General features: G+C 42.6%; 4 protein-coding genes across 29 annotated transcripts; 2 read left to right on the top strand and 2 right to left on the bottom strand.

Annotated features, from left to right (window-relative positions):
- Positions 1-8,347: 8,347 nt before the first annotated feature.
- On the top strand, positions 8,348-19,180 carry RNF139 (ring finger protein 139). Its single transcript, XM_038392576.2, has 2 exons — positions 8,348-8,736; positions 17,140-19,180. Exons 1-2 carry the CDS (start codon positions 8,556-8,558, stop codon positions 18,945-18,947), a joined length of 1,989 nt encoding a protein of 662 aa, XP_038248504.1. The 5' UTR covers positions 8,348-8,555; the 3' UTR covers positions 18,948-19,180.
- Positions 11,013-45,738, bottom strand: TATDN1 (TatD DNase domain containing 1). 8 transcript variants are annotated; one of them, XM_038392584.2, is made up of 12 exons: positions 45,611-45,738; positions 44,565-44,630; positions 43,529-43,578; positions 39,285-39,348; positions 36,977-37,120; positions 36,820-36,862; positions 30,562-30,647; positions 30,415-30,455; positions 29,165-29,241; positions 28,158-28,228; positions 25,268-25,394; positions 11,013-11,443 (listed from the first exon to the last, which is right to left on the bottom strand). In XM_038392584.2, exons 1-12 carry the CDS (start codon positions 45,630-45,632, stop codon positions 11,368-11,370), a joined length of 867 nt encoding a protein of 288 aa, XP_038248512.1. In that variant the 5' UTR covers positions 45,633-45,738; the 3' UTR covers positions 11,013-11,367. The 8 variants fall into 8 exon arrangements, 7 of the variants coding, with proteins under 7 accessions (XP_038248512.1, XP_043363303.1, XP_043363304.1 ...); XM_043507368.1 differs by having other exon boundaries at positions 11,021-11,443; positions 45,320-45,647; XM_043507369.1 differs by lacking the exon at positions 11,013-11,443 and adding an exon at positions 14,353-14,658 and having other exon boundaries at positions 45,320-45,647.
- On the top strand, positions 45,718-53,439 carry NDUFB9 (NADH:ubiquinone oxidoreductase subunit B9). 3 transcript variants are annotated; one of them, XM_043507373.1, is made up of 5 exons: positions 45,720-45,848; positions 47,661-47,803; positions 47,887-48,079; positions 51,944-52,057; positions 53,189-53,439. In XM_043507373.1, exons 3-5 carry the CDS (start codon positions 47,954-47,956, stop codon positions 53,318-53,320), a joined length of 372 nt encoding a protein of 123 aa, XP_043363308.1. In that variant the 5' UTR covers positions 45,720-45,848; positions 47,661-47,803; positions 47,887-47,953; the 3' UTR covers positions 53,321-53,439. The 3 variants fall into 3 exon arrangements, with proteins under 3 accessions (XP_038248516.1, XP_043363308.1, XP_038248517.1); XM_038392588.2 differs by lacking the exon at positions 47,661-47,803 and having other exon boundaries at positions 45,718-45,848; XM_038392589.2 differs by lacking the exons at positions 45,720-45,848; positions 47,661-47,803 and adding an exon at positions 46,217-46,312.
- A 9,951-nt stretch (positions 53,440-63,390) lies between these two features.
- MTSS1 (MTSS I-BAR domain containing 1) lies at positions 63,391-241,563 on the bottom strand. 17 transcript variants are annotated; one of them, XM_038389933.2, is made up of 16 exons: positions 240,583-241,552; positions 216,806-216,867; positions 212,043-212,116; positions 118,006-118,090; positions 116,419-116,510; positions 113,401-113,475; positions 107,503-107,514; positions 88,704-88,861; positions 84,249-84,356; positions 82,828-82,925; positions 80,405-80,615; positions 72,502-72,621; positions 71,347-71,541; positions 69,371-69,535; positions 68,769-68,931; positions 63,391-66,311 (listed from the first exon to the last, which is right to left on the bottom strand). In XM_038389933.2, exons 1-16 carry the CDS (start codon positions 240,652-240,654, stop codon positions 65,614-65,616), a joined length of 2,388 nt encoding a protein of 795 aa, XP_038245861.1. In that variant the 5' UTR covers positions 240,655-241,552; the 3' UTR covers positions 63,391-65,613. The 17 variants fall into 17 exon arrangements, with proteins under 17 accessions (XP_038245861.1, XP_038245862.1, XP_043363295.1 ...); XM_038389934.2 differs by having other exon boundaries at positions 68,769-68,928; positions 240,583-241,517; XM_043507360.1 differs by having other exon boundaries at positions 80,405-80,531; positions 240,583-241,517.
- Positions 241,564-288,358: the final 46,795 nt, after the last annotated feature.

Below are 288,358 nucleotides of genomic sequence, written 5' to 3'. Positions count from 1 at the left end.
GGTGGATGTACTAACCACTGAGCAATGGGATATTCTGATGTGGGGGTTCCCTTAACCTCTCTTGTTGAAGCTATTTCACAGTGAATAAATAATGATAGCGTGATTGGAACAGAGAGAGGGGACCCAGGGTCTCCCACCTGTCAGGTGGGTGCCTTAATCACTGAACTACAATCATTCTTATGCTCACTCTCTTTTTCACCCAATAACTATTAAGTATTTATCCACAAGGGAACAGTCACTTCATGTATATAACCTCATTGACTTCAGTGAGGTTCCAAACCAGAGTAACTGAGCAGAATTTGGTTCATTATTCCAAATGATCACCATCACATTTAGGAAGCACAAAGTGTAAATATGCAATAGATGTTATCTTTACTCATACTATATGCTTGCTAATAATCGAGCTTAGAAGGTTTTTAAAAACAACAGCAGCAATGTTAAACACTCGGCCAGATTTTCAGAAGTGTATGTACAAAAATTACTGTGCTCATTTGCTCTGACCCACTTTAGACCTTACAGCTGATGGGCACACACAAGTTGGAGTTGTTTTACACATAAGACCCAACACATATACATGCACGTGATGGTACTTATGTGCCTAAATTAGCTTGTATAAATGTGTGTAAACATGCATATGTATTTCAACAAAAAATATTTTGAGTAAGTTCTCTGGCCTCTGTTTCTCAGCAGGTCAGACTAGATGATCGCAGTGGTCCCTTCTGGCCTTGAATCTATGAATCACTGTGAATCTAGTCCACTGTGTTTAACGCTTAACTCAGTGGTCCACAAATTTTTTATGTCACGCTCGCCCCCCCAATCCATAATGTAATCTGTCCGCCCCCAGCCCCCCAGGGACTGAGGCTGGAGCTGTGGCTGTGGCTGGGAGCTGCAGCTGGGAGCAGGAGCTTCAGTCAGGAGTGGAGCCAAAGCTAGGACCTGAGCTGGAGTGGAGCTGGGGACAGAGCGGGGCTGGGTGGTGCTCCCTTCCCACCCACCCCCTTGGGGGCTGGCCCAGGCCCCGCCACACCCCCCACGAGCATTTGTCTGCATGCACCCTCCTAAGGGGGTACACTCCACAGTTTAGGGACCGTTGGCTTAACTCCTTTAAAGCAACATGAAAATAGCAATGTAAATTCCTATCAAGCAAGCTGTTCTGCAAAGGTGTACCTTCCATCAATGAGGAACCCAACTGTAATTAATGGTGCCCCATGCAGACCAAAGGGTCCTTCTGCATGGAAGACTTTTCAGCTGTTAGTTAGTTTAAATTATACCCATACAGATAAACATTTTCAATATATCTTATTCAGAATGATCAGGTATATACATGTTGTTCCCCTTTCTCTTCCTTTCCTCCTCAAAAATGATTAGTGTTGATTTATTTCAAATACTTCATCTCAAGCCTGTATTGCTCTCTACTTTTATTTCAGATTGAACAATATTATCAATATTATTATAGGCATCAGCCATCTTTAAAAATGAGAAAATTAAAAAATACACATTTCTCATTATAAAACAAAAAAACAAAACCTACAACTTTTATTTGGCATGGAAATAGTTTCAGGGTTGCAGATATGCTCATCAGTATCTAGTGGAAATTAGTTGTGAATTGTCAAAGATAAGTTTTGTCTGTTTTATTAAATGTTTGTTTATTGGATTTGTAATGCAATCCTTTAGCAAACTGCCAGTGTTCTGTTGGTTCTGTTAATGTGGACATAGCTTAGGAAAGTTTGTATGCAATGCTGTAGGGCCTGATCTGTCTCTTAGGCCTGGACTACACTGGGGAGAGGGCGTGGGGGGGAGATAAGTCGGTCTAAGTTACGCAACTTCAGCGACAAAAATAGCATAGCTGAAGTCGACGTACTTAGAACTACTTAGAATGTTTTCACTGTGGTAGGTTGACTGCTGACCCCATTGACTCCGCCTACGCTTCTCACTCGGGTGTTGATGCATGCTAAGATCTCGTGGGAATCCTCCAGAGAGCTCTAGGAAACTTCCTTGGAGGTCTTGGCATTCCTCTGCTGAAGGTTCCTTGGCAGAGCTGCTTTGTTCCTTCCCCCACTATAGAAAACTTCCCGTGCCATTCAGCAATCACTTGTGCAGGAACCAAACCGGCACACAGGCGAGCAGCATATGGACCAGGGCGGAATCCACAAGTGTGTAGTAGATGTGCCCTCGTTTCTCTGCTTCCCCTCAGGAGTGAGAGATCTGCTACAATGACCCCTGCCTATGGAAAATGTGGGAGAATTTAGATTTTTTCCCTAGTCAGCTGCACCGCAATCTTTCTACAGTGCTCTTTTCCCCATGTAGAGAGTCCTTTCCTCCAGGCAACACTCACCATGCTTTGGGTATTTGCCGAGGTGTGCGCTTGCCAAGGGTCAGTGAAAGAGTGATTGTGATGTTACCAGAAGTGTATTTTACTGAAATGTTTCAATGCCGTGCATGAACTTAACAATCATGCTTCTGTGCATTGTTTCTTGTGCTTCTGCAGATGTGGCCTTAGAGACACCCCCCACACACCAGCAGAGTGTCTCTGCCAGATAAGAAAGCACCCAAAACGGAGCAAAGAAGACATGTTCCGGGAGCAGGGCCGGATTAACTCTTCTGTGGGCCCGGAGCTATTAGATTTTGTGGGGCCCCTGTGTACCAGTCTTTTTCCTGGGAGGGAGTTTGGTGCAGGAGGGGGCTGGGGCAGGGGATTGGGGTGCAGGAGGAGGTGTGGGGTCTGGGAGGGAGTTTGGGTGCAGGAGGGGATTCTGATCTGTGATGGAGGTTCAGGTGGAGGAGGGGGTGTGAGGTGCAGGCTCTGGCTGGGAGGCGCTTACCACAAGCAGCTCCTGGCCAGCGGTGCAGCAGGGCTCAGGCTGCCTCCCTGTCTGCCATAACCCCATACCGCTCCCGGAAGTGGCTGGCTGCTAGCACATCTCTACACGCCCCTTTGGGGGAAGGGGAAAGCAGGTCTCCATACACTGCCCGCACCCTGCAAACGCCGCCCCTGGCCAATGGAAGCTGTAGGGACAGTGCTGGGGGTGGGGCAGCGTGTGGAGCTGCCTTCCCCTACCCCTCACCAGTGGCTGCAGAGATGTGCCAGCAGCAAGCCGCTTCCAGGAGCGGCGTGGGGCTATGGCAGGCAGGCAGCCTGCCTGAGAGCCCCTTTTAGCATCCCAGAGATCGCTGCTTGTAATTTATTTTTGTGGGGCCCTGAGCTGCAGCCCCTAAAGCTCCTGCCTGAATCCGGCCCTCTCCAGGAGGTAGAGGGAAGCCGAAAGGCAGGACAGAAAAGAAAATCAGGAGTTCGTTAAGGACGCTACTGTGTGGATGATTAAAATCATGGAGGAACAAACAAGCAGATGCTGAAGTCCTTAATAATGCTGCAGACTGAGCAGATGTGTGCATGCCCTCCCCTGCAGCTCATTCAAAACTCTTTTCCGTGTCCTCCCCTCCCCCACCCAACTCTACCTGCACATTCCTTTCCACTTTCTGGAAGTTCTTGGTTTCCCATTCACTCCACTCCCTCAGACAACTTTCAAAATGATAGCTGGACCTACACACAGCTCTGAAAGTCTGCTCTTCCCTGGTACCACCTTTCCCACCAACTGTGTGTGTGTGTTGTTTTTTCAGAAATAATAGCAAAGTTTTGAACAATAACTAATCTTTATTTGCAAAAAGAAAAGGAGTACTTGTGGCACCTTAGAGACTAACAAATTTATTTGAGCATAAGCTTTTGTGAGCTACAGCTCACTTCATCGGATGCATTTGTAGCTCACGAAATCTTATGCTCAAATAAATGTGTTAGTCTCTAAGGTATCACAAGTACTCCTTTTCTTTTTGCGAATACAGACTAACACGGCTGCTACTCTGAAACCTAATCTTTATTTGTGTCTTACAAATTTAGATAGCAGGCACTACCCAGACATACACAGGCATTTTAATCATTTGCTTACTTGAATTTAAGGCCAAAAATTTCACAATTTCTTCCTTGAATTACCCCCCCTCTGATAGCCCTGGTATCTGGCTCCTCAAAATCAGCAGCCAGGCAGTCTGCACTCCACCTCTGAGCAAAGCTTTCACCCTTAGTTTCATAAACAATATGCAACATCCAACACGCGACTCTGACCATGGGTATATTACCCTCATTGAGGTCTAACCTGCCATAAAGGCATCACCAGTACATCTTTAATCTGCCAAAGGCACATTCCACGGTCATCCGGCACCTATTCAGCCTGTTGTTGAACTGCTTCTTACTGCTATCCAATTTTCCCATGTAAGTTTTCATGAGCCATGGTTGTAAGAGGTACGCTGTGTCTCCCAAGATCACTATGGGCATTTCAACATTCCCTTCATGCACCTTCCCAGACCATCCAACGCTGATATCAGTGAATTGCCCATGGTGATCCAGAAGCGCCTGCAACACTATGGAGAAGTACCCCATCCTATTGATGTACTTTGGTGCAAGGTGGTCTGGTGCCAAAATTGGAATATGTGTGCCATCTATCTCCCCTCCACAGTTAGGGAAACCCCTTTCTGAAAAGCCATCCACTATTTCACGCACATTTCCCAGAGTCATGGTACTTCATGGCAGGATGCGATTATGTGATTTGAACACTTGCATTAACGCAGCCACAGCGGTTGACTTCCGAACTCCAAACTGATTTGTGACTGACAGGTAGCAGTGTGGAGTCGCAAACTTCCACACTGCAATTGCCACACGCTTCTCTATCAATAGGGCAGCTCTCATTCTGGTGTCCTTGTGCCTCAGTGCTGGGGCAAGCTCCACACACAGTTCCAAGAAGGTGGTTTTCCACATCTGAAAGTTCTGTAGCCAGTGCTTGTCATCCCAGGTCTGCACGACAGTACAATCCCACCATTTGGTGCTTGTTTCCTAAGCCCAAAAGCAATGGTCCACTGTCTGCAGCTGTTCTGAGAATGCCAAAAGAAATCTAAAGTTGCTCCTATCCATATCACGCACCATGTCAGGCAACTGCAAGTCTTGTTCATTAGGAACTTCATGATTAACTGCACTGCCATTCGTGATGTGTTAATGATAGTTATCAGAGCACAGGAGAGCAGTGCACGATCAATCCACAAAGATGCCGGAGTGCACAGCAAACAAGGGCCATTGAAAAATGCCATGAAAGAAAGCCAGAAGCCCGTGGAATGCTGGGATGGAAAACGATGTATCATGGGAAATTGAACCCGATCCCAAGATGTGCCCCGATCCGCTCTGCCTTGCCACTAGACCTAGCGACAGGTGTTAAGCGGCACTATGGGATAGGTACTCACAGTGCATTGCTCACACTGTCAATGATAGTGCCCCAACTGTGGACGCACTCTGCTGACAGAGGGAAGAAGTGTGAACATGCAATACCAATTTTTATTATAGCGCTTTTTGAGTGTCAACATAACTTTGGTGAACAAAACTCCGTAGTGTAGACAGGGCCTAGATGTACAAGTGTGGCTGCAGTGGGGTTTCAATATGAGTGTTTGTGTATAGGTGGGGTTTGGGGGCATATGAGGGGGTTGCAAAGGGATTTAAAGTGTGTGTGTGAGGGAGACTGCAACTGGGTTTGTGGGGCTGGGATGCACTGGGATTTTGAGATGTGTGAGAGGGAGGTTGCAATAAGGTTTATGGGGATTATGGAAGAGGCTGCAGGGGGGATTTGAGGCTTGTGATGGGTGCAGTAGGTAGATGTGACAGGGGGTTGCAGTGAGGTTTGCAGGGGGGATTGGAGCAGCAGTGGCATCTGAGATGTCTGAAGGTTATTAGGAGATGTGAGGGGGCAGCAGTGGGGTTTGTAGGGTTTATGAGGGTTGCAGCAGGGTTTGGGCAATTAGGCAGCAGTGTGGTTTGAGGTGTGTGAGGAGGAGCAGTAGGTAGAGTAGCAGTAGGACATGTAGGTGGCTATAGTGCGGCTTATAGGGGGCCATGGGAGTGGGGTTTGCAGGGGGCTATGGGCGGCAGTAGGGTGTGGGGATTACAGTGACAGACTCTGGGCAGCAGTAGGGTATGAGGGGGGGTTACAGTGATGGGCTATGGGTGGCAGTAGGGTGTGAGGGGAGTGACAGTGACAGGCTATGGGTTGCCAATGTGCTGTGGGGGGGCTGAAGGGGCAGCAGTATGGTGTGAGAGGGGCCTATGGGTTGGCAATGTAGTGTGAGGGGGGTTGCAGTGACGGGCTATGGGTCGGCAATGTGTTGTGGGGGGGGCAACAGTAGGGTGTGATGAGGGTTTATGGGGTGGCAGTGCAATGGCGGGGTTGGAGGCAGCAGTACGGTGGGGGGGGGCTATGGGGTGGCAGTGCAGGGTGAGGGATGGATTCATGGGGCAGCACGAAGAGGGGGCGGCCATGCAGTGTGTGTGGGGGCTATAGGTTGGCAATGCGCTGTGAGGGTGTGATGGGGGTTTATGGTGCAGCAGTGCAGTGTGAGGGGATGAGGTGGCAGTATGGTGTGAGGGAGTCTATGGGTCGGCCGGACGGCGTGAGGGAGGGGAACTCTAGGGGGGGGCCAGGCAGTGTGCGGGGGCCTGAGGCGGCAGTGCAGCGTGAGGGATGGATTCATGGGGCGGCAGGAAGAAGGGGCGGCCGTGCAGTGCGTGTGGGGGCTATGGGTCGGCAAAGCACTATGAAGGGTATGGGGGGCAGCAGTATGGTGTGGAGGGGGCTCTGGGGTGGCAGTGTGGTGTGAGGGGGTGCTATGGGGCAGCAGTGTGGTGTGAAGGGTATGGGGGCAGCAGTACGGTGTGGGGGGGGCTCTGGGGCGGCAATGTGGTGTGAGGGGATGCTATGGGGTGCCGGACGGTGTGCGGGGGGGGGGTGTGAGGCGACAGTAGGGAGTGACGAGGTCTATGGGGCGGCTGAGCGGTGTGATGGGGTCTATGGGGCAGCAGTGTGGTGTAAAGGGTAAGGGGGGCAGCAGTACGGTGGGGGGGACTCTGGGGTGGCAGTGTGGTGTGAGGGGGTGCTGTGGGGCAGCAGTGTGGTGTGAAGGGTATGGGGGGCAGCAGTACGGTGTGGGGGGGCTCTGGGGTGGCAGTGTGGTGTGAGGGGGTGCTGTGGGGCAGCAGTGTGGTGTGAAGGGTATGGGGGGCAGCAGTACGGTGTGGGGGGGCTCTGGGGCAGCAGTGTGGTGTGAGGGGGTGCTATGGGGCGCCGGACGGTGTGCGGGGGGGGGTGAGGCGACAGTAGGGAGTGACGAGGTCTATGGGGCGGCCGAGCGGTGTGATGGGGTCTATGGGGCAGCAGTGGGGTGTGAGGGGTATGGGGGGCAGCAGTACGGTGTGGGGGGACTCTGGGGTGGCAGTGTGGTGTGAGGGGGTGCTGTGGGGAGCCGGGCAGTGTGCGGAGGGGTGTGAGTATAGGGGGGCCGGTGTGTGTGGGGGGGTGAGGCGACAGTAGGGTGTGACGAGGTCTATGGGGCGGCCGAGCAGTGTGATGGGGTCTATGGGGCGGCAGTGGGGTGTGAGGGGTATGGGGGGCAGCAGTACGGTGGGGGGGCTCTGGGGCGGCAGTGTGGTGTGAGGGGGTGCTATGGGGCGCCGGGCGGTGTGGGGCTGAGGCGGCAGTGGGGTGTGAGGGGTATGGGGGGCAGCAGTACGGTGGGGGGGCTCTGGGGCGGCAGTAGGGTGTGAGGGGGTGCTATTGGGGCGCCGGGCGGTGTGGGGCTGAGGCGGCAGTGGGGTGTGAGGGGGTGCTATGGGGCGCCGGGCGGTGTGGGGCTGAGGCGGCAGTGGGGTGTGAGGGGTATGGGGGGCAGCAGTACGGTGGGGGGGCTCTGGGGCGGCAGTAGGGTGTGAGGGGGTGCTATGGGGCGCCGGGCGGTGTGGGGCTGAGGCGGCAGTGGGGTGTGAGGGGGTGCTATGGGGCGCCGGGCGGTGTGGGGCTGAGGCGGCAGTGGGGTGTGAGGGGTATGGGGGGCAGCAGTACGGTGGGGGGGCTCTGGGGCGGCAGTGTGGTGTGAGGGGGTGCTATGGGGCGCCGGGCGGTGTGGGGCTGAGGCGGCAGTGGGGTGTGAGGGGTATGGGGGGCAGCAGTACGGTGGGGGGGCTCTGGGGCGGCAGTGGGGTGTGAGGGGGTGCTATGGGGCGCCGGGCGGTGTGGGGCTGAGGCGGCAGTGGGGTGTGAGGGGTATGGGGGGCAGCAGTACGGTGGGGGGGCTCTGGGGCGGCAGTGGGGTGTGAGGGGGTGCTATGGGGCGCCGGGCGGTGTGGGGCTGAGGCGGCAGTGGGGTGTGAGGGGGTGCTGTGGGGCGGCCGGGCTCCGAGCGGAAACACTCCCCGACCCGCAGGCAGCAGCCGCCCGCCCCGGGTGTAAGGCAGGGGCAGGGGCGGGGCGGGGCGGGGGCAGGGGCAGGGGCGGGGCCGCGCATTGTGACGCCGCCGCGTCCCCGCCTCCCCCCTCCCTGTAGGGCGGCGCGGGCGGCCGCAGGCCGAGGCCTGAGCGCGAAAGGAACATGGAAGCGGCCGCACTGCGGGGGGCCTGGTCCGTCCAGGAGCCGGGAGCCGGACTCTAGCGAGGTCCCTGGGCCAGAGACTGGTACGAGGCGGCGGGTCCCGGGGGATGGCGGCCCCTGGTGCCCTGCAGCTGCCGGGGCTGCGGCTGGGCCCGCGGCTCCGAACCGGGCTGGAAGTTGCGCTGCGGGTGCCCAGCCTCTTCCTCATCGACGCCATCTTCAACTCTTACCCCCTGCCGGGGGGCTCCCTGTGCGCCGGGCTCCTGGGGGTGCTGCTGCGGCTGCTGGGTGAGAGACACCCCCTCCCCCTGCCCGCCGGGCTCCTGGGGGAGAGACCCCCCCCCCGTTTCCTCCCCTCCCCCTGCCCGCCGGGCTCCTGGGGGAGAGACCCCCCCCCGTTTCCTCCCCTCCCCCTGCCCGCCGGGCTCCTGGGGGAGAGACCCCCCCCGTTTCCTCCCCTCCCCCTGCCCGCCGGGCTCCTGGGGGAGAGACCCCCCCGTTTCCTCCCCTCCCCCTGCCCGCCGGGCTCTTGGGGGAGAGACCCCCCCCGTTTCCTCCCCTCCCCCTGCCCGCCGGGCTCCTGGGGGTGCTGCTGGGGGAGACCTCTTCCACTCTAATCCCCTTTCCTGTCCCACCCCGGCTCCTGGAGGCACTGCCGCGGGGGCTGGGTATCCCCTGGGCCCCGGGATACTTGCACTTCTCATTCACTTTCCCAGCTGTCCGCCACCCTCCTTGCTGGAGCCTGCCTCCCTCCCCACTTCCAGCTCAGCCGAGTCACCCGCCAGCCTCTGTCTTGTGGCTGCTGCTTTCCCCATAACTCTTCTCGGTGTCTCACGCCGCCTGTTTCCCCGCAACCCCTCTGTACCTAGGGCCCCTTCCCTTGAGCGCCTCCACGTTTCTTCTCCTTCCTGTTTCACTGCCAGCTGATCCATGTTCTCCTGCCTCTAGTTTCTGGTTTATTGCCCTACTTCTTTTTTCTTACCTGTACTGAGCAGATATGTCTGCACTTTCCTCCGCTCCTGCTGCTGGTCTGACTTCATTGAGCTCATAGCGCTTCACTCTTGTTTATTCTCCATTCACCATTTTCTTCCTTCTGCTTCAGCATCTCTCCCTCCTAACAGCAGCAAGTTGAGAGCTCATCCCTTCTGCCACATATCTCCTAACTGAAATAAACTGAAGGGATTTCTTCTGCTGCTCCTCTTTCCTCATTCTCTTGCTTTCTGCGTGTGGCTCCTAACTTGCCCTCAAATTAGATATTTTTGCCCCTCAGTAACAATATGAGAACCCTAGAAAATTTTAAAATTCCATAGAAGTGTTAGGAATTATGATTGTAACTTTATCTGGCTAACAAGGCCTGCAAGTGATGCTGAAGCTAATACCTTCAGTGTCTCTAAAATTACACAGTGGTAATGGGTCTTCTGCCATGTGACCATTTTGCATTAATATCCATTTCTCTGTAGAGTTTTTCTTTTTCTCCATATTTGAGATTGTAATGTTCTGTGTAGTCTGGAGATTTTCCACAGTCCTTTGCTTGGTGACCTTACACATATCACATTCTGATAAGAGAGACTTTAAAAAAACAACCACCAGAAGTGTAATATGCTTTGTTGAAACAGACTTCAAAATCTTTGAATGTAATAGAATCACAGAAGTGTGGGACTGGAAGGGACTTCAAGAGGTCATCTAGTATTTAGTGCAGTCCCCTGCACTCAAGGCAGGGCTACATAATAACTAGACCATTCCTGACAGGTGTTCCTAACCTGTTCTTAAACACCTTCAATGACAGAGATTCCACAGCCTCCCTAGTCAATTTGTTCCTGGGCATAACCACCCTGACAGGAAGTTTTTCCTCATGTCAAACCTAAACCTCCCTTGCTGCAATCTAAGCCCATTGCTTCTTGTCCTATTTTCAAAGGTTAACAAGAACAGTTTTTCACCCTCATCTTTGAAACAACTTTTTATGTACTTTAAAACTGGAGGGGGGGAGGGATAGCTCAGTGGTTTGAGCATTGGCCTGCTAAACCCAGAGTTGTGAGTTCTATCTTTGAGGGGGCCATTTAGGGATCGGGGGTGAAAATTGGGGATTGGTCCTGCTTTGAGAAGGGGGTTGGACTAAATGACCTCCTGAGGTTCCTTCCAACCCTGATATTCTAGGATTCTATGATCATGTCTCCCCTCAGTCTTCTCTGCCTCAGACTAAAGAAACCCAGTTTTTTCAACCATATAGCTTATAAAGTGCATGAAAAAGAATTCCCAGATAGGGTAACCCTCATAAAAGTGAAACTTGGCAGGAGTCATGGTTGATATTGGGGAATTTTTCATTGTTTTCCTGGGTGTGATGGTTAGGCGCTATAATATTTATATTACAGTAGTGTTCTTGTGTCCCATAAACAGGACTGGGATACTATTGTCCTACAAATGCAGTTCCCACCTATACAGAGTTTGCAATCCCAAAAGACAGGAGAGAGGCAGAAAGTGGGGAAAAGGAACACAAAATACAATGTTTCAGAGTAGTAGCCGTGTTAGGCTGTATCCGCAAAAAGAAAAGGAGTACTTGTGGCACCTTAGAGACTAACACATTTATTTGAGCATAAGCTTTCGTGAGCTACAGCTCACTTCATTGGATGCATACAGTGGAAAATATAGTGGGGAGATTTTATATATACAGAGAACATGAAACAATGGGTGTTACCATACAGACTTTAACAAGAGTAACCAGGAAAGGTGAGCTATTACCAGCGGGGGAGGAGGTGTGCAGAACAGTAGGAGGGGAAATAAACAAGGAGAAATAGTTTTACTGGCGTGGATGTGTCATTACACAAAGGCTTCTTGTGCTGCTCCTCATGTGCAGAATTGGTAGGCTAAATGGCTCAGTGCCTAGGTGGGTTCATGGATTGTAGTATGCAGGATAGAAAGCCTTCACGTGCCCACTGTGCCTTCAGTTGCAGCTGGTGGTGGTGCTTTTGGAGAAGGAGCCCTTCTTGTTCCTGCTTTTCTGTATGTTGGGAGAAAGGGAGGGGGATAAATGGTTCCTGTTCATTAGGAAGGTCTCTTTGTCTTGCGGGACTGGAAGGCCCTGACTTACTCCCTCTGTTCCCTGAACTGATGTGGGCACTACCTCAAACTGATAAATTACTTTTTTTTTAAGTGATACTTCCAAATGTCTCATTTAAAACACCTTTCAAAGTCCTGTTTTGTATGAGACAGATGCTTTAGAAAGTGCCTTGAAATTAATCTCACGTAAATGAGAGTTGGTGTGTTTGTTATTGGATGATCTCTGTTAAGTGTGTAATAATATGATTATGGCACTCCTCAGAATGGTGTCTATATGATAGGTTTTTGGAGAAGGAAAGGGTAATCATTTTGTTCATTTTTTTTTTTTTTTCCCTCCATGGAAAGTTTTGGAAGTCTCATTGCTTGAGACACTTAATAACTAAACTGGCTGCAGCATTTGATATACTGTAGGAACAATCCTGCACTGATATAAACACTTCCTACCCAAAAGAGATGTTGACCACTTTTAATTGGAGAACCTCCTTAAGATATTGATATTTTTCATATTGATCAGTTATGAAGTGGCTTGATGTGACTTTCTCCCTATATTTAATTTTTTCTATTCCCTACTCCTCATATAAGAAGAGCTGTTACAGTCCACAGTCACAATCAGAAACAACTTTATTAAGACATACTTAAGACAGTATTTTGTTAACTAGCTATATTCTGACTACTAGAAGTCTGTTCATTTTGCAGCTGACAGATGTGTTACTGAGATCAACATAAACCGAAATATTATTTGACTCTGAAATACCATAATCATGCCATATTGAAATAATGTAAGAGTTTTGTTGGTAAAACTCCAACATGTAGGCAGTGATTGTCGGGACTGATTCTACTTTTAACAAGTTGACTTTTTAAAAAATAGGATAAATACCCTAATTTAGCTATGGATGGGAGGAAAGGTTGTGTCCCAATGAAATTTCATTGATACTGTTGGAGAGTGCTGTTTGAATAGTTTTGAAACACTATTCCAGATAGTATATCTTGTTTTGAGAAGAATGAATGGAATACTGTACAATTACGGTACATTATGGAATCCTGTTGCTTTCGTTTAAATTTTGTATTCAGTTCTGTCCTGATTTGCTTCCTATGTAAGTAACCACATTGGCTTCAACTGGGATTAGGTGAATAGGAAGTCAGGGCAGAATGGAGTCCTAAAACTATTTGCAAGCTTTCTCTAACCTTTCTGCTTAATCTCTCACTTTATCTCCCTAGTTACACATTCTCCTTTCACCATCTCCTTTGGCTCCCAATTTTCTTTAAGCATTAAAATCACTTCTGGGGTCATGTGTGTCTAATGCATTAAATTGTCACTTCAGAAGGCAATATTTCCTCTTTGGGGTGTGCTGATTTGACAGGTTCACTGGAGATGTTGCTTTCTAAGTGCAGATTGAGCTTGAGGTGGACAGAGTTGGGGGTGGAAAGACAGTTCAGTGGCTGATTAAAGAGTTAAAAAATAGTTCCTTCTAATATAGCTCTTATATTACTGACTTTTGAATACTCTGTTGAATTCTGGGTACCACATTACCAGAAAGATATTGACAAATTGCAGGGAGTGCAGTTGAGAATAGAAACCAGGGAATTAGAGGTATTGATTACAGTATAAGGGAAGATACAAATTACACTATTAGTAATGTCATCCTAATATTGAGAATTGTTTTTTACTCTTTGTAAATCTTTGTTCTCAGAGGATTTACAGCATTGTGCAACAATCAATTTAAAATATTATTTTAAGAGAGCAACCGGGTTCTGTCCTTATATAAAACACATGAACCAGGAATGATATATTTGGATTTTCCAAATGAAGTTGCTAGCAATTCACGATATGTGTATAGCTAGAACTACACTGGTACTGGGTACAATCCTATCCCGAGCAGGTGCCTGCAGCTCTTCGTTACCCAGAATGGTGTCTCATTGCAGAAGCAGAAAAAAAAAAAAATCCTCACAATATTAGTCAAAATTTATCCAAACTGGTTAGGATGTGAACACTGTTGCATGGACAGAAGGGCCATGGACTAGTGAGGTATCACAGAGGCTAGTGTGAGTCCCATTGTATTTAACATTTTCATTTATGACTTGGAGGTGGTTGTTGAGGTGATAAATGGCACACTAATGAAATTCATAGATGATACTAAAGAAGGAGGCATTGGAAGGACAGAGATAATACAAATATATTTTGTAGAGATTAGAAACGTGGCCCAAGAAAAACACAACAAGATTAAACATGGAAAAATGCAAGCTTTTAAATCTGGGGCAAAAGACATCACAAATTCTATATGAGGGAAAAATGAGGCAGATATGCTGAGACCTGAAATTGACAGACAACAAATTCGGTACGAGTTTGCACTGTGATATGGCAGGCAAAGACCAATGCAATTTTGTGATGTGTGTACAAAAGCATCATGTCACAAAACAAGGAGGTAATAGTTCCTCTCTGTATGAGTTTGTTCACTTCTGAACACCTTATTAGAAGACCTTATAAGAGAGAGAGAGAGAAGTTGGAGCACGGGCAGGCAAACCTTTTGGCTGAGGGCCACATCGGCTTTCTGAAATTGCATGGAGGTCCGGCACCTGCCCCCTATCTGACCCCCCCCCCCCGCTTCTCGCCCCCAGGCTGCCACCCGCTGCCCCATCCAACCGCTCCTCTCATTCCTGACTGCCCCCTGCTGCCCCATCCAATACCCCCTCTCCTTCCTGAGTGCCCCTCCGGAACCCCATGCCCCCATTCAACCCCCGTTCCCCATCCTCTGACCACCCCGACCCCATCCACACCCCCGTCCCCTGACCACCACCCCCGAACTCCCCTGCCCTCTATCCAGCCCCCCCCCCGTCCCCTTACTGCGCTGCCTGGAGCGCTGGTGGCACTACAGCCACGCTGCCCAGAGCAACAGGACAGGCAGCTGTGCTGCCCGGCTGAAGCCAGCCACACCATCATGCAGCACAGAGCACCGGGTCAGGCTGCGACTCTGCAGCTCCGCTGCCCAGAGGATTGTGCCGGTGGTGCAGTGAGCTGAGGCTGCAGGGAAGGATTCTGAGGGTTAGCCTTCCAGGCCAGGAGTTCAGGGGCCGGGCAAGAGTGTCCCATGGGTCGTAGTTTGCCAACCTTTGAATTAGAGGGAGTTCAAAGAAGATCAATACAAGTAAATCTGTACACTTATTAAAAAAAAAAAAGATTAAATTACATAGGATGAGGCATAACAATTCAAAAATATCTGAATAGTATAAATATCAAATTATGTCAAATTTATGGTAGTACAAGGATATATCTAGGAGTTAAAAGATGAAATTAATAAACATTTTATCTGAAAACTTCCTAACAATCTATTAAGCTGTGGAACTGAATCCTAAAATTCCCTCCATAATGCAGGAAAACCAAATCTAGCTAGACTGCGAAAACAAACTTTAAAATGTGTTACAGGGAATGGCCTACAGTGATTAGTATCTATTCTATTTCCCAATTAGGTCTAATTCCTGCGATTGTCTCCCGGCTTGTAAGGGCAGTATATTTTTGGTTTCTCTAGACCTGTGTTGCTCAGCAGTGGGTTGTAACCCCCAGCAGGGTCATGAAAGGAATTGGGTTGGGGAGGTGGGAGTTATCACAGTCTAAAACAAAGAAAATCTTCCTCCCCTATTTCCTGCAGACCCTTACCCTTCAAATCAAGTATTCCCTACCAATCTCTCAACACACACAAAAATATATAGGTTTATCATTGTCAAGGTTCCTTCCCCACTTTGAACTGTAGGGTACAGATGTGGGGACCTGCATGAAAACCTCCTAAGCTTATTTTTACCAGCTTAGGTTAAAACTTCCCCAAGGTACAAACTATTTTACCTTTTGCCCTTGGACTTTCGCTGCCACCACCAAACGTCTAACTGGTATTATTATTATTATTATTATTAGGAAAGAGTCCATTTGGAAACGTCTTTCCCCCCAAAATCCTCCCAATCTTACATCCCCTTTCCTGAGGAAGGTTTGATAAAAATCCTCACCAGTTTGCATAGGTGACCACAGAACCAAACCCTTGGATCTTAAGAACAATGAAAAAGCATTCAGTTTTTTAAAAGAAGAATTTTAATAGAAGAAAAAGTAAAAAGAATCACCTCTGTAAAATCAGGATGGTAAATACCTTACAGGGTAATTAGATGCAAAACATAGAGAATCCCTCTAGGCAAAACCTTAAGTTACAAAAAGACACAAAAACAGGAATATCCGTTCCATTCAGCACAGCTTATTTCTTCAGCCATTTAAACAAACAGAATCTAATGCATATCTAGTGAGATTACTAAGTTTTAAGACTCCATCCCTGTTCTGTCCCCGGAAAAAGCATCACACAGACAGAGAGAGGCTTTGTTTCTCCCTCCCCCCAGCTTTTGAAAGTATCTTGACTCCTCATTGGTCATTTTGGTCAGGTGCCAGCGAGGTTATCCTAGCTTCTTAACCCTTTACAGGTGAAAGGGTTTTTCCTCTGGCCAGGAGGGATTTTAAAGGTGTTTATCCTTCCCTTTATATTTGACAATCATTGTTAATACATTTACTATAAAAGTAAGAGTGAAAATGTTAGATTGCAAAATTAGACTTTGAATAAGTGGTCACCAATCTCAAAAGTTTGAAAAATGCTGCCTCAAGCAAATTGTAGCAGATTGTTTTGTCATTTGAGTCAAACATAGCCGTTAGAAATATGTGAAAAAAATTGTAGGTTTTCAGCAACTTTCTACAGATCTGGATAGGAATATGGTATTCTGTATGAAAATGAATATGCACAGTTGTATTCTTGGCTTTCTCTCTTAATATCACACTTGTATTACAAAATAATTGGTTTCCTATTATCAAACTAAAAAGTTAAATTAATTGGACACTAGATTATTTAAGGTGTTGTAATAGCTTTTGTAAAAGCTGACTTTTTAGAATGATGATTGAAGTGAACACCTCAAAATAGCAGCAATTTAAGAATGTCTGAAGGTTTCAAAATATATTCTGATAGCAACACTTTACTTATACTGTTCTCTAAATTTTAAAAAATTTAATATTAAAAAAAAAAGTGTTAGTGAAAGGCTCTGGACTAATTGTCCTACAGACTGAAGTCCTCTATAGATTCACAGTACTTGAAGAGTTCAGGCATTGGTAATTCAGTTCTTTTGTCAAAAGTTATTTGGCTCAATACGGGTGTAGCTGAGTAGAAATTTAGCGGTGTGTGATATACAGAAAGTCAAACTAGATGAACAAATGTCCCTTCAGGTCTTAAAATCTATGAATCTCCCTGCATTATGTCTCAACACTGATCTGGAAGGATCCCACTCTACCGAGATGGGGGAAGTAGTTAAGTCTGTGTATTGAAATTGCAAAAAAGATGGACAGTTGTGGTGGTGACTTACTGTTTTTGCATAATTGGTGTGGGGCTCACTTTTTGTGTGTATTAAAGGCAAGAGAAGTAGTCCTGTACCCTGGTGCCTCTTGCACAGAAAAAGCTAAAGTTTAAATAGTAGCTCTATTCACAAATGTTTTTTATAGAAATGTTTAAAGGTAAATAAAAGCATTGAAGATAAAAACTCTGAATTGTGTATATGAGCGTTAATAGGTAAAATGTGTATGTCTAATTTCTGCTGAAAACTAAATGATTTCATTCTGTTTTTTAGGGGTCTTTGTATCCAGTGTTGTTCTGGTCTTGCAACAGCGAGCACTTTTCAAGTTTTATATGATCAGCTCAGCATTTCTGCTAGCTGCAACCTCAGTGTTGGTGAATTATTATGCTTCTTTGCACATAAACTTCTACAGTGCCTACTACGCAGCAGCTTTTGGAATTCAGTTCCTCCCTCATAAAGGACCCTCACTATGGATGGCACTTTCTATCCTTCAGCTTACCTTTGGGATTGGATATGTTACATTGTTAAACGTACAGTCCATATACTCCCAACTAATCATACTGGATATACTGATTCCTATAATAGGCTTGATCATTGAATTACCTTTAAATGTCAGACAGATTTTAGTTTTTATTTCAGGCCTAATTCTGACATTATATACCACAATCAATTTAGTTATGAAAATTAAATGGTTCTATTATTCCACACGATACGTTTATCTCCTTTTAAGGCATATGTATCGCATTTATGGATTACAGCTATTGATGGAAGATACGTGGAAAAGGATTCGTTTTCCAGCTGTACTGCGTGTGTTCTGGCTAACGAGACTTACAGCACAGGCGGTTGTGTTAACTTATGTTGTCAAGATGGCAGAAACTAATACAGAAGAGAAGTTCTACTTGATTTCTTGGGAAAATTGTTGGGAACTAGTTTGCAGTCTTATAATAAGTGGGTGTGATTCTACTTTAACTGTCTTAGGGATGAGCGCTGTAATTTCTTCAATAGCCCATTATTTGGGACTGGGTATTTTGGCCTTTATTGGATCAACTGATGAAGATGACAAGAGGCTTGGTTTTGTAGCACCTGTTTTATTTTTTATTTTGGCTCTGCAGACTGGCTTAAGTGGTCTAAAGCCAGAAGAGAGACTAGTTCGCCTAAGTCGAAACATGTGCCTTTTGTTAACTGCAGTCCTGCATTTTATCCATGGAATGACAGACCCTGTACTAATGTCTCTCAGTGCCTCCCATGTGTCATCATTTCGCAGACACTTCCCTGTACTTCTTGTTTCAGCTTGCCTTTTTATTCTTCCAGTTCTGCTCAGTTATATCCTTTGGCACCACTATGCACTAAATACATGGCTTTTTGCAGTTACAGCATTCTGTGTGGAACTTTGCCTAAAAGTAATTGTTTCTATCACTGTTTATGTACTATTCATGATTGATGGCTACTATAATGTTCTATGGGAAAAGCTTGATGATTACGTCTACTATGTTCGTTCAACAGGCAATATTATTGAGTTTATATTTGGTGTAATCATGTTTGGAAATGGAGCTTATACCATGGTATTTGAATCAGGCAGTAAGATTCGAGCTTGCATGATGTGTCTACATGCTTATTTCAACATCTACTTGCAAGCAAAGAATGGCTGGAAAACTTTTATAAATCGCAGGACAGCTGTTAAGAAAATAAACTCACTTCCTGAAGTAAAAGGAAGTCGGTTACATGAAATAGATGATGTATGTGCAATCTGCTACCATGAGTTTACTACATCTGCTCGTATTACTCCATGCAATCATTACTTTCATGCACTTTGCCTTCGGAAATGGCTCTATATTCAAGACACTTGTCCAATGTGCCATCAAAAAGTATATATTGAAGAAAAGGAAAATGCAAATATCTCTAACAATGGGTTTGTTGCACCTAATGAAAATCCTGTAGAAGTTGCAGAAGAAGCTGCTGAAGCTGCACATGAAATAAATGAAGATAACGACAGTACTGACAGTGGTGGTGATGATGATGACTGTGTGGCAGAACACCAGAATGAGACTCTTAATGTTGATTCTGACTCCCTGGGTAACTAAAATCATTGAGGTATTTGTTTAAAATGGAGTTCAGCAACAGAATAAAAGTTTCACTTCATCATTGTATACTTAAGCACAACAATGGTATCTCAGTGTTGTCTGTGAATGGTTGTCATTTACTCTGGTGTGCTACTGTAAATATACCACTAATTATTTCCAGTCTCTTTCATGACTAAAACTTGTGTACATTATTGTACATGGAATAAAATGTTTTCACATGTTTTTAAGACAAAGTTGGACAAACACTTAATTGATATACTGACACATGTAATCCATCTGCTGTGCCAAAGACTGCATGCTAAATTCTAGAACAATGATTTTTGGCTGTGAGTTAAACTATTGGAGAAATAAGACCTTCAGTATGCCTAGAAGACAGATGAAATGTTTTGAACCCCTAAATTTAAAAACATTAGAACATTATAGCTATAAAACTTTTGAGCTATCTCAAAATAAGTTTTCTACAACCCTGAACTTTAAGTACTTGTGGATGTAGAATATAAGAATGAACTTGCTGTGTTTTCTGGAAAACTCTCTCAGAACCATAATGTATGGATAGGTAAACTTCATTAATATTATGAGAAGGTACTATGCAAAATAAGAACTTTGCTTTTTCCAGACTTATTTTAATCTGATACAAAGAGTACTGGAAAAGATGAATCAAGAGCCCTGCTGCTACAGACTACCCTTAAAATTGATCCTAAAATGTTGTGAGGGAAATAGCTGCAAAACTGACTGTACAAAAAAGCAGACCAAGTTTGTTGAGGCATTAGGTGTGCAGCCACAGTCTCCTTGGCACTGATGGAGGTGGGGGGCAAAGCAGTAGACCCTCCCCCAGGGGCACCAGCAGGATCCCCTTTGGATCCACAAATACCAGAGGAGTAGGCTTTAGGCCTGGGGTGGCAGGCAGCAGCTTCAGCCTTGCAACAGTGGACATGGGGCTTTGGGCTCCAGCCCCAGGCTCACCCCCACATTACTCCTGGCCTCTTACCCCTGTTGCATAGCTTCAGGGCTCCTCTCCTTAGGCTAAACTCCCCCCCCCCCCCCATGACCCCTGCTGCTTTCCTACCCACCTCCCTATCCAGGGCTTAGGTCTGGCAAACTGGAGGACAAATTAAGTCAGTTGTGAAAAAAGTGATATTTGAATGTTTATCACTTTAAACTGTCTCCCAGCTAGCTAACAAGCCTGCTGCAGTGAAAAGTGATAAACATTCAAATATCACTTTTCACAGAAACAGACTTACTAGCTAGCAAATCTTTAAAAAATCCCCCCCTCCCCCAAAAAAAAACAAACCATGCAAAGTACTTTATCTGTTTCTATTCTGTTTAGGTCCAGTAAATAAGACATAACTACATTTGAGTCTGCAAAAAAAAAAAAAACCAACCACACAAATAAATTAGTGATTTGGACACGTATGTGCATATTTATTATTTTTCCTAAAGTTAAGTATTTTAGGAAAAATGGTCAGAGTGACCACCAGAAAGAGTTGGTTGCCGCATTATGAGGCCACCAAAAATTTTGTTGCAAGAACCCCGGTTTTAGATGTTCAGTATATGAGGTTTACAAAAGAGGTTTAATCTTGTCATACCTGAAAATATTTATTTATTTATTTATTTTTGCAGGAGTGGGGTTTTTTTTTAAAGTTTTATAGTAAGATTAACAGACTTTACATACTTTTATACAAAAAAAGGATAACAGCATTACATATCGGAAAAAAAGACTTTAATGGTATTGTTGTAAAGAGTGTTGGCCAGTTCAAGTGGGTCTTCTTCTCTTACTGTCGTCATTATCTCTAGTACTTGACTAAAAAGAAAAAAGTTAATTTTACTCAGTTATGTGCAATGGTAAATATATTGTCAGTTTAGTTTGTGTGTACACAACTAGCTATGCAGGGACCAAGATGGTCGGGACTTACTGGTTCAAGTATACTTTAGTTTCATTTGTACACAGTAACTAGCTTCTACCACTTAAAACATCAACCACTCACTGGCACTCTCCTAATCTTTGATCCTTTGACAACTTTTGCTTGGCCTACATAGGTAGTTAAACCACCTTATATTCCAATGAAAGTGATTTTGCTGTACGGGTGACATTTCTGCTATTTTGGATAAAGTGCAGTATAAATCTCTCACGTAGGTCATCAGAAGTTCAAAGGGTGAATTTAAGAGTGTAGTCAATTAAATAGCCTATACCCTTGCTTCCTATCCAAATTTATTTCTAATGAACAAGTTCTTGGGTGTTTAGCAATAGCTTGTTAAATTAACACTTCAAGAATATGGTATTCTAACAAATCTGGTTGTTAAAAAGGGATGGGGAAGAAGCCAAAAGATAAGACTAAATTAATAGTTGCACTTTTCAAAAAGTGTTACACGGAGAGTCTTGACAGGTGGAGCAATGCACTACCACTTTGTATTTAGAAAATACAGATTTCTAATTAGTAGTTGAAAGACAAGGATGGAATAGTAGTTCCTTCTACTACTTGGTGATCCCTAGTAGCCCTTTGGACTACCTTCTGACTATTAATGCAATATTGTGCTGCTTTAGACGCAGCTGAATTAGTGGATATACTTCGGCTTCACATCTCAGGAAAAACCTCAGTTAAATTCTACAGTGCTGCCCTTTCAAGTTCTTTATTGCCACTAAAGCTTCAGTTCACAAGAAAAATTTCTGCACAGGTTGTTTGTTGTAGGCACAAGACATTAACAGTAAGTGAAAGTGATCATTGAGGGACAGATTCTCAGCTGGTTGTAGATACATTAGCTTCAGTAGAGCTACACCAATTTACCCCAGCTGAGGATCTGGCCTCAGGAAGTCTCACTAGGAAATCTTAAGCTAAAGTCCATATTTAGGCCAATAAATAAGTGGCCTTTTCTAAAAGTTCTGTGTACCCAGCAGCTCCCCTTAATTTCAGTAGAAGCTGCTCAGCACTTCTGAAAAACCAGGCCACCTATTTAGATTCCTGAATAGAAAATCTCAACTTGAAGTCCATAAAGTCAGACATTTAGCCAGTGTAAATTGGTGTAGCTCTACAGAAGCTTATGTAGCTACCCCAAGTAACACTAGCTGAGAATCTGTGTAGCTCTGACAATGACAACAGGGAATTTTCCCCTTACGGAGAACAGACCATCACCCGCTGGCCTAAGACAAAGGCCTGATGTAGTTTATTTTGACAGTACTTTCCACCTTACCTCCTTTAATAGCCACATCTTTTGGTTGTTAAAGAGGAAGGGCCTGATCCACAAAGGGGATGTAGGGTAAGTCTTGTAATACCTACATTTAGGTGCTCTGCCACCCAGAGGACACCTTAGCCCCAAGTCAGGCTCCCATGCTCTCTGGCACTGTGAATGCGGGCTAGGTGCCTAAAAAGGGAATTCACAAAAGCCACCACAGGCTGAGCTGGCAGCTGCCTAAACTAACTAGAAGATAATGCCAAAGAGAGAGGTTTTGCCTAAGCCTCACCCCCTCAAAGGGAGTTAGGTGCCTGTTTCCACTTGGGATTCACCACTGAATAGCCTCCTAATTAGATCCCTAAATCAGCTCAGCCCTTTTTCAAATAAAACTGAGGAAGAGGGTACTGCCCTTAAACTCAGTAGCCAAGTAGTTCACGTACTCTGCCAGAGTGGGAGAGAGAGGTTCAGATGTGCACTTTGCCTGATTGAGAACAGGGACTTGAACACAGGTCTTCTACCTCTCAGGTGAGTACCCTAACCATTAGGCTAACAGGGTATTTTGGGACGAATGTCTCAATCTTTCTTGCTGAAGCTGTTTTACTTTGTGTCACATACTTAATCATCAGCCTTGAGAGAAAATAGCCTAGGGGTTAGCATACTCTCCTAGGATACTCAGGTCTCTGCTTCAGTGACAAAGTATTCCACCTCCTTTTTCAGGCTATGTTTTTCTGGGGTCCATTCCAGTAGACATGCTCTTAGGAGACCCCTGAGAATACCTACCAAATTGGGACCTGCAGGCAAGATAGATGAGAGAAAGTCTAGTTTGTGAATCCCACTGGGGCTGAGGTATGAAGTAGGTGTTGAGCGTCAGAACTTGGTCAGCTTTGCATGTGCCCACCAGCAGGAATTCAGGCAGCAGCAGAGCAAGGGTCAAATGTAGGCATATAAAGTGGCAGTTAAGTACCAAAATCTCTGTGGATCTAGCCTAAGATGGCCTCCAATGTCACTTATCACACTTCATTTTATCTGAGATTAAAGTAACCAACTAAAGATTTTGTTTTGTCCAATTTACATCTGAGAATTGATATTCAGGGTTGAAGTTGTTTTGAAGTTGGCTGCATGCTATTTGTGATCATTTTAAAGGGTGACTGACTTTAGTCACATTTTGATCTAAACATTTTATACCTAATGTTACAGGTTGCTGACTGTCACTGAAATCAGGAAATCCTTCCCCCGCTCCCAGTAAAATAATAAAATAAAATTTTATCCATCGTTAGTTGCACTTCATATCTCATGTACTGCTCTTGAGGGATGGGGTGGGGAGGGGAAGCTCTGCTGCATATTCTCCCCCACTCTCTGTAACAAGGTATTGACTGCTAACAGCTAAATTGAAACAGGAGCAGCTGAGAGGGGAAGGAATAGACTTTTAACCTTTCTAAAACAGCAGCAGGGAGAAGATAAACTTTACAAGTTGGGGACATATACAAGTTTGTCAAAATATTGTTAGAAATTGTTAAATCAAACTGTGTCCCTATAAGGTCTGATAATGTATTGGAAAGTACATGTTATTCAAAGGCTTCTACAAATTGCTATGCTTCTGAACACTCTTATAATAGATGATGCCATATCAAAGTAAGATCAATCCACTATCTTGTGGATTACTTGCCAAATTTATTTGGACTCTTTAGTAGCTGCATCCAAAGACTTTTTTTAAGACACTAGCTTTTAAAAATTAACTTATAAAATTTTTTCAAAATGACTGAACATTTCTACAAGTAAACTAGTTTCAGATTTTGGTTACTACAAACATATTTACATTCTTGCTGACAGACACTCTTGCAAACTGTTACTGGGCCAAAAGTGAATTAAAGTCACTTACAACTAGGCTTGGGAGAATTAGATTTTTAGGTAAATGTCAATTTCACGATATACAAACTGATGAAAAAATATTTCCATTGATAATTGAAATGTACAGATAGAGAAAAATGCTGCTTGAGAACTTATTAGAGTTTGATTTAAGGATATTTAGATGTAAAAAACAGAAATGGTCAATATCACAATTATACAGCTTTAACTTTTTGACTCTCCACATCCACTGTCAATAATTGCCTCACCTCCCCCATAAATTTCCCACAACTGTTAAATGTAAATTGATAAAAACAGAAAAAATCATCTTCAGTTGACATAAAATAATAAAAATCAAACTCTTCTAAGCCTACTTATAATCAGAGCATTTCATGTAATGTTTTGTGGTGGTGGGTAAAAACAGGAGAAAGCAGATCTAACCCGAAAACCAGACTGAAACAATAGGGGATCAGCATTTGATGAGATTTGAGTATTTCAGCCACCAATCTCATTTAGTGATTATAGTTAATACAATTTAAAAATCAAAAGTAGCACTTTTACCCCCTTCTGTTTGTTTTTTCTAGACATTTAGATTCTAGAGCAAAGCAGGCCATAGGCACCTGAAGCATTTCCCTCTCCAAACGCCCTTTTGGGGCATTCTTGTTCATCTCCAAATCTCAAACTGGTGTTTTTACTGGCTGTAGAGCAGAACAAAACTGATGTGATCTTAATCAATCAATTTCATTTTGCTGCTGATCTTCAGGTTACAGCTACACTAACACTAGCCTCCTCATCTTCTGGAAGTACTCTTAAACCAGTAGTGATTTGGAGAAAAACAATTTGTATCCACTCTGTGTCCCACTACCCCCTCCCACTTTAAAAGATCACACAGTTGGCTCTTCTGGTGTTGCATGTACTCTAACAGCTACACCTGGAAGAGCAAAACTGTGACATTAATTAGAATTTGGGTACTTGGACTCTATTTTGGTAGTGGTAAGGGGAGAATTAACCTCTTGTTACACAAGGAAACTACAAAGTAGACGGAACGAATACATGGGATATCAAATGAAAAGACATCACTAAGGAACTGATTTTAAGATTTGCTGAGCTTCCAAAATTCCTGCTGAAATCAATGGAGATGCAAGAACCTCTGAAAAGTTAGCCACAATGTATTTTGTAAAACATATCTTAGAGTACAACACCTTGCTCCCGATTCAATAACTCTGTCATTGGTTTAAGCCTACTAAATTTTGTATGTGCTTGTGTATGTTTCCAAACCTTTTGTTTCAAATATAAAAATTACTTACATTATATGGCAAGGTTCATTTCTGTCCTTCAAGCAATGCTGTAGTTCCCATTTCTTTTTTGTGGGAAATGTTGTTTTTATACACTTTGACCCAGCATGAGTATTTTTCACGCCACACCAGGGAGCATCTTGCATGATTCAAACAAGAGTTAAATGTATACAATCGTTAGTAATTTCATATAACTGTTTGCTCTGTCAGTTTATGTCCTCCCCACCTTCCACAGACCAAAGCCCATTTTAGAAATCATTCCTTTCCCAAAGTTTCTCTCCCAAATGATAAAGGAATGATTATGAGATTAGTTCATTTAACATCCACGATAATGAATAAATTACTTCAAAATTACTATTCCATTATATTAAATTCTGTAAGATTTTTACATATTATAAAATTAGCCACTTTATTCAGCAATAATGCAGTACAATAAAAGAAGCAAAGAGAAATGCTACCATGACAAGGGCTGCTAGCCAGTGAACCACTTGTGTAACCCACAGAAAGTTTATATACACAAGCGATACTCAGATTGAGGCTCGTGAGTCACAAGTGGCTTTTTAATGAGTCTCCTGCGGCTCTTTGGAACACGATATTAAAACATTGATTTAATTATTAACCAGTCTAAGTTATTAATCAATCAGGATGCTTTTACTATATTAACCAATTGTAGTTGATAAAACAATACTTGGTCAGTTATTTTGCTGTGAGAATAATATATATATATGAACTAATATTTCCCCATCATACTGTTTAAATATGAATATATAGTACTATAGTTAATAAAATTATGAATTCACACTATTATGGCTCTTTTGAGTAATGTTGCTTGCCAGTTTGGCTCCTGAACCACTGAAGTCTGAGTATCACTGATATACACCCTGATGTGCCTTTGTTTAAGACACAAATGAAATGCAGGGATTTACAGGGTTTTTAAAAACAGCCTTTTTCAGATATGCCAAAATACATAACTGTTGGACTAAATCTCCCAATCTATTTTTAACTGTCCTACTACTGATGTCTGAAATAAATGACTAGAACCAATATCCACTAATGGATCAGTTCAATCATAACTAATTATTCCAGGAGGTATTTTCAGGCCCTCTTTCATATTGTTTTGCTTAATGAATTGGAAGTTCCTGGTATGCACCCAAGTGCCATTACTGCTGATAACGCGATGGCCTTTATCACATTCTTTACCATAGTGTTTGGCATATCTACACTCTGCTTTTGGTATGGCTACACTACCCACCGGATTGGCGGGCAGTGATCGATCCAGCAGGGGTCGATTTATCATGTCTAGTCTAGACGTGATAAATGGCCCCCCGAGCACTCTCCCATCGACTTCTGTACTCCACCGCCGAGAGAGGCGCAGGTGGACTTGACGGGGGGAACAGTAGCAGTCGACTTACCACGGTGAAGACACCACGGTAAGTCGATCTAAGTATGTCGACTTCAGCTACATTATTCACACAGCTGAAGTTGCATAACTTAGATCGATCCCCCCTGCAGTGTAGACCAGGCCTTAGTGTCTCCCCTTTTATTCATTCATGCCCTCAGTCTCTGTCAAGGTGATCCATGTTCTTTTCTAGCAGAAGAGGGCTGAATATAATTACTGCTGGAGCCCATGAACTCTGCTCATTGAGTCTGCCAGAGGGTTTTTTAGAGTATATCTACACCGCAATGTAAGCCCAGGTGTTAACAGAACTCCACTTAGCAGACACTGGGTTTGTTATAACCTAGGGCAGGGGTCGGCAACCTTTGAGAAGTGGTGTGCCAAGTCTTCATTTATTTACGGTAACTTAAGGTTTCGCATGCCAGGGGCTGGAACCCGAGACCGGCAGTGGGCTGAGCAGGGCCGGTGGCCGGGACCTGGGCTGGCAGGGGCCGGCAGACCGAACCCCAGACCTGCAGTGGGGATGGCAGATGGAACCCTGACCGGCAGCGGGCTGAGCAGGGCCGGTGGCCGGGACCCAGCCTGGCAGGGGCCGGCAGACCGAACCCCAGACCAGCAGTGGGGACGGCAGATGGAACCCCGACCGGCAGCGGACTGAGCCACTCAGCCCGCTGCTGGTCTGGGGTTCCATCCGCCAGCCCCTGCCAGCCGGGGTCCCAGCCGCTGGCCCCGCTCAGCCCGCTGCTGGCCCTGGGTTCCGACCAGCTAGGCCAGCAGCAGGCTGAGCAGAGCCAGCAGCCAGGACCCCAGCTGGCAGCAGAGTGCCACTAAAAATCAGCATGCGTGCCGCAGGTTGCCAACCCCTGACCTAGGGCTTGAGCATCTACACTCATTTGTAACCCCATGTTAGGAATTGTTGAACCCTGCATCCCAACCTGGGGCTTCAGCATCTACGCTGCATTATGGGGGGCTGAATCCAACCACCCATATCCCAGACTTCTTAACACCCTCCCAAAAAATGGCCACTCTCACCCTTTGATTGTGGTGCAGTGTGGAAAAACTTGACTGTGCCTGTCTAGAGGACAAAAAGTTGGCCTGTGGGACTGTGGAATACTTTTCACAATCTTCCGGACCACAAGTCCAATGGGGCTATTTCTATGCTGCAGAGCAATAGGGCTTGAACTGTTGGTCCTGGCTTGACTCAGGCTCAGACCCTCCACCTCCTTGGGGTCCTGGGTCTGAGTCGTGGGTTAGCGAGATTTGTGTCTAGAAGGAAGAGAGGCTAGATTTGAGCCTGAATTCCAACCCTGGGCTTACACTGCAGTGTAGACATACCCATAGAGAACAAGGTAATCCTTTCCCCATTCCTAACCAGTTACTGTAATGGTGAATTTGTGTCTGAAGACTGCCCTTTATATTCACTGCCATACAAGCATAACTCCACGTCTAATAAAGTTTTCAAAACATTAAAAAAATGCAATATGGTCCATCAAAACAGCAACTTACCAGTTTCTATCATTAATCTTTCACTAGGAATTGACTTCAATGTTTCTAAGTTGACTTCTGTTTTCAGTGAGCTAGAAATCATAAGAATAGGGAGTGAATTTTAAATTGATGTTTTGTTAGAGGATTGTGGTTTTTTGTTCAAACCATACTTAAGCGATGTGTGACTGGAATCATCTTCTCAGAGCCTTATGAAGCTCACAACTTTTAGAAACTAAGTACAATGTTCTCTGGCTAGTATTTAATTACCTTGCTTACAAAAATGGTTTCTTAGCAAAAGTGGTTTCTTAAAGAGTTAATTTCTAAATAATGTGTAAGTATTATTTGCTTCAACTTATATTAAAAAAAAGCTCCCAGCTGTGTGTCCAAGCCACAGCTAAAAAATGACAACCCTAGGAGGTGGCCCACAGTCTCAGTCCTAATTCCAGTTCCACAAATCAGCTTCTACAGCCACACTGGCCTGGTAAAGCATATGGAAGCTTCTGCAGGGTTTCTGTGTTCACCTGGCTCGTTACCTGGATAATTTAAAGGCTCCTGCCAAAGGGTGTAGCAGTCTGAGCTCACGTAAATCAAACAGTTAGGTCTCAGGATAATTAATAGTGTGATTTCAGCCCAGTCCACTGGTAGATCAGGCTGGTCACATTAATTCTTGGTTACTTTTGGACTAGACAATGTAGGTTGTTTTTTTTTTTTTTTTTTTATTATTCTGTCCTAAAATAAAGCTGCCTCTACACTCCACCACCTCATTTATTTACAAACTAGAATTGGCATGGAGCATCTCAGAAAGGGCCCAAGACTAGATTATCTCAGTGAGTAAAGAGGAATGCATTTGACCTGTGAATTAAGAACTTTTTGCAGTTAACAGATTAATAAGTGCAAATCTAAATCTGTCTACAAATGATCACTTAGTCTAATGGGCTTTGAAGACAACCTCATTTTAAAAAGTAAATTACATTTCAAGTTATGAAACTATTTTAAAATAATCATTTGTTGAAAAGAAAAGAACTTACCAACCATTTATTCCTATATAGAGATCCAAATCTATTATAGCAGCTGCTTCTTCCTTTGTGCCATCAAATGAATGTACCTAGAAAAGATGTTTATATACTTTATCATGTAAGAAAACCTGTAACCCAAAATTAATATTTGTGTAAATATTTATAGTTAATTGTAAAGTAAAAACCAGAGGTAATATGCAAGGTATATTTATATAGAATTCAGTGAATTATAGAGTAAGTAAGGCTCATCTGATAGCACTTTTGCTTTTGGGCAAGAGGGTCACAGACTGAATTCTGCACCCCAATATTGACAAAAGAGTGCAGCCCCTTGACAAGTAGAGTTGGTTCTGAATGCATTTCGAAAGGATGGCCTGCTCTTCTCTCTCAGCCAGGGATGATAATTATATTTTAAAGTAACCTGTAAGAATTCTTTTAAAAATTGTCTTTTGTTTGCAGTTACTATTTTTAACATTAAAATATAAAACCTTAATTTCTGCAGATATATATTGATTGAAAGTTACATATGGACATGGTTTTGACAAAGTGTTTTGATATAAAAAGTGAACGTTTGTGGTTACAGTTCTTACTGGAGCATGCAACAGACAAGAAATTAAAAATGCAGTGGTACAAAGTTAGTTGCACCAGAAAAAGTGCAGTTTGTCAATCACAGAAAAGGCATCCTAGACATTAGTGGTAGTAGGACCAACGATGGAGAGGACTTCATCACTAAAACAGACTGGTTTGTAGTGAGGTAAGCATGACCCTTATGTAAAAAGTATGACCTATTTATTTATTTTAAAACTCTTGGTGATCTAGTATCCCACCAATCAATATCTAAACTGAACCCTGTCCATATCCATGTACAAAACCCACCATTTTATATTGGGTTTCAATTTCTTGACAGGATTAGTACTTCTTACAACTAACTGCAGCTGTAGATACTTCAGAATTGGGAAGGAGCCAGTTTAAGCAAAAAGTGCTTAAAGCTACACTTCTGCCAAGCCAATAAAAACTGTTGATGTCAGCTTGCAAAGTCTCTCTCCTTGACCAATCCTCATACCTTGCAAGAAACTGTTGGAAAAGCAACAGTGAGAAGGATAAAAGTAGTGAAAGGGATTGTAAAGCTACTATGGATTTGTAGTGGTTTAAATGGTTTAACCGGAAATCTACTGAGATTATATTACAAACAAAAGGATAGTACTCAAAACAATGAAATGAGTGTTAGACTGAATATAATTTATTATAAGATTGGTCATACTTACCACTCCTCCCACACATCTATCTCTATTCCTTCTCATTATCTCTGCCAATTAAAAGAAAGAACAATGTAAGCAAAACTAACTATTTGCTAAAGGGCAAAAGCAAACTATTAAAAACTTTTGTCACATTCAGTCTTGAGCAAAACCTACCTAAAAATTCAGTGTGTGCATTTCTACAGTGGAGAAACATTGGCAATTTTGTTTTCTCTGATAGGTCAAATTGCTTTTCAAAGTATCTGTAAGAAAAAATAAGTTTAAGGTAGAAACTGGGTGCAAGATTGAATAAAAATGGTGTAAAGGATGCCATGAGACAGAATGGTCTTCAAAAACAAACAAACAAACAAAAAAAAACACACAACAAAAACCCATGTGCATTTTTGTCCACAAGAATTAAGACACTAAAGCAGTGATATTCAGACTGAGGCTCTTTAACGGGTCTCCTGTGGCTCTTTGCAGCATGTGATATTAAAACACTAATTTAATTATTAGCCAATCTAAGTTATTAACCATTCAAAATGCTTTTACAATGTTATTAGCCAATTGTAGAATACTTGGTCAGTCATTTTGGTGTGATTATATATATGTATATAATTATATATAAAAAATACATAAATAGCATATATCAGAGGTTCTCAAACTGTGGTCTCTGGACAACCAGTGGTCCATGAGCTCCATTCAGATGGTCCGTGGATAGTTCCCTCTCGGGTACATGCTTGGGCAGTCGCACATGAGAGAATGAAGGGCCACCCACCTAATTAGCCATTCAGGCTTAGTTCCACTAATTACAAGCTTGGACCCTGGAGAAGACGCACATGTAAGTTGAGGTGGTAGCCTTGGGGGAAAATAGGAGGTAGGTGGGAGGGGACAGTGGGGTGAGAAGAGGGGGTGGGCGGAATTTAGGACGTGCAAGGCTGCGGCGGTCAGAGAAAGAGGCAACTTTCCCTAGCTCCAGGGCTGCAGTTGCCGAGGAGAGATGGCAGCTCTGTGGCTACTGTGATGGAGGAGAGACTCCCCTTCTTCCCAGCCCCAGCTTGGGGGCTGCCGCAGCGGGGAAGAAAGGGTACATTCATCGCATTGGAAAGGTAAGACTACTAATATTAAAATATGAATTGTGCGCTTTTATTTGTAGAACAAAAAAATGATTAAGGTTTTTATTAATAGAACGTTTTTATCCAAAGCGCTTTTCAATAGTTAGCTAATGATACAAACAACATTTGGAAAGATCATTAAGTGGTCCTCTGAGACCCCCAGCTAGTGGTCTGCTAAAAAAAAAAAAAAAAAAATTTGAGAACCACTGGTATATATAGTAAAGAAGCAATGAATTTGCACTACTGTGGCTCTTTTAGATCATGTGGATGGCTAATTTGGCTTCTGAACCACTGAAATCTGAGTATCACCGCACTAATGGTTCAACTGAATGGGAGTTTTTGCCTGTGAAATGACTAAAGGATAGATCTTTAAAGGGAAGTGTTCCCTGAACACATTACTATATTAAGTGATACGTTTTGGAAGTCAGTTAATAAGAGGCCAGGAATGGCAACACTGGGGGAATGCAAATGGGTTTATGCTGGGAAGACACTGAACCAGAAGTGTGACCCCCCCCCTTTTTTTTTTTATAAAAAAAAAAAAAAAAAAAAAAAGATAATTCAGTTATCTCCAGGAAGCTTTAAAAATTGAGGAACTTCAGGTTTAAATTTAGCACAATTGCAGCACATTTCCCCAAAAAAAATTAGGAAACAGCTGGGGGTTAAAAGAAAAGGAGTACTTGTGGCACCTTAGAGACTAACCTTAGTCTCTAAGATGCCACAAGTACTCCTTTTCTTTTTGCGAATACAGACCAACACAGCTGCTACTCTGAAAGCTGGGGGTTAATGTCATCTGGATATCAACAGCACAAAGATCAATCAAATTGAGTATCTGTGGGTTGGAGAAAATAGGGGAGCATTCTCCTGGCCTTTATATCCTCAACTGTTATAATTAGGTAGCAGGCTGCCAGTTATTTTACTTGTATGGTAGGCTACCAAGAAAGACTTTAAATTTTGGTGTGTCATTTCTCAATGGAAGATTAAGGTACCAACATTAGGATCACTACTATTATTTCTGCCCCATTTCTCCTTCTATCTACTTAACCCTCTTCAGGTCTTCTGTTATTTATCTCCTCCTTCCTTTTTTCTGCATTTAGTTTGCCTATTCTCTTATCTTTCTCCCTCTCCCCGCTTTTTCTACCCCCTGCTATTCTGTTCTTTGCTGGATGAAGAGCCAGTAGTAGTCATGCCGGAGCTCTATAAAGACATATGGAAGGGTGGGCGGAGAGAAACCAACCAGGGTGCCAGTTTTCCCAACACACTTTCCAAAGCAAACCAATTAGTATTTCAACACCATGTCAATTTCCATTTGTAGCTAGTTCAGTCTCTAGATTGCTACATTGGTCATTTCTGGTTGGTTTTGGCTGCCAAGCTGTCACCAGACTGGCAAATTAGAACCGATAAGGAAACATGATAGGGACAGGAATAAATAGCAGACTTACTGTGAGTAAGCCCTTTGGAGGATAACATTAATTGGACAAGGCAAGAGGACATTGCTGCCTGACCAACAAAATGATTCTTACTGCATTTGCCAAGTTTCTTTATATTTTGTTGCTTAAACTAATGAGTATTCCTATCCTCACACATAAAAAATCCTTTAAAGGGAAGATCCAGTCCACATGCAGGTGTGTATGATGCACAACACCAGAGTGGACTGGACATATAGTAATAAATACTTAATATGATAACCATACATACAGAACAGGGGGAAAGAAAAGCATGACAAATGCAAAAAAAGAGTGAGTGGTAGCACCAGAGAACTAGCATCAATCAAGGGACAGTCACACAAAGCCTACTCTTCCTAAGGGAGGGGGGAGAAAAAACCCAACAGCTATTTATTTAAAAAAAAAAAAAAAAAGCCAGCTGTCAAACCATTTCAATTATTTAACCACAAAAGCTATAAATAGCTAGCAACCAAATATTTAACCAAAGAATCCAAATTAATATAAACACACACACTAAAGGAATTCCATCAACTTTAAAGTTATTCATGTTACATTTAATACACGTCCCTGAATCTCCTGGCCAATTTTTATGATTTCTACACCGGAACAGGTGAGAAAGAGGAAGAAGGAAAACTTGATAGAAACTGCTCCTGGGGCAGCTTTACCAAAGGACTTTCATCATGAATGGCTGTGCAAGACAGGAGACAGATATTCTCTAGTCTTCATAGAAAATTGTCCTCAAGGAAACAAAGTTACACTGCAACAGAAAATAATGTTTAAGCATGAAATGGAACTTAGAAGTTATACGCAGGCATAATCTACTGGGAAATGGTGTTATTTTTCTTCTCTTACAGGGTAACATCTGGCTGACTGCTAGCAATCTTAAGTAGTATAACAGTTTGACACCATCTAAGCTGACAACTGGCATATTGGCTACACTCACTCCATCTTTTTTTTTTTTCCTTTCAGTGTCCTTATGTTTTTTTTTTTTTAATTATTAATTTTAAAACTTTCCCTTATCTTGGTTTGAAACTCTAAACGCCTAACACTATGGCATGCAATTTTAAAACTCTTAACAGTAATTTTCCCAGACATATGTAGGACAGCTACCAGCAAAATGCAAAAATATTGAGGAAAATAATAACATTAAATTTACAAACCTAAAAGTGGCATGTGTCTTTCCCCATTTTACATTTCTTTGTTGCCTGCTCTCATTCCCCTCCCTCCCATCCCCATCTATCTTTTCTGTATGGTGATTTCCAGCAAGGATGCCAAGTGGAGCCAACAGGAACTGAACTGACAAAACCAATTTATTTCAGATCACTGAACAATCAGATGGTAGAGACTTTCTGCCTCTGCAACTCACAGATGATCTCCCTGTTCAACACTCCATGAAGGAACTTATTTTCCCTCTTCTACCCTCCCACGCCAATTTAAGTATGGCTGATTAGAGGTTTTCCTCTAGCCCACTAAAACTACAAGTTAAGCACCTGCATCACTGATCATGCTGATTCAGATAGCTGTCTGTTAGCTTATGTAGTGGGAAGGAACAATTAGATTTATTTCAGTAGGCTCAGGCTCTGTTTAGGAAACAGAAGAATCTTCAAAGTGACATCTACTCCTGCTCACTATTCCAGTGTTTCATTTCACAGCAATGGTTGAACAAGTCTTCACAAAGCTGTGCTTTATTGAATTCAGCACAATAATAAGAACAAGAAAAAATATGCTGGCCACTTGGCTGATCCTCTTACTACAAGAGGCTAGTACAGTAGCATGGCAATGCTGTAGCTTTTAACCTATTTACAAGCCACTATACCTTCTGTAACGAAAGCTAAAGCTTCATACTGCAGGTGCAAAGTGTAAAAAGTCCCAGGTAACCGCTCCACTTTTGTGAATGACATTAGTTCTCTCCCTACTCGGAAAGCAATGTGCAAGCATCATCCATAAGTCCAAAGGTTATTTTATTGAAATTTTATCACCTGCTGTCAAAGATGCATTTCTCAACTGCTTCCCTAGACAGCCCTACTCATTTCTGCAGGGTTTCCTCCCCAACAACACAACCCAATTTTGGGTGCAGTGCCAGCATGCCTCCATCAGAACAACTCAGTCCCTTCCCTGCTCCTTAATGCGTGCTTTGCCCTCTGACAAACTAGCCCGCTCCTCACCAGCTTTCCTAGATTGCCCTGCTCCAAAGGCCTCCCTTGCCAATATCTTGCCCCCTTATCCACTGCAGGCTTTATCCTCTGTGACAGTTCCACTCCCTTCTACAAGCCTCCCTTCTATGCCACTCTCTATTGTAGGCTTCCCTCTGGACTGGAGCTCCAGACAGTTCTTGAATAGCAAAGTCAGTGAATGCCTTTCCTATCCAGGAACTCTCAAATTCTTATTGATTCTACATCAAAGGAAGTATTGATTCAATGTCAGGTATAAGAGTAGTTTTGCAATATTAAAAGTGGAATAGAATCATAGGACTGGAAGGGACCTCAAGAGGTCATCTAGTCCAGTCCCTTTTACTCATGGCAGGATTAAGTATTATCTAGACCATCCCTGACAGGTCCCACAAACTCCCTAGGCAATTTATTCCAGTGCTTAACTATCCTGACAGGAAGTTTTTTCCTAATGTCCAACCTAAACCGCCCTCGCTGCAATTTAAGCCCATTGCTTCTTGTCCTATCCTCAGAGGTTAATGAGAACAATTTACTTCCCTCCTCCTTCTAACAACTTTTTATGTATTTGAAAACTGTTATGTCCCCTCTCAGTCTTCTCTTCTCCAGACTAAACAAAACCAGTTTTTTTCCAATCTTCCCTCATACGTCATGATTTCTAGACCTTTAATCATTTTTGTTGCTCTTCTCTGGACTTTCTCCAACTTATCCACATCTTTCCTGAAATGTGGTGCCCTGAACTGGACACAACACTCCATGAAGGAATTTAGCATTGCAACGCTGAGCGTCACAGCGCCTTTTAGATGCCTAGAAAAATCAAAGGAACAACACTGCAATGCACAAAAGCCAGCACATTAAGTGGGTGCCAATTGCTCCAATCACTCTTTCATTATTTATCCACAGCAGAACAGCTTCAACAGGAGAGACTGAGGGAGCTCCACATCAGAATATCCCATAGTTCCATGGTTAGAGCACCCTCCTGAGAGATGGGAGGCCACTGTTCAAATCCCTTCTATAACTCTGGCAGAGAGGGAGAAATTTAATCTGGATCTCCCGCATCCCAGGTGAGTGCTCCAAATACAGGGATAAAAGTTTTAAGGTTGGCACCACAACCTCCTCTGGACAGATTCTGAATGGAACCCAATCTGTTCGGTGTGCTCAGAGGTTGCCTACCACATCAGGCCTTATGAGCAACTTAGGCAGCCAAATGCCTCTCTTCCCCCAGTTCATAGATTGCTCTGGGGCTTTGGTGAGAGACAGGTGTCCGGAAGCCTAGAGGGAGGCATCAGTGCACATGTCCCAGGGTCTACAACTTAGGCATCTATGGAACTTTTACAGCAGAAAGTTAGGTGCTGAGTGAGTTTAGGCATCCAGAGTATTAGGCGACAGCCAAGAAGGAGTTTAATGGATTGCAGTGAGGTTGTACACTGGGATTTACGTGTTTAACTCTCTGGAATTTAACCACTTAAATTGCTTTGTGAATTACACCCTAAGTACCTGATTTTTTTTTTTTTTTAATATAGGTCTCTTTCCTATAAAATCATTATTGCTGGTAAAAAAAAATAATAGCTTATCAGACTTCAAGTGTATTTTACAGACAGGGTAAGGTATGCAACCAACAAAATGCCAGTTGCTATAATACAAAATGAAAAATGTTGTAAATCACTGTAAAGATTTATACATCAATCTTTATAGTTATCAAGTCTTTCTTACTTGAGTTGGGTGTCTTTAGGGCAAAATTCTAATCTATCAAAATCTACAAAAGAAAAAAAAACGAACAATTAATTCTTTTTTTTTTTTTTTTTTTTTTTTTTTTTTTTAAGATTTTAACAAAAAGAGGATAATATTGAGCTATCCCAACAATACTTACCCAGGCCACATTCCCCAATTGCTCTGATCTTCCCCTTATTTTTTTCAACGAGATTTTGCAATTCAGCTAAATATTGATCAGGGTCACTCTGCTCAAATTCTCCACAGCGGGTGGGATGACAGCCAACCGTACTGTAAAACATGTCTAGTGCATAACAGTATTAGAATTTTCTTTCCAGGAATACAATAAGTTTATATCCAATTAACAGCAACTCGCACTAAATTTATTTTTTCCTTGGAGCAAACCCTGGGCAGAAACAGGGCTGGTTCAAGCAAACCAGGTGACCTTCAGCTCTGAGGCTCATGATTTAACATGTTACTTTCTTCCTCCCACCTGTTCCAATCGCCTATGCAATCCTTGTTGGGGTGGGAAAGATTCAGTCCAGCTAGGTAAGGGGGTAACTTGTCCACAAGTTCTGATACCGGAAGCCTAGAGGAAGGCATCAGTGCACATGTCCCAGAGTCTACAACTTAGGCACCTATGGAACTTTTATAGCAGAAAATTATGTGCCGAGTCAGTTTAGGTATCCAGAATTTGTGGGTCTGTTTGTGAAGGAAGTTAATACCACAACTGACCAAAACACTTAAGCACATGAATAATCCCAGCCTTATTCAACAGAGCACTTAAGCATATATTGAATTTTAAGCACAGGCTTAACTGCTTTGCTGAATAGGGATGGGATCATTCACATGCTTAAATGATCTGCTAAATAGGGATCTAGGTGAACAGTGGATGGAGGCTGCTTTCAAACAGAAAGAAGGGGGAACCTGTAAACACTGCAATAAAGAGAAAAATATCCCCATTCCACATGGTAATCATGTTACAGCACAAAACAGCACAAACTCCACACTTTGTGGCACTGCAAGCCTGAGCAGTAAATACTATACGAGCATTTCAGCTGGCTCCAGAAGGGCAGGGGCCAGAGAAGTATTATTATTACATCCTTCTCACACCAGTGTTGCGAGTCTCTTCCATCCCCTTCTGTCACTGGCTGTTGCTTCCATCTGCTCTATGGTGTTCAGACCAATTGTTCTGCCCTCCCTACTAAGGGTGGTTCTTAAGATTTTTCTTGGGCACCCTTGTTTCCTCACACCAGTTGGTTTCCACTAGACAGGTTCGTGTGAAAGTCTTAGCATCCAGAGTACATGCCCCAAATACATCAAGCACTTCCTTCTGATTCTGGTAGAGACAAGCTGCTGGTTCGTGATTTCTTGGATCTCTTCATTGGTGATGAAACTTTTCCATCCAAGGCCCAGGATCTTTTAAAAGCACTTATTTTCAAAGGCATCTGGTTTTCTGTTTAATCGTTTGGTAGATCTCCAGCTCTCAGAGCTGTATATTAGCACTGAGATTACGTTTGAGTTGACAATTCTGAGTTTTGTTTTGGCACTCTATATCTCCGATTTCCATAGGTTGTTGAGTTTAGTGAATGCCTTTCCTATCCTTGATGTCATTTCTTTCCTGAAGTCTCCATTGGCTAGTCTGGTGCTACCCAGATAAATGAACTATTCTACTTTCTTGATGTTTTTACCTTCCAATAGGATGCCACAGCTTAACATCCGGGTTTCAAGGATGTTTGTGTTGGTGTAACTGATTTTGAGCCCTACTTGGCTTCCTGTTTTTGCCAAGGTGTCGGTCTTCATTTGTAGCTTTTGGGGATGTCATTCAATAGCACTATATCACCAGCAAAGTCTAGGTCTTCTAGGCATTTGGCAACTACCCATGCTATGCCAGTGTTTGTGTTGGTAACATGCTGCTTCATTATCAGATACACAATGCAGCCCTGTTTCATACCACTGTGCACACTGAACCATGCTGTTGTCTGATAGTTCACTCTTACAGTACACTTTTCATTGCTGTATATAGCATTGATGATATTGATAACTTTAGCTGGAATTCCATAAGACTGAAGAATATTCTGCAATGTATGCCTTTGCAGCCTGTCAAATGCCTTTTGAAAATCCCTGAAATAGATAAGGGGAGCTGGCAATTCTGTACATTCTTCTATGATAGAGAAGTATTCCTCCTCCAAAAACACCCTTGATTTGTTTTATCTAAAAATACAGAAACAGAAGATAGGAAGGACTGATATCCACCAATACCCCATGCCCTGTGTAATAACAAGAAATAAATGTAGAATATATCCATCTGACCCAGATATATTTTTTCTTTTCTTGAATCTGAATAATGTGGATTCTGCCAATAGCTCCAGGAATAAGTAATTTTAAATGTTAATTGCCATGGGGAAGGGTGGAAATCTACAGCTACATGGATTAAATATACATCATGTCTTTTAAAGTAAGGATACCGTTTGTCTGTGCCAGCTGCAATGCATCTTTACTATCTTGTAGATTTCCACCTGTAATCATAAACTGAAACCAAGAAAAATAGTTAGTAAATGTGTGTTCAACTTTGAATTATCAGCAAACAACCAGGAAATGCTTTAAAAGGCACTCATATACCAGAGTGATAGAAATCAGAGAAGAACCTAGACAGAGGAAAGCCTAGTAGCTATTTATATTATGAATATAGTAGTATTCTGTTAAACCACGCAAGCGTCTCAAGATTCATTAAGACTTTCAGGAGACATTAGTGAATGTACTATAGGCCAAATCATGGCTTTTGATCAGTAGTACATAAATTAGTCTCCCACCATAATGTCAGTCACAGTCCATTCAATTACTGCAATACCACTATTAACAACAGTAAAAAGAAAAGGAGTACTTGTGGCACCTTAGAGACTAACAAATTTATTAGAGCATAAGCTTTCGTGAGCTACAGCTCACTTCATCGGATGCATTCCGATGAAGTGAGCTGTAGCTCACAAAAGCTTATGCTCTAATAAATTTGTTAGTCTCTAAGGTGCCACAAGTACTCCTTTTCTATTTCCCCATGGTATTTTTCCCTCCCACCGCACCCCCCACTGTTCCTCTGATATTCTTGTTAACTGCTGGAATTAGCCTACCTTGCTTGTCACCATGAAAGGTTTTCCTCCTTTCCCCCCCCTGCTGCTGGTGATGGCTTATCTTAAGTGATCACTCTCCTTACAGTGTGTATGATAAACCCATTGTTTCATGTTCTCTGTGTGTGTGTGTGTATATAAATCTCTCCTCTGTTTTTTCCACCAAATGCATCCGATGAAGTGAGCTGTAGCTCAGGAAAGCTTATGCTCTAATAAATTTGTTAGTCTCTAAGGTGCCACAAGTACTCCTTTTCTTTTTGCGAATACAGACTAACACGGCTGCTACTCTGAAACCTGTCATTAACAACAGTATTGACCTTTTTGATTTTCATCTTCAAGGCACTTTTCTGGGTACTGTGAGGATTAATTCATTTGAAAAGTATAATCCCCATTTTACAGTTGGGAAAATCAAAGTAGAAGGATTATGTGATTTTTAAAAAGCCATCCAGGAAATCAGTATTGGAGCCCCAGGATTATAAATTCAGGAATTTCTGGCCCTCAGTGTCGTGCTCCAACCATAGCATCAGAGCTTGTTACGTTAACATTGTAGTTTTAAGTGTCCTCTTAACCTTTCATATGTTGGATGCACATCCAGCGTTTTATTGCCTCTGCAATAAAACCATGTCTCATTCTCCCAAGGGAGAACAAAGACAATTTAAATGTATGATTGTTCTGCTCTATTAGTTTTTCTTCAAACCAGGTAATGCTTTTGCTATAGAACATTTTCTATTGTTTTTGGAAACACAGGACTGGATTTTAAGTTACTTGTGCAAACTAAACAGTTGATAGCTGTGACAGCATGTGAAAATAGGTTAATATATGTGCAAATGCCAAGATTTGACTACATAATTATTTCATCGGGGTATGCAATCACATCAATTGCGCATATAAGTTAAGGTGTGCAATTCTGAGGGAATTGTGCACCAAAAAATTTAAAAATCTGCACACAATATTTTAAAATTCTGCATATTTTATTTGTCAAAATAACACAATATAATCACACAATTTTCAATTATTTTGGTAATTTATTTCGAAATACAGGTCAGCAAGTATGTCTGTAACAATACAGACTACAAAAAAAGATTCAGGAAATGCTTTTTGACAAATAGATTGCATAGTAGGCATATTAGCCATCTATATGGCTCCACAGCGAGCAAGGACGACAGTCTCGCACACCCGCACGCCCAGCCCTGTCCTCCTGACCCAGGTGTGGGGCAAGCAGGCTCAGCCTGGCAGGATCCAAGTATGGAGGAGCTTAGTGTGGGGGGAATCCAGGTCACAGTGTTCTGTGTGGGGCAATCTGGGTGCAGGTGGCTTGGTGGCGGGTTTGGGTACAAGGGGGATCTAGATGCACAGGGGCTTGTTGGGGGATTCTGGGTGCAGGGATGGAGGTTTAGATACAGAGGGGTTGGCCAGACCAGGGGGCAGCATCTCATACAGTGAACACTTCCCCTGCAGCCAGGGAGTGACGAGGGCAGGAAGTGGGCAAGTGGGGGCGGGGGGGAGTGAGGGGAGAGGGGAGGTGGAGCTTCCTGCAGCAAGGGTAGGTTCTGGAGGTGGGTCTGATCCGACACTGGCCTCAGGAGTGGCCACTGGATGGGAAGAGGAAGTCCCATTCCCCAGGTCAGCCAGGATTAGCAGCTGGAGTCTGGTGCCCGGTGGGATGCCCCAGCTGGTTGCTCCTAAGCCCTGTCCCTCCCCAGCTACTTCAACAGCAAGTGAGAGGGACAGAGATCCCAGCCCTGTCCCACAAGGTGGCGATTTACATCCCCCCGTGCTGCTCCTGACACCCAAACCAGATGCGTCCCTCCAACCCTGACCGCTGCCCAGAAGGGATGCATGAATTAGTTTTTCTGTGAGGAAAGAGTAAAATCTGTGGGGGACATTAATTCTGCACTTGCATAGAATTCCCCCAGCAGTATATAATAACACGTGTATTATACGTGCCTAACTTTTTTCAGAATCAGGGCTAACAATGCTCATGATAGCTAAACAATTTCTCATGTACTCTGGATGTAACTGGGGTTTATTGTCTACTTGATATATGTCAATAATTCCCTTGAACGTTACTGGTCACTGTGCTCTGTTGATGAGAAAGAGTCCCTTACTGTGAAAGATGCAAGCTTCTCTAGGACTAATCAGGAGAGCCACAAAACAGCAACATAATGATTGTGACATGATGTGCTCTTGGGCAAATTACTTAATCTATGCTTATCAGTTTGTGTGCAAAATAGGAATATTACTAATTAATTACATCACAGGAGTGTTGTGAGGATTGAATAATGTTTGTACAGCACTTACATAAGTGCTAAGTATTACTGATTCTACATTAGTTAATTTGAACTTTTCCCTTGCTCTCCAAATTTTAACTCTTCAGATTATGTTTTATTTATTTATTAATTAAACCTCCTGTGAAAGAGGTGGGGGTTCTTTCTTTTTAAAAGAAACTAAGATCTATGCTTTATTAACAGAGTAAAATACCGTTATAATATCACAAAACTAGATTTGAGCAAATTCATATTTTTTGTTTGTAATTACAATATCTTTAATTTTACAGAGGTCCAATAAAAAGGAGTTGGACTGAATATTTGTTTCTTGAATATTCACTGGCCACTGTAGTTGGGAAGGAGCTTTTGGCCAAGAATTTATTTTTGTCAAAGAGTTCCAAGTTTGCACATGATGATGTAAATCTAAATAAAGGTAAGTACTCTACTAACTGTATGTCTACCGTTAGTAGCTCTACTAACAGAAGTACATCTACTAACAGCTAAGGGCCTAATCCTGCAAACGTCTATGGACATGCTTAACTTTACACAGGTGAAAAAGCACATGAAGATGATGGAATTAAAGCCGCCTTCTAATTCTCCCGGGTGGTGCTCAACCTTCACTCAGCCCCAGACCCTGCCCCCATCACTTCCCGCCCCACCCCTGCCCCTCCTCTTCCCACCCTTTCCTCCAAGCGTGTCCCGTCTCCGCTCCTCCCCCTCCCTCCCAGTGCCTCCTGCACGCCGCTGAACAGCTGTTCCGAGGCATGCAGGAGGCACTGGGAGGCAGGGGGAAGGAGTTGATCAGTGGGGCCTGCAGCCCTAGACGTGACTCGCGGACCCCAGTTTAAGAACCACTGAACTCAAGTGTTTACAGAACAAAGGCCCACATGAATATTTGGTGTAGGCTGACAGAGGTAATCACAAAAAGAGAGAGAGAGAGTTACATAGATAATGGACATCAATACTGGCCTCCTGCAACACAAAACACCCAGAAAACTTCCCCCGCCCTTATGTTAGAACTTGCCATGGCCAGTTTTACATACAGAAGTTTTTTGCAAAAAGGATGCCCTTGCATGTATTTTTGTGACCAGCTAATCACTGTGCATAGGAAGACATAATATCGCGTACAAAGAATTTCAATTTTGCAGAGAACTCTGCAATACTAAAGAAAGTTTCTGGCATTTTTATAGTTGCTAATTTCAGTAGAAAATTGTTTTCGTTACAGCTTCAGCATTCCTAAAAATCCTGGCTGCTAAAATCCATTTTTAAAAATGTACAACATCATAACAAAACCATACATGCATGATCTATAAGAGAAGTTACCTTTTTAACACCGGTTTTGACTGCTCTCTCTATTACATCCAAAAAGTCATCTGCAAAAGTAAAAATTTGGTAAATTAAGGTCCAGTTCTTAAAACATAATTTAACTTGCACATTCCTTTGCTATAAAGTCATTTATGTACAGTTAGTAATGTGCTTAACATGATATGAATAATATTTGGACACCTACAATTAGTTAATCTTTAGGAAGACAAATAGGACGATGATGCAAATGACTAAGAACCGGATCTAAAACGCATTTAAGTTAATGGGATGTTTTCCATAGACTTCAATGGGATTTGGATCAGGCCCTAGTTACATAAATGCCTCTCTTTTCTTGAGCTTTATGTCTGAAAACTGTGTTTGCTGAAAGTAGTAAGTATAGTGGGTCACTGCCCCAGCACACCAACAGCCTGATAGCTCACTCTGCCTGCATGGATCCCCATCTGCTGAGTTGTCTCTATGGGTAGAGACTGTGTTGCTTAACGAGTCTGTAAGTAGCTGTAGGCCAACTAACCCCACTGATGTTCTGTTCCTGCCTCAAGAGCTGAGCTAGCTGCATGGTCAGTCAATACTTGTTCTACAATATTGAAATTAAATCCAAATGAAAGACTGCAGTTAAATGAAATGCTGTTTATCTAAGGAACAGAAAAGAATGAAAATGAATTACAAGTTCTTTGGGAAGTGAGGAAATTGTCTAATTTCCTTTTAGCTTCTCTAAATAACTCTTCTTTTGAGTTGGTTGGAAAAAGGGTCAGTATATTTCATGAAAAGAAAAGGAGTACTTGTGGCACCTTAGAGACTAACAAATTTATTAGAGCATAAGCTTGTGCATCCGATGAAGTGAGCTGTAGCTCACGAAAGCTTATGCTCTAATAAATTTGTTAGTCTCTAAGGTGCCATGGGTACTCCTTTTCATAATATAGATAATAATGCTTAGATACTGTATGCAACTGATGAGAAAAAAAGATGAATATTTTATATTTACTGTTCAGGTAAGAAATAGGATTTCCATGAATCTGTCAAAAGTTACGTTTACCTTGATGTTTCCGTGTACCTCTGTAAATGCCTCTGAACATAGGATCTGTCAAGTTAATCCCGATATCTGCAGTGAGAAAAACAATGCAGGCTGCATTAGCTGTTATAGTCTTTCTGTTTCCCACGTAGCTCAACAGAGTCAGTACTCGCAAAAGGAAAAGGAGTACTTGTGGCACCTTAGAGACTAACAAATTTATTTTATTTTATTTTTATTTTTTCCTTTTGCGAATACAGAGAGTCAGTACTGAAAGTTTAAGACATGGAGAAACAGATACATCTTAGCGTACATGATGGTTCTGAGGGGCCCCGGATACCACAGAGACAGAAAGAAAAGGAGGACTTGTGGCACCTTAGAGACGAACAAAGTTATTAGAGCATAAGCTTTCGTGAGCTACAGCTCACTTCATCGGATGCTGTAGCTCACTTCAAGCTTATGCGCTAATAAATTTGTTCGTCTCTAAGGTGCCCCAAGTCCTCCTTTCCTTTTTGCGACTACAGACTAACACGGCTGCTGCTCTGAAACCTGTCACAGAGACAGAGGGATAGTTTAAAGCTTAAGCCGGGGTTCCCCCCCCCCAACAATCCTGAAGTTTAATTGATCCTCCTTAGACTTGAGAGAAGGACAAGTTGTGGCCTGCTTGGGAATAAGCATCAGGCTCATTCTGCCCTTATAAAGCCCGGCTCCACCCACAGCGAAGCAAACACCTCCCTAATACGCCTACGCTGGACCGGCGCGTATCCGCACATCTCCCGCGCCTGCTGGGTAAGGGGCCGGCCGGGCAGCTTCTCCAAGCCTGCCAGCCTCCCCTCCGAGTCCTGGGCCCCGGGACAACCCGCAGGGCAGAAAGACGAGGTGGCGGAGGAAACATCGTTTACTGGACCAGCTTCTGCCCGTGAACGGGACGAGCCCTTGAGCGTACGCAGAAGGCCGGGACCGGACCCGGACCGGACACACACACGGACCGGACCCGGACCGGACACACTCTTCCCCCCCAGCCCAGGAGCGCGCACCGCCGGACCTCGCGCCCCCACGCCCGCCCCCCTCACCGATGAATTTAAAGCGGCTCATGGCGATGGCGGCTCCGGCTCCTCCCTCTCCCGCGCCGGCGGAAGGGAGGTAAGCGCCCCGCCTCAGCGTCGCGGGCTCCGCCCCCTTCCCGTCGGCCCGCGCGCGCCCGCCGGCGAAGGCGAAGCGCAAGATGGCGGCCTACCTAACGCACGCGCAGAAGGTGCTGCGGCTCTACAAGCGGGCGATGCGCCAACTCGAGTCCTGGTGCATCCAGCGGTGAGAGCGGGGCGCGGGTGGATCTTGGGCCCCTGCGGGGGGAGGGAAGCCGCCCTCAGCGCCGCGCCCGGTCCCCTCGCTGGGGGCTAGGCAGGGCTTGAACCGGTGCCTCAGGCTGCTGCCTTTCCCATCCCCCATCGCCCGCCCCCGCGGCTCTCATCCCTCCGCAGCGCCGGCCCCTTGGCCTGAGCGCTGAAGGCTCGGGCCCCTTTCCCCTCCCCGGGGGCCGGGCTGGGGCGGGCGGGCGGGCCGGAGGTGAGCTCCGGGGGATGGGGCTCCTGAGCGGGGCGGTCGCTGTCTGCGCCCACGGGTGACGTTCCTGGTGCCAGTAATTAACGGGTGGAAGGCGGGGCGGGGCGGGGTGGGATCGGGCTGGACGGGAAAGAAAAGGGCATTGAAACGAGACGGGTCAGTACAAGCTTCAGCCCACCTCCGCTCGCTGGAAGATCTCTGGCATCGGTGAGGTGCGAAAGCCTCTTTTATTCAGTCTTATTTGAATTTGAACTTGGCTTTAAAGTTTTCAGTTGAAGGGTGGCCTGTTGTATTAATACCCAGCTCTAAACTAGCCCTTTCCATCCAGAGCCTTGGAAGAGGTTTGTGAAGGCCGTCCGTGTCGTTATTCCCACTTAACAGATGGGGAAACCTGAGTCACAGACTTGACAGGATTTACCCAACCTCACCCAGCAGATTAGAGACTAACACATTTATTAGAGCATAAGCTTTCGTGAGCTACAGCCCACTTCATCGGATTCCACCAAATGCATCCGATGAAGTGAGCTGTAGCTCACGAAAGCTTATGCTCTAATAAATTTGTTAGTCTCTAAGGTGCCACAAGTCCTCCTTTTCTTTTTGCGAATACAGACTAACACGGCTGCTGCTCTGAAACCAGCAGATTAGTGACAGAGCCAGGAATAGGACCCAGGTCTCCTCAATTCCACTCCAGTGCTCCGTCCACTACATGGTGGAATATTAGGCGTGGTGGATTCTCCATCACTTCTGGCCTTCAAGTCAGGACTCACTATTCTTTTCAGAGACATGCTATCGCACAAACAAATTACAGGCTTGATGCAGAAATTACTGGGTGAGGCTATATGACAGCGGTGAGCAACCTGTGGCCCATCAGGGTAATCCACTGGTGGGCCACAAGGCTGTGTTTACATTGATTGTCCTCAGGCAGGGTAGGTTGATTACTAACAAACTTTTGCATTCTAATAAGCCAAAAGGCTCCTATCAAAATCATGGCCCCATTGTGCTGTCTGCATTACAAACATGGATAAAGAGACAGCCCCTGCCCAGGAAGGCACGAGTCTAAAAAAATGCAGGAGCAGACAAAGGATTAGGGATGGGGATATAATATAAAAATAACTGAAATGGCTTTTTTTTGTTACTTGCATAAGGGGCAGCATGGGAGAGGGCAGAAAATTTAAGGGAGAAGCTTATCCGTGGGCAGTGTCTCAAGTGCTAGATCAGGGCAAATTGTGAAGGTCTTAAAGATAAAGACAAGAAGTATTGTTTGATACAAGAATGAAGAGGAGCCAGGATTAGGTTAGTGCAATGATGTGATAAGTGGTGAGCCAGGAAAACTATCATAGCATCAACTTTCAAATAAACTTGAGTTCAATTTGCAATGAAGCCCAGGGAGGTTGCAGTACTCAAGGTGCAAGATTATGGGAGTTCTGGTGATGTGGACAGAGAGGATATAAGGATTGTGGAGATGTTATGAAGGAATTGGCTCGACAGCGCCAGGATGGGTCAAACTGCAGAAAGGACTTAACGTGTTTATAACTAGATAAAGGGTTTGATTCATTTCAGACTAGACAATAAACAAGGAGAACCTACTGTAGACATCCAATGACTAGATGACCCAAGGAGGCTCTTCCATCCCTGATTTCCGTGAAGAATGGTGATAATGATGTGAATTCTCAAAAGGTCAAGGGCAAATCTTTTAGTTTGTGGTGAGGGAACTTCTAATATTCCCATACCAGAAAACAACCCTGATATTTATACCACTAGAAATACTGCACATTTGTATCTATAGGGACAATTATCGATTCTTTGCCTGTGTGCTGAGAGAACGGTTCGAACAACATAAAAATGAGAAGGATATGATGAAAGCAACAAAACTGCTGAAAGCTGCTGAGGAAGAACTTTGGGCAAACCAGCATACTCAACCTTACATCTTCCCTGATTCTCCAGGAGGCACATCTTATGAGAGATATGAATGTTACAAGGTAGGTAGGCTCTAAAGTAGTATCAGTGGAATGTTTGGTCCGTGTTGTTCTCTCTTGTCTTAATGAGTTGTCTCTTGTTCTGTTGGGAGTGGAAGATGGGAATTTCAAGCACTGTTTATAATGTCTTGCTCTTTTGCTGGCTTGTCAGGACTCTAGTTTCAGTTTGGTCTATTGAAGGACGTCTGTTGCCTTACCCCACTAGTATTATAAACTAGGTTTGTAGATGTTCCAAAGATGCTCTGTAGATCTTAATTATATGTTTGCTACTTGAATATTATAGTATCATGGCACTAAGAAAAACCAAGAGACTTACATTAGTGTTCTTAGAATGGCAAAGTTAATAAAATTAAAAATAAAGTTCTTATGTGAACTCTAAGTCTGATCTCTTTTTTTGTTTCTTATATGCATTACAATAAGACTATAGTTCTGTATGGTACAACTAAGATCCATCCTTTCCTACATCAGTAAATAGGATTTGGCAGAGAGGATAGTGGCCTTCCAGATAAATCCAGCAGGATGTTACATGCATAAAGGGTAGCAAGAAAGAAACAAATGGAAATCAAGGCTGATGATGGCAGTGGGAATTGAATGGCAACCTGATAAACAAGCAAATACATAAGAAAGGGAAGAGCTGTAAAACATCTTGAAAGCAAGAACAAGAAAGAAGTTTGAATTTGCTGTGATGGAGTGATTCAAAGGGGGGTGGGCTTACATGATCAGTGCAAAAGACCAGCTGTGCTTTGAACAGACTTGGGAGGGACATGGGTTGTGGGAGGCTAGAGAGGAGGTTACAGTAATCAAGGTTGAGGGATGAATGAGTCTTAACAGTATGCACAGAAGACAGTCAATTTGGGAAATGATATGGTGGGAGAAGCAACAGGATTGGTACATGGCCTGGATGTGAGGGAGAAGGAATCAATGATGCCCAGGTCATAGGCCTGAGTGATAGGGAGGATGATAGTGGTGTCAGCAGTGACAGAATCAAAACAATGGGAATTATTTATGATGAAAGAAAAATGGACAAGGTACATCTCCACTTAATTGTTTTTAAACTGTCTCTTTCTCTTTGGCTAAATCCCAAGTAGAACCATAATTGCTAGGGATGAGGCTAGATGGACAGCACTGGCTGTCCGAAAAGGAATCTGCTACTTCAAAAAGCAGTTGCCCTAAGAGTCCAGGAAAGGGGAGACTTGCCTATGTCTTCCTCACCTCTCAAGAGATGACAGTTTCCAGGGTGGGACTCCTGGTCTGGGAATGTACTGTTTTTTCTCTCATAAAAAATGCCACAGCTGGGTGGGAGTGGGAGTTGGCTGTAGAGTTTATACCCCCCTCTGATTAAGTGCAGGGTGTGTTTTTTTTGTTTTGTTTTTTTTTTTTTTTTTTAAAGGGTCAGTAACAGGCTCATTAAAGCTCTCTCCATCTTTTTCACTGTTTTTTCCCTTTGTATATTATCACTTTGCTGCAGGGGTCTGTCCCCAGATTGTGGGTTGAGGGATTTGGCAAGAGCTGAAAATCCCATGTAAATTTATGCTCCAGTGTTGTAAGGAAGACAGACCCCAAAGTAGGAATATTAACATGAGAACTTTTTAACAGTGTTTGCATGTGTCAAGGTTCCTTCCCCACTCTGAACTCTGGGGTACAGATGTGGGGACCTGCATGAAAACCCCCCTGAGCTTATTTTTACCAGCTTAGGTTAAAACTTCCCCAAGGTACAAACTATTTTACCTTTTGTCCCTGGACTTTATTGCTGCCACCACCAAGCATCTAACAGGGAAGAGCCCACTTGGAAATGTCTTTCCCCCCAAGCCCTACACCCCCTTTCCTGGGGAAGGCTTGATAAACATCCTCACCAATTTGCACAGGTGAACACAGACCCAAACCCTTGGATCTTAAGAAAAATGAAAAAGCAATCAGGTTCTTAAAAGAAGAATTTTAATTAAAGAAAAAGTAAAAGAATCGCCTCTGTAAAATCAGGTAAATATCTTACAGGGTAATCAGATTCAAAACATAGAGAATCCCTCTAGGCAAAACCTTAAGTTACAAAAAGACACACAAACAGGAATATACATTCCATTCAGCACAACTTATTTTACCATCCATTAAAACAAAACAGAATCTAACGCATATCTAACTAGATTGCTTACTGACTTTTACAGGAGTTCTGACCTGCATTCCTGCTCTGTCCTGGCAAAAGCATCACACAGACAGAGAGATCCCTTTGTTCCCACCCGCTCCCTTCCAGCTTTGAAAGTATCTTGTCTCCTCATTGGTCATTTTGGTCAGGTGCCAGTGAGGTTGTCTTGGCTTCTTAACCCTTTACAGGTGAAAGGGTTTGTCCTCTGGCCAGGAGGGATTTAAAGGTGTTTAGCCTTCCCTTTATATTTATGATAGCATGTGTTGCCTGTTGCCGTGCACTGAGAATTTATAAAGAATTCAAGACACAAAGTAAAGCTAGGTCTATATTCTAGTTTTAATTAAAGATAAATGTGTACCAAGTGTCTGAATTCTTGTGCCTAGAGACTTAAACAAAAATGTGCACTTCCATGTTCTGAGTTGTAAGAACCACAACTTAAATAGCTTATCCACTTCTCCCAAAATTCTGATTTAAGATGAAGCATGTAAAGCTTCAAGCTGAACACTTTTGTTAGCATGTGCAAAAAAAAACTATTTCAGTTAGAATGGATTCATTAATGACTCCATCATGGTTGAACACTGTAAATGTAGCTAACTGTCTGGTCTGATGCATTTTTACAGTTTTTCAAATCCCATTTTCTTAAAAGTGCATTTCCTGGGAGAAGATTAAATTGTCCATTGTTGAGATTCAAGCACTTTGTATAGTAACTGATTGAAACAAATAGCAGCAAAAATGCTGTTTAAGGGGACACTATCAATTTAGAAGTAGCACTTTTGTCTGAGCGCTTATTTGAAGATAAGTAACACCTAAGACGACAAACTGAAAGGGGTTAGAGAAACAGGTTTCTCTTATCTTTTTTTGTTTTTACTTTGTGCACTTGATAGCACTAGTCCATTTCATTGTTTCCTCTATATAGTCCCTTTTCTCCTCTTGATGATGTGCATCTTTCACCCTACAACAGAGAAGGAAAATATTTACAACAGGAACTTGTACCATATAACATTTCTCATGAGGTCTTGGACAGGTGTAGTCCTTGGAACTATGATTTTCATCTTTCTCTCCTGAGGGGATTCTGTGCATCCTACTTGGAGCCCAGAAGATACATCCACCTTTTAATCCAGATATACCACCTTGTCTCAACTAGACATCACGTCAGAGTTCAGATTGTACCATAATCTTCTGGATATGCGATTGCTGAGCACACAAGCAGAAATAAACTGAACGTTGGACCACTGTGTTATAATTATATTTTGCCTTCATCACTTCATCTGGTTTTCACCATAGATGCTGGTAACTAAACCCAAAATTTAGGAGGACATGAGGTTTTTTTAAATTGCACCTCTTCTGTAACTGTTAACTCATAGTATAAGCAATTGGCATTCTTTCAAGGGGAAGATGAAAGTAATTGGCCTAGTGGACAGAACACTGGACTGGGACTCAGGAAGCCTGGGTTTTATTTCCAGCTCTGCCACCTAAGGGTGACCTTAAGCAAGCCACTTCACCTTGCTGTGTCTCCATTTCCCTTTCTGTGAAATGGAGTTTAAAAATACTGACATCCTTTGTAAAGCACTTTGAGATCTATATCTGAAAAGTACTATATAAGAGTTAGGTAGTATTATGTAATGCTTTGCTTTATGGGCCACTTGCCTATGTCGTATTAATGTGATTGCCTAAGCTGTGTTGCTGTATATTCTGTAGTTTCTCATATCTAGTGCCTGGATTTTTGACAGGCTCCTGAGTGGTGCTTGGATTTCTGGCATCCTTCTGAGAAGGCAATGTATCCTGATTACTTCTCCAAAAGAGAGCAGTGGAAGAGGCTGCAGTTAGAAAGCTGGGAAAAAGAGGTCAGTACTACTTTAATGTGGAGCGAAGCTCAGTTAGTGTATGACTCTGTGCTTTCAAAGAAGCAAACTTAATGTATTCCAGACTCCAACTGGGTGACAAGAAACACTTTAAACGTGATTACTTGATTTAGGCGTGATACTTAAATTTCCCTACAGAAGTCTTAATTAGACTATTCCAGTAAAGTTGTTAGCTCTGTAATACTGACACCTTTCCATATGCAGATATCTTGATGACACACAACTACATAAGGACTCTAAAGGATCATTTCAGAGTTAAAGCTGCAATTATACTCTTGTCTCAACCTCTAGCGTACCAGGTGCAACACTTAGCCACAAAAGTTAGTGTCACACTGGGACAAATAGGACAGTAACTGTCTATTATATTCTTCTTCTTATTTATTATTATTATAATACACCTTTTGTGGGTAAAGCTCTGAAGAAATAGGTACATGCTTTTGAAAAGCTCATTTTGTCAGCATGCTTTTAAGAATTCAGAAACATCTTGGGCCATTTTTCATTTAGTTTTCAGCAGAAAAAAAGTTGCTAATTATGTTGAAATCTTGAACTTTTTCCAAACATTAATGTTTAGGCAAATAGAATGGATTTGTGACTATGCAATTACATAGTGGTGGTGAAGCTTTTTTCCACCAAATGCATCCGATGAAGTGAGCTGAAAGCTTATGCTCTAATAAATTTGTTCTGTCTCTAAGGTGCCACAAGTACTCCTTTTCCTTTTGCGAATACAGACTAACACGGCTGCTACTCTGAAACCTAATATTTAATAGAGTATCTGATAGGCTTCCAAAGCAGAGGGAGGATACTTAACTGTAACAAATAACAGAATAAGCTTCTGTTTAAAATATTGCTTTGTCATTAATAAGTTTTAACTTAAATTATTGTAGGGACAGAAGATCTGTGACTGAAATTGCAAATGAGCACTGGATAGTGCAGTCAACCTAAATGAGGAAATTTTATTTGTATTGTTCATGAAGTCAGTTCATTTCATTATAGTTGTGATGTAAGGAAGCGTTCTGGGCCTATATTTGAGAGCAAAGTAAAATACCAAACGAAACAAACCAGGATTCAAGACTTAAGTATACTGAGTGAAGTTTGTTTTCTTGTATGTTTTAGGTTAAGCAGCTAGAGGAAGAAACTCCACCTGGTGGTCCTTTGAATGAAGCCTTGCCCCCGGCTCGCAAAGAAGGGCATCTGCCACCTCTGTGGTGGCAGTATGTAACCAGACCCCGAGAACAGCCAATGTAAAAGAATCCGTGCATGAACAAGAGAATTACACTCAAGTGGTTTGTTCTCTACAACCAGTAGGAATTCCAGTTAACATGCACTACTGTACTTAATGCACAATAAAACTAAACAAATATGAATATACTTTGGATGGGATTGGTGATATTCTACCTTAATTCTAGCATCAAAACTACCTATGTACAGTAAACCTCAGAGTTACAAACACCTCAGGAATGGAGGTGTTTGTAATTATGAACAAAATGTTTTCAAAAGTTTACAGCTGAACATTGATTAAATACAACTTTGAAACTTACTATGCAGAGAAAAATGCTACTTTCCCTTTATTTTTTTAGTTAACAGTATTGTATTTGCTTTTTCCCTCTGTTGTTGCCTGATTGCATACTGTGGGTTCCAAATGAAGTGTTTGGTTGACTGGTTAGTTTGTAACTCTGGTGTTTGTATCTGTGAGGTTCTACTGTAGTGTGTAGGCATCTGTATCTTCACACATCATTTGGGGCCTGTAGGTCAGATGCCTTTTTTTTCAGCCAAGTACACTACATTTTAGCTAGATGCTGTGCATCCCTCTGCACTGACATCTTCCTGTAAAATGTTAATTCTGCTTCTGAAATATTAATTTCTGGCCTTCCCTAGGTTGATTGAAAGATGGTGGAGGTATAAGGATGGCTGAAGGAGGCTTTTATTTAAGTTAAATAGGTGCCAAGTTCTCAATAGTGATGAGCAATCTAAGCCTCTTAATAGCTGAACTTTCGCTCATGCCTTGTGTTATCATTCACACTAGCTCTTCCATTAGTCTTCCCTCCTAGACAGGATATGAATTTCAAAGGTGAAAGACAAGCCAAAAAATGTGTAGGCTATACAATGAAGCAGAAGAAAAGGTCGCAAGCCCTGCTTTCTTCCCTTTGATGTTTTGCTTTAAAACACTGCACTTAGCAACTACCTGGCAAGATAGAATAAACTAAAATGTTAGCACTTTTCCAAAAATGCATTTGGATATCAGCAATTTTATGTAGTACTGCAAACTATGGGTGCATCTCTAGTAAGCTAGTTGTATATTTCTTTCACATTAGAGTGCTTGTGAGCCTTCTACTGATTTGGCTAAATGAGCTACAAGTGATCTGATTTTTTTTTTTAAAACCAAACAGCAAAGAACCATTTTATTGGTATTTGGCTTAATGCAGCAGTCTCCTCTGCTGGAAGAATCCTAGTTTCAAGCACTGGGAATATATGACTTGTTTATCTTATTAAATGTGTTAATTGGCAGGGCAATCCGGATGCTCTTGCATTCATTAAGGTACCTCATTTTCATTAAGGAAAATGTAATGCAAATGCTAGATGCAAGTTTATGCACCTGTACCAACATTATCTATGTAAGATATCATTTTTCCTTCTCTGAAGCTGGCCTATGGTGCTCTTTGATATGGTACAACTGAACTATTCTTCATCAGCCAAGCACAAATCCTTTTTTCCCTTAATCCCCTCTAGCAGTGCCAGCAGGTGGACATGTTTAGAGAACTGATTGCCTCACTAACTCTAAATGCAGAGAAAACAAACTATCAATTCTGTTTACTCATTTGAAAGAGTAGCCCCCTCCATGCAGTATACTATCTTAGCTACTCTTTCATTATTACATAACAAATGGAAAAGACTTACAGCAAGGAAGATGTCCTGTGAGAATTCTAAGAATCTCCATCTCACTGCAGAAATGGTCTGTAAGTGGAAAAAGGAAAGAGTTCCCCTCTAATAGGAATATGATGTCCTGGGTGGGGTTCTCTGAGCACCAGTTGCCCACTTCAGCGAAGGAAAAATGTTGGCTAGGTAATTGTGCTTGTGTTAGTGTAGAATCACAGCCATTCAAATTGTCCATTGGAGTCAGGCATGCTGCCAGTGTGAGCAATTAGACAGCTGGGAGTGTTTCTTGCATGAAACCCACTGCTAGGCTGAATAAAATGGTATGCAAGTCTGTTTGGCACTCATGCGGGAAAAGCTTTATCACACTTGTGTATTCCAGAAATGTGGGTGATCCTTGGGCCATGTAGGTTGACATAATGAGCTAGGTTGCTCTGCTGCACCGGTAAGAAAAGAAAGAGACAGGGAGGAGTTAGACCACACTGACCCAATGGAGGCCTAAACAGGCTTCCTGGCACTGGGGGAAATATGAGTTAGAATGCTGTGCTGTATATGGCACACCTTGGGGAATCTGCAGCTAAAAATTGTCGTCAATTTTAAAATCTCATTTGTAAAACAGTTTTAATTATTTTGTTAACTTATTTCAAAATATGTCAGTGAATATATTTAACAATACAGATGGCAAAAAAGATTCCTTACTAGACATAGTAATACAGAACTTTAATAGTTCATTTAAACTACAGTACAGAAACATATTTCCCACACCCCCTCAGAACCAATGCATAGGCTTGGAGGAGTCGGGGTAACAGAGGAGGGGAGGGAGAGGGAACTGATAGTGAACCTGGAGGGTTGTTAGGTGTGGGTGAGAGAAGTATGGAACAGGGTTTTTTGTGGAGGGATTGTTAGTGAGTTGTGGCAGCCTCCTCCATGCAGATGCTAGCTCAACCTAGTCTCCCATTCAGTCATGCACCTCTGCCTGTCCCATGTGTCCCTGTACCCTCTCAGGCCACTCCTATCCCCAGGCATCCCTGCAGCCCTCTCTCCCTGTCCCAATGTGACCCTGCACCCTCCACTTCTATTCAGCCCCTGACTCAATGCTGTCACTCCATTATCTCCCATGCCCCCACTCTAGTCTGTCCTGCCCCCTAGGCCTTCTGAACCCATGTCTGTGTGACACACACCCTGCCCCCCAGTGCCCCAAACTGTCCATCCTCCCCATAGTCCATGCCTCATCACCTGGACCAGTGTGTGGCTGCTTTGGCCCTGAGCTGTCCTCTCCTCTGGGGCCACAGCTGCCCCTGGTGGGGAAAAATACGTAATTGCAGCATCTCCCCAGCAGAATACATTATTCTGCAGTGGGGAAAAGAAAATTCAGTAGAGGATATGAATTCTGCATGTGTGAAGTGGCACAGCATTCCCCCAGGACTAATAATATGGGGGGGGGATAGCAATGGTAAAGTGACACTGGCCCAGGCCACGTATGAGGGGAATACAGGGCTCACCACCACCACCAGCAGGTTGGCAATATGGCCCAATCAGTTCTACTGCCTCACGGGGGGGGGGGGGGAGGGGGAAATCTGCATGGGAAAGTGGCAGGCTGCAGTAACCCACAGGTGAAGGAACACAGAACAGGCTTACTGGACAGAACTCTCAGGCTATCCTAATGTATAGGATAGTAACAACTGGTACCAAATATGAGGCATCTGAGCTATGTGTGGGGTGAGGGAGTTAACGTGGCATTGATGTTGGAGCTTGTAGGCATCAGGACTGCCCAGCTGAAGGGGGAGAGTGAGAGGTTCAAGATACTGATCATAACAAGACCTCACTAAAGCTCTTCCTGGAGCAATTACTGGCTCACAGCAGCCAGAAAGGGATGGGGAATCTTGCTCAGTTGATTTTTCCAGTGTTTTGAAGCTGCTCCTCTATATTATATTTCACACTCTCGAGCTTGTTGATTCCAAAATGCCAGGTCCTACTGGATTTCCGTTCCGAGCTGCTTAAGGCTCACCTGCTATATTGCTGCTGTTGGTGTCAGCCTTTGCTATTGTGTTTCACCTCATCAGGAGCACCAACTGTGCAAAGCCTACTGGGTCTGGAGATTCTGGAAAGGTGGTTCTGCAGCTTTCTCCCCAAAAGTTTTAGCCTGGCTTGGTGCCATAATATGCAGCTGGGCTGTGAGCAGAAGCCCTTTTGGTCTTAAGTGGACTTGCTACAGGTTGTGCTTTCTCTTAAATACCAGTCTCATGCAGACCCTGTCATCAAATAGCCGCTCTCTACAGCAGGGCACAGAAGACAGGGAGCGAACTCAAGGGCCTGCCTGGAGACAGAGCCCTAGGCCTGCTCCTTAGAGCAGAATAAGACTACATTTCTGATAGCTCCACCTGCTGGCACTATTTATGAAACTAGAGAGGAGTTTAAAAAACCTGTTAGGACTCTGAGGAAACCCAGTTGCAAGAGATCTATGGCGCACCAGGTGCCCAGAAGGGAGAAGTCTCTCTCTCTCTCTCTCTAAAACTAGCTCCTGGCAACTTAATGGGAGAAATTAAAATTTTCATGTGCATTTCATGTGTTGTCTTGGCATCTAGATATGAGTGCAAACAAATCCAAAAATTCTTGACTGGTGTTTTGCAACATGTGATCATGGAAATGGGTTGTAGCTGAACCAATTGGAGAATTTGGACATGTTTGAAGTAGACATTTTTGCAGAAAGCGGATACTGTTTTAGCTCTAAAGCTTGTGCCTTCCAGGGCACAGTCTGTACAACCACCAGAAACACCAGGCATCACCCTAGCAGCATCCTTTACCACTGTTTGCTGCAATCATGGTAAAGAACAGAAGGTTGGTGGACCATATCAGGCATTCTAGGTATGAAGGTATTCTAACCAACTGCTCTAGGAAGATGGAGGCAAGTCAGTATCTACAGTAGCTTCTAGTATAGCCCCTCTTGTTCTCACCTAGGCTGGTGTTGCAGGGGGAGAAGTGAAGGGTGAGAATTCTAACCAGGTGCACAATTAGAAAGGAGATAAAGCTGATTGTAGAACTATGATGGGTGACTAGCCTGCAATGTAAAGAGAATAAAGTAGCAAAGCACACAAAAATGGAGCTTGCATAAGAGCAACAAACTCATGTGGGGAAATAATCCAAGTAATTTAACTGAAATGCCATCTCCACAGTCTTTGCATGCAATATAATTGTATGCATCAAGATATTACCCCACTTTGTCTCTCATCTCCAGAGTCAGACATTTATAGATTTTAAGGCCAGACAGGACCATCTTCTCCAACCTCCTCTATATCACAGGCCACAGAATTTCCTCCAGTTATCCACTATTGAGTCCTGTAATTGTTTGACTAAAGCATATTTCCAGAAAGGCCTCCAGTCTTGAAGATTTCAAGAGATGGAGGATGCACCACTTGCTTTAGTTTGTTCCAATGGTTAATCACCCTCATTCATAAAAAGTGGCATTTATAATATGAAAATATGTGGCTTTAACATCCAGCTGTTGACTGGGTTATGGCTTTCTCCAGAAGCTGAGTCTCTGATTACGGCATCAGGCTTTATCCACTGTTCCACAATGCCTCCTTAGACTTGAATACGCTGGCACTGCTTAACTAAGATTGACTTATCTGCCTTTGAAACATATACATTTTAGCTTTTCTGTGGCACACCCTCCTGAAGAGTACTCACCTTCCACAGAACAAGGCCCTTCTCCCTCCAGCAGGTGGTCTGTGCCAGCACTCCTTTCCAACATGAGCACAACTCACTCTCTCTTACATATGACCTCTGATCTTTAGCACAGAACTGTTCCACACATATGCAGGATGTTCCTCTTCCCCCTTTAGCCTCTGGTATAGTTCCCTGCTATAGAATCATAGAATCATAGATATCAGGGTTGGAAGGGACCCAGAAGGTCATCTAGTCCAACCCCTGCTCAAAGCAGGACCAAGTCCCAGTTAAACATCCCAGCCAGGGCTTTGTCGAGCCTGACCTTAAAAACCTCTAAGGAAGGAGATTCTACCACCTCCCTAGGTAACGCATTCCAGTGTTTCACCCACCTCTTAGTGAAAAGTTTTTCCTAATATCCAATCTAAACCTCCCCCCATTGCAACTTGAGACCATTACTCCTCGTTCTGTCATCTGCTACCATTGAGAACAGTCTAGAGCCATCCTCTTTGAAACCCCCTTTCAGGTAGTTGAAAGCAGCTATCAAATCCCCCCATTCTTCTTCTGCAGACTAAACAATCCCAGCTCCCTCAGCCTCTCCTCATAAGTCATGTGCTCTAGACCCCTAATCATTTTTGTTGCCCTTCGTTGTACTCTTTCCAATTTATCCCATCCTTCCTGTAGTGTGGGGCCCAAAACTGGACACAGTACTCCAGATGAGGCCTCACCAGTGTCGAATAGAGGGGAACGATCACGTCCCTCGATCTGCTCGCTATGCCCCTACTTATACATCCCAAAATGCCATTGGCCTTCTTGGCACAAGGGCACACTGCTGACTCATATCCAGCTTCTCGTCCACTGTCACCCCTAGGTCCTTTTCCGCAGAACTGCTGCCGAGCCATTCGGTCCCTAGTCTGTAGCGGTGCATTGGATTCTTCCATCCTAAGTGCAGGACCCTGCACTTATCCTTATTGAACCTCATTAGATTTCTTTTGGCCCAATCCTCCAATTTGTCTAGGTCCTTCTGTATCCTATCCCTCCCCTCCAGCGTATCTACCACTCCTCCCAGTTTAGTATCATCCGCAAATTTGCTGAGAGTGCAATCCACACCATCTCCAGATCATTTATGAAGATATTGAACAAAACGGGCCCCAGGACCGACCCCTGGGGCACTCCACTTGACACCGGCTGCCAACTAGACATGGAGCCATTGATCACTACCCGTTGAGCCGACAATCTAGCCAGCTTTCTACCCACCTTATAGTGCATTCATCCAGCCCATAGTTCCTTAACTTGCTGACAAGAATGCTGTGGGAGACCGTGTCAAAAGCTTGCTAAAGTCAAGAACAATACATCCACTCACTGCTTTCCCTTCATCCACAGAACCAGTAATCTCATCATAAAAGGCGATTAGATTGTCAGGCATGACCTTCCCTTGGTGAATCCATGCTGACTGTTCCTGATCACTTTCCTCTCCTCTAAGTGCTTCAGGATTGATTCTTTGAGGACCTGCTCCATGATTTTTCCAGGGACTGAGGTGAGGCTGACCGGCCTGTAGTTCCCAGGATCCTCCTTCTTCCTTTTTAAAGATGGGCACTACATTAGCCTTTTTCCAGTCTCCGGGACTTCCCCCGTTCGCCACGAGTTTTCAAAGATAATGGCCAAGGGCTCTGCAATCACAGCCGCCAATTCCTTCAGCACTCTCGGATGCAATTCGTCCGGCCCCATGGACTTGTGCACGTCCAGCTTTTCTAAAGTCCCTAACCACCTCTATCTCTACAGAGGGCTGGCCATCTCTTCCCCATTTTGTGTTGCCCAACACAGCAGTCTGGGAGCTGACCTTGTTAGTGAAAACAGAGGCAAAAAAGCATTGAGTACATAGCTTTTTCCACATCCTCTGTCACTAGCTTGCCTCCCTCATTCAGTAAGGGGCCCACACTTTCCTTGGCTTTCTTCTTGTTGCCAACATACCTGAAGAAACCCTTCTTGTTACTCTTGACATCTCTTGCTAGCTGCAGCTCCAGGTGCGATTTGGCCCTCCTGATATCTTTCCTACATGCCCGAGCATATTTTTATACTCTTCCCTGGTCATATGTCCAACCTTCCACTTCTTGTAAGCTTCTTTTTTATGTTTAAGATCCGCTAGGATTTCACCATTAAGCCAAGCTGGTCGCCTGCCATATTTACTATTCTTTCGACTCATCGGGATGGTTTGTCCCTGTAACCTCAACAGGGATTCCTTGAAATACAGCCAGCTATGTATGCTATGTCTTGGGCTGAGGGAGGAGGTGGCTCTCACTGACAGGGCTGTTGTAGAGATGACTTGTTCATAACAGGAGTCCCAACTAAGCCTTTACTCATGCATTTGTAAGCACTCCTTGCCATAGCTAGGTTCTTTGTAGCAGCAGCTCTAATAATTGCAGCAAAATTTTGGAAATTAGCCAGTCCAAATCACACATTCCAGGATCAGAAGGGGACCATTGTGATTATCTAATCTGACTCCTGCGAAACACAGGCCATAGGACTCGCATGAATTTATTCCTGTTTGAATTAGAACAGATCTTTTAGAAAAACATCAAATTCTTATTTAAAATGGCCAGTGATGGAAAATCCACCATGACCCTTGGTAAGTTGTTCCATGATTATTACCCTAATTATTAAAAATGTCCTTTGTTACTATCTGAATTATTTAGTTTCATTTCTAGCCATTGGATCATGTTACATACATTTCAAACCACACAGAACAACAAATTACACCTTTTTCTGATAAATTGAAGAGCCTTCTATCATCAAATTTCAGTTCCCCATGTAAGTATTTACATAATGATCAAGTCACCCCTTAATCTGGTAAACTACACAGATTGCACTCCTGGAAGCTATCACTACATGGTATGTTTTTCCAATCCTTTGACCATTCTCATGGCTTTCTCTGAAGTTCAGTTTATCAACATCCCTTTTGAATTGTGGACACCAAAACCTGGTACAGTACTGCAATAGCTGTTCCACTAGTGTTAACTACAGAGGTAATATAACCTCCCTACTCCTACTTGAGATGCCTGTTTATGTATCCAAGGATTGCATTAGCCCTTTTGGCCACCAGGTTTGCACTGGGAACTAACGTTCACCTGATTAGTCACCAGAAGCACAAAGTCCTTTCAAGAGACCTCCATCCTCAAGAATGGCCTATATTCTTTGATCCTAGATATATACATTTACATTAGGTGGTATTCAAACACCTTTGTTTGTGCCCAGTTTATCAAACATTCCAGATTACTTCATCATCTTAATTATTTACCACAACCCCAATCTGTGTGTCATCTGTATACTTCATCAGTGATGATTTTGTTTTCTTCCAGATCATTGATAAAAATGTTGAATAGCAAAGGTCCAGGAACCAATCCTTGCATGACCCATTAGAAACATCTCTCTCGACGATTTCCCATTTATAATTGCATTTTAAGACCTGTTTTTAAGCCATTTAATATGTACCATGTTGATTTTGCATTATTCAACTTCTTAATCAGTGTCGTGTGGTACCAAGTCTTACAGAAGTCTTAAATATATTGCATCAGCACTATTGCCTTTATCAACTAAACTTGTCATAAAAAAAAGCCACCCAAAAATCAGGATAGTTTGAGATGTTTTCCATAAACAAGTTCCAACAGCCAATTTGTTTTAGCAACTAATTATATAGAATTGTCCGATTCTTTCTTTAAAATGGACACAAGCCACTTTTTTTTTAATCTCCCATGATTCTTGTGCTGTTTGTCAACTAACCTCCTACCTCCAGTGTAAACACTAAACAGATCCAAGTTGTTGCCTTGTTATGGCCTTTTGGGGACAAATAAATCAAAATACCCTTTTTGTTCCACTTGTCTGAAGTCTCCATGTGTACAGCTAGCATTAAAGAGCCAATCCATTGCTCACTGAAACCAGTGAGAATCTTTCCATTGACTTCAGTGACCATCAGATCTGATGGCCCTATGTCTGATCTCTAGGGAATATTTTTTTCCAACATTTGCCCACAAGGTCAAAGCGGACACACACTGGAGAACCATTAGGAAAATGCCTCAAGGTTGTATAGACTTGCCTAGCAGCACCATGCACTTATGAAATATATTATGACAGTAGAAAGAAAGTGGGTATGCAAGTATACTGCTTTTAAAGGCACAACATATATTTAGCTCAACCACCTTGAGTTTTCCGTTCATGTCTGAATGATAAATGAAAACTTTAGGACATTAATTGTCTGTTTCAGCAGCAGGTAAATTAGGACACTTTTTGGTAGTTTTAAAACAATTCCTTCCCATCCTACCTTTGTCTTTAGGACAGGCACCAGAACTGAGAGCAAACATCAGTCAGAGATGTATGGAAGATAGCACTTACTGTTATGCTTGATACTGACTAATACGTTTATTAGAACACAAGCAGCACCAACAGCAGTAATCTTCGTCCTAAGGCAAAGGCAGGAAAACAGACATACTGAAAGCACAGTATTGGCCAGCCCTTTAGAGTGCTGTAAACATATCTTTCTCCTCTAACCTCAGGCCACCTCTCCAAACACCCTAGGAAAAAAACTGAACAAAAATATAATCTCCAAGAGTCCTTATCTAAGCTTCTGTTTACCTACATGCATGATTCAGATGCTTGGAGTTCAGGCATGATTTGCATGTTCTGTGTTTTATATATATATTTTTTTTAAGAGGAATTAGACAAAGAAAAACATCTACATCCAAAGCCCTGAAAGGACGGAGTCTTTTTTAAGAATGGAAAAACACGCATTTTCCATCAGTTCTTTATTTATAATGTAGGCTGAAGCAATCATTACAATGTAGAAGGGAGACCCACAGTTACAGCAATTATTTATACCAGTTTAGAACAAAAAACTGCACAAGGAGAGGTCAACTCTCAGTACAAACTAGCAACTAAACCACAATAATTTACCATTAGAAACTTTTTATTTTTTAGCTGTGACACTGCTTTTACAATATGCAAAAACACAAACAATAGAACTATCCAAAGTGTTTTGTCACATTCTTTCTACATTGAATTTGGCAACATTTTATATTACATTTACCGAGATTATACTTACGTTTAAGAACTAAACAAGTGAAAAGCTGTACTTCGGTACAGTTACATCCATTTATTTCAAAGGTTTAAATAACACTTTTAACTATTGAGATTATTTCTTAACAGTTTTTGTTTAAGCAAAAACCGCCTCAAGCATCTTTTGCACAATGCATCAGCTACTTTATCAAGATCGGTGGGCTCCACCCCAGGCACTACTCTGTTATATTCGGTAATAAGGAGCTTGTTTTTCAAAGAAAGGAAGGGTTCCTATGTTCTAAGAATCATGCCTTTTTGCTTTAAAGCTATAATATAAAAATGTTAAGCAACCACAGCAGTGTAAATATTATCGAGAACAGAGTGACTATTCGGTTACAAGAAGGCTCACATCCAATGCAGTTATGTATTAAAGCATAAGAGGTTATGTAGGCAAGACAAAAGCCAACAGAAATCTGCAGTGTTTGGTGGAAACTAGCCCCTTACATTTTATTTGGTGTATTTTAACAGTCACAAACATACAAGCCTGGAACCTCTCTCACTTTTGGGGTTGATGAAGACAGGCAGGTTGTGCCCTTTTGGACTGTTTGAACAGAACACTTGCGGCACTCTCAAGTTCTGCACATTTCTGTTGGCTTCAGGAGATGGGTACTGCAGTAAACTTAATTTTACTTTAAGAAAAAAATCCATCTCATCTATAATTCTATCAATAACATTCCAAAAATACATTACCTAGAATACAAAAAAGAGAACAGAGTGGTCAGTCTTGGAGAGTGACATTAAATACAAATCTTTCTCCCACCCTCCTATTTTTCGGTATTTAGTAAAAGCCAATCAACTGCCATTTAAAAGACGGTAAGAAAAACAAGCCCCTGAATTGGAAAAGAAATATATTTGCAATTTACTAGATCTTAAACTGGTGACTGCAGTCAAATCATTAAGTGTATTCTCAAAATATTCGGGCTTTTCAGAGGGCCCAGCCTGCTGGGCTCAGTCACTAAAAGGCATTTTGATACATCTAAGAACTCCCTGCTATCATTTTTAAAATGTTTTCACATTTGTAACTGCCTTAAGCCTCTTGAACTTGTTTGTATTCGATGAAAGAATGAATGGAATGGAAAGTAATGGAGGGCACCTAAGCCTACACAGTTCAGGTGGCATGCATGTGACGAAGTTGTTGCTGTGCAGTCTAGAAGAAATGGGGAAAAAAACTAAAGTCTTTAAACACGCTACAGAAACAAACACCGCAATCCAATATGGCTTATTCGGATGCACTTACCGTGAAGCTACTAGCACTTAATCCTACTAGGCTACTCTTGTGCAACAGCATCTGCTATTTTGATGGCATTTCCCTCCCCCCATTATCCCCTAATACTCTACCAATTGCAGGTTTCTTTCTTGCATTATATTGCTTTTATCATCAATTGTTATTCCTACTTTTTAAACAAAACAAACAATCATTATACTTAAATGAGTATCTATTCCTTACTTGTTTGTTTATACACAGAAGGAATCATTCTTTTAAATCTCACTATTACAAGGTGCTCTACAAAAGCCTGCAAAAAAGCCAAATGCAGTAAATCTCTTTGCCAAAGTTAACTACTTAACTTTTTCTTCCTCCAGGGCATTTAAAACTTTACAAAGAGTTATACAAAAGTTAAATGGGATTTGGCACCTTCAGAAAAAAATTAAAAGGGGGTCTTAGATCAAAAATGTGCAGAAACAAAATTACTGATATTTACAAATTAAAACACTAGTGAAAATGTCTATTACTATGCGTTTTCATCTCCTTTTCCCCTTTAGAGTACCTTCAAAACTGTCTATTACTGAGTTTCCTACAAAATTTTTTGATTATAGATTGGAATGGATAGAGACAGAGACAAATAAGGTTTCATCACAGTTCATTCTCAGTGACAAGAACTCTGCCAGCACTCTCCTGTCTACAAAATACGAGGTGCTGAGCGATCATTTGTGGTAGTTTTCTTCAGTTTGACACCACGGCGAATGGCGTTCAGCATGTCTTCACCTTGCAGGGCATCTCCAGGGCTCAGGTCTCCTGGGTCACACTTTGGCTGGCATGGAGGTGCAAGGGTGCTTGAGCTATCCCTTTCGCTTTCTTCTCCCTCACTTTCAGGGACTGCTTGTCTCTGCTCATCTGGGGTATTCAGCTTCTGGCTTGGTGGTGGAGGGTTGACAGATGCTTGTCCACTCCACAAGGAAGAGGGCATACTGGTGACTCCTTGCCCACCGTCGCCTGCTGATTCAGACTCAGGACTCTGCTCAGCACATTCTTCTGCCCCACCCAGGATGCCTGGCAATCCCCCTAGTACATCTGGTACAGTTGGCGTTTTGACAGGAATTACTGGAGTTTTTATTGGAATAGGGCCCCCCCCTATGGTACCTCGTCTGACTGAAGGTTTGGTGGAAGGGGTCCGTCTGATGGTTGCTACACCGGGTGTAACTATTACAGGTCCAAGCGTTGTTGGCAGACCTGCAGTGGAAGCAGGACGCTTGGCCTGAAACATTCTGCGGTAGGACTGGCTGATATCACTGTTTCTTGGAATGGTTGAGGATTTGTCAAATTCTTGTTGTTCCGTCTCCTGATCGGCATTCACGGAGAAATAATCATAATCTGAAACTGACGCCAAAGGATACTGTTAGAAACAAGCTGGAGCAAACAGCTGTATCAGGTTAGTGAGTCTAAAATAAGCGTATAACAGTACGAAGTTTGAAGTCAATACAGTAACTCCTTGCTTAACGTTGTAGTTATGTTCCTAAAAAATGCGACTAAGCGAAACAACGTTAAGTGAATCCAATTTCCACATAAGAATTAATTTAAATGGGGGGGAGGGGTGAGAGGGTTAGGGTCTAGGGAAATTTTTTTCACCAGACAAACATGGTGTTTTATAAATGGTGTACACACACACACACACACACACACAGAGTATAAGTTTTAAACAAACAGTTTAATACTATTACACAGCAATGATGATTGTGAAGCTTGGTTGAGGTGGTGAAGTCTGAGGGTGGGATATTTCCCAGGGAATGGTCTTACTGCTAAATGATGAACTAGCAACTGGCTGAGCCCTCAAGAGTTAACTCGTTAATGTAGCCTGACACTCTACAAGGCAGCACGAATGGAGGGAGGGGAGACAGCATGGCAGACAGAGACCCACACCGTGTGTGTGTGTGTGTGTGTGTGTGTGTGTGTGTGTGTGTGTGTGTGTGTGAGAGAGAGATGCACATTGCCCCTTTCAGTATGCTGACCCCACTCTTAACTACATTGCCTTGTTAAGTAGATCAGCAAGCTGAGATGGCAGCTGCTGCCAGGAAGCTCCCTCCCTCCTGAGCCCTGTTTTGTGTCCCCCCTGCTCTATGGAAGATGGGGTCAGTGGGGTGCAGGAGCAGGGGGGAGGGGGACACCCTGACATTAGCCCCCCTCCCTCCCTGCACAGCAAGCAAGAGGCTCTGGAGAGCAGCTCCAAGGCAGAGAGCAGGGGCAGCACATGGCAGTAGGGGGAGGGACAGCTGAACTGCCAGCAATTGATAGCCTGCTAGGCAGCTGCCGCACAGGGAACTTAGGGGAGCAGGGAGCTAATAGGGGGGCTGCCGGTCCACGCTGGTTCCAAGCCCCCACCAGCTAGCGCCAACGGGCTGCTCTTCCAGCAAGCAGTGGACAAAGCAGGCGGGTGCCAAACCATGTTATAAGGGAGCATTGCACAACTTTAAACGAGCATGTTCCCTAATTAATCAGCAACTTAACAACAAAACAATGTTAACCTGGACAACTAAGTGAGGAGTTACTGTATCTATTAATATTTGCAGAAGACATTTTACCAGCATGTGCACGTACCCAAAAGGTGAACAAGCCTAAGATACCATGGTCACAACTTTCAAACCTAGGTGTCTAAAGTTAAGCTCTTAAGTGCCCCGATTTTAGAGGAGATAAGCACCTACAACTCTCACTGAAGTTAATGAGCATTATGGTGCTCAGCACCTCTGAAAAAATCAGATAACTTATTCAGGTGTCTAAAAAATTTGGGTGCCAACCGTAGAGAACCCAAGTTTTAAAACCACTCGCTACTCTGTCCTGTTAGCCATGTTCCAATATTTTGAATTAATCAGTGATGATGGAAGTGCAGTCCTGATCTAAAAGGCTATTCTAAAAATTGTATTGTGGAGGTGCACATCTGCTGTGTCTCAATGATTTCTGCATCAGATATGTTCGACTTATGAGTAAAAATATTTTCTAATGGCCAGCCCTTCAAACTCAGCCTCAGCTCTGAGTGTTAAGCCTCCTCACAGACTAGAAGTCAGAGGTTATGCCAAATTAGGCCTTCAGTTATAACTATCCAACCCTTATAATCTTTAATGGGCTTGCACAGGTGTAATGGATTCAAAATTAGTAAACAATTTTAGTGGTGCACAAAGAATAGAATCTGGCTCACTCCCTCTTAGCTGGGTTGCCTCTTCTGAAGCTGAATTAAAAATAAATCCTGAATGCAATTTGTCACATATCCCCAAATAAACTTTCAGAAAATCTATTTTTCAGTTAAAATTACTACAATTTCCACTTATGTTCAAAAAAGCTCACAGAATGAACTAGTCAGCTACTGAGCCAAGTTCATGGATTTGCCACTGGACAATACAGGACCACCCAAAAGGCTACACAGTCAGTGAGACAAATCATGCAGAATATTAGTAAATAAAACCCATAAACGACCAATCAGATTTACAATAAAAATGGTACAATACTTAAGGTGAAATTCACCCCTACACAGTTCCTCAGACCTCTGGTAAGTCTTTAGTTATTGCATAAGGTGTGCAGGCACCACTCCACTGGAGTGGATTTTGCCCTTATTTGCTGTTTAAGGGAGAACAGGCTCAGAAGCTTACAAGATGAAATCTGTTAATATACAGCTTACACTTAAGCCTGCACAAGCCCTCAGCATGGTAATGTTAGCTTTGCTCTTCTCCCATCACTAACCAGAAGAGAGCAGTATTTCCTGACTTCAAATTCATTAGCGGTGAGAAGTTAGGGGCTGTGATGGCCTTTTTTTTGAATGGTCAAGTACAGCAGCTTAGATCTGTATACCTTGTGACGGGATAGTGTCTTCCGAACAGCATGGTGTGGTAGTCTGAGTGCTGTAGCCACTGGAGCATTGCAAGGAATCTCTGCTGCTTCTCTGGGTGTCCAGCTGCAGACCTCTCGTCAGAGCTAGAGCTAGCTCCTCGCATGCTTCCATCTCCTCTCCCTGCTAGTTACACACACAGTTACACACAGGAAAGCAGGTCATTAGATTTATGTACAATTCCGCTGGGGCATTACTTCCGAGACCGCACCAAGTTTGGTCCTGTCACTGTTGAATCCTTTCCCACCTCAACCTGAATCACCGCCACAACCCAACAGGATTATTTCTAAATATTCACTAGGAAAGGAAAGGAAAGGAAAGGAAAGGAAAGGAAAAAGAAAATAGGTGTTTCTTCTTGCATCATAGTTCCAAAGTGCCAACATACTGAACGGTGTGTCCTCCATTGATGCACATTTATGAATGCCAAAGACCATGCCCATGCCTTACCATTTTGTCCTTATAAAAAATAGTTATGACCACAGAAATCATTAAACTAAAATGTTTGCAAGAGCTAACAAATACATCCCCTGTGCACAGAGCTCCATAGTAAAAATTAGAGCATCACCCTTGTGGTAGCTGACACAGTCATACTCCGAGGTCTCTGGGCCTCCTCAGTGGGCACAGATGGTCCACTTGGGGCTCCTCCATTAGGGTCTGGTTCACGTTTATCTTTGCGGCGCTGCAAGGTGTTCACCATAGGCTGATCATATGGACCTGGTTTAGCCCAATCCTACGGAAACGTTTCCATTAGTAAACATATGGTCTATGTGGAAATAGAACCATTCCTATTATAGAACAATACCAACACAGCAGCAGACTAGGTATCAAATGTAGGTGCAATATTGAAAAAAGTGAAATAAAATACTTAATTTTCAGGATATTTATAAAGAAGTTCATGATATAAATCCATCTCTTCTAATCTTCCTTTAAACAAGGTACTTAAAATACCTTAATTCTCTCCAGGTAAAATTTAGTTGCATTTAAAGCCTAAATTTTCAGAAACACAGAGGCAAAATTTATGTCATTACCACAAATGAGCAATTGCAATGCATGTGCAAATGGCCAGTTAGCCATCTAAAAATTCAAATGCATGTGCAATAGCAGAAAGTGCACACACATCACATTATGGTCGCAGTTTTCTGAAAATTTGGTCTTAAACAGATCTAAATACCACATTAAAAGTGTATATTTATTCTGAGTGTTTTCTTTTAAAGCTACTTATTAGCCGAAATCTAGGTTTTAGTTAAGAGCTATATTGAGGAGGGCTAACTTCACTTTGCATACTGATGATGGTGAATCCACAAAGGAGGCAACTTTGCAAGCTATTGGGAATATATGCACGTATGGCTCTATTAAGTAGTGAAAATTTTGAGGGTAAACAGAAACTATAGAGCATGCACTAAGACAGGTGTTAAGCAGAGAAATTTGGTGGGACTACAAATTCACTGTTGATCAGAATCAGAGGTGCTGCTTACCAAATGATAATGCTCAATTAATTGTAAAGAGGTCTTCTCTAATCTGTACATGAAGTCCTTTCTCTATCCTTTTTCATAACTGAACTGCCAGAACCTGAAGACTACATGGCCCGTTTCTGGTAGCAGCCTGGCTGCTAATCAGCCTCTTCTCTACCCTCTTCAAGTCAACGGAGGACTCATGGAAGATACCCAAGCCCAGAGATGGTCATTACCATCCTCCATATAGGGCTTTCAGAGAGAGTTAGCTCTACGGACTCCAAGTTTCAGAGGGTGGGGTAGAACTGGAAGCCTATATGTAGCATTCTACAACTGCAATAAATATCCCAAGTCTGGATTTAATTTATAAAAAGTCCCATTTAAAAAAGCTGCTGCTATCTTGTAACAAAAATCCATAGCCACCCAAGAACTTCACAGCTGCCTGCATGATGCACACCATGGCTACTTGGAGCTTCAAGGGGACAGAACCCAGATTCTCCTGGTCCAAAAACACAGGCCTTCTCCTCCCGTTTGAGCTAAATGAGAACCTCTGAAAGCTCTGGACACTATTGGGCCTATGACACAATGAAACAGTTCTGATTCCATTCACTAAAAGACAGGGGTATTCTCTAGTAGTTCATTACGATAGCTACACGCAACACATGCACATTGTTAATCAATTTAAAAAACATCCACTCAGTGAACTAGATGCCAACCCTACATTTGCCTCTTCAGGCACAAGTTCAGTGGGGTGCTAAGCAACTTGTGGAAGTCTTACCACCCGCTGAACAGAGCCTATAGTGCCCACAAAGGAACAACCCCCCCTCTTTCCAAGGCCAACCCTGTCTATTTTTAAAGGCAAGTATTTTACAAACCTTAGACTGTTCATGGTCATGCAGAAATATTGGTTTAGTTCTTTGTACATTTATAATCGGATTGTGGTAAATATTCAGCATTTAAACTCCACTTTAGAATGGTACTAAACAGAGCAGATCAACCAGTAATTAAGTGGGATTTGAAAGGCAAGGACTGCAGTGAGTATCGAAATGCATGGAGAGGAGAGCATTGCTGCAACAAAAGAAACACAAACCTTCCAGCTAGGTATCTTAGATGATGATAACATGCTTGGCCCAATGGTGTAATAATGACCGCGTTCTGGAAGGAGGGTTGAGGAAGCCCGAGTCCATGCGCGGGAGACAGGTGGGAAATGAGGGAAAGGACCTGCACCAACTGAAGCTAGGTATGGGTCACTTGATAAACTACAGTGATAAAACCCATTAGACAACTGGAAACAAAAAAAAACAAACAAAAATAAATTAATATAAACAAGATGAGTATGGAAATATACGGTGACTGATGTGCTCTGGGCAGAAAGTCTCTTAATTTTAAAGCAAAAAAAATTGAGAACTGCTACAAATTAACAGCTAATTAAAAAACAGATCTAATGGTTGCTCCTGAAGTGTGCCTACTTGAAAATTGTTATTTGAATTAACAAATTTCAGAGGACAATCCAGAAATCATTTTCTTTGGGCTAAGCAGCTTTGCCTGGTCTCCCCTGGAGATGGTATTTTGAAAAAAAAAGAGAACAATTTATTGATGATGCAGCTCTGGACATGGAAACTAAACATTTCCAAAGCTGAAAACGTTCATGTCAGCTTTATCATATGCAATAAAACAGAGAGGAAAGTGTGCAGCCTCTGAAAATGACATGTACCAGCAGCAAAATGACAAGGGAGGGAAGGAAAAAATGGCTGGATGAGAATGGATACTGACATCACTGGCTCCCCTAGATTTAGGGTTTATCCAAAATTTATTCTAGCATGGTGGGTGTTTTGTTTGGTTTTTTTTTTTTTTTGCATACCTGGGTTTCTCAGAGATTAATGCATAATACATAATTTGGAGAAAAAACATGGATAGTGAAACCTGAACAAGAGGCCACTCATATTAGGCAACTATTCTCTGTTGACAACTTCCCACAGCGCCCCCAAGCAGAGAGTGCAGTTTGGCTGCACCTTTGTTAGAAAACCACCTCTTAAGCCACCAATTTGTAGGTCCCCCGACTGGCAGTTTAGACAAGTTTCACTGTAGTTTACTAATGTATTCATTCGTTGAGGAAGTGTATAACAGTTCCTTTTCTCATCTTCACAGGGAAGGGTCTTAGCTCGATGTCCCATGCATGCTGTTATTCAATGGCTGGGCTTGGCTAATGAACCAGAAGATTTGTATGTCAGATGAAATTTTTCACCTTATCTGTGGAGGCCCAAGCCCCCATGGTGGAGCCTGAGCTGACTGAGGTGGGGGAACTGCACTCGCTCACTGACTGGCAGGTTTCAGAAGCTTCTGAAGAGGCAGAGCTGGACGAATTCTGCAGCGTGAACAGCACCACAACGCAAGGAAAGGAAAAAACAAGCCACCAACAAAGGAAAACAAAAAGCACGCACAAACAGACGGACAAACACAGGAGAAGGGGAAGGATGAGAAAAGCAGAGGGTTAGGGGTTAAATCAATCATTAAATACTGCTCAAAACCACCACTAGTGATCAGTAACTGTACAGAAGAAACAAAAGAAACTAATTCCTTAATGCAAGGACAGATGGACCTCTTGGTTCTCTCACCCCCACCGCTTTCTGTGCCACTGCACCTCCAGGGCCAGATGCCCTCAGGTGCTGAGGGCCCTCCTATATAGTCAGTGGAAATTGAGGGAACTCACCTTATCAAACATCTGGGCCCTATATGCATTTAACTATTTAATATCAAAGGCAGATTATATCATGAGCTCAGTTTCCTACTGGAAGCTGTCTAGACTCAACATGTGCCTGAAAAATGGCAAACACCCCTTGTGCAAACAAATTCTGGTTTTTGCAGATGCAAATGTGTGTATGCAAAGCTTGATTACGTTTGGACATTAGAGAACAGCATACAGTCTGACTTTCCCTCTTTGGAATCCTTCCCTGTGAGACCAGGTTGACTATGAAATCCTTTCACAATTATGAACATACCTATTGGGTGACCTTAAAGTTCAATTCACCCCTTTAACTATTTCATCACGGTCAATATTTTGTTAAAGCCTGGAATGACTATGGTTACCTTTCAGCGAGTGCACTCGCTACAGATCTAAAAATCACCTCTTGTATGAAAGAGATTAAAGCTAACACAACACTAACATAGCAATCTAAATAGTGCTTTGCACAGCAACAAATGCCATTTTTCAGGGTTATATTTTGTTCTGTGTAGCCTGCTACCTTGTCCGTTAGATGACGACTCTTGGTGTCAGGGATTGTTCTTCAATAACCTTTCTTGGTTAGTATGGCTTATGGGCATTCCGTCGAATATATACAGTATTTTGGGCCATCGTACCATGTTTTTAGATTAGATGGCGCTTTCCAGCTTTTGACCTATACAAGAGCCATATCCATTTCAATCTGCCTGCATCCTTATTTTGCTATATTTTCAATTCATGTACTGTGTTGCTTCTTAAGAACAAAAAAAAACTTTTCCTAGGTCACCATACCAAGGAAGACAAAATTTTACTGACGGGCCTGATCCAGAGCCTACTGAAACCAATAGGAGTCTTTCCACTGACTTCAGTAACTCAGTTGGGTCAGACTGACAGTGACTTGAGATCACTCCCTTGGATTTTTCCACTGGCAGCAGAAAGTCTCTGCAGTGACTTCTAATGGTCTGTGGTCAATAACACAACCCAACTGGATTTTTTTAAAGCTGAAGAAACTCAGGACAAGCTAATACTTGATGGTGGTTCACAGATTTATAGTTCCTGGGGGACCCCTACTAAATCTTACACGTGGTCTGTGGGGTGATTGTGTCAATTCTGAAATGAAGTGACAACAAACTGATATTTTATAAATCATTAACAAAGGAAGACCTCCTGACATGACCAAAATGATGCTTGGTCCAGTCAGTTAATGTCTTCCAAGCCAGTTTCTTATCCAAAAGAAAGCTAGTTTATCCACATCCCAGAACTTTCTGCTAGCCAGTTAATGTAGTACTTTATTGAATGCTTTCTGAATATCTAGGTATCAAAGGATATCCTGCATTTTAGCCTGTATGATCTTTTAGACAGAGGCTGCATCTTCATCTATAATTGGGAAGCACTTAACGCACTTGGGGTGCTATAGCCATAATAATTTCTGCAGTCTGCCATATAAATAACTGATGAACTCCAACAATTAGTTAAGCATAACAGACCTCCAGGCCCTTGTACCCTGGTGTTCCTACTAGTTTATCTAACAGATGTAGTAAAGTTTCCTAATCCATACATTTTAACTTGGTATTAAAAACACACACACTGACTGTCAGTGAAACTGTTACTAATTTCAGTCAGGTTTAAAAAAAAAAAGATTTGTAGAAGTTATCTGCACTTCATAATTTATGTAGAAAAAAGGATTTTTTTTTCAAAAATATTTCTACTGTGAACTATACTAACTTCTTCCTTACTATCTGATCCAACAGGATGTCCTCATCAGCAGATTCCCAGCAGATTCCTGATTTGTACATGCAAAAGCAAGTTAAAACAAATCTGCCACATATTTCTGACCTAGTTTCCCTTTTTAGAGATTATCCATTTTCCTTTGTCATCTCTGGAAAGATATTTTAAGAATCCTTTATTGTTAGTCAAACTGTCTTCTGCAATTTGAGATCAGAATTTATTTTGCTCTAATTGTCCTTTCAACTTGCTTTGTCTGCTTATTTATTTACTTTTCTAATACCATTACCTAGTTTTTATCCTCATTGGGTTGTTTTAAAAGCCTTTTTGATTGTGTCTTGTGCCTTTACAATGGCTTTTGTTGTCCTTTTGTCATGATTAGATTTAAACCAGAATTAATTCCATGTGCAGTCTCTCCAACTGTGTAATTACTGTCCACTTTCCTGCAGAACATTTCTTACATTATTATAAACAAGGCATTTTCATGTTCACTCAAAGTCAAAAGACATCATTTTATTATTACCCTGATAAGTCAAATATAATTATTAGGGCTGTCAATCAATTAAACCACTTAATCACGATTAATTGTGTGATTAAACAACAATAAAATACCATTTATTTTAAATCTTTTTGGATGTTTTCTACATTTTCAAATATATTGATTTCAATTATAACACAGAATACAAAGTGTACAGTGCTCACTTTATATTTATTTTTATTACAAATATTTGCACTGTAAAAAACAAAAAACATATTTTTCAATTCACTTCATACAAGTACTGTAGTACAATCTCTTTACCATGAAAGTTGAACTTACAAATGTAGAATTATGTACAAAAAAAAATCTGAATTCAAAAATAAAACAATGTAAAACGTTAGAGCCTACAAGTTCACTCAATCCTACTTCTTGGTCAGCCAATTACTCAGACAAACATGGTTGGTTACAATTTGTAAGAGATAATGCTGCCTGCTTTTTGTTTACCCTGTCACCTGAACGTGAGAACAGGCATTCACATGGCACTGTTGTATCTGGCATTGGAAGATATCTACGTGCCAGATCACTGAAGATTCCTATGTCCCTTCATGCTGCAAACACCATTCCAGAGGACATGCGTCCAGGCTGATGACGGGTTCTGCTTGATAATGATCCAAAACAGAGCGGCCCAACGCATGTTCATTTTCATCATCTGAGTCAGATGCCATCAGCAGAAGGTTGATTTTCTTTTTTGGTGGTTTGGGTTCTGTAGTTTCCGAATCAGAGCGTTGCTCTTTTAAGACTTCTAAAAGCATGCTCCACACTTCGTCCCTCAGATTTTGGACAGTACTTCAGATTCTTAATCCTTGGGTCGAGTGCTGTAGCTATCTTTAGAAATCTCACATCGGTATCTTTGCGTTTTGTCAAATCTGCTGTGAAAGTGTACTTAAAACGAACCTGTGCTGGGTCATCATCTGAGACTGCTATGCCATGAAATATATGCAGAATGTGGGTAAAACAGAGCAGGAGACACACAATTCTCCCCCCAAGGAGTAGAGTCACAAATTTAATTGATGCATTATTTTTTTAACGAGCATCATCAGCATGGAAGCATGTCCTCTGGAATGGTGGCCGAAGCATGAAGGGGCATACGAATGTTTAGCATATCTGGCCTGTAAATAACGCCAGCTTTCAGGGGACATTGTAAATAAGAAGCAGTCAGCAGTATCACCTGTCAATGTAAACAAACTTGTTTATCTCAGCGATTGGCTAAACAAGAAGCAGGACTGAGTGGACTTGTAGGCTCTAAAGTTTTACACTTTTGTTTTTGAGTGCAGTTATGTAACCAAAAAAAATCTGCATTTGTAAATTACACTTTCACGATAAAGAGATTGCACTTCAGTACTTGTATAAAGTGAACTGAAAAATACTATTTCTTTTGTTTATAACTTTTACAGTGAAAACATTTTTAATAAAAATATAAAGTTTTTTATTTAGCACTGTACACTTTGTATTCTATGTTATAGCTGAAATCAATATTGAAAATGTAGATCATCATCCAAAAATATTTAATAAATTTCAATTGGTATTCTATTGTTATAAGTGTGATTAATCGTGATTACTTTTTTTAATCGTGATTAATTTTTTTTAATTGCATGAGTTAACTATGATTAATTGACAACCCTAATAATTACCACATCAGTTGACCCCAGATGCTCCCAAACCTGGGCCTCTCTATTGTACTAGGCTATGGTTAGCTTCAATAGGACCTCTGCCACGTAAAGTGTGCACCAAAGAGATGTTATGTGCTGTCTCTACCAGCATATTCCCCTCCTTAGTTTTATGGAGTTCCCTCAAAACAAGACTTAGGCAATTCCAACCCCCACTTGATACAAGTCTGGCCTTTTAAATAACTATCAACTGCAAAAGACTGACCTGATCTGTGTTCTTTAATTGCTCAGTAATATCCAGCTATCACTTCAATATACTGAAAAGCAGTCTTCATTTTGCTGGATGTTCACTGATAGATTAGGTAGCTCTGTCTATCTGTTTGGTAAAGTCTGTATTCTTCTTGTTTAAAACACTAGGTATCCCTCATTTTCAGCTAACTTAGTTAAAAAAAACACCCTGATTTATTGTTAAACCACTAGTTATATACTTTTCTAAAACTTTGGTTTACACTTTCTACCCATCTCCTACAGCCCTCGTGGAAGATGCATGCCCATGGAATTTATGCACGGTCTCTTTAAACCACGTGGTGTTAATACATGGAACTAACAGAAATCACCAGAGCAGGTGGTCAATCAATGCTGGATGTACAGCTTTTGATTTCCTTTTGTCATTCTAAAACTCCCTTTTCTGCTTCCCAAAATTTTACTGTTGTAAATGACATCTGGGTTTCAAAAGCAACATTTAGCAAACAGTACCTGTGCTTTCTTCCCATATGAACATGGAAGCACAATACAAGAAGGAAAGTCTGGCCGTTCGTTGGAGACACACAACATGAAATATCCAGTACGTTAAACAGACTTTTCATAAATTTTCTGTCACAAATCCGTCAGCACAACATGCACATTTTAATTAGTGCTGCACACACAAAGCAAGCCACTTAAGCAAAAATGAAGCTGCAGGCAATGATCTGTTACCTTTCCCTCAAGGTAAAGGTAGACAGAACTTGGGACATGCTAAGTACATACTTATGCATCATATCAAGATACTACAGTTGGCAAGTCAATGTAAAATAGCTGAATTCTCAATTACTAATTTACTACCGCTATTCAGGAGCTACAGTGGTATTTGGGTTACTTTGTGATTTCATACATAGCTTCAGAAATGAACTAAAATAATACTTGGGCCAGATCCTCAACTGGTTTAAATCAGCACAGGACCATTGGCTTCAATGAAGCTATGTCGACTTATACAGTGAGGATCTGTCCCCTTATTTAAGAAGATGCAAAGAGAATTTATATGAGATGGTGCTGATGCTTCCCATACTCAAATGACCTTAACAGAAAAAACTTTGCCTGCAAAAATACCCACCAAGTACCATACTGCAACTCACCACACTTTTACTCAAATGTGCTGGATGTTTTATGGAAAGGTAAGGGGATACCGACAGGTTAAATCCATACATTTTAAAGTTAACTTTCTTACCTTTTTACTAATCCAATTATCATTTTTGATCATTCATGTTGCATTTATTTTTTGCATTTCACTTGGCTTAGCCTTAGATCATCAAAACAGAACAGTCAATTAACTTGTCTATATGCAGTTCCTAATCAATTTCACTTTCAGGATCTCATCCATATGAAAAATGCTGCAATGTCTGAGCTGCAACACTGCAGAGGATATACTTATTTGAAAACAAAATGTTTTCATTAAAATAAAAAAATGGAAGAATTTGTGTTGATGTTCCATTTATGAGACTATATTCTGGACCTAAATTAACCTGAAAGCGTTCTACTACATGTCCTACAGTTTTATTTCTAGTTATACTTATCAAATACTCAGCAAGAAACAAGGGACCTGATGCACCAGATGTATTGATGATGGATGTGTTTCCATTGATTGGATTCAAACTCTCCATTTCCTGCTTTAGCTGGAAAGTCATAGTTTTTAGTGCATACAAACTCACCTAGCTTTTACCAGATGAAAAAGATTAGATTTGTATTTATTAAACTAAAAACCTTCATTAAAGAGGCGCTAAGGGCATCTCTTCTTTCAGTGACCTGTGGGCTACTAAGCAACACACACAAATCTTAACAAAAGATGACAAAGACCTACTCAATGGGTATGTCTACACTTTGAGTTGGGGATATAATTCCCAGCTCGAGGAGACATTCACGCAAGAGCTACACCCCCAGCTTGAAGTACAGACGTACCCCCAGTGTTGTGATGTTGAGCTGTGGGGTGGAATTTAGTATGTAAAATGGCAAAAAGCCTTAATTAGAGCACAGAAAAAACACTGTACTTAAAGAGTGATTTGTAGAAACTATGCAAAATTCAGCTGCTGAAACTGAGATACCAGTCAGGCACAAAAAGAAAAGGAGTACTTGTGGCACCTTAGAGACTAACATTTATTAGAGCATAAGCTTTCGTGAGCTACTGTAGCTCACGAAAGCTTATGCTCTAATAAATTTGTTAGTCTCTAAGGTGCCACAAGTAGTCCTTTTCTTTTTGCGAATACAGACTAACACGGCTGCTACTCTAAAACCAGTCAGCCACAGAAACTCCATTTGCATATTTCACCAAGGTTTTGTAGGATGTTTGATTTGACCATAAACAGAACACAACACAGTTTGACAGAGACATGTATAAAATGTACTGTCTGATTCAAAGAGACCAGGAAAAAAGAGGTGAACTTCTAACCTCACTGATGTCAACAGCAAAACTCCCATTGGCTTAAGTGGGCTGGGATTTCACCCAACATCTTTAGGTTAATATGCATATCTCATAAGTAGTATTTTTTTAAAAAGTTTACATTGTTTTAGTACTTCTGTATGGTGCTGGATCGGCAGCCCTAGATAATGTGGTTATCCATGGAGAAGAATACCACAAGTGGCAGAGCAACTCAGGGCATGGCTACACTCAAAACTTCAAAGCACTGCCACAGGAGCGCACCCGTGGCAGCACTTTGAAGTGCGAGTGTGGTTGCGCACAAGCGCTGGGAGAGAGCTCTCCCAGCACTCCTGGTACTCCACCTCCACAAGGGGATTAGTTTAGAGCACTGGGAGCCACGCTGAGCGAGAAAGTTGCAGCACTGTAAAGTGCCAGTGTAGCCATAGCCTAAGTTTCCCATGCTGCCTGCCAATGCTACTTAGCACTGCACTGGAAGTGGGCCATTTCTCAGAGGTCAAACGGGAATGAAGTCTTATGTGTATTTAGTCCTTGGCCTCTTTGCCAACACTACCAGCAAGGGCACCAGAGTTAATACAAATTATGAGGCTAGTGTGGCATGGATATCTAACCACTGGGGAATTGAACTGAAATGACTTAACGCAACAGCCATTAGATGTTAACAACTTGCAGTCACTGCTGACCTAGATAGGGTCTGAACTAGTGAGCTGGGTGTGTGAAGTTCAAGTGGAAATTAATTCCCTCATTTAAAAGTGTTCAACTTGATTCCATGATACCCAAAAACCATGCACTCCTTCCTCTAACTCCATGAATTGTGTGTGCGCATTACCGTACACTACGCACTCAGATTTGTATTTTTTCGCATGCACGTACCTGGTTAGGTGCTTCGGGTGGCATAGGGGATGGCGATTTGGACTGGAAAGCATCCTGGGATATGAATCCAGAATCGTGGGATGACACGCTGGACAGTCTCATGGGCGCTTGCTGAGGCAGATTGGAGCTGCGATAGCGATAGTGTGAACTAGGTGAGTGAGAATGAGAGCCACTCGACCGGGAATCACTACTGTTAACGCTGTTCAGACTGCTGTGAGAGACAAAAGGAAAAGAGAAAGGAAAGGGGAGAGGGAAAGACAAGAGGAAGGAATGGGAAGAGACCAATACAGTACAATTAACACTCTACAGGTCTAGCAACAGGCAGCATAAACCAGAAAAGAAATGTTGATAAATAATTGGTAAAAATCATAAGAAGCTGCAAATATCCTGAGCGATCAGAGAGGGAAAATGGCATTCTGCATTACTGTGTGTTCTGCGCTCATTAGGGGCTGGGCTCTGACACTTACTCATACTGAGTAGTAAGGATAGCACAATCTGGCCTAAGGAATTCATTTCCCTAGCTTGGGGAGACAGTAGAACACACTCTCTCACACTCTCTTTCACTACCTAGGCTTTTACAGAGCTCCAGTCACTACAGTCACTAAGCATGAACAGTCTGTTACTGTCTCTAACTGATGGTCAGCAGAGAGAGTCTAGTTTAATATTACCAGCTCAGACATGTTAAATTCAGTGTAATGGGCCACACTGTTAAGGTAGTGGCCAGTAACATGTCTGCAAAGTTTAAAGGCACATCCAATAGCCTGCATCTGACTGGACAAAGCGTAAGTAGGCAGACAAACAGATGCAGTTTTTGGAAATGGCTTTGAAAATGAGAACTTATCTTGAGTTCTCTAGATCTTCTACAGCAGGTTTCACTGTATAAAAGATTTCTGCTGATAAACTGCAAACTGAAAGCACATAAGGTAAAGCTATACTGAGGGTATTTATCAAATGTTAGTGAGTACAGAGAGGGAAGAGAATTAAAGATCCCAGCTAATAACTGTGAAAAAGGCATAAATAACTGACTTCTGAATAATCCAAAAGAGAGACTGTTTTCAAAGTTCCAATAAATCTATGTTGCATTAATTATTTACCAGCCACATAGGGGTGCTTTTCAAGAGTTTCCTCTTGCCTCTTAAGATAACTTACTAATGGCATTAGTAGCACTCCCCAATGTAAGTATAGGGAATAACTGCTCAGACGGGTAAGCTCTCCCCTAATGATATAAAGGAAACAGAAAAGGTACCCACCCAGCTGTATGCTGATTCAACATGTATAACAATTTTTCTATTTAAAAATTGCATGTTAAAGTGTGCGCTTGGGACAAAGGTGGGGAGGGCTGTGTTGCTTGATCCAGACGCACAAAAGCTGCTGCTACATGATCTTATCACTTGAGAAAATAAAAAGCTGTCTAGGAATATACAATGTATTTTCAGCCATTTTCTTTTACAGTTTCAGGATATTGCATCTTTAAGCCCGTGTTCACTGCTGTACATATAAAATTATCCAATACACACACAAACACACGTACGTGTGTGTGTGTGTGTGTGTGTGTGTGTGTGTGTGTGTGTGTGTGTGTGTATATATATGGTGGATAATTTTATATTATATATATATGCATGCAGAGACAGCTAGATACATACATGAAGAAGTGCAATTTTGCTAGGTCTGCCATGCTACAGACTAAATTCAGCTCACGCAAAGGAGCTTACGATCCATTTGATTTGTAAGGTAAACCAAAAAGATAAGAGTATTAAAGGCTACAAAGATATTAGAGCAGAATACACAATAGGTATTCATCCTTTTTTTTTTTTCTTTTTTTAAGGGTGGGATAGTTAATTATTTAGACACCAAGGCACAGGGGCAACATGCTGATAAACTGTTTTACTGAAAGAAAACAGTTTTCCAGAAAAAGTAAAGACAGGATCCAACTATTCCAAAATACACTTTAGGATAGAATTAGACAGCATTAAGCAGTCTTGTATTTCACAGTAAAGCATTTCCATTTAACAGACTGAAAAAGTAATTGACAAGTACATTCTTCCCTTTCATACAATTTAAGCTAGTAGTGAATTACAGCTACTCCATGATCATTTCTTTATCTAAATCATCACAATATGATGTATTCATGATCAAAAAGGGTAACTATGAGTGAACAATTCAGTGCTTAGATTGGCTAATACAGTTTGCTCTTTCATCTACAATGCACTAAGCTGAACTGAATCTAACGTATCTTCAGCTGTCAGCCTCCTTGCATTCACTTATTTAATAGTGTCCCTCACTTTTCACGTCCTGTCACATAGTTAAATGGATAATGAGTAGTAGGGATTGATCTCATTATTAAAACAAAATACAGGCACAAATTTGCAACAGAGCCTGGGCTCTATTTTCCCCAAAATATATGAAAATGATATTCCCCTTACCTGCAAACGCTGGATTTTCTGGACATGGTGGTACTGGGAGAGGATGGAGGAGTTTGATATGACCAGCTGTAATCAGAACCTTTCAAATCTAAAATCACCTGGTGAAACAGAATTGATCATATAAAATGCTTTTAAAAAAAGCCATTTTCCCTCTCAAGAAAATACTGCAAACTTGCAAAAAGTTATTCATTAGAGGAATTTTCACTACAAATCTAGCGATATTCTTCTATTGATTTATACTTTGTGATCACCAAATTCATGCTTTCTATTTTTTTCGTATTTAGCTCTGGATGGATGATGAGCACAGACTAGTCAGCTTCATTTTTGGGTTCTGGCACGCTAAAACAATGCCCTTACTATTTGGGTTACTAACATGAAAGGGAAAGTTTAGATTTATACAAAAATAATAATAATTTTTTCACTTATTTACATGTAGTAACAAAAAAAATACCCTCGGGCCATGATCCTACAAACAGGATATAGAAGAGCAGACTCATTAAATTAAATGGATCCAATTCTCATTTACACTGCTGGATCAGTGTAAAGGAGTCAGAGTGAATAAGAACTGGACTCAATAAGACTACTCAAGTGTTTGTAGGGATAAGAGCCTAAATTCTAAAACTAGTTACTTATAGTATACCTATATGTGGGGGTTGGGTGTAAAAGTCAAATAACAGAATGCTGGGAATTATCTAGCCAGAGCAGTGCTGCTGTTGTCCAAGATGTTCAAAGGTACCTTATGGGAGTCAAGCACCCAAATTGAGTTTCCATGGGAGCTGGGCACGTAACTCCCTTAGTCTCTTGAAATGTCCAGCCTAAAATGTTACCATAACTACCTTAAGATTTGTTCCTGCATTTGTTTTTACAGTTCTATACATGCATTTAACACAGATACTTTTAAAGGTTCAAAAGAACATTTATACCAGTTTTTAGTTTGCAATTGCCAAACAAAGGTGGTGGAGGATGGAAAATTCTCCCCGAACAGCTTAATTCTAACTGTAGCCAGCAGCAAACTTACAGTGGGGCCCCACGATAGAAAAAAAGCCATTTCCCTTTGAAAGAGACCCCCAGCTCTGTGGCTGCATTATGTTATTTTCCAGCACCAACTGGTGAAACTGATTAATAAACAGCATTTTCCACTCAGTCCTTTTTGGAGCACAGTTGGTTGTTTCTTAGCTACGTTCAAAGTGACATTTTGGGTTGGTCTGCCACGAGTTCAGGAGACAATCGATGATTTACTTGATTTATCAAGTGGGAAACACTGTTTATATTAAAAGTGAAAAAGTTATCTTGCTGCACCTAGGCACCTACAAATATATACTCAAGTATTTTTTACCACTTAGAGTTAGTAAAAAATTTCTAATAAGCAGCCACCCTTCCCCCCACCCCCAAACACTGCCTTTTCTAGAATAAGAACTAACCTGTTCACTTGATGATGGCAATTTGTGAGGATCCATAGTGAGGTTTTTCAGGTCATCTGATATGGTTTGGAGATGCGTTATTTCTCCTAGCATTGATATTTCTTCTTCCTGAAGAGATTAAAAACGTAACAGTAAGGCTTACAATCCTCTTGGATTTTAAAAATTGACATATATAGACCATGATGTGCAACCTTTATCACTCCTCCTCCTGGGTACAACTATGTCAAACAATCAGTTACACCCTCATGTGTTTGTCCAAGAGATTATTATTTCCCATGGAAAAAGGCTGGAAAGTTCAATCTATAATTCTTAAGAACTAGAACCACACTGCAGAACCACACTCCACACTTTCTCGTCCATCCTCCCCGTGGAAGGAAAAGGCCTGGGTAGGGACCGTCGAATCGTGGAGGTCAACGAATGGCTACGCAGGTGGTGTCGGAGAGAAGGCTTTGGATTCTTTGACCATGGGATGGTGTTCCATGAAGGAGGAGTGCTGGGCAGAGACGGGCTCCATCTTACGAAGAGAGGGAAGAACATCTTTGCCAGCAGGCTGGCTAACCTAGTGAGGAGGGCTTTAAACTAGGTTCACCGGGGGAAGGAGACCAAAGCCCTGAGGTAAGTGGGAAAGCGGGATACCGGGAGGAAGCACAGGCAGGAATGTCTGTGAGGGGAGGGCTCCTGCCTCATACTGGGAATGAGGGGCGATCAACAGGTTATCTCAAGTGCTTATATACAAATGCACAAAGCCTTGGAAACAAGCAGGGAGAACTGGAGGTCCTGGTGATGTCAAGGAATTATGACATGATTGGAATAACAGAGACTTGGTGGGATAACTCACATGACTGGAGTACAGTCATGGATGGTTATAAACTGTTCAGGAAGGACAGGCAGGGCAGAAAAGGTGGGGGAGTAGCACTATATGTAAGGGAGCAGTATGACTGCTCAGAGCTCCGGTACGAAACTGTGGAAAAACCTGAGTGTCTCTGGATTAAGTTTAGAAGTGTGTGCAACAAGAGTGATGTCATGGTGGGAGTCTGCTATAGACCACCGGACCAGGGGGATGAGGTGGATGAGGCTTTCTTCCGGCAACTCACAGAAGCTACTAGATCGCATGCCCTGATTCTCATGGGTGACTTTAATTTTCCTGATATCTGCTGGGAGAGCAATACAGCGGTGCATAGACAATCCAGGAAGTTTTTGGAAAGCGTAGGGGACAATTTCCTGATGCAAGTGCTAGGGGAGCCAACTAGGGGGAGCGCTTTTCTTGACCTGCTGCTCACAAACCGGGTAGAATTAGTGGGGGAAGCAAAAGTGGATGGGAATCTGGGAGGCAGTGACCATGAGTTGGTTGAGTTCAGGATCCTGACGCAGGGAAGAAATGTAAGCAGCAGGATACGGACCCTGGACTTCAGGAAAGCAGACTTTGACTCCCTCAGGGAACAGATGGCCAGGATCCCCTGGGGGACTAACATGAAAGGGAAGGGAGTCCAGGAGAGCTGGCTGTATTTCAAGGAATCCCTGTTGAGGTTACAGGGACAAACCATCCCGATGAGTCGAAAGAATAGTAAATATGGCAGGCGACCAGCTTGGCTTAATGGTGAAATCTTAGCGGATCTTAAACATAAAAAAGAAGCTTACAAGAAGTGGAAGGTTGGACATATGACCAGGGAAGAGTATAAAAATATTGCTCGGGCATGTAGGAAAGATATCAGGAGGGCCAAATCGCACCTGGAGCTGCAGCTAGCAAGAGATGTCAAGAGTAACAAGAAGGGTTTCTTCAGGTATGTTGGCAACAAGAAGAAAGCCAAGGAAAGTGTGGGCCCCTTACTGAATGAGGGAGGCAAGCTAGTGACAGAGGATGTGGAAAAAGCTAATGTACTCAATGCTTTTTTTGCCTCTGTTTTCACTAACAAGGTCAGCTCCCAGACTGCTGTGCTGGGCATCACAAAATGGGGAAGAGATGGCCAGCCCTCTGTAGAGATAGAGGTGGTTAGGGACTATTTAGAAAAGCTGGACGTGCACAAGTCCATGGGGCCGGACGAATTGCATCCGAGAGTGCTGAGGGAATTGGCGGCTGTGATTGCAGAGCCCTTGGCCATTATCTTTGAAAACTCGTGGCGAACGGGGGAAGTCCCGGATGACTGGAAAAAGGCTAATGTAGTGCCCATCTTTAAAAAAGGGAAGAAGGAGGATCCTGGGAACTACAGGCCGGTCAGCCTCACCTCAGTCCCTGGAAAAATCATGGAGCAGGTCCTCAAAGAATCAATCCTGAAGCACTTAGAGGAGAGGAAAGTGATCAGGACAGTCAGCATGGATTCACCAAGGGAAGGTCATGCCTGACTAATCTAATCGCCTTTTATGATGAGATTACTGGTTCTGTGGATGAAGGGAAAGCAGTGGATGTATTGTTTCTTGACTTTAGCAAAGCTTTTGACACGGTCTCCCACAGCATTCTTGTCAGCAAGTTAAGGAAGTATGGGCTGGATGAATGCACTATAAGGTGGGTAGAAAGCTGGCTAGATTGTCGGGCTCAACGGGTAGTGATCAATGGCTCCATGTCTAGTTGGCAGCCGGTGTCAAGTGGAGTGCCCCAGGGGTCGGTCCTGGGGCCCGTTTTGTTCAATATCTTCATAAATGATCTGGAGGATGGTGTGGATTGCACTCTCAGCAAATTTGCGGATGATACTAAACTGGGAGGAGTGGTAGATACGCTGGAGGGGAGGGATAGGATACAGAAGGACCTAGACAAATTGGAGGATTGGGCCAAAAGAAATCTAATGAGGTTCAATAAGGATAAGTGCAGGGTCCTGCACTTAGGATGGAAGAATCCAATGCACCGCTACAGACTAGGGACCGAATGGCTCGGCAGCAGTTCTGCGGAAAAGGACCTAGGGGTGACAGTGGACGAGAAGCTGGATATGAGTCAGCAGTGTGCCCTTGTTGCCAAGAAGGCCAATGGCATTTTGGGATGTATAAGTAGGGGCATAGCGAGCAGATCGAGGGACGTGATCGTTCCCCTCTATTCGACACTGGTGAGGCCTCATCTGGAGTACTGTGTCCAGTTTTGGGCCCCACACTACAAGAAGGATGTGGATAAATTGGAAAGAGTACAGCGAAGGGCAACAAAAATGATTAGGGGTCTAGAGCACATGACTTATGAGGAGAGGATGAGGGAGCTGGGATTGTTTAGTCTGCAGAAGAGAAGAATGAGGGGGGATTTGATAGCTGCTTTCAACTACCTGAAAGGGGGTTTCAAAGAGGATGGCTCTAGACTGTTCTCAATGGTAGCAGATGACAGAACGAGGAGTAATGGTCTCAAGTTGCAATGGGGGAGGTTTAGATTGGATATTAGGAAAAACTTTTTCACTAAGAGGGTGGTGAAACACTGGAATGCGTTACCTAGGGAGGTGGTAGAATCTCCTTCCTTAGAGGTTTTTAAGGTCAGGCTTGACAAAGCCCTGGCTAGGATGATTTAACTGGGACTTGGTCCTGCTTTGAGCAGGGGGTTGGACTAGATGACCTTCTGGGGTCCCTTCCAACCCTGATATTCTATGATTCTATGATTCTATGCAGCAAATCTGTGCCTCAAAACTCATGCTCAATAAGCCATCTGTCTCACCCAGGAGATGCAGAAATCAAACTTTTAGAAAGACCTGTGCAAACAGAAGTTCAGTCCCTCTCTGCATTTGGAATGGGAATCAGAACTCCTAAGTGTATTCAGTGTTTGGCCTTAGGGATCTTATCCTTGAAACTAAGACACAGTGGTTGAACTTATAGTTTTTGCTGGTTTTGTGTGTACTTCCTTTAGATAAAGACATTACATAAATCTGAGATTCAGACTGGCACACAATTATGCCAAGGGCTGGTTTTGAGCTGACACAGTTTCAGGAATATGGCAAATTACCACAGCAATTGCTTCAGCTACCATGGCAATTTTATCCAGAACTTCAGCGTCTGCTATTCACTTCTTATTGCTTAGGCACCCTCCTACCTAACATTTAACTGTGGTTCTACTTAGGGACTGATGCCTTTCATAAGCAAGCATCAAGAACGTATTGCATATGCAACTATCCACAAATACACAAGTCTTATATAACAACATTCCATCCCTGGGCTTCAGGCAAACTCAACTTAAGAAAATATACTTAAACCTCTCAAATGAACTGCAAAGGGCCTTGTGTAGGTGGCCGATGCCATCAGAAAACTGTGTCAGAGCAAACTGGATAATCATTTCTGTATATGGGGGAGTTCGGGGGTCATGGAATGTACACGAGTCCTAGCAGAGTGAGGGAGGAAGGATACTTTTTAATATCCCATTTTAAAGAGAGGGAAACAGAATATGAATTAGTAACATCTAAAAGTTCATTCAAAACTTTTATTGCTAATTACTCTACATCAAAGTTACGTTCACCTGTCAGGGTTATTAATTTTAAGAACTTGAAACAAAAGACTTACTATCACAGGCCGTAGCATCGAGATAAAAGTACAGAAGCGACTGCGTTCTTCAATGAGGGCCTTTCTAACAGCCTGCTTCTCAGTTTCTTCAAGCAGCAGGTACTTATCATTGACATCTTGTAATGCACTGTCCAGCTGGGGCTGGATGTCTCCTCTTCCTGTACATGGGAAAGAATCATAAGTAGGTTTTGTTTGAACTACATGCTTACACAGAAGGAACTCTCTATTTTCAGTCAATATCACTGCCTCATTGCCTGACAAGGCTATTCATAATGTGAGGCTAATCAGCATTTTCTATAATTAAAATATATTTTCTTAAATCAAGTAGTTTACCATAATTTCTTTTTCACCTGGAAGAAGAAATACAACCCATCTCAATTCAAAGGAGGTTCCTTCAAGTTAGAAAGAGCAGATTCTGGTTTGTATTTCACATGGAGAGTGTAAGATGGCTGTATAAAGCCAATCTTATTAAAAAAAACCCTCAGCCATCCTCGTTAATGACTGTTGCTTGCAGGAGTTGTGAAGGTGCCAATCACTGACAGATTTCTCTCTCCCCCTACCCTCTCTGAGCCTAGTTCCTAGTTACTTTTGGTAGGACCACAAAAGATTCATGCACTAGTGATGTTCCTTAGGATCAAATGACAATAGGTGCTAATTACTGATGGTTAGAACACTGAATTCTCTTGTATTTCTAGAAGTAACTGGCAATAGCAAAGCTCAGTACTTACCATTCTACTAAGGTCAAAACCTTTTTATAAGTTATGCATAAATCCAGTAGCTTTTACATTTTTTTTTAACCTAAAACCAATCTACTAAAAGTAAAAGGAACAGACTTTTGTCAGAGATCTATCTATATAGTTGCAACAAACTCATTATGCTGAAGCTTGCTGCCACAGTAAGTATACATCAAGTTTCATCCTAAAACAAGTTACACCCTTGCGTACTGTCCACCACTCCAAAAAAATGGGTTTGTAATGAAAAGTAGCCTTAGCTATAGCATTACTGATTCACTGTTATAGTGCCAAGACTTTTTAGTACAACTTATTAGGTTCTGTAATATTTTAGACTCAGACATGTACATTTACCCTAAGCATTAAATAATGTGATGTCTTTTCTGAAAATTTTATGTACTTTGTATATTTCCATTTCCATCAGTGTGGAATGCCAAGGACTACTTGTATATTATATTTATGTTTGTTCATATTAGTGAAGCTCCTCCTCCCAGATTCATTGCAGCGATACTACCCATCACTAATTTTTGCATCTGTCTGAAATGTCGTGGGAAGACCATTTCCAGACAAGGTAACAGTTGGTTAGCATGTTTGGGTACATAGTTGCTATGTAGGGGCCTCCCCCCAACCCAAGCTAAGTTACTGAACTCCAAGAGAGGAGCAGAGCTTAGGACATACCCCTCTTCTCAGCATCTCCCATTAGCTGCTTAGGCATTTCCCTGCCTAGCATGCTGGCTTTTGTGTATCCTACTCTTAAGCACCTCTCTCCCCACATTCACCATATAGGAAGTGTAGGCACCTAATTCAGGTTTTCCGGATTCCCAATTTTTTCCAGTAGTTTCTAGGCACCTGTTAGGCATTGCAACACCTACACCCTTTGTGAAGCTGGCCCAGCATTTACATTTCACCCTCTATAGAAACCTTTTTTGTCTCCATCTACACCAAAGACTGCTGTATAACATTTTGTAATGTTTGGCTCAAGGATGGGGTTTATGAAATGGTGGCAGATGAAGAAACTAACTTGCCTTTTCTGGTGCAGCAAAATTTCAGTGGTACAAAAGTTGGCAGAGCTGCAATTCCTGGAAGCTGAAATCCTATTAGGGAACAGACCTGACAGAACATAGGATTTTTCCTTACTGTTTTGCAGGCCAACTTCAGAAGCTATACCTACATGGTCCTCTATAAAACAAAGACTACTCGATGTACCAGGTGCAAACGTACAATGAGGCCTATACAGACCAGAGACCACATGCTCATTTCACCTTGGACTCTCATACATTGGATGAGAACAGTTACTGCCAACCTTAATTAGAATAGAATTTGATATCTTGGTACAACATTGTTTTAGAGAGAAAGCAGAAGGCAAGGTACGATTGGGTTAGCCTGATGGCAACACATTACCATGCACATGATGAAAGTACACCATCTACGATGTATTGTCTCCTTTGGAGGCAGTGTTTTCCTTTCCTAGGAGGGAAGTTTATACAAAGGAGCATTTTGCATTACCTTGTAGTGATTCCTGGGGCCATTTTGGGAGTATGACTAACTAGATCGTACAGGCACCATGACCAGCTTCACTCCTCAACAAGGTCATTCGCTGAGACCTGAGGGCTTTTATGGTGAAGGTCAGCAAAGAAAATTCAAGTGAATGTCTTTTCACTAGTTGGTGCTGAGCAGGGCTTAAATTCAGCCAGAGCTGTCCAGAGCCACGTTCCAGTAAATGTTTTCAACCCCCCTATAGATTTTATAGCATGTTAGGGGGAATGGGGCCCCTCTGGTAAATACTCTATAAGAATTTAACCCATGGTGCTGAGACTTAGGATTTATTAAAGCACAATGTGTGCGATGAGCTCAGGGCTCCTGTTGCCTAGGGGTTGAAACCTAGAGTTTAAAATGGGTTGAAAAAAATATGTATAATTCAATTTCACTTGTTTTAGACTCAAGTCAGGAAGAGAAAACATTTAATAGATCTCTAGCTAACTGCACCTTCTATGTTTCAAACAACTAGCACTAAAGTGGTTGACCTAAAAGCATAGCCAGTATAAACTGGTGTAGAGATCTCTTAAGATGCATGTTTGTCAGTAAAGATTTACATAGAGATAAGTACAATAGGAGTTAGTTACTTCTGTGGGCTAGCCGAAGCTGGCACTGAATTACATGCCAGTCTCCAAGTTCTGTGGCTTTAATGATGTAGGACAGCAGTGAAGCTATGACACCAGCACATTTAGGGACAGCAGAGTACATATAACATCTTGAATGATCAAGTATTTTGAGGAGTGTGTAAAATTAAACTGAGAGTTTGCAGAATGAATCATTAATATACAATATATATGCTCTGTCAAAGTGGTTTGTAACAATGATAAGCTACCAAAAATATAATTATCTGATGCAAATCCAATCAAAGCTATAGGCACAGAGCTGGATTAATATTTATTGGGGCCCTGGGCACAAAGAATATTTGAGTTTCCCCATCCACCCCTCCCACCCCCACCCCCACCGGGCCCTGCCTCCTGCTCTTCTCCTTCTCACCAAGACCCAGCTCAGGCCAGAAGCAGAGCTGGGCGATGGTACGAGCTTCCCAGGGAATCTGGGCTGTTGTGGAGAGCCCTGGCACCTGCCCTAGACAGTGTGCTCCAAGGGGCAAAGACAAGGCTGCTCTTGGGCCCCCCACCCAAGGCAGGTGGAGGAGCCGAGGCTCCCCACAGTGGCTTGGGCTCTCTGGGAGGCTCTTACCACAGCCTAGGATGACCATACGTCCTGTTTTGGCCAGGACAGTCCCCTTTTTAAGCCCTACCCTGGACTTCCCAACTTTTTAAGCAAAACTGGGCCTTTATCCTGTTGCACTTGCCAGCTGATCATCAGGCTCAAGCCAGCTCCATGAAATCATGACAATGTATGTTAAGGCTTAAACTTATTATACGCTATTAAAAAAAATTACATTTTAAAAAAAATTATCAGTACATGTCTGCTGCTAAATTTTTAAAGAAAGTCAAGCCACTGAACTGGTAGAAGTCAGTGGATAAACAGCTGGAACTAGAATTTTCTGTAGTGCTAAACCAGGTTTGACAGCAGTGGCTGCTACTTCAGGAGCAGAGAGAATATTTTCTTCATTTCAGTTTATTCAGCTAGTGCAGTTCAGTCACTAGTTGCTTCAAAGTTAAGACACCAATGGGAGTTGAAAAAGCAGGGAAACTTGTTTTTCTCTTCCAATCTCTGAATAAAAACTAGATGTTAGAGTAGTGGTTCTCAACCAGGGGTACAAGTACTCCTGGTGGTATGCAGAGGTCTTCCAGTGGGTACTTCAATTAATCTAGATCAGTGTTTCCTCAACTTGGGGGTTGCAGCCCCCAGGGGAGCCACAGGGATGGGTTTGGGGAATCACAAGTGCAGGGCCGGCATTACGGGGTGGCAAGCAGGGCAACTGCCACAGGCCCCATGAAGCTCAGTTACATACTTCAGCCCCATCACCTGGGGCTTGGGTTTTAGACAAGTGAAAAACAGGCTCAAGCACCGCACTGAAATACAAGTTCAATATTTATACTCCAAACAATTTATTTTATAATTATATGGCAAAAACAAGAAAGTAAGCTTGTGTACTGACACACTTGTATTTTTATGTCTGATTTTGTAAGCAAGTAGTTTTTAAGTGAGGTGAAACTTGGGGTACGCAAGACAAATCAGACTCCTGAAAGGGGTACAATCGTCTGGAAAGGTTGAGAACAACTGTTTTAGAGGATGAGATCTATTAGTTCTAAAGCCCTGAAAGACATGGTGATAAGAAACAATCAGTTCAATTCACTAACTACAGATAGTATTTCCTCTGTTTAATAAATTAAGTTTAAATGCAAAACCTGTTTTTGATAAAACTGACCTTTTTTTTTTATGTATCCAGAACATTTAAGGTAATTTTATTTAAGTCATAAAAACAATTTTAAAATGCTGTTCTTGTGCATGGTAAATGAGCACAGTTGTTCTGCGGCACTCAGTTTCCCTTTGCCCAGGAACTCCACAATAAGTCCACTGAGGCCTGTGTCACATGCCAACACCCTTCTTGGGGAGTAGTTTATGAACATACAATATGCTCAAACAGTCCCTTTTGTCCCAGTATCCTATTGGGTACAGCCCCTCCTTTCTGAAGGTCTTTCTATTTCGCAGCTTCAAATAAAGTCTCTTTCTGAGGTCCTCCACTGGGTACGCTCCTCCTGCCTAAGGCCTGTCTATTTCCCTTTCAGTCGTCTTTTTCGGAGGTCTGGCTTCAAATTCCCCAGCTAACACAGTGCTTTCTAGCTCCTACTTCCTCTCATTCCCTTTGGAGTCCTCTGCGTTATCCAGGCCCCTTTCCTGACACCTCTGCTCTCTGGATTCTCAGGCTGTACCTCAAGATGACTTTCCCAATTGCTTCCCAAAGGAATCCTATCAGCTCAGCCCCAGCTGCTTCTCTCTACCTCCAGCTGCACTCCCCTGCTGCTCCTGACTCTCTCCCAGGAAACTCTCCAGGGTCCCTCTTTTCACAATCACTACTCCCTGCCTTATAAAACCCAGATACTTTCCTTTTTGATCAGCAGCGGCCAGTTGGCCACATGTGCTTATCTGCTGCCCAATTAACTGAAAGGAAAAATCAGTCAAAGGTGCCATCCCTTTCACCCCATGACATGCATTTTTAATAGAGTTTGAATCTCCATCCAAACACAGGTTGGCACAAATCACAAGTAAAATATTCATCATCATGTAGAAAATACAATGTGTTATTCATAACATAACAAAAACATAAAAATTGAGACTGATCTACGCACATGCAGAGAGTGTAATCCAGAGAGAAAATTGTGCTTTATTTATTGTACAGTGTGAAGAACTCTCTGATGTTTTCCTAGTGGGCAATGCATCTGCCTCGACTGAAACACCACAGTGCTAGCATGGACCCAGGGCAAGACTTCACACTGACTTACACTGGTGCAGCATTACCAGTGTGGACACACTCAATTGGTGTTTGACCAGCTGTGTCAGATCAACTGACTGATATTACCATCAGTGGATTTTTCTCAGACCAGGCTTAAGACTTTCACAACTTTTTTTACAGTAGGGTCTATAACTTTTAAAAAAAAAGTTAATTTAATAGTGGCCTGTGAAATTATAGAATTACCAAATTCCCCTCCCCGAAAAAGTAAAACATTAAAAATTATTGTTGTTTTTTTTGGCAAACTCTGATTTGAAACAGGGTAGATTGATTTAAATCAAGGCAATTTAAAGCACCAAGTGGAAAGCCTCAATTTAAATAATCAATTGTAATTCAGTTATTTTCTAAAGAAAGGTGCATTCTCATTGGTTGATATAACCATTAAACCATGTTGATTTACAACTAATGCTGCCTTTACATCAGATTTGGTACATATTTTTTTGCTACTTAGGAGGGTACACTAATACATTTATCTAAGCAACTATAGAGCTTAGTATTTTCAGATTCCTATTACCTGCACATTTTTAGTACGTTAGAAAATGGTGAAGGATATATTGCTTATTTACTATTATTGTGCCATATTTATAAAGCTTGACCTCAAAAGTTAGATGTTTTTCCCGATTCTCTCTTTATATAGAAAATCAGTTTTAACTCCAAGTTTTTGAAAGAGACTCACGGATTCAGCATATTTTTTTCTATTTAAATATTTTAAGAGATTATAAGTCATTTAGTGTTACAGTCAGATTTCATTTTAAATAGATTTTTAAAAAGAAAAAATATAATTTAAACGAACAAAATCAAAGAAATCAATTTAAATAAAAATATGATTTTTTTTAAAAAAAGATTTTTATCCACCCCAATTTCATATCATTCCTGAATAGACTCACATTTTCGGAGTCCTCATCTGCCTCTTGAGACAGGCAAGATGGTAACTTTCTGTGTCATTTTTTAATACCTTTCAAATCATTTTTATTTCAAGCAATTCGTTCCTCTTTGTAATTAGATGCAGTGATTAGAATACCATTTACATTACACTGGATTTTTCATTTCTATCAGACTGAGGATTATATTATTGACACCACAAAAGAAAATACCAAGTGACTATATTCTGAGAAGAATTCTGAAAATGATTGTAAGTGCCTTAAATCTAGACAGTAGCTCACAAATGTAAGTCTACCAAATGTAAAATATTAGTCATTAACTGAACTGCTGAAACTAATGAATGACTCTGTTTCAGAGAGCTGCTATAAAATGTTCAGCTGTTCCTCAAATATAATTGTGCATGGTGAAAGCCCTTGATGAACACAGAAATGTTAGGTTAAATTCATAGGTCTATTGGTATAAATGATGAAAGATGCACTATCTATTTCAATAGGAATCTACTGATGAAGTAAAATCAACTGATGGTGAAATTCAATCATCATTGTTTAAAAGTTATGTAGAAAAAAACCCTGCACTAATTACTTGGTGCATAAGTGACTTAGCTTATACTAATGTAACTCCACTGACTTCAATGGAGTAACACTCATGTAAGTAAGGAGTAACCAAAATCAGGCCCAGTGTATTTTAGCCCAATTCCCTTCAACACAAAGTTTCTTTAACCTCACACAGCTCTGGCATCATCTGTGCCTTTATAAAGCTCTTGTATTGCTCCTTTATGTAACCTGCCAAACCTATGTGGACAGGATGCATCCTAATGACTGTTCCTTGGACAGGAAAACTGTAGTGAATACCCACAACACAGAGCCTAGCCAGACAGCAGATTGGGCTTGTGATCTATGTGTGGCCTATCCTCTCTGCTCCCTGAATAAAAGGTTACTCACTTTGTGCAGTAACTGTGGTTCTTCGAGATATATGTCCCTATGGTGCACGTGCCTTTTGAGCCCTTAATCAGAGATTTTTCCATTAGCAGTTTCTGTTTGGCTCATGCATGCACTCTATACTTCATGCTGTGCTCCAAACGTACAGAGGGCTGCACAGGTGAACCACCTTCACTCAGTTCCTTTCCTATCCGAACGTCTAATAAGAACAGTTGAAGGCAGAGGGAAAGAATGGCAGGTAGTGAAGCATCCATAGGGACACTCATCTTGAAGACCCACAGTTATTGCACAAGGTGAGTAACTTTTCTTCTTGGAGTAGTTTTCCTATGGGTGCTCCATTTCAGGTGACTCCCGAGCAGTATCCTCACAGGGAGGAGGGAGCTTAATAATCAAGCCCAAGACTAAAGACAGTGCAGCAGAACCACATGCTGCATCAGATCTGATGGTGTGGACCAAGGCTTAGTGCTTAGAAAACGTATGTACTGAAGCCCATATAGCAGCTCTGCATCTCAGACACTGGTATGTTTTTGAGCAATGCTGTGGAAGTTGCTTGTGATCAGGTAGAGTGTGCTATGATCCTTTGCAGAGGCAAAACACCAGCTGCATCATAGCAAACAGTAATACACCCAGGGATCCCTCCCAACAATCTCTGTGATGAAATTATGGACCCTTTTAATCTTTCTGCAATGGAGACAAAGAGAGTAGCTTATTTCTGAAATGGTTTGGTTCTGTCCAGACTAAAGACCAATGCTCTTCGTATATATAACGTGTGAAGGGAAATCTCCTGCTCAGATTTATGTGGTTTAGGAAAAAATACTGGTAGAAGAATAGACAGCACCTCAGGTAAGAAATCTTACAGTCATAGGGAGACCTTATCCTCGAAAAATATCGTAAATGGGGGGGGAGGGCGGATCTGCCATCAAGGCTCCAATTTCCCCAACCCTGTGGGCTGACATGATAGCTACTAGAAAGACCATCTTCATAGGTAAGTGAAACAAGAAGCAGGTCGTCACAGGTTCAACTGGAGGGCCCATAAGTTATTTAAGTACTTGGTTGAGATTCCAAGTCAGAGTGGGATCCTTAACCTGGGGATAAAAAATAAGATTCCCCATACCCTTAATAAAATGACAGTGTGCAAAAACAGAAAATCCTTCTAGGGGGGAATGAAGAGCTGATATTGTTGCAAGATGAACCTTAACAGAGCTAACCGATAATCCCCGCCCCCAAATCCATCAGATAATCCAAGATGTCTGAGGGTGAAAAAGATTCAGACACAAGGCAGCAATGGTGACCCCGTCAGAAATGGAAGAGATTCAGTCATTGGCAAGTAATTTGGCAAGTAATTTGAGTTGACTTGACTCAATTTTCTAGTGTTTAGTAATACCCATTTGTACTCCTGTCAAGCAGGTGGATTCTAATCCCATGAACCATGCAGGAGTCATGCTTGGAAACAGAGAACCCCTAGATTGGGGTGAAGCACAACTCACGCTGGGAGAGATGAGGGACGGTCAGAAGCTTGAGTGCCAGTTGGACATACAGGTGAAGCAGGTCAGGATATAAAGCTTGCCTTGGCCAGATCATTACTACAAGGATAACCCTGGCCTCGTCCTGCCCAGTTTTGTTAATCACTCTTACAATTAGTGGTGTTGGAGGAAATGCATAAAACAGACCTATTGTCCAAGGTGTCTCCCAAAGAGAGGTAACCTAAGGCCTCCTCTTGAACAGAATAAGGGGCACTTTCTGTTCCTGGGTGTGGTTAATAGGTCCACTTGTGGAAGTCACTAACTCTGAAATATCCCATGAAGGATTTGAGAGTCCAACTCCCATTTATAATCCTGGGAGAAGCACCTGCTGAGCATATTGGCTGTGACATTCTGGACTCCAGGAGGATAAAGAGCTGAAATCTGAATCTGATACATCAGTTTCATAACTTTATAGCTTTGGCACACAGAGAGAGGGATGATATAGAACATACAAGCCACACTATCAGGATTGTGATTGATTTGCCCTTGAAGAGGAGTAGGAACTGAAGACAGGCATTCCTGACTGCCCTGAGTTCCAACAAGTTGATATGGAGACTGGTTTCCTGAAGTGATCATCTGCCCTGAGTTGTGAGCATCTTCAGGGTTTGGTGGAGGAGACTGAATGACTCTAGTTTCCTGGTGCAGTGAAGCTGGAGGTCTGGCAAATTGCTGCTGATACATTGCCCAAGGATCCCCAAATAGGAGATGGGGTGGTACCTAGGACTGATCCCACACTGACATGGGCGTGACTCTGTCAAAGTATGGGTTCCTATAATGATGAGGAAGGAACCCTGCATTGATAAGGGGGAGACTGATTAAATGTCTCCCTAATCCTCCTCAATGTCCTCTAATGGTGGAGGAGTAGTAGAAAAGGGTAGAGAGTCCTATGGCACTGGGAAGCATGGGTAAGCCAGAGACCGGGGTCTTGGTACCAAGTCATTCGTTACCCACGAGCAGTGGGGATTCTGGTTCATCTAACACTGACAAGTTCCTGGAGTAATGAAATTTCTGTCGTACCAAGTGGGTTGTACTTACACAGCAGTTGACTTTGGTGGTACCATTGGCCTGGAGCATGTAGGTGCCAGCACCGAAGGTGTGTGCTTTGATTTTGTTGGTACCAAGACCGCGGAGTGGGAAGGCCCCACTAATAAGTGAAATAGATAGTGCCGATCTGGAGGGGCATAGTACTGGGGCCCTGCCAGTGTCATGTTTCTCCGAAGTGCTCTAGGATCTCCCTGCTCTGCTGGTACTGGAGGTACCATGGAGACTAAAGTCTCTTCTGAGTCAAAAGGTCGAGGCCCACAACATCACAGACCTACCAGGAGAGTTGCACTTGTTGGGAGTTAGCTCTTTGTGGTAGGAGGCTGAGCTCCTCTTCTTCAAGGCCTGCCCTGAGTCCTCCAAAATCTTCCTCTTCTTAGGCGAGACCTTAGCTAAAGTTGAAGGGGCACAGGATCTGTCTGGAGACAGATATATTTGGGGAGATGGGGGTCCTCCTGATCTGATTCGGAAGCGAGTCTCAGAGAATGCTTCCATCAGCAGTTTCAGTTTGGTCTCCCGATTCTTCCAAGCTCTAGATTTTAGAGTCAGGCAGAGCTACTCTTCTGGGAGCTATGGAACTCTCCCATGCAACAGATACACAGAGTGGCTGTCACTGATCAGGATAGCCTCCCCACAAGAGAGGCAGTGTCTGAAACCTGGTGAGTGAGGCATACCCAGCCAGGCCAAATAAGCCCCCCAGAAAAATAGGGGAGGGGAAAAATAAGGGGGGGAGAGGAAAAACTGAACCCCTCACAATAATCTAATTCATTCTATACCAACAACACTAATTAAACACTGAACTAACTAAACAACTACTACAGAAAACACTGAGGCACACCTGAGGGAGACATGCTAGAACCCCGTCTCAGGCAAGGCGGTAGAGAAGGAACCGAGGTCAGTTCACCCACGTAGCCCTATGTATGCTCAGAGAGTGGAATGAAGTTGTTTCGAGCACACATGAGGAGCAAATGGACACTTAACAGAAAATCTCTGCTCAAGGGTTCGAGAGCACATGTGCACCTGAAGTGGAGCACCCATAAGCCCACTATTAGAAAAAGCAGTGGCAGTTGCCAACTGCAGCACTCCCAGGCTTTACCAGCGCGGGAATTGTGTCTGAGCCCTAAAGAGGTCTCCATGCTCCAGGCGAAATGGCACACAGGGCTACCTCTAGGTTGCACTCCTGATACACTGCGATACACATTTTGAAAAACTCTGAGGTTGTAATATTAGACTGCAGATCACCAGGCACTTCCCATCTGTTGCCTTCATCAACCTGACTCCACTGCATTACTCATGTGAAGGAGCTGTCAGCTCCGGCTGCTGTCAGAGATGAGAGGTGGCCAATCGTGCACATGCATCTGCACTGGCATTGAATTAACAACTTCAGTCAACTGAGGCTTTCCCCCCTATGTTACCAAGGAAACCTCAATGGATTATTGCCTCCATTACCACAAAGTATTTTTCCTCATGGACACATGGTACACCGCAATCAACAGGGAACATTAACAATCATTCATCTCTTTATCAGAGACAAGGTCTTAGGCTAACTACCTAGAAATGTTTTCATAAAATAAAATTCTTAAATTATAAAAAAAAATTTCCAGAGACGCTTCATCATTTAATACCGGATTATACACGGCAGTAAAAAATGTACTATGGGGGACACTCCTGCCCCAGCTAGGTATTGGATTGCATGACCTGACAGAATAGAAATTAGCGACAGACAGAAAGGTCCGATTTGGAGTTCTCCCAATCAACAATGAGAGTGAAGAACATCAGTGTGGTAGTTCTACAGAACACTAAGGTGCATGCTCAGAAAGGGACCAATCACTTGCTCAAATACCCTGAGGAGAGATTTCTTAAGGCAAAAGGCTTCTTATTGTCCATTCACTCTTCTCTCAAATCTTAATTTTTGCTGACAGGGAGCAGAGCTACTGGGCGAGTGGTTGTGGCCCGACTCCACTCTGCTGGTAGAAAAAGCAGCAGCTTCAGGCAGTTGGGGGACTAACAGGTCGACACAGGCAGGTACACATCTAATAAACTGTACAGAGAGCTCACTACAGCTGCTGGGTTGCTTCTCATTGATATTAACAAGAATCCATGGTTACCCACAGGACAGTCTTAATATGCTACCTTCATAGCAGCCACTTCAGTCATGCATGATCAGTAGCATGGCATGCAAGAGCTTTCAAGGGCCAACATGCATTAAAACCACTGGTTTCACAGTAGTCTGTGAGAGCTGCAGCTGAATGTGCTTGTGAACCTGAATCCTAAATAATCATCTATTAAAACAAAAGTTTAATGAAAGGAGCGTACTAAAAACTAATAATTCTAAATTTCCAACTTGCTTTCATGACTGATGTTTGTGCTACAACTTAAATAAAAGCTAGCTTCAACTGCAGAATTGAGGATGGATTATTTTAAAAAAAAGTTACTCCTGAGGGAATTCTGCACCAAAAAAATTAAAAATCCTGTGCACGATATTTTAAAATTCTGCAACGTTCTGCAAATTTTATCTGTCAATAAATAAATGTGGAGGCTCCAGCATAGCAGTGGGGAGTACAGGTTACTGGGTGCATGGACACAGGAGATCACTCTGCAGCTCTGAACCCCCTCGGGACACAGATTCAGCAGTGAGGCTGCACCCAACCCTGACACAGCACAAGGGTGGGGCCTTCCCCAGGAAAACCCAGGGCCCTGCCCCTTTACACCAGGTGAGGCAGCTATGGGCACGCTCAGTCCAGCATAAGAACATAAGAATGGCCATACTGGGTCAGACCAAGGTCCATCCAGCCCAGTATCCTGTCTACCAACAGTGGCCAATGCCAGGTGCCCCAGAGGAAGCGAACCTAACAGGTAATAATCAAGTGATCTCTCTCCTGCCATCCATCTCCACCCTCTGACAAACAGAGGCTAGGGACACCATTCCTTACCCATCCTGGCTAACAGGCATTAATGGACTTAACCTCCATGAATATATCCAGTTCTCTTTTAAACCCTGTTATAGTCCTAGCCTTCACAATCTCCTCAGGCAAGAAGTTCCACAGGTTGACTGTGTGCTGAGTGAAGAAGAACTTCCTTTTATTTGTTTTAAGACTGCTTCCCATTAATTTCATTTGGTGGCCCCTAATTCTTATATTATGGGAATATTCCTTATTCACTTTCTCCACACCACTTACGATTTTATATACCTCTATCCCCCCCTTAGTCTCTTCTTTTCCAAGCTGAAAAGTCCTAGACTCTAATCTCTTCTCATATGGTACCCGTTCCAAACCTCTAATCAATTTAGTTGCCCTTTTCGGAACCTTTTCTAATGCCAGTATATCTTTTTTTGAGACGAGGGGACCACATCTGTACGCAGTATTCAAGATGTGGGCATACCATGGATTTATATAAGGAAATGAGATATTCTCCGTCTTATTCTCTATCCTTTTTTTTTTTTTAAATGATTCCTAACATCCCGGTTTGCTTTTTTGACTGCCACTGCACAGTGCATAGACGTCTTCAGAGAAATATCCACGATGACTCCAAGATCTTTCTCTTAATTAGTTGTAGCTAAATTTGCCCCCATCACATTGTATATATAGTTGGTTATTTTTTCCAATGTGCATTACTTTTCATTTATCCATATTAAATTTCATTTGCCATTTTGTTGCCAAGTCACTTAGTTTTGTGAGATTTTTTGAAGTTCTTCAGTCTGCTTTGGTCTTAACTATCTTGAGCAGTTTACAGAGTAGCAGCCATGTTAGTCTGTATCCGCAAAAAGAAAACGAGTACTTGTGGCACCTTAGAAACTAACAAATTTACCTGAGCATAAGCTTTCATGAGCTACAGCATCCGATGAAGTGAGCTGTAGCTCACAAAAGCTTATGCTCAGATAAATTTGTTAGTCTCTAAGGTGCCACAGGTACTACTTTTCTTTTTGAGCAGTTTAGTATCATCTGCAAACTTTGCCACTTCACTGTTTACCCCTTTCTCCAGATCAGCAGGATACAAGCATAGAGGGGCTAAGTGTGGGGGATCAGGTGTGGGGTTAGAGGGTTCTGTCTGGGGCAACCTGGGTGCAGATGGTTCAGTGGGGGCATCTGGATGCACAGGGGCTCGTTGCGGGGTTCTGGGCATGGGGACAAAGGGACTCTGCAGTGGGGGCCAGGTGAAGGTGGTTGGGGCTCAGGAGGGATGGTCTGGTTGAGGGGGACTCGGTGGGGGGGGTCTGGGTGCTGTGGGAGTGGGGTTTCATGGGATGGCGGTCTGGGTGCAGCTGGTTGGGACTCAGTGGGATGGGGGTCTGGGTGCAGGGGGCTTGTTGGGGTGTCCAGGTGCAAGGGGTGGGGCTCTTCAGGATGGGGGTTTGATGGGCCTGCTTAATAGAAGAGCCCCAGCTACTACTGCTGAGGGGATGCTGCATACCAGGCACCTGCTTTCTCCCACCCGCACCCAATTCCTCTATCCTCTTCTCTTCCCCATCCCATCTCTCTTCCTCTCCCCACTGTCCCCTGCCCCATCCCTCTCACCTAAACTCCCATATCCCCTTGCCCTATCCCACCCCTGTTCCTTCCCCACTGCCTCTTCCCACCACCCCATCCCCCTTCCCTCATTTCCCTCACCCTGCCCCACCGTGGGCACTCACTGTTGTACACAAACCAGGCACTGGGACCCAGGAGGCAGTGTCCAGCTTCAGAGTCAGAGAGCGGAGCACCAGCCTCCTTCAGCCAGGCAGCTTTGTGCTTGCAGAAACGAGTGGAGCAATGGCACATGACCCTGCATGCCCCCTCACCTTGCCTCAGCTTGGGGGGAGGCAATGCCCCCCCCAAACCACACCTATGGGCATACTCAGTCCCTTCCCTCACGCGACATCCCTTTGCTTCCCTGTCATTTTCTGTGGGGAAGCAAAGAAATCTACAAGGGGGTCATGCATTCTGGGCACACACAGTGGCGCAGAACTCCCCCAGGAGTATAAAATGCACCCATTATTTAGGTTTGGACACTAAAAGGTATTGCTAGTGTAGACAAGGTAGATACTACCATATACATTGGTTCAATTAAGACTACTTTTCATTGCTCACTTTTTGGCTCACAGATTGCTTCCCCACTCCTTCCAGGTATCTGCATGGAATTTTTAATTTGGACTCTAGGCAAAATTATAATTTACACTACACATTAATAAGCTGAGCACATAAACAATAACACCAAAAAACAGCGGCTGAAGTCACGCACCCCCTATTTTTCTCCTATGGCAACCGTGTGTATCTTGACCTTCCAATATAATTAACTACTGTAAGTACTGCACAGTGAATCAACAAACAACTATGGTGTAGTCCAAGAACAAAAGAACCATTCAACTGTTTTCAGATTGGTGGGAAGAAAGTATACAACAGTATCTGCAATTTGTCAGAATAGCCTGTTAAAAAATGGTTTCTGTTGGATTAATCTATCTTCAAAAGTAAGAGGAAAAACCCAAATGTGTTATATTAGCTTGCAAATAACCTTCTCCAAAATCTTTAAGGAATGCCTGAGGTACTTATAGAACAAAATCCTTAGAAGCCCAGTAATTGATCCAGTTCCCAACCCCATTCCTGCAAACATCAAGAAAAAACGGTTACCTATTTATAACCGTTTTTTTGAGAAGTGATGCAGATGTGTATTCTACTTATGTATGTGCGTGCCCAGGGTACCGGAGCTGGAGAACTTTGCCTAGTAGTATCCATAGGAGTAGTGCTCATGTCCTGCAGCACTACCCCCTCCTCTGGCCATATAAGGGTGGCTAGAGGACTGCAGGATTGCCTTCTCAAAATTTATATTTGATTTGGATGCAGCAGTATGGCATAGTGGTGTATAAAAGTATGCACAGAGGACCAAATGGCAGCCCTGCAAATGTCCAATAAAGTCATTTAGAAATGCATTCAGTGTTGCCTGGGCGCTTGTGGAATGAACTCGCACCCTTTGAGGTGGCGTAATCTGGGCTACTTCATAGGCTGTCATGATGCAGGAAGTTATCCACCTGGAGATCATCTGTGATGGGACCGCTTGACCCTTCATTCAGTCAGCATATGAAACTGACAAATGAGATGACCAATGCAAAGGTTTGGTTCTATCTAGATAAAAAGCTAAAAATTTCTTGACATCCCACGTGTGAAGATATTATTCCTCTGGGGTTGAATGCGGCTTAGGAAAGAATACGTATGGGTCAATAGATCGCTCGATTCAAGTGAAACTAGGGAGCCACTTCGGATAAAGCCTTAGGGCGCGGCTTCAGGGTTATTTTGTCTTCAGAAACCTGGGCATACGGGGTTTCCACCATCAAAGCCTACAACTAACCCAACCTCCTTGCAGAGTTACTGCCATAAAGGCCGCAGTTTTTGACACAGAAGGGAGAAAAGAAGAAGGAGTGGCCAGAGGCTCGAACGGAGGCCTCACAAGAGCTGCTGAGACAGTATTAAGTCTCAAAAAGGAATCTGCTCTTTAAGCGGCAGGTGGAGACGAGCAGCTCCTTTCAAGAACCTCGCTGACATGGCATTTGAAAACCCCAATCTTCCATCGATGGGCAGATGACACACCAAAATCACTGCCAGGTGCCCTCTCAATGAGCTAAGCACAAGACCAGAAGACTGAAGGTGTAACAGCTACCCCAAGATATCCTAGATACAAGCCAACTTCGGATGAACTCCCTGGGCTAGCGACCATAATCGGGAACCACTTCCACTTGACCAAATAAGTTGCTAAGTGGTGGGCTTCCTACTATTCAGCAAGACTTGCTGGATCACCACCGAACATTGTTCCTCCTCCTCCTCATCTAATCATGCAACATCCAGTCTGAGAGATGCAGGAAGCTGAGCATGGGATGTAGTACTGATCATGGTGCTGAATAAGGAGGTCAGAATGAAGAACAAGAGATATGGAAGGCCGACCTGATAATGCAAGGTGGCTGGAGAAACAACACCACCTTCGCTGCACTGGAGCAATGGGAATGAGCTTAACACAATCCAATTTCAGCTTGAGAATGATCAGATGACGGAATTGGAGGAAAGGCATACAGGAGTGCTGATCTGCAGCTCAGGTGAAAAGCATTGGTCAAGGAGCCCAGACTGAGACCCCCTTACAAGCAAAACAGCCAGTGAACAGGCAGATTGTTGGGATGCTCCGAACTGCAAACGTAGACTGCAGGGCACTGGGGTTCAGAGACCACTCATGATTAAAGGAGAAATTCCTGCTGGAGTGATTCTGGATCCCAGTAAGTGATTAGCCACGGGGGTAATGTTTTTCCCATGCAAAACTGTCAGAGCCTGATCACCTCCTGACACACCACGCTGGAGTTTGCTTCCTCCTATCTGTTCATGTAATACACTGAGGTGGCCTTGTTGGTAAGAATGTGCACTTCCAAGTCTCTCATGTGATCTCGAAGGCCCTGACAGTCATTGTCGATGGCACGAAGCTCCAGGACATAGATTTGCAGAGAAGCTTCCTGTCCCGACTACAGGCCTTGAACTTTCAGCAGCCCCTTGTGCTCCCCAACCTGTTAAGAAAGCATGCAGGCATATGGCCTAGCAACCTCAGAAGTACTCAGGCTGTGGTTGAGGGTTGAGACTGCAGCGCTAGACCTAGGTGGTGAATAACCGATAATAGCTTGGTTGGCAGAAAAGTTCTCTAACTCGTCCTCTATTGGGGCCACAATGAGCTCAATTCTTTGAGGCGGAACCAATGTTGACTTCCACTGTTCAGGATGAGACCTAGGAGGCATAGTATGATGTGTGTGTAATATGTGGACAGGACAGAGGATTTCCTCTCTGGACTTGACCCTCAGTAAACAATTGTCCAAATACAGGAAGACATGAATACCCCTCTTACACTGTCTTCCACTTGCCTTCCCCTTGTTATACACAGCTTATTGCTGCTGCAAACTTCAGAAACTAATTCCAAATCCAACTCCCACTGAAATCAATGGGAGTCTTTTTAGTGACTAGAAGACGACGCTAGATCAGTCCCTAATGCTGCAAAAATTGTTAGTTGTCCTTATAAGGCCAGCTCTAAGTAATGCAAACTTATGGATTTAGATAAGCCAGGGAAAATGCAAAGTACAATTCAAAAAGGAGAAAAAATACTAAAAGATTAAGCAAAGCAACCGTTTTCAATTTCCAATAGCATGGTTGAAGATAGCCCTCTGATTCAATAGATTTAAGACTTAGTCAAGCAGCAGAAAAGAAGAATCCAATTTCCATTCCTTTGAAAGATCAATATAATTTGTTACTAATCAATCAATGATAAAGGTGCATGCAATGCGTTTAAAAGGGATTCAGATAACAGGTTTACAAAAAAAAAACACCACGAAGGATTTTAAGCTCTAGACTTTAAAAATCACACTGGCAATAAGAAAAAAAAATTATTTGGGCATCACCCTGACGACAGATTGCATGTTTAATGTAACTTCTCTCACAAGCATGGCATGATTTAACCAGTGCATATTAATCCCTTTCTAAAATAAACCTACAATTTAGCTACTACAAACAATTTTTTTTTTCCTTTTACAGTGTTCCAACTAGATGCAAAGAAAAGGAAAATTAAAAGAATGATTGTTGAGTTTCAAGATCACTGAGAATAGGTGGTATTTTAATTTTATTATTTTAATTAGAAATTAAAGTCTAGGCAGCTAGTGGAGACTAGACAACCATGAAGAGGCCACAGAAAGGACTACAACCAACCAGCCACCAGGGATACAGCACAGCACAGACTTACCCAGAGCCTCAGCTGGCGGGAAGGTGCGCATGATGAGAAATTGCAGGATATAAAATTGATACAAAAAGGAAAATAAAAAAAGTCAAACTGGTATTCCAGCATTCCTAGTGTTTATACATCAATATCAGCTCCAGGACAAGAGAGAGAGTCACTTCAGATTACACTACTTTGACTTCTTCGTGTGCTGGTATCAAGGAAAAACGGCTAGCATTGATTTACAACAGTTCATTAATAAACAAACCTCCCATTACATGCAAGCAATTTTTTTTTGAAGTCAGTAACTTTACATCCATTTAGTAATTTTTAAAATCAACTTGTTTAACTTACAGCAACAACACGGTAGCTGATCCTTAAAGAAAGCACATACTATATATAGTTAATACTCAGACTCATTAAGTTAATGTACAAGAATGAAGTAAATGTCCTTTTGTCTAACTTTCCCTGTACCTCTATTTAAAGCTGCAGCGATACATAGAACAGTAGTTCAAGTCCTTGCAGTGCTGACATATTGCACTGATTGCTGCAGCACGCTCCAGCATACTTTCTGCTGCAGTTTTATAAGCTAAAGGTTGATGCAGTAAAAAACAATGCCAGAAGGCGGCTACTACGAAGGGGAAACAATCCCTCTGCAAGTTGTGATTTTAAATACAATAAAAGGAAGGAGTATCAAAACAAGATTTCTGGTCAATGATTTCCCTAACACCTTTATTTTCATCTTGTCGCCAGCAGAGCTTACATGATAGAGGTGTGAGAAATAAGATGTTCCTAGCTGTCTTGTCTACATTTTAATTTTCTCCGAAAGTTTCTAAAAGTTGTTACCTCCAGTTTAGCTCCAATCACTGTTCCAAGCCTGGTTGTACTGCAGTCAGCTCTATCTACATTCCCACTGCTGGAGCTGCATGCACTGTGATAGCACATGTGCTTACTTTAAAGGGGAAAATCCTAGTGTAGACACATTCTAAAATTGGACCTGATCAGAGGACCTTTACCTGCATCCAACTCCAGTGAGAGTTCATGAGAGCTTTCCGTACTAAGGACTGCAAAATTGAGTTAAGAGATTTTAATCAAAATGCTAATCTAAGTATTTATATGGCTGCCATCACTATAATATTGGCATGCAATTATTTATTTTCTCCCTCAGAAAAGGTGCAGGGTATACAATCATCCTTAATATTCTACAGCTGTGATAAAAATTCAGAAATCAAAATGTCAATCAGCTGACAAAAGGAATAAAAAGTGGGAGCATTTTATCTTGTCTAACAAAAAAAAGAATTTAAAGAGCTTCTAAAGCTACTTAATAAAAAACAAATCTCAAATATATACACTAAAATTCTGAAGAGTAAGTTCTCAAGAACTGCTGAGTAAACTCAAAAGTACCGAGAATCAGTATCTAAAATAAATACCCATTAGCCCTACATGTCATGAAGCTAGGCACTGGCTACTGATGGGATGAGAGATGTCCCCATTCAGGTATATTAAGCGTAAGTGGTGCTCTAAAGGGACTTTATTGGGTAGTTTAGATCCAAAATGCAGATTTTGTATATGTTTTATAAAATTTATGGGGGGGAGGAAAGAAAGGGATTTTTGACTATTAATTGCTTCCCCTCCCTCAAAAGATTTATCTATCTGAAAACTTTTCAGATTTAATCATTTTCCCTTGCAGTGTTTTCAGCCCTTGGACTAACACAATGCTCCACAAAGACTCTGAAAGCGAAACCTACCAAACACAAATTAAGCAATAGTGAAATCTGAGTAGTCTAGCTAGATATAATTAGATTTTATATTTTTTTTCAATTATAACCTCTGAGGTTATTTAGTTAATTTTTTTAAAAATATGATTTTTAGTTAAAATGTGCCTAACAATGTTAACTCATCCCTGGGCCCCCCCCCAAAGTTTACACCTACAAAAATAGCTACTACAATTTATGCCAGCTGGGGACCTGGTCCCAATTCATCGCAACACTTGAAGTACACACCTCATCTTAAGCACATGCTTACGTGCTTTACTGAATGAGTTCCTATGCACACGGAGTACACAGAAGTGGGAAGGGATTATTATTTGGTGCCAAAGAGATCAATATGAAAAAGGAGAGCAATTTAAAGATGGAACACGTAATTATATCCATTGGAAACAAATAAAAATAAATGAAAAATGTAGATCAATTAAAGCATATGATTTTCCTATATTCTTAAGCAGCTTGTTATAAAGCAGCCACAAGAAATGACTGCAATATACAAAATCAATAAGATTCCCCAAGAAAGTTGTAAAATCTCCATTTCCTTTTCCATAAAAGTCTTACCATTTTGCCAAATATCTTTTTGCAAACTTGGAAAAAGCAATCCTAAAATCATTAATTTAGGTTAGTGTTCCAGTGCTTCCCATTCATCTTAAAAGGAAACACATGTATCCCAATTAACACCACTGATTCCATAGGTATAATTTCTAATTACTGATCTCAAGAAAGTCTGAAGTTGAGTTTCCATATAGTCACATGGGACAATATGTCACATGGGACTATATAAAGTCTACACAAGACAAAAAAAGATGGACCAAATACATTCAACCTTCTTTGAATTCTAAGGGATGGGGATGAAGGATGCATTGTGTTGAGGCAGAAGATTATACTCAAATCTCTGGATCCAATGCTACCCATATAGTTTGTATCCAAAGCCAAGAGGGGTCTACTTTCCAATTCAGTTGTGGCAGAAATTTTGCTATGAAAAGCTAGCAAAATTCTGGCACCAAATTTTTACCTTAAATTAAAATCTAGATCCAGATCTCAGCACTGCCCCATTGACCCATCTTGGATCATAAGGTTTGTTAAAATATATTTGAGACGTGGAAGGTGAAAGATTCTTATTTGTTATTTTATAGTTTTTAAAAGTGTGCTAGGAACATTACAGAAAATAAAAGGGATAAGTTCCTGCTTGGAAAGAGCTCAATTTTAATGAAGGATATAACAGACAAATGAGTTTATGATTAACAGGAAGTGGGAAGGGGGAAGAAACATGTGATAGACACAGGTACGAGTACATGGATACTCATTTGAAACTTACATGTGTCATGATGTTAAGGTTTTGGGGGTTTAAAGTTAATACACTTACTGGTTAGTTCCACAGCCCTCTAGAGATTGTGGTTCAAATCCTGTTTCTATCTAGAATGGAATTGGTTTAGTGTTGTCAATCTAGTGCCTGGTAGAAGTTTAACACTTAATCACCAAGCCCCACTTCAGTTTGGCAGTACTAGAAGTTTCCGCTTAGAAGACACTGCAGATTGATAGCAAGAATAATGCAGTCAGGACTGAGGCATATTAAGCAGATATTTAGGAGGAAGCATAAAAACATTTTTGCCTTCATGATGCCTGCTTTTAGTTAGACACAGATTTTATTTTAAGGACCATGTCTTGATGCTTCAAGTCTGGGGGGGCAGGGGATATGGAGAAGAGAAAGCACCTGACACTTATTTTCTTCTACACGTCATTGCTTTTTCAAATGTTAGAGAAAGTAGCTGTGCTCCTATCCATTGTGTGTGAGATCCACTGGGATCACAGGAATTCATTTTTTTTCACTTCTATATAAGCTTTAGTTTTTAGCTAGACAGCTGTGTATCCATACTCCAGGTAGACAGAGAAGGGATAAAGGTTTCCTAAGAAACATGGTGAACCCTGATTTCACTGTATATTGGGTTGGCTATCTGGCTGGCTTCATTTGCTCTCCTCATTTCCAACCTCCCTTGCTGCTCCCTTTACCATTAATTTTGTCCTCAATTTCTACCTTAAAGAAACTTTGGATCCAAGTGAATGTTCAAGACAGACAACTCTGGGATCTGAAGTGTTCCAAGAATGCATTGCACACCAGATGGATGATTCAGTAAGGAGTCCGACAACATATCCCAAGGTGCCAACATTTAGAAAAGGTGACTGGATTTTTAAACCAGTACCTATTCACAGTATTACCACCATGGAATCTATGTCACGATGGAGACACTAACGCAAATGGCCTTTTACTTCTCCCCTTTTAATCCTTTCAAAAAATAAAATAAAACACCACAGTGAGCTGATCTTCTCTTGGCCAGCTCTGGTTCCTTTAAAAAAAAAATCAAGGCAACACCCACTTCTGCACACACTCCTATACATGGGGACAGGATAAGAGAACACACACGTTAGTCACCTTGCTTAATGCATTTCTGAAAGATGCTCAGATACTACAGTGATGAGCCTGCTATAAGAAACTAGATAGGACAGCAGTGAACATCTCCATGCTCCAGTGGAGGGGACATTAAGTGTTCCTTCTCTCCAGGGAGTCTCTGCAGCACTGAGTGTGCCGGCAGGCCTGGGAGAGAGCAAGGATAACTTTTAAGACAAAACTCATGTAAAGATGGTTCCATAGTCCCACTCTGGACATGTTCTCTGTAACTCTCCATCTGAAGGATGCCATGCACTGCAGGGTTGCTCGTGGTATCCAGTTAAGAAACAAGGGGGACTGCAGGTGGTTGGGAGGGGAATACCATACACTAATTCAATAAATCAGCCAGCCAATTTCTCAAACAAGGAGTAAACAAAGCTAAGAACCTAAACCGAGGTTATGATTTGATATTGGATTCTTCCCCAGGACTACTCCTGATATAGGCAAAGACTGCTGGCCCCATTGTGCTGAACCCCTATTTTGTAGTCTTTTGCCTTTTTTCCCCCCTTCCCCTCCATTCTTCCTTTAAAACAGCCAGAGAAACTTCAAGAGCAATTTATTTACTATGAAATAATTTAGTCATATGATCATCCATTAGAATATTTGTTCTAGAATAACAAATATTTGTTTTAGAATAAACTCTACTAACTCAGTGGTCAGAAAGAGAAGATAGGGATGCCTTGGATAAAACATGAATTCATCTGAATCGCTGAGGTGTAGAAAGTTAAGGAAACACCACATCCCACCATTCAGTTGGTTTGGCTCTGCACATCCAGGTTTCAGCCAGGATGGGAAGCATAAGTTCCAACAGGGAACCTGTCCAAAGCGCATTTCCGACCCACCTGATATCAGAGAGCCCAGAACCAGGAAGTGCAAGGTTTCCAGTCCAGTTTTGCAAACGTACAGAGGAGGTAGGAAGAATCTGAAACTTACAGGCTGGTGAAGTTTATGCATCACTCAGCAGAGCTCGGGACCTCACTTAGCAGTGTTACCACCACAGTTCTCTGACTTCAAGGTGCAAATTTAAAATAAAGCAATGGCAAGTCACCAATGGGGAACAAACCACTGTGAAAAACCACAGATGCTGCTACTAAAAATTGTATCAAGGGATTATGAGAGAAAGAGCTTGGGAATTATGTTGGGGGAGGAGGAGGAGGAAACTATTGTACTGCCCTTCTTTACCTCATCTTTTGGCTTTTCACTATTGCTAAGTGCAGTCTCTGACAGCTTTCTACTGCTGTCATTTTATGAATCTTGTAACAAACAATGGGAAATTTAGGAGATTATAGGTTGTAAAAGAAGGGGGTGGAAAGAGGGGAACGGCATAATTTCCTGCTATAACCACTACAGATCATTTGCATAATGGCTTTTCTGTACTATTCCAAAGCTTCCAGGAGATTTTGCATGTATAACACAGCACAAGTTATACAACATTATCAGTTTCTTAACATGAAAAAACCCACAGAAATATTCCATTTTAAAAACTCTCTCTGCTGATCAATTTTGTACACAGAGATTTTTCACATACTTTTAAGGCATTTTAAAACAGAGAGCAGTTTTTATGTTTTCTACGAGAACACCATTACAGGTACACATTAGATGCGACACTATATGGAATGATGGGGTTTCCACAGAACTTCCTATAGCTAGGCAATTTTTGCCAAAGAATCCTTCACAAAAGTACCTCAATGATAAAAGTATGGAGAAAGTTACCTTTCTTTGCTTTCTTCTGCAGTTTCAGTGTGTCTGATGATTTCTTTTTTATCTCTTGGCGGGCTTTTTTGTATTCTAAAAAACACAGTCTGTATGTCAACACATTTGATACTTGGTTCAGTCTTTGTTTTATAAAAAGACGGTTTTAAGACACTATAAATGCTCCCTAGACTAGAAATTTTAGCACAGTACACAGGGATATTCACTTTTAGTCAGAGCAGCTTAAAAACCAGATTGACATTTTGTAGTGTCTGTAGCTTTGGTTTTGGGTGAAATAGTGCTCACAGGGTATATCTACATGCAATAAAAAACCCGTAGCACTGAATCTCAGAGCCTGGGTCAGCTGATTCAAGCTCATGGAGCTTGTGCGGTGGAGGCTTTCGGGCTCGGGCTGGCTCCCGGTCTTTCAGACACTTCCCCCTTGCAGAGTCTCAGAGCCCAGGCTCTAGCCTGAGCCCAAATGTCTACACTGCAATTTTATAGCCTGACAGTCTGCATCAGCTGACGCTAGCCAACTGCTCCCGTGCCATGTAGTGTATCACAGTGTAGATGTACCCCCAATGGACTTTTTTCCAAATAAACTAGGTCTTTACAGAAATCTCAGTGAACACAACACAAAATGAGAGAACTAGCTTGATTCATGACTTATCCACTAATAGCAATGGAACACAGAAGGATTTTGACAGGCCTCTCAGAACATTTGTGTTCAAAAATTAGTATCCACTAACTATAAAATAGAGACCACTATATTTACTATCCCCTTTGAAAGTGAGGGAAGGGATGTCATATCTAGAGCTAGGCAAAACTTTTTGGCTGAAACCTTTTTTTTTTTTTTCTTCAAAAAATAAATAAATAAATAAATAAAATAAAATAAAAAAATGCAGATTCTGGTTAACCAACACATTTCGTGTATGTGTGTTGATTTTGGCAAATTGTTTTGGTCCCAAGTATACAATCTCTCATCTGTTTTAACTGCAATACCACCTTGCTCTTATATACTATTTTCCATCAGTAAATCTCAAAGGGGTTTATAGTGGAGGTCGGTATCATAATCCCAATTTTACAGATGGGAAAACCGAGGCATAGAAAAGGAAGCGACTTGCCCAACATCACCCAGCAGGACAGTGGCAGGGCCAGCAACTGAACTCAGGCCTCCTGCATCCCATTCCAGTGCTCTATCCACTTGGCTGCACTGTGCCCCAACCTCCACTCTTCAAAGAGCCCCACGTTTAGGAGCCCTGCAGATCCCTCCTGCCCACTGCTTCTCTCTGCTTAAATCTCCCGCAGGCACCTCTGTAGTTGCAAGGGTGAAGGTCAGGGTGTAAATTCCTTCAAAAAGAAAAGGAATACTTGTGGCACCTTACAGACTAACAAATTTATTTGAGCATAAGCTTTCGTGAGCTACAGCTCACTTCATCAGATGCACTTGATGGAAAATATCTTACAAGCTGTCAGCATAGTCTGTGTGGTATGTAGATTGTAATGGATTTTTTACCTTCAGTCCCTTTGGTATGATGTCCATCTGTTTGCATTTAGAGAGGAAGATGATGTCTGTCTGTATCTGTACGAGTTTTTTCATGAAGTTGACAGATTTCCACTCTATACGGCCAAATTCAGTGCCTTGCATACTGACAGGTTTCAGAGTAGCAGCCGTGTTAGTCTGTATTCGCAAAAAGAAAAAAGGAGTACTTGTGGCACCTTAGAGACTAACAAATTTATTTGAGCATAAGCTTTCGTGAGCTACAGCTCACTTCATCGGATGCATTTGGTGGAAAATCTGTCAACTTCATGAAAAAACTAAATGGTAAATGGTAAAAAATCCATTACAATCTACATACCACACAGACTATGCTGACAGCTTGTAAGGTATTTTCCACCAAATGCATCCGATGAAGTGAGCTGTAGCTCACGAAAGCTTATGCTCAAATAAATGTTAGTCTCTAAGGTGCCACAAGTACTCCTTTTCTTTTTGCGAATACAGACTAACACGGCTGCTACTCTAAATTCCTTCTAAATTGCTTCTATTAGGCCATAACATGAACTAAGTGCTAAGAGGCCCTTTCTCCCACAGGGAACACTGTGCAGCCTCCACAGCAGTGTCAACTGCTCTCAGTCCAGCAAGCCTGAGTCACTGCAGCGCCATGCAGGAGACCCTGATCTGAATGCTCAGAGCATTATTAGATCAGCAAGCATAATTTTGCTTTGTTCACGCAGACCCAAGGGCTTGAATTTTAAAAGCTAACAGAAAAACAAACAAGTTCAAATGGCTGTGTCAGAGGTCAACCCCTCCGCCCCCGACCAATGCAATGCCTTATATGTCTGCAATTGTTTACTGGCAACAGCCATGGCTCCAGCTGCGTTCAACTGTCCCTCTCTCCCCACACTGGGCATTCTATGGCAGAGATCACCCCCACCATGGAACAGCACTGCCACTCTCGCTCTGCCAAGTGGGAAGTTGGCTTCTCCTGCCCACTAACAGATGGTTTTCCAAGTTCTCTTTGAATATTCATCTGTTATATCCTATTGGATATAAACCAAAAAAGACTCAATGCTTCACAACACTATACAATATCTGGAGGGCAGTCTGAGACTTGCCTTAACCTTACAGGTAGTATGCATATCCCAGGGTTGTCGAGTGCTGGGTGCCATATCCCCAGCAGAGTGCATGACAAGGCATCACGCAGCAAGAGATTGCTGAGAGAAACACTATGCCAGACTTAAATTTACACGAGAAGATTCACCTAAGTTTAGTAATATGCTGAAAACAGCCCATTAAAGAGTTCACTTGGACCCTTCAGCACCTAGCTTCAAAATTAAGCCTGTAAAGCCTGAAGAATTAGCTAACTATATTTACTATGTAGTTTTTTCAAAAAGTAATGAGGAAAATTAGTATAGATACTTAAGCAAGTTTAATATGGTTTCCCCAATACCCAATAAAAAGGGAAGTGCTGTGTTAGGAAGAAATCTTGTATGACTACCTTGTCCTATTATACTACAGTGTTCTTCCTCTGTAACTACCTTTTGCATGGTCTTTATCCAGTTGATTGGCCACTTTCTTCCACTCTTCCATCTGTTCTTGAAGTGGGTTTATCAGACAGTCAATTAAAGCACTAATTTTGTTGAAAAAACACAAAGAGCAATCAAATCCTGCAGATGCCCTTATTTCTATATCCAGAGCCAAGGTCAATATTGGAGTATTTCACTCTGCTGCAACAGTTAATAGTGCCATGGAATGCAAATATCTAAACCCGAAAGTGTTTAGCCTGCTATACAATCAGGTAGTTAAATAGTTATGATGTGAACCAAATTTCTCTGGTTGGATGAAAGCCAAAGATGGGACAATCAAAAAACCCACATAATAGGGCAACAAGAATCAGTGTGTAGAAGTTCAGGGACAGTGTGGAATAGAATATAAACCAGAAGAGTGACCTGAAACAGGGCCAATGTAAACGATTAGATTTTTCATTTGTCACATGCTTGCAGAAGTCAGTGTTTGCAGAATGCTCTAGATTGATGTCCTGAAGACTAATGGCTTCTATTTATCCAAAAAGATTGTACAAATACATAATGCACATGCAGAGCACAATCAGCAGCACTGCAAGCTTCTATATTCTGCCCCATCCATGTGCCCCAATCCTCATCAGTGGGGACCATGATGATGGGGTAATTCAGCCCACTCTATGCCCATTGAACTCCTGGCATCTCTGCTGAGAATGCTAAATAGGAATTTCAACTGTCATTGTGGATTCTGTGATATGGCACTGGGAACTGTGCTCTAGGGAACTGGATTGAGACCAAACTCATTTCAAATAGGCTACTGACCAGCCAATGTTTGGCCACAGCTGACATGAACTGAATTAAAAGCAGTAATGGAGAGATGACAGGACTACCCCCCCTTTTACCAATCTTCATTCAGTCCCTCAAATTTACCCCATTAAAAAAAATGTATCTAGGTCAAAGAAATGGCAGGTCATGGTTTCCTCTTACCACTGGCACAGTATTCATTTTATTTCTATGATAAAAGGTGTGGAGTAAGCATATTGGCAGCTTTCTTCCTAACACACAACAAGATTGTGTCAATCTTCCCCACCTCACTATTTCTGCATTCTGTAGAAATCTACTGAAATGGGGTGCAGTGGAGGAGTTCAGTTCATGTCAGTTTGCTCCCAAACTTTCTTGGCTGCACGTTATTCGGATTTGAGAAGATGGGGTGAAATACTTGCTTTTACTTTAACTCAGTGACAACACAAATTCTAAGCCTGGTCCCCAATACCAGGAATTGACTGCTCACTGCTGAGCTACAGTAAAGTTGACGATAGGAATTTCCAGCATTTAAAGCAGCTTGAGCTGGCAAGTCCAATTCTCAGAATGAGCAGCTAAATCCCCGTTCTTCTCTATTTCTATGAAGTCCAATTTGTTGGGGGAGAGAAAAGAAAGCCTGTTCTCACTGACTTTAAGTCAGAGGTCAGCTGGAAGCCAACACTGGTACACAGCTTAACGTGCTCCTGAATGAAAGGGGCTGTGTAACAATTACATTTTGACTGTAGTCCAGTAGCCAGTGAAGAGTGATTCCCAAGCTTTGGGCCAGGTTGTGTAATTGCTCACCTTGAAAACTGCCTGAGTTTGGACTCTATACTTCTGTGTCTCATGCACATTCTCGTCAGGGCAGACCCAATTTCTCTGGTACCACCTGCAAACGAAATACAAAAAAGAGTTAAGGAACAAGGATCTCTCCGATGTGAGACTCTCACTGTGATGTAGATGGAAGCTGAATTAAATATCACATTGTAAAATTAAGTCCCTAGTGTACTATTAACACAGCAGAACTACTAAACAATATTTGACATTTAGGAAAAGAGATTTCTTGCTGGTCACCAGAAGCCCAGAACTGGATTAACAAGAGGACAAAATAGTTTTCTCTCTACACATTCTTGGCACAGTAAGTCCTCTAGAGGATCAACATACTCGCAACATTTTACTTGGAAGGGATCCAAAAGGAGAGCAAGAGCTGGGAGATCAGAACTGGGTGTGTAGGAGGAAGAAGCAGGGTAAAAAGAGAAGAGACACAGAGTTGGGAGCAGTAGCACAAACACTGATCAAGGCAGTGTCTAGAGAGAGACAAAAAGAAAAGGAGTACTTGTGGCACCTTAGAGACTAAAATTTATTTGAGCATAAGCTTTCGTGAGCTACAGCTCACTTCATACAGTAATCCAAAGTCTTGAAACAACATATCTAGGACTTTTGACTAATTTCCTTTGGCCAGATTCTTCATAGCCAATACTGCAAAGGTTTTGACATTTAAAACACCCCATTTCAGCACAGATTACGCTCTCTCTTCCCAAACCCAATCTGTATATAGAACACATATCGGTAGTCGTCATAGACCATGCATCTATCACTTCACAATATTGCCAGAAGATGGCACTGTTTATGTGCTCTGCACTCCCAGTCCTTCATTTCAGTGCCTCCAAATTATAACTTCTCTTGACAGCAAATGATTAATTTTTAGGATTTTTTCTCCCCAAAGTATATTTTCTTTTAAAGCAAGCATTTGCCCGCTCTATTTAATTAAACAATCTTGGCCTTTTCTGTGTTCAGTTAGCTTTTGTTTTGATAGCCATATGGTTCTACCTGTATGTAAGCCAAGCTGTAGTTAGCATCTCAGCAAACTGCTACACAAAGTCCTAACTAATTGGTTAAAAATATTCACCAAGGCTGTGTGAAACACCCATAACAGTTTTAAAACCTCAAAACGTAAAGTTTTTCGTTTTGATTGTAATATTGATCTGATTTTGCAATATACTTTGCAATTTTGTGAGTTTTGCTAAAGAATTTATTTTCAAGTGAAAAGCTCAATATGGTCAATATTTCCATTTTTACATTTTAAAAAATTGCTAAATATCACATGTTTTTATGTTAAAATTATTTTCACAAATAGCAAAATTTTGGGCCCATCAAATGACCCAGAATGAAATTGCAAATATTTTGCACAAAAATGCTGTGGGGTTTTATTTTTTGGCTCTTATTATGGTAGAAGCCTTTTTACCCTTTTGAACATGTTCAGAATTAAATTCCTTTAAAGAATTAATTTAATAATGAACATACAGAAGTTTGAAGTTTTACTAACATTTATAAGTATTAAGGTGCTGTAGTCTAACAATTGTGCAAAAACAATGACTGAAGAAAACTTGAAGATCTGAATAGGTCTTTACAGTGGAGGCAGATCACTCTTCTCTCATTAATACTTCTCTCATAATTCAGTTCATACAAAAGTTGTTACTACACATATAGCTGCGTACCAAAAAGCGGAAAAGTCAGACCCCGTCTCCCACAGTGAAAAACTATGTCTGCTACTGACGGCATCTTTCTTCTCCCACATGCTCAGTATGGTCTTATTCTTCATTCCCCCTAACGGAGAACTACCAGGCCATTACAAAACAAGCAAAGAACAGGACTTCTTGTCCTAATGGAGGCAAAACTCCTACTGGAGATTTCAAGGAAGGTCTCCTGAGAAATAGCTGCTAAAACTATCTCCTCTGTGATTAGTGGAGTAACTTATCATTCAAGATACAGTGAAATGCTGCATTATGCAAGAACTGGGGAAACTTGAATAGGAACACAAGTATTCTTAGGTTTTTATAGGTTAAATATTTATGCTTCCCTAACCCCACACCATGAGAAAAGGAAGAGCCATTTAAGAACAGAAAATGAGAAATGGGGAACAACGTGTTTTGTAAAATGGGGAATAAGGGCACAGATAAAAACTGCCAGGTAGCATTATTCTAACCCATGTAGCAGTAACTAACCAACATAAATATGCACATTCAACACCAAGGATATATACTATATAACACAACATTGTATGAAACAAGGGAAGGTATTTACTATTAATTGTAAAAAGCTCTCTGAGGTGTGAAAAAACTTTTCTTCCCCAGAAAACAACACTAGTTTTGGGATGCAGGGACAGTCTTTAAAAAAACCAAACAAACAAACACAAACCACCAATTGCCCCCCCCCTTTGAATTTCCATGTTCTTTGGAAGTATTTCTAGAATCATAGTATATATCTGAAAGGTGTGTGTGTTTGTTTTTTAATACCAGAAACGTTAGGTGTAAATGTCAATCTGTGAATGAAAATTATCCTAAAAAAAGGGAAGTGATGAGCACATCCAAGTTTTTGCATGCCTGTTAGGAAACAAAGTCTAGAACTGTTACGAAACCAAGAAGGGAAGAAGAATGGGCAGAGTCAATGATAACAAGGAGAAGCCGGACCAGCACATGAAATTAAATGTCAGTGAATATTAAAGAGAAGATACTGGGAGAAGTTGTCAATGGTTAGGCGTGAGGCTTAGTTAGGTAAAATCTTGCTGTGAGTGGATAGGGCATCTGATAATATGATTGCGATGGGGCGGACCTGGCTCTGAGGGTCCCTACTGAAGGCCTCGCAGCCCCGCCACACCCGCCCCAGGGAAGGGCAGTGAAGAGGGTCCTCCAAGCTGCCTAGAGTGGTTGTATGGGACACAGCAAATCAGAAAGGGGCTACAGGGAGCAGCCAATCAGGACCCAGCAGGTTAGTATAAGACATGTTGCAGGGCCAAAGAGAGATCAGTTCCTTGCTAGAGCTGGAGGAGAGTGGATGGTGTGTTTGGCTAGGCTGAGGGAGCTACAGGACCTAGGACAGAGCAGTGCTGGAGGGAACATGAAGGAGCTTCGGGCTGACTGATGGGACTCAACCAGGACAAGGCCCTGAGGTAAGGGGAAGAATGTTCTGGGGCCATGGGCAAGTGGCCCAGGGAACTGTAGCACTGACACAGTTTATGTAAAAGCAGTGGATGGCTACTTTCTATAGGGTCCCTCGGCTGCGACCCAGAGTAGAGGTCGGGGCTTGGTCAGCCCCACCAGCCACTGGGAAAGTGGCCTGGACTTTGATACGCCCCAGAAGAGGAACTGAACTCTTTTAGCGTCCCAGATGAAGAGCTTGGGACAGAAAGGCCCAGAGAGGGCAAATATATTGTCTCAAGGGAGGGAGTCGTGGGGCACCACTCCATACCAGTGGGGGGACAAATTGAGAGAGGCCAGAAGGGGCTGAAAGGCAGTTTGAACCAGCTTACTACAATAGGCCCTGTTGGACTGATTGAGGAGTGACCCCAGAGATAGGGCTGCAGATAAAGGGACCTGAGATGGGCCCCCTGTTGGGCTTATGTCCCAGATGGGGTTTGATTTATCCTCACACACAGACTGTGAGTGACTTGGCCGGAGGGCTGGATCGCTGAAGCCTCATCACAAAGCAGAGAGAAAGTGCAAGCACACACACTCTGCCAGGGGGCTCTCGCAAAAGGTGAGTGGCACCCCGTTACAATGATGCTGTATAATGTCAGTTAGCTTAATCTTATTTTTCTCTGTTCACAGTGTTGAATTCACCAAGCAATTTCTCATTCTAAGTGGTAAATGTGAAACTTACTGATCAGTACCGCAAAATGAGTGGTTAAATGTTTAAGTCATTTCCAAACAGCACATGAACATATCTGACTCAGCTCGTCTAAAACCAAAGGAAGTGTTAGGAAACAAGTGAATGCCAAAAGTTGCTAAGTAACAAAAGAGAAAGGATTCATGCTCATATAATAAAGCACAAAGAATTGGTTTCTTCAGAACCTTCAAGATCAAATGTGCATAAATGGAAGAGCAGAGGGACACAGAGTTTGATGATCCCAGAAACAAGACATTTGCAGTGCCCCAGTCAGTATCAAAATATAGCTGCAAAGTCCCAGATCCAGACCTTCCAGAAACTCATCATCATCTTCATCCCTGGGTAACAATAATATGCGACCATTTAAAAAAAATAAAAAAAAATTGCATATAGCAACTTGCCATAAACAATTACAGTGCTGTTTGATGCAGACCATGGTGATCTTTGTTCTCTTCCTCAAAGCCTTCTCATTTGCAGGCTGCTGCCATCTCAACACAGCAGGCAGCTAATGGCTACACAGTCAATCAGTCCATAGAAGGGTGCAGGTGGCAAGCATGCACTGAAAAAGCTGTTCTGTATGAGCAGGCTTCTGTCACAGCAAAAAAACAAAAACAAATCTGGGGTTCATTCAAAGCATACTGCGACAACAAAGTCACTCTGCATTTCAAATTCCCATTTAAAAGCTAATGTTGTTGAAGTATAATTAAGTGTATGAGACCGAACTGCTGGAAGAGACAATTGGATTTTTAATTTTAACACGCTTTTGATCAGAAAAACCAGAAAACCACAAAATGTGTCTGTAAATACCTATCTAGGTGAGAAGGCATGCTGGGTTTATAGGATATCTCAGAGAGAGAGAGATGCTGAAGAAGAAACAACTGCACTGATACCTGTGAGTATCTCATCTCTGAAGATGACCTACACAATGACACTGGAGATATCCCTGGAGCCCCTTGATGAAATTCTACCATCAAACTGGGTTGATATCCCTGCCTCTGAATCAACCACCCTCTTTCTCCACCTATCACTAAAGTATCCCTGCCACAGATTACTTATAACCCAGGACTCTGAAAAATACCCTGAAGAACAAATATTTTTCCACTGGAATGGACCAGATTGTACCACACCCCAGGTATTTTCAAAAATATTTTCCAGGGGCAGAAAAAAAAAAAACACAGGCCCCTACCAGGTCTTCAGCCCCACATCAGATTACACCATTTGAACACTGCCATGCTATCAATATATTCAGTATATTTTCCAGAGAGAAAGTTATCTTCTTTCTTGCTACTTCCCTATCTGGGGTTGATGACTTTTACAGCCAAGCTGTTGGGCAAATTGCTCTCTCTCTTGGTATGTCTACACAGCAAAGAAAAACCCACAGCTGGCCCATGCCAGCCAGCTCGGGCTGCCGGGCTGTTTCATTGCTAGGTAGACTTACAGGCTCAGGTTGGAGCCCAAGATCTGGGACCCTCTCACCCCACAGGGTCCTAGAGCCCAGGTTCCAGTCCAAGCCCATAAGTCTACACAGCAATGAAACAGCCCTTCAGCCTGAGCCCACTGGCACAAGCCAAGCATGGGTTTTCCTGTGCAGACATGTCCTCTGAGGTCCACTGATACCTGATCCATGTACTGCATCTTTGATCTCTCCCTCAGTTGTCCTTCCATCCAAAGTCACTGCAAGAGCCACCCTACCAATATAATTCTTCAGTCTCTGCTAAATTTGCCCATACCAACATAGCCTAGACCCCCCCTCAACTGGAGCAACCTGTACTAGGCCCTTTACAGCCTCGCTTTGTTTCCTATTGTGGCATGTCCCATCATTTGACCCTCTCATTATCTTCACTTCTGTGATGGAGAGCATACTGGTTTCCCTTCCTGTGGCTGGTCCATACATTAATAGGGACTGAATGTGTGTGGGGGGGGTATGACTGGGCTGAGCCATGCCACAGGATGGCACTGCAGTACCCACTGTTGGGAGGACTGCTATTGGTCAATCCCAGCATTTCTTAAAGATACTGGGATTGGCTGGTGGGACACTGCCTACACAGACTAGACCAGGCAGAAGAAAATCTCTTCAAGTCATAGGATCTTAGTAGAGCTGATCCAAAATTTTTGAATCTTCAGAATTGCTGAAGCTTGCTGTTGGTTTTGTTGTTGGTTTTTAAACTAGCATTAATTTTTAGCTTTCTCCCGAGGGTCATCACAGATGGGACGGCAGTCCCATACTTTAGTTCAGCATTACAGTAACTTAGTGTCTTTCAGTGGTCCCCAGAAGAATGTGGCGGGCGCCAGACACCCTGATGCCTAAAAGCGGCAGTGGGAAGAGGCGTTGCCGCCGAAATGCCACCGAGAAATGACAACGCTTCTCGGTGGTATTTTGGCGGTGGGGTGTCCTGCGGGCGCACAAAAATGCCCCGGTGGGCTCCATGGCACCATGTTGGGGACCCCTGGTCTTGCCCATAGAATGAGATGTTAAACCACTAGCTATTTGGTTTGTTACAGAATTATGAAAGTTCACATGGCAATAAGTAATTCAGCCACTAACTAATCAACCAGGCAAACCCTCAGCATTATACTTGGGAGTTTAGCCTCACAACAACACGAATGGAATGTGGGAGGAAGTTCGTATAGTAAATATGCAGTACAATTGGTGCAATCTAGTGCTTAAGAGCACAAAACAGGATTTTAAAATCCATATGGGAAAGTAGTTTCATATTTAAAATAAAAGTTTTAATGCAAGTAAGCTTGGACCCTGAAAAATTAAGTCTACCTAGAGTCAAGCATAGGCAGCTGCAGTGAAAGCTTTCCAGCACTAACTCATACACTTTCCCCAACCATGACCCAGAGGGAGCCACCTCTCAAAAGGTGAGATGAGAGTCTAATCTCTGTGCCTGTTCACTTCTTACCCACCAAGACTCTCTACAAGTGGCCAGTTGCAAAGGGAAAACCTATTCACTGAAGAACAGAATGCTGTCAGTTTGTTTCCCAGAAGCAAACAGAGCACCAGCTTTCAGCTGCTACCAAACCCAACTGGATAGAGCCAGACAAAAGGCTTTGCATTGCAATACCATCCACTCCCATGCATTCCTGTAGCTTAGAAATTGCTGAACCAATTTAAACTCCATTTTGTTTAAAAGCTGACACTTTGCATAAAGTCCCAGCACACTTCTATGACACTTACAATCCCCTGAAGACAAGAGATTATAATGGCATATTTGGCAGTCTCTTAGTAAAAGAGATGATAAAGTGTTGGAAGACCCGAGTTCCACTCCCTGCTCTATGACTCCTTGGACAAGTTACCCAACTACTATGTCTTAGTTTCTCCATCTATAAAATGTGGGTAAAATGTATGTACCTTACAGGGCGCATTACAATGATTCATTAAACGTCTCTCAAATTCTCTAACACCGTCTAAAGAAATATTCTAGAAGTGGAGATTCGCATTACTGCTATACAGTGGAACCTCTCATCAGTATTAAAATAACCTGTCAAATTGTATCAAATTAAAAATCCGGGGTGTAAAAAAAAAAAAAAAAAAAAAAAAAAATCAAGGATTCTGTGTTCTCAGAAATAAAATGCATTATTCACAACACACACGTCCCCCAACCAAGCCTAAGACAACCAAAAATCTCTTCATTATAAACTAATTAAATGAAATGCTGTGTAATACTGCTACAAGGAGGCCACTGTAAAGGTTTAAATGGTTCTATTTCCATGCCCATTTGTTATTCAACACCACAGAGGAATAAAAGGAGTAGGGATTGGGGGGGGGAGATGGGGAGGAAGAGACAGGCTAAATTGCTTTATTAGAATCATTCTATTCTACTTAATGATCATGTATCAATGAAATGATTATTTGATGAAACGTGCAGCTGTATAAACTACAAGGCCTTCTGTATACTCAAAGCAGTTGGCTACAATCAGCCTCTTATCTCTTCTAGCCTTTAACTTCATTGTTGAGCAGGGTACAGAAGGTTAGCATGACAACTGTCTTTCAGGAAGTGACTTTAAGATTCCACTTAAGTGATTCCTTTTTATCTTCAAGGGCGAAGTCCAATTAGGTCAGACACCCTTCTCCTTCCAAAAGGGAAGGGAGACCATGAAAAGGGGACATAATATTTTGCAATTTCAAAGTTATCAAGAGATGCTTCCGTCTCATAGCATAGATTAAAGAAGCAGCTGATTATAGGCTCGATTATTAAATACATTAAATACCAAGGCTGCGACAAGCTGACAAGCAGTAGGAGATTCTCGGCTTATCACTCAACCCTTATTTAAACTCAAGCTGTTGAAATAGTAGGCAGTTTCCTTTATGGGTTACAAGCCATAGGCCCTGATCTGAAAGCTGTTCATGTGGGGGGGATACTTGTGCTCACATGCAGTCCCACAAAAGTAAAGGATGAATTGATGGATCAGTGCCACAGAGACTTGCCCTGTTGGGATTTCTTGGGCTATATGGAGCCTAGCATGGCTGCAACTGTTTGCATGCACTAAACCAAACAAACACTGTTACAATATTATAAACTTGTTTAAAACCATGCTATAAACTACCTTTTGGGGGAGGAAGGAGCTTTTGTTTATAACATTTAGAGGTCTCCACCCGCCCCCCCCGAAAAGAATTGTTGGCAAAACAATTGAGAGTTGGGCAACTCCTAACTGAACTGCACTTGGCAAACATTTCTAAACATTGTTTGCTCAAGATGATAAAAACTAAGCAATTTTCTTAGGTACTTAAAACCATTTTTAAAGTTTTCATTCACTTTTTTAAAAATTAGACATCTTTGAAACAAGTGTGAATTTGCAATTGTTACAAGGTCTAAACTCCCTCTTAACTATTTTCATTTAAATCAGAAAAAAAACCCAGAATGACAAGCCAAAGTCATGCACTGCATAGCCATACAATTGTCAACACAGACTAGATGAAGTGTAATATTCAGTACGACAGTCTATTTGAAAAAGTACTGGGTAATAAGTATTTAAATGGGCTTAGATATAAACATGACTGAAAATTTGCCCAGGCTATGGGATTCTGTTCCCAGCTTGGCTGAGAAAAAAGTATGCTAAATAGCTATTTTCTCTGTAACTAAGGATGCCAAAGTCTTTGCAGATACAAATCAGAGGAAAACTGCCTCAGAGATGCAGATTCTTGTTGAAGGAGCTATTTGTGTCAATGGTACTAAGGCTTTGTTTACAATAGAAAGGATCTAGCTATACCAGAGGTGGGCAAACTATGGCCCGCAGGCCACATCCAGCCTGCAGGACCCTCCTGCCCAGCCCTTGAGCTCCCCGCTGGGGAGGCTAGCCCCGGTCCCTCCCCCACTGTCTCTCCTCCTCCCACAGCCACACTGCCGTATGGACAGCGCTCTGGGCGGTGGGGCTGCACACTCCTGAAGGGCAGCGCAGCAGGGTCCGGCCGGGCAGCACGGCTGCAAGACATGCTGCTCTGAGCGGCATGGTAAGGGGGCCGGGGCCAGTCCAACGGTTGGATGGGGCGGTGGTTCTGTGTGGGGGTCAGTCAGGGGACAGGGGAGGTTGGATAGGCATGGGGTCCTGGGGGGTCTGTCGGGGCAGTGGTGTGGATAGGGGTCAGGAGACTGGAAGCAGAGGGGTTGGATAGGGGGTGGGGTCCCCGGGGATGGTTAAGGGTGGGGGGTCCCAGGAGGGGGCAGTTGGATGGGTCAGGAGTTCTGAGGGGGTGGGAAGAGAGGGTGCGGATGGGGGTGGGGGCCAGGCTGTTTGGGGAGGCACAGCCTTTCCTACCCAGCCCTCCATACAGTTTTGCAACCCCAATGTGGCTCTTGGGCCAAAAAGTTTGCCCACCCGAGCTATACATATATAGTTATACCAGCAGCCCCTCCTAGTGGCGATGCAGCTTATACTAGCTAAAGGGGTTCTTTTGACAGTATAGCTTATATCAGTTCCCTCGAATAAAATAAACTATACTGACATAAGTGCTTGCACCATACGGCTTTTGCCAATATAGTTATGTCAATCAGGGGTGTAATATTTCATACTCCTTACCAACGTATCTGTGCTGGCAAAACTTTTAAGATATGGACCAGACCTGGTAATTAATTAACGTGAATCTCAGTAAAATGTAGAGGCACAGACTATTCCTGAAGAGCAACAAAACTCTGCCCTCTGAGAATCTCCAAACAAGGTTTGGGAATTTAAAAACAAAACCCACAAAAACAAAATAAACCCCCTCAATCTGAGAAAACACATGAACGGTTTCAGTCTAAATTCATTTGTTAATATCTGTATTCAAAATGTTCAATTTGGAATAGAACGTTTGATTATGTCTTTGATGTCCATACACAGTGGGTGCACTTAGTGCAATACTTGGTTGAGTTTAGGAAATGGGAAGAGCATGCAAATACACAAGTGTTTACTGGACTATGCCAGATAACTGGGTACCAGAACGCTCTGTGACATCCTATATGCATTAAGGGTTAGATGAAACTGATTGCATATGCAGGACATCACTGCTATTGGAATTCTGTTTGATATTCATAGGGAAGGGTGAGCTGGATCCAAACACAGCTAAGTCTAACAGGTACAAAAAGCAGAACAAAGAATGCGTCACCAAAGGCAGCAGCTACAACTGAAAGAACGCACAGTGAGCAGTTCTGCAGAGTATGGCAGTGTTGTTTTTAAACTGTCACTTTTCTGAGCAGAACAACTCTAGAGCAGTTTCCTTGGCAGGGTACAAGGGAGGATGGTGGGGTAACAAAAGGAGGAAATTCACTAAATGCTATATTAAAGTTAATAACATATTTTCCATAAAATTTCAGAGGTCTTCATTCAACATACAGGAATACAATATGAATGTTTAAATTAAAATGGCAACACCAACCAATAACAACAATTAAATGCTCAATTAAGCAGAACAGCACCACATGGTCTTCTGCACAACACAGCCCAATAAAGCACGTAGAGGAATGCTATACTCCATTTCCAGGTATTCCATGATGCGTTTCATTTCCCATTTGTGAATGTCTTTCGCTTTGCATTAGCGTTAACATTCTTTCACTGTGTTTAGTGCGGTATGACTGTCAGAACAAGTTTTTATTGCACACCTAAATGCACACTCTCCAAAGGCAGCTGCTGAGCATTCTTCGAAGCCAATTTTAAAAATCCGATCTCAATTGTATTTCGAAATACCTGTGAACTCTATCTCCCAGGAATAATTCATTGTTGAAATTAGTTTTAATATGGATTGGTACAAAGAATGGAGCTTTAAAATTAATTGTCTTTTCCCAACACTTCTCTAGACAGCAATTTCTTAGGCAAAATTTGGAAAATGTATTAACTCCTTTAACCAAACGACAACCAACAAGTATTAAGTTTAAATTGGATAACTATGACACTAAAATGGTTACCTAGATTCCATGAAACCCGCTAAGCTATTTTATCCAGTGCAATGTTCAAAGACCAATGCTGTGCTGGTCTAGCAGTAATATTTTGCATTAGCGCAACTACTTTCATCTCTAGCTTTCCTACATTTGTTATATAGTTATGCTTTTTCCACAAATGGAGGGAGACTAGCACCACACAGCCTAACACCAGCTGGCTGTTTAAACCCAGTAGGCACAAGAATGTAGTACACAACACTGACATCAATGGAAAAAAAACAATACTCCACCTGTTATGAAAAACATGAGGACAATAATCTGAACTTACAAAAGTCAAGCGTCTTTGCTCTTCTGGCCACATAAATGCACTAAACGTTACAAACTCCGAAATAAACTAAATCTAATCATAAAATTTGTCAATTTTGAATTTAAAAACAGTACTGTAGCTACTCCCCCCCCCGCATATATGCACAGTAGAGGACTACGCTTTTTACATTAATAAGCTTGCATACCCATTAACAGATTAATTTAGAGGCGGGAAATCTGATGAGGCCAGCCCTTGTTCTCCAAATAAATTCTTTGCAGGCTTGAGTTAACAGCTCAGCTGGCAAATGTACTGTTTACCCCAAAATTCTTGACAACAATCGAAATTGGCATGCTGAATTTAAAGCACCTCTGTTCAAAGCATGGAGCACAAAAATGGGAATAGCTTCCTGAGATTTTCTTACTTTGCAAGTGCAGAAAACATCCTTCATTTAAAAAAGCTGTGCGTTGTTGTAGTACACGGCAATTTTGGAGCAAACCAAGATGTTTAAGGTGTTCATTTACATGCAAATATCAAGTAAGGGGACTATTGCCCCCTTACTAACATTCAGTGGGGGTGTTTTAGTTGCAGCTCCCAGTACTAAAAGGGGGAAGGGTCGAAGGGAAATCAGGGCCCTGAGACTGACAGTCCCCAGGAACAATGGGAGAGGCCAATGCTCCAGGTCAGCCTGAATGACAGGGCGGGCAGGCTAATCAGGGAGTCAGGAGGCCAGGGAGGTCCTGTCCTCCCTGTGAGCTGGAATTGCCTGGGTCAGACAGAGTGGGGCCGAGCAAAGGAGAAAACACGGGACTAAGCTGAGCTGGAGATCAGAGTTGTGCCAGAGCCAGAGGGACCAGAAAAGCAGCCCAGAGAGAGCAGACCCTGTGCTGGGAGCAGAGCTGCAGCCCCAAAGCCAGAGGTACAGCCCAGAGAGAGCAGACCTGTCCTGGGAGCAGAGCTGCAGCAACCAGAGCCAGAGGGTCCAGAAAAGCAACCCAGGAAGCAAATCAGTGCTGGGAGCAGAGTCACAGAAGCAGCCTGCAGAGCAGACCTGTCCTGGGAGCAGAGCTGCAGCAACCAGAGCCAGAGGGGCCAGAGAAGCAGCCCAGGGAGCTGGAGGCAGAGCAGCAGCCCTGCTGAGGCAGAGGGGAGCTGGAGCTGGGGCTGGGGCTGGAGCAGTCCAGAGCCAGGTGTGGTGAGCAGCTGGGGAGAGCGAGGGGGGACCCTGGGCAGCAGGCCCAGAACAGGGAGATGCCTCAGCCAGGAGGCTCTACAGGCCAAACTCGGAGGGGGATTGGTAACCCCGACAGGGTAGGGGCAATGCTGGGAAGAAGGGCCCTGCCACGTAGAGCCTGAGGCCACCACCAGAGCGAATGTCCAACCCACAGCATCCCTGCAGCACCTCTGTAAAGGAAGTGGGAGCGAGAACTCAGATCCTTTCGCTGGCCCACTTTGCCAGGGTAGTGCAGAAGCCAGGAAAGTTCCCCACAATAGTGGGACTATGCCCCCGCTTACACAAGCATAGCATATGCTCTCACTGCTGCAGAGCCACCAGTGAAGGCAAGAAAAATGGAAGTAAAATGCATGGACAAGGCAGGAAGTACCAGTGCAGGATTTAGCACCATCCACAAAATACAGCAACATATCTTTTTGATTTCTTCTTTAATGAGATCCCCACAACTATGATGGAAACTTAAGAGCTCAGATTGTTAGACTGCACCCAAATAACTAAGCTGTACAGATGCTGCTATGATATAAACAAATTAAGCAAAACAAGTTTCAGATTTTGGACAAGAAAGCTTAAAGACACTGTGCATTCCCTCACTGAAAATAATGGTAAAAAGCTCCAAGAAACCCACCCTTAAAGGTGACAGTACCCACGGACACCAAGACAAGAAGCTAAAAGAAGAAAGGAAAGCACGCAAGAGGAGGAAAAAAAGATTAAGAGAGACTTAGCATGCCCTGCGATTCAGGACTTGAAAAGGAAGACAAGTTCCTCTGCACACCTATAAGGGACAGTGCCATCACCCCGTCTACTTTATAACTTTTAACAGTTTGTAATCAATCAAGCTTCTCTGGCTCTACACAAGGGTTATGTCCACACACAATACTGCTGCCGCTACCGCCTTAGTAACTATGGCAGCTAGCAACATTCCCTTCCCTGCCAGCATATGCAGCTGGTACATGGCTGTCTTCTTGTAACTCATTTGGCCTGCTTCTTATGCTGTACTGGAACTATCTCCCCCCCTCCCCTCACAAAGAGTACTTGTGTAACCAGTTTGGCTGGTTGTCCTTCCTCCCAGCATTTTGTGTAGTGGAACGAGGGTGACCAGACAGCAAGCGCGAAAAATCGGGACAGGAGGTGGGGGGTAATAGGTGCCTATATAAGAAAAAGACCCCAAAATCGGGACATTTGGTCACCCTAAGTGGAACATCCCGGAGTGCACTGCCCACTGCTGCTGTGTGCATGACTTCATGATGCTCAGTTCCCACCTCAGGCATTAGCTGCCCAAATTTATCGAGAACGATCTGAAAGACGACGTGGTAAAGCAGCCTGGTAGGTGTGGACAGAAACACAGTGGATGCTTGTTTGTATTGGGGAAAATGTTTTTACGTCAACTCAACTCAACCATGTGTGTTAAACAGGTCAAATGCCAGTATCACAACCTAGTTACAGAGATTCTCTGGTGTACTTGAGAGGACCTATCAGCAAAAGAGGCTAAGCTCTGGGATAACACCAACATATCTGGAAACAGATATTTTCTCTGTACTTCCTAAAGCACATCAAAATGCATTTTGTCCTTTTTTCAAGGTTAAGTTGACTTATGCCTAATGATACTGAGATCGGCAACTGGTCATCTGACTTTTTGGTATTGAGGTAAGTTCATGCAAACCTCACATCTTCTCAACCCTCATTGCCACTCCTTTGTTCAACCTTTGCTTAGGAAGGTATAGCTAGTTTATAAAATTGTCAGTTAAACATGACAGGAAGTGTCAGAGTAGGCAAAAGGGCTGTTAACCTAGGCTCTAAGTGCTCTGGTGCACATAATGCCAGCATCTAAATTGCAGGTTTCCAGGAAACTACTTGGAAAGATTTGCCTGCTGTTTAGAATTTATTAACTATTCCCAGAGGAAGCAGTTTGATTTAGTGCCATGTTCCCACATTAGTAGTGATGCTCTTGTATTATAGACTTCCCTCCCCCCATCCCCCATTCTCTTTCTCTCTGTCTCTCTCTCTCGACCATGAAGCAGGACTCCGTTCATTTCACCCAGCTGTTCCTCTGAAGACGGTCAACATGAGAACCAGGCTACTCTCAGACAAAGAGCATGACCCAATTACAGACCATTTTATAAGGCTAACATTTGTTATGCTCTAATGGGGTAGTAGGGAACAGTAACTCCTCCTGCAATGTCTTTTAGAGTGCATTTATAATTTCCTGATTTTGTGGGAGACATGCCCTCTAACGCAGTGGTCTCCAAACTTTTTGGTTCACGCACCCCAAGGGTGAAGACCAGAAGACCTGCTGCAGACGCGCCGACGGAAGAAGACCGGAAGACCCGCCGCAGGCAGGCCACCGGAGGGGAACACCAGCCGTGGACGTGCAGAGCTGCCGCCGAAGGGAAAAAAAAAAAGTCGGAGTGCCGTCCGGCGGTGCTCCTGCTGCCGTGCACTGCCTGGAATCATCTCATGCACCCAGTTTGGAGACCACTGCTCTAATGGATGGACCACAGGGAGGTTAAGAGATCATTTACTGTGATCTCAAGTGGTGAAGACCTGCATTTTTGAAGCTGAAGGACCTGAGTTCTAGTCTCAGATCCCCAGATCAAAGTATGATTAATTTAAAACTGTTTGTATGCAGCACATGAATGAGTTACAAATCATGGCCAAGGGTGGGACAGAGGAGCCCCAGATGGAAGGTGTGGTCTTGAAGATCAGAAAAAACAGTCCACGGGACAAGAATGCAACATCTCTGAAAGGGTGCGAGACGGAGGGAGACCAACCATAGCTACTGTGTATACTATTAATTTCTCTCTACACTGTACGATTGCTCATAATGCTGTAAGGCAGGGGTAATTATTTTTTGTTAAGGTCCAAATTTCTTGGTCAAGGTACAGACTCCAGAAAAAATAATAATGATAATAATTAGTAAATAAAAAGATTTTGCAGTCTGTTCAAAAGCATCTGGTGATCCATATTTGGCCTGCAGTCCGCTTATTGACTACCCTTGCTTTAAGGGAACCGTGTCCCCCAATTAACACTATGCCCAAAATATCGCATTATGGACACATCAATAAATGTGTCTTATATCTGACGGTAAACGTCAATGAAAAACAATACAAGAGATCAAATGAAACTTCTGACAAAAAAAATCAAAGCTATACTAAGATCAGTGATCAAAGTTATTTTAGATCATATAAATTCAACCATAGGGAGCGTGTTTGTTTTGTTTCCTTCTGTGTGATCAGTCTCTCACACACAGTTTACCTACTGCATCTTAGGTTTTGGTTGATTTTTTAAATAGGAAATTATGAATATGAATTGCAAAATATTAGCTTCTTTATACCTCAATTTCTCCAACTGTAAAATGGGAATAATGGAACTTAACCATCTTTATGAAATGCTTTGCTTTCTAAGCATGAATATTGCCACAAGTACTAAAATGAATACAGCATGTTTAACATTCAAAAGCTCTCTCTCTTGCTTCAGCAAAATTTATATCAGTTATCCATTAACTACAGGGCTGTTCTGTTGTAACTGCAGAGTTGTATCAATGATTTTCATCAAGTTTTGATACTTGTGAACCTTAAATAGCATCCAGTTATTAAACTAGTAATATATTTTGTAATATTTAATACCAGAAATGAGATATTGTATATATGAAGGAATGGGAGGGTCAGAAAGTGTGGTGAACCTTAGAAATGTATGCTATATGCAAAATATTCAAGTTGGTTATGTTCTGGTATGTATTACATCTTATCAGTCTTAAGAGACATCCAATGGAATAGAAGTTTCACTGCTTTACTTCCTTCCACCCCACAAACCTCTTCTCCACAATCAGTTTCCATTTGAAGCATCAATACCCAACAGCCAATCTCACCATCAGCAGCTTGCAAGGCCATTTACTTATGGAAAAATAGATATGTACTACTTGCAAAAGAGCAAAATAGTAGACAACAGAACTGTGATCAAATCTGTGCTTCCCTCCTGTAAATAAAACTTTGGATCACTAGCTACTGCATTAAAGTACTGGAGCTAGGTCCCAGCTCTTCTGGTTAATTCTCTTACGTACTATATGTGTATATATCCAAATACACAGAGAGAAGGCTCAAAATCTCTCACTGCATATGCATTTTCAGCTTTGTACATAGTATAAAAGAGAGGAGCAGGCTGATATCAAGTGAATATCATGCAGAAAAAGCCTTTATAACATCAAAAACCTTAGAAAGCCTACACATTGTAAGACCTCTTCCCACTATACAGAACTAAAGCCACACCTTCCTAGGCTCCTGATGAACACTTCAACAGCCCAAATTTCTGGTTGTGACGTAGGCTCACAGTAACTGCAATGCAGCACTTGTGTGGTCTTTGATTATCTTGGAATTTGTCTTTTGAAGCAGCAACATTTTGCCACTCAATCCGAGAAACTCAAGGGCAAATTCTTAACAAAATAATTGGTGCATTCAATCTGTCCAGCTGCAATCCATTCTAGATACAACTGCCTGCAACAGCATTAGCCTAGATTTCATAACAGTACGTTTAAGTAGGTAAAATAAATTATATAAAGAACTACTTCTTGATAGAAGAATAAGGACAGAGTAATTAGATCTTGGCCTAAGCAGCCACTCTATAGTTATGAAAAACCTTTCCAAGGCACTCCTTTAGTCTCATTAATCTGCCATTTCCAAAAGGATCAGAAACCTGTGAAAAACTGCTTGCAGGAAAAATTGTAATAAAATGAGAGCAATGTTGGTAATTCAAAGAGAGAACAGGGATGCATGTGGGATAAATTCCATGTAACCCACTATTTTATTATCCAGTAACTATGGCAGAATCCTACATGGACAGAAATGGAAGCACAGAAAATTCTTAGGAGACTAATAAATTTCAGCACACTAATGAACAACAGAACCAGACTCAAGAAACAGTTATTTACATATTACTCTACTAGATTTGTTTCAAGCAGGCAAGCTAGGGGCACAGACACCCCATGAAATTAAAGAGCATGCCAAGTTCAAAACAGGAGCTGGGAGATAGGAGATTTCTCCCCTTTACAGTGTTGGGGTGGGTGGGTGCACATTAAGCGCTTAAAGAGGTGCCAGATTTGCAGCCATAAAATAAGTACTGAGCAAGAAGCAGCAGTCCCAGCTTCTCTTCCAATATGCCCCCTCTCTAAACTTATCTATAACAATAGTAATGAAAGTAATTTAATGCACTGGGAAGCCCCCTCCAGGACATTCTGTTCACCACAAGCAATGAATGAGAAGAATCTGATTTGAATGTAAAGCGCATGCATGGGGAGGTAAAATGTGGCTCCCTTTGAAGTTTCTCTGCCTTTTGCAAAAGAAAGAGTAAAACAAATCAGTTTGCAAAAGCAGCAGAGGGGTCCCATTAAGAGAAATGGCCTCCTCTTTAGTCTAAAGATGTCAAAGAGCTCTCATTTTTTGAAATGATATGGGGTAGGATGAAAACATCAAAAAGGGATAAGACCTATCAGGCCATCGAGTTCATCTCACTGACAACATAGGGCTGTTCCCTGCACTACATGTTCTAAGTGTCCCAAACACAGTGCTTCGCACCAGTTGTAGACTAATCTACAGCATAACACATCTCATCATCCGGAAGTTTTCATGATATTCATTCTAAATTTTTCCCCTCTTCACGTCATGCAGTCATCCCCTTGTACCACTAAGTAATTCCTCTCCCTCTTTAGTGTTTACACCCTTCAAAGAGGCTTTTCTATAGTTCGATCCATGGCTACTATCATTGTTCTACTAAATACCAACAAACACAATAGGAGAAAACAGAGGGAATTGGCAAACTTAGAGGGAATTAACACCCCTCTGAGGGTGGAGGGGGAAGTGTGAGCCATGGGCAAATCAAAACGTGCCATCATTCACCAAGTCAGCCCCAAGCAGCTGATTGCTGGTCCGCATGCATCCTGTGTTAAGAGTGTACAGCATAGCTGTCTGCAAGCTACAGACAACGTTTTGTTCTAGTTTCATGAGATCATTGTCCAATAACAGAGGTCACAGCAGCAAAGGAAGAAACCCATTGTTTACATGCCAAATGTCTCCAAAGCTTTGATTTCAAAACATAGAAAAAATTATGAAGGAAGCAGCCAAGCTTGAAACATGCCCCAATGTTCTCCTAGCCAGCTCAGGGCAGCCAAGATTACTTCAAAAGAAAAATCATGCCCAGTCACTGACCCAGACTTTAAAATAGCCTAATTTGTGTACTGTGGGGAACATTTCCTGCCACAAAACACCTCTGTATGGAAAACGTCACAGTAACTTCCCTCAGAAGTCTTATTTTAATTGGGGCCACAAACCAGTGCCAACACTAATAATGACCTAATAACTGGATTTCTCAGCTGAAGATTTTGATGCTTTGCCATGATGTGCTACAGGAGTGAATTTTCTGTCCTTTTATCTTTGGATTTTCCACCGTGAGATCTCTACTCCAGACTAATAGCCAAGTATGACTCCACTAGTTTTCATGGCATGATCGTTACTGTATTAGCAAACTCTCATGAATCAGACCACTTATCTCAAATAAAAGAAGCAATAAACAAATGCAGCAACTTAATAGGAAAGTACCACGCAGAATGATATTGGGTAGCCTTGATGGATGATCCACAGAGGACAGTTCACAATTCCTCTCTACAGAAGATATGGTTTGACTCCTTGAGTTCTTCCTCCTCCAAATCCCTTAGGCAATCAATTAGAGGAGTATAGCAATGCAAGTTATATTCCAAATCTCTCTCTCTCTCTCTCTCTCACACACACACCCCTCTCTATCAAAAACATCATTAAAAAGCTGTCAAGAAACTCCTGGTGGAAATAGAAAAACCCTGTCACCCTCAGATATTTTTAGCCTAATGAGCAAGAAAGCTCTGCTAAATCCATTAGCTTGGACCAGATCAGCTGCGGGGGCTGAGAATCTGGCTCTGCTTTCACTTCTGAATTTCACCGAGATCCACAGGAATAAAGTCAGAGCCGTAACTAAGCATTTTAGCGCCCAGGGTGAGCAAGCATATTTGTGCCCATTAGAGGTGATGCACGGAGGAGCATGGGGGAGGGTCACATTCCTCCTTCCCAGATTTCTGCCTTCCATTTAGGATAGAGGTTTTCAAACTATGGGATGTGCCACATGAGGGAGACATGCTCTATAGTTTGAAAACCATCACTTCCTGCCAGAAGCCAGGGCACCTTGTCAGAAACCTGCTACTGATGGATTTTTCTAACAGTAGCGGTTTCTGACACCTCTGGATGCTCTCTTTTGCTGCCCTGTCATGATTTGCTATCTTTTGCCTTTCCCATCCTCTGGTCCAGGAGTACCAAATTAAGAAAGGGTGTCAGCCATCCATCACAATTTGCTATCCCTAGACTAGAGAATGACAACTGTGAATGGTAGCAAATTGTGATGGGTGGCTGACACATACCCATGGTGCACCTGCACTCTGAATCAGTACAAGCACTCCTAGTGAGTACACTCATCCCGACACAAGGAGCCAAGTAGGCACATGCACAAGTGACGTGTTCATTGCGGTGACTGTATGTTGATGTAACTTGGATGAACACAAATCTGTAGTGTAGATATGGCCTTACGTATATGAATTGTTTGGGAGAGGTAACAGCAAAAGTATGAGGCTAGGCCAAGATACACTGAGGGCTTACTTTTGTGGATCTAAGCCTCCTGCACCCTAAAGGCTCAGGAACAATGACACATAAAAAGAACTCGGTTTCATTTATTTCATTTTAAAAATTTCATGACTTAGGCCGCGAGTTTGTCACGGAAGTCACAGATTCTGTGACTTTCCGGGACCTCTGACTTCTGCAGTGGCTGGTGCAGCTTGCCTGGGGGCCACTTGAGCAGCTCAGGCAGCCCCGGGCCAGCCACACTGGCTGCTGCTGGGGCAGCCTCGGGCCACCACGTCTCCCTCCCGCAGCAAAAGCAGGAGTTTGGGAGCGGGGCTCAGGGCTGGGTGGCGCTTACCTCGGGGGAGCTCCCCGGAAATGGTGACATTCCTAGGCGGAGGCGTGGCCAGGGGCTCACTGCGCTGCCTCCGCAGTTCCCATTGGCCACGGTTCACAGCCAATGGGAGCTGTGGAGCCAGCACTTGGGGCAGAGGCCGCACACAGAGCTGCTTGGCCATGCCTCCAAGTCCCTCTAGGAGCTGAGGGATGTTGCCACTTTTGAGGAGGAGCTGAGCTGGGCAGGAAGCCTGCCAGCCCTGCCAAACAGCCCATAGCACATGTGGCACCCCCGGCCACCTGCCCCCCCAATTTAGTCATGGGCATATAGTACAAGTCATGGACAGGTCACGGGCTGTGAATTTTTGTTTACTGCCTGTGACCTGTCCATGACTTTTACTAAAAATACCCATGACTAAAACATAGTCTCTTATTCATGACTTCCAGGTGTGTAACTCATGGTTTTTTAATTCTTGTGATTGTCAAACAACCTTGGGGTTGTAGATGTGTGTTCATTACGTAGCGAAGGCCAAAACTATAACTGGGTTAAAAAAAGAATTAGATAAGGTAAGGGATGAAACCTCATGCTCTGGATGTCCATATTCCTAGCCTCTGCCTGCCTGAAGCTGGGAGTGGATGAGAGGATCACTCGATGACTTCATTCCCTCTGAAGCACCTGGCACTGTTGGAAGACAAGATACTAGGCTTGACAGACCATTACTGACTCCGTATGGCTGTTCTTATGCTCAGTAAAAATTACAACAGATGTTTGCCTTTGAGAGGATTTAATATAGAGATAGTATATGGCCCTTTGTGGATATTGGGGAAGCAAGTTCTACACACAAGCAGTGACATGCAAAAAAGCACGAAGAGCTGGACTGAGAGGCAAAACCACAGTTGAGAAAGGCAATCCCCACTGGCGGATCAAATGAAAATGAAGTTTTGAGACCAGACTAGGAAATCAGTCAGACTGGAAGTCGCATGATCCAACAAAATAAACTTGTGCTATAGTAAAAACATAGAAAGTGCTATGCTAGAAACACAGATGTCATTTCCACCACTACTAGCAACCATTTACTTATAAACATTTTCAATGATTATTTGCTATTAAAATACAAATTAAAGAGCACAATGACATCCATCTGCTTAGTGTTGACAAAGGCAAATGATGAAGTGCTAGAGTAATAAAAACATTTAAAAACTAAACAATTAGAAGGAGCAAAACTCTATTTAAAATGGATTACCAGAAGGGGGGTGCAATTCAGGGAATTACAGCAGTAGATGAGACAAACCTGTGAACTGCTATGAGACTTTATGCAGACATATAAACTGGTAAGGGATTCTTTTAGGTACTCAAAGTGTGGGACACAGTTTGGGGGGGGGTGTATGTCACTGAATCAAATCTCCTATACCACCTCAGTATGTTATAAGAGACTGAACAGCTGCCTTGTGTAGGCATTGGGATGCCAGTGCCTTTAAGAACAGAGCCCTTAGAAACGAGTGCTGAGCCGTACTGTTCTGAGGGAGAGGAAATAAAAAAGCCCTTCGCCCCCCCCCCACCCTATTTTTGTAAACGCTGCAGGTGGCTCAACCCATCATGATAACTGGTACCCCCTCTGCACTTCCCTGTGCCAGGGTTTTGCTCTCTGCCACTGTGGTAGCCCCTCACCCCTGGCTCCTAACCCTTCCCATCCTTGATTTTGCCCCTCGGCTGCTCTCCTGCCCGTCTCCAGCTGTTTGACACCCCCACACAGTCAGTTTCCACCCCTGCTCAGACACAGCCCATCCCCCGCCTCCGATTGGCTCCCTTTAACCTCTCTGAACACCAGCAGATTTTAATCTCCAGCAAAGGCAGCAGCTTCAGAAGATGTTACTGAGCGTGCTCAGTCTATGAGAGTACATTTATAGCAGGAGCCAAGCAGCGCACTCAGCGCCGTGCCTGCCTGCTACCCTGGTCCTAGCACCACAGGGAGAGCCTACGCTAGCTGGGGTCACTGGGCCAGTGATCCTGCAGGGATGGGGGCGCCAAGCACCCTGGGCTCCAGCGGATGCCCCACCCTAGTTATGGCCCTGAATAAAGTATTCCAAGGATCGGAGAGCTGTGTTTTATATGGACTTAAAGTGAACCCCCACAGAAGAATCTCTCTAAAGTGGTTATGGGCTGGGGAAATGTGTGTTAAGTCGCTGGATCAGGGGGCATCAGTTTCACAAACTCAAACACTGTCCTTTGTATAAACAATATCACTGGCTCCACAGCATGAGATGGAAGAATTGATCAGCTGGAATCCTTCCTCTTTAAAGTGCGACTTCTCTGAAGCACCTCTCCTAACTTACTGCAGGATGCCTTCAAACACAAACTAGAAAAACTAGGAGACCATCCCCATTACCATGACTACGACCTTCCAGTGTTTAACTACTGATCTATTCTTTGTGGCCAAGAAAAAACAGCAGGTGATTAGCTTCAATATGAGTCACTGTGTCCCTGTAGTGCAATAATTCAATTAGACACTTAACCTTCAATCTGGTTCAGGATCCGTCTACTGCAGCCACACACTCCCTGGCTGTGGTTTCATTCAACCTCAAAAGCTAAGTAGGGCCAGGCCAGGTTAAAACTCAGGTACTATAGGGAACAGTGCCAATGGTTTAGTCAGTGGCACTCAATCAGTGCCCAGGGATGGCATTTGGAGTCCCTGTGGGCAGTGAGGTAAGTTTTATAGTACTGGAGTCGTCTCCGCACCTTACACCTGCCCCTTCCCTCCAATGTCATCCCCCCCACCCCGCCATGCTCTGCTCAAGCCGCCTCTTAGCATAACGGCTAGTGAAAATATTCTTTGGGGAGACGAGTGCAACTGTTGGGCTGGGCCCTGCTCTTTGGGACATGCAGGGGTGGCTGTCTCTATCCCAGCCTGGTGTGAAAGAGAGGACTGAGGGACTGGAGAGCATGCCCGCCCCAAACTCACCCCAAAGTAGAAGCTCCTGTCCCACGGGAATGGGCCCAGCTGCCTGCTCTGGCCTTTTGGCTCTTACCACTCGCAGAGTTGCTGTGGCAGGCTCCTCTAATAAGGGTAGGGGGAGGGACAGCCATTTGACCACCCCAAGATGAGAGGGGTAGTGCTTAACACTTCAAAGCGAATACAGGTTGCAGATGCCAGGGCTAAAGGGCCCTGCAGGGTGTTCATGGGTGAGCCTCAGGGGACTGGGGCACTTGGGAAAGGGAAAGGAGCGCTGGTGCAGCCAGGAGTTGGGGGCAGTTAGGCTGTCCGGCAGATGGACTTGCAGCAGAAGAGCCCTCGGGGAAGGAAGTGGTGGTGGAATAGTGGGGGAGGCAGGGGTGAACAGGGAGGAAGGGGGAAGGAAGTGTTTTGGGGATTGGTGGATGAGTGAGTAAAAGGGGTTTAAGAGGTGGGTTTCTTGGGGAAGGGGGCTTGAAGATGGTGAGCAGTAGTGGGGGAGGGTTTGGGGGTGGAGATGTGGGGCAGGTTTGGCAGGATGATGTTTCATGAAAGTGTTTTGGGGGGGCTGGGTGATGGGGTAGCTTTACTCGGAGAGATGGGGGTTGGTGTGGCTGGGTGAGGAGCTGAGGCTGTGGGGAGTTTCGGGGAGAAGGAGTGGGAAGGAGTTGGGGTGTGTTTATTTGGGGGGGTAGGGTATCAGGAGCCTGGATGGGTTTAAGCAGGGGCTGAGGGGAGGTGGGTGGAAGTAGGGTTATTTGGAAGTCTATGGCGGCGGCAGGGGTTGGGAGAACATTGAATGGAGGTGCCAATGGCCGCAGCTGGCTGTGGCGGTGTCTGGCTCCCTCTGCACCCTCTTCCCCCCTCCTCCCCTCTCCGTCTACCACCTCCCTCACTGGCACCAGTCCCAGCTCCACTCAAAAGCACGGGGGAGGAGGGAATGGACTTGCGGCTGCTTGCTGGGCGCTGGCCACACCCAGGGTGGAGTCAGCCCAAAGCACCATGTCCCCAGGGCCTTGCGCACTCACCTCACTGCCTGCTGCCAGGCTCCGGGAGCTCTCCCGGCTCATTCTGATGCCTGACAACCTATTTATGTAATTTATTGGAATCTTGAGAACTGCCAGGTGACAGAGACTCGCTCAAGGTTTGAGAGAGAGAGAGAGAGAGAGCGCTCTCCATCTGATCCCCAAGTGGTGCAATTCTTGTGTTTCACCCTGAACGGAACGTTCAAACTATTTAAACTTCAGATAAGTTACAGTCCAACTGTGTAGCTATCAGCTCCTGGAAGAGTTCACGATGTTGTGAATGTTCAATTTTATACATATAGAATTTGGGTTTTGTACAGACGAATTTTGCACTTTTACAAATAAAGGGAAAAATAATAACCAGGTAGCTCAGGGACTAGCTGGCCCTAGCGTTGCCAGAGGCAGAGCTTTGCCTGCTAAGCTGGGAGGTATACGCAGGCAGCAGGGGTGCTCAGATCTGGGGTTGCTAGGCTCCCTTTAGCCCTAGCCACCTGCACCCCTTGGACCTCTCCCACTGCAGTGTCTCCGGGGGCAACTGAGCAACACACATTTCAGAGAGGAGAACAAGCCTCGGAGGAAGTCAATGGGAGAGGGAAATTCTGAAGTGCCAGAGCTTTGCTCTAGCCTAGATTTCAGGTGCCGGAGCAGTGCACTGGGCCTTGATTTTGCAACTGCAGGTGGTGAGTTTTTCAATTACATAAAATTGAGATGCTGACCTCCTCAGGTCACTGGTCTCATGGTGCTTTCTGCAAGGCCAGGGGCACTAACCTTGGTATCCTGGCAAACTCCAACCTGGGCAGTATATTCTCCCAGCCTAAACTGCCAACCTTCTGCAGTTTCAGTTTGCTACATTATTCTTCATTTCCTGGCCTGAGTTGCTGCCCCCACCCCCAGAAATGGCTGTAATTCAGTGATAAATGAATCTACATATCCCTTTGCTCTCCTCCACTGAATCTATTTTCCAGTTGGCTTGAGACTGAACTAGGAAGCAGCTTGGGACTTGTTCCCCGATATGGCAAATAAGTGAAACCTTCAGCACAGTACGCAATGCACGACCTCATTTGTGTTAAAAACACTCTGAAATTTCAGAAGCTGAAAGGGGAGGGAAGGTTCTGTGATGACATGTTTATCTAAGGTAGAGGAGGGTCCTTGCAGTTAAGGCAATGGACCTGGACTCAGGAGACCTGGATTCTATTATAGGTTCTGTCACAGGCTTTCTACATCACTCTGTGAAAAATCGCTTAATCTCTGTGCTTCAGTTTCTTAACTATAAAATGAGGATACTAATACTACCTCTGCCCCACGCTTTGTCTATTTAGGATGTAAATTTACAACCTATTTAGACTGTAAATTCTTTGGGGCATCTTCCTATGCATTTATTCAGCACAAGGAGACTCAATACAGTAATGCAAACTAAATAACTGCAAAGGTGTTCATTCCATTTAAATACGCAACTGTGGAACTCTGATTCCCCCTCCACTCTGACAATTTAATTACTGAAGACTTTGAATTGCTGGCAAATGTCTGAAATTTCTAGCCAACAGATCTAATGGTTTGGCAGATCAACACTGAATCCCAAAGCCCTGCTTTTCCAATCACAAAACCACTGCAGTAGAACAGTGGAGACCACCACATCTTCCTGAAATCCCAGGCTTTATTCTAAATCAATAGGAATCACCATTGGCCAGTGCCAAAGTCATAAAAGCATGCCCTAAGTGCTTACATCATGCTAGAAACCCCGCAGCATTATGTAGGAAACTTATTATCCAAGTCAAACTGAAACAGGAAATTAGTTTGATTTTTACTAATCCACTGGAAAAGTGTAAATTCAAGTTGAATGTAAGAGGCAAGTGCACACTAACCTGATGAGCTACTGGATATGCAACTGTAACCCACACTGGAGAGTAGCTCCCTCTAGTGGCTGGATCACATAGTAGCAAACTCAAACCTATGAGTTTGCAGAGCTGGGTATTTTAGCACAGGCAGCGTAGAATCTGGTTTCAGATTCAAGCTTTACTGCCATTGACCCATCATCCAGAGTCTACGTGTTATTCAAAACCAGAGTAAAAAATGAGAATCTGCAGGGAGTTTTATGAGGATAAGCACGGAAAGCTTTTTCATCTATGACTGCTAGTTCTATCAAACTTTTTCATTAAGTATCTCTATCTCTTAACTCTGTCAGTTGTAAATAGCAGCATTATTGTGACTTCTAATGGTATAAAGCAGTGGTTCTCAACCACGGGTATGTGTACCCCTGAAGGGTACACAGAGGTTTTCTGGGAGGAATGGGGGGGAGAGAAGGGGTTACATCAACTCATCTAGAGATTTGCCTAGTTTTACAACAGGCTACAAAAAAAGCTCCAGCGAAGTCAGTACAAACTAAAATTTCACACAATTACTTGTTTGTAATTGCTCTATATACACTGAAATGTCAGTACAATATTTACATTCCAATTGATTTATTTTATAATTATATGGTAAAATAAGGAAGTCAGCAATTTTTCAATAATAGTGTGCTCTGACACTTTTGTATTTTTATGTCTGATTCTGTAAGCAAGTAGTTTTAAGTGAAGTGTAACTTGGGGGTATGCAAGAGAAATCAGACTCCTGAAAGGTTTCAGAGTAGCAGCTGTGTTAGTCTGTATTCACAAAAAGAAAAGGAGTACTTGTGGCACCTTAGAGACTAACAAATTTATTTGAGCATAAGTTTTCGTGAGCTACAGCTCACTTCATCGGATGCATTCGGTGGAAAATACCTGAAAATACTCCTGAAAGCGGAACAGTAGTCTGGAAAGGTTGAGTTTCACGGATATAAAGCTACTTTATGGTGATATAACTGTTTCCACACTGGGGAGGCCGGGGGGGGGGGGGTTTACACCACAATTATACCGATATAGTTGAAAGAATACAACCTTTCCAGAGAAGACAAGCCCTCAGAATTTGGTAACAGAGGTTTTCCAAAGTTCAAAGGGTAAACACAGCCGTGACAGCTGCAAGAGAAAGGCTTGTGTGATGGATATCAAAATGCCTGCACCAGAGAGGAGAAATGAAGCTAGAGGACTCTCCCACTCCTTTTAAAAAAAAAAAAAAAGTCATCATGTATACACAAACTGGAAAATCAAGGGGAGAGGGTGGGAATCGATGCATTCCACAAAGCAAGCAGACAGCTGGTCCAAAAAAAAAAAAAAAAAAGTGAACAGTAATCCCATCCTATCACCCATGTGACTAGAAAGCAGGGGGGAAAAGGGTGCTCTTACCTCTATTATATTTGAGAGTCTGAAATAGCTCACCTTTCTTTTAAGGAAAAGCTTTAAATAGAATCTCTTTTCTACTGGGGTAGTCTTACTCTTGAGTATATACAGCAATACACATTCACTCTCCAAGTACTATAATAATAATAATCTCTATCAGTCCTTTTATGTTTATAAAATCACTTACGATTTTCAAACTTCTCACCGTTCCTACAAATAAATCCTAGCAATTCCAATCACAAGCAGATCTAAAGGCCGGGGTACTTCAAGGTGACCGCAGAAAAGGTCGGGGAAAACTTTTTCTTCCTTGTAGGATTCCAATTCCCCCAAACACTTAGCAAAGTTTGAGACAACAATTAGAGCTGCTTCACATCCTAAAGAATCTGAGTGGAGTCTTGTGCCAGAATGAGGCACCCCACAGCCAACATAGATGGAGGTTTCGAAAAGATTTAAAAAAAACCCCAAACCATGTATTAAGCAGCTGGTTTAGCAGAGGGAGGAAGAGACTGAACTGCTTTGCAGAGGAAAAGTTCACAATCTTCAACCACAACCCACTTCACAGAAGCATGGGAGCCCTGGCACCAGAATCTGGACTACCTTTGAATTTAGGGGACACAACATTCTCAGTGAATAGTCTTCAACTGTGGCAGTCAATTCTCTCAATAGTCTATCAAAGACAAAAGTGCTAACCTGGAAGGCATAGTATATGGCCCATGTTTTTTCCACAGAGTTTTGCAAAGCAGAGGGTGGTCAAGTTTATTCTAAGGAGTTGAGCCTGACTGACATTTAGTCAATTAGTTCTGTATTGACTTTAACACGAAATCCGGTAGCGAGTACATGTTATCAAATCAAAAACAACCCCCCCTCCCCCCCAATGACTTTTTTTTAAACTCAATTCAGAGGGACTGGCAAAATCAGCTGCTTAACAGACACAGTCCTCTAATAAATGTTTAATTCTGCTAAGAGAACTTTAGAGCTACTTTACTACTGACTGGATGCATCGCGCTTACATAGCATTCCCTCATAGCTGCCCAATCTCCTTGCTGCATTTGGAAATTAGACCAGAGAGTTGATTTCCCAACCAATAATTAACACAGGTGGTGGCAGAAGAACAGTGAATAGGGCACATCAGCATACTGACAAGACCAGGATAACCTAATAAAATAACAAAATTCTTCCTCTCTGGCTGGGACATCTGGGTTATGTCTACACTGCAGTAAAAAACCCGTGGCTGGCCTCTGCCAGCTTACTCAGGTTCACAGGGCTATAACAATAGCAGTTTCAGAGTAGCAGCCGTGTTAGTCTGTATTCGCAAAAAGAAAAGGAGTACTTGTGGCACCTTAGAGACTAACAAATTTATTAGAGCATAAGCTTTCGTGAGCTGTAGCTCACGAAAGCTTATGCTCTAATAAATTTGTTAGTCTCTAAGGTGCCACAAGTACTCCTTTTCTTTTAACAATAGCAGTGTAGCTGTTCGGGCTCTGGGCTGGAGCCCAAACATCTACACTGCAATTTTGTATCCCCACAGCCTGAGCCCAAGTCAGCTTACATGGGCCAGCCGTGGGTGTTTTACCTCAGTGTAGACATACCCCTGATCACTTCATGGAGGCTGGAAAGAAGAAGAAGAAATAAAATTAAGAGGGATAAGCATTTTGAAACCCTAAGTACTCTAGAGACTGGCTTTGGCATGTTCATTAGCTTTGATATTTTTCTTCCACTCCATTTCAGGACTTAATGTTGACAAAAGGGTAGGTGGCGGACAGACCAAGACTGGATGTTCCAAAGTGTTGCTATAGTTACTGTATCAGTACATGACATACTGGCAAAGTACTCCCCCCACTGATACCTTTTTGCCTCCCCACTGCTCATGAGTCAAGAAATGTTCCCATCTTCAATAATGCACGACAACACATTCAGCCTCAAAAGTCATCACCATGCAACTGTCTCATTTCAGGACAGATAGAATGACACCTGTAGCAGCACTAGCTAAATTCAAAACCAAGCGTCTTCACTGCACCTTTCATCCCATCATCTCAGAATGGCATTAAATATTACACCTCACCACAGCCCTGTGGAGTAGGGAAATCTTCCCATTTTACAGATAGAGGGACAGACTCAGAGGTTAAGTCTAGGCTGCAATCACAGGGTGTGACCTCAGCGCAAGCAGACACATCTGAGTCAGCTTTGCTCTATCTAGTCTAGCGTAGCGGCTGCACAGGCTGGCCACATGAGTAATTCCCCAGGGTTCTGGGCAGGGCTGTACCACTGCTCTGTTACCCGTGTTAGCTAGGGAACGTGTACTCAATTTGCAGCCGCACCCAGAGACTGAAGTATAAACATACCCCAAAGAGGCCGATTTGTTCATATCAGTGCTACAGCCCAGAGCTCCTTACTTCTAGTCTGGGCTCCAAGCATGCACCACTTCTTTAGGAACTGCCTCCAAAATGACAAAGGTCAAAAGACTCAGGTGTTCCCTTTGATATATCCATGATTAAAGTGGACTGTATGATCATTTAAAACTGAAGTTTATTTGATAAGCAGCCTATAATCTGTGCCTAAAATGGACAATACATTAGCATAAATCTGGTTCAATTAAGTGTAGTACTTAAGCACCACATTTATTTAACCCCAGACTGTAGTCATTTGCATAGTATTTATTAGTAGGACCTGTCCACCCTCACACCTACACAACTTCCTTTTCTTCCTCATTCTACATTATACAGCAGGTACCATAACTGGCAGGCAATAAGATTCTCTCCTGATTTTCCCAAGGCAAATGGAGCTGCAGCCCCACATGCAAGTAAGAATTTCCTGGTTAAAACAACCTGATAATGTATTAAACAAATCACGGGGGGTTTTTAATAACCAAGTTGCTTCTTGTTCTTCAGCAGCCAATAAAAATGCACTGTTAGCACTCCAGGACTAAACAACAGAAAGAGATCCCAGCAGTGCCATTACTGCTCATCCCCTCAGCTGCATGTCTACGTCCACTAATGCAGATGGGAGTTACATACATATATATCCAAAGGAGACCAAACTCAAAGTATGCTACACATGCACAGCCAACCAGTAGCTGCCTTTCAAAAGCCTTATACTATAACTGCCCTAACCAAGCCATCAAGACCCATAGATTCATCTCGGGACTAGACGTCTAGTCTCAGTCACACAAGTTGTCCATATGGGACTCCTCTTCTAAGTAATTGCTCACCATCATGAGTCAGTGTTGCACAATGGTGTCATATAATGAGGACGATGTTGTAGTACTGTGCATGACAAGTGGCTAATTGCATTGCCGCAGGCTGGTCATGCAGGAGGTGCATGCACCTATAGTCCTTTACAGAACATTTATTGGTATTGTGGTGGAAGGTATGTTCAGAAAGCTAGCCGCAGTTTTAAAAGAGCTGTGAGGCATAATCAGAAGTGGTCTCCTCCTGAAAGTTAAGCAGGAAGGCCTGACACATTCCCACTTTCATCCAGAGCTAGGACAGGTTTTCTAGTATTCCTGACTCCCCCCGTTTTGCTTACCTTGTGTATGGAAACCACCACCAAGATACTTCCTGCTCCAATCTGTGTATGTAGCACTGTTTGAGACAAGCTACCACAGATCTGACTTGGATGGGGCATATCTGGCAGAGACTCTCCTGAGTGAGCCATGGTGGTTTTTGAAACAACCAAAGCCAAGAGTAAACCCAAGTGGCTTTAAAATACATCTGAGCTAGTCATAACTAGCGCCATTCCACTAAGATACGATGCACATTTGCAAAGAATAAAGATGGCACAATGCACTATTGCTCCCAACAAGCTTCAGAGTAACTCTGCCTTGATTTTTCCAGCCAAACTGAAGCAGCTCTTGTAAGAGAGACCCAGAGTGGAAGGACTGCAGTCAGCATAGCCACTCTGCATTAGATGACAAGGGGAGAAGACTCATGTGGTACATTATCCTCATCACCTCCATTATGCCAAAGATTGACAGAGTAACCCAGCAGTTTCTGAGGTGATTATCACCTCTCAAAATCTCCAGGTCAGCAGCAACAACAGTTCAGGACTTTGGATGGAGTCTGGGTAAAAAATAACCAGAATGAAAAAGCAAACGTAAGCCCCACTAACAAAGCTCTGCATGCTCCAATATCTAATATACGATGTGAGCAAGGAGAATGAAGAATCCTATACCGAGGTGCTCAGGGGAAAAAAAAATCGCATAGGTATGTAAAGTCATAAATCGCAATGCAAATCTGAGAGTGTTGGTCTCTGTTTTCAGGGGCACTCAGACAGCTGCATATTAAAAATGAAAGTTACAACAAAACAAAAATGCAAATATCAATAAATCATGAAGCTAAAGTTCTAAATGTTTATCTACAAAAACAGACTTTTTTATTAACTGTTAAAATGTTTTGTAGATATTATGGAAGATTAAACCTGATCACTGATGAGGAAGTTCTCTTCATATAAGAGGAGTAATTTGTTCTTCTGTATCACAAACAGAATTTTTTGGAGCGGAATATATGGAAAGTCATAAAGAAGAGACTGAAACATAACCCATAGCTGCTGCCATTCTGTTGACAGCCAAATAGGCCCAGAACAAGTGAAGCTTTAAGTAGTGTTCATTAATAAGGCAGCTATGGGGAACCAATCTTATTGGCTTCGCTCCACTTCCTCCATTGATTCCTCCTACCCCATGTTTGCAACTGTAACATAGTGGCAATTATTACGTAGAGGTTTATTGAAAGTCCAATGTCTGGATACCCCTGGTTAGAGTCTGCCAAATACATGTAGTAACTTGAACAAGGAAATAAGTCGGCTAATACACGCAGCCTGGACATTGCTCATAATGAAATCTCTTGACTTTGTCAGAGTAGCTTGGAAAGAATATGTCTGCATTGCTGAAGGTTTACACTTCAGTCTACAGGTGGCAAAGAAAGGGAAAAAAAGCCATGTTTATACAATTCATGACATTCATGGTGCAGTGCTGCTACACAATGCCTCCTTGAAAGCCCATTGACTGGGTGAAAGCATCAGGACTCATTCCTGAGAGTGACCCCAGAAACTGCTGACATTTTCCCACACATCTGTACAACACAGACAGAGACCTTTACCTCACTTCACAGCCCCTCAGCCCCATTCATAAGGATACAGGAGATCTCTGCCCCAATATGGATCACAGGTATTCTACCCACTTTTTAATTTTTAAATCACACTAAACATTCTGCTTTAGAAGCACATTCTGAGTGTGGCAGAAAATTTTCTCCCCCCAGTCTCTGATAACCAAATAGCACTTATTTTATGGCAGAGGAATCTCTCTATCCAGTTCAGACTCAATGCACTTATCAAAAAGGTAAATATTAAAATAAAGGGTGGAGGGGGAATGGTAGGACAAGTTGCACCTGACTGCAATATTTATATGCTGAAATTTATCAGAGTCCTGTACTAAAACAATTGCTGCATTTCCAGATAGTACAGATGAGGAGGATTCAGGAATCACCTGGGACTTTCCAGTGGCTTGCTTTGTCTACAGAGCATGAGACAGAGTGTAAACGGATGTTAAAGAGACAGCCTCCCAGGCTGTATTCAAGACATAATTTGAAGCGCACTCTTCTGTATTAAGACTTTTTAATATATTAAACTACAAACAGATCTCTCTGCTTCTTTGCGCAGGTAACTCAAACATCTCTGAAATGTTGAAGTCCTTGAAGTACTGTACTGTTTACCTGCTAAGGTCTGAAATTAGGCTGCAACACACAACTAAGATTCACAGAAGTTCAACCCTGGCTTATGTAAGAAGAGATGGAACTGATGATTTAAAAAAAAAAAAAAAGTTAGACAAAGACTAGGGTCAGCAAACATGTGGCCTGATATTTAACGACAGTAAACGGGAACGTTAACATGGTATGCAGCCTAAAACTGCTCCTGAAGGCAACAGATGTGACATGATCCTTCTGACAGCTGTGACAAATTTGGTTTCATTTGCTTGAGAGCCAGCCATGTTCATTTAACTACAATTACTGGCGCACCATGATCCCCACCCCAGAGACTGCATCCAGTCATCCATCCAAGCAGTGAAATAAAGCATCTTGTACAGATCAACATGTTTAAATCATTCCTCTGTAACCACAGCAAAACATTCAAATCTTCAAGACAACCAAGCGTGTATGCATGTCTGCAGATTCCAGAGTTGTTTAGCAGATCCTCTTTATTTTTTCAGCAAACAGGGAACAGTAAGACCCATTTTTAATATTTTGAAATATTCACCCGTCCACTATGCAGCTGGCTTATGAACATTGCAGAAAAACAGAAGAGTCCATGCTCTCCTGTAGGATATATTCTGGTTTCTGACCTTGTATAATAACTGGAGTACTTTGAGATGTGCAGTCCCTATGTGTATTCCACACGAGGTGCTCCATGAGCTTAAGACCAGAAAATTTGTAATTAGCAGTGTCCATTGTTTGGCATCTGCCCTCCTCTCCTCCTCATGCTCTGAGCTGAGGATATTAGGGGCAGTGCAGACCAACGACTTCTCCAGTTCCTTCTGAACCCTTAATAACCACAGGATAAGGATCCACAGCAGAGGTGAAGGAGGACAGATGGTGGAATGTACATGGGGGACCTCACATCTCCAAGAACTCCAGTTATTGTACAAGCTAAGTAACCAGTCATTCTTCTTCAAGTAACGGTCCCTAGGTTTATTCCACCTGAGTTGACTCTCAATTAGTATTCTTTGAGAAGGAAGGTGTGAGGAACCCTTGCTGTACCACAGATTGGAGGACTGCTCTGCCAAAGGAGACATCTGCTTTAGGAGTTTGTACCAGGGCATAATGTCTTGCAAATGTATGCAGAGCCCCACATTGCTGCATTACAGAAGAGGAGCATCTCAAAGAGAAGCATCCAAGGCAGCCTGAGCTCTAGTCAAGTGGGCTCTTATACCGTGTGCAGGAGGGGCCACTACCAACTCATAGCAAAGCAGGCTGCATCCTGAAATCCATTTAGAAAGTCTCTATGATGACTGCCACCAGGAAGGCAACCTTCATAGATAGATGAAGGAAGGAAGGAACATGAGGCTAAAGGCTCAAATGGGAAATTTGTGCAGGTAGGACTAGATTAAGGTCCCATAGCAGGGCAGGTTTCCGCACTGGAAGAAAGATTTACAAAACCTTTCAGAAACCTTATACTGTAGTCAGACATGCGAAGACAAAATGGTTGTCCACCAGAAGGTGAAATGCGCTAATAGCTGCTATGTGCAAGGAGCCGAGATACAACCCCGACATTTTCACAGAAAGGAGATAGTCCAGAACGGCAGAACCTTGGGACCTTCTGGAGGTAGCTGATGAAGCTGATGCCATATAGAAAATCTCTTCCATTTTTCTGTATAGCATTTTCTCATGGAGTATTTACTGCTATTGCTAAGGATGGAATACACAGGCACTGAGCATGATCGCTCTAAGTTCATCAGCCATCCAAATACCAAGCTGCCAGATGGACAGAGATTGGATCTTGCCTCTGTCCTGGGTCAATAGATCTGGAAAGAGCTGAATATGAATAAATGGATGCAAGCCCATCTGGAAGATACAAGTGAGCCAAGACTGCCTCAGACACCTGGGAGCCATGAGGATCACCATCATTTTGTCTTGTCTGATCCTCATCAGGACTCGTGGTAAGAGAGGGATGGGCAGAAATGCGTACGTTAGGGGTTATGACCACTGTATTCAAAATGTGTTCCCTCTGGGAGTTGTGGTCCTGGAGCAGTAGGCCGGGCATTTTTTGTTTCGTTGAGATGTGAAGAGATTCCATGACAGGAATCCCCACTGCTAAAAGATGCTCTGCACCACTGAGTCACGGTCTCTGGAGAAGCATTTGCTGGGGCTGCCCGACAGCATGTTCTGCACCCCTGGAAAATGCTCTGCCAAGAGGTAATCTGGTGGCTGATGCACCCGTTCCAGACACTGACGGCCTCTATGCAAAGAAGGATGGACCTTGCCCCTCAGTTTGTTGATATAACAAACTGCTGTCATGTTGTCCAATATGACTTGAAATTGCCGGGTCCAGATCAGCAGTAGAAACCATCTGCAGGCTTCATGCACCCAGTTCCTAGTAGGTTTAAGGATGTGTAAGTTGGAATCCTGTTATGTTGAAGTACCTTGTGCTATATGTACATTCAACAGGGCAGAGGGGCATCTGTAATCACTCTTATTGTCGGAAGATAGAGTGGAAACAAAGGGAACTTCTATACACACTACCTTCATGTTTTCCCATCAGGTGAGTGAAGTTAGAACTCTGTGGGGGACCTTGTCCAAACTGTGCTCATTTTTGCATAGAGTATCCACAACCAAGCCTGTACACATTGAGATGAAGTGTGCAAAAGGTGTGACATGTACATGATCCCATGTGGCCCAGCAGCACAAAATAAGATCTTGGGTATTGTCCAAGGGCTCACTCAGAGCTGAATAATGAGAACCTGTTCTGAAATAGGTAGGCTTTGGCCCTGACCAAATCGAGGGTCACTCCAGTAAAATCTATGGTCTGTGTGGGAGCTAAAGTGGACTTTTCTGCATTTACTTGGACTCTTAATGATTACAGGAGTTGGAGTAGGGTCCAGCTGCCACTTGCACTTCTTGGTATGACTTTCCTGTGTGTGGTTGTCAAGGTAGGGAAACACTCACATACCCCGACAATGCAGATGTGCTGCCACTACTGAAAACACCTTCGCAACACCCATGGCACTGCTGAGAAGCCAAAGGGGAGCACTCTGTACTGGTAATGGTCTAGGCCAGTGGTTCCCAAACTTGTTCTGCCGCTTGTGCAGGGAAAGCCCCTGGCGGGCAGGGCCGGTTTTTTTTTCCTGCCACGTCCGCAGGTTCGGCCGATCGCGGCTCCCAGTGGCCACGGTTCGCTGCTCCAGGCCAGTGGGAGCTGCTGGAAGTGGCGTGGGCCAAGGGACGTACTGGAGAGAATGATCTTATTTTCCAGATCCACAAAAGGATTAGGTGCTTTAGTGTCCTCATCCTTACGCTTCCTAAACTACAGCCTCAAAACAGAAGGAATTTCATTTAATTGTAAATACACCAGTGAAACTATTTTTCTTCAGAGAGATTCTAAATTTAAAAAGCAGCACTCACTGCTGATTGGCTTTAATGCTCCCAGATACACCTGTCTTGGTTTGCAATAATCAATTTAGAAACTTCACAAAATGTTTCCAAATATATCAACATCATTTGTGTTCAAAAACAATTTCAAATAAATTCCAAAGTGTGACATGTAACGAATACATGCAATTTGTAGGCAAGAATTTGTTCTTTTGAATGCGGTTGTTCAGGCACCAGCTGTTCTTTCAGGCTACGGCCTGTAGTAACAGGTGGCTTATGTTTTTCTTTTCAAAAGAACATCCTAGTCTACAACTTCAATGGAACGCAAGAGAAACACTGGCATTTGTGTATTCCAAGGCAGAATTTGCTCTTTAGCAGGAGTCAGTCTCCTATCAACACATGGGGAGACTTGTTTTACAGTTCACAGAGAACACCAACTAGCGCATGGGATGCCGCAAGTATGCCAAAAGAAGCCAGGAATCCTTACATGGCATTAGCTAATAGCTCAAACTTCCTGCTCATTCAGGATCACAAGAAAGATACTTTACTGGGCAGATATGTTCCTGAAAATAGTTGCCCTGATGAATAATGTGCTGAAACAATTTAAAACTTTGAGAACAGGCAAGACGTTAAAAGAAAATGAAACCAGAAGGATCAGGAAAGCAAGTAACAGGGAAGGGAAAAACATACAGATGAACTTTTGATGAAGATTATAAACTAAACAGCAATCAAAGGGCAAAAGGCCCTGAGCTAGTCAACTAAAATACTTTAGCTAATAATCAAAAATGGGTAAAAAGTAGGCAATGGCAAGGAATTCTATACTACAGCATTTACACACATACTTAACTGTATGAGCTGCGAGTAGTCCCATCGACATTAACAGGGATACTGACCGTGCATGAAGATAAACCATATGCTTAAATCATTGCAGGATTCCAGCTTAGACATGAGCCAGTCACAACCCTTTATCCCCATTTCCCAGGTTCTTTGTATGCTTCTTAGTTTAGACTGCAAGTGCCTCATGCCAGAGGCTGTTTTTGTTCATCTTCACAGTGCCTAGTACACTCTAGATGCAAGTGCAATAAAAACAAATGAAGTTATTACCCCAAACCAATTCATACTGTCCATGTTCATATTTTAAAAACTATGTTCATTCCAAAACCAACAGCTTTTGAAAAGGTTATTCCCCTACCCTTCTGCAGACAGAAAGGTTAACCTCAACATGCATTGCATACATGTCTGCAACAAAATACAAAGAACAGAGCTATAAAGTCCACAGCGCTAAATACCTCTGGACTAAAGACAGCTTTGTCACTGAGAATGCCACATTGAGAACGAACATACAACAAACCTTCCTGAACCCAACCCAGGAAACGCCCTACCGCAGCTTGCTTACTCATCTGAATAAAGGCTACACCAAAAACAATCCTCCAAAATGTGTGTTTACAAACAAAGCCTTGAACAATAAATGTAAATCAAAAATAATTTTCCTGTATTTTTATTGTAGGCATTAAAAACAACACTACAGGCATCACCAATGGGTAAGCAGAGGCACAGATGTTAACTGACTTGCTCAAAGGCATAATCAATTGTTGAGATGGGAACAGAACCCGGGAGCCTAACTCCCAGCTCCCTATTTTGACAAAAAAGATCTTTCAATGTCCTAAGAAAATAGCTCTTTCCACACTATGGATGGACATGATCCGATTTGTTTTATTTACAATTATTTATGAAGCAGTTGAGTTTTACAGGAAAATAACCTGCAAACTACAGAGCACAAATAATGCTCTGCAAGCAGTTGTTGGCCTGATTTTCTACCTATTCCTCCCCTAGTTTTAAATCATTACATTTCTCTTGCTGGAGTCTATTTGCAGACATTACTTTTCATGGCCACTACCTTTTCTCAGCAGCCAGCCATGCAACACATTTTAGTGCAGTGCTGCATAGACAGCATTTTCTAAATCCATCAATTGATGGGAAGTTATTGAAATATATAAGGTATTCAGTTCTTAGTTGTCAACTAAGTCTATCTTGTTCTTAAACAGAAGAGGAAAATTTGTCATTAGGTTTTCCAAATTAAAATAAATAGAATTCTGTTTATTTTTAAATGGAGATAGAGAAAGAGGAGCATTCTCTCTCTCTCTCTCTCTCTCTCTCTCTCTCTCTCTCTCTCTCTCAAAAAAAAAATTAAATCAACTTCCTACACCAAAAGCACTAATTTTGGGCCCTTTTGAAGAAGATATCCAGAGTGAGAAACAAATGTATTTTCTGTCCTTGGTATTTTTAATGAGGTTCCATCATCCCCAAGAGCCAAGGCAGACGGAAAATGGGTCACATATCTAATTACCACTGTTGAAGCGTGAAACCAAAACATCCCTGAAATGCAATAGATTTTTAATAACTCCAGCTTCATTAGAATATCCCAGTCACCTATGTATTGCCAGCAGCTTAAACTGAGTACTATAAAGCAAGAATGTATCAGACACCATGCTGTTTCACCATTGAGACAGGCAACATACTTGATAACATCTAATCTGTTATTAATTGAGTAGTAAAACGACTAGAAAAATCAACCTCATACAGACTGTCCTTTAATTTAATCAAAAAAATCCTCCCCCACAAAAACACACCAAAAAAAAAATCTAGACATATCCAGGCACTAACCAAATCTCAAGAATTCAGTTTCTAAGCAAACAGCTGGACAGAACCCACTGCAGATTCCAACTTGTATTTCACAGAATTTAAAAAAAAAAAACAAAACAAACAAAAAAAAAAAACTTTCCTTTCACATCAAGTTTATTACTTCCCTGTAACACAGTAAGGATTCCACAGAAAGTTCTTTGCCCAGCTGTTCACTTAATTCTGCCCTCATTCCCTCCCACACACAGATACCGCACCCTCATACACAAACTATTAGACACAGCCATGCATTTAGACTTTGTCATAGTCAGATTATGTTTTTAAATGACAGGTGCATACACTGGCTGTACTGGGCAGTGAACCTGTGATCAAGCTTATCAGGTAGAAGACGGTATAAGGAAGTCACATGGGGGAAAAAAAAAACTCACTATCAGGTATGTTTATAGCACACTAAGCTCATAACAGGATGCAAGACTAGCAGCATGTCAGTTGGCCACACTTTCCACACCAATTTAATAGTCTGCTGTTTGTTCTTGCCTCCTAAACCTTGTTTTCATTTGGACCAGTGTGACCCTCCACTCCCAAGTCAAACCCAATTTCATGGATAGGTTCACATTACCTCTTTAGGTGTAGCACCAGCATACCATTTGCTTTGGACGATATCAGTGACAGTGAAGCACCAACAGGGAGGTCAGTCTTTTCAGCCAAAGAGCATGTGCCTATAACAGATTTCCTCTCACCAAGTGACTGGATAACAGTTAGAACTCTGCACACTATAATTCAATGCATCACAGCTCCAGACAAGATGCAATACAAGCAAATCACTGCAACGTTTTAGAAAACAAAAGATTTCTTGAAGAGGACACCACCTATTTGATAGGTCTGTAGCTCTCTTTCTGTACATGTCAAACAGCACAGTTCTCATGCTACTGCACCAGCTTTTATATGAGAGAAGAGCAATGATGTTAGGCACGGGGAGCACAAAATCAGAGTGAGAGATACATTGTGAATGGTACATCCATGACTACGTTCCTGCCCTGCAGGCTAGCATGCCTTTTTGTGGGTTTCGCACCCCAGCACAGCTGCATTCGCTGCACTGATTTCACATTTCTGTTTCGTATTAAATTGTGAGCTCTCCTTTTACAAAGTCCTCGTGCTCTACAGTGAGGACAAAGACACAAATCACATTTGAGTAAAACCCACAAAATTACATTTACAGAGAAGTCCCTTGATTAATCCAAGTAAAACATTAACATTAAAACTTTGAATAAAAAGATATGTATATAAACATTTCTTTTCTCCACTTAATATAGGAAAAGGCAAAAACACAATGGCAACAGGGTCTAATGGGTTAATCACAGTTTTGGCACCTAGGAATATATGGATCTAAGGACTGGTCTACACTCAAAAGTTTTACTGGCACAACTATTTTAGTTAGGGTGTGGTTTATTTTTTTACCAAAATAGTTCTACTAGTACATCCCCTACTGTGAATGCAGTAATACAGGTATAAAAGTGACTTATATGGGCATAGCTTATAGATTCCTACACCAGAAGGGACAACTGCGATCATCTAGTCTGACCTCTTATAGAACATAGGCCATAGAACTTCCCCAAAATAATTTCTTTTGAACTAGAACTTATCTTTCAAAAAAAAATGTAATCTTGATTTTGAAATTCCAAGAGATGGAGAATCCACCATGATAGCTAGCAAATTGTTCCAAGGATTAATTACCCCCACCATTAAAAATGTACCCCTTATTTCCAGTCTGAATTTCTTTTGCTTCAACTTCTAGCCATTGATCATGTCACATCTTTTTTTACTAGATTGAAGAGCCTATTATAAAATATTTGTTATCCATGTAGGTACTTGTAGACTGTAACCAAGTCACCCCTTAACCATCTGTTTGGTAAACGAAACAGATTGAGCTGCTTGAGACTATCACTATAAGGCATGTTTTTTAATAAATTTAATCATTCTCATGGCTCTTCTCTGAACCCTCTGCAACATCCTTCTTGAATGGTGTACACCAGAACTGGACACAGTATTCCAGTAGTTGTCACACCAGTGCCAAATAGAGGTAATATAACCTCCCTTCTCCTACTCAATATTCCCCTATTTATGAATTCAAAGATTGCATTAGCCCTTTTAGCCAAAGCATCACACTGGGAACTCAATCAGCTGATTGTAAAGGACTTGGAGGTCATGGCTGGTAGAATCACTGCTCCCAGGATTGAGTCCCCCATTGTATAAGTATGGCCTACATTTTTTGCTCTTAGATGTATACATTTACATTTAGCAATATTAAAACACACATTGTGTCCAGCTTACTGAGCGATCCACAACACTCTGCATCAGTGACCTGTCCTCTTCATTATTTATCACTCTCCCAATCTTAGTCTCATCTGCAAACCTCATCAGCGATGATTTTATAGTCTCATTTCAGGTCAAGGTGTTAAACAGTACAAGGCCAAGAACCGACCCTTGTGAAACACACCCGCACAATGATGATTCCCCATTTACAATTACATTTTGGGACCTATCAGACAGTTTTTAATCCACTGAATGTGTGCCATGTTTATTTTGTATCAGTCTAGTTTCTAGTTTATTCCCTTTCCTGTACAGGAATAGCTATACAGATAAAACTACATTCACACTAGGGGTTTGTACCACTTTAAGTACACTGGTATAGTTAAAACAATACAACTTTCTGCCGCAGACAAGACAGAAGCATAAGCAGCAGCAAAGTTGTTAGCTAACTTGCTTTAGTGGACCGGGGGCCAGATTTTCTGAACAGCTCTGCTCCCATTCAGACAACAAAATATAGCTGAGATTTTCATAAATGCTCAACATGTTGGGTAGTAAGCACTTATGAAAATCTGGCCACTTATTTAAGTACCTAAATGGGAGCAGAGCTCTTCTGAAAATCACACTCCTACAGTGCACTTCCACAGCACCTTCTATGCAAGGATCTACAAGTGTTAACCCTCTGAGCAGGGTTTAACCCAATGGTGAACTAGAACCGGTTGTTAAATTTAGAAGCCCTTTTAGAACCAGTTGTTCCTCACGGAACTACTGGTTCTAAAAGGGCTTCTAAATTTAACTGGCCAAAAGTGACACCTTAGGCGCCGACTCCATGGGTGCTCCAGTTCCCCGCCTCACCCCCGGCTGCAGCTCACCTCCACTCCGCCTCCACCTCCTCCCTTGAAGGCGCCACCCCGTCCTGCTTCTCTGCCTCTTCCCCCCTCCCCCCCCAGCTTCCTGAAAATCAGCTGTTCATGCGGGAAGCTGGCGCAGGTTGAGAAGCAGGCTGCGGCTTCCCACAAAGGTCCAGGGAGGCGGAGGTGAGCTGGGGCGGGGGGCGCGAGGAGGGCCACCCGCCCTGCAGCAGGTAACCTGGGGGGGGGCGCAGGGGAACCGCTCCCCGCCCCAGCTCACCTCCGCCACCCTCGGCCTGAGTGGGAAGCCACCACCTGCTTCTCAGTCCTCCCCGGCTTCCCACTGAACAGCTGATTCATGGGAAGCGGGGGGGAGGGCGCGGAGAAGCAGAGCGGGGCAGCGCGTAAGGGGGAAGAGGCAGAGCAGAGGTGAGTTGGGGCCGGGTGCAGGGCAGAGAGCTGCTGGTGGGTGCTCTGCACCCACCAAATTTTCCCCATGGGTGCTCCAGCCCCGGGAGCACCCAGGGAGTCGGTGCCTAAGGCGCCACATTTGATGTGATCAGTGGAGGGAGCGGCCGCTCCCCCTGCTCCCCACACTAGCTATGCTCCCCTGGCCAGAGGGACCTGCCAGATGCTTTGTGGGAGCTGCCCCAGGTAAGCACCTCCGGGACTCCTCACCTCGTGCCCCGGCAGGTGCCTCTGGCTCTTAGGGGTGGGGTGGGCACCCACTACGGTGGCCCACAAGATGATCCTGCCTGGTTCTGGGGTCAGGGGAGGGTGGTGGATGGAGCAGGGGTTCGGGGAGGGGGGGCCACGTCAAGGAATGCGGGGAGTTGGATGGGGCAGAAGTCCCGGGGAGCGGGGGTGGGCAACGACCCCCTCGTGGGGTGAGGAGGGAACCAGTTAAGATTTTGGCCGCTCATCACTGGTATTATCCCATATTGTAGCCAGGAGCTGTGGCACACATTTTAAGGATCTAACCCCATTCTTATTGATGTCGTCAGAAATATTCCCACTGACTTCAGTGGGCTCTGAATCAGGCCCTAAATGCCTTTCCCATGATCATGCAACAGTCATGACAGAGCCAGAAACCAGATCTCCTAGTCCAGTGCCTTAACCACATCATCATCTCATTTACTGTGAAACAAAACTAGGGTAAAGGAGGCTTTCAATGGAAAATGCAATGTGAATGGAAAGCAAGAGTAAAAGCCTCGTCGGCACATTTCATAGACTTTGTCTCTGTTTAATGAGGAGATAAACAGATAAAGCTTTCAACCTACATACGGAGTATTTTTATTTAAAAAGAAACTACCCAAGCGTATGGAACTCAATGACAAACAAAAAGCAGAACAGAATGCATTTTCTGACAATGGCCTACATGTTAAGTGAAAACAGTCAATTCTCATACAACAGGAAGAGGAAGTAGAGGGTTTCCCCATCTTCTCTACTTGGCCAAATTTGTTTCCTCTAGTTTTCTACTCCCATTCAAATACCTCATTGTGTAATCATATCAAATATATTCAAAAGCAATACACAGTTACTTCTATGCACACACACAAAAGTTACTGCAACATTAACGTTAAAATTCAGAGTGAAGATCCTCAAAGCCAGTTTATCCCTCCCCGTTCACGTATGCTTTACAACCAACCCCTTTACTACTTGATACAACAATATGTGGAAATAACAAAAAACTCCTGTTGTAAAAATGCAAGCAAACAGAACAGGAGGCTGCTCTTTTGTGTCATGTTTGCAGAAGAGCATGTGAGAATGTCTACGTTTGTGAGCTCATGTAACAAGAGTAATGCATGCTGTAATGCAAAAACATTCTGTGCATGTTTTCCTTTGTTTTTAAGAGAGGGATTTTTTAGTGCAGAATGAGTTTTTAAAAAATGAAATTAGAGAAAATGGAGTCCCCTTCTTAACAGCAGATTGTGACACAAAGCCAACCTCCACGAACTCTTCTCCTCTCTTTGGGATGGACCCAAGCCATAGAGTTTGGATCCAGACTTCACAAGTGTCTGAAGGTGCTTAGACAGGCTTTGGTTTGAGCCCATGAGTACCCAAAGTGCCCAGCCATCACTATTCTTACAAAGCTGCAGAGCCACTGGCCATACCACCACATACACAACCATTTAACATGCAAAGTTGTATCTCTATAAACATGCAAAACCATCTCATTACGGAGTTCAACCTATGCATAGACATTAAATTGGCTAAATAAAATAAAGCTTCTGTAGTTACAAGGTGGCTTTTAAAAACTGATCATGAAAGGATTTTCCTCATTCATGGATAATTTCAAAATAGATTTTAAATTTTTTTCTCTCATGTGCTAAGTGCTAGATTGATAACTATGGACAGGGAAGCCCCCTCTTCAAAGATCCATGCATCTTTCCATCAGCATGCTTCAACCATGACTACCTTCAAGAGAAGATGGTAGTTTGGTCTCCACAGCACACTCCAGTTTTGACTGTTCTGCCAAGACAGCCATTTCAGGGGTGGGGAGGGGAGGAGGCAGTGATATACTAACTTCTGCGCTCTAGGAACTTGACTGAGATCAAACTCATTCTCACACAGCTCAAAGAGCCACCAGATAAGTAACCTTCTGTCTCTACTGACCAGAGAGAGATTAAGCAACAGACAGCACTTAAGAACCCGCAGCCTCCAACAAAAGGCTTATATACTCTGCTATCCAGCCCTCCTGGATTTCTTTTTAAAATCTAAAGACACACTTTTAGGACAAGACCAAGCATGAAAAACTTCAAAGACACCATTTCTGGAAGATTTTCTAAGCTCTAAAAAGTCGGGGTTTAGCTGGAAGTGCCATCTCAACCTTAGAAGTATAGCATTGTTACCAAAATACCATAAGAAGCTGTTGACTTCACTATGCAAATCTCAGACACTGATTTACATGCATGCAAAATATAAAAGTATGGATTCTTTTAACCATAATTAGATAAACCTTTACAAATATGGAAGATCTTATTATTGAGAGGGAAACTATGAACAACAGCTGTTATCTTTAAAAAAAAAAATACAAACATGTAGCGCCAGCCACAGGAAGAACTTGATGGGGAAGAAATGCCCTTGTTTTCAGTTTCTAAAAAGGCTGCTTCATTCTTGTCATTTGTTTCAGAGATTGCACTTCAATCAAAGCCATTTATCCCAAAGGGCCACCACAGAAAACTACAATTCAGGAACCTACATATCTGAATATGTAACTTCTGACAGGAAAAAACTGGAAACTTATTTCTCTTACCACTGTTCTGCACAGTGCCAAGAGCTTTTTTCAAGATGTAACGGTGGCATTCCTCAGGGTGCAATCTGAACTGCTGGACTGATGTTTCCCCTTAGCTCTATAGCCTGGGATGTTTTCTACACCCATTTGCTGATGAACAGCAGCCTCTCCAGGATCTGCTCACTCATGGCCACCAGCATGCAAAGTCATTCCCAGCTGAATACATGAATGCTATGCCCAGCCATCCATGAATTATATATAGGCCAGCACCCGCATATCCTTCAGCCGCAGCCTTGTTCCCCAGAAATGTGCATCTTGTACTACTTAGAAGCCCACTGGTCAGTACAAGCTCATAGACAGTTTGTCATTCCAACAATGGGTGGTGATGATGCTCCAGGCTTGTTGACCTAATAGAGATTCCCAAGCACTTCAAACAAAACACACTGGTTTAAATAAAGCCATAAAACAAGTTTATTAACTAGAGAAAGATTTTAAATGATTACAAATATAGATGCATGTAAGTCAGGATTGGTTACAAAAGAAAGATGGTTTCTTACCATCAGAGGAGTGATGTTCTGGAACAGCCCTCCAAGCAGAGCAGTGTGGGCAAAAACCCTAACTGGCTTTGGCATGTGGCCCATCTGTGACCGCCAATCGCAAAAATCCCCAACTGCTGGAAACGGGACACAAGAAGGGGCGGGCTCTGAGTTACTATAGAGAATTCTTTCCCAGGTATCTGCCTGGTGAGTCTTGTCCACATGCTCAGGGTTTAACTGATCACTGTATTAGGGGTTGGGAAGGACTTTTCCCTTGGGTCAGATTGGCAGAGACCCTGAGGGGGTTTCATCTTCCTTTGCATAGGTCCCTTGCAGGTCTATACTAGTGTAAAAGGGTGAATTCTCTGTAACCAAGTAATTAAACCATAATTTGAGGACTTCAGTAACTCAGCCAGTGGTTAGGGGACTATTTCAGGAGTGGGTGAAGTTCTGTGGCCTGTGACGTGCGGGAGGTCAGACCAGATGATCACGATGGTCCCTTCTGATCTTAAAGTCTAAGTCTAAGTCTAAATAAAAGGAAAAAAAAACCACAAGCTAATTCCTAAACTTTACCAAGGCTAATAGACTTAAAAGCAAAAAGTTTGTCTCACCACGAACTGCAATACATTTTACAGGCTGTGCCCCTTTCCAGTCTGGGATCACTACTCCCATTTGTTCAGTTCTTTGAGAGTCATTGTTCTCATGAGAAGAAAAACGGAAGGAGGAGAGAGGTGAGGTGAAGGTCACCGTCTCTTATTTTTATACCCTCCTCCTCTCTTTGAGGATTACCCCCTGCCGGGATGCAGGCGAACAGTTCCTTGTGTACACGAGATTTGAAACGTTCTTGCGATGCAATGAAAATTTCTTGTTTATAACTTCCTGGCCGCTAGGGAATAGCCAATTCAATCAGTAAAGGCCCTTTAGCACTTGGCTGGCATGCCAGTGTCTCTTTGTCTCTGAGAAGTTGGTTTGTAAGCATTACCCAGAACTACAACTTATTTCACTAACAATCCTACAGTAAAATCTTATAACTTTACACACAGTGTTGTTATGCAATCTTATCAGGACAATGATGTTCAGCAGTTTACGAGTTTTCAAACGATACCTCACAAGACATACATTTTGTACAAAATATATCATAACCTTATAAAAGTGGTGAACATTGGGTACAGGTTGCCACAATAACTCATTTTGAAAGCAGCATATTTCTGGAATGCATTACTCAGGTTGCATCAAGTGTACAGCTCAAAAAACATGTAGGTTTTTATTTTAGTGGAAGCAGTATGGTAACACTAGAAACTGCCTCCCCTCTTTGGTTATAATTAAAAAAAATAGAACTTAACTGCTGCATATTACAGCTACAATAAACTTGGAATACTTATTAATGCAATTTATGGGTAAAAGCTAGCCCAAAGTAAAAGAGGGTATCATACAGAAAATTCTCTCATCTTATCAAGGTTTATTCTATTGTTAGCAGTTTCTTTTGTCATATTTTAATTTCTTAACACATATTGCCACTTGATAGATTTTATATTTTTCATTTATTTTCTGCCTCTACTCTACAGTTTGGTTAGATTAACAAGAAAGATTTTGCCAAGGGAAGTGGTAAATTCATCACACAAAGTTGTTCTAAAATATTCGATCTAATTTAACCAGTTATCTAGTTGTTGGGCCCAACAATATTCATTTATAGGGAAATTCTGGGTCTGCATTTTGCAGAAGAGCAGACTACATCACAGTAATCCTTTATGGCCTTAAAAAAAAATATCTATGCAACTGAGGTCTCTATCAGTGGATCAGCCAAACTGATGCAAGAGTCCATTGCAACCAGGTGCTCAATTTATACTGTTGATCATTCCTGAGTTCATGGCATAATCCCAATTAAACAGAAAACTATTAGTGTAATTCCTGGAATATGATGAAATCTCAGTAAACACACCAGGAAGTAGAGGTAACATTAGGCCTACCATTGCCAAAGATCAGAGACTATTGCTCAATCATTTTAATCAATTCTCATCAACCAAGCCGCATCGGGCTAGGTTCGCAACTGTAAATTCCATTTTATGCTTAAGAAACAAGATAAATGCTTTACAGTAAGCAGGCAATCCCCAAATAATCATAATAAAATAGGTTCTTTTTTAAAAAGTAACCTCATCTCTGTAGTTAAACTTCCATGTGAACAGCAGTTTCAGATACATTCATTTAGTTCACATTTTTGGTAGTGTTTATCAGGTTATTATATTAGTAATCATAAAAATTGAGACAGGTAGACAGACTAGTAAGCCCTCTGTCTATTCCTGACCAACTTGGAAGTTCCCTATAGTGTACATATTCAAAGATTTTGTCCAGTGTAATCATGAATGAGTCAAGTGACAAGATTGCTACCATTTCCTTTGACAGACTATTACACCAAAGAGAAGGCTAAAGAAATTCCCCTAAACTCTATTTCATGCAATTCCTTTCCCTCCCTTTATATTTTGAATAGGTTAATATCCCAATTTACTGAAACTGTTGACTGATCAAACTCTGATCTAGAGCATGTCTACTCAGTGAGCTAATGAGCTCTACAGGGGGGTGATTTCCAGTATGCACTAAAGGTTCCCTAGCATGCTTTAGAACTCACATCCCATAGTGTGCATTACCCAACTGTGGAGACAAGCCCCTAGATCAGTGGTGAGCAACCTGCAGCCCGTCAGGGTAATCTGCTGGCGGGCTGGGAGACAGTTTGTTTACATTGACTGTCCGTAGGCATGGCCGCCCGCAGCTTCCAGTGGCCGTGGTTCGCCATTCCCGGTCACTTCCCGCAGCTCCTGTTGGCCGGGAATGGCAAACTGCAGCCGCTGGAAGCTGCGGGAAGCTGTGCCAGCAAATAGTCAATATAAACAAACTGTCTCACAGCCCGCCAGTGGATTACCCTGACGGGCCACGTGCTGCCCACCACTGCCCTAGATTGCTTGGTTTTCTTGTTAAATTTTTAAAGAGAAATTCAATAGTTTAACTATTTTAGAATCATTTTTATCTTCTTAACAGGTTACTTCCTCTAGTCCATAATATTCACTCTACACTCCCCCAATAAAGGAATTTGTAAATGTTCTAAAGTGTGGGATTGAAGCAAAGAAGATTCCATGAGACACATCCTACAACACAAAATATCTACACAGCTGGATGGTGAATTGCCAACATTTGCTTCCAAGCAGAACATTTTCTTAGCCTACTGCTTTGACCATGTCACCTCTCTCTTTTCACCCCTCCACTGGTTCCCTCTTCTCTATCACATCAAACATAAGCTACTAGTCCTCACTTTCAAGGCCTTTCACTGCTGATTCCATGCTACTTATCTCATACAATACAATTTCTCAACCTTTTTGATACCAGAGACCAGCTTGCTGCCTTCCTATACTGTGTCAGGGAGATCTCAAAGCGAGCAGTGCCGGTCCACAGATTGGCGGTTGAGAAACACTGCATTACAGATGTGTCGACTCCTGCCTTCGATCAGCCCATGATGCCAGCCTCTGTCACCCACTTATTCAACTCTCCAACAGGCACCTTCGTGCTTTCTCCCATGCTTCTCTTCATTATCCTCCTTCAGACTCTTTGCCAGGATGCCTACAAAAAAATTAACAAGCAGCTGGTATACTGAGACCACTGCCTATCAGGCTGACCAGCATTGTTTCATTGTTTCCTTGTGCTTTCCAGTCTGTCTCCATCTGTTGTAAGCTCTTTGGGATGTTCTGTGTTTGTACAGCACCTAGCACAATGAGGGCCTGGCTCAAAACCAGGGCTCCTAGATGCTATCACAATACAAATAATAAAAATCAGAGTAAGCTCACTTTTTTTTTAAAATACCAGTCATCATCAAGTATCTCAAAAACATTCCTAAAAATTACACTACCGAAAGAATTCAAAGCTGTCTTACTATCCTGAAACTCCGATTTCTGTCTTTTAAAAAAATTAGTGTGTCCTACTGATCATAGCCTTCTACTATGGTACGTAAATGGCCCTCATCCATAGTATCTGAGCACTGCACAGTCTTTCATGTATCTATCCTCACAACACTGCTGCAAGATAGGGCCTTGCCATTACCCTCATTGAACAGGTGGGGAACTGAGGCACGGAAAGTGAGCTGACCTGAACCCAAGTCCTAGGCTAGTCCCTTAACCACTGAAGGATGCTCTCTATCAGTACTATGCAACAGGATGGACTGCAACATTTTAAAACTGCAAACAATTTTAAATAAGCAAACAACTTCAGAATGAATGATTTAAGGAAAAGATCTTCCCATATATGTCAACCCTGGCCCTGGATACAAAATAATTAAGCCAATACAAACATTATACGAGTCAAAACAGATCTAGGCAAGACCCCATTGTTTCTATTTGGCGTAAGTGGTAACACCCTCGCCTCCGGGACAACAAGCAGAGATTTCATTTCTGAAATTACGATTCCCTCACTGCATATTATGCAGTACACAAAGCTGGGACAGTGAAGCACGTTTACATGAATGTAAAGGAATTTTCTTCCCCCTTCCTAGTGACTCTCCAGTTAGAAACTGACTGTTGCTTTCCACAGCACTGTTTGAAACAATTAATGTCTTTATTTTCCCCCTACAATTTCCTATGGTACCCCTTCTGGAAATATGACAGACTAAATTATTATATGACAGACTAAATTCTACCAGTGGACAACTCCTGAAGGGGGAAAAAAATACAATGTGCAATTTCAGTGGTATGGACTGGTTTTGACATGACCTACAGGATTATCTATAATCTCAGTGTGACTAAACATGGTATTTCCAATGTGTGCTGTCTGGGAAGGTGAATTTAATGACAACCCTCACTTTACACATTCCCAAGGGGGTGGGGGGGGGAGAAGATTGGGGAAGGGATGTGTAAATATATTCAGTACCTAGAACCTCCAATGAGATGGTTACACGTTTTTCTAGTTTACTGCAGAGGTGGCATAAAAAGTTTTAATTGATAAGAACAGGAGGATAATCCAGGTATCCTTGTCCATGTTTCCTCTCCATAAAATAAAAGTTTCAGCATTCACAACATCACAGGGGCTATTTCCAAGCACCTAAAAATAGCTGCTCTATTTGTCTCCCCCCCCCACACACACAGAGTCAGGATTCAGCTCTTTACTTCATAGGGCACTAAAATATCTCAAGTTAAAATGGTGCCATATCAAATCAAAATTATGTTCTAAACAGAGTCTTGGAAAATTTAATGGCCCAGACAAAAATCTGCTTCTTACCAATCCTATATTATGATTGATAATGAAAAAAAATCTAACTATATGCTAAAAAAAATTACCATCCTGGACAAGTAGCATTTTGCAATGCCGTTCTACTGTTACGTAGGGCTGAAAGTCAAACATTAAACTCAACCACTATAAAAGAAAGGGGAAAAAGATAAGTAATAAATAAGGCTGTGAATAGCCAAATCTTACAACTTTTTTCAGAGGCCAAATGAGAGTTTCCTCTTTCAATGCTGGAACCTCAGAGTAACGATGGTACTCCACATGACGGACCACATCCTTCCTACACAGTCCAGTCTAATAATACATCAGCAAGTGAAATGAGGACAACTTTTTCTAAAAATACCATCTCTAGGACTGCCTAAGGGACGAGATAGGGGTAGACCAGTTTCCTAGGACTTAATGCATTTACATTTAAATGTAAACGTCTGTTGTCCATCAACCCCTAAATGGCTTGGAATCAAGTTATCTCAAAGACACACACTTGCTTCCTTAGTATCCTCTCAAGTCACCACCTGAACTCAAGGACTAGAATCTCGGCGGTCTCAGTGAAGGAGACCTAACTGGTCAGCTCTACGTCTGTTGGCAGCCCAGAGACATAGGTGCTAGAACTAGGGCTGCTGGGGCTGCTGCACACCCTGGCTTCAAGCGATTTCCATCATATAAAGGGGTTTACAGATCGGTTCAATGGCTCTCAGCACCTCCACTATGCAAATTGCTCCAGCATCCCTGACCAGAGATAGAATTTGCTGACCACCATCACACAGTGAAAGGCCCCTCTGTAAACCCTAGCATTTCTTGATTTGGGGATTAGAAGTGGTGAAATTTAAGCCATAAGCAGGCAACTACAAAGGTAGGTGACTCTGATGGCTGCTCATTCAAGATTGGATCATTCACTGTATTGTTTAACATTCTATAAACGTGACTGGAGGATACTGCAAGAGGTAGATATGAAACTGACACACAAACAAACAGCCCTTAATCCAGGAATCCTTGAGAATATGCAAGCTCCGGAACGTGAACAAGACATTTTTCGATGCAACTGTTTCCCAGGTTCTGCAAATGGTTCTGAAGCCATCTGTGCTGGTCTGCCCCCCATTAGTTGCCTGCCTGTCAGTTCCACACTATCTTTTTACTTGGCTGTTCTTGGTCACCGCTCTGGTTTGCTAAGACCTACTGAGACTCATTCTAATTTAGTCTGTAGAGAGGCAAAAAGTATCATGGCCCATGCTGGAGCTCATTTGTTTTAGCATTTCTTGACTTTATATTCACAGTTGAAAGCAAAACGAGTCAGACATCATGAGAAGTCACAAGACTGCTTGGTCTCAGCAGCAGAATCACGTGGTTAGGTCTGTTGAGGAAACCACTCAGTACAGGAAGTTCCCATAGACTCCTAGCATTTGCAACCTCAAGGTCTCGGCTGTACATTTCTGTGTGGTTGTTGGACAGCTGGCATTAAGGTTTATATTAGTCTATGTACAAAAAAATGAAGGTGCAAAAGGACAATAAAATCCATGTCTTGTGGGTAAAAACAGGGATACCCCAGAAATAGCTATTACAAGGAAATTGATGCTTCAAGTATGAACAATTTAAAAACCAAATAACTTCTGAGAAGTTTAGCTATGCAGCTGGTGGAGACTATATTATTTCCTAAAGACACATTAAGCTGTATCATTAATATGAAACTTGGTGCTGAGCTGATGGGACTCAAGCTTGTTGCGTAGCAGGGTGTTAATGTTTCTAACGTTTCCAGCAGACCAAACCAAAAAAATATATATATATAGATATAGATATAGAATACAAACTCCTACATATTTCATCTCTGATGAGATACCCAAGATACTAGAAAATCTCAGCATTCAGATCTTTGTACTTCCACTGCAAGACTTGAAGTAGTGTAAACACGTGCATGGACATTTTTGAGATGTGCACAAAGAATTACAGGCAATATCAGCAGAAAATTTTGAAGTTGCCCCATATCAGTGTTTCCTCCACCAAATTCCTGAATATTTAAAAACCCAATTGGAATGGAGCCACGTTTCAGTTTTCACTCATCTCGCTGCTGCTGAACATGAAAGTCTCACCCCAGACCAGATACAGAAGCTTTACCTCCTCTAGTAAAATGCCTTGAACCTTCGTTCCATTTCAGAAGTACTCTGCTGGCAGATAAGGAGTGAGTACACAAGGAGTGCCAAAGCGTGAAGGACAGAAAGCTTTGGTATCTGTCACAAAACAGATCAGTACATCAGGCAACTTCCCAGGACTGGTTTTCTCAGTAGTGTTTGGGATTTAATCCCCTATGCCTACTTACCATTGCCCATTTTTTATTCCATCGCAGCCTATTATTCCTACCGTCTATTTTTATCCAAAGGTTATGCAGTTTTTCATCACAACTTCCTAATGGGAAGTCTCAATTTCTGATAATTTGAGGAAACTTTTCTTCTTTGTCATATTGACTGCACAGTTTTCTTTGGATTTGTGCTTTGCATGGTCTCCCCCCATTTCCACCTCTATTTCTAGTTACCAATTCTGTTTTTTCCCCATAGTCTTTTGTGAACTGAATGTTTTAACCAATCCAGTTAAAATATCAACAAAACAGTTTTTTCCAGGAGATAGCACCCTACGTGCTCCTGCAAACAACCATCACACCAACTACCTAATCCATTAATACTAACTAAATAAGGAGATCAATTCCCATAAATTAAGACTTACTGGTGTTTCAGTGCCTAGTAGAAGTTTTATTGCCCCAGTTTACTGCCCTTTGACCACCAAAGTTTGCAACAGATTGTTAATTGCACCTTTGCTAGAGTGCTGAGGTTGCTGTGGTTTAGCATCTGTCTTCTCTCTGCCTTTAAATATTGCCCTTTACTGATCTTCCCACAGAATGCAACTAAGGATTTTACCATCTCAGGAAACAAGCTGCCCTAAACGCAGGGGTCCCATTTCAAATTAAAAGGCAGGTAGTAAGGTAGCACTAAGCGAACATACAAACACACAATACATATTCATGATTGTAACAAAATTACAGGTAAGTACTTTAGTAACATTCATTTCTTTCTTGTATTTAATGCAACAAATAATAAACCAAACAATAATTATATCACAGATTTGATTTATTTTAAAAAGAACACAACATAACTTTAAAAAATCCACAACTTTCCATTACCAATAACTTAGATCAGGGGTTCTCAACCTTTTTCTTTCTGAATGCGCCCCCCCACCCCATGCTATAAATATGGCCCACCTGTGCCAAAACAACGTTCCTCTGCATATAAAAGCATAAGTATTGGAACTAGGGGAGCTGGGGGTGCTTGAAGTAGTTTCCATCATACACAGGGTTTATAGTTTGGTTCAATGGCTCTTAGCACCCGCAACTCTACAAATTGTTCCAGCTCCCCTGTATAAAAGCCAGGGCCGGCATTGGGAGTAGCAAGCCGGGCAATTGCCCAAGGCCCCATGCCACAGGGAGCCCCATGAAGCTATGTTGCTCAAGCTTCAGTTTCAGACCCAAGTGACAAAGCTTGGGGCAGCAGGGCTTCAGCTTTCTGTCCTGGGCTCTAGTGAGTCTAATGCCGGCTCTGATTGGCAGACCCCCTGAAACCTGCTTGGGCTCCCCCAGGGGGCCTTGCACCCCAGGCTGAGAACTGCTGACTTAGATGACCACAGCTGAACATGTTTTAAAGTCCTAATTGAACTTTTACATTTTGCATTATTCTCAGCTTAAACAATGACAGAATAAATGATTTTATGAAAATTGACTATAATTTAATCTTCTGGTTCAAATGCACTATAATCTTTGGTTCAAAACTTGTAGAGAAATGTTTAGATTAGATTAAAAACCCTTCGTTGAAAATTAAGCAGCGTCATAAAATATTTGCAATATCAGATTTTAGAAAATAAACACTTTAAAAGTACAATCCAAACTTTGTGCTTAAAAGTTGTGTACAATATACTTTCCAGTAACGTTCCTTTGCACACAATTGAAACAAGCAACCACAGAGCTCACCTATGCACAGCATAGCTACTGCATTACAAATGTTTCATCAATGGACACTCTCTTTATGTAATCTCACTTTAAAATGAGGGCCAAATCTGACCAAAAGTTTTACATAAATCGGCAACTTTTTAATTTATGGGGAGGCAAATATTAATCTCTCAGCACCCTGCTAGTAAGCTGTTAGATGGTAACTGGTTACCATCTGAAGAAAAGAGCTGGTCCTGATTGATGATGTACAGTGAAAAAACTGATTTACAGATAAAATCTTTGGAAACTTCATAGGACAACCATACAAATACCATACAAAGCCAGGATTACGTAGCATTGCTCTACTAGAAGCTATTGAATGTAGCATTCATGCCGCTTCTGTGAGCAAAGTGGTCTATGCAGCTTAGCAAGCTCTCTCACAGAGGACCGAACACTTGGCTGAGTGCTGTGTGTGAGCCAACTTTAAGTTCAAATGGCATTTTGGGTTTAAGGACCACCTGAGAAGGTATTCAGCAGGCAGAATCTCAGCTTGGCTGCTCCCAGAAACTGAGAATGTAGCTGTGGAAGCTAAGGCTGGACACGACCGCCCCAATGAAATCAGGCAGGGAGAGGAGAACTCCCAGAGATTTGTATGAGTGAAAGATTGACTGTGACGGTGATGCAAAAAAGTATCCTGACAGAAAATCACACACACACTTCACAGATTCTGTAAGCCACACTCATTCCACACACCAGGAACTCCTTGCATCCCTCCATTCCCCACCCCCACCAGCTCCCTGTGAGACATCTTCCACCACCCTCCCATTTCAGGGACTTGCTACAACACTCTCATGGCAGAGGCTCTGTGTTTCCCCTATTCCTCATGTCAGGGACTGAGCGTGCCCATGTCTCCCCCCCATAATTGCCCCCATTCTCCCCACCCTCTTCAGGGACTCTGTGTGCCCCCCTTTGCCCCTTACCAGGCTCCTCCATTCTCCCCACCATACCAGGGGCTCTATGGATGCCCCCATTTCTCCCACCATTCCCATCTTTTTCTTTCTTTCCATGCGAGAGGGAATTCATTTAGGGGGTCACACTGAATTGGGATAATGGACAGAGCTGAGATGGGGTGTATTATTATGCAGGAAGGTATTAACGGCAGCCATCAACCATTTTTTTTTGATCTATAGACAATGACAGACTAATGAAGCTGCCAACTCTGCTAACAGATGACAGGGGCTACATCTATCCTCAAAAGCCCCCAAAATCCATAGATTTCCACCCACAGATGCTTAGAACACTCTCTAAATTTTAGAATTGATGGTATGTGGCATTCAAATATTATGGTGTTACATCCAAACAGAGACAAAGAAATGCCATCAAGTTGAATGTAAACCCACGTCATACATGGAGCGCCTTACTGGTGTAGGGATATCAGTATACCATACTAGCAAAGCCCTCCTCGTTAAATAGCACTCCTAGACATATCCTGACAAAGCCGTGCTGCGTGTTAGTACAAAAAAAAAAACCCCACCCCCACGAGCAAAACAAGTTACACTGTTAAAAGCACAGCTTTGCTGGTTTAGCTGAGTCTACACTAGGGACTTCTGCCAACTCAGCTGTGTCAGTCAGGGAGTACACCTCTTCTCTTCACAGCCCTGACCAACACAGACTCTACCGTCAGAATTTATAGTGTAGACTTGGCTTAAAATCTCGCTTCACTCAGCCAATTACATCGAGGTGATCTAAGCCTTGTCTACGCTACACACTTTAGTTGACAAAAGTCAGCTTTTGTCCTCGAAACTGTGAAGGTATACACACTGAAATGCTCCTCCCACCGACGTAACTCCCGTGCTAGGCTGACACCATACAACCACCTCAACGAAAGGTGTAAAGCTTATGTCGATACACTTAGGGTGACGCGGTATCTGTGTAGGTTTCAGAGTAGCAGCCGTGTTAGTCTGTATTCGCAAAAAGAAAAGGAGTACTTGTGGCACCTTAGAGACTAACTAATTTATTAGAGCATAAGCTTTCGTGAGCTACAGCTCACTTCATCAGATGCAGTGAGCTGTAGCTCACGAAAGCTTATGCTCTAATAAATTTGGTAGTCTCTAAGGTGCCACAAGTACTCCTTTTCTTTTTGGTATCTGTGTAGACACTGCTGTGTTCCATGCTGGAGCCCTGAAATTGATAAGCTGCCCAGCTCCCAGCAGATGGGGCTAAGAAGCCGGGGCAGTTGGACCCTGCTCCCCAGGGCGAGAAGCCCTGAGCAGCGTCCCCTCTCCTGGTGGAGGTGGGGAGGCAAGAAGCCCCAGGTGGCTTACCCCCACTCCCAGCAGGGAACAGGGAGCTGAGGAGGGGGCAAGCCCACTGCGAGTTTGTGGGGCAGCTGGTAAGGAGCTGCCCGAGGAGCAGAGACTGGGCTCTCAGCTTCCCACACTGCCCTTCTTAGGTCGGTGCGAAGCACTCCTAGTGAGGACGCGCACCACTGACACAAGGAGGGTAATGTAGACATCCACCACCACAGTAAATTAATTAATTAACAATTTATCTTTGTAGTGTAGACATAGCCTTAGTATGGATTGCAAGGTACTTATATCTGCACTGTCAACCCTAGATATTCAAAAATCATGTAATTTCTGAAATATAATAAATTGACGGTATTTTTATTTGCCTTTTAATTTGATTTATTAGGGGCCCACATTTTCAAGCTTTCCTCTGCAATTATGAGGGCTTGGAAACTTACTTTTTTATTAAAATAAAAGCAGAGATACTCTCTTTTAAATCACATGAATCCAGGAGTTGAGAATTTAAGGACACCATCATATATGACAAGGCTTGTGATAAATTTGTTAAAGTTGGCAACAATGTATCTGGATACTCACACCAATAAATGGTGCACTATATTTGTAGCTTGCTAAAGAGCAGCCCTGAAAAACTCTCCCTACATTAATAAACAGAAATTTCTTTTTTCAAAGTAAGGTTTTTTTTGGTTTAGATGTTTGGAGTCACTGAGCCAGTCTACAGAACTTTAGCTGCTGCACTCTGCAGTTTAGATTGCCCTAAAGGAACATAATTAAAGTGGAGTTAAAACCCTGTGCCTCCAACACCCAGGAAATAATTGCAGACCCAAGACTTCCCTGAAACTGGGGAGCTACTAAATCAAAATGTAGAGTTGTGGCAAGATGTTTCTATGAATACACACCCACACACACCAATTATATCAATCATCAGGGGCTCCTATTTGAGGGCACTTTTTCATAGATAATTTATCGTAGTGTTTAAATTATTAGTGTACTATGTATCATAACCAAATAATGCAACAAAGGTGTTCCAGCTAAAAGTGTGCAGTGACTTCTCAACTCCCAGGGAACCAGTCACTCAAACATTAGCTTGTAACGATCCCTACATAATTTAGGTTTCAGAGTATCAGCTGTGTTAGTCTGTATTCGCAAAAAGAAAAGGAGTACTTGTGGCACCTTAGAGGCTAACAAATTTATTAGAGCATAAGCTTTCGTGAGCTACAGCTCACTTCATCAGATGCATTTGGTGGAAAAAACAGAGGAGAGAGTTCTCAGTGTGTGTGTGTATATAAATCTCTCCTCTGTTTTTTCCACCAAATGCATCCGATGAAGTGAGCTGTAGCTCAGGAAAGCTTATGCTCTAATAAATTTGTTAGTCTCTAAGGTGCCACAAGTACTCTTTTTCTTTCTACATAATTTAGTTTCCAGGAAAATACTTCCCATACTGGCTTGGAAGCATAAATCCCTGATAAGAGTGAGTTTAACAAGTGAACCAGAGTTTCATATAACTTACTCTAAACAAAGTGTGCATATTGTTGTATATTACATAGTTAACAACCAACGGTTGTTTAGAGTTTGCATTTTACAACACTAATCTCTGGGGTGTCTTCAGACTTTTCCCTTGAGATCTCTCTGACAAAATCTTGAGACCAAACTGGATAAAGTCAAAGTAAAGATTAAGTCCAACACTAAAAATAAATAAGCATCCCATACATGAGAAAACTAGGTTGTCTACCTCATCCACTGATCAATTTGATTAACAGATGACCTATTTTAAAAAAGGAAGAGGGCAAAAGAATCTGTGACATTTTCAAGATAGCATGCAACATAACCTAACTATAATAAGAATCACGGCAGTTTAGTCAACTCAGCAGGCTGAAGACTAAACGCATGCAAGGTGATGATTGAAACGAAGCCAACCCAGAATGAGTGAGTCAAAGGCTTCCATTTTATGCAGAAGAAGTTATGTCACTTCACTGGTCTTGTAAAGCCAGGATTTTTATGATCCAAAAGTGTGTGCTGAATGATTCACATAGTGCAGTGTAATCAGAGTAGCTATTAGCTCTATGAACATGCTGCTTCTCCAGCCTGGAGAAATCAATCATCAGAACTTCTCCATCTGAAGTTTAAAGTTTGATTGTTTTGGTTTGTCTACTTAGAAGCAAAAATACTCTCCCCCATCATGGATCCACAGGTCAACCGCTCTTGAACAGCTCTGGAACAGTCCCTCGGAGGGCCCACTCAGTGATGTCAGCCCCCTTAGGGTCACACTCTTTCATTAGGGCCAGCCTCCTGGGACCATACCTCTCAGCCTTAAGCACCCCTTTTTCTATTCTGCCCTCAAACTTGCTCTGAAAATGGATAGATGCACAAGTATGCATATTTTACACAGTTGTGTCTGTATTCTTGGAATATTTATCAGTAAACTAGGACAGAAAATATTAAGAGGAGTTATCAATTGCCATCAGCAGTAACCTAAGCACATAGTATTTACTGCACAGAGCTTTGGCTTTTGTCTAGGGATCAATGTATTGGACTTTTAATTTTCTAACCTACTTCTCTCTCTCTCTCTCTCTCCAGCCAACAGTGATTTGATGCCATATTGTAAATGTTAAGAATCAGCTCACTGTCACTCCAAACGAGGGGGGGCGGACATGACACACATGACGGGACACGCTCAATTGGTAGAAATCTTGCCTACGTAAGGTCATGGGTTCAGGCACCACACCAGGACTAGGGACAATACTCAGCATTCTCCTTGGTGCTTCACCTTCCCACTCTATAAGAAGTGCAAAGTACTATTTCAGAAGCCACTTGCCATTTTTGGTTAGTGGGAACCAGAGCTAAAATAATCCTATGAAGTAATGTCCTTTCACATATTCAGCATACATCTGACAGATTGAGCACAGGTGCATTTACTGAGGGCAGCATGCCTTCTCACCGGTAACACACCTCGTTTGGTGTGGTCAGTCTATGACCGACATTAGCTCTGGTCCATATCAAAGTAGGTGTACAGTCATTGATGACTAACAAGTGTGAACAACAGTAGCAGGTACAGGGGAATTCTACTTACAAGACAACAGAGCAAATGAGGTCAGATTTTATCAAGTAAAATCAATACCAGAGGCAATGTATCAAACAGCTAAGATATATTAAACCTTCCCGAGAAGAAAGGCTCCCCGGCTCCCTCCTAATTCACTGATTTGATATTTCAGGACTGATAGTGCTGAAAAATCTGCATACGATTAGCTAACCAGTTGTCCCGGCTATAGGGGAAACATTACTGTAATGGAAAGAGATTTAAGTCTTGTTTGCAGTCAGTCTGGGCCCGTACTGAACAGCTGTTTAAAGTTCTATGTAACCACTAAAGATTTGTGCTGCCAGGGTAATTTCTCAGGAAGCCACAAATTGAATCATAACTTGAAGGCTGGTAAGTTTCTAAAAATGAAAAACATTTCTCTTCTTTCAGCAAAGGAATGTGGCTAAACTGATAGGTAGGGAATTGGGAAGAATAAGTACCATTAATTAAACAAAAACTATTGAAGCGAGCTGCTAAAGAAAGTATATACTAAGACACATCACTCACTTACAAAAGGGGATTTGTGTTGCTTTATGGATCCATGTAAAACATGACAGTTAGCACATGGCTCCTCCAAAGATTTAGGCTAAAGTAACTCCAGCATGTCAGATCCAATATTTGGTGCATATGGTACAAAATTAAAAACACTTCACATTTTTATCCCTATCCATTTGCTTCCTTGAATCTCTCTATCCCCACACTTCCTCAGAAGGAAAAGCAAAAGCCATGTTGGCTGCAACTTATTTTATTCTTTTTCCAAGTTTCTCCCATTCTGGCGGAGTCCACTGAGAGGATCTCTAAAATCTGGGTTAGGTGGTAACCTTTTCCTCCACCCTTTGTCTTCTCAGACTATAAGCTTCTGCGGCCTTCTTATAGGTCAGTATCTAGCATACCCAGGGTACTAAACACTGCAGTATTCATAACTCACAGACAGCAGGGGTGGTTAGATATTACAAGTTTGCTCTCCAGCTAAGAGCGATCTCAGTGCTTACAATGCAAGACAAAGGCTAAATCAATATAGAAAACAAACACTTTAGAAGAAATAGATTAAAGAGGACCCCAAATATTAATAGGAATAAAATCTTCAATTAGTGCATCCCATTTATATACCTATGTTAGTGTGCATGCACCCATATGCAAGCACTGTAAGCCACCCTCTACTGGATGGGATGTGTCATAGCAAGACCCAGACACCCTCTAGCAGCTGTAGTTCAAAGAATATGTACTACAGAGTCATAGATTCCAAGGCCAAAAGGGACCACTGTCATCATGTAGTCTGATCTCATGCCATAAAACTTCCCCAAAATAATTCCTAGAGCAGATCTTTTAGATCATCATCCAATTTTGATTTAAACGACGTCAGTGATGGAGAATCCATCATGACCCCTGGTAAATTTTTCCAGTGGTTAATTACTCTCACTGTTAAAAATGTATGCCTTATTTCCAGTCTGAATTTGTCTAGTTTAACTTCCAGCCACTGGATCGTGTTCTACCTGTCTCTGCTAAATTGAAGAGCCCCTTATTGTATATTTGTTCCCCAAGTAGATACTTACAGATGGTGATCAAGTCACCCCTTACCCTTCTCTTTGTTAAGCTAAATAGATTGAGCTCCTTGAGTCCATCACTTAAAGGGATGTTTTCTAATCCTTTAATCATTCTTGGGGCTCTTCTCTGAGCCCTCTCTAATTTATCAAGGTCCTTCTTGAAGTGGACACAGTATTCCAGTATAGTGGTCACACCACTGCCAAATACAGAGGTAAAATATCCTCTCTACTCCTACTTGAAACTTCCCTGTTTATAAGGTTTCAGAGTAGCAGCCGTGTTAGTCTGTATTCGCAAAAAGAAAAGGAGGACTTGTGGCACCTTAGAGACTAACAAATTTATTTGAGCAGAAGCTTTCGTGAGCTACAGCTCACTTCACTGGATGCATTCTCCTGTTTATACATCCAAGGATCACATTAGCCCTTTTGGCCACTGAGTGTGCAATGGGAACCAACCTGACTATTCACCCTGACCACCAAGTCCTTTTCAGAGAGTCACTGATTCCCAGGATGAAGTTCCCGCCCCTCCAAAAAAAAAAATCAGATAAGTATAAATTCTTTGTTCCTAGATGTATACATTATACATTTAGCTGTATTAAAACCCATACTGTTTGTGTGTGCCCAATTTACCAAGCTAGCACTGCTCAACCTGATAATTCATGGGTTTGGTAGTGTTCTTGAAATCTGTACATGTGATACCACTACCCCCACCTCATGTATACCTGCTCCTAGTTCATCAGCATGGGAAGAGTCACTCCACCACAGTTACTATGATAATTTTGAGTAGTAAGAGTGCTATACACCCATATTCCTCTTCTGATCCTTTCCCCTGCTTTCTGCGTCACAGCAGCAGAGCTGGTTGAATGCCATCCTGACCAGCTGGCGCTCTCAGCAACCCATACAACTGACCAAGGATGACCTTCAAAATGCTAACCAAGAATAATATCCAAGAGAAGGCAAAATATAAAATCCAGGAGAGATTATAGTTATTCCAAACTCAAATTAGTCACAAGAATATGTCCCCCTTAAACAAGAACACAGATATGTACTCTGCATTCATCAGTAGTACGTTTGACAGTTTGTAACCTTCTTTTCCTAACTCAAAGATATTACCATATCGAACAGCATGAGAAATATATTTTGTCTCCTATGGTTGGACAGGCTCCAGAGACCTACTCCTGTCCTCTGTCCTAAGTCATATGACTAAACCACAACATTACTACGATACATACTCACCAATCCAATCAGAGATAGCATCCTGACAACGATTCTGACACCTGCATCATGCCAATGGAATGCTACAGCAAAGCTCTATTACAAAAAGCGTCATACTGCTGTGGTTTACTTAACACAGGTTTCTCTGAAGCCCTAACCCAGCAAAACACTTGCTCAAAACTTATAACACCCACACAGACTCCCACACACCCACCCTATTAGGCAGAGACAAAGACCCTAACTTTTCAACACAGAAGATTTGGAATGTTATGAGCAATTGGAAACAGGGTTAGAACAGAAGCAATTGTACAACCATAGCAACAGCTGTCTCACCCCTATCATCTTAAGATCAATTCATAGCATTTGAGGGCGGAATAGAAGATGAATGGGATTTTAGGTAAGGGAATACATGAAGGACAAGATGAGAAATGGCACTGGAACGCCCACCTTTCAGCAGCTTTTCTACGGTAAAGTGAGCAGGAAAATATGCAAAAATAGAGAGGAGCAGGCAGACAGAAGTCACACACAGAGCACACAAGCAAGCTCTCTCGTTAATATGGACATTCTATTTAAACAGACTTCATAGTAGACCTGATGCTGTACACAAAAAGAGTCCCCCACTTTACACAGAAAAGCTAGTAAAAAAAATATTCCTATTTCTCTCAGCTTTAAAATAGCATTCAGAGAAGGGCCTGCACATTTCTAAATAGACTGGGCATTTAGCATTGGTATGCCTACGACAGCCTGAGAAGTGGACTTCAAATCAGCCCACTAAGTGGAAAGATATATGAGCAGCCAGACAGTTTAGGGAGAGACAGGGCCCACTTGGGTGCCTGGGAAACACTGCTGATGAAGTACTCATCTTTTCTTAGCACTCTATGGACAACTGGTGCTGTACAGTAGAACAACTGAGGCTAGAGGCCTGCAGGCCCTTGTGGCTAGCTACAGCCAGTTTCATGTAACTATGCAACAACTGTCTGGCCACATCAACAGGCTCTAAACAGATACATTCAGATTCCACATTTATCATAACTATAAACCTCTTGCATGATGGGGCTGCCTAGCCCCAACACAACATTCACACTTCCATTTACGTTATTCTCAATGTTTAAAACCTTTTTATTTAAAAAAAAAAAAGGTCCGCAAAAGTAGGGAAAGCCTCGAATGCAAGTTGATGCCCCATTCAAACAAGAAAACTACGCTGAAATATTTAATTTCAGCCCAAACCACAACCATTTATTTGTATTCCTGTGCAGTAATGAAACATTTTACAAGCATGTGTCATTTACTAACCCTGTCAATCAGAACACATTTCTATATTCAAAGAATTTAACAGCGGTGTTACTTAAATGAGATTTCTTCATCCGGTTACTACAAACCGGTGCATGGTTTCAAACCCCATATCCATACTGTTTAGGGAAACGGGGCACTGAAGTCTCTCAAACCTAATAAAGGTACCTTTGATTTGACTATGGTACTTCAACCTTTCAACTGCCACCTAAAAATGTTTATGAATCTACATATAGCATGGTCATCAGTAGATACCTGGAAGCAAAACTGATAACCTTGGAAAAAAGCTTGAATTGGTGCATCATTTGTTTCCCATTTAATACAAAGTCAGGTTCAAGTTTTTGGTCCTCACCTTTCAGAGCCCTCCAGAGGGCTGGTCAGGCTACCCTTCCTCTCTCTGCAGGATCACAGTCCTCCCATGACAAGCATATTTTCCTCTGGAAACCATCAAACATTACACATGTGGCACATGAATACAGGAGGCAGAGCTTTCCTGGCAACTGGCCCCTGGTGGTGAAATTCTCTTCAGGGAACAAGCTCAGCAGTTTCAGAATGAGATGTAAAATCCAGTTTCAATCTAGCCTTCCCATCAGCTCTACAAAGCTTAATAAATAAATTGAGTATTCGTCGGCGGGGGGGGGGGGGGGGGAGGAGGGGGAGACGGACAGGGGAATCCTTTCAGCCTGAAGAGTTAGATGAGACAGGCCAATTGATCTACATGGACACACCAATACACCTGTAAGGCACTCAGATACTACAGTTCTGAGTGCAGGCCCTAGTAACTCCCCAATGAAGAGTTAAACAAGCTTAGATATTTTAAACACTACAGGGGAGATTTTCAAAGGAGCAAATAGCAGTTAAAACACCTTACTCGCACGGACTTTCAGTGAGAATTAGGTGCCTAAAAGCCACTGATGATCATCTTCTAAATCCAATCACATTCAAAATAATCCACCTCATTCACACCAGAGTGACTGTCTATCATTGTTTATCAAAAGAGTATATTTTTCGGACTAACATGACACTCAAAACATTCATTAAACCTTAAGGTGGGGTCATATATAGTAAACATAGTATCTGCAGGAACCAAAACATAGTTTTATAGAAAGTATCCAGTTATACAACCGGTATCTCATTTTGTCACAAAATATTTATACACTGCTTGTTAGGTTAGCAAAACAACTACAACCCCAAGTTCTGGAACAGACACCGTTGCTATTTACAGAGGTTTGCTTTCTATTTGAAAATGCTCAGGAAGAAATGCATCCTTCTAATCCATTCAATATTTAAAGCTTAAAATACACAAGTGGTTTTAAACCCACCTTTTCTGAATTAATTTTCCATTTTCCAATTAATTAATAAAAGGAAGCGCATGAGACATTAGATGTTACTAACCATTTCCATACTACAGTTGAGACAGTGACTAATTATGTTAGTGGTTATGAAGGTAACAGCATTATCTCCAATACTTTTCTAATGAGCCTGTGAAGGCAACACCATCCCTCCAAAATCAATTTAATGTTTTTGACCATCAGTACATTTCAAGAACTTGAATTAGAGAATACAAGTGTTCCAAGTGGAACTGTACTTAAAACTTGAACACACACATTTATTAAAAAGCTGCTTTGATTTAACATCTACTCTTTCACTTCTTTGAAACCCCATATGGTCTTTCAGTGGGAAATACACAGGACACTCCAAGACCTTGGTAGAAAATTTTCTGACCACGAGCCATATCTTCAAGGTACAGTATTTCAAACAGGGCGGCGGGGGGAGGGGGAAATCTAATAATGGAAGCAGCAGAAGCCAATTTACTTTTTGGCAGAATAAGTCATAAGGCATTATCTTAACTTGATAAACAGGAGGTTTTTTAACCACCTCAGAAAACATAAGCAATAGGGAAAACTGAACCACGACATAACCGCTTACTCTTGCATTGTTAACTCAGCACCACTATATAGATTCATCAGCATTGTAGCACTTCAAATAAAACCACGAGGATAGATTGAACAGCTACGCTATTCTCAGTGCAAACGATACACAGCTAGAAGTCCATCACTTGCATCCCAAAATGGTTTTCCTTTTTAATTTTCAGAAGGATTGCAGGCACATAAGAAAACTGGCAAAAACAGAGTTACAATTCCATTAAAACTTTAAAGTTTACCCCAACGTAAGCACTAGATCCCATTTTCACACATTCCCCAGATTAAAGGGTCCTGCCGCTTTGGCACCTAGATTCATACTAAATACAATTTGTCCAACATGGGAGAGCATGAACCTTAGCTATTCATTTCAGCTAAGGTTTTCAAAAGTAACTAGTGATTTTAGGTCTCATTTTTCCGAAGACCAAACAGACATCTTAAAGGACTGATTTTAAGGAAGGGCTGAGCTTCCCACGCCCCACTGACAATCAGGCTCCTGTGCAAATAAGGCCTCCAACATGCTTATTCGTGCATGCAAATATAGTAAATGCATACTTCTGATGTGGACCTGCTTCCTTTGGAAATTTAGCTTAAAAATGCCTTTTATTGGCTACACTATTAAACAATCTGAAACGCAATATGTGGTGCTGTAGTTAAGTTCTTTCTGCAATGATTTGTTAATTTCACATAACCCAGCTAACCAAATCATTAAATAACCCTACCATTAAATGCACACATATATCTTTGGTCAACATCTATTTTCCCCTCACATACAATAAGTTACGTGGAACTTCCTAGCCTTCATTTCTGTTTCCATGGTTACATTCCCATAAAAAAAAAGACTGATTACTTAAACCATGTTGTGTGGACAGTTATTATTGGGTGGATGTAGAGGAACAGAAGAAGCCAAAGCAATGTATATTCTCAGTCACACAGTAACAGATTTATAGTTTGATTCCAAAATGACTAAATTATAGCATTTCCCCAAACGCTACGGATACTAGGCTCCAGTTTCACTACTGCTCTTCTGTGAGCTTTCAATTATCTCTAAAAATGGCACCAGCAACTTAGGGTGCGGTAAGCACAACAGCAACACAACATGCTTTCAAAAAGGCTACTCAAAGCCACCTTTTGGGGCAGAACGGTACAAATTCCATAATTAAGGTGATGCTCACCCAGGAAAATTATGATTCCTGCACTTGATAACTTCTTTTCACCAGTTAACCATTGCCATGCACAGGTCTCTTTTTGCATTTTGTTCTTTCTAAGAGTACACGTGGAGTAATTAAAAAAAGAGACCTGCTTTCAAAACCACATTAACTTCTACTTTAAAACAGTCACAGATTGCATCAGGAATTTGCTGTTGAACTAATACATTTCCCGTTAAGAATGGTTGACTGCATGAAGAAAAACATTTCACATATAGTCTGAGTCAGTATATTTCTTCTCCCTCTTCTGCCTTCCAAATATATAAAAATAATATTCTAATTAAAACTGTTTGAAAAACAAACCATGGGCAAGTTCTTCCCTGGTGTAATGCAGCGGAGTGACACCAAAGATAAATTTGGCTGCAAGTCTAGTTGCTTCATATTTCACGTGCAAGTTTTTTTTTAAATAGATTAGGAATCAGTTTCATTATGACAAATTGAAGTTCCTGTTTACCGCCCCTGACTCTCCAGATACTGTGCACAGACTGCAGTTGTATTAGCCTTAATTCAAAGGAGTTAAAGCCATTTCTTGGCACAAACGCCAGGTCAACTCTACACGGCATGCACTGCAGCTTCCTCTTAAAAGAATGAGGAACCACCACCAGGCTACTTTTTCTCCTCATTTTTTTTAAAGTTATTCTTGATTCACAGTTTAACACAACCCTTTGGAAGTAAAAGTAATACAGTCTCACTCAAAGTAATTACTAACAGTCAGATGTACGCTACAAACAATTAAGAAAAAGGATAGATACAATCTTTACCAGGCATTAAGAAATGCTGAGAAGTAACTTTTACACTGAGAAAGTACTCCATATGCCCAGAGATCAAAAGCTAAAAAGTGAGCCATCACCACTAAAAGATCCTAATGGTTTGTTACAGGACAGGGAAGAGAATCACTCTTCTACATAAAGCAAAACATTGTAATAACCGATTCTCTGGCTAATAGTTAGAAGTTCTAAAATAGTTAAGACTTGAAAAAAATGGCAACACGGCAGTGTAGGTTTTCTGGGAGAACATGCAGATACAGTGGAGCAGAAGGGACATTCTAATTTAAACACCTGAAAAGATGCAGAAGTAGGCGATAAAAATGCCAGTTTACCTTTTGCAGACTAGAAAAACAGACAAAGCTCAGTGGACTCTGACAGTATTTTAAGGTTACTTAGACCCTATCTGCTCTAATTTTTTGTTTGTTTGGAAATCTGGGCTGGTTTGGAGACCACACACACATTTCTTATATTAAGAGTATTTCTTTAAAATAGTTATTAGAGACACTGATCTAAAGCAGATCTGTTCCCAACTAGAGCCCAGATGTTGATAGCGGGATCATTCTTCATGCAGAGTCAAAGCCAAGATTCCAAATTCCTGTAGGATCCCAAGGATCCATGGGAGATTAAATGAAAGCTATCTTCAGCATTTCCATCCTATGTACTATTTCGAGAAATATGACTTCATACTTGTTTGTTCTCGAGTTGCACAGATGTACTGTATCAATTCGTACTACTGGAAGAAGATAAGTAGAACCAGTTTTAAAACCACTCTTGACTCCATAGTTTGAGAAGCATGAATTTGGACTGTCAGCATGTTTTGCCGCATAAGCATGGGGGGGTTAAAAACTGATCAAATTAAGTTTAATCAAACCATGAACAGATCTGAAAATAGATGTTTTGAAACCAAAAACAACAACCACCAAAAAAGCTATGATGGAGCCACTTAAAAAGCAGTTGCACTTATTTCCATGTTCTCTAGCTACTTTTTAAGTCGCCGGACATTCCAAACTCTTGCAAACAATGAATTTTGCTTTCAAAACCATAACAAAGAATCATAGAACAGTTGAAATTAATGCCAGCTAGACACCTTTTCACCACTTCCACTGTAGGTGATCCCAGGATGTCTAAAGGGTTGACTTGCTATGCCGAAGTCCTGCTTTGTCTCTAATGAAGAGCGAGTTTTAAAAGGGAGAGCGCTCCAACGTCTCATATAGTTCCAAAATTGCAACTTTGCTTTAAAAGGTATTTTTCCCCTACTGCTGTCTCTTAAAAACTATTGGGGACTATCCCTGGTTCCCGCAATGTATCCTTATAGCTTCCCTCACGTACCCTCACCCTGGACATACACAAATTCCATTTACCACTAATTAACATCAGAACTTATGCCAAATTCAGTAATTACTTTTGGAACTCCATGAACATCTTTTACAGGAAAACTTCACTAATCCATGCTTCAATAATCTGCATGCAAAATAGCAGCCTCTCTTGCCTTCTCTAAATTTTAAAAGCCCAAAGTGGTAGTGATATATTTCTACGGCTTTACTGAATAGTTCATTATATGTTATGACATATCAAGGAATTAGAACTAAAACTGTCAAAATAAATTAGGTAGATTTTGATGCACTGTCCTTGCATCGTTTTCATTACAGATTGCAAAAATACAGTAAATTACTTCATGTCTCCAGTCATTAGTACAAATGAGTAAAGGTTCTTTGTTTTGAAATGCCAAATTCACCTAAGACAAACTTATTATGCATTTGTCTTTTAAAGCCATGTTTGGTTTTTATTCCACTAGCTGCTTAAGTTGACATTATAGAATGACAATTGTGTTACTTGCCATGAATTACATGCCATAACATCTCACTTATAAAGAAACGTTTGGATTCACAAGCGCAAACAACCCCTCCTCTTTCCCTCTCCCCCACACCCCAAAAGATAAAGCCACCAACAGTGCTAGGCTACCTTGGACTTTCAGAATTAGACACTAAACAAAAACTTTTGCGATCAGCCAGAAGCTTCAGTTATAGTGCCCTTCCTTTAAATCTGTGCTGGAGGTCTACAAACAGACCTATTATATTTTATAATCAGGATGGAGCTTGTCTGAACTACTAATCAAAGATGCATGTTATATTAAAGGCTTACAAGAGAAATGTAAAGAGTTGTGTTTCACATTAGCTTACTCCAAATAAAATTACTGTTAAATATAAAAAACCTTCAGACCTACAAATGCAAAGCAAGTAGGTCACTGTACACAAATGTTCCCCACAGTGTACAATACAGAAATAACTGCCCCAAGATTTAGATGACCTTTAATTTCTATGGGTATAATCCCTTTCATCCAAGCATCTCGCTGGTGTGAGAGGAGGAAACTGAGGTAACGTTAAATCAGTTTGTCAAATGATGCTGAGCGTGCAGAGATTAACTGGGCATCAAAAGGTTTTGCAATCAGAAAAGCAGGAGTGCTTACAAAAAATATATACAAATATACTAGAATAGCTATTAGCCCCCACTACCACAACTGCAGTTCAAGAAGCAAAAATATTTTCTGTTCTCCTCATCCCGTTACAAGAACACTTTTTGATGTAACCTAGGTTTTCATAACTACATCTTTTATGTAAATTTACACACACCAAATGCAGACAAGACTGCAGTAAAACAAGCAGCAACATTCGTATATGTACTCTAATCCTCTCCAATTATAGATGTGAATGTGACTATATACAAAATATTGTTTTATAAATCTGTTGCTGCTTGTTTTACAGTTATATTAAGGTAAGTAATATTTGTGGAGTCGGAGCCAAACTGAGCCTCCATGTATGTTTACGTAGAGGAAGGGCTCCACCAATTGAAATCATCCTCTCACAGGTCTTTTGCTACCTCTGCCATTACTGCGATTCTGCGGGGACAATCAGAGAAGACTTGATCAGGTATTCCCCAAGCGCCCATTCTCTGGAGAAAGAGCATTCTCTAACTTTGCTTGGCCTAACTGTCATATGTTCATACCCACGTGACAGTCCAGCTAGTATTCTCCCAAAGGCCAACTGTCTGTCCTTTAGTGAGGGAAGAACTTTGGAAAGGCTACACAGAGATTTTGTTGGGTGCTTCTCCCTAGTTGACTGCTTCCTTTCATCTATCCTCTATCTCCCCTGTATTGATTGGCAAACTACTGGAAAGACCCACGTGCCAAAAAAGAGCAGTAATGCCCAAGACCACTATTAATCATCCTTTCTTAACCACACCTCAAAACATTTCAAAAAAATAACCCTCACAATTCTAGAAGACAGACCGCCAACCCTGTTTGTCTGCTCCTCTCTCCAACCAGCCAAAGTGTAGGAGGTACCCGACTGTAGTTGGGATAACTGCTATTTACTGGACAAGAAAGGAGGATTCAGCATGCACTGTGGGAGAGGGGACTCATTCACAAGCTTTCTGACTTCTTATTAAACTCCCCAACCTTGTCCATGGAGGAAAAAAGTGTTCCCAATTCTTCCATACAGATCAGTCTTTCCTCCAAATATACCACCCTCCTACAGAACAAGGATCCACAAACTTTGCATACCTTGTTTGGCCAGGGATTTTCTACTGGATTAAGGACAAGTAATGCAAAGTAAGATCTACTAAACTGCCTTGCCAATACCTTCCATCTTGTAAAGTGCAAGATTTGACTGAAAGTGTCCAGCATAGCTCATTTATCCCCTTTCCAAACCAATTGCCACAAAATCATAGGGGGAGAGGGCAATATGTGTGTGTTCTACAATAGTGCAAGGTTCATGCTCCTCAGTGTGATTAGACGAACATACAAACCATACTGCCAGAGAACATAAACCAGGGACCTAGCTATTAAAGGTGTTACTGTTTAGAAAACCAAGGGCATTTTTACTCTAGGATGGGGGTATAATTTGGAGAAATGGCCCAGCTGCTTAAATATATACCAGAAGAAAACAATCTTTAAAATATTATTTCAAAAAGGTATTTTTATATATATTCTCACCCCAATCTGTCAGTCTGCATAGAAGAGCTGGACAAATTATGAAGTGAGAGGCAATTTTATCCACACATGGTGGACGTATCCAATTAAAGATTTCTGGGATACAATTTGAAACCACATATTATAAGCTGTTGGGCAATTTGTTTTCATCTAGAGCAAAAATGTGGCAATTAGTCGGCAATATTTCAGGGTAATTCCAAGTTGCAGGACACTACACTCCATACAACCCAGGGCTCCTAAATGAGCTAATAAAAAATTAAGATAATTATTTCTTCACCCACATTATCAAATTAAAATAAATTTTACAGTTTAAAATATAGCACAGAATACATTTTGACTCATCTTTAGTTATTCCAGCTTTAAAGCAGCAACATATAGGTTTTGAAAATGGGACGGTTACTCAGAGATAGCTGTGCTTGCATAGAAGGAAACAAGCCTCCCTATTGTCCAGCCCCTTCCTGCAGCGTAAATGGTGGGAAGAGGGGTAGAAGAGCATATTGAGGTTCAAAGGTAGTCCCCTGTTATAGCATTTCAAAAAGCTGCTTGGGTGACAATCCTACCAAGTAATAGACCCGAAAGTACTCTAAACTGTCATAATCATCATAGTTACGGGCAACCTTGTCTCAAATCAAAATGCAGCATCTCTACATCTGTTCTAGCCTCTTATTCGTCTCCACTGTTGCTACAGGAAAACTCTTATCCAAAGCATGGCTTTAATGTTTTACTGGCTAAAGTACAACAGACCTCTGAAGTCTCCAAAAAGTAGGAGAATCAGTTTGTTTCAGTGCATCTTATTGTACGAAAGTAAACCAACGAGGGATCCACAGATGGATGCATCTGCAGGTCAGGCAGACATGGCCTCATACTTTTACCACAGCCCGCTTTCTTCACTCGCACTTCTCTGTGGCATTTTCTGTTCTGCTATTCTTTAATGGCTTTAACCGCAGACCAACAGGCCTGCCGCCATCCTGATCTATCAGCAGCAGCAGCTTCCCATGTGTTTGGGTCAACTTTGTCAGCTTTTAGTTGATCTTTGAGAGTGTCCTTATATTGTTTTCATTGGCTTCCCAAGGTATGTGCTCCCATTTTCAACTGCCCATAAAATATGGCTTTGGGAGTCGCATATCACCCACATCCAGTCCACTGAATGCATCTGATGAAGCGAGCTGTAGCTCACAAAAGCTTATGCTCAAATAAATTTGTTAGTCTCTAAGGTGCCACAAGTACGCCTTTTCTTTTTGCGAATACAGACTAACACGGCTGCTACTCTGAAACATATCACCCATAGTACAAGGTGAACAGCTCAGCAAAATTGCGCCTGTATGCCTAGGGATTCAATGCTAGTCATGCAGCATCGGTCCAGGACTTCAGCGTTTGGTATCCTGTCTGACTACTTGACTTTACAGAGGAGACACAGACAGTGCATATGAAAACATTCTAGTTGCTCCAAGTGCCTGCTGTAGTGTCCATGTTTCACAACCAGAGAGAGAAGTGCTTAACACAGTTGCACAACAAAGACAACGCATGTGGTGGGGTGCATGCATGGTCATGTGCCCCCCCAGATTTGCTACTTGCCTTAGACTGAGCATGCTCAATAAACACTGCTGAAACCGGCTGCCCTCACTCTATCCACCTTCCCCTACTATCAACAGGCACAGGTCGCTGTGACAACTTAATCTTGGTGTGAAGTCGAACGCCTCTCACATTCCACAGATGGTGACAAAGACAACCATAGGCAGTACATGGCATGTGATAGGCGCTGCGTGATTCTGTTGTCGATCACGGCATTATTAGATCAAGTGCTGCCAAGATAGCAAAATTATTCTACCACAGTAAGCAGCGTGCCATTAACTGCGATTTCAGGGGCAGAATACATTTTTCCTGGAGCAGGCTGGTAAAGCACTTCAGTTTTCTTGAAGCTGCCAGAGTCCAAATCACTTTGCTGATCCAGAAAAGAAGTCGATTTGATGCTGCATGTCTTCAACTGTATGTGCTACAAGAGCGCATTCATCAGCAAAGAGGAACTCCCTACAGAACAAGCCCTGGCCAAAGTACAGCAGGGCTACCTGTGTTGTTACAAACCACTCTGCAAAATAGGCACTGTTCTTAGGCATTTTACAAGCCATTAGGTCTGATGTACACCAGACAGACAAACTGCCAGCACCTTTCTGGTGCTGCTGGAATATTGTGTCCACATTTCAATGGTATCCATAATTCAAGAAGGATGCTGGTAAATTGGAGAGAGTTCTGAGAAGAGCCATGAGAGTGATTAAAAGATTGAAAAACATGCCTTATAGTGATCGATTGAGCTCCTTGAGTCTATTTAAGCTTAACAAAGAGTAAGTTAAGGGGTGAGTTGATTGCAGTGTATCAGTTTCTACACGGGGGAACAAATATTTGATAATGGGCTCTTCACTGTAGCAGAGAAAAGTATAACACAATCCAATGTCTGGAAGCTGAAGCTAGACAAATTCAAACTGGAAATAAGGTGCATCTTCTTAACAGTGAGAGTAATTGACCATTTACCAAGGATGCAGTGGCTTAGGGTTACAGTTTACCAAGGATGTAGTAGCTTCCCCATCTCTGGCTATTTTTAAATCAAGTTTGGACGTTTTTCCATCTAAACGATCTGCTCTAATAATTATTTTGGGGGAGTTCTATGGCCTGTGTTATTCAGGAGGTCAGCCTAGATGATCACAGGGGTCCCTTTTGGCCTTTTAATCTACCTAGAAAAAATACAGAGAGTGTTACATTTTCAAACAAGCAAGAGGAGGTTTTTTTTTTTTTTTTTTTTTTTTTAAAGATGATTTCAAAGGTATGGAGCACGAAGATTCAGGAGAAAGGGGAAACAATATTTTTCATATTGAAGGTTCTATTATGGGAGTCACCTGTCCTTCCTAGTCGACATGGTATTCCCTGTCCCACCCAAGCATCTCAATCTTTATCAAGTAAAGCAAGACCTGTCCTCCTCACTCTGGGCTGATCACTGGGAAACGTACAAGGATGTTTCCCACTTAGCACCGCAGAGTTCATCCACATGTTACTACAGATAGATATACAATGCAATGCCCCAATTGCAAGGCATTCTACATTCCATGAAGTCAAAAGACAACAGTCCTTTTGATCCCAGATCTACCCATCTGAGTCACATAGGAGTTAACTGACAATCATTAATATTTATGTCATACTGGGCCTTCTTTATGCCATCACTGTTTAGCACTCCCACTGACGCCTGCCAAAGTAGAGGCCTAATTAATTGATAAGCCACGTCTAGAAAGCTTTCATTCAGACTAGAGATGCAGTCCCTTATGTTCCTGCCAAAACAATTCTACTCCCTCTCCTGTCAGCATGATCAGGTCTAAAACTTAAAAATAAAAAGCAACATTAGAAGGTTTTCAGCCGAGTTAAAAGTAATTTGAGATTTCTCAAAAAAAATTCCAAGAAACCAGAATCCCCGTAGACTGGGTTTTTTAAAAAATGTCATTAATAAGAGATAACATCTTTAGTTGCTGAAATGAAATCTAAAAGAGTAAACGGGAGTACTAAACAGGACGTAAATTAGAGAACTGAAGTGTTCTTTACATTTATTGCATGGAAGTTTCAGTGTCTAAACATATTGTTTTCATTAGTATCTTGTAATAAAAACCTGGAGTGAAAGGAACTAAGATAGTAAAGTGGAACATTAAGGCTTTCAAAGTTGTCTAGTTTTATATCTGCTTTACACTGCAAAATAGATTTGGCTATCGATCAAAAAGGTCTGCCTCTACCAAGCATAATATCTGAGCTTATTAGAGCTGAAGACCGTGGTGCACTTATTTGTGGCTAGCCTTAACCCCATTATCCAGAGCTAGAGCAATCAGGGTCCAAAACACCTTGCTTTTCACAAATGTGACCAACAACAACCGGATTATTTTGCAGGTTGTATATTTATGGGTCATTAGTTTAATGCAAATATATTGATGATGATGCTTCTTACCATAAGACGTTTGTGCTTCCAAAACAAGAAAGATACCCACAGGTGCAGATAAAGGATGGAAAACAGCACATAAAGCCTTTGTGAATAAAACGTGAAGTCTACCATTTGCTAAGTAGAGCTACATGAACCAAGCATGAGAAGTCTGGCCAGAAATGGGGAACAATTACCAGTGTTTACCACCCACCTCACGCACAAAAATGTTAGAAAATCATATGTTCTCATTGTGTTCTCGGGAGTGGTAAAATTTACAAATAATTTAAATGATGCAAAAGAACATAGGGAGAGCTTTAAAGATAAAGCAGAACATGGCTGTCAGCCTTATGGGGCATTGATGGAAAAATCCCCAGTCCAACCCACATCAACCACTGCATCCTACAGGTGACTGAGGGGAAGACACTGAGCGTTTATAAAAAAAAAAAAAAAGTACTCTTTTATCCATCTCAATTAATCCACCACACCAAGTAAGAAAATACTCGCCTTTTTAACAGATAGAAGAAAATAAACTAAGTGACTTGCCCAGAGTTAACAGATTTTAAGGCCAGGAGGAACCACTCTAATAAGCTAGGTCAGAGAGAGAGAAAAAAATGTCAAAGATGCGATTAGAATTTAGAAGTTCCTGGCACTCAGCTTAGTGTTTAAACCAATCTGTTCACTCCATTATCCAAGAGGAACCGGAGACAGTCTTAGCTTGCTGAGCGTTGAGTCATTTTGTTAGGCTGTTTCCCCTTTTGAGAAAGGCCTGAAATACCCTTAACTAGAAATTACTGTGATTATATAAACGGACGTTCCACAGTCAGATACTGTTGGCATGGAATTTTTTTTAAAAAGTTACCCACAAATCACACTTGAAACAAACTCAACACATCTCCTTAGCTAGGTTGTTGTCTGGCACACAGCACGCCTGTACGTGAAACAGCCAAGGAAAAGGTTCATATTTTCCTCATGTCCTTTCGACCTTTTCTCTTTGCAGCTCCTGGAAGCAATGAATCAAAGGTAAACTGAACTGACTTGCCCCATTTCATTTCCATGCAACTTAAAACCACAGCGTTAATATTTAATGTTTACTCCGATTGGTCATGGGAAAGCTTTTTACATGGGGAATGCACTTCATTTTAAAAAGGGAAACATTTACATATTAGAGGAAATAATTGTAAAGAATGATGCTAATAGCACCTCCTTTCCTTATTTTCCACAACGGAGTTCCTAAAGTTTGGCGGCATTCTTTAAACAATAAAGCTACACTACCTAGGAACACCTGTAGGACCCACTTTGCAAGCTAGGCTTCCCATTTTGGCAAGTGCAATCTATCTGCCAAGACTAACTCCTGGTGAATTACTAGAGGAAACTATGAATTAGACAGGAACAAAAAAATTGTGGGTAGAATTGTTTACTGTATCTGCAAAACTGTGCACATAAAAAAAGAGGCCCATTTTGAAAGTCGGGCTTGAATATTTCCCATACTAAAGGTGACATTAAAAATTAGGTTTTAAAGCACTGTTTTTGGGGTTTTTTTTGATAATGCACTCTGATCTGAATGCAATACTGTATCAAACAGTCCACATTATTGAGGTGAAAGAAGCAGTCATGTTTTCCTACATTAACCTTAAGTAATCAGTCCTTCCACAAGCAAAGGAAATGCTAGATCTTCCTGCCAGCTCTCTCCAACATCCCACAGCAGCACTCAGGACAGGCAGTTAAATTTTCTTAACACACACACACACACACACACACACACACACACACACATTCACGTTCTACTGTAAGGAAGTTTATGTACTCTAGTACTATGCTAGAACAGGCAGGCTTTGTTTTGACTAGGCAACAATTGCTTTGAAACATCACTCTTCTCTCAATTTTCAGAGCAGGTTACCGTTCACTTATGCTGGGCATGAAATTTCAAGTCATATTACAGTACATTTTCTTCTCCACTGCCATCATTTACTCACAAAAAAGGTCTTTGGCACCACCCTGCTTATTTAAAAAATCCTCTCTCCCATTTGAAAAGTATGTTGCACTCACAAGCTGGCTGCCTCCCATGTGCCCACTTGTGATCCTGGGTTACTTTGCAGGCAGTTTGCCTCAGTTTCCCCCATTTGAGGAGCTTCTTAAACTCCACACAGACCTTTCTTGTCCATTCACTACCCCTTTTCAGGAGTCTGAGTTTATTCACATAAACAAGGCTCCAAAACACAATTAATCAGTTTTACTCTACAGACAGGAAAAACCTTGGAGTGACCTGTCAAAAGTCTCAGGAGGGAAACCCCATGCTCCAGGTGTTTCTGTTGGCGCCAATTCATCCTACTTCTAGGCCTTCCTGCCTGGGGTCTTTCCTGCTTTGGCAGGCCGTTTCCAGACCCTAACTGACTGAAGCCTCAGGTTTATGGCTCTAGCTTCCAAACCCCCTGGGTATGAGGGTCTTTCCTGCAGAAGTCTCTCTTACTTCCTGCAGTTTCCTCCTTAACTGTAGCCACCTCCTGCCCTTTATAGGGAAGTACCTAAACCAACCCAGATGTGCCTCTTTAGTAATCAGGGTTGGCTAGACCCAGGCCCTCCAGCCTTTAGGGGCAAGCCACCCTGTTACAGGCTTTATCAATTAACCACCCCAAATCTGTATGGTGCCCTTCTATCAACTGGAACAGGCATAGTATTACAGTATCTATTCAAAGACAGCTTTCATTTCCCTAACTGCAAGCTAAACTGCCATTTGTTTAATCGCTCTTACTCCTCACTCAGGCTTCTGTTGCACAGCCACAGAAGTACATGTGGACTCTACCTCTGAACCAGCATGTCTGAAGCCCACACTTAGCTACTATTTGTCTAGCACAGTGGTTCTCAAACTTATTTGATCGGGCCCCCCTTCTTTGTGTCTCTAATCGTTTATGCTCCCCCCCCCCCAAGTACGTATACCGTCACCCAGCTCTGAAGGCAGTGCCGCGCCAGCAGCAGCAGAGAAGGGTGGCAATGTGAAAAGTGATATTCATCAATATCTCACTTTTCACAGCAGAATTAGCACCCCATTGCCACCCATACTTTCTGCACTGCTGCTGCCGCCACCCTGGAGCTGACAGCTGGAGCCCTGCGCCTCCAAGTGAGGGACGGGGGGGGGGGGAAGGGAGGAAAGGAGAGCTCAAGCCTATGCTGCATCCCAGTGAGGGAACAGAGGGGGAGGAAAGGAGAGCCTGAGGGGCAGGGCTCCCATTGTCCCCTTAATTCCCGCCTCTTGGGTGTGCATGGCCCTTCTGCACAAGTCCCAGTCACCTGGGGCTGACAGCCAGAGCTCTTACCAAAAAGGCACACATCTCACACAGACCCCCTTCACACATTTCTGTTCCTCCCTTGGGAGGCCCCACAGTGCAAGAACCACTGGTTCTCAACAGTGATAATCCACCATAACATGTGCTTTATTCACCTGTTTATGAAATGTTCTTTAGCTTTAACTTATTTATAATAATTCATAATGTACTAGACTTGTGGAGAGTATGCTATATAAAAATAATGAAGTCTTAGTCTCTGCAGGACGTGTCATCTGCGAACTTGCTGAGGGTGCAATCCATCCCATCATCCAGATCATTAATGAAGATGTTAAACTAAACCGGCCCCAGCACTGACCCCTTGATTAACAAGGTTTCTTGGCAATATCAACCAACACAAACTGTTCAGTTCTGACAGTGCCACCTTTCAGAAGGAGGTAGTAACAAGTTACCTGGAAACATTTCACTGTTGTCCAAAAATACTCAGAATCATGATTGCACTAAACCAATGGCATCATGTGAACAGGCAGGTTAATATTTTGTATTAAGGATAACATAAGGTCAATTAAACAAAAAAACAAAAGGAAGTATTTTTTCACACGATATACAGTTAATCTGTGGAACTCCTTGACAGAGGATGTTGTGAAAGCCAAGACTATAACAGGGTTCAAAAAAGAATAGGTAAGTTCATGGAGGATAGGTCCCTCAATGGCTATTAGCCAGCAAGGGCAGGGATGGTGTCCCTAGCCTCTGTTTGCCAGAAGATGGGAATGGGTGACATAGAATGGATCACTTGATGATTACCTATTCTGTTCGTTCCCTCTGGGGCACCTGGCATTGGCTACTGTCGAAAAACAGGATACTGGGCTAGATGGCCATTCTTATGTTCTTATGAAATCTTATTCTAAAAAGAATGATTATCCATATTTTTATACTCAAATATGTTAAACTGACTTTCAATTATGTATTAGAATACATGTTCACACCTCAGACTATGTTGTTGATGCTACAAATTTGGCTGGCAATAAGACTGCTGACTTTAATTCCACATATCTGGGGAACTGTTCACAGTCCAGGTACCATTCTGCATTGGGCATGCCCACTTCGAGGCATTCTTCTGACTGTATGAAATATTCTCTGCTCAGGGATTGTTACTCTACTGCAGTAGACTATTGCTATGTTGTACTCCCCCTTCTCGTGAAAATGGGATTCTACTCTGAAAAAGATACAAAAACATCATGGGATTCCATCTTCATCTCTCAGACCACAACATAATAATTGTTCAAGAAGAACCAGGATATTTTCCAGGCTGCCAGCACCACAAAACCTGGATTGTGAAAGTCACCTTTGTTCTGGTCTCTTTTCATTCTGCTAGGCAACCCCATTACAACTTAAAACTGCACAGGTGTAAATGAAAGCAGAATCTGGCCCTGCAAATGGAACTTTGTTAACAATGCTATTCACTATGCCCAGCAAAACAGACTCCAGCTCAGTCTCAGTATGGGATAAATACTTTTATGACAGCTGTTATGCTGTGGAGAAATAGCACCCATTCTTAGCCTTACATTTCACTTTGAGATGGGTTGAAGTGATGCCCAGAATATAAGAATATTCTTGCCATCAATTCTCACTGTATTCTTCAAATCTATGGCTCTTTTGGCAACATCAGAAACCTACACGCTGTCCACCTCTGAAGCTGGCATTCTGCAGAATGCCCATTTTCAGATCGCAACACATATTTGAGGTACATGCACTTCAGTTGCAGCAAGGAGAGCCACATTCCCTATCTTCTTGGTTGTAATCAAACATTTGCACAGGATTGCACGGAACTGTGAAATATGCTCTTATACAACTCCAAAGAAAAGCACCAGCCAGCTCCTTGATATTAGTTTCTATAGTAACCAGTCCCTAGGCCCAGATGCTCACAGTGGGGGATAATGCAGATTTCAATTTTACATAGCAGTAAATGCTTCAGAAAGACAGAGTTGCATAGTAATTGTAAGCACTAGCATAGCAAACAGACCCACCCCATACAATTATCCCATGATTCTGCTACACTGCAATACAACAGAATGTTCCCCCACTCCCTGTTATTTTTCACATGGTTATCTGCAACCTGTGCTAGGGACGCTGCTGCAAAATGGCAGCATTTTTCACTAGGATCCTAATGAGAATAAGGAACGTGCTCCCTCTCATGTATCAGACCTAGCAAGAAGATATCAAACAGTGCCAAATGCAATGAGATTTAACTGAGTGTAACCCAACCATTCACTGAGATTGGGTCATTTCTGAACCAGAACTTGCCTGCTAAATGCCAAATGAAACAATCAGAACGGGTGGCAGGGGGAAATAATTCACTACAGAAGTTTGCCCTTTTACACCACTCTTCCTAGAAAAGAAGATAAGAGGTTCTAACAATGAATTGAAACAGCAGGATGATCACACTATTTAACTTTCATGCAGTTTTACAGGTTGGACTTCACTAAGTGCGGGAGGGAGGGGCACAGAACAATAAGTCACTTGTCCTAGGTTGATACTAGTTTTCTAGTACAATCTGACAACCGAAAGGGCTCCCCTCTCAAGGAGCTCAGAATTCTGCATACAGAGGGTATTTCTACCCCAATATTGGCCAAACAAGACCAGAAAACTGCCTAAGCTCTAGCTCCAGGAGATGCCTCATTTTAAAACAAACTGACATTTGCACATAGCAACAGGGGCAAATAATTGAGCTAGCAACACCCAACCGCTCACAAGCAAACAGAAGGACAAGAAAATACAGGAAGCCGATCTATTTTAAGCAAGACCTCATTATTACCATAGAAATGTATAACCTTCCTCTGAGCAGCAAGTATACAAATGTGGGATGAATCATATCACTAAGCAAACTGCCTGGCAATGAGAACAGCCCTAACTAGTTTGCTTGCACACACACGCACACGCACACACGCCTGAAATTGCTGACACCTCTGCAATAAGGGTGCATAAAAGGAATTGACATGGCAGAGTTTAGCCTCCAGGGAATAATTAAAACAACATCAGAAACAGTAGCTCAAGCATCCTTCTGAGAGACAGACAGTACATCACAGAGGAGGGAAAGCCTGTTAGACAATGCAAATGCCACTGGGTCTTTTGTTCAAGGATTAAACAGAGCTCCATTGTTCTGGATGTGCAATTCTCAATTCTAGACTTCCAAGACTTGTAATCTCACATTTGCTTGTATCCTCTATGTTGTCAGAAACAGAATTTTGTCTGAGGGGAAAACCTAAGAACAAACCTGTATTCCAGACCAAAGGATGTATCTTCATAATGTGCCACAAATACACTGCTTTGCATCACTCAGGACTGATGTAAAGGAATGAAAAGGGGGCTAATGGCTTAAAGAAGAGATAACAGGACATATTCCTGTGTCAGCGGTCTGAATCCTGCCTGGGTTGATACACAGCTACATGAAGTTACCAGCACAGAGATGTGGTGTGAGTTGCAGGAAGCAAGTTGACATTGCTAATCTGACTTCTCATGGGCACAATCCCCTGTTCACTAAAGCTACCATCACAATTGTCACTCTGAATCTCAGCAGAGCATATGTTTACACTGCAATAAGACAGCCATGGCTGGCCAGTGCCAACTGACTCAAGGTTGCAGGGCTTGGGCTAAGGAGCTGTTTAATTGCAGTGTAGAGGTTCAGGCTAGGGCCACAGCCTGGGCTTTGGGACCCTCCCACCTCTCAAGGTCCTAGAGTCTGGGCTGTGGCCCAAGCCCAAACCTCTACATTGCAATTAAACTGCCCCTTTAGCCCGAGCCCTGAGAGCCCAAGTCACCTGGTACAGGCCAGCCACAGGTGTTTATCTGCAGTGTAGACATACCCAGAGAGGCCAAAAAGTGAACTGGCATGTAGAGAATCAGCTGCCTTTCGTCTCGAGAGGTGGCCTCAGCAGGCTTCGGGTGGGATTTGGAAAGGCAGTTGGGCAAGCATTGCCAGTACAGTTGGGCAAGCATATAGTACTTTTATTTGGGCAACATCTCCAGGGCCACCAGTATGAGCCTATCTAGATAAATTCATGGAGGATGGGTCCATCAGTGGTTATTAGCCAGGACGGGCAAGGATGGTGTCCTTAGCCACTGTTTTCCAGAAGCTGGGAATGAGCGATAGTGGATGGATCACTTGGCGATTACCTGTTCTGTTCATTCCCCCTTGAGCACCTGGCATTGGCCACTGTCAGAAGACAGGATACTGGGCTAGATGGACCTTTGGTCTGATCCAGTATGACCGTTCTTATGTATTTTAAGTAAAGGAGGAGCACCTCAATTCTAACTTAATGACCTTATACTTATTTTTCCTATAGATGCCTAATGATGAATAGATTAAAATAAAACAAATATTGGTAAACTACAATGGAAACATCTCTTTGGCAACTGTTGCTAACCAACAAATTCACAGAGGGGGAAAAAAGCTCTTTTGTTGTGGTTACTACAGAAGTATGGTTATGCACCAACTACAGGACCAGTTTATTACATCATGACTGAATCAGACTGAAAGGGGATCTCCAACCATAGGAAGATGAGCTATACTGACAAGCAACCAACTAAAACCTCAGCCGCCACTGTTTTAAAAGTCACTCTCTCTCTCTCTCCCGCCAGCAAATTAGTGAAATGAAATCCTTAAACAGGTTATGGTTTACACTCATCTTCACAGTTCCTCAAGAAACTGGATTGTTAAAGGTTTTAAAATTCCAATCCCATCCCTTTAACACTTGTAACTCAAGACCAATTCCAAAAACAGGCATTTCATTCCCAATCCTGCAAGGAACACCACGTGGGCAGACACCTACATGGCGTCAAATAAAAGGCACCATATGGACATAGGGGTCGGTCCATAGGGCCTTAAGATACTACAGTGCTAAGAAATACTAAGTCAGAAAAAAAAAATCTGCTGTTATTGATTAAATAGCAATGCATAACTAATGCTCTACCCCCACAACCTCCCCCAACAAGGTTTCTGACTCAATGTTTCTGAATAGATTTGCATTTTTAATCAGGAAAGGGGTGTCAAGCTCTTACTTACTATACACGTGCCCTTTTCTTATTTGCACTCCCTCCCAAACATTGGTTTGGTGGTGGTGGGTTGTTTTTGGGGTTTTTTGTTTTTTTAAAGAAACCCTTGCAATTAAATTTGTTCATTTCTGCTGCCTGAATACAAATCGCTGCAGCAACCTAATCCATCTCCTAACTGCATTTCAATCTCTTTACAAAAGACAGACGGCTTCATAAAAAACCGCTTCGACTTAGGGAAAGAGACATCATCATCTATTTATACACCATATTGCACAAAGCACCATGGACTAAGTGGCCATGTAGGTTGCCATAGTGATTATTTTATCTATCAAACTGGAAATTTCCCCTCAGTGTGAAGTACAAGGCAGCACTAATTTTGATTACATGAATCCTGAGCTAGCTTCAGACTTGACCTTAAGGAAAAACATACACACATAAATCTAGCTAGAAACAACAACAAAATATAAGAAAATAGCATTAAATCTCTTGCATTTGTGCATTTAAGATTAAACAACATTTAAAAAAGACAAGACTCGTGTCTCATTCCATTCTGACCCCATTCTACTGAGTACCACAGAACTCTCAAGGTAGGTATGCAGCTTAGTGACTTTAACACTGCACTCTATCTATGCGCAAGAAGATAGAGATGAGAAAACATGGCTAACACTACCTGTCTTCAACTATGTACTTCCCTGATTCTGCAGATTTAATATTAAAAAGTTAGATAACAGTTTTAAAACTGTTATGCATGAATTGATATTACAGAACACAGATTGTATGTAAATATGTGTTCAAGCAATTTAAAAAAACTACCTGCAAAGGATTTTAAATTGCCTCTTTATTGCACGTACTGGTAGCATGAAAGATTTAAATATTGCTTTTTTCCTGCTTGATTTACACCTTACAAGTATCATGTGTGTAAAGTCTGATCAGCCCTGGGTTTTATTTATTTGGGAGGACCAGGGGAAGGACAGAGATGTTTAGTGTAAGTCCTTAGGCCCTTAGTTGAACAAAGGTTTCCTTTATTCTAATATCACTGAAGTTAAACAGCTGTTATGAAAAAAACAGTTACATAGTGATTAAATTCCCTTCCCCTCATCAGATCCACTTTTACTCCCATGCTTCTTGCGAGGTCATCATTCATACTAGCTCTCCAGTCATTGGAGACTGCCATAGAGCCGGACAAAAAACAGGGAAATTTTTGGGGTGAAATTACATTTCTTTTCTGCATCCATCTCTACAGCTGGTTCAAAGTTTAACTTTGAAACGTTTTGATTTTTTTTTCTTTTTTTGTTTTTGTTTTTTGTTTGTTTGTTTTTTTTGACAGAAAAGGGACACTTCTTTCAATATTTCCCATTCAGGTATTCAGCAATACGGTCAAGAATTTTGTCCTGTGAACACAATTTACTGTAATTTTTATTAAGTCAAACACCAGTTTAGGAGAATTAAAATATTTATTCAGGAGACCTGGATTCTATTCCCAGCACTGCTAGTGATTTGCTATGTGGTCTTGGGCAAATCACTTCCCCTCGGTTTTTCCGCATACCACTTATCTTGTTTAGTTAGATCACAAAATCTTTGGGGCAAGGACCATCTCACTTCATGTTTACATAGTGCCTGGCACAGTGGGGCCTCCAGGCACTACTGAAATACAAATAAATAATTCATTTTCACAAGACAGGATGGCAGAAACTCATCTTCTGCCCATAGCCCTCAGTTGCCTTTCCCCAGCCTGGGAACACCACGGGTGCATCTACGCTGCATAGCAAAGGTGTGATTTAATCTAATTATCATGGTTAATAATAGCAGCATAGATGCTTTACAAAATTCAGCACTGGCTAGTAACTAGAATATGCACCCTGGGTCCCTGGGAGTATGTCTACATTGCAGCTCGAAGCATGTCTCCCAGCCCAGTCAGACTTGAACTAGCGCACTAAAAACAACATTGTGGACATAGCAGCATGGGCAGAGGCACAGGCTAGCCACCTGAGCTCCGACCTAGGGAGTAGGTGGGCTTGCACTCGGGCATCTAACCCGTGCTGTCATCCAGCCACAACACCCACACGGCTATTTTTAGCACGCTAGCTTGAGCGGAGCTCATGTGTCTCTGTTTACCTGGGCTGGGAGGCATGCTCTCAGCTGCAGCATAGACGTAAGCATCAGTTTTGGCTGCTCTCTAATGTGCTATCTTGGCTATTCCTCCGGGACCTTGACACTCTCTAACCCCAAGTCCTATCCTACCATCAGGAAACCATTTCCGACACACCTTTCACTAGCACTCTAATGTGCAGATCATCTTTCACTCCTCATGGACTGCTGTAGAATGAAGGGGATTGAGAGCATAAATAGCACTGACATCTTAAAGTATATTGCACTGTACATGGGAAAGGAAGGTGTATCCCTTACAGGGCATGTCAAGCCCCCGAGTTGCATCATCACACATCGAATCAGACTGTCCGCAGAAAAGCTCTCTGAGTTACTGTATAATTAAACCATTCTGAGGCACACTTATCTACCAATAGCAAATACTCCTGCTATATGTATTAAAAACCACTTCAATACCGGGGGGGGGGGGGAAGCAAGCTGAATGCGAAGTGGATACTGAAGGACTCATTAACAATCGTACTTTGAAGATCAATTGTTACCTCCCGAGTAATCACAAAGCTTTCAATTTCTCTTCCCGTAAGTCTTCTAAATTTACATCTGTAAAAACGAAGGAGAAGGTAGGGAGACATTGCCACTTAATATATTCAGGCTCCCCTATGAATATTCAATAAAACTGATTTAAAAGGATAACATCAGTATGAACTCTGAAGCTATAAAACATTAGGCTAATGTCACTATTCCTCTCCAACCTACATATTCATGTTTTTAAATCCAGTGCCAGTCCAGAAGGACATCAAAATATAGTGAAGGCAAAGAGAAAATTAGTGTAGGTACAAAGCGAAGAAACCAACTTACCCACACGCTAAAACTGCACAAAAAACAAAATTTATATTACATTTTCAAACTACAGTAATTTGAACATATTGGGATTCTCTTGTTATAAGAAAACATAGCAGGATCACGTCAACTTAATTTAAGATCAACATTTATAGAAGGCTGGGTTAGAGAAGATGCTTTAGGATTTTAAGACTCTAAAAATGACCATTACCCCCTTCAGTGGTTTGAACTAACATGCAATAACATTGCACTAACTTATGAAAATGAAAAAATGACTAGAGCAATCTAGTTTTTCCTTTCTCCATCCTCAGCAAAATGCAAACTAAGCCAATAATAATTACAATAATAATAATGCCTAAAAACACACTTATGTAGTGCTTTGCATGAGTAGATCTCAAAGCGCTTCACCATCTTTTAATGCATTTATCCTCACAACGCCCATCGTGAGATAGAGCAGTGCTATTATCTCCAGTTTAAAGATGGGGAACTGCAGCTCAGAGGAGCTAAATGACTTGCCCAAGGTCACCCGGAAACTTTGTGGCAGAGTAGACTATTGAACCTGGTGAAAGATATTGTTCTTCACAAATCAATGAAAAAATTCTGAATGGGTCTGAGTAATTTTTCTGCAAAAAAAGTTTTAAATGGATGGGGGTTTAAAAAAAAATAAAAATACTTACACTATCATACAGACCACGGTTCAGCAAGGTATTGAAACTTATGCCTAACTGGCAAAAGCCATCTAGTGGAGAGGGTTGATGGGGGCAGAATGAGAGTATTTTGGGGAAGTGGGAGGAAAAATGGCTTCTCAGGGTGGGGGGGTTGTTTTATTAATCTTTTGCTGGCCAAGGTAAACTTATCTCCATTTGCAGCCACTGCAGCCAATAAGATTTCTACGATGGACTTCAACAGGAACAGTTACACCAACGTTGAGTGCTTCTGAAAATCCCATCCTTAATGCCAGGGGCTAACGAAATTTAATGTATTAGTATTTACTGTTATTTTATTTCAGAGTAGCAGCCGTGTTAGTCTGTATTCACAAAAAGAAAAGGAGTACTTGTGGCACCTTAGAGACTAACAAATTTATTAGAGCATAACCTGTATGTCACGAAAGCTTATGCTCAAATAAATTTGTTAGTCTCTAAGGTGCCACAAGTACTCCTTTTCTTTTTGTTATTTTATTGCACATTTAATAATTCTAATGGCATTTGGTGCTTGTTTTTTTGTTTTTTAAATTGGGACATAAAATAACTCTCACCCAAGGAGTAACTTCATTGTAGTCAGAGGGACAACTCACATGCTTTATATAAGGCATAAGCTCAGGCACCTTGCTGAACTGGAGCCATAGATTTTACATATGAACTAATCCTCCCATGAACTCTGGATAAGAATTATCTTCTGGTATGGAGGAGGAGGAGAGAGGAGGAGAAGTACAGGGCCTGATCCTGGGGGTTTCTAAACACAGTCCACTTCCAATGAAGTCAGTAGGAGTTGGGGGCACTCAGCACATATCCCAAGATGGCCCCACAGCAGGTGTATCTAGACTAGAATAAAAGGTAGATATTTAAAAATGCAGAGTGAACCAATTTAGCCAGCACCATTTAAATATACCTTTTATCCTAGTCTACGCAAGCCCCTCGACCTGAGGAAGGCCAGCTCTGAAACTGATACAGTGCAGAACTCAGACTGACATGTACTTGGCTCCCTGCCAGCGGTCAATCCACCAGACCACACTGTCTCCTTAAAGTGAGATCAATCCTCCAATACAACACAGTATTGTACTACTGGAGTTCACATGCTTTTATAACAAATTCTGTATCCGGAATATAAATATAACGAATACATAGCAACACACCACTTTTACTGCATCTATTAGATGGACAGTGTTCTTTCATTAGTCGACTCATTTAACAGCTCCTCTTATTAAAGGATCAGATTGGAAAAAAGAAGTGGTAGGACTTCTCCTCCACTCACAATCCTGGAACAGCTGAATGGTTCTGCTCACACACATCAGGAGTAAGCATCATCAGTATTAAAATCCTTCAGCGTTACCCCCCACCTTGAAATGAACAGAGCAGCTCATACCACTCTGAGCTGTTGTTTCAATATACCAGCTCAGTACAACAATGCATTGCGTCACACTGAGGGGGTCTTTGCTACCCTCAAAGGTAGCATGTGCGGAATGATGGCATGGCGCAGCACAGCGTAGCGTACTGGCACACTCCGCCCTGTGATTCTGTTGTTTTACACTCTCCCCTTAGAGCCTTCCACCTCAAAGACTCCAATCCCAACACAAATATAAAAATTGTGTAACAAGCAAAACCTGCAAAGTTGAAGTCAAGAGGAGGCAAATGACCAAGGGAGACCAGCAGGTCTCAAACTGTGGGTCATGACCCCAAACTGGGTCACCATCCCATTTTAATGGTGTCGCCAGGGCTGGCATTAGACTTGCTGGGGTCCGGGGCCAAAGCAAAAAGTCAGAATCCCATTGCCCAGCACTGAAGCCCGACGGCTTCAGCCTTGGGAGGTAGGGCTCAGGCTTCAGCTTCAGCCCTGGGCAGTGGGGCTCAGGTTACAGGCCCCAGCCCAGGGCTGAAACCCTTGGGTTTCAGCTTTGCCTCCTCCACCCCCCACCCAGGGTGGTGGGGCTCGGGCTTTGGCTCCCCCAACCAGGGTGGCAGGGGTTGGGCGGGGCTCAGGCTTCAGTCTCCTTTCCTGGGGTCGTGTAGTAATTTTTGTTTTCAGAAGGGGGTCACAATTCAATGAAGTTTGAGAACCGGTGAGATAGGTAGATAGGAAGGGAATAGCCAGCACTTCAGTGACCTCAAGTACCATGCAGAGGTTAGTGTCAGCTAGAAAAGCCTGGCTTCAGTGTTGTACTTCATGGAAATGAAACGAGAAGCTACGTACAAGCCCACCATCCTCAGGTATCTGCAAAGGTATTAGGTTTTCCCCTGTATAATTGTAAATATTTATATAGAGAGAGAGTATTTTCTCCCTCTGAAGCAAATGCTGATGAAAGCAAATTGACAAGTAGCCAGAGAGAGTTACTGCTGACTGACTGATAAAATGCTTTCATCAGCTAGAATGCTGGGCCTTAAAACAACACACCACTTCCAGTAAAACAGTAAGCGATTACAAATAAAAAACAGCACACAGCTTTACAACATTTTAATCACACTACTTCCCATTAAGGAATAACACTGTCTCTCTGAAATAGGCAGGTGGATCAGCATTTTTACTTAAAGTTATCAAAGAAGTACTTCTTCATACAATGACAATGTATACCTATAATTCACAGCATGCGAAGTTGCTAAACCTTCTGTGAAGTGGTACACAGGACACATGTATATATCCTGCTTGTTGTTTACCCTCAAACATTTTCATACATCTTAAAAACATTGTATATATTCTCTCCACAGATACTTAAAACACAAAAGCAAACTTTTGCTAATTTCAGTTAACGTAAACAAACATGGGACAAAACTGTTTTAAAAACCACCCGTGGTTTTGCAGTATTAGGTGTAATCTATACCAACAGCAACCACCACAGGTCAAAGAAATACACAATTTATAAAGGATAAAATACACAGAAACAAAACAAATGGCAACCATTAGTACAGTATTGTCTTAAGTCCTACATATCTAATTAATAAATTCCTCAAGGGGCAAAACCACAGGCAGGAAAAAAATCCCCACATCACAAAAGGGAAGGGGTGGAAGATCAGTATTTTTAAGCCAGATTTCACTTAAGCTACTACTTTTATGAAGATGTTGGATGAAATCCTGACCCCAGTGAAGTCATAGGAGTTTTACTATTGACTTCAATGGGACCGGGATTTCATCCAGTCTACGACAAAAGATATAAGGATTCACATTAGCTGAAGAACCTCAAGGAGGTTTCTTCTTGGGTACGATGCAAGATGCTAATTCTTAACAACACATACTCAGGGGGAAATGGAAAAGCCACTAGCCTGAAATTTCAATTATTTGGTCAGAATGTCAGTTTCTAAAAATATGTCAAAATTCCCTTCTATCATTTCAATTGGGAGAAGTGAGGGAGGAAGAACAGTGGGGGTTATACAAATTTAACTGGACTGAATTTACAGAGCTTCTTTTCTGAAGGACGTAGTCTGGAGAGATGCAATGCACGCTGGATATATTCCAAATACATCAAAATACATGGAACAGTAGATATAAAATATCCCCCAATAATTTGCATAGATCCACAATATTTAGTTTTTTGGTCATTCAAGAATTCAAAACACATGTAAATAAAAGTTTTAATGATCTTAAAGTGCTTTTAGTGACCCAGCACTGAAGCAGAGCTCAGTCAAGCCTGAACTTTGTGGGGAGAAAAAAAAAAAAGGGGTGTTTCAGACTCCAAACCCAAAAATTTTTCATCTTGGGTCCCTGTGACAGTCTCATCTCTAGTTTTGTCCCTTTCGTGCCATGTACACAGGAAGCCAAATCTGTCAGTCATGGTTTGAGGTCTAACATGTATGAGCTGGCATTTTTTAACGTATGTATTAATATCTCCAATAGTAGATAAAAAAATTCCTTCAGATAAGCTTAGCAGAATGCAATTAGCAGCTTTTAAAAACAAATATTTGGTTTCTCAAAGTTGTTACAGTGCCCTTATTTAACTCTTGTTCCAGCCGCTGCTACTGCTCTCAGAAGGAAAAGTGTGGCTTAGATAGTTAGCCTCTTGCTAATTAAACCTCACACTTTTCAACATTAGGGATGCAGTATTACTCAGAGCTAGAAACTAGCAAGGATTTATTGGGGGGGGGGGGAGAGACAACACCCAAAATCCCAAAGCTAGAAACTACTGAAAACAACTTGATGAACAGCAGTATATTCCCTTTGGAATAGCTCTTCAATAATAGAGCCCTGCTGGACGGGGCAGCCCAGCCTCTGCAGAGACATCAGATCTCATTGCCTGGGTCAGTGTTCATCTGGCACACCACAGAAAAGCAGCCTTTTGCTCCCCACTCACCCAGGGGTCTGGCAGGATGTCAGTTCCACTGTTTCTACTTGTGTATTCACGGACAAACTCGCAGTCAGTCACCCCATATGAACCTGAACATTCCTCATTTCCTGCTAGAGGCCAGGAGAACTAGTTTGGCCATTAATTAGCAGATTAAGGAAAAATTATAGGGTATGGGAAGGTGGGGACGATAAAGGAAGATTCCTCTAAAATGAAGGTGCAGGCAACTGCCTCAGATATTCAGGGACCGTGACTTAAAAACAAACAAAAAAAACTACAGACCCAGATCCTCAGTTGGTGCAAGTCAGCACAGCTCTATTGTCTTCAATGAACCTACACTGATTGACGCCAGCTGAGGAGCTGGCTTTACATCTCTTTTAAACTTATTTATGGGATAAAGTGTCAGAATGAGAACAGATACAGATTTCAATAAATCTACAGTTTGACTATTCTTCCTGAGCATGTAATTCAGAGGGCAATTAAGAAATATTCAAAATTATTTATGTCAAACAAATCTAAATTATGGGTCTCCATCATTTTTCAAAAAAATCTTTCCAAACCATCTCATATTCTGCATATTCAAAGTAAGAGGTCTACCAGATCTTCCTGTCAGTGGTAACAAGTAAGGTTTTTTTATTATTATTATTACCACAAATGATACAAGCTGGACACAGTATTCTGTTAAACTAAATATTGACACATCTGCTTACCACGTGTGTTAGTAGCCATGTCAGCCACTTTCTGAAAGGCATCCAAAAAGGCAGCAGCTGCTACTACTGTAGTCCTGAAATGCATACAGAAAAACAAAACATTAGCTGTGTCTCATTGCTGCCTATTTAATTATTGTCAAAAATGTTTAGGCTTATTAAGAAACTAGTGGGAACTTGCAGGGGCAACAATATAACAAATCCCCCTCTATTTTGTGTTTGAATTTAGCCCTCTTCTGCCTTCATTTCTTAATCTCTTCCTTGCTTTGTGTGGTACTATGGAGATGCTAATGCTGTGCTGTGAATTGCACAGGACAGGTGTTATTTCAAAAGGATGCAGTTAGCCCCTTGTAGCAGATTTTATCTGATGAATCAATATTAAAGCAACCAAACATGAAAAAAAAATCTAAATAAATTAAAGCCACTACTATTTTTGGGAGGCACCTGTATGTTGCAGGATACGTCCCCAGATAAGGGAGAAGTAAGTTCTCTGCAGTCCTAGTCAAATCCTATCCTAAGCACATCATTTGAGTTCTCACTTGAAGTGTACCTGCCTCCCTGATAATTGTGAGAGCATAAGTGGGTACTTTCCAAGAGATCTGTTGATCCTGTTTGGGACCAGTGGGAAAAGGAGAATATTCACTACCCAGAAATTTCTCTCTGTTCTACAGTTACACCAGGGCAGAACAAATGATTACATCATTCTCCTCTTGACAGGCAGGTCACCTTCATTCTTAGTTGCCGAGCCAGCTAGACCCACCCCCACCTTTACCTCTAGAGGAGCTAAACCAAATGTCTTAGTAGTGCTATATATAAACATGTACAACAACAAATTTATACCTGCTGACTAATCAAGAGTGACTGTGCAAATAGAACCAGGGCAAAGAAAGGAGTTACGAGTAAGAAGTCTCTTCTGTACCAGAGGCAGACTCACCACGAGGAGGACACAAACACACACCCAAGAGACAGAAGAGAACAGATGGCAAAGGCAGATGAGCCAACTGAAGAAAATTCCATCAAAACTAATGCACAAGATACAGCATACCTCCCCCCCCCCCACACACACCCTTGACAGAAGGCAGGCCCACCAAGCTATGAGGAATGCCCGAAGGGCACATAGTCCATAGGCAGCATCTGAGGATGAAAGCACAGAGGCAGTATGTTGAGAACATTTCTGCAGGGACCACCAAGTGGGAGATTTGCACTTCTTCAGCTACAGCTGCTCACCTGTTCTGCCTAGGAAGTGAACTGATAGGCCTTTAAGGTTCAAAGGGCAAGGAAGGCCTGCTAATTGCATAATTCAGATAAACCGTTTTATCAATTTAGATAGCAAATCTAGCTGCTGGCATCCAGTGATTCTTACCCTCAGAGAGGACAAACAGATTCCAATTTTCTAAATAAGTAGGTCTTGAGGGCCCTAGGGCATCGCAGCTTTGTGCCAGGGCTTTTCTTTTTCTGTCTTACAGTCTGGGTATCCTGATTTAAATAAAATTAGGACAGGACTTTAGGGATTAAACTTGTCACAGTGGCACAGCAATACTTAGGTCCTCATGGACAATGAGGTACAGAGAAACATAGGCAAATTTAGTGAATTCCCTCCTGATCACAACAGTTGGAGAGATCATTCCAAATGAGTCCCAATCAAGATCTCCTTAAAGAGATCCATAAATTTTACTTTGTCTCAGAAGTCTCTTCATTATGGCCTAAAGGCAGAAGTCCATCTAAGCCACACCCGCCAAACGAAAAACGTGAGCAGAAAGCTGCAGGGAAGCTTGTCCGCAGTCAGTAAAGACCATAATTGTAGATAAAGAATGGTTTTCCTGAAAGAGATGGAACTGGACTACTTGGATTTTATCCAACCCTCACTTCATGTACACCCTCAAAATAGAGGAGAAATAAATGGTAGTGCACGGCTGGGCTACAGCCGGTGAAGAATTCCTCCTAAGAGCCTTCCCAATCTTCTGATCCAAGATATGGGTTTGAAAGAGATTATGACCTCAAATAGTTAGGAGGAGGACTCTCTACATGCTGTCATTTGTAGGTCAGCCCCTGAGATGGGGGAGGAGAAGGGCTAATTGTGAATACTTATTCATGGACCTGGCTATTTCCATATCTGGATTTTTCCAGCATTGTTTTCCTATTGTTAGGCTCTTTCAAAATCATGCGCTACATTATCTTATCCAGATTGGTAATAAGGAGGTTCCACTTCTCTGATAAAAAAAAATACTGGGGGGCCTGACTCCAGCTTCAATGACATATTCTCCCCTTTGTCAGAGGAAGCAGCAGAGGCAAAAGATTAACATTTGCTGGAGGTAAGTAAGTAAATCCTCAAACTGTCTGTGCACAGAACTACTAAAGCACCTGGGAGGGAAGTTTTCTTTGTGGTGCGTGGGTGGTAGAGAAAAAAGACTTTGAATAAGACCTATAAAATAATTGGCTGAGCAACTGAACTTCAGCACCTGAAGGCAAACACTTCCCCCCTTCGAAAAGAAGCTGCTGGAGGAGATGGGGTCCTGGAAATTGTCCTCTACTCTTCCAGCTGCAGTAGTTGAGGACAAGGCCTGGATCTGAAAGCTCCTATTCAGGGAAAGCTCTCTCTGATGCCAGCGGCCCATGACACTGTCCAGGCCAGGAGCAGTGGAGAGGTAGTCTGGAGCTTTGAGGTGCTGGCAGATGCCATTGCTTCTTCTGAAGGGCAGCTTCACAGCAAGAATCCGTGACAAAGGTCCATGTTGTACTGGTGCAGCCAGAGTACGCAGAGCCTCTTTTTTGGGGGCAGGAGAGGAATGTCTCTTGTCACTGCTGCCCATAAGGAACATTAGAAAAATGAGGAAGAACTCTGAAAACCTGCACTGAAAAGCCAGAAAATGGCAGAGACCAAAGAGGAGACAAACCAGGGGGCAAGATCTGGCTAGCTAGTGTGTGCCAGGATCTGGATATTCTCCTGGACTCTGGCCTCCCTGTTGAAAGACGAGGAGTTGCCTAATTGTCCTGAACTGGTGGCATCCAGGATGCAAGAGGAACTGGAGCGGTTTCTGAAGCAATCCCAACTGGGCAGACAAACTGTATTTCCTAAATAAATGATTAAAAACTTCCAGGTTGCCCTTATTTGTTTAACGCACTTTAGCTTAAGAACATACTACACTGTAACCTTTCAAACCGTTAACCCCATCAAGGACTCCACTCCTTTTTCTCCTCTCCCACCAGTAGCCCCACCTGCCCTCTGTACAGACTACCCCTCACTTCTCGCTGTGTGTCATTTCCTCCCCACACTTGGTCATAGCTGCATTTGTATGCCACCTATCCCTACAGCTTCCCAATCGGGGAAAGGTGGCAGAAGCAGGAAGCCAGGTAAGACTCGGGGTGTTGGGTGCATGGAGGAGCTCCTGGAGATAAGGAAGTGGGCCTAGCTCCTTCCAAGAGTACCAATATGGGCTCCACTTTCCAGTCCATCCCATTCAGGATAAGACTTCCGGGAAAACTTGGAAACTGGACAGACAACGTTTGAACATCTAAGAACCCAGGCAGACTCTTTCCAGTTGTGCCTTCCAAAATCCAAAGTGGATTCAATAATGATCTGTAACTTGGAGCAATGCTTTGGCACAGTCCTGTAAAACCTTTCTGGCATTTAAGTAATCCCAGTACATGGCAATTGCCTTACTGGCATCACATATCGAAAAAGGGCAAGTGGGGGCTGGATAGGGTGGGGGCAAGCAAGCTCATATTGGCCAAAACAATGCTTCCTAGCCCCAGGGGCACGCTTCAAATCCCGTACTGCAGGAATGCTGGTGGAAGAGAGAAGGACATGGGGGGGGGGGGGGAAAAAGAGAACTGAAAACAATCTTTAAAAATAGATAACTACACAACCTAATAGGAGTCAGAGAAAGCATGGTTCCTCTTTCCCTCCTTTTACTTCTTCAGTAAGACAGGCGAATCCCACCTGGGACACCCAATGGGATGGGACTGCATGGAAAGGGAAGCACACGTGCAGGCAACCAACCTCATACAGGATTTTTATGGGGTTTTTTGATATGACATATGAGAAGCGTACATCCTATTAGTTTAGGAAATAAGGTTCAGTTCATAGTAACATGCAATTTAATTTCTCCCCTCTCCCTATGTAAGTAGAAAGGCATTTTATGAGCCTGTTGAGTCTGTTACTGATACCAAGTTGTGACATGATATAGAAGCTCCTTGAATAATGTTTTATTAATGGAAGGCTATGAAAATTTATCCAGAATGTTCTTGGTATACCGATACCCAACCAGTTACATGTTATTAACTGCTGCCAAATGACCCAGCACTGGGATTTCCTTGGCAGCCAGATCTTCTGTCCTAGTTTTTAGGTTACCATAGACTTTACCCAATATTTAGAGTATTCCTGTAACTTAATAAGCCTTCTTTATCTTACATTTATAAAAATAATGCAAGGACTTTCAACCCCAAAGCTTTGGGTTAATTAAATCAAAATAAATCAACTGTCTTACAACAGAATTCCAGATGGGGCCATATCATGAAAATTAAAATGTGAAAAGAACTTGCAGTCCTGTGTGGACAATTAGTTATTTTTCTAAAATATACTAAAACTGTAAGAGGAGGCACACAGAAATTACATCTATGAGTTACGAATATGAAATATTAAAAAGAAAAGCTAAACTAAAAACATGCTAAATAGACTATCAAGGATGAAGCACCATTTAAACTACACAGTACGCCTAGCATGTCCCCACATGCCAAGGGGATGGGCTGTGCGATAAGAAACTTACCTTAGCTGAGACTGCAGTTTCCCAGCTTTGTTTATAAAATCTTCCCAAACTGGGTAACTTCCCTGAAAGAAAAAAAAAATAATAATAATGAGATTTTAATGGCCATTCAATTTTGATGTTCAGAATTCAGTGTTTGGGATAATATGAATGATCAAAGTAAAGCAATAAAGCCTACTTTTTGTTTAATAAATGTCCATCCCCTGAGCCGTGTAACATTTTTCTAGCAATTTATCTGCTGTTCCTTTAAAACAACATTGTCCTTAAAAAAAAAAAAAAAAAAAAAAAAAAAACAAAAAACAAAAAACAAAAAACACAACTCCCACTGGTTCTGAATTCAGGCTAGGACTTGAGACCTAAGTTCAAATCCCTACTCTGCCACAGACTTCCTTTGTGACCTTGGGCAAGCCACTTGGGGCTTGTCTACACTTATCGGCAGATCGACATGCAGCAATCAATGCATCGGCAGTCAATTTAGTGGGTCTAGTGCAGACCCACTAAATCCAACGCAGATCGCTTTGCCATCGACTCCTGTACTCCACCTGAACAAGAAGCACAAGGGGAGTTGATGGGAGAATGTCTCCCATCGACATAGCGTAGTGTGGACCCCGCGGTAAGTAGATCTAAGCTACGTCAACTTCAGCTACATTAGTCATGTAGCTGAAGTTGTATAACTTAGATCCATCTCCCCCTAAAGAGTCAAAGGTGTTAACATGACCCTGAAACTGTCTAACATTAAACCATGTTAAATAAGGTTTGGTATACAGAGCCCTTAGCCCTGCTTAGCACCATTGCAAATACAATTAAACATCTTTTTAACCTTTTATTACAAATAGAGGGGGGGAAAAGGGAAAACAGTTAATATTTAAAGCAGTTGAAATGTAGAATAAAGCTTTCATTTGAACAACATCCCTCGTTCCTTTTTCCACTCTACCTGGGGAGAATTTTTATGAGCAAAACACCTTGTTTGACAGTCTTTCAGATGGTATCAAAGATGATAACTGTCTTTTTTGGAGGGGAACTTAGTTGAGATTGGTTTGAGCCATTATAAATGTGGTTTATAAATGCGGTTGAAGTTTGACCCTGTTTAGATAAAACAAAACATACACAAGAAGGGAGAAGAAGGAACTGCAAAAGACGAAGTGCAGCTTCTGTCTCTGGTGTTAACTTTCACTTGCAATCTCTCTGCTGGAAAAATCACAGGCATATCACATGGTCTTATTGGCCACTCTGAGACCTGGCAAACTTATACCAGCAATGGGCTGTTTAGGGCATTGTTTTTAACAGCCTCTTTCTGATCACAGGCTCACAGCAGTGTAGCAAAATATACACTTTTGGCTGGCTAAGCCAGACTAATTAGACAAAAGGCAAACGGAGAAGGATAGCAAAGATAAGAAACAACATGTGGATGGAAAACGACATACTCGGGGGTGGGGGAAGGGAGACCACAAAGTCTCACATCCCAGGTGGTATTCAGAATTTAGCCAGAGCAGTGGAGAGGACAATGTCATCTGGTTCCCTCTCTGGCCCTGTCTGCTCAGCACCTCTCAGGATTAGGACGAAGAAGATCCAGGTCCCAGTAGATAGTGGGGCTCACTCCTTTCCCTTCTTTTAATCAGCCAACATTGCCGTCATCCCCCAAAATCTCCTTCTGAGGACCCGTGGTCCTCATTATTTTGTCCACCAATTAGGCCTAGTTTCAAATACCCTAATTTTGGTTCATTGTTTCCCTGTCCCTAGACTTTTCTTGGATACCAAGAATTATCTTAACATTGTTCTTGAATTATATCCGTAGACCTTTTTGTTAAGACTAATTCAGTCCGTCTCCCTTTTGCATCTTTTCCCATCAACATTTATTGGCATAGGTTATTGTGACATCTTATAGACTTTCACTCACTCTTCTCAGTTGAACTCACAATTAGGATAAACTGGTAGGCCCCATTACCACAACAGCTCTATTCAGAATAAGTGTCAAGCCCCCTTTGACCTAGCTTCTCCCTCCTCGCCTTAGTACAACCAACTGTCCGTACCCCCCTCCCCCAAATAATTCCAACTGACTAGGGGTTAGAGAGAAAAAGAGAACTGTGTTCACTTTAATAAATGTCAGGTTTCAGAGTAGCAGCAAAAAGAAAAGGAGTACTTGTGGCACCTTAGAGACTAACAAATTTATCTGAGCATAAGCTTTCGTGAGCTACAGCTCACTTCATTGGATGCATTTGTAGCTCACGAAAGCATATACTCAAATAAATTTGTTAGTCTCTAAGGTGCCACAAGTACTCCTTTTCTTTTTAATAAGTGTGTAAGACACTCAGTTACTGCAACAATGGGCATGGGTCAAGCCTAGATAAAACCGATGCCCATTGCTGAGAATACGCATTCCAAATAGGAAGTTATTATATGCAAATACAATTGTTTGTAGTAAGGCATATCTGCCCCCAACAGGTGTTATCTCTGCTTCTATCAAATGAGACAGAAGACAGTCTATTAATTATTTGTATTACCATAGTGCCTAAAAGCATGGACCAGGGCCCTATTGTGCTAGGTGCTGTACAAACAGAACAAAAAGACAGACGGTCTTTGCCCCAAAGAGCTTACAGTCTAAATATAAGTCAAGAGGGAAAAAAAAAAGATTGATAAAGTCATGCAAATTGGAGAATACAAGGAAACAACAAGACAATAGTGGTCAGCATGATAGGCACTGATATCAGTGTACCAGTGTATTAGCCATTGTCCAGTTTTTTGCAGACATTATCTACTCTTCAGATTTTGTATCATGCAATACCATATCTGTTAACACCCCAATCTTACAGGAATTCTGCACCAGGAGTGGCTTCTTTTGCTTACTGCTCTATATGACATCAGAATGTCAGATCACAATGTGTTTATAAACTATAATCCAGTGGATTTTAAAAATAAGGGCCTCACCCTGCAAGCCTAATCATAACTCCCACTGAAATCAGTGACTCGGGTTCACACCCTAAAATTGCTAGTGATGGTAGATAAGTATCAGTGTCAATAAGTCAGACAAGATATTAAATGCCCCCAAAAAATCTTTTTACCTAATCAAAGAGGCTAACTATTTTACCAATCTTGTATTGATTTGCTAAACCAAAACCAAGTTTATTTGAAAAGAAGAGCATTGTACTTGGCAGGATTAAATCAAAGGGATATCTTCAGGGCAAAACAGAAAGCAGCAGGTTCAAAAGGATGCACCAGTTTCCCCAACAAAAGTTTCATACAGCATAGCCAACTTAATGTAAATTTGGTACTTACTATTCTCAGATTCCTCCACTTTCCTAATATTATTTCAACTCAGCTCGCTGACGAGTCTTAGAAGCCTCATTTTTACAGTGCTTTTCCTTAATCGAATTCACAGCTAATTGGAATGCATGCCCCTTCCCCCCACTTTGAGAAATGTCAGCAGACACTTCAGAACATGCAGACACTGAAGTATAAGGCTGAAAACTTGCCTGCACTAAAATCATTGAGAGTTTTGCTATTGACTTCAATATGGCCATGATTTTACCCTGAGGTTTTTTTCCAGGTGACACCCCAAATCAGCAAGGCCCACTCTTAATGAACACCAGAAAGTGAGGAGGCATCTTTGTAATTCCCACATTCACAATTCCTTTAGAAACCAGATTTTGCAGCCAATGGCTCTGCACTTGCAGAACTGGATTGTTCTTATTGTTACTATAACACAGGTCAAAGAAGTACCTTGCTGAATCAGGGCCTAAGTACATATTGAAATTTCAGTCCATGAATAATCCCAGTTACCTCCCTGGAACTACTCACATTAATCAGCTATGTCCTTAAGTACCTTGCTGCATCAGTGCCTTATGAATCGCACAGGAGATGATTGTTACATTTGCCCTCCATACCATCATCAGGAATTGGGAAGGAAACTAAAATCTGGACTACCAGAGCATTTACAGTTCGGCTATCTGCTGCCTTCTGAACACCAGCAACCTCACAATGTAATTAATTTAATACACTACCTATTAGACATGAGAAATGAAGACTCCTTAACTAGAGAAAAGGCAGAACACTACCCTGACCTTTCCATCATTAACAGCAAATACCCAGAGAAGAACAGAATGAATCAGAGGACTGATAATGAATTACATAGCCTCACCCATCTCAGGGTTTGTCTTCACTGCAGCAGTTAGCTCCAGGTCCTTGCTGAGCCAGCATTGCTTGAGTGAGAGCAGCCACATGGCAAAAGACTTGAGCTATACAGTGTTTGGATTAGGAGATTATGAGCTGTACTAATTTGAAAGGTAGTCTGTAGCTGCATCCTCGCTGAATTACTAGTTCAAGCATCAACAGCAACTGGGCTTCCAGCTACACCCCTAACAGGCCAGCTAGCTTGAGTTTAAAACATCATTTACCTCAAGCTAGAGATTGGGGAGGGGAAGAGAATGGGCTGGGGGCAATGCTTGATTTACACCCTGCAGTGAAAATAAGCCCTAAATTTCTGATTCAAGTCTGGCCAAGGTGAGTAACAACAATTTGCTATCCTTGGAGAGCCATAAATGGCCTGTGTGTAAAATGGGAAATTTTTGTCCAGTGACCACATCACAAACAAGAAGTTACTCCACAGCTGGCAACCTCTGCAGAAAGGCCCAGGGGTGAAGATATATGAAGGAGGTCCTTCCCTCTTATCCCTAGAAGTAGCTTGTGCAGAACTAAAACACCATACCAAGATAGGAGAAGCCCTACTATTATCCTAGCTGTGACTGTTCTGTGGGTGGAGAAAATTTCCGTCTCTAGGGCTATCAATATTACATCTCTCTCACACATTTATTTTAATGAATTCAGTAAATCAATCAGGTTGCCATGAACCTGAATCTAAGTATGTCTACACCTCATGGGGAAGAAATGGATGTTAAAATCTTATTCAGGGTGGTAAGACCCTGAATAAAGTATTTTATGTTCAGACAGAATTGTCACCCATGTAAATGCAAGACATTGATGAGTTAATCATTGCCATTTCCTTAAACCTATCAGTATTACTGAAATCTACTACTTTGAACCCTTTTCTCTCAACAGTAAACTGGCTAGTGTGTCTATATGCAACATATGCATTATGAATGTGAATGCCAGGAACATTCAAAGCACTGACAACTAAAAGAAGGACCTAAGGCTTTACTGGATTCTCAAGCAAAATACAAGCTGACAACTAAGCTTACCATTCCAGTGGCAGCATTACACTGCTAACCGTGCCTAATGGTACAGAGAATACTGACACCAGTCATGAATTTAATTGTGTCACAGGGAGACTCGAGAGACAGTAGAGACAAAATATAACTTGGGAGGGGAGATTTTGTGGTACCACCTTGCCACACAGAAATCAAATTCAAATCATCATCTACCACTTCCACAAATCTTGGTTCTCTTTGTTTTTAAGCCTACCCACAAAAGCTGCATCAATGTAATAAAATTGGTTTCTAAATTGATTTAGTTAAAATCAGTACAAATCCTTTCATGTGGACATTCTTAAACTGATCTAAGAGTGGCTGATCGCGATTTAGCTTAACTTGATACCAAAATAGCAATTTCTTAGTTCAATCCTAATTGAATCCCCGGATGTTTGCTCACTTGCAATCTAGCAACAAGCCTACCTTCTAGCAGCATGTGTGTGTTGTGTTTTTTATCTGCACTTCATTTATAGCATTAATTCCTGTATAACCCCTTCGGCTAGCAATAACTCACTTTGCGTTTCCACAGCTCTGACCTCTCCCCCATTAATCTTCTATATAAACTCATATTTTGTAATTTCCAATTATTCCTATCCAGTGGAAATTGTTCTTTCCCTTTAACCCTCAGATCAGCCCCTTCTGAAGCCAAATCAGCAGTTTGTTTCCTCACCCCTCTCTCTCTTTTCTGGAATTTAATTCATGTGTATTAATTATGGTGTCCCTTTGAACCCTTTAACCAAATACTTCTGTCAACCTAATCTTGTGAGGTACTGAATGCCCTGAACTCCCGGTGAAAGCAGTAGGAGTTGAGGATGCTCATCAGGTCACAAGATCTGACGGTAGATATTTATCCTGTCTCCTCCAGCTAGGGTGACCACAGGTCCCGATAATATCAGGACTGTCCCGATATTTAACCCTTTCTCACACATCCTGATCAATGTACAATCGGGACCCCACTTGTCCCGATATTCAAGTAAGGAGGCGAACGGGAAGGAGGTGCCAACTCTGTGGGTGCTCCGGGGCTGGAGCACCCACATGGAAAATTAGTGGGTGCGCTGCATCCACCGGCAGCCAAGCTCCCCCCTCCTCGCCTCCTTCTCTCCCACCAGCGTGCCATGTCCCCACTCCTTCCCTTCTCTCCCAGGGCTTCAGCAACCCCACTGCCTAACAGCTTTTTGGTAGCACTTAGGACTTTCCAGGAGGGAGAGGGAGGAGCAGGGATGTGGTGCACTCAGGGGAGGAGGTGGAGAAGAGGCAGGGCAGGGACTTGGGAGGATGGGGTGGAATGGGGGCAAGGCAAGGGCGGTGCAGGGGCGAGAAGAGGAGGACAAACACCCACCGGGCAGAGGGGAAGTCAGCGCCATAGTCCAAGGCGAGCCGTAGGGAAGGTGAGCAGCGAGCCAGCCGCAGGCAGGGAAGTTAAGAGGTGAGGGGTGGGCAGGGAAAGCGAAGAGGTGAGGGGTGGGCCAGTGACGGGCGGGGGGGTGAGGAGGCGAGTGGCGAGCCAGCGGCGAGTACGGGGTGTGAGGAGGCGAGCAGTGGGTAGGGGGGACTGAGGAGGGACGCAGCAAGCCAGGAGGGGGCTGGGGATGAGGAAGGGCGCAGTGGCGGGGGGCCGAGCAGGGAGGGGGCAGGACCTGGGGCAGCGTGGGGGTGGAGCCTGGGAGGAGCAAGGGTGGACTGTGGGCAGGGCTGATGGCACCCTACCTCCAGCTGAGGAAACAATTCATGCAGGACCATCTGGGTGAGGTTTATGGAGAGCAAATAAGGAGGAAGAGATGGTCCACTGGTTAAAACACTAGCCTAGGACTTGGGAGACCTGGGTTCAAGCCCCTTCTTTGCCACAGACTTTGTGTGTGACCTTCGACAAGTCACTTGGTTTCTTTGGATTCCCCATCTGTAAAATGGGGATAACAATATTTCTGTACCTCAAAGGGGTGTTGTGAGGATAAAAGATTGTAAGGTGCTCAGATACTATACAACAGGGACCATGGAATTTGGCCCAACAGATTGTCCTTTAAATTTGTAAGATTTCATCCTAAGAAATATTTAATGCAACATTACTTTTTTAATTAATTGGAAAAGCAACTTACACTTGCTTTGACTAAAAATCCTTGTGTGATTTAAGACTACTTTAGAAGAACAACAAAGAGGTTTTAAGTGAATGTTTCATTGTTCAGTCTGAAATTTCTGATTTCAAAACAGCTGATAAAGGAAATCAATTTTGTTCTTTAAATGTTAGAATCATTTGAGCTCAAGTGTCATTTGAGCTCAAGTGTAAAAGGGGAAGGCTTCCTTTATCTTTCAAACCCTGTTCACAGTATGAAGGGAGTGTTGGGCAGATCAGTTCAGGACATAAGTCCTAGGGCCATCTATTGAGCAACTTCATGGTTTACACAACAAGTCAGTCATTTGTAGATTTGTTTTTTGGGAGGTTTCTTAATGTTAATGATTTATCATTTGGGATCTATTTTCTCAGAATTAACCTTATGCCTATTGAAGAAGTTAGTTCTTTAAATGTCAACTACTGTATTTTTCCTTGGAATTTATATTTCATCACAGTAAGACATTCCAAAGTATCTACAGTGACACACCTTGGCGTTTAGCACGCTCTGTTTTTGGCTGCTTGCCTACCAACCACCAAGGTGTGTCATTATTAGGCCATAATAATATACCCTCGTCATATCTTATTGCTTAGTTAGTTGGTTGATGGGTGATTAATTGTAGCGTGGGTGAGTCCTCTCCTCAGATCAGGCAATTCATGTACTGTAAAGTGGGCAGGGCACTGTCTTTCTGCTTTTACCTCTCCTCCCTGACTGACTAGCCTGCGGGCTGACAAAGGAAACAGCGAGTCCTACCCTGTCAGTATTTAGCCAGTTCACAATTAAAACTCCAAACCGTGTCCCCTCAAGGCAGGGGTGAAAGTGACCCGGTACGTTGTACCAGTAAAAAGTGGCCGCTGGTACCAGCCCGTACACAGCTGACGTTAAAGGACCCTGCTTTATCGTCATTGCCCCTTTTGGCCCCCTTCCCTGGGGTGGCTGGCCAGTGGTGTGTGCAAAAGGAGTAGCTGCCCGGCCCCTTTAAATTGCCACTGGAACGGGCCAGGCAGCGCAGATGGGCTGGCTCGGGGACGCCGACCCCCAGCCCCTCCCCTTCCACCCGAGGCCCGGCCCGGTAAGTGTTGAATGTTACTTTCACCCCTCCTCAAGGGCACATACAGTAGCTGGTTACCTTAAAGATACCAGGATGAGCCGTTGCAGCCCATGATGCTCTTTCAAGCCTCAGAGGTGTGGTACCCAGGCCTACTAGCATCTGGACAAATCCTACCACATATTAACCCTGCCACAGTCACCGACTTAGTGGTAGGGTCATGGCTTTTTCCTGGGCAAAGGGGAGCATTTTGGACTCTGTGCACGTGTGGGGGTGAGCCCGTAGTGTTCAGAGTGTGGGAAGGGGCTCAGGGCTGTGGAAGAGGGTTGGGGTGCAGGGGTGTGAGGACTCTGGCTGGGGGTGTGGGCTCTGGGGTGGGGTCAGGGATGAGGGTTTTGGGGTGCAGGAGGGTGCTCCGGGGCTACGGCAGGGAGAGAGGACTCCCCCCAGCTCTCTCCCTGCAGCAGCACCTGGGATGGAGGAGGAGAGGCGCCTCTCCCCGCCATGGCTCCGGGGCTGGGGCCGCAAGATAGGCGCCCCTCCCCTAGCCCCCGCAGGTCTGGGCCGGGGCTGAGTTTGGGAAGGGGCGACCCGCAGCCAGATCTGGGCCTCTGGGTCCGGGCTGTGGCCACCCCGGCAGGTTGGGAGCCGCAGCATAGTTCAGCCCGGGGGAGGGGCACCCCTCCCCTGGCCGCGACAGGTCCCCAGAGAGCCTGCGAAGCACTAGATAGGCTGCTACACAGCTTCCAGGGAACATAGGTCATGATTCTTCACGCAGGAACGAGTGTAGAATGGTCACTCCCTGGCGGATTTGGGAGAATCAGCGTTTGACATCTCCTGAGGAGCCAAACAGCCCACTCTAGGATTACACTGCAAATCCTATCAAGGGAAGCTGCTAAAAGAGGTGATCTAAAAATGGCTCTCTTCCTTCTTTCAGGTCAGCACACCTGCAAAGGTAGTTAATATTTGCACTGAAACAACTGAACAACAATCACCTTGAGGTCTAAGAACATCAAGCTTCAGAAGAGTAAAGATTCGCTCTCTCCAGAAAAGGATATTATTCTGGTTTCTCAAGAAACCAATACTGCACAGCTATAGATGTGCAAAGTAAGGCTACACTTGATGAAGAGGGCCATACTTACATGGATTATACCTAATGGCAAGGATGAGAAAGAACCAAATTGCTGGTGCTGACTGTGCAATCCAAAATAAATTTAAGGGTCTGGACAGCTTAGCAAAAGGAATTAGTGAACAGTTTGTGATGATTCTTTTATCAACTTCAAGGAAAAAGATTGGCTTTCCTTAATAGCCTATATTCATGTACTGCGAATGATAAAGGTGAAGGAAAGACTTAGATGAACCTATACGCACATTCCAAATTGCTAATAAAACTGGCATTTGGTGACTCCAGTCCTGGTGTCAGTTCCTCCTATGACATTCACCAACGACAGTTACTGCAAAAGACGCAGCAAAAGTTTGACTCTTTGCTTGTGCTAACATCCATCACATACACAACCTTTGACAGAACCATCTGAACGTCACAGGATGACCTGGATGTACTACCTATTTTAGGGAAAAAATTAAGAAGATGGCTTGACGGTCCCACTGAGAGAAAAAAAAAAAAGAAAATGGGGAGGACGCGGGGTAAGGGCAGCAGGCAGAGCAGTAGTGTTACTCAAAGCCAGGAATCTTCACTTCCTCCCCTCAAGTCACAGCTTCCCTCCCTGCAACCCACGTTTATCACATTAACAGCTCACTGTTTAGAGACATTAAATCAAAAATCATGGGCATTAGCAAAGGGGTTCTCAAAATGGGGGTCGTGACCTCTCAGGGGATTGCAAGGTGGTTATATGGGGGTTGCAAGCTGTCAGCTTCGTGGGGCTGACAACCCTGAGCCCCCATTAAATTACCCCCCTGCTTTTAATTTATAAGTGGGGTCGTACTCAGAGGGTTGCTGTGTGAAAGGGGTCACCAATACAAAAAGTTTGAAAACCACTGTGATAGCGCTTCTCAAAGTTAACTGGTGATTTCCTTCTTAAGTTTAGTTGTACAATTATGCTAAAAAAAAAAAACCAAGTTTGCAGTTGTCACCAAATTTCACACACTAGTAACACATCCACAGACTGCACATCTGTCCTCGCAACAACAAAACAATATTAACTCTACTGCTGAACACATGCCCTGAAAATATAAAATAAAATACACAACCCTAAAATCTTATCCACCCACAACAAAACTTCCCTCTCTTTGGTTACCACAACCACTAGACTGATTAGTACTATGAGCACAACACCGTGTCTCCAATCAGAAAAGAGAGCCTATTGTGCTAGGTGCTGTACAAACATACAAAGGTTACACACAAAGCACAACTGGACTAGACTGGACATAAAGTCTTCCGTCTTCAATCTCCCGAAGAAATTTCAATGGACAGAGCAAGAAACACGTGGGGGGAAGTGAAGCAATAGAACAATGATCTTAAAATGGACCTTTACCGCTGACAAATATCAACATGTGGGGGGGGGGGAGATATAGCAGCCAAAAAATCAGTTTGCTAAACCAGAACAACATCTGCTGCGGACAGTTTGTGTTGTTTTTTTTTAAATCAGTCAACAAGGGAAAAGGGCACTTGGCAAGCCATGAGAGTAGAAGTTACAAAACACTAGCAAACACTACTGCATTTCTCTGCTCAATCCATGGATGGGTTTATATAACTCAAAAGTTGTAAGTGGCTACACAGTCTAAGACCATAAAAGCTCTTGCAAAAAACCCAGATCATCTTTGACACAGAACAGACAGTCCAATTTGAAGTTTATGATCACCTTTTCCAAGCTTCCCTACTACCTCAATAGTAATAATTTTCTTTCCCATTGGTAGCATTTCCTCTAAGCTGGCTGGTTCTTCCACTCTTCAGGTCAGAAAGTTGATATTAAAAATAATTAAAGAACCTACCTGAAGTATCTTCAGCTGAATATGTTTCCCAACACAATGTCAGATTAACTACAATCTTACAGTGAGCTGAAATGTAAACTCAGGCAGGGTCCAGAAATAGTTCATTCTATTTCATTCTTCACGCAGATCTAGAACAATAGCACATGTATTCTAGGATGTTATTTTGTCTCTTAATGAACAGCACTTCGTTACTGCTGCCTTCATTATCAATTTGTATCTTGCTTTGGTGCAAGTGATTTTGACATATTCATTTCCCACACGCTTCCCTTTCCTATCCCTCGATATTAATATTCCAGTTAAGTGAATCAACCCGTGAAGTTTCTGCAACACCAAATGCACCATACGCTCCATCATACAAGATCTTGAGCTTTTCTAGTTTGTTTTCCAATGTCAAGATGTAATTTAAAACCAAGCATTTAAAATAGCGTTTCAATTCCAGGGTCTAAAAATAAAGATTAAAATACTCCATTTCAAATCTTTCTTGAAAGAAAAGTTACTGCATCGGTTGATATGCCAGCCAAAACATATTTTGTTAATCGTATAGCATAAACATGAGAAATCTCGATGTAATTTAAGTCAAGCTTTCAAAATCTGTGTACTGTTAGAATTCCCAAGGCCAGACCAGACCAGACCAGAAGTCAATCTAGACCAGTATCTTGTCTCTGATAGTGGCCAATACCAGATGCTTCAGAGGAAGGGATGAGAAAACCTGCTAAAAGGTAGTTAATGAGATAGGAGGAAGCTTTTTCATGGTGGCAGGCTAACCCCCAAACTTAGAGGCTGTCTTATGCCGTGAAGCATGAAGATTTATATTCCTTCCAAAACTCGTTTAATTCACCATTATGGTTTTTCTTGATAACCATATAAACATCTCATTCTTTTTTTGGAATCCTGAACATCTCTTCTCTTCAATGGTATCTCATGTACAGTCTAACTGTGCACTGCATTGAAAAAAACACTTTTTTTAGCAGCTTTTAGATTTGCCACCTTTCCATTTCATTGGGCATCCTTTTGTTCTTATATTATGAGAAAGGACAAATAGAAGTTTCAATCTACCTTCTCTATATGATTCATAACCAGCATCTTAGAATATTTTTGTATTAGATGAAAATACATCTACCCTTAACTTGTTGATAGATTAGAATAAAGCAGATGCAAGGCCTCTTCATGTTTATATGAAAATCTTTTCACTCTGACAGATTCCAAAATGCTTTACAAACTATATGCATGGCCTGATTTACAAAGGTGGTGAACACATGTATCTTCATGACTACAGGTGCTCAGTTCCTTTGAAAGTGAAGCCAATAGGCATCCCCATTCACCCATCACTGATATACATGCACCTGTGGGATCAAAGAGGGCAGCACTCCCCTATTAAGCAATACTGCACTGTTTTATTTTATTTTTGAAAGGGAAATGAAAAATAATTTCCCCACTTAGTTTCACTCAAAGAACTGTGAGTACCCAGAATGCAACTTTGTTCAAAAGAGAAGCAAGTGTGCACAGAACCTCTCACAAGTGGTAAGGGCAAGCCCATAATCTCATGAAGAGTTCTACAACTGAAGAAAGAAATAATGCTATACATAGAGCAAGGATTTAGGATGCAATGGTTTTGCAGCAACCAAAGAAACTCTTTATTCACCAGAACCCCTGCAGGGCCAGGAATGATATGTTGTAGTTAACAGTTAAAGAAGAGAATGACATTAATTTCATCTCCTTTCAAAACTAAGACATCTCAAATCCTACTTCACTAAAAGGAAAAACATCAAGTTTAAGAGGCTGTACTGCAAATAACTAAAAGTAGTGACAAATCATAGGAAATCAGATTAAAAAGATGGTCTAGCCTGTGTTGAGTTTCAGGATCAGAAGACTGCAGATCAGTGGTTTTCAACCTTCTTTCATTTGCGGATCACTAAAAAAATTTCAAAATGGAGGTGCGGACCCCTTTGGACATCTTAGCCAGTCTGCAGACCCCCAGGCATCCGCAGAACATAGGATGAAAACCATGAGAGCAGATGATTAAAAAGAAAATTTAAGTCTAAATTATTGCTCCAGCACTTATGCTACTGTTTTCTTTTCTATTTCTCTCAGCCTAGACAATCTAAACAGACTTGCCAATGCTGCAACAATACGCAATCTAAAGACTTCCATGGAAAGCTTGTATGGGTTAAATGTTATAGATTTCATGGAATCATCCCTACTAGTCTAGGGTTTTTGTAACAGCTTGGTCAGCTCAACAAACTGATCCAGTCATGGTGGCAGTCTATGGAAAACTCTAGAAAAGAACTACCACACCACAGGAAAAAGTATCTCTACTATTTAGATCAGTGGTGAGCAACCGACAGGCTGCATGCAGCCCACGGGCCGCAGGTTGCCCACCGCTGATTTAGATACTTGCAAAGCACTATCTGAACACCAAACAATAACTAATTCCAGAGCACTGAAGTGCAGCCACCTCTTGCAATATGGCAATTTAATGAGCCTAGCAGCTATAAAAAATTCAAGGGAAGGAGTTGAGGAATACGAATCAGGTGTAATTTTGTTATTAGAGAGCCATTTTCTTCGCTTAGTTCTTATTGGAATAAAGCCCACATCCCAACAGCCCACGTCTAAATGGATCTAGTAGTGAAGTACACATACTGTATTGTCATAATCACATCAATCCGTGAGATGTCAAGGGTGGAATGGCCCAAGATATTTGGGCTCTAAAAGCATCCTGCCCTTTCTCTGAGCACAACATCCTGGCTTTAGACCAGTCCACTCACCAGCTGCCAACAAGTGTGACATTATTCATGGAACATTTTCACTACAGGTTCATAAGACCTAGCAAACTTAGCTTTGAGAAAGTAAGTTTAAATACAAACAGATTGGGAAATTATTAAACATATTAAGAAAATGTATTAATAGGGTATGAGAGGATACACACCCACTGGATATCTTTACATTTTTTCCACTCTGAAAGTCCGTTTCAAACATATGCAGACCTCCATTAAAATGAGAAGTCTTAACTAGACTCTCTCTCTAAACAGAACAAGTCATCTGTAGGGGGGGGAAAAAAGCTACCCAGCTGCCGCTATTGCAGAACCTGACCTCGTATCCAATGGCGCATTCTGTAAAAAGAGTTGGATACACAAGAAGATAATTCTAAAGAAATATGCAAGGGGAAATGTTTAGTAACATATTCTTCAATTCAGATTAGAACACCACATTTGTGAGAAACTCTGAAGAGAAGATTTCTCCACAGAGACTCATCAATAGAAGCCTTTCATCCACTCCAACATTATGAATCAGCTCCTGTGCATGCACAGCAGACACTTAAACCCACAATATTTCAGTTGGCTCAAAACTAAGATTATTAAAATTTCAAGAGACATTCACTCTGGTTAAGGCATACGGGGTAAATTCTCAAAGCAACGCCAGGGCCTACCCATGGCCCGGTAATTCCATTAACAGCACTGAGATTTGATCAGCTAAAATTTTACATAACCCTTTTAGCCTAAAAAAGTTAATTTATAACAGTGCCCCTCGCCACACGGTCCCTGTGCACGGTACAATATTTTATGCGTCTTATGTGCTAAACAGTGTCTCCTTTACAAGAGTCACACCATGCAAAGCATGCACCACCAAGTCCACATGAGAGATGCCCATGGTTTCAATGCCTATGGTTAAGTCTAACACAAGCTCCCTCAGGCCAGCAGATGAAATGATTTCTAGGGCCAAAGATCTTTTCCCAAGATGTGGAGAAATGCCTCAGCTGATCACAGCTGTCAAGGCAGCACATAGGGAGTTCTCTTGGGCAGCGAGGCCCAAACTACATAGGGTTTTAACCTTTGGGTAGTTTCAAAATTCATGGTATGTATCCGGGTTTATTACAAGTTTATTACTAGCTAAGAGGAGAAAAATAATTTCCAAGCCCCAAGCTAAATACCCAAGCCAAGTTTCAGCAAAGAAGAACTGGAAAGGGTGAGGGGGCTACAGTTATTATCAACTCAAAATAAGGCTTTACACTGACGGGCTAACTCCCCCTCAGCTACAGAGCCACTACACAAAAGCTATTTCACAACAACATTGAGGGTCAACACGCAAACATTGCTAATTTACAGAGAAAGAGGACTCAGATCCACAGGTGATATCACTCCACTCTTTTTGGTAGCATAAATTGAATTTCTCAGGTAGAATAATCATTACGAGCACTGAACACAACAAAATCATCATCAACAACAACAACAAGTTAACTCACTTAACTTTACTTATAGCAGACACAGAGCTATATCTACACTATAGACCTTACATCGGCACAGCAATACCTCTGCAACTACGCAGCTGTAAGGTCTCCCATGTAGCCGCTCTATGCCGACGGGAGAGCTCTCTTCTGTCAGCATATTTAAAATCACCCCCAACAAGCAATGGTAGCTATGTCAGCAGGAGAGCACCCCCCACTGACACAACACTGTTCACACCGGAGCATCTGTCGGTGAAACTCATGTTGGTCAGGGATGTGTTTTTTTCACACCTGACTGAAAAGTTTTACTGCCAAAAGTGCTAGTGAAGACATAGCCTAGATCAGTGTTTCTCAAACTGGGGTCCACGAGGGTCCTCCGGCCCCGCTGATCAACTCCTCTCCCTCCCTCCCTCCCAGTGCCTCCTGAATGCCGTTCCCCAGCTGTTCCCCAGCATGCAGGAGGCACTGGGATGGGGGGGAGGAGCAGGGATGGGGCGAAAAGAGGCAGAGAAGAAGAGGGGCAGGGTGGAGCAGGGCAGGAAGAGGTGAGTCATGGATAGGGTGATCAGATGCCCCGATTTTATAGGGACAGTCCCGATATTTGGGGCTTTTTGTTATATAGGCTCCTATTACCCTCCCTCCCCTCATATCCCCGTCCCGATTTTTCCATACTTGCTGTCTGGTCAGCCTAGTCAGGGGTGGGGCCTTGGGGGAAGGGGTGTAGTGGGGGCAGGGCCCGGGGCTGAGCAGGGGGTTTGGGGTCCATGAAAAAAATTAAATCAAAATGGGGGTCCTCGGTTTGCTGAAGTTTGAGAACCGCTGGCCTCGACTGGTATCTCAGCCTGCATCCAAAGATTAGCACAAATAGCACAGCACTGCTCCGCTTTTGTCTCTTCAACAGCTTGTTGTTGGCTAATGACAGTGCAACAGACAGAGATAAAACAGCCACTCACAGAATAGCCAGGTATGGATCCTTCATACACTATAATCCTACAGGTTAAAGTGCTCCAATCAGTCCCTTCCTTTAAAAACCAACACAGTTGTTGTACCCAATGTTTTTGGCCTCATGTACATCGGGGGCGGGGGGAAGAGGGAGGAGTCCTCATGATCAGACTTGGATGAGCAACTGTAGAGATTATCTTCTCCACCTTCAAACAAGGGGAAACATGAGTGAAGTCTGAGGCGCTGACAAAGTTCAGAGAGCACAGTAGTGAAAGCCAGAAACTCCTAAACTCAAATCCTTGCTCTAAGTCCTATTCCATTTACAGCCTTGGGGAAAACATCACCAAAGCTCCAAGCCTCACCTTGCCCTTCTGTTAAAGAGGGGATAAATATTCCTACAGTTCCTGTGAAGCTGGGTACTAGCGTTTGTAGAGCACTTTGAAGATGAAATGCACTATGGGCTCAACCCTAGTGCCAAGCATTCTGTCTTCAATCCAGCAAAGCACTTCCGTGCACAAGCAGTCCCGCTGACTCTACAGGGTCGTCTTATGTGCTTAACGTTCAACACGATCTATACATTTTAGTGCTCTGCTGGATTGGGGACGGTATAGAATGCTAAACTGACAAACCTAAACACAAAGAGAAAACATATCCACCCTGCTGAGAGGACCTCTGGGGGGACTCATCCTTACTAATTCAGAGCCCCCGATTTTGTGGTTTTAAAGTAGACCCGTGCATCTTTTAAGTACAGCTGTCATTTTATTATTCTGCTCTTTGCCATGGGATTCTTCCCCCCCTCCTCCATCGAATACCTTGTATAGACATTTCCATGAACAGATCGCTACTTCCCTCCTGATTAAAAATGGGGATTTGTAACTGAAAAGCTGAAAACACCAAGACAATGACAGTGGTGCTTCTGGAAGATATTCTATACAGATACACAAAAGTGCTCCATCACTTAGAGCAACAAATAGGTGACCAAGAGACATGCATACACAGTACAGCACTTGCTATTGTATACTGCTGATTTTAATGCATCTTTTCCAGGTTCAGAACCGAGGAAGCGGTGAACTCTGAGAAACGTCAGTGTTTTTATGTATTAACCAGTGCTGGGTGCATAATTACAGAGTCTCATTATTCTCAAACATTTGTTCCGTCAGTTGTATTTTTTATGCAAAGCTGCACAACCTCTTCTAGGCTACAACACTGGAAACCTTACTATTGAGCTAGCCCATGGCATTCTGCCTGATCAGAAAGGATTTTTTTAAAATATATTTTTTCCCTCCACGCTATATCAGGAAACAAAACTGTCCTCTAAAGACTTGTGGGGCAGATCCTCAGCTGCTGTAAACTGTCATCACTCCACTGCAGATGATTTACACCAGCTGAGGATCTGCTGCTAAAAAGAGGTTGTAGTTATGCATTTTCATCTCTCTGCCACAATTGTATGGAACACACTGGTAGGCCCAATACACTGATAAGCATTCAGTATTTCTTTTCCTAGACTATCACTCAAGCTTCGTGATAAATTCATGGAGATTTTTTTCTTCTGAAGTCCTTAAGATACTTACAGAAATATTCTGCAGCTGTTTATAAAGAGCAAAGAATTTCAGAGAAAGCAAACTAGTTGCTTGCACAAATTGCAAACAATCAGCCGTATTTGCTATCCACAGAAGTGTGGACAGCAAGACACCTATTCTAAAAAAAAAAAAAGAAGCTGCATGGAGAAAAAAAAAGAAACACTGTATAGTATAAATACAGGGAGTCCCTATGCTTGAAACAGAGCTTGTCTTCAGGAATCATGTGAGAGAGACATGTAAATTCTAACGTAGTATGCATTGGGGTAATGGAAGAAGTCCCTCTCATCTCCCCCCCCCCAAAAGTCTACACCTGTGCTTTGCACATTTATTTAAGTTAACCATTAAAAGAAAATAATGCTAGCCATATTAGAAACTGGATGGCAGCCAGACCTTAAATTCAGCTGTAATATCTGTATTTTACTTGAGTTTTATTACTACCAGCTTACTCCAAAGCTTTTAGAGACAGCTTGTTTGAGAGATGCTATACAAAATAAAGTCAGGGTCCTGGAAGCAGATACATGCGGGCAGCCTCTTGCGTTTGTACAGATATGATCACAGGACCAGGACCGTTTAACGCCATATTTGTGTGGTAACTGGCTCAGCACTTTGCTTACCCCAACAATGGCTTAGCATTGTTTGAGTCACATCACAAATATTTTCATCTGTTTTTCATACATGCATTTCCTTGTGTTCATACCAAACACAAACAAAAATGCCACTAGCTATCCCTAACCACTGAATCAGTGGTAGAACCTAACTACCAAATTGCTTTAAGAATTATAGCCATTTCCCTTGTGCATCTTGTGACAAATTTTGCCATGTACCTGGTTTACAACTACTCTTCACTCTTCCCATACTGAAAATACATTGAGAATCGGAAAAATACTCAGTCCTTAATATTTCTCATCTCTCAACCACGCAGATACATTCTCTTATCTATTCTCCTTTTGGGCGCACTCAGATTTCTATCCTTTCTATATCTCTACCAGCAACAGCCTTGAACATTTGACAGCAATGATACCACATTCCCATCCAAAAGAGTATTACTAGCCACCACAGGGCAAAATAAAGTTAGTGGTGCCTCTCCAACTTAGCATTAAAAATAAAAGTCACATAAATGCTTTGCTCTCAATTACTTCATGAAGACTTCAACTAAAAGATTATAAAAATTTATATTCTCTTATAATTAGGCCTCTGTATTTCCATCTCTTATTAGGGAGGTGGGCACTGATCCTTAGAAACGTGTTTTTATTCTCCAAGAAAATGTATATCCCCTTCTTGTATCTTTAAACTGCACATCCCCCACCACCTCCTACATCTGGACAAATGAATGCAAATATCAGCATCTTTTAAGATTTGTTTTAATTAAAACAAAAAACAAACAAAAAAAACACACCACCCTGGTTAAAAAACCCTGTTCAATATAAGTCCAAGCAAACTCATGGATATAATCAATGTAGGCCTGCCTGTTATCATTTATTTGTATGCTAGGAATGCCTGGAGACCACAATCAGGATCAGGGCCCCATTCAACCAGGTGCTGTACAGACCAATAGCTCCAACAAGCTTACAGTCTGAATAGACCAAACAGATGAAGGGTGTGTTGGGGAAAAAAGGATGCAACATACAAGCAAGAGTGATGAGTGGCACACAGCATCTTAGTTCCTTTTTGGGATGGGGGAGGAACGAGTAATTATAATGTGGAATAGTGTGACTAAAGGGGAGCGGGAGGGAGTAAGTTAAGAAAAGCACAGAATTAGGAATAAGGAGGAAAGCTCTTTAAAAGCTCACCACAAAATGATCGCGACACATTTGCTGTACACGACGAAAAATATTGAAATTAACAGCATACTACTGTACAGTGCTTCTCAGTGTTTTCTTTCCAGAAAGGAGTTACAATCCATTCAGATCAAATGCTATCTTTCCACAGGGAGCTACAGAAAGCACATTACATTCACAGGGAAACCTGTACAATGTTAGCACAGCATATAAACCTACTCCTCAGAGGGCACAAAGCAAGTTTATTTATTTAATTTATTTTTTAATTTGGACCACTTTGAAAGAGATCTTACATATAACATCTGTACATTATCACCTCAAGAATAGATTGTAGGGAACAATAGTTCGTTAAGAATGGACAGCTAAATTTCTGTGATTCGCTTGAATTCTGAAGTTGCCAAATCCTGATTCTGGAGCAAACATACCAAGCATGGGACCAAATGTGAACTCGTCAAACATGAGTCTGTCATAGTGAGGACCCTGTGTACTCCATGATAAATCTGACCTAAACTTTGCAGCAGAGGGCCTGGATTTTGCCTACACAGCAAACTGTAAATTCCACAGCAGAATAAGATAAAGTAAAAAATTGAAGGGGGAGGGGTTACTGAATTATATATTAAAATGAACAAAACAATATTCCTTGTGTTATTTAATTTGATATTCAATGTAATTGAGAAAGTAAATAAGGAGGTGTTATTTACTCCTTCTCATAACACAAGAACTAGGAGCCACCAAATGAAATTAATAGGCAACAGATTTAAAACAAACAAAAGGAAGTATTTTTTCCACACAATGCAGTGTCAACCTGTGGAACTCTTTGCCAGGGGATGTTGTGAAGGACAAGACTATAACAAGGTTCAAAAAAGAACTAGATAAGTTCATGGATAGGTCCATCAATGGCTATTAGCGAGGATCGACAGGGATGGTGCCCCTAGCTTCTGTTTGCCAAAAGCTGGGAAAGGGCGACGGGATGGATCCCTTGATGATTACCTTCTGTTCATTCTGTTCTGTTCATTCCCTCTGGGGCACCTGGCATTGGAAGATAGGATACTGGGCTAGATGGACCTTTGGTCAGACCCAGTACGACAGTTCTTATGTTCTTAATTATACAATGCTGCAAATTTTTTAATTTACACACAGCTGCCAAACTTTGCACTGACACCACACCTGCATCGTCGAAGTTGTTGGAAAACGATTTGGGACTTTTGGCACTTCGGAAATTGAGAGAAGCAGTTTATGACTGTGGACTAGAAGCAAACTAGTTCAATGTTTCTGTTAAGAAGACCAGCATTAGACTGGTTAACGATGCTAACATAGTCATCATTAAGTTTCAATGTTAACATATCATTGAGTCTATTGGGGGAGATCACACTTTGGAGCTATTGTTTATAGGCTCAGAAGCCTTGTCCTCTCTAAGAAAAGGTGGGCATCAACAACAGAACAGCTAAACTGGTGCTGAACACAGTTTAAATACAAGCATAGATATGGAAATGGAATATATCCGCTTCTATGCTTGCAATCAAACAGTGTTCATCAACACCCATTGTTGACACCCGTAATGGGTAATTTAACACTGACTCTCTGTTCCCACTGTTCATATTTGGGGTTTTTTCATCACAATGGCTAAGAATAAAAATTAATAAAATGAAAGGGCTGGATTCTGTTGCAAATTTCACACCACTGCAGAGAATACAGGGCTCTGGCTATAGCCTTCCCATTATGGGAATTACGGACTGATCCTGCAACAGGATAATTGGGCAGACCCCTGCTCAGATCCCAATAGCTTTGTAAGGAGTCCACCCCTCACAGTTCCACTTGTACGAAATGGTCCTTAGAAAGCTAAGTTCCATTTACTGCAAAGGTACAGCTAGCTGAAAGCACCCATTAATCTCTGAAAAAATTATTTTTGTAAACTGTCATTATCCTTGCACATAATTAGTAAAGACAGCTAATATTTCATTAATTGCATTGATGTAATTTAGTTGCTTTCTTTAGACTAAACAATTAGGAACATTGTGCTTGTTTATCTTAACAGTGATCAACGGGGTAAGAGTTGGTGCAGTGTTCTTTTTCTTTAAATCTAATACACCCCTTCTAGCATTCAGTCTAGAAAACAGGTTCCACTACTAGTAAAGTTTTTAAAATCCACACCTGTTCCATTTCTCTAAAGCAATGGTGTTAAAATCTTTCCAATGAGCAGAGTTTCTGTACATGTAACAGTGCATAAACACACAACAGCAGCAGCAAAACAAGATGCATCATTTTCATAGGAGAGAAGTAAAGACATGTTCTACTCTTCTCTATTTAAATTAAAAAAAATATTTAATCTGGCAGAACAAAACATCTGCTAAATGTTCTTGAGGTATATTTAATGAAAATTATTACAGGGGTGGAGGTTGGTTTTTGTTTTGTCTTTTTAATGAAACCTACACTTAGTGTTAAAAAAAAAAAAAAGCAAAATTTGGAAAAAAAAAAAATCACACTGGTATTGCAGAATTCTCCTGATACACACACACCTCTCCCCCAAACCTGCCTACTCTTTACAAGCCATGCTTTTAATTAAGATCTGTTTAGATGAAAGTGCTTGTGAAACCAACCTAAAAAATAATTCCTGGACCAGACACCTCCCCTCACCCCTCCCACCCTGTACACACAAAAAAACATTAATTTCTAATTAGATTTTAGCTAGTAAAACTGAGCTTCCATCCAGAGCACATCCACGCCCACCAGTGAATCCCTCACCTCTGAGAACTACCTCCACCTGGCACCCTCGCTTCCCAGCCCTTCTGGGAAGAGTCCTGTACAAATTAAAAATACATTACAGCATTCTACAGCAATGATTCTAAACAGTGTAACACTTCACTACTAGCTGTATGTAGACTATACCCTCAAATCTAGCCCCTCATCTATGCCCCATCCACGAAAGGCATCTTGCCCTTGTTAAGGAGAACATTGTACAGTATTCCGCAAGAAGAGCTGCAAACATTGTAGTAACGTTATTTTAAGCTATAGTGGTTTGGGACCGTTATTACAGAGATATTGTAGTTTGTTTTTTTTAAACAAGACTAGGCTAGAAGATCCTCCCCATATACATACATACATACACATATATACACACATATATATATACACACACACACACACACATATATATCTTGTAGAGAGGCCCTTTGCAGTCAAGGATGCAGTCAACACCCCTTAATTGATGGCTCCCTTACAAGAATGATCTTCATAGATTGTGATTTCAGTTTTCAAGGGGGCAAAGCTATGAGAACTGATGCACTTTGCATTTAAACGGACTCAGGAAAGGGCAGCTACCATCCATATGAACATACCATATTAAAAAAAAAATCAATCACATATTAAGATACAATTTCAACCCAGAAAAGCAAATATACTTTTTAGTATCTGCAGGTCCAGATTCTCATGTTGCACTCATCATGTTGGTATATTGATGCCTATATTGCCCCTTTCAGCCCCACCCTAGGGCTTTCCAACACACTATAATAGGTGTCCTACACTGAATCACTTCTGGCCTTGTTACATTTATTGTTAGGAATGGCACAGCCTAAAACAGTTTTTAAAAATGGTATAGGAAATGTTGGCCCTCAGGTAAAGAGATCTAAACTTAAACGTTCACGGACGGGCACTGCAGGAGAAGGACGTGGTGTCCTGCAAGTAACTCAAGAGTCAAAAATATCAACAACTAACTAGCATACTGCAAAGAACATTTATAACTGATGCCACCACACATCCAGAAGATTAAACATGGGGTCTCTGTTTCATCTACAAACTAGTGTAAGGGGCTTTGGGTGGGGTAGGGAGTTAATGCAATGACCCTTAAATGCAGCTGGAATTTATGGTGCAATCATGTGGTGCTTGTAAAGTTTACCCAGCAAAGGTTACTAGATGGCTTCCCAGCACCTGGTCCCCCACTTCCCTCTCAATCACTTACCTTCATGTCGCTTATGATGGTCTGGAACAGCCCTCCAAGCGCACTACATTCCTTCTCTATCACAGCCTCCATTTTCCTACCTCGATCACACAGGAGGACACAGACACTGCTGCAATTTCACAACCCTAAAAAAAAATAATCGCCCCAATCTCCCACCTCTAAACAAAACCTGAGCAGCTCTTTAAAAAAAAAAAAAGGCAAGCCTAAAGGCAGCAGGGAAAATAACTGAAATCCTTATATCTCTATTTTTTAAAAAATCCCAATGTTATTGGTGTCTATTTTCTGCATACAGTCCCCAACAACCCCCCAAAATGTCCTGAGATTTAAAACCAAGCTGCTACTATCCCCCCACACAAGAGCAACAACAAAATCCATCCTTGTGCATAATGGGTCATGCCCACAAGTAGGATCAAACCTGGTATTTCAATCTAAAACAGCATCAGCTGTTTAAAAATACCTTTAATGCACCAGATCTGCTGCCTACCAAAAAAAAAGAAAATAACTATTCATTTAAGGCAACAATCTGATCGCAAAGAAACGCATTTAATACACCCACGCTACAGCTTGCACTTAAAAAAAAAGTAAAGCGCGTTTAACAAAAACAAATCAAAGGCTTGCCAAAAAAAAAATGCCTAATGCATTCAGAGCAACCAATTAATATTTCAATTTTAAAAGCCCAACTGCATTTATTAATGCACTCGATCGGCTGGTTGCCACGGCGGGAGGGGAGCCAACTACGAATCTAATGTTTCCAGAAAGCCCCAGTGCACCAGGGATTCAGCGGGTCTTTATTGGCAACCCCACCCCCGCAAGCCACCCGGCCAGCAGAGCTGCCCCCTCTCGTGCCCCTGTGCTGCGTTGTAGCCGGGCTCTCACACGGAACGGCGCAGACACAGCTCCTCTAGCTCTCCTCGCGAGCGAGCGAGCGCGCGCGCGCCCCTGCCCAGGCCCTCCTAGCTCACCTCCCCGGGAGCGGGGGCGCGTCACGAGCGCACAGTGCCCGCACCGCCGCTGCTGATTGGCTCAAGGGAGAAGGGGCGGGTGGGAAGAAGGGAGCCGCTGGCTCCGGAGCGCGCACGGGTGCGGGAGCTGGACGCTAGCGAGGGAACGGCAGGGAGCTGGCGGTTCGAGTCCCGACTCTGCCACTGTGGGAATGAATAGTGGGGCTGCGCGTCAAGACGCCGGGGAGAATGGGTCTTCTAGCAAGAGGCAGTACGAGGATCCTGGGTTCTGTTCCCAACTCGGGAGGGGTTGGGGTGGTACTGACTTGCTATGGCTTTGCCCCTCCTGCACCCAGCCATGGGAGGTGGCATGTGAGAAGATCCTGAGGTACAAAAGGCCAATATCCAGAGGGCTTAATGAGCTAACCAAAGCGAGGGCGTGTGGTGTTGCAATCAACAGTGTTTTCTACCCTCTGTCAGGCTGGTGTTTGCACTCCCCACAATCTGCCCCTTCAGTTGCCAAATTGTCATGTAATTTTAATCATCGTGCTCACACCAAAAACCATGCTAGAAGAATATTTTTAAGGTTGTAAAGTCAAGCACACTAGGAAATGCCAGAATTAAGGCGGTCCGTGCAGGGGTCCTAGGAAAAATTAGTGCAGTACATGATAATTTCATTAAACGTTATCATAATGCACTCAAGCAAGCTGGCCAAATTAATGTTGCACAGGCCCCCTTAATGCTGGCATTTGCTAACTTTAGCGTGCTTGATCGTCTAACCTTAATAATGTTCTTTGAGAGAGAAAGAGTGTCTAATGTCCTAGGTTTTTAAAAAAGCAAACTGAAAAAATAAATTCTATCATGGGGCATCATGCTGATACTCACGTGGTTCATCGTTGGGTCTATTGCACAGACTTTTACCAGGTAAGCTAATGGAGTAACTGATAGCAGTAGTAGACTGTCATCCTCTATGTGGACTAGCACTAGAGGGGAATGGAATGCTTTGTGCTCGGGTTTCATAGATATTTGCTGATAGCAAAGGCATGATGAGATTTGTGAGTCTTGGATTCCATCCCAGGCACTGTAGAACTCTCCAAGAACTCTTCCATCCCAGGCACTCTCCAAGGCACAGCGTCTTCTGCCCATTACTCTCTAACTTGATCCTCTTCTACTCTGTTCCCTCCATTCTCTCCCAGTCTGCTTCTGTCTCTTCCCACTCTCTGATTACTCATCCCAGTCCCATTCTCCTCACCTTCCTAGTTTCAGTCGTCCCTCCTTAGGTTTCTCATCCTAATCATGGTCTCCTTGCCCAGCAAGTCCTGGTCTCACCACTCTGGGCTCCCACCTCTCCTTGTCTAGCCGGTCCCAGTCCCATTCTCCTTCCCCAACCAGTCCCAGTTTCCCTTTCTCCCTCCCTCTCTAGTCCCAGTCTCCTTCCCCCGGGCGCCTTGTCCCAATCAAATCCCTATCCCTCACACTTCAGTTGTGATTCCTGTCCCCTCTGCATTTGAATCAGGCAGCTATCTGCTCCACACTGCATGGGCCAAGTGGTGGTTGGGGGAGGGAATTGAGAACATGGGAGAGACTGCCTCCCTGCTCTCCATTCCAACTCCCAGCTTACAGCACCCAAAAGATGCAATTTAACCTTCTGGGAATTTAACTGCAAAGATTTTGCAAGTTTCTAATGAGCGTGTGCAAACAGCAATTTTTAAATGGCTTATAACTTCCCCAAAGTTGGGCAGACTTTAACAGGCTTGGCAAAAGGCACATCCCTGATACAAAAGCCATTCACCTTCAAAAGCATGAAGGTGCTAGACATGTTCAAAGAAAAAGTTACCAATATTTTTTTAACATAGGCAATTTGATAATAATATCCTTGTTACTGAAAACAGCTGAACCATTTTGGCTGAAATTCGCACCCTCCTTCCCCCAAGACAAATCAGCCTGAGGCAGATGCCTGGCATAGAAAATTTCAGCCCAAATAGTTAAAAGTTATAAGCAACTGAAAACAACATTTTATAATTGAAAGTGTAGAGCAACCTTAATAATAGGTGGGGCGTGTGCGTATTATCCCATAAATGGGGCCCTACCAAATTCACATTCCATTTTGGTCAATTTTCCAGTCATAGGCTTTCAAAAATCTTAAATTTCACAGTTTCAGATATTTATATCTGAAATTTCACGGTGTTGTAACCATGGGGGTCCCAACAAAAAAGGGGACCATGGAGGGTTGCAAGGCTATTGTAAGGGGGATTGCAGTATTGCCACCCTTACTTCTGTACTGCTGCTGACAGCGGTGCTGCCTTCAGAGCTGGGCTCCCAGCCAGCAGCTGCGGAGCTATCTGCATTCAGGGGATGTTCCTGGAGATGGGTCTGACCGAGCCCCAGGAGTGGCTTCTGCAGGGGAAGAGGAAGTCTCCTTCCTCCCCAGCTCGGCTAGGACTAGCATCTGGAGATCCGCACCCAGTAAGAGGTCCCAGTCCTGCTCAGTCCTGCTCCTCCCCTATACTAGCCAGATTTCACAGGGGAGATCAGATTTCACAGTCCATGATGCATTTTTCATGGCTGTGAATTTCATAGGGCCCTACCCATATGTAAGCAGGGGAATAGTCCCATTATTGTGGGGAACTTTCCTGGCTTCTGCACTATCCCAGTGAAGTGGGCTTGCGAAAGGATGTGAGTCCTCGCTCCCACTTCCTTTACCCAGTGGCCTCCCTGCCCTTGAGGACTCCCCTTCCACTCTCCTGTCTGGCAGAGTCCTCGCAACCCCAACAAGGCTGGGTCCAGGATTGTGCCAAACCAACCTGATCTCCTACTTTGAGAAAGTAACAGATTTTTTAGACAAAGGAAACGCAGTGGATCTAATTTACCTAGATTTCAGTAAGGCGTTTGATACCGTGACACATGGGGAATTATTAGTTAAATTGGAAAAGATGGGGATCAATATGAACATTGAAAGGTGGATAAGGAATTGATTAAAGGGGAGACTACAACGGGTCCTACTGAAAGGTGAAGTGTCAGGCTGGAGGGAGGTTACCAGTGGAGTTCCTCAAGGATCAGTTTTGGGACCAATCTTATTTAATCTTTTTATTACTGACCTCGGCACAAAATGCGGGAGTGTGCTAATAAAGTTTGCGGAAGATACAAAGCTGGGAGGTATTGCCAATTTAGAGAAGGACCGGGATATCATACAGGAGGATCTGGATAACCTTGTAAACTGGAGTAATAGTAATAGGATGCAATTTAATAGTGAGAAGTGTAAGGTTATGCATTTAGGGATTAATAACAAGAATTTTAGTTATAAGCTGGGGACGCATCAATTAGAAGTAACAGAGGAGGAGAAGGACCTTGGAGTATTGGTTGATCATAGGATGATTATGAGCTGCCAATGTGATATGGCTGTGAAAAAAGCTAATGCAGTCTTGGGATGCGTCAGGAGAGATAATTCCAGAAGGGATAAGGAGGTTTTAGTACCGTTATACAAGGCACTAGTGAGACCTCACCTGGAATACTGTGTGCAGTTCTGGTCTCCCACGTTTAAAAAGGATGAATTCAAACTGGAACAGGTACTCAGAAGGGCTACTAGGATGATCCAAGGAATGGAAAACTTGTCTTATGAAAGGAGACTCAAGGAGCTTGGCTTGTTTAGCCTAATTTAAATAAGATTGAGGGGAGATATGATTGCTCTCTATAAATATATCAGAGGGAGAGGAATTATTTAATCTCAGTACCAATGTGGACACAAGAACAAATGGATATAAACTGGCCACCAGGAAGTTTAGACTTGAAATTAAACGAAGGTTTCTAACCATCAGAGGAGTGAAGTTTTGGAATAGCCTTCCAAGGGAAGCAGTGGGGGCAAAAGATCTATCTGGCTTTAAGATTAAACTCGATAAGTTTATGAAGGAGATGGTATGATGGGATAATGTGATTTTGATAATGTGGGTGAGGTTTTTCATAGGAGTGGGTGGGTGAGATTCTGTGGCCTGCGCTGTACAGGAGGTCAGACTAGATGATCAGAATGGTCCCTTCTGACCTTAGTATCTATGAATCTATGATAATTAATTGATCTTTAAATATTCATGGTAAATAGGCCTAATGGCCTGTGATGGAATATTAGATGGGTGGGATCTGAGTTACCCAGGAATGAATTTTCTCTAGTATCTGGCTGGTGAATCTTGCCCATATGCTCAGGCTTTAGCTGATCGCTATATTTGGGGTCGGGAAGGAATTTTCCTCCAGGGCAGATTGGAAGAGGACCTGGAGGTTTTTCGCCTTCCTCTATAGCATGGAGTATGGGTCACTTGCTGGAGGATTCTCTGCTCCTTGAAGTCTTTAAACCACCATTTGAGGACTTCAATAGCTCAGACATTAGTGAGTTTTTCGCAGGAGTGGGTGGGTGAGATTCTGTGGCCTGCGTTGTGCAGGAGGTCAGACTAGATGATCATAATGGTCCCTTCTGACCTTAGTATCTATGAATCTATGAACCATGCTGTGGTCAGCTAGGACAGGGGCTAGGGTGTCCCCACTCCGGGGTACTCTCTCTCTGCACTGGGCACTTCTCTGACCCACTGACCATTACATACAAGTTAAAGCAAATGCAAGTTATTTAATCAACAATTAATTTTAAAAAGAATAAGGAAAAATGGGAAAGGTTAAAGGAAACACATCACCCCGCTCCGTGGCAGGGAACATCACAAACAGTGTCTCTGGAATGTCAGGGCAGTTCACAGTCTGTTCCTTGTCAGTCCCAGGCCTTCTTCTCAGGCCCTGGCTGTGCTGTAGGGATACTGTGGGTTGGACACTTGCTCTGGTGGTGGCCACACGCTCTCAAGCTCTAAGAGGTAGGACCCTTCTTCCCAGTGTCGCCCCCGCCGTGTCGGGGTTATGATCCAAGCCCAGCCTGCAGAGCCTCTTGGCTGAGGCATCTCCCTGTGCTGGGTCTGCTGCCCAGGGTCCCCCTCAGTCTCCCTCGCTCTCACAGCACCCAGCTCCGGACTGCTCCAGCCCCAGCTCCACCACTCTGTCTCAGCACTGCTGCTGCTGCTCTGCCCCCAGCTTCCTGGGCTGCTTCTCTGGCCCCTCTGGCTCTGGTTGCTGCAGCTCTGCTCCCAGGGCAAGTCTGCTCTCTCTGGGCTGTGCCTCTGGCTTTGGGGCTGCAGCTCGGCTCCCAGGACAGGGTCTGCTCTCTCTGGGCTGCTTTTCTGGTCCCTCTGGATCTGGCCCAGTTCTGCTCCCCAATTTAGCTTGGGCCCCTGCTTTCTCCTTAGCTCGGCCCCACTCTGGCTGATCCAGGCAAATCCAGGTCACAGGGAGGACAGGACCTCCCTGGCCTCCTGACTCCCTGATTAGCCTGCCCGCCCTGTCATTCAGGCTGACCTGGAGCATTGGCCTCTCCCCATTGTTCCTGGGGATTGTCAGTCTCAGGGTCCTAGTTTCCCATAGACTCTTCCCATTTTAGTACTGGGAGCTAGCCAACCAAAACACCTCCACTGAATGTTAGTAAGGGGGCAACAGTCCCCTTACACATAAATCCAGAAATGTAGTAATCTTTATTGTTAAGGTTGATAGTCTGAGCATTTATATCACATAAAAATACTTCTCTCAAAACACCAAAATTTGGTCTATTAAAATTTCATCCAGTTCAAAAGCTTTCTACACTGAGGCCCCAAATCTGCAAAAAAATTATGATTGTGCTTAATTTTATGCACTATGACCCCAGTCCTGCAAGCACTTACACATTTGCTTAGTAAAGGTAAGTATTTGTAGGATCAGGCAGGGCCATAGCGGCATCACATTGAAATCCGTGGGAATAGTCATAATGTGGAAACTTAATCCTGTGCTCAAGTACTTTCAAGACTGGGGCATTGGGTTCCTACTGTTGCTATCCCTGGTGGAGCTGCACTGGTGGGATATTAGACTGAATTACTGCACAACTTAATAAGCTCCCAGATGTAGGATCAGGAAAATATAAGTGAAAAATAATATGCCCTGCACCTTGCATAAGTACTCTCACTCTTTCGCTCTCTGTATTATTAATGTATATATGTATATATATGATGGGTTAATTTATTTACATGAATTTAGTGCTAGTGAAAAGTGCCAGAGTGATCCTCACTCTCAGTAAAGTCAGTGCAGCACACCCATTAGCGCAATAGTCCCCAAACTGTGGGGAGCATGGAGGAACATTTGGGGGGCCTGGCAGGCCCAGGCTAGCCCTCAAAGGGGGTGGGGAGGGAGTGCCACCCAGCCTCACTCTGCCCCCAGCTCTGCCATGGCTCTGGCCCCAGCCGCGGCCCCTGACCACAGTCTGGCTCCCAGCCACAGTCCTGGCCCAGCTCCTGGGGGCGGGGGAAGTCAGAAAGATTACACTAAGGTAATGGGAGGCACCACATAAGTTTGGGAACCACTGCATTAGTGGAAGACACTCTCACTGCTCTCTATCAGATAGCCTTAGCTGTACCCTGGACAGACACCTCCAGATCTGAAAGAGTAGTTCAGTCTCCATGACCTATTAAATCCTAGCTCCTTCTAAAGAGAATTCTGACTAGTGCCCATTCTGGCAGTAGTGTGTAATATGGGCACCTGCCTGATATGAATTGGACTGTGAACACCAACTTATTTCCCATAACCAACCAAACAGCCTTCACATGGGATAGATTTGAATCAGCAACTTAGAGATGAAGGTTTGTATCACGTTATCATTCCTTTCAGTCACTCAGTCTATGGGATGGACATTCTTTTGCCGTAGGTAATATTTAGTATCTCCTCCTTTTGTTGAGTCAGTATTTCTGATGTGAAAGGTTTGCAATAAAAAAAGCTACATCATACCATATGTGTATGGAACAGGATAGAGGTGAATCTGGTTCTAAATAGAAAGGGCAGTGGAAGGAGATGTTTCAGTCAATTCCTTGAAGATTGCATTACTTTGGTCATTTTTTAGATACATAAGCTGGTGTATCATTGTAGCGTAGACTCGTAGAATCCTAAATTATAAGGCCATAAGGGACCACCATGATCATCTAGTCAGATTTCCTGCACCTCGCAGGCCACAGAATCTCACTTCCCCACTCCAGCAACAGGCCCATAATCTCTGGCTGAGTTACTGAAGTTCTCAAATCTTGATTTAAAGACTTCAAGTTACAAAGAACCCACCATTTATTCTAGTTCAGCGGTTCCCAAACTGTGTGTCAGGACCCCAGGCGTTGATAGGGGGGCTGCCAGTGAATGCTAAGCACCCACCATTTTTTCCCATGGGTGTTCCAGGCCCGGAGCACCCACGCAATCAGCGCCTATGCTGACCCCAAATATGGCAATCAATTAGACCCTGAGCATATGGGCAACACCCATCAGCCAGACACCTGGAAAAGAATTCTCTGGAGTAGCTCAGAGCCTTCCCAGCCAGTGTCCCATCTCAGGCCATTGGAGATATTTGCTAATAACAGTCACAGATGGCCCATATGCCATCATAGGCAACTTCATCATACCATTTCCTCCATAAAGTTAACAAGCTCAGTCTTGAAACAAGTTACAGTGGAACCTCAGAGTTACAAACACCTCGGGACTGGAGGTTGTTCATAACTCTGAAATGTTTGTAACTGAACAAAATGTTATGGTTGGTCTTTCAAAAGTTTACAACTGAACATTGATTTTACTATGCAGAAGAAAAATGCTGCTTTTAACCAACTTAATGAAAATGAAACAAGCACAGAAACAGTTTCCTTACTCTTGTCAAATCTTTTTATTTAAACTTTCCCTTTATTTTTTTAGTAGTTTACGTTTAACACAGTACTGTATTTGCCGCTTTTTTTTTTTTTTGGTCTCTCCTGCTGTTTGATTGCGTACTTCTCGTTCCAAAGGAGGTGTGTGGTTGACCGGTCAGTTCTTAACTCTGGTGTTCATAACTCTAAGGTTCTACTGTAGTTTTTTTGCCCACTTGGAAGGCTGTTTCAGAACTTCATTCTTCTGATGGTTAGAAACCTTCATCTAATTTCAGTCCTAAACTTATTGATGGCCAGTTTATATCCATTTGTTCTTGTGCCAACGTTGGCCCTTAACTTTAATAACTCCTCTCCCTCCTTGGTGTTTTTCCTTCTGATATATTTATAGAGAGCAATCACATTCTCCCCTCAGCTTTCGTTTGGGTAGGCAAACAAGCCAAGCTCCTTAAATCTCCTCTCATAAGGCAGGTTCTCTATTCCTCTGATCATCTTAGTGGTTCTTTTCTGCACCTCTTCCAGTCTGAATTCATCTTTCTTAAGCATGGAAGACCAGAATTGAAAACAGTACTCCAAGTGAGGCCTCACCAGTGCCTTGTAGACTGGTAATAATACTTCCCTGTCTCTACTGGAAGTACCTCACTTAATGCATACTAGGATTCCATTAGCCTTTCACATGGCTGTATCATATTGGCAGCTCACAGTATCCTGTGATCAACCAATATACCCAGGTCTGTCTCCTCCTCTGCTACTTCCAACTGGTAAATCCCCAATTTATAGCAAAAATTCTTGTTGTTATTCCCTGAGTGAATGACCTTGCACTTTGCACTATTAAATTTCATCCCATTTCTAATACTCCAGTTTTCAGGGTCATCCAAATCTTCTGGTTTGATATTCTGGTCCTCCTCCATATTGGCAATACCTCCTAACTTCGTGTCATCTGCAAATTTTATTAGCATACTCACACTCATTGTGCCAAGGTCATTAAAGAAAATGTTAAATAAGATTTGTCCCAAGACGGATCCTTGAGGTACTCCACTACTAACCTCCCTCCAGCCTGACAGTTCACTTTTCAGTATGACCTGATGCACTCTCCGCTTTAACCAGTTCCCCACCTACCTCTAGATTCTTGTATTAATCCCCATCTTGCCCAATTTAATTCATAACTTCCTATGTGGTACTATACTAAATGTTTTACTAAAACATTTAATGGGTAGATTAGATCTACTGCATTTCATTTGTCTAGAAAATCAGTTATCTTCTGAAAGAAAGATCAGGCTGGTCTAGCATGATCTACTTCTTTGTAAAACCATGTTTTATTTCATCCCAAATACCATTTGCCTCTATGTCTTTAATAACTTTATTTCAAAATTTGTTCTAAGACCTTGCACACAAGTGAGGTCAAACTAAAGGGCCTATAGTTAGCTGGATCACTTTTTTTTTTCTTTCTTAAATACAGGTACTATATTTGCAGTTCTCCAGTCATAGGGTCTGATCACAAGTTTATGGATTCATCAAAAATCTTTCCTATTGGGCTAACAATTTAAAATTCCAGTTCCTTTAATATTCTGGGATGGAGATTATCCAGCCCTCCTGATCTGGTCCCATTAGGGTGTTTAAGTTTGGCTTCCACCTGAGATGTGGTAATTTCTACTTCCATATTCTTGTTCCCATTATCCGCCCTGTCACTGCCCCCAGGCTCCTTATTACCCTTATTAAGAACTGAGGCAAAGTATTCATTTAGATGTTGGGCCATACCTGGATTATCTTTAATCCCCATCCTCACTGCTTAGCACACCCACTTCTTTTTTACTTGTTTTCTGTTTACTAATATGGCTAAAGAACCTTTTACTATTGATTTTAATTTCCTTTACAAGGTCCAACTCTGCCTGGTTCCTTTAAAAGGTCCAACTCTGCAGTTCTCACTTTATCCCTATACTTTCTGACCTTCAAGAAGTAGCTTTTCTTGTTGATCCATCCCTTCTTCCATTCCTTGTAGACTTTCTGCTTTCTCTTAATACCTGTTTGAGATGGCAGTTCATCCAGTTTGGTCTGCAACCCTTCTCTATGAGTTTTGACCTTTGCTTGCGATGCACGCTTCAGATCGCTTCTGCAACTTTGACTTAAAGTAATTCCAAGCCTCCTCCACATTCAGATTCTTGAGTTCGTCATTCCAGTCCACCTCGCTAATTAATTCCCTTAATTATTTAAAGTTTGCTCTTTTGAAATCAAGCACCTTAGTTGCAGACCTATTTTTGTTTATCCTTTAATTGAATTTAAACTGGATTAACTCATGATCACTCAAACTCAAGGTTCTCCTCTACACCCAGTTCTACTATGAGCTTGCTACTTACCAATACTAAATCTAAAATGGCATCACCTCTTGTTGGTTCAGTGACTATTTGGTGAAGAAATCTGTTAGCTCTTACACCCAGGAATATCTAGGCCTTACCATTATTAGTAGGGCTACATACACACTACAGCTTAAGTCGGTATAAGTTATGTCACTTAGGGGTGAGAATAAGCCACCCTGCTGAGCAACATAAGTTACACCGACCTAAGAGCCAGTGTGGACAGCACTATGTTGGCGGGAGAGCTTCTCCCACTGACATAGCTACCATCACATGTGGGAGCTGGAGTAATTAAGTCAACAGGAGAGCTCTCTTCTGTCAGCTTAGAGCAGTGTTTCCCAAACTTGGAACACCGCTTGTTCAGGGAAAGCCCCTGGCGGGCCAGGCCGGTTTGTTTACCTGCCGCATCCGCAGGTTCAGCTGATCACGATTCCCACTGGCCACGGTTTGCTGTGCCTGAATTTCCTGTGGAACAGATACTCTGAATTTCTGTCAGCACTAAGCTTTTGCCTTGGAGTGCTGAATCCAAATGGTGGTTTAAAGCATAACTAAAAATGACTTTGGTGGTGTCATCATAATCTATGGGTAGCCATCTCTCACAGTATTTCCGGAATCATCCTTATTTAGTTATGGGAAACCACTTCTGCAAGCATTGATTGCAATACATAATTACATCCAAAGTCTGTTTCAGAACTTATGAAACATCATTACATTGCAGCATTGGATCACCAAGTGCTGACATTACCATGAAACACGTTGGATAGCGACATGCCACCAGGACATCACAATATCATAATGGCTGAGTGTGTTTATTAGACAACGCTCAAAAAGGCGAGAACCTTAAAATTTGTCAGCATCACAATACCACCACACATTCTGGCGCGCTTCAACACATTTGGCAATCCACTGATAAGAGGCCTATTTTGCTGAAACTGCAGGGCTGCTCTTGGTCAAGAATGAAGCTATATTGTCAGAGATATGTAAGGAACTCTGGACAATGTCTGTTGTCACTATACTTGGTTTGAGCCAGTGCTACTAGTCCTCTTGAATTCCATTGTCAGCTCTGCCTCTGACTTGTCACATGACCGTGGGAAAATCTCTTCACCTCCTTATGCCTCAGATTCTCCATCTGTAAAATAGGGATATGATATTTTCCCAGGATTGCAAACACTGAGATATACTAATGAAAATTATTGTAAGTAAAAAATATTATTGCAATTAAAAATATTAATTATTTCATCAGTATCCCCTAAAGTGTTTAACTGCAGCAGTGATTTTGACCCTGATCCTAAAAACATTTAACCACGTATGTAACTGTACTCATATGAGTAGTCCCATTGAAGTCTAGACTCTAGATTACACATGTGTTTGAATGTTTTCACGATCAGGGTTATAGTCTGACCAATGGTTACAAAAAATGGTTATTCACCTTTAAATTACAGTGTTGCTAATTCCATGTAATGTTGTTCCCCAGGAAAAAATTACTCCATCCATGATACAATGCAGGAGGAACCTGCATCTCCAGGTGGCTGATGGTTCAGAAAGTAGATGTGGTTAAATATGATAGCCAAAGGGTGTAATGTTTAATTGAGATATCTCGTTAAGAAATTGATGCCATTCATATTATAATGCTCTATTACTTTTCTAAAGTCTTTCATCCTCAAGCTTTCCTAAAACATTTATGTAAGCTTAACAAACAAGCACACCTATTTCTCCGTATATTCCCAGTATTCTTAGGAGAAGAGCATAATAGCTATTGTTTTCCCAATCTGTCTCTCCCTAAAGCTGTCTGATAGGCCTTTGCATTTCAATGAAGTTAAAAGGAAGGTCCGTATTTTTCTCCACGTTGACTCAGTACTGACTCCGGAGAAAGTGCCACATCCTAAATCCCCAACATCACTTCCTACATCCTCAAGCTGTTCCTTGGAGATGAAATATCCCAGGGCCAACCTTGGTACAACCTTGCTTGGCTTTTCAGAGCTGGTGGGATCAGGGTATAAGGGCTAATTGGATGAGAATGTAAGATGGCTGGCAACATTGCTGAAAAGGGGACAAAAGAAATGGGAGAAAAACAGAACAAAAATCAGTAGTAGACTTTTGAAAGCCTGGGATCCGGACTGCAATATAAATATTAAATAATAATTGCTCCTTAGCACTAGTGAAGGATTTAGGTTATTTGTAAGGTACATAAATTATTCATTGTGATATCTGTAGCTGGAAGCAGGTGAGGTGGAAATTTCACATTTTCCTGAAACAGGTGTTTTCAATCTGGTTCCTAAACCACCAATGTCAACCCAGAAATGGTGCATTTGTGGTTTACCACAATTATTTTTGTGCTTTGTATTGTGTTTCCTTCCCACCCCCATATTCCCAAGTGCCATTTCAGTTCAAATATCTCTGCAGTAGTTTGAATTTAGTGCTTGTGGGCAAAGTAACTGAGCTGCTGTTCCTACATAGAAGGGTTTATTTCTGTGCAGCAACTCTGTCTAAAGACTACCCACAGGCAACAACTCTACAGTAAAATACCTATGCACTGCATCAGTCCCGCTTTTAGTTATAAACTTTTAAATACATTATATTGATGAAAAGTACAGTCGCAGCAAAATCAAACAGAGTATGTCATTCAACCAGAGCACATCAAGGATGATCCTCTCATTTCTAAATGGTATAAATTAATCAGGATTCTACTTCTAACCCTTCTCCCTACTAAAAAGACAGCAAAAATATTGCTGTTTGTGAGTAATAAAAGATCAGACTTTGGGTTTTTTTGTATTATTAGGAACAATATTACATAAAAATGGCCATACTGGGTCAGACCAATGATCCATCTAGCCCAGTATCCTGTCTTCTGACAGTGGCTAATGCCAGGTGCTTCAGAAGGAATGAACAGAACAGGTAATCATCGAGTGATCCTAATCAGCTATTGGCTATTTTTATTTTACATCAGTGGAAATTAAATTGTTGCTTGCCAAGTTTCTTCTTAGGCTGACAGATTTAGAAAATGGGCCCAGGCCTGCAGCACAATTTCAAGCAAAACTCCCATTATTCTCAATGGGAGTTTTGCCTGAGTAAGGACTGCAAGTTGGGCCTCTAGAAACAGCTGTTACGTATTCCCAGACCTGTACAAGCATGACATATTTGTTTCCCATTAAACAATTCACTGTATCTCATCTATCAGAAAGCAAAACAGGTTCAAAAAGACTTGTGTGTGTTATTTATTAAAAATAAGGGGGGAAACCAAACTCTGGTCATGGGAAATTTGCAAACTGAGAAAAAAGAAAAAAGGGATCTGCGGGAAGTAGCAGCCAGCTCATCCCTGGGGCCCTCAGCTCCCGTTGGCCGGGAATGGTGAACCGCAGCCACTGGGAGCTGCGGGGGGCCGTGCCTGCAGATGGTCAACAACAGCAAAATGTCTTGCGACCCACAATCGGATTACCCATTGCATTAAACACTTAAGTAGTTCCAGACTGTTCATGTGCTTAAAGTTGGCACCCTGCAGAAGAGGTGCCTGTAATGGGTGTCACTTTCCCAGTCAGTATGTTCTTTTTTCAAGCAATATTGATATTTTCTTTTAAAACAATGACTTTACCTCTCCAATACATCTATCAGTCGAGCACTTTTCATACAACCTCTTCTTCCTCTTCAACCTCTGGATGCCATTTCCTACAAACACTAATTATTTGGGATGATATCAGCTTGAACTGAATTTCTTCTGTACTTCTCAGCAAGCAACAATTTTTAGAAGGTCATTTTTCCTTTACAACTGCATTAATTGTTTCTAGAGCTCTCTTTTGCGACCCATATTTATTGGTATGCACTGAAATTAACATGTTCATCCACAACTGTACCTGGTGATGTGAAGCATTATAGAATGCTTCCTCCTATAAAGAGTGGGCTTTATTCTCCAGGCCTGTAAATCCAGCACCTTTCATGAGCATTACATTCATATGGAAACAGTTTAGAAAAAAAATAGGTGAATGTATTTCTGTGGGCAGAAATCCTGCTGTACTATACATGTAATACAAATAATAATAATTAATATGCATAATTTTGGACTAAACAGGGTTATACTTTTTTTAGACTGATTAAAACACATGGATCATGAACCCTTTTCTACAAAGCTATACACTTAAGATGTCAATAGGACAGATTGTTATCCATAAGTTACACCTGACAATTCAAGTAGATGTTGTACAGCAAATTCTATAAGAGAAAGCATTTGTAAATAAATAAGGTCAGACCATAAGTCTGCTAGTACATAGTTTCTACAACAAAAGCGACAATAGAAACACTTTGGAATTAAATAACAGGAGCCTTTCCAAAGAGATATGGAAGATGGACAAAAGAAAAATCTATTCTAGTTAGGCAAATAACACGGGCAGTCCAGCATGTAGTGGAATTTGGGACCCAAACTAAAGAGAACTGACATGGGGACATTCTTCAGGGAAAGAGAAGTATAGCAATGAATGGTGCTATTGTGGGACCGCTTTAATTAATTTTTGTAATGAAGCCAAAGTACTAATTTACCACATCCCGAAAGTAAATAGAAAAGGTTATTCCCATAATTTCAGAGGTGGAGAAGAAAATCTAGTTGTCAAGCAGCCAGTTGTCACTCATTATTGCAACTTGACTGATAAGTCTGTTGTATTACTTTGAATGGTACCTGAATGCTAAAATAATGAATAATGTAAGTTTAATGTTCTCTCTCTCCTCCCCAATTATAGTTTCATAGAAATCATAGAAATGTAGAACTAGAAAGTCTTCAATTCCAGCCTTCTGCACTGAGGCAGGACCAAATAAACCTAGGCCATCCCTGATAGGTATTTGTCCAACCTGTTCTTAGAAACCTCCAGTGATGATTAGCTAAGATTTGTATCAGTGGATGTCTGTATACCATGAAGACAAAAAAAAAATAGTGACTAGCTCATGAGATTCCAAACCAAGCATATTTGGGCTTGTGATTATTCTTTAGGAAGAACGAACTGTCGATGATGACCTTTTCTATTGAACTCTCCCCTGTCAGTCTTGATCACACATGATCTGGGTGCTGAATTCTTTTTCTTCACTACAGCTGGAGTTCTCCATCCTTTTTCTCCATCCCATTGGACATGAACAAATCTGAACAGTAATTCTGGGTTGTCTTCCCATCAGGAGTAGTGCTGGACTATATCCATTAGCTGCTATTGGTGTCGATCTGTAATTAAGAAGAGCAAGGAATAGATCTTCCTAATGTAGGATTTTCTTGGCTGGCTGTACAGGCTCTCTCAGCCTCCTCATTAGCTTGTGGGTAATGTGGGCTGATAGTAATATGATCAAGATAATTCTGAATGATTTAAATTCTGCTGCAGTGAATTGTGGTCTTTTGTCTGTTACTAGTTGTTCTGGAATACTAAAGAGAGCAAGAGTGCACTTTAGTTCTCAATAACACTGTGACATGGTATGTCTCTCAAGTACATTTTTTCCATATCCCTGGAAAAATAGTCCATTATGATCAGGTAATGATGTCCTCAGAATTTGTATAAATCTGCAGCTAGTCTCTTCCAAGGTCTGTCTGGTAGAGGTTTTGTTATTAAAGAGGTTCTGTTTGTGTTGTGTTGGTCTGTTAGTTCTGCAGTGTTCACATGCGGATACTTCATTCTTTAGGTCCTTGCTGATGCCTGGCCACCACACTGATCAGTCGGCCTGTTCACAGGATTTAGTTAATCCTTGATGCACCTTAGAGACTAACAAATTTATTTGAGCATAAGCTTTCATGAGCTACAGCTCACTTCATCAGATGCATTCATCGGATGCGAAAGCTTATGCTCAAATAAATTTGTTAGTTTCTAAGGTGCCACAAGTACTCCTTTTCTTTTTGCAAATACAGACTAACACAGCTGCTACTCTGAAAATTAATCCTTGATATCCTTCATAGATTAGGTTTAGGATTTCTTCTCTCAATTTGTATGGTAATATGATACAATTGCATTTAATCATTAGTCCATTTGACTTGCTTAATTGTCCACAAACCGCAAAGTAGTCTCTTGTCCAGGGGTGGGCAAACTTTTTGGCCCAAGGGCTACATCTAGGTATGGAAATTGTATGGTGGGCCATGAATGCTCACAAAATTGGGGTTGGAGTGCAGGAGGGAGTGAGGGCTCCGGTTGGGGGTGCAGGCTTTGGGGTGGGGCCAGAAATGAGGAATTCAGAGTGCAGGAGGGGGCTCCAGGCTGAGGCAGAGGGTTGGGGTGCGGGGGGGGGCGAGGGCTCCGGCTGCATGTGTGGGCTCTGGGGTGGGGCTGGGGATGAGGGATTTGGGGTGTAGGAGGGTGCTCCAGGCTGGGACTGATCGGTTCAGAGGGCGGGAGGGGGATCAGGGCTGGGGCAGGGGGCTTGGCTCAGGGGTGCAGGCTCCAAGTGGTGCTTACCTGAAGCAGCTCTCGGAAACAGTGGCATGTCCCCTCTCCAGGACCTATGCGGAGGCATGGCCAGGTCTGTGCGCTGCCCCGTCCTCAGGCGCCACTTCTGCAGCTCCCATTGACTGAAGTTCCTGGCCAATGGGAGCTGTGGGGGCGGTGCTTGGGGCAGGAGCTGTGCACGGAGTCCCTTGGCTACCCCTAAATTTAGGAGCCAGAGAGGGGACATACTGCTGCTTCCGGGAGCTGCACAGAACTGCAGCAGGCATGCGCAGAGTGGCTGCCGACCCCACTTTCCGGCTGGAGCATGGGACCAGGGCAAGCCCCAGACCCCCTCCCCAGCAGGACCTCGAGGGCCAGATTAAATCGGCTGGTGGGCCGGATGTGGCCCGTGGGCCATAGTTTGCCCACCCCTGCTCTTGTCACTTCCTTAGTGTCCTTTAGATACTTGGACCAGCTGCCCCAGTGTAAACTTAGAACTTCCTGAAATTGCAAGCCTGTGAAGCTTTGCTTTTTGTAGCTGGAGTAGGCTCTTTTCTGACACAGGTCTATGTGTTTAAAGCATCCATGTACATTTTTACATCATCTTTGAGTTCATGGGTAGTTGAATGTGATGCTAAGATCGGTAACAGAGTGTCTGCTACTACCAGATTTTTCCTGAGCAGGAAAAATCTACCAGGAACATATTTAGCAATTAGGTTAAATCTCGTTAACCTTAGCAATACATGTTGGCATCTCAGCAGTGGTTGATCCAGGTCTTTTCTGTTGATGAAGGTTACAAGCAGTTTGTCGTCTGTTATCAGTGTAAACAAATCCAGTCCACACAGATATCTGTAACAGTTCTCAGATGCCCATATGCTTGCCAGGCACTCCTTTTTAATCTGTGCATATCATTTTTCAGCTTCTGTAAGTGTGTGAGAGCAAAATGTAACTGTCTTCCACATAGTGCCACACTGTTGGAACAATGCACCCCCTTAGGCCATAACTGTTTGCATCCACGCTGACCCACATTGTGGGTTTGTGCACATTGTAGTACCTAAGAACTGTAGCTGTTGAGATAATTTCTTTTAGTCTTTTAAAGGCAATTTCTTGATTTGGCCCCCATAGCCAAAATGTGCGGATTTTAACAATTCATTCAGTGGTTTTGTCACTGTAGAAAGGTCTCATAGGTATTGACCAAGGTAAGTTACCATCCCTAGCATACATCAGAGTTCTGGTACATTAGGTGGTGCATTCAATTCTTAAATTACTTGTACTTTCTTAGGGCTAGGACTGATTTCATCTTTGTTTATTGTCTGTTCCAAAAACTCAGTTTGGGGTAGACAGAAAATGCATTTTCCTTGTTTAAACTTCAGTCCAGACTGGCTGATTAGGCTTAGAGCTTCATTGAGGATTTTGTTGTTTTTTCATCGAAGATCCATATATCAGAATATCATCCATTAAAACTACAACTGCATTTTTGTTTGTTAACAGTTCTTCCACATTCCTTTGGAAAATTTTAGGTATACTGGTAGCAGGGGCGATGGATTTTTCCTAAAAGTATATGTGTGTGTGTGTGTGTGTGTGTGTGTGTGTGTGTGTGTGTGTGTGGGGAGGAGGGCAGTAGAGGCATGAGGCCCCACCCTTGCCCCTCCTCTTTCCTCTGAGGCCCCAACCAAGCGGGAAGCTGGAGCTGGTCCAGGGACCCCCGGCCCTTCCACCTGCCTGGGGTGGGGGTGGAGGGACCAAGAGCAGCCCCCGGCCCATGTCCCTGCCCCCTGTGTCCCCTGCCCAGGGCAGGTGGAGGGTCTGCAGCTCCCGACAGCTGCCCACATGGCTCTTACACTGACCCGGCTCTGGCTTCTGGCCTGAGCTAGGGACGGGGTCTCTGGGGCTGAAGAGCTGCAGATGGGCCATCATAAGAGCTGCCCAGTCAGTTGTGGGGAGCTGTGGACTCGCCATCTGCCCTGGGCAGGGGGCCCAGAAGGTGGGGACATGAGCTAAGGGCTGTTCTCGTCCTCCCCTCCCCCACACCCTGGGCAGGTGGAGGGTTTGTGGCTGCTCACAGCTGCCCGGGTTCCCCGGGCCTCTCTTACCCAGCCCAAGCTCCAGCTTCCAGCCTGGCCAGGGGGCAAGGCCTCTGGGGGGAAGAGGAAGGGCAGGGGGTTGGCCCCGTGGCAAAAAGTGGATGGGCCAGGCCCGTCCACTTTCAAAAGTGAGAGGGCCAGGGCCCTCCCAACCCCCCGTTCCAGCACCCCTGACTGATAGTTCCAAAACATAATCTTCAAAAGCAAAATCTCCCAAAGGGTGTGATAAATTTAGTCAGTTTAGCACTTTCTTTGGCTAAAGGAATTTGCCAGAATCTGCCTGAGGCATCCAACTTGGAAAAGACTGTAGCTCCTTTCATCTAGGGAAGGAAGTCATTCTGTCCTGTTGGGAGGATATTTTTCTCTTACAGCTGCTTCATTAAGTCTTTTAAGATCCACACAGATTCATATTTTTCCATTTTTCTTTATAACTGGTACCATTAGAGCACACCACACTGTTGGCTCAGATTTTCTCAATTATTCCAACCTGCACCATTCTCTAACTTATTTTCCACTTTACGAAGTAATGGGATAGGAATTCTGTGAGGTGTATGTACAATATATGGTTCAGCATTGTATCTTAAGGCTATCTGTATTGGATCTCCTTTCAGAAGTTCAGGATCACCCAATATTCCGACGAGTTCTTCCACCTTTCTCACTAGGCCCACCATGGCCGCCATGCTATGGCCAAAAAGGCTGTTGGTCTGTGGTCCTTTGATCACGTACAAAGACAAAAGCTTTGCATTCAGAGTGTTAGTTGTTTCTATGGTGAACTAGCCCATGCAACACTGTGTTACACCAATACTGCATACATGAACTGGTCCATGCAGTTCAGAATAGCTCCAGGTATACGCAATTCACTGGAGGGGCACGAAGGGTCAAGTGGCCCCCTCCCCAGCAGCCGGCGTGTGCAGGGAGAGGAAGGAGTGGGGCCAGAGCCTCTTCCAGCCACACTGCCGGGGACTCTGCCCAGTGTAGCACAGCGTCCGGGCTGACTGAGAGAGCACCTGGCTGCGGCAGTAGCAGACTGCCCTCCGCCCACGCTCAGCTTCTCGGGACAGTGGCCAAGTGAGCTGGAGCTACCCCCTCTGGAGCACAGAGCATGCTGGCTGTGAGAGAGCCTGCAGCCTGGCTTGGGAGGGGCAACAGTGACAGCCCTCTTCCTGCCCAGGCTCAGCTTCTGGGGACAGGAGCCAACATGAGCATGCTGGGGAGGGAGTGGGGTTGGGGGACTCCGACTTGCTCAGCCACTATCCCAGAAGTCAAGCCAGGATGGGAGGCAGCTCACTGCTGCCACAGCCAGGCACTTTCCCAGGCAGCTGCTACATTGCACCATGCAGTATCCGGGAGTGGCTCTGTCCCACTCCCTGCCTGGCTCTGGGTGCCAGGAAGAGCAGCCGAATGGGCCAGGGGAGGAGCCAGCGCAGCGGGAGGACAGAGACACCACCCCCTCCACAGGTGTGGGGTGGGGAGAGCATGGGGGCTCTGGGCTGGGGCAGAGACATGTGGGGAGGTCACATGTCCTCCCCTTCAGTTGGGGGGCACCAGTCATTTATGCCTCCAGAGATAGTCAGAGCTTTGTCAGCTGATTTCAGCTCTGGGAGGGGTTGAAGATGATTGTAAGTCCTTTCCGAGATGACTGTGATGTCAGCTCCTGAGTCAATTTTAAAGTCAACAGTCTTGCAATGAATATTCAATTTCACTCTTCAGACAGGCTTTATGTCATCACAAGTGTTTTGGTTGCCTGTAATATGAGGCAACTCTGTGACTGCTTTGGTGTGGCAATCAGCTGCCAAATGGCCGAACTTCATGCATGTGTTATGCTGTGTGCCACTGGCTGGACATGCATCATTTCTTGGGATATGACTTTTTCCACACCATGTGAATGTAGGCTGGAATTTGTCTCTCTTAGTCTGGGAGTTCTCTTTCCTTGCTTCAGGTGTTTTATGATAATGACTTTTAACACTCAAGTGTCTGTTTAGAGCTTCACAGCTAGTTTCAGGGTTTTCAAGTTGCTCCTGTCTTTTGCTCTGTTGTTTGATTAATTCTTACTGCCTTGCTATCTGTATAGCTGTGTCTGGGGTTAATCTCTCTTCCACTGTAGCTGCTGTGAGAGGTTTTGATTTGTTAACCCAATAACAAGCCTGTCTCTGATATTTTCATCTTTTGCATCCCCAAAATCACAGTTTTCAGCCAATGTATGCAGAGTCTTATCAAACATTCAGCATTTTCCCCTGGTTCTTGAATTCTCTGGTGAAAACATGCTTTTTCATAAACCACATTTCCATGGGTTATATGCATCAAACATAGCCAGACCCTTTCATATGACCCTTTCATAGTCATCTTCGTGACTGTCTTCACTAAAGTCAAAAGATTTAAGATATGTTCGGCCTGCTTCTCCATAGCATACATTAAATAAATTATCTGTATATCTCCAGTTTCTTTGTGGAGTTAGTGTGCAATGCGAAATCTTGCAAAATATTGTTTCCATTCTGCCCATTCTGAAGCTTTGTCAAAGCTGAAGAGCTTTGGGGCATTGAAGAGTAGAATTTAGATGAGATCCTGTAGCCTTTGTTGCTTTGTTCCTTCTGTCTGCAACCTTTGTTGCAGTTTTCCTTCTGTTTCTGTTTTTAGTTTACTCCTAGCACCATGCCATGTTCTTCTGTACCAGATATGAACTGATCACAGAGCTTGCTTATACACACCAGATATGTTCATCATAAGATCCTTTAATGCTCTTCCAGGTATGGCTGAGATTCCTTCAAATCAGGTACAGTTTATCTGAGCCTCCATTATCCATGTCTCTGTATTAGCCGAACCAGGCGGTGGGGCTTGAGCTGTCAGTCCTGCTGCCTGGGGCTGGCAGCCCGAGCCCTGCCACCTCTGGGGCTGACAGCCCGAGCTTTGCCCATTCTCTTTGTTATTTGAATTTTTGATGATCCGATCTGGCCCTGGTCCCAATTACATTGGATAAATGGGGTTCCACTGTATTTTACACACAGTGCTACCTAGAGGCTGCACAGTGAAACAGTTTAGCATTCCATCACAATTGCTCATAATCCATCCTGCCTTTTTATTCATGGTTTGCTGTGGGAATCGATTGAATTCCTATGCAAAAGACAATTACAGACAGGGAGTGAATCAGAGTAACATGTCTGCAAGCTAGATTTAAAAAGGAGCAGAAGCAGCATTTTTCCAACCACTGCCACTTAAGAGTAATTTATTGAATCAAAACTGCATTGGGTGCTGTTCAGAAATTGTCTCTGTTCCCATCATATAGACTTAGCACAACAGCTGTTTCTCTAGACTTGTCTATGCAACAGTATTATGGGGTTATTTTTATGGGGCATGAGAAATACTCATGGACAAGTCTGAGAACAGAATTTCGTAACAGGATTTGTGCGTGCACCCCCTCATCTAATGGCGATAGCTAGTTATTTGACTCCCTCTTTCCATATGCTCCCAAACAAAAATAATACAGTATCAAGCTATCATTAAATACGGGGGTTTGTACTCTGCACCTTTTTTGCAGGTACATTATAATGATTGGTATCAAAAAGTGTGGGAAATTCTGGTATTAGAAAAATTAAAACTATCAGAATTGTACAAGGAGAAGGAAAAAAGACAACGACTTAGAAGTCTGGTGGAACTTTTTGATGTTTGCTGGAAGAGGGTCCTCACTTGCCACCAAACCTGACAGTACAATAAAATAGGATGGGAGAAACCCCTTCAACAATAGTCAGATGTAAACACAAAATTAAGACTTTAACAAGATAAAAATAGGAGGAAAAAGAGAAAGGCTTAGTATCGTGCAGAGTTTGATAGGACAACTAATAAACAGGTTACACATCTAAATGTAAGAAAAAGCAGAAGTTTGGACCTAAACATGAGATGATCAAAGACTTTAACACTACCAACTCACAAGACAGAAGAGGAAGACAGAGTAAAGAAGCATCAACCACAATATGTGATCAATACCACAAAGTTGAAGAAAGTGACTGGTAGCAGGTCTCGTCACTACAGCTTTAAGGACTTCTATAGGCTAATTTATAATTGTGTATCTTTTAAGTTTATCTCCATTTAAGTTGTAAAAAAAGTTTTATGAGATTTCCATTCTAAAATAAATGAACTGTTAATAAATAATGAGCTGCTCAGATTTTAGGTGATGGGGGCCATTTAAGTACCACAGATACATAAAAAAGTGACTGTAAAAAACTACACATTCATACTCATCCCATCTACTCGCTTTGGCTATTTGGAATCATATTTGCTGTCTTTAGTGCCCTGTTATTTAGAAATAGCCCCAATCTCTCTCTCTCTCTCTCTCTCTCCTTCTTTCTTCTTAGTCTGTAGGAGAAATAGTTGGAGTATAGTACTTTTTAATTGTTTGTGAGTGAATGAGTGGGTTGTGTGTGTCTGTGAGCATATGAAGAACTAATTGAGGGAAAGCTAAATCAAAGAAACTTAGTTTGCATTTAATTCTAAATGCAGTGAAGCCTGTGATGATCCTCATCTCCCATGGGAGTGGACTCCATAGTCTAGATCCAGCTCCTGTCACTCACACTCATCAGCCTTCACCCTTGGCTGACAGTTTGTACCAGTGGAATGCAACTCTCATGAGAGGCCATGGTCACAGAAGGTAAAGTGATCTCTCAGGTAGCAGGGTGGTCCCATGGAATGTTTAACTATCATTACAAAGACCTTGACTTAGACTTCGTATTCATTGAGACTGAGAGAAGAATCCCATGAGACACTCACCAAGAGAGGATGAGAGAAAGAATGCTCATTGTTTACACATACTCTAGCAATTTAATCAAATAAGAACAAAATAATTGGAGGGCAAAATAATAAAAATCATAATTCACTGGACATCATATGCAAAGTAAGGTGAATAACACAAAAGTAGAAAAACAATGTGGCATTATTCCCCAGAAGAATAAAAACAACTTCAGAGCCAACTGCTAATTTATCAGAATAAAAAAATACTGTCAGAAAGTAGGCTCATAATAGAGGCAAGTGTCTCCTTGGTATCAGGAGGCATTTTAACACCATGGCAAAAAAGAAATAAGAGCTGACATCTGTGCACCTTATTTCTCAGTCTGTGCCTTTTCTCTTTCTAATAATAATTTAAAAAATCAAATATGCCCTTACTGACAGAGTGACTGTGACACCGTCTCTGCCACACTCACGGAAAATCTCAGGGCAGGTTTAGGGAGATGAGAAGTCTGTCACTCCCATTTTCAATTTCATGTCACTAGATCTGCTTTTCCCTCCCCCAGCAGAATGGTAACTGTATTTTGTATGTGTAGTATGACTAGGGCCAAATTCTCATCCCTTGTGTAAAGCCTGAATAATTGGGCTCAGAGGAGAATGGGGAAAGCTGCATGGAGAACAAAGGAGCAGACACTTGCCCTAACTCAAACCCAGGCATGGAGCAGCCATACGGTTACTCAGCATTCATTGCCAAAGACTCCGAGTTATAATAAGAGTTGCGGCCTGCTAAGAACCCTCTTCACAGGTGCTTAGCCAATGGATGCATGCAGTTTTTGGATGTATTGGCCATTTTCTTGGCCCACTGCTAATTCCCCTGTAATGGAATGTACAACTGTTTTATATGTTTAGCCTCTAGGAGGTGACATGTTTAACATAATTTACCTGATCTGGTAATAGCTAGAGCAATGAGTGCATTAAAGTGTCTTAAAGAGAACACATATCTTGTATCTCTCTCTCATATCTGGTACATGACATGATGTCAGAAGTAATGGCAACCTAACTGCCAGAGGAGAACAGAAACAGAAAGAAACTAGCAAAGATTACAAGCAGAAGAAAAAAATAATTTTAAAAAAGCAACAAAGGTTGAAGGATTTCTCTCATCAATATGCTATTCTTAAATGTCCCCAGTTAACAAAGAAAGAAACAAGTGGGGCTGCTAAACACTGAGGATGGAGTGGAGTGGAGGTTAAGGATAATCTAGGCATGGCCCAATATCTAAACAAATACTTTGCCTCAGTCTTTAATAAGGCTAATGAGGATCTTAGGGATAATGGTAGCATGAGAAATGGGAATGAGGATATGGAGGTAGATATTACCATATCTGAGGTAGAAGCGAAACTGGAACAGCTTAATGGGACTAAATTGGGGGGCCCAGATAATCTTCATCCAAGAATATTAAAGGAATTGGCACATGAAATTGCAAGCCCATTAGCAAGAATTTTTAATGAATCTGTAAACTCAGGGGTTGTACCATATGATTGGAGAATTGCTAACATAGTTCCTATTTTTAAGAAAGGAAAAAAAAGTGATCCGGGTAACTACAGGCCTGTTAGTTTGACATCTGTAGTATGCAAGGTCTTGGAAAAAATTTGAAGGAGAAAGTAGTTAAGGACATTAAGATCAATGGTAAATGGGACAAAATACAACATGGTTTTACAAAAGGTAGATTGTGCCAAACCAACCTGATCTCCTTCTTTGAGAAAGTAACAGATTTTTTAGACAAAGGAAACGCAGTGGATCTAATTTACCTAGATTTCAGTAAGGCTACCGTGCCACATGGGGAATTATTAGTTAAATTGGAAAAGATGGGGATCAATATGAACATTGAAAGGTGGATAAGGAATTGGTTAACAGGGAGACTACAGCGGGTCATACTGAACTGTCAGGCTGGCGGGAGGTTACCAGTGGATTTCCTCAGGGATCAGTTTTGGGTCCAATCTTATTTAATCTTTTTATTACTGACCTTGGCACAAAAAGTGGGAGTGTGCTAATAAAGTTTGCGGACGATACAAAATGGGAGGTGTTGCCAATTTAGAGAGAGACTGGGATATCATACAGGAAGATCTGGATGACCTTGTAAACTGGAGTAATAGTAATAGGATGAAATTTAATAGTGAGAAGTGTAAGGTCATACATTTAGGGATTAATAACAAGAATTTTAGTTATAAGCTGGGGACGCATCAATTAGAAGTAACAGAGGAGGAGAAGGACCTTGGAGTATTGGTTGATCACAGGATGACTATGAGCTGCCAATGTGATATGGCTGTGAAAAAAGCTAATGTGGTCTTGGGATGCATCAGGCAAGGTATTTCCAGTAGAGATATGGAGGTTTTAGTACCATTATACAAGGCACTGGTGAGACCTCATCTGGAATACTGTGTGCAGTTCTGGTCTCCCATGTTTAAGAAGGATGAATTCGAACTGGAACAGGTACAGAGAAGGGCTGCTAGAATGATGCGAGGAATGGAAAACCTGTCTTATGAAAGGAGACTCAAGGAGCTTGGCTTGTTTAGCCTAACCAAAAGAAGGTTGAGAGGAGATGTGATTGCTCTCTATAAATATATAAGAGGGATAAATACCAGAGAGGGAGAGGAATTATTTAAGCTCAGTACCAATGTGGACACAAGAACAAATGGATATAAACTGGTCATTGGGAAGTTTAGACTTGAAATTAGATGAAGGTTTCTAATCATCAGAGGAGTGAAGTTTTGGAATAGCCTTCCAAGGGAAGCTGTGGAGGCAAAAGAGCTATCTGGCTTCAAGATTAAACTCGGTAAGTTTATGGAGGAGATTGGATGATGGGATAACATGATTTTGGCAATTAATTGATCTTTAAATATTCATGGTAAATAGGCTGGGATGTTAGATGTGGTGGGATCTGAGTTACTACAGAGAATTCTTTCCTGGGTATCTGGCTGGTGAATCTTGCCCATATGCTCAGGGTTCAGCTGATTTCCATATTTGGGGTTGGGAAGGAATTTTCCTCCAGGGCAGATTGGAAGAGGCCCTGAAGGTTTTTCGCTTTCCTCTGTAGCATGGGGCACAGGTCACTTGTTTGAGGATTCTCTGCTCCTTGAAGTCTTTAAACCATGATTTGAGGACTTCAATAGCTCAGACATAGGTGAGAGGTTTATCGCAGGAGTGGGTGGGTGAGACTCTGTGTCCTGCGTTGTGAAGGAGGTCAGACTAGATGATCATAATGGTTCCTTCTGACCTTAATATCTATGAATCTATGAAACTTCATTCAAAACTGTGTCATTCAAAACTATAGATGTTCTCTAGTGTTGTGTTTTAAATTTGAGGAGTTGTCTAGAGGTCTTTAGAGGCATCAGTGAAATAGAAAATATGCAAATAAAAGAATCCAGTGAATTGGAAGATTTCCTCTATCACCTGCCAAAAGTTTAACCTCTCAGTTTGAATGAGCATCTCTGTTCTCATGGATACTGAGCGTTCCAAACAATAAATAAACCATTCAAGATTCTCAAAGCTTCAGAATGGACAGACCGGAAGCAAAATTCTACAAGATTTCACACTGCAACCAAAAGGAAACTGGAGATATTCAGGTATAGTCTTTAATTTATGCTATGAGGAAGCAGGGAGGACATACCTTTAAATCTCTTACATTCACTGAAGACAGTCACAAAGATGACTATGAAACAGTTCTAGCGATGTTTGATGCATACTTTATACAGAGAAGTGTCATTTCTGAAAGGGCATGTTTTCACCAGAGAATTCAATAACCAGAAGAAAATGTTGAATCTTTTATTAGAGATTTACATTAGCATTAGCATTAGCAAAAAAAACCTGATTTGGGGCTTGTAAAACATCAAAATAGTAGTGATAGATTAGTCATAAGGCTTACAGACAAATGTCTTTCACAGCAGCTACAATGAAAAACAGACTTAACCAGGTTTCAGAGTAGCAGCTGTGTTAGTCTGTATCTGCAAAAAGAACAGGAATACTTGTGGGCACCTTAGAGACTAACAAATTTATTAGAGCATAAGCTTTCGTGGGCTACAGCCCACTTCATCGGATGCATAGAATGGAACATATAGTAAGAAGATATATCTACACATACAGATAAGTTGGAGGTTGCCATACAAACGGTGAGAGGCTAATTAGTTAAGATGAGCTATTATCAGCAGGAGAAAAAAACTTTTGTAGTGATAATCAAGATGGCCCATTTAGACAGTTGACAAGAAGGTGTGAGGATACTTTACTTAGGGACATAGATTCAATATGTGTAATGACCCAGCCACTCCCAGTCTCTATTCAAAAGTTTGTCAAACACACATTTATTAAATTAGCAAAGCGGTTTTAAACTTGTGAAGCAGCAAAACAAACTTGCTGAACTTGAAAAACAAGAAACTAGTTTAGAAGCTTTAAATAAAGACAGCATGAGTGCTAAAAGTCATTATCATAAGATTTTCTGAGGCTAAGAGGGACAAATATTAGGATAACCACAAAGCATTTCAGATTAAATGCACAAGATGTGGAAAAAATCATAACTCAAGACATGCATAGCGAGTTAAAGGCACAAGATGTAATACATGCACAAAATATGGTCATTTTGCAACTGTTTGCCATGCCAAAGCAGTCAGGGAGCTGACTAATATTACAATCAAGAGCCATTCTTTCTGGGATTTATCACATGTGATGCACACAGCCTGCCTGGAATATAAACTAAATATTCATGGAAAGAGTGTTGACCCACCACCCACTGTTCCTCAGATGTTCTTGTTAACTGCTGGAAATAGCCTACCTTACTTGTCACCATGAAAGGTTTTCCTCCTTTCCCCCCCCTGCTGCTGGTGATGGCTCATCTTAAGTGATCACTCTCCTTACAGTGTGTATGATAAAACCCATTGTTTCATGTTCTCTGTATGTGTATATAAATCTCCCCTCTGTATTTTCCACCAAATGCATCCGATGAAGTGAGCTGTAGCTCACGAAAGCTTATGCTCAAATAAATTTGTTAGTCTCTAAGGTGCCACAAGTACTCCTTTTCTTTTTGACTTTAAAATTGACTCAGGAGCAGAGGTGACAGTCATATCAGAAAGGATTTACAATCATCTTTTACCCCTCCCAGAGCTGAAGTCACCTGACACAGCTCTAACTAGCTCTAGAGGTATTCTGAACTACACAGGTCAGTTCGCCACAGAAACAACTTATAAAGACAAAAGCTTTTCATTCTAACTGCATGTGATCAAAGACCAACAGCATTCTCAGCCACAGTGTGGTAGCCATGATGCAGCTAGTGAGAAAAGTGCACAAACAAGTAGTATTTGATGATATTTGATTTTTGAAAGGAGATCCAGTGCAAATAACCTTAAGAGACCATGCTGAACCAACCATGTAGAACATGGCTACTTCTACTAGATAGACCTTGGATAAGACTAGCTGCAGATTTATGTAAATTCAGAAGACATCATTACCTGGACTATTGGACTATGGACTATTTTCCCAGGTATATAGAAATAAAGTACATTAAAGACATACTATGATCATAGAATCATAGAATCATAGGATTGGAAGGAACTTTGAGAGGTCATCTAGTCCGGTCTCCTGCACTCATGGCAGGACTAACTGTTATCTAGACCATCCCTGACAAGTGTTTGTCTAACTTGCTCTTAAAATATCTCCAATGATGGAGATTCCACAACCTCCTTGTGAAATTTATTCCAGTGCTTAACCACCCTGACAGTTAGGAAGTTTTTCCTAATATCCAACCTAAACCTCCCTTGCTGCAATTTAAGCCCATTGCTTCTTTTCCATCCTCAGAGGTTAAGGAGAATAAATTTTCTCCCTCCTCCTTGTAGCAACCTTTTATATAATTGAAAACTGTTATCATGTCACCTCTCCATCTTCTCTTCTCCAGACTAAACAAACCCAATTTTTTCAATCTTCCCTCATAGCTCATGTTTTCTAGACCTTTAATCATTTTTGTTGCTCTTCTCTGGACTCTTGTTAATACATCCCAGAATGACGTTTGCTAATGTTTAGCTTGTCATCCACTAGACCCCCTTTCTGCAATACTCCTTCCTAAGCAGTCATTTCCCATTTTGTATGTGTTCAACTAATGGTTCCTTCCTACGTGGAGTACTTTGCATTTGTCCGTATTGAATTTCATCCTATTTTCTTCAGACCATTTCACCAGTTTGTCCAGATCATTTTAAATTTTAATCCTATCATCCAAAGCATTTGCAACCCCTCTCAGCTTGGTATCATTCACAAACGTTATAAGTGTACTCTTTATGCCATCATCTAAATCATTGATGAAGATATTAAACAGAACCAGACCCAGAACCGATCCCTGCAGGACCCCACTCAACTTTCCCTTCCAGCTTGACTGTGAACCACTGATAACTACTCTCTGGGAATGGTTTTCCAACCAGTTATGCACCCAATTTATAGTAGATCCACCAAGGTTGTATTTCCCTAGTTTGTTTATGAGAAGGTCATGCGAGACAATATCAAAAGCCTTACTAAAGTCAAGATATACCACATCTACCGCTTCCCCCATCCACATAACTTGTTACCCTTTCAAGGAAAGCTATTAAGTTGGTTTGATGCTATTTGTTCTTGACAAATCCATGCAGACTGTTACTTATCAACTTATTATCTTCTAGGTGTTTGCAAATTGATTGCTTAATTATTTGCTCCATTATCTTTCCAGGTACTGAAGTTAAGCTGACTGGTCTGTAATTCCCCGGCTTGTCTTTATTTCCCTTTTTATAGAAGGGCACTATAGGACTTACAGTCCTCTGGAATCTCTCCCATCTTCCATGACTTTTTGAAGATAATTGCTAATGGCTCAGATATCTCCTAAGTCAGCTCCTTGAATATTCTAGGATGTATTTCATCAGGCCCTGGTGACTTGAAGATATCTAACTTATCTAAGTCATTTTAACTTGTTTCCCCCCCCTAATTTAGCCTCTGATCCTACCTCATTTTCACTGGCATTGACTATGTTAGATGTCCAATCGTTGCTAACCTTTTTAATTAAAACAAAAAGCCATTTCATACTTCTGCCATTTCCACATTTTCTTGTATTGTTTTTCCTCTCTCATTGAGTAATAGGCCTACCCTGTCCTTGGTCTTCCTCTTGTTTTTAATGTATTTATAGAATGTTTTCTTGTTACCCTTTATGTCTCTAGCTAGTTTAATCTTGTTTTGTGCCTTGGCCTTTCTAATTTTCTCCCTACATGCTTGTGTTATTTGTTTATATCATACTTTGTAGTTTGACTTAGTTTCCACTTTTTGTTAGGAATTTTTTTGAGTTTCAGATCATTGAAGATCTCCTTGTTAAGCCAGGGTGTTCTCTTGCCATACTTCCTATGTTTCCTATGCAGTGGGATAATTTGCTCTTGTGCTTTTAATAATATCTCTCTGAAAAACTGCCAACTCTCTTGAAATGTTTTTCCCCTTAGACTTGCTTCCCATGGGGTCTTACGTGCCAACCTCCTGCTTATTCCCCATACTTCTTGCATTAGTATACAAAAAGAAAAGGAGTACTTGTGGCATCTTAGAGACTAACAAATTTATTTGAGCATAAGCTTTCGTGAGCTACAGCTCACTTCATCGGATGCATTTGGTGGAAAATACAGAGCGGAGATTTATATACACACACAGAGAACATGAAACAATGGGTTTTATCATACACACTGTAAGGAGAGTGATCACTTAAGATGAGCCATCACCAGCAGCGGAGGGGGGATGGAGGAAAACCTTTCATGGTGACAAGCAAGATAGGCTATTTCCAGCAGTTAACAAGAACATCTGAGGAACAGTGGGGGGTGGAGTGGGGGGGAGAAATAACATGGGGAAATAGTTTTACTTTGTGTAATGACTCATCCATTCCCAGTCTCTATTCAAGCCTAAGTTAATAGTATCCAGTTTGCAAATTAATTCCAATTCAGCAGTCTCTTGTTGGAGTCTGTTTTTGAAGTTTTTTTGTTGAAGGATAGCCACCCTCAGGTCTGTAATCGAGTGACCAGAGAGATTGAAGTGGTTCTGTTAGTGGTTCTGTTGCGTGGTGTAACTCTCAGTGGGATCAGAGGGTAATGGCTTGTAGAAAGTGGTGTTGGAGAGCTGCCTAGTAGCCTCTTGTTCATACTCCGACCTATTGGCTACAAGCCAATTACCCTCTGATCCCACTGAGAGTTACCAAAAGAAACTACAGCATTTGCTCAAGAAACTCCCTGAAAAAGCACAAGAACAAATCCGCACAGACACACCCCTAGAACCTCGACTTGGGGTATTCTATCTGCTACTCAAGATCCATAAACCTGGAAATCCTGGACGCCCCATCATCTCAGGCATTGGCACCCTGACAGCAGGATTGTCTGGCTATGTAGACTCCCTCCTCAGGCCCTACGTTACCAGCACTCCCAGCTATCTTCGAGACACCACTGACTTCCTGAGGAAACTACAATCCATTGGTGATCTTCCTAAAAACACCATCCTAGCCACTATGGATGTAGAAGCCCTCTACACCAACATTCCACACAAAGATGGACTACAAGCCGTCAGGAACACTATCCCCGATAATGTCACGGCTAACCTGATGGCTGAACTTTGTGACTTTGTCCTCACCCATAACTATTTCACATTTGGGGACAATGTATACCTTCAAATCAGCGGCACTGCGATGGGTACCCGCATGGCCCCACAATATGCCAACATTTTTATGGCTGACTTAGAACAACGCTTCCTCAGCTCTCGTCCCCTAATGCCCCTACTCTACTTGCGCTACATTAATGACATCTTCATCATCTGGACTCATGGAAAAGAAGCCCTTGAGGAATTCCACCATGATTTCAACAATTTCCATCCCACCATCAACCTCAGCCTGGACCAGTCCACACAAGAGATCCACTTCCTGGACACTACGGTGCTAATAAGCGATGGTCACATAAACACCACCCTATATCGGAAACCTACTGACCGCTATTCCTACCTACATGCCTCCAGCTTTCATCCAGATCATACCACACGATCCATTGTCTACAGCAAAGCTCTACGATATAACCGCATTTGCTCCAACCCCTCAGACAGAGACAAACACCTACAAGATCTCTATCATGCATTCCTACAACTACAATACCCACCTGCTGAAGTGAAGAAACAGATTGACAGAGCCAGAAGAGTACCCAGAAGTCACCTACTACAGAACAGGTCCAACAAAGAAAATAACAGAACGCCACTAGCCATCACCTTCAGCCCCCAACTAAAACCTCTCCAACTCATCATCAAGGATCTACAACCCATCCTGAAGGACGACCCATCACTCTCACAGATCTTGGGAGACAGGCCAGTCCTTGCTTACAGACAGACCCCCAATTTGAAGCAAATACTCACCAGCAACCACATACCACACAACAGAACCACTAACCCAGGAACCTATCCTTGCAACAAAGCCCGTTGCCAACTCTGTCCACATATCTATTCAGGGGATACCATCATAGGGCCTAATCACTTCAAGCAACACTATCAGAGTCTCCTTCACCTGCGCATCTAGCAATGTGATATATGCCATCATGTGCCAGCAATGCCCCTCTGCCATGTATATTGGTCAAACTGGACCGTCTCTATGTAAAAGAATAAATGGACACAAATCAGACGGTCAAGAATTATAACATTCAAAAACCAATTGGAGAACACTTCAATCTTTCTGGTCACTCGATTACAGACCTGAGGGTGGCTATACTTCAACAAAAAAACTTCAAAAACAGACTCCAACAAGAGACTGCTGAATTGGAATTAATTTACAAACTGGATACTATTAACTTAGGCTTGAATAGAGACTGGGAATGGATGAGTCATTACACAAAGTAAAACTATTTCCCCATGTTATTTCTCCCCCCCACTCCACCCCCCACTGTTCCTCAGATGTTCTTGTTAACTGCTGGAATTAGCCTACCTTGCTTGTCACCATGAAAGGTTTTCCTCCCTCCCCCCTCCGCTGCTGGTGATGGCTCATCTTAAGTGATCACTCTCCTTACAGTGTGTATGATAAAACCCATTGTTTCATGTTCTCTGTGTGTGTATATAAATCTCCGCTCTGTATTTTCCACCAAATGCATCCGATGAAGTGAGCTGTAGCTCACGAAAGCTTAAGCTCAAATAAATTTGTTAGTCTCTAAGGTGCCACAAGTACTCCTTTTCTTTTTGCGAATACAGACTAACACGGCTGCTACTCTGAAACCTGTCATTAGTATACAGTCATCTAAGATACTGATTTGATTTCCCTCCTGTGTTCTCTCTTGTCTCTCCCTTATCCCGGCTATAATAGCCCATGTTCCCTCCAGACTCTGACCCTTCTCCCAGGTCTCCATATTTTGATTTACCTGTGGGATTTTGTCATCTGCTCCTGTTGAGCCTAGTTTAAAGCCCTCCTCACTATCCAAATATGCTCTTCCCCTTCATTGATAGGTGGATCCCATCTCTGCTTAGCAATCCTTCTTCCTTATTGCTTTGTTATAGTCACATACAACAGCCACAATTCACTGCAGCAGAATTTGTCATTCATAGTAAATATGATATTGATCATATTATTAGTATCCCACATTACCCACAAACTAATGGAGAGGCTGAGAAAGCTGTAGCTAAAGCCAAGAAAATCCTACAGCTGGAAGATCCTTTCTTTGCTCTTCAGAGTTACACATCAACACCAATAGTAGCTATTGGATATAGTCCAGCACTTGATAGGAAGACAACTCAGAACTATTGTTTCCACTTTTGAAAAGAATCTATCTCCAAAATGGCCAGACATGAGGGAGTAGCCACATCAGATGAAAAGGCAAAAAAGGCCTTACAAACACTGTTAAACCGACGTCACTCAGTCAGAGGACTGCTGTGTCTAGAACCTGGTGACTGTGTTTATGTCAAACTCCATAGAGAAAAATGATGGACAACTCCAGCTGTCATAAAGAAAAAATAATTAATTGCCCAGATCATATGTGATCCAAATCAACAGAGGAGAATTTAACAGAAACAGTCGACATCTACAGTTTGTTCCTTCGAAAGAACAATCAATAGAGTAAACTCCGCAGATGGCAGTTGTAGAACAAGATGACAACGACTCAAGGATTCCAACCTGACCACAGCCAGTCATTGTAACTAATGGACAGCCAGATGATCAAGTTGTTACATGTTAAGATTGTGTATTTAGAAAACCAGTATGATTCAGAGACAGTTAACAAAATTATTCATACTTAACTTTAAAGGGGATCGTGTACATTTTGTAAATGGTAGGAATGCATAACAAAGAGGAAGCTGTAATGGAATGTAAAGTGTATGTAATAGGGAGCTTGGAGGGCTGGGCAGACTAGTGGTTGGAACAGTTCTTCTGGCCACTTGCTTCCCTGGTTGAGGTGCCTCAGTCTTTAAGGCAGTGGGGAGAGGGATCTGGGCCCTCCCAGTCCACCGGTCCCTGCCTAGGACCCTGTGTGAGTCAACCCCTGAATATGGGACCTCCCAGAGAGGAGTCTATGTCCACTGCCCTGGGCTACTTCCTACTGCTGTCCTTTCAGTTAGGCACATGGCCCCTATAATCTAAGTCTCTGTGGTGGCTTGTCTCTAGTAATGCCCCCTCGTGGACCTTGGACAGTGTCCTGCTGTGGTTCCAGGTTCCTCTGGGCAGGGCAGCTGTAAGTTCGGTGGGACTAGAACCCTACAAGGTCTCTGTGTTTTGGTCACCCAGTATCTCTTAAATCGGGTGCTCCTAAGTCTCTTCCAAGGTCTCCTTTATCCAGGGAGACAGTATTTATTTCCTGGTGGCTGCCTTGGCTGACAGGCTAGTGACCTTTCCCCTCAAGTAGAGAGGCAGCTACCTCCTGCCTTGTCACTAGTCAGTCCCAAACTGAGCCAGGCTCTATCCTTTTCTCCCCCCGTCCAGCCTGGCATTGGCTGCAGGTGTAACAGAGCAGGACTAGCTGGGCCCAAAGGCTCCTTTAACCTCTTTCTGTACCTGCAGGGAGTTTCTCCACTTCATCACAGTGTATGATAAAGTTCAGCCATAAGGTGGTGACATACTTTACCTGAGCTAGAAATAGCTAGAGCCACCAGTGCACTGATGTGGATTAAAAAGAACACATTTCTTCTATGTCTCTCTGGAGTGGAAGCTCTGTAACCAGTCCATATCTGGTACCTGATACTCCCTCTCTCCAGTTTGATATGGAAAGAGTTGCCTCAGAATTCTGCTCCTTGGGTATGCAGAGGGATGAAATTCACCCCTGTGCAGAGGACAGCACAAGGCATAGGCACCGCTCAAGCCTTTGGAATAGGGCCATGTGCTGGACTTCTGCACAGAAGCAGAGTTCAGCTAGCATGACAAATCCCCTTGCATCACCTCTCTTTAATTTCCTGCCACATACACACAATGAAGGTGAACTGGAGGCTCATCTGATAGTAGCTTATGGGCACCTACACCAGTGAGGAGCATAACCTATTTCCAGTTTCATATAATCACGCATTTTTGAGTGTTGTCCTCTGTCCTTTGCACTGTCCCATGAGAAAATGCACACGGTACCCAGGTCATTGCACATTTCTATCGATGACTGAATATATTGTCAGATGAAGAAACTGCTAGCAAACCTCTTAGCAGTAGCTTTGCTCAACTTACTGAAATTTAAAATGATATAACCGAATCACATTATCTTCTCCTGCATATATAATTTGGGAAGCCCTTGTACCAATGTTCTTTTTTATTTTAAAGGATTCTTACTTGTATATGAACAAACTTTGCATGTGCTGCACAGTGTTCTTTCCTCTGAGCGTGTATATGTTGATAAGTCTAAATCATGCACAAAAATACATATGGTACCTTCTATCCTTTAAACCAGGGGTGGGCAAACTTTTTGGCCTGAGGGCTGCATCAGGTTTCGGAAATTGTATGGAGGGCTGGTTAGGGGAGGTTGTCCCTCCCCAAACAGCCAGGCGTGACCTGGCCTCTGCCACCATCCGACCCCCCCCCACTTCTTGCCCCCTGATGGCTCCCCCAGGACTCCTGCCCCATCGAACCACCCCTTCTCCCTGATTGCCCCCAGAACCCTGCTCCTGACTGCCCCCCGCCATCCCATCCAACCCCCTCTCCTTCCTGACTGTCCCCCTGGGACCCCTGCCCCCATTCAACCTCCCTTCCCAGCCCTCTGATCGCCCCGACCCCATCCACCTACAGCTACAGCTGTGCCGCCTGTGATGAGCTGCCAAAATCTTAACAACTGGTTCCCTCCTCACCCCACGAGGGGGTCGTTGCCCATCCCCGCCCCCCGGGACTCCTGCCCCATATCCAACCCCTCGCGTTCCTTGATGCCTCCTCCCAGGACCCCTGCCCCATCCACCCCCTCCCTGTCCCCTGACTGCCCCCAGAACTGGGCAGGAGGTTCTCGTGGGCCACTGTAGTGGGTGCCCACCTCACCCCTAAGAGCCAGAGGGACCTGCCGGGGGGGCGAGATGGGGAGTCCCGGAGTTGCTTACCTGGGGCAGCTCCCAGGAAGCATCCGGCAGGTCCCTCTGGCTCCTAGGGGCGGGGAAGCATAGCTAGTGGGGGAGCAGAGGGAGCGGCCGCTCCCCCCACTGATCACATCAGAAGTGGCGCCTTGGGTGCTCCAGGGCTGGAGCACCCATGGGGAGAATTTGGTGGCTGCACCCACCGGCAACTCCCCGCCCCGAGCCCGGCCCCAGCTCACCTCCGATCTGCCTCCTCCCCTGAACGTGCCGCCCCTCCCTGCTTCTCTGCACGCTCCCCCCCCAGCTTCCCATGAATCAGCTGTTTGGCGGGAAGCCGGGGAGGGCTGAGAAGCAGGTGGTGGCTTCCCGCTCAGGCCGAGGGTGGTGGAAGTGAGCTGGGGTGGGGAGCGGTTCCCCTGCGTGCACCCCCCCCTCAGGTTACCTGCTGCGGCGCGGGCGGCGCTCCTCACGCCCTCCCACCCCAGCTTACTCCACCTCCCTGGGCCTGAGTGGGAAGCCGCCACCTGTTTCTCAGCCCTCCCCAGCTTCCCGCGTGAACAGCTGATTCACGGGAAGCCTGCGAGGGGGGCGCGGAGAAGCAGAGCAGGGCAGCGCGTTCAGGGGAAGAGGTGGAGGCGGAGTGGAGGTGAGCTGGGGCCGGGGGTGGGGTGGGATGGGGAGCTGCCGATGCGTGCTCTGCACCCACCAAATTTTCCCCTTGGGTGCTCCAGCCCTGGAGCACCAGTGGAGTCGGTGCCTAAGGTGCCACTTTTGGCCAGTTAAATTTAGAAGCCCTTTTAGAACCAGTTGTCCCTTGGGGAACAACCAGTTCTAAAAGGGTTTCTAAATTTAAGAACCAGTTCTAGCAAACTGGTGGGAACCAGCTCCAGCTCACCACTGCGGGCCGCCCAGCTGGAGCTGGGCCATGCCACTGCGCAGCACAGAGCACCGGGTCAGGCCGGGCTCTGCAGCTGTGCTGACCAGGAGCTCGCAGCCCCCCCGCCCAGATCATTGCACCGGCGGCACAGTGAGCTGAGGATGTGGGGGAGGGGCCGGGGGCTAGCCTCCCGGGGCCAGGAGCTCAGGGGCCGAGCAGGAGGGTCCTGCGGGCTGAATGTGTCCTGCGGGCCGTAGTTTGCTCACCTCTGCTTTAAACCCTGAGACTAGGCTATAAATGAATTTATTAAATCATCAGCCCAACAAATAGTTGTCACTGTGTGCTGTCTGAAATAAGATCGGGAGAGAAGTAAATTAAGGGGATTGTGATGGCTGCAAGTATGGAGGGCTTTCTGCACTAGCTTCTGATAAGTTTCTGAGTGGGCCATGAGGTGCCAGTTTTAACCTACAAAACCCTAAATACTTTGGGACCTGCTTACCTGAGAGATTGCTTCACTTTTTGGGCCACTCTGCTGCAGTGGAGATCAGTGAAGGCATTTGAGCCAGAGCTCCTTCTCTAGAGAGCGAGCCCCTGTGTGGCTTTCTTTCACAAGGGGGTCTCAACTCTGGAATTCACTTCCCTCTATTATCTTCTGGGCATATTGCAAAGCCTTACTTTTTTCTCAGGCCTGGCTGCCTGGGTACTATGATGGTAGATAAGGGGCTGGCGGTGACTGCAGGATGATTTAAGTGGCCTCTTGTGATACAACTGGGTAGAGTGGCTTCAGTTTTCTGGTCTGCGAAGAGAAGCTTTTAGCTGATCTCTGATTAAGCAAAGTGTCACATTGAAAACTGTAGATGTTCTAGATTTGTGTATTAAATTTGGGGAGTTGTCTAGAGACCTGTAGAGGCATCAGCAAAATAACAAATATGCAAATAAAAGAATCCAGTGAATTGGAAGGTTTCTTCTATCATCTGCCAGTCATTTAATGGTTCAGTTTGAATCAGCATCTCTGTGCTCATAGATACTGAGCTTTCCAAAAAATAAATAAATGTTTTGAGACTCCAAGCCACACATTTTAAATATTCATTCGTACATGTGCACTTAACTTGCCATTTCCCCATTCTTATTTATGTATTTACTTAAAATACTGCAGGATGAAGCAAATGTATAGTGGTTAGTATTCACTACTCATGTATTGATTGCCAATATATTTTAAAATATTGATAACAAAGAACAAATAGGAAGCAAACTTCCAGATTTTGTTTACGTCTGTCATCCTGTGATCAACATGTGGATCTGTTTCCCTTGCCCATCCCATCTCTACACAACGGACGAGGAGCTGACAATGACACACAGGAACAGTGCTTTAGAATTCATCTGTTCTGTGGAAGCTGGCCCTTCTGCTCCCATAGTAGATCATACAGACAGGGCACATTACACACACGGCTATCACAGGATAATCTCTTTGGAACAGCTTGTCCTGGTGATATCCTAATAAACCAGAACTTCTGGAGCATTAATTTTTCAAGACAAATATGGTTGCTTAACCTGATGCTGTAGCCTCCAGTGTAAAGTCTGTGGCTTGTCTTAGTTGATTATTATCTAACTCTTTTGGGGCTCAATGCTGCTTGCACTGAACTCAATAGCAAAACACTCACTGATGTCACTGAAAGCAGGAGCACGCTCTTTGTAATAGTAGCATACCGTACATGCAGTGTGACTAAGAACTTTGTGGATATGGTAACTCACTGCTTTGGTTGATCTACTATAGTTTCCCTGGATTGACATTGATCATATCCCTCTTCTGTTTTACTTTTGAAAGGAAATTAGATCTTAGTCTAACAGTTTTCATATTCATATACTGAAATCCCAGCTCTTATGCTCTGTTTCAACAAAGCACTGAAGCATGTGTTTAACTTAAATAAGAAGTAACTTTCATAACTGATAAAAGGAAAGACTTTTTCATTCAATGCACACAGATTGTAGAACTCATGGCCACAACATGTTGTTGAGGCCAAGAATTTAGCAAGATTCAACCTCACAAAAATATCCAGAGTTACAATAGTTCATTGTAAAAAAGAAAAGTTTTGGAAGGGAAATAAAAACTCCTTTGGGGTTTAAACTAGTCTCAAACTATAGGGATTAGGATGAGACCTTCCTGGGGGAACAGGGCATCCCACCTTGCCTGTGCTTTTTCTTTACCAAAATTTCAAATTTAATCAGAAAAGGCAGAGAGATGTGAATAGGATTGATCCCACTCAGAGAGGGAGGAGACTGCAGATAGCAGGTGAGGATGAGGCCGTGGCTAGAGCCAGAAGGCCTGCCCTAGGGCTTCCTCAGGCTTAGCCTTCAGACCAGATCACTATGAGAAAGAGGGAAAGAAGGGAATAGAAATGTGGGAGCTTAGGAGAAAAGAAACCAGACTCTCCCCCCTCAAAAAACAAGGGAACAGATAGTGCTGCATCCTTTCTCCTAAACTCCTGTGTTTTCTTTTGCTTTTCCTGTCTGTTTCCTATGGCCCTTTCACCCCTACCATTCTCGCCCCCGGCCCCAGAGGGAAAACATTACTGTTAAAACAAAGCTCCCACAAGCAAAAAAGTAATAGGAATTCTTTGCATGAAGTCCTGGCTCAGTTAATGTCAATGAAGGTTGCTGCCATTGACTTCTGTGGAGCCAGGATTTCACTCTTTGTGACTATTTTTAGATCTGTATTGAATCATAGAATTATAGAAATGTAGGGCTGGAAGGGACCTTGAGAGGTCAGCTAGTCCATTCCCCGTCAATAAATCAAGACCAAGACTACCATCCCTGATATGTGTTTGTCTAATTTATTCTTAAAAACCTCCAATGACTGGGATTTCACAATCTCCCTTGGCAGCCTATTCCAATATGGTACTTAATCCTTATAGTTAGAAAGGTTTTCTTAATGTCTAAATCAAATTAAGCAGATTACTTCATATTTTAAGACTCTTCTCAGATGCTTAGTCTTATTTTCTCAAGACTAAACATGCCCTGTTTTTTAATCTTTCCTCATAGGGCTGGTTTCTAAATCTTTTATCAGTTTTTCTTCGCCTCTGGACTCTCCCAGTAATAGATGAGGAGGTGTCAAGGAGTGGACCACATCCACCCTGATCGAATTGGCCCTGTCAATGCTGGTTCTCCACTTGTGAGGTAACTCCCTTCTCTTCATGTGTCAGTATATTTATGTCTGCATCTGTAATTTTCACTCCATGCATCTGAAGAAGTGAGGTTTTTACCCATGAAGGCTTATGCTCAAATAAATCTGTTTGTCTTTAAGGTGCCACCGGACTCATTGTTTTTGTGGATACAGACTAACATGGCTACCCCCTGATACCTAATATTGTCCTATGAAATTTGCCAATTTTTTTCCATTATAAAGAGCCTTTTTCTGCCCCTAGGAAAAAAATACAGCATTATATATCAAAAACCTCATGAGCTGTATCAACAATTTCATCTATCATTGTGCATCATGAAGAAAAAAACAGATTCTAGTATTTTCAGAGGGAAGCGACTGGAAATTAAATGTTCTTGCAGAAGTTCTGTTTATATGACAGCAAAATTCATATCTTTCTGTGTTCCAGACTTAGTTATTTTTGGGTTGCCTTTCCATGGGGAACCAGCAACCTATTTAAATTCTGGGTTTCTGACTAGCTATTAACGTTTAGGTCCATTGGAGTTGTGCTGAATATATTTTAGAAACAATGTCATGCTCTAAGTAGCAGACACAGCTATGCCACAGTCCATGTAAATGAAAGACTTGTGCTTCCTCCCGCCCCCGCTTTCATTCTGCCCTGCGTTCTTGCTTTTTCCTGTCTTTGGCAGTTTTATTGCTGTCATGGAACACTTCAAAACTGCTTTTTAGGAACATAGGAGATGCCATACAGAATCAGACCAGTGGTCCATCTAATCCTTTAGCTTGTGGCCAGTTCCAGCTGCTACTATTTAGGCTAAGAAAGCACATATATACCTCTTCTGCCAGGTGGTGCTGACAGCAACAAGAGCCAGGTTCAATATCTAGGGGCTCCTCTTCACATTACAAAGTGGAACCAGCTTGAACCTCCACACAGAACTGTGAGAAAATGAAACATCACTTCTGGGCACTTCTAAAAGGCAATAGTTCCCCACTCGCAATCACTGAGTCTGTGCATATGTAACACTGACAGACCCCCGTTGGCAGTGTGTGGGCTTGAACCTGGGTCCTCTGGAGCTTAGCGCATGAGCCTCTCATGAGCCAAAAGCCAATGAGCTGTTAGCTAAGGCTGTAGAGCAGACTCATTAATCTCTCTCTCACTAAGTGGTCTCGGTGCCACTACATAGGACAGAGCACCACACCCAGTAGGCATTACACATATCAACAACAAAAACGTATTAAGAGAAGAGGGAACACAGAACTAATTTGTAAAAGCATAGCAGCAATGATTCAAAAGAATGCAAACAATAAGTGAACACCGGCCCCACAGTATTTTAGGCAATAGTCCTTTGCCTCAGCTTCCCACCTTGCAGTTTGAAAGTTCCTTTAATATGCCACACCTCTTTTTCCCTCCACTGCATCCTGGTTCGTTGTCCAAAGTCAGTGAAGTCCCAGAATCCAGCTGTGCATTCAGGTGGGCTCCCCTCTCACCATGGAGAGGTGGTGATGGTGAAATAATGTCTCCTCCTCTTCTGCTGATAACCACTGTTGCTGCTGCTGTCATTGCCCACCACTGTTGATGCTAACTCAGCCACCACTCACTGCTGCCATTAGTTATGCTATTCTGAGGTTACTCTACCTAGCCCCCTCCTTAGTGATTTCACTGGATAATAGAGAAAAGTTGCTCTAGCGGGCTGAGTCTTTGACTTAACATAGGGAGAGCGTTAGGGTGAATGACAACATAGAAGGTGGCAGCAGGGATTATCAGCTATTTCAACTCTAGTAATTGCTGAAAAGATACAAGGACTTTCACCAAGTCTAATCAGCCCTGTCTTTTAAACATTGGAGGGGAAACATCAAATAACACCTATATCACTAACGAAGCACATCTCCCCTCCCCATCTCCTCTGACTTTCACTAGGATTTGGCATCACTCCCCCCATCCCGCTTAGTGAGTGAGGCTAAATGTAGGGTGATCCCCACTCCCAATTAGGACATATTAAATACAGTTCTGCCACCCTTTAGTCAGACAATAAGGATAACAACATTTCCTTACCTCTGCTAAAGCTTAAGTGAATCTTAACCCCAAACAGCCAGAATTTATCACTTTGGAAAAGTAGATATATTTGTTGGTCATCCAGGCAGAATAGGTGTGTCTATGCAAATGTTGTCTGCTCCTGAAGTCTTTCCCCATCAGTAGATGGCAGGGGAGAGCTCATTCAGGCCAGTGTCTTATACAACCATTGGCAAGTGTAATGCCGGGGCACACAACAATGTGCCAAGTACACGCTTCTTTTCACACTATGCTAGGCCAGGCTATACTGTTGAGGATCTGGGACTTAGTGCCCACATCTTCAAAAATACACCGAGATTTTGATCCACAACATCAATTTCAGAGGTGTTGAACATCTATAGCTCTCAAGCTGAGGGTACTTGGCACATCTGCAAATCAAGCCCATAGTCTCTCAGAAATGAGACCTGAAGATTGAGGCATCAAAGCGAAAGGATTTAGGTGGCTATGCTTGTGGGTAGTATTTGTGTGGAATGGAGCATGATTTCTTTCCTCTCACTCCTCTTCTTCCCAAAGACGTTTAAGAGCACCTTGCAGTGCCTCCACCTTCACTAACCCACAAATGATCTAGGACATGAGAGTGAATCAGCAGAGGGAAATGGTTTCTAAGTACAGCAGCGCCACCCACCAGAATACTGAGGGGTGAGTAATCATCCTTTGCATATATTCATCTTTATTTTAGGGTAGGTGGGATAAAACGGCAACTGGTCTTCATTCAAACAGCTCCATACATTCCTTCCACACTTGTGCCTCTGCTGTCACTCTCCAGCTGATGCCTGCTGCAATATCACTCATAAACAGGCCTGCAGGCAATGAGCAAGATTCCCCTTAAGATTCTCCTCCTAGAATCGGGGCTTCTAAGCAAGGAGCTAAGGCTTCCTCATTCTCCCCATCTCACTGCTTCATCCACTTGTGCCCTCACTCCCATTCTGCCTTTCAGCGCAGCACAAGTCAGGAGGAATGGGTAGCTAGCATTGTTGCTTCCTGGCTCTGACCAGCAGCATTTCTATCTCCCAGGAGATAGCCAACGGCTGAGGGAGACAGGACCAGACAGCCTACCAAGAAATTCAGGGAAAGAAAAGTCTTGGGGAGACTGACAATAGTGGGAAATGGTCCAGCTGAAAATGTAGCGAAAGGGCCAGGTGGTAGACACAGAGAGACACAATGGTGAAGAAGAAGAAGAAGAAGAAAAAAGAGAGATATGAAAGAGAAATTGGGACCACGCCAAGGCAAGGGAAGAAAGGAAACACTGCAGGACAACCAAGGGAAGGATGGGTATGGTGGCTATAGCACAGGAATGGGAGTCAAGACTTCTGGGTTTTATTCCTAGCTCTACTGCTGACTGACTGCATGACCTTCTGAAAGTCATGGTGCCTCAGTTTACCCATCTGTAAGAGTGAGACAGCAGTACTGACCTACCTCACAGGTAGGTGAAGCCCCTGAAGATATTGTGATGGATGTCTTATTAACTGGAGGTAGAAAGGGCGAGACAGGCTTAATCAGTAAAAAGTCATTCATCTCACATGCTCTGTCTGCAAAAATGTCATATGGGAAGCTACTTAGAAATTGGCAGCTCTGAGTACAACTGCCCTCTAATTCCCACAGTCCCTGAGGCCTAAATACTTTCAGAAGGCCTAATGTCTTATTAGCATAAGCAAAAATCTGTATTAGTGGTTTGTCCTGGGAGCTCTTGCATGCACCAAGAGACACAGTTCTGAGGAAATGCACAGGAAATCCTGGCAGGTGGCTGCTGCTAAAAATAAGCGTGGTTAAAAATATTTGCAATCCACAAAGCAGATAATAAATCAAACCTTAACACAGAAAGAGCCTGGTCTTGCTCACTTGGACATCAGTGGCCCAGCTTCAATTGTCTTCAGTGAGAGCAAGAGTGGGCCAAGAGCTATTCATTTTGCAGGGCCCAAACACCCACTCTCATGGGAAGCCCTGTAGGAAGGCAGTGAAAGGATTGGAGATTGCTATGAGGTCACAGGTAAACCATGACCAACTAAAGGTACTAAGCTATGTCTACACTAGGTGCTGTTACCAGATGTGCCCATTACTTTGGGGTATGCTCATTTATTAGGGTTACTCTTCTGGGGGGGAAGTTTCTGTAATTCTATTAATGTACTGCTTATGTCACTTGTATGTTCATATGGAGCTCTACTCCTTCCTTCTGCAAGTCCCCTCCCAATGGAGCTATCATGGAGGACCTAGGTTTCCCAGGACTGGGTTCCTCCAGCCCTAGAACTAGATGAACACACACTCACACTAACAGAGCAAGTATTAGCGGACCGGGTCAATGAGCACTCTCAAGCTGTCACCCTCATGTGCCCCTGGGCTCAATAGGCTGGGCTGAGCAGCACTTTCAGCTGTCCCCCACTTATATGCCACAGATTTAACACGTCCCTATCCCACTTTCACCTCACAATTGTACTGATAGTAACCCACTTGATGAGCAAACCCACAATATTTTTGGGCACTAAAAGGATCTTTATCTTAGGTAAAAGAAGCGTTGCTACAGAGTAAATAGAGGAAGCTAAAAACACAAAAGAGTAAAGTTCCGAGAGAGAGAGAGAGAGAAGCAACCAGCATAACCATAAAAGTTATTTATTGAATAATAGTGATAACTACACAAGGAGGGCTAAACCAACATAACATACATTATTAAAGGTTAATATGTAAGGTAGAAAGGAAAACAGAGAGAGAGAGAGAAAAAGAGGGTGATCTCATCCACTTCATGAGGCTTGAACTGCTCAGAGTTCCCAGGTGATGCTCAGGGTCCTGAGTTCTGGAGACAGGCAGAGCCCCCAGCATGATCAGTCAGGAGAAGATAGATTCCTAGTGGAACTGATGCATAGTTTGGATCTAAGCATTAGAACACATTCTTGGACATAGGTAGGGGTTTTTATAGAGAAAATACAATGGTTCAAGGGAGATCACTAGATTTGTTTATGGGTAACCTGATGACTTAAGGGTTTTCTTTAGGCTAGACAATAGGAGCTGATCACTCTTGGCTATTGGTTGTGTTTTCTTCCAGGGAGCTCACAATGCAGCTAGGCTGCTTCAGTATTTTGGATATCAATCAAAGATTTATTACTAGAATTGGTCTGATAATTGCTGAGCTGGGTGTGTGCAGGCATAGGCCTTCATTAACATCTGGAGCAGAGATTCCCATGATGCAGTGCGTCCCTGCTTTTATTTGTCTCTGTTTTCCATTCTGTATGCTAATGGAGATGTCTTAATCTTGTCACCCTTGTCAGAGGGGTCTAGGTGTGTCTCCCAACGCCCTTCACTGCTCTCTGCAAGCCTTTTCTCTCATCGGTTTTGGTTCAAGAAGAGACTGGTGGTGCGGGGATGTCTTTCATGATACTGCACCCTGGTTCTGCAAAAACACAGAGCTGACTGGTATCAATGCTAAGGGGTGTTTCAAATCATGTTAGCTAACTCAATTGTGTAAGGAACAGTCTCTTTCCTAGCCTAGACAAGGCCTTGGTGATTACAGGTGGTCATGTCTTTTCTACCTGAGCTGTAGAGTGAAACAAACAAGCTTTTCTGAGCTGGTCGGCTACACCAATATCAAAAGGAGAGGCTGAGTGGTCTCTGTTCAGTTCTTAGTGGATGTCACTAAAAGCACAATGCCTCAACTGGCTGAGTATGAGGGACTCACCAAAGAGGCTAGGTAGCCAATGGCCACAGAGGCTGAATGTAAGACATGGTCGCAGCTATAGTGAGCGCTGGTGGGAAGACGTGGAGAGGTGGAATTGCCATATCCTGTGCTGTACCTATTCTGGATACTTTCGTGCTACGAGGAGACAGAACTACTGGTAACTAGAGTGCACCAGTTTTGTGGGGAAAATGATCTGCTAACAAATCCATCACCCTCTCACATTTCCCTGTTGTCACTATGGCTGCACACGGTGGCCACTCAGAGCGTCATGGCAACAGCCAGAGGGGACAGAGCAGAACTTCTCCTGCTGC

Source organism: Dermochelys coriacea, chromosome 2 (assembly GCF_009764565.3).
Source record: "Dermochelys coriacea isolate rDerCor1 chromosome 2, rDerCor1.pri.v4, whole genome shotgun sequence".
Classification (NCBI taxonomy): domain Eukaryota; kingdom Metazoa; phylum Chordata; order Testudines; family Dermochelyidae; genus Dermochelys; species Dermochelys coriacea.
Note: the sequence above shows the minus strand (reverse complement) of the source record. Positions and strands in the feature narration are given on the sequence as shown.

What these genes read in the sequence shown, in the direction of transcription:
- MTSS1 (XM_038389933.2), bottom strand. Translation starts at nt 240,654, where the DNA reads ATGGAGGCTGTGATAGAGAAGGAATGTAGTGCGCTTGGAGGGCTGTTC. An exon ending in AGAAAATCCAGCGTTTGCAG is followed by an intron (nt 80,616 to 82,827) that starts GTAAGGGGAATA and finishes TGTCTCTCACAG; the next exon opens with CAGTCTGAACAGCGTTAACA. An exon ending in CTAAGATACCTAGCTGGAAG is followed by an intron (nt 69,536 to 71,346) that starts GTTTGTGTTTCT and finishes ACGTTTCCGTAG; the next exon opens with GATTGGGCTAAACCAGGTCC.
- NDUFB9 (XM_038392588.2), top strand. Translation starts at nt 45,763, where the DNA reads ATGGCGGCCTACCTAACGCACGCGCAGAAGGTGCTGCGGCTCTACAAG. An exon ending in GAGTCCTGGTGCATCCAGCG is followed by an intron (nt 45,849 to 47,886) that starts GTGAGAGCGGGG and finishes TTGTATCTATAG; the next exon opens with GGACAATTATCGATTCTTTG. An exon ending in TAGAAAGCTGGGAAAAAGAG is followed by an intron (nt 52,058 to 53,188) that starts GTCAGTACTACT and finishes TGTATGTTTTAG; the next exon opens with GTTAAGCAGCTAGAGGAAGA.
- RNF139 (XM_038392576.2), top strand. Translation starts at nt 8,556, where the DNA reads ATGGCGGCCCCTGGTGCCCTGCAGCTGCCGGGGCTGCGGCTGGGCCCG. An exon ending in GGTGCTGCTGCGGCTGCTGG is followed by an intron (nt 8,737 to 17,139) that starts GTGAGAGACACC and finishes TCTGTTTTTTAG; the next exon opens with GGGTCTTTGTATCCAGTGTT.
- TATDN1 (XM_043507367.1), bottom strand. Translation starts at nt 45,632, where the DNA reads ATGAGCCGCTTTAAATTCATCGGTGAGGGGGGCGGGCGTGGGGGCGCG. An exon ending in GCAGCTGGCACAGACAAACG is followed by an intron (nt 37,121 to 39,284) that starts GTATCCTTACTT and finishes GTTATGCACTAG; the next exon opens with ACATGTTTTACAGTACGGTT. An exon ending in TGCACACACTGAATTTTTAG is followed by an intron (nt 30,456 to 30,561) that starts GTAGGTTTTGCT and finishes TTTAATTGGCAG; the next exon opens with AGATAATGAGAAGGAATAGA.